This window comes from Poeciliopsis prolifica, unplaced genomic scaffold (genome assembly GCF_027474105.1).
Source record: "Poeciliopsis prolifica strain line A6 unplaced genomic scaffold, Auburn_PproV2 SCAFFOLD018, whole genome shotgun sequence".
Taxonomy (NCBI): Eukaryota; Metazoa; Chordata; class Actinopteri; order Cyprinodontiformes; family Poeciliidae; genus Poeciliopsis; species Poeciliopsis prolifica.
The window spans coordinates 5,095,035-5,379,375 of NW_026562393.1; the positions used below are offsets into that span (position 1 = coordinate 5,095,035).

General features: G+C 37.6%; 19 protein-coding genes and 1 pseudogene across 29 annotated transcripts in view; 14 read left to right on the forward strand and 6 right to left on the reverse strand.

Annotated features, from left to right (window-relative positions):
- Nucleotides 1-3,595: 3,595 nt before the first annotated feature.
- On the forward strand, nucleotides 3,596-14,431 carry LOC129368149 (protein FAM171A2). The gene is made up of 8 exons (XM_055043008.1): nucleotides 3,596-3,842; nucleotides 7,137-7,364; nucleotides 8,031-8,123; nucleotides 8,411-8,569; nucleotides 8,919-9,098; nucleotides 9,290-9,403; nucleotides 10,035-10,161; nucleotides 10,305-14,431. Exons 1-8 carry the CDS (start codon nucleotides 3,755-3,757, stop codon nucleotides 11,791-11,793), a joined length of 2,478 nt encoding a protein of 825 aa, XP_054898983.1. The 5' UTR covers nucleotides 3,596-3,754; the 3' UTR covers nucleotides 11,794-14,431.
- Nucleotides 14,432-15,050: 619 nt separating this feature from the next.
- Nucleotides 15,051-25,043, forward strand: grnb (granulin b). Its single transcript, XM_055043208.1, has 16 exons — nucleotides 15,051-15,165; nucleotides 15,414-15,498; nucleotides 16,332-16,472; nucleotides 16,656-16,796; nucleotides 17,043-17,156; nucleotides 17,455-17,596; nucleotides 17,726-17,835; nucleotides 19,269-19,398; nucleotides 19,526-19,617; nucleotides 20,192-20,342; nucleotides 21,044-21,141; nucleotides 21,285-21,518; nucleotides 22,175-22,420; nucleotides 22,488-22,721; nucleotides 22,818-23,075; nucleotides 23,733-25,043. Exons 2-16 carry the CDS (start codon nucleotides 15,496-15,498, stop codon nucleotides 23,877-23,879), a joined length of 2,241 nt encoding a protein of 746 aa, XP_054899183.1. The 5' UTR covers nucleotides 15,051-15,165; nucleotides 15,414-15,495; the 3' UTR covers nucleotides 23,880-25,043.
- A 2,348-nt stretch (nucleotides 25,044-27,391) lies between these two features.
- LOC129368276 (uncharacterized) lies at nucleotides 27,392-39,829 on the forward strand. 2 transcript variants are annotated; one of them, XM_055043193.1, is made up of 15 exons: nucleotides 27,392-27,510; nucleotides 28,674-28,915; nucleotides 30,224-30,299; nucleotides 31,320-31,974; nucleotides 32,937-33,071; nucleotides 33,161-33,290; nucleotides 33,365-33,493; nucleotides 34,404-34,508; nucleotides 35,267-35,430; nucleotides 35,525-35,675; nucleotides 36,422-36,973; nucleotides 37,245-37,354; nucleotides 37,433-37,553; nucleotides 37,660-37,760; nucleotides 38,297-39,829. In XM_055043193.1, the coding sequence occupies exons 2-15, from the start codon at nucleotides 28,678-28,680 to the stop codon at nucleotides 38,459-38,461; spliced, it is 2,832 nt and encodes a 943-aa protein (XP_054899168.1). In that variant the 5' UTR covers nucleotides 27,392-27,510; nucleotides 28,674-28,677; the 3' UTR covers nucleotides 38,462-39,829. The 2 variants fall into 2 exon arrangements, with proteins under 2 accessions (XP_054899168.1, XP_054899169.1); XM_055043194.1 differs by having other exon boundaries at nucleotides 37,257-37,354.
- Nucleotides 39,830-41,723: 1,894 nt separating this feature from the next.
- arf2b (ADP-ribosylation factor 2b) lies at nucleotides 41,724-48,027 on the forward strand. Of its 2 annotated transcripts, none has more exons than XM_055043027.1 (5): nucleotides 41,724-41,812; nucleotides 43,931-44,088; nucleotides 44,278-44,388; nucleotides 45,706-45,830; nucleotides 46,188-48,027. In XM_055043027.1, the coding sequence occupies exons 2-5, from the start codon at nucleotides 43,941-43,943 to the stop codon at nucleotides 46,347-46,349; spliced, it is 546 nt and encodes a 181-aa protein (XP_054899002.1). In that variant the 5' UTR covers nucleotides 41,724-41,812; nucleotides 43,931-43,940; the 3' UTR covers nucleotides 46,350-48,027. The 2 variants fall into 2 exon arrangements, with proteins under 2 accessions (XP_054899002.1, XP_054899001.1); XM_055043026.1 differs by lacking the exon at nucleotides 41,724-41,812 and adding an exon at nucleotides 41,955-42,068.
- A 1,995-nt stretch (nucleotides 48,028-50,022) lies between these two features.
- On the forward strand, nucleotides 50,023-62,287 carry grb7 (growth factor receptor bound protein 7). Of its 3 annotated transcripts, XM_055043163.1 has the most exons (16): nucleotides 50,023-50,144; nucleotides 51,781-51,912; nucleotides 51,988-52,141; nucleotides 52,682-52,799; nucleotides 54,928-55,084; nucleotides 55,167-55,288; nucleotides 56,742-56,816; nucleotides 58,360-58,491; nucleotides 58,600-58,710; nucleotides 59,108-59,206; nucleotides 59,306-59,398; nucleotides 59,487-59,603; nucleotides 60,130-60,187; nucleotides 60,264-60,351; nucleotides 61,388-61,481; nucleotides 61,564-62,287. In XM_055043163.1, exons 3-16 carry the CDS (start codon nucleotides 52,020-52,022, stop codon nucleotides 61,708-61,710), a joined length of 1,533 nt encoding a protein of 510 aa, XP_054899138.1. In that variant the 5' UTR covers nucleotides 50,023-50,144; nucleotides 51,781-51,912; nucleotides 51,988-52,019; the 3' UTR covers nucleotides 61,711-62,287. The 3 variants fall into 3 exon arrangements, with proteins under 3 accessions (XP_054899138.1, XP_054899139.1, XP_054899140.1); XM_055043164.1 differs by lacking the exon at nucleotides 51,781-51,912; XM_055043165.1 differs by lacking the exons at nucleotides 54,928-55,084; nucleotides 55,167-55,288.
- A 6,960-nt stretch (nucleotides 62,288-69,247) lies between these two features.
- srcin1b (SRC kinase signaling inhibitor 1b) lies at nucleotides 69,248-156,024 on the forward strand. Of its 2 annotated transcripts, XM_055042786.1 has the most exons (20): nucleotides 69,248-69,388; nucleotides 98,727-99,034; nucleotides 111,809-111,835; nucleotides 128,097-128,298; nucleotides 129,433-129,562; nucleotides 130,921-131,092; nucleotides 133,462-134,369; nucleotides 135,737-135,826; nucleotides 136,086-136,126; nucleotides 136,353-136,376; nucleotides 137,976-138,136; nucleotides 138,857-139,032; nucleotides 139,854-139,984; nucleotides 141,214-141,361; nucleotides 142,773-143,076; nucleotides 143,334-143,664; nucleotides 143,751-143,893; nucleotides 144,674-144,823; nucleotides 147,486-147,623; nucleotides 151,972-156,024. In XM_055042786.1, exons 1-20 carry the CDS (start codon nucleotides 69,307-69,309, stop codon nucleotides 152,002-152,004), a joined length of 3,699 nt encoding a protein of 1,232 aa, XP_054898761.1. In that variant the 5' UTR covers nucleotides 69,248-69,306; the 3' UTR covers nucleotides 152,005-156,024. The 2 variants fall into 2 exon arrangements, with proteins under 2 accessions (XP_054898761.1, XP_054898762.1); XM_055042787.1 differs by lacking the exons at nucleotides 69,248-69,388; nucleotides 98,727-99,034 and adding an exon at nucleotides 101,478-101,844.
- Nucleotides 156,025-157,637: 1,613 nt separating this feature from the next.
- On the reverse strand, nucleotides 157,638-181,479 carry fmnl1b (formin-like 1b). 2 transcript variants are annotated; one of them, XM_055043114.1, is made up of 26 exons: nucleotides 180,731-181,479; nucleotides 176,326-176,409; nucleotides 175,691-175,774; nucleotides 175,094-175,167; nucleotides 174,736-174,819; nucleotides 174,405-174,548; nucleotides 172,705-172,792; nucleotides 171,834-171,910; nucleotides 171,268-171,361; nucleotides 168,542-168,616; nucleotides 167,850-167,960; nucleotides 167,563-167,712; nucleotides 167,088-167,189; nucleotides 165,230-165,386; nucleotides 164,913-165,059; nucleotides 164,200-164,321; nucleotides 163,127-163,329; nucleotides 162,820-163,054; nucleotides 162,592-162,660; nucleotides 162,364-162,444; nucleotides 162,121-162,250; nucleotides 160,795-160,958; nucleotides 160,600-160,701; nucleotides 160,398-160,493; nucleotides 159,448-159,562; nucleotides 157,638-158,218 (listed from the first exon to the last, which is right to left on the reverse strand). In XM_055043114.1, the coding sequence occupies exons 1-26, from the start codon at nucleotides 180,890-180,892 to the stop codon at nucleotides 158,118-158,120; spliced, it is 3,051 nt and encodes a 1,016-aa protein (XP_054899089.1). In that variant the 5' UTR covers nucleotides 180,893-181,479; the 3' UTR covers nucleotides 157,638-158,117. The 2 variants fall into 2 exon arrangements, with proteins under 2 accessions (XP_054899089.1, XP_054899088.1); XM_055043113.1 differs by having other exon boundaries at nucleotides 165,230-165,431.
- Nucleotides 181,480-190,204: 8,725 nt separating this feature from the next.
- On the reverse strand, nucleotides 190,205-195,463 carry ccr10 (chemokine (C-C motif) receptor 10). Its single transcript, XM_055043076.1, has 3 exons — nucleotides 195,404-195,463; nucleotides 194,170-194,296; nucleotides 190,205-191,738 (listed from the first exon to the last, which is right to left on the reverse strand). Exons 1-3 carry the CDS (start codon nucleotides 195,461-195,463, stop codon nucleotides 190,582-190,584), a joined length of 1,344 nt encoding a protein of 447 aa, XP_054899051.1. The 3' UTR covers nucleotides 190,205-190,581.
- A 6,996-nt stretch (nucleotides 195,464-202,459) lies between these two features.
- On the forward strand, nucleotides 202,460-207,469 carry LOC129368103 (receptor activity-modifying protein 1-like). The gene is made up of 5 exons (XM_055042949.1): nucleotides 202,460-202,545; nucleotides 202,734-202,811; nucleotides 203,778-203,885; nucleotides 204,109-204,262; nucleotides 206,816-207,469. Exons 1-5 carry the CDS (start codon nucleotides 202,509-202,511, stop codon nucleotides 207,048-207,050), a joined length of 612 nt encoding a protein of 203 aa, XP_054898924.1. The 5' UTR covers nucleotides 202,460-202,508; the 3' UTR covers nucleotides 207,051-207,469.
- A 1,333-nt stretch (nucleotides 207,470-208,802) lies between these two features.
- LOC129368102 (UDP-glucuronosyltransferase 2C1-like) lies at nucleotides 208,803-213,435 on the reverse strand. Its single transcript, XM_055042948.1, has 2 exons — nucleotides 213,341-213,435; nucleotides 208,803-211,880 (listed from the first exon to the last, which is right to left on the reverse strand). The coding sequence occupies exon 2, from the start codon at nucleotides 211,869-211,871 to the stop codon at nucleotides 210,273-210,275; it is 1,599 nt and encodes a 532-aa protein (XP_054898923.1). The 5' UTR covers nucleotides 211,872-211,880; nucleotides 213,341-213,435; the 3' UTR covers nucleotides 208,803-210,272.
- Nucleotides 213,436-214,048: 613 nt separating this feature from the next.
- LOC129368345 (endonuclease domain-containing 1 protein-like) lies at nucleotides 214,049-217,417 on the forward strand (annotated as a pseudogene).
- A 17-nt stretch (nucleotides 217,418-217,434) lies between these two features.
- On the reverse strand, nucleotides 217,435-218,392 carry LOC129368346 (DELTA-actitoxin-Ucs1a-like). Its single transcript, XM_055043277.1, has 3 exons — nucleotides 218,289-218,392; nucleotides 218,074-218,199; nucleotides 217,435-217,980 (listed from the first exon to the last, which is right to left on the reverse strand). Exons 2-3 carry the CDS (start codon nucleotides 218,175-218,177, stop codon nucleotides 217,533-217,535), a joined length of 552 nt encoding a protein of 183 aa, XP_054899252.1. The 5' UTR covers nucleotides 218,178-218,199; nucleotides 218,289-218,392; the 3' UTR covers nucleotides 217,435-217,532.
- Nucleotides 218,393-218,763: 371 nt separating this feature from the next.
- On the reverse strand, nucleotides 218,764-220,180 carry LOC129368135 (uncharacterized). Its single transcript, XM_055042981.1, has 3 exons — nucleotides 220,108-220,180; nucleotides 219,797-219,922; nucleotides 218,764-219,315 (listed from the first exon to the last, which is right to left on the reverse strand). The coding sequence occupies exons 2-3, from the start codon at nucleotides 219,898-219,900 to the stop codon at nucleotides 218,886-218,888; spliced, it is 534 nt and encodes a 177-aa protein (XP_054898956.1). The 5' UTR covers nucleotides 219,901-219,922; nucleotides 220,108-220,180; the 3' UTR covers nucleotides 218,764-218,885.
- Nucleotides 220,181-221,210: 1,030 nt separating this feature from the next.
- On the reverse strand, nucleotides 221,211-228,057 carry plaub (plasminogen activator, urokinase b). The gene is made up of 11 exons (XM_055042462.1): nucleotides 227,945-228,057; nucleotides 227,805-227,868; nucleotides 227,629-227,733; nucleotides 227,400-227,559; nucleotides 225,805-225,902; nucleotides 225,560-225,601; nucleotides 225,277-225,475; nucleotides 225,057-225,208; nucleotides 224,785-224,925; nucleotides 223,588-223,736; nucleotides 221,211-223,500 (listed from the first exon to the last, which is right to left on the reverse strand). Exons 1-11 carry the CDS (start codon nucleotides 228,050-228,052, stop codon nucleotides 223,306-223,308), a joined length of 1,413 nt encoding a protein of 470 aa, XP_054898437.1. The 5' UTR covers nucleotides 228,053-228,057; the 3' UTR covers nucleotides 221,211-223,305.
- A 2,831-nt stretch (nucleotides 228,058-230,888) lies between these two features.
- hid1b (HID1 domain containing b) lies at nucleotides 230,889-242,415 on the forward strand. The gene is made up of 19 exons (XM_055042922.1): nucleotides 230,889-230,980; nucleotides 231,928-232,077; nucleotides 233,378-233,548; nucleotides 234,970-235,092; nucleotides 237,471-237,577; nucleotides 237,909-238,025; nucleotides 238,480-238,708; nucleotides 239,006-239,062; nucleotides 239,150-239,290; nucleotides 239,421-239,511; nucleotides 239,631-239,782; nucleotides 240,061-240,139; nucleotides 240,210-240,374; nucleotides 240,451-240,672; nucleotides 241,341-241,489; nucleotides 241,559-241,639; nucleotides 241,730-241,821; nucleotides 242,001-242,159; nucleotides 242,245-242,415. The coding sequence occupies exons 1-19, from the start codon at nucleotides 230,915-230,917 to the stop codon at nucleotides 242,306-242,308; spliced, it is 2,415 nt and encodes an 804-aa protein (XP_054898897.1). The 5' UTR covers nucleotides 230,889-230,914; the 3' UTR covers nucleotides 242,309-242,415.
- A 606-nt stretch (nucleotides 242,416-243,021) lies between these two features.
- Nucleotides 243,022-250,644, forward strand: LOC129368109 (pre-mRNA splicing regulator USH1G-like). Its single transcript, XM_055042958.1, has 4 exons — nucleotides 243,022-243,094; nucleotides 243,648-244,034; nucleotides 247,351-247,798; nucleotides 248,897-250,644. Exons 2-4 carry the CDS (start codon nucleotides 243,871-243,873, stop codon nucleotides 249,716-249,718), a joined length of 1,434 nt encoding a protein of 477 aa, XP_054898933.1. The 5' UTR covers nucleotides 243,022-243,094; nucleotides 243,648-243,870; the 3' UTR covers nucleotides 249,719-250,644.
- A 770-nt stretch (nucleotides 250,645-251,414) lies between these two features.
- fads6 (fatty acid desaturase 6) lies at nucleotides 251,415-260,799 on the forward strand. Its single transcript, XM_055042959.1, has 6 exons — nucleotides 251,415-251,866; nucleotides 254,557-254,723; nucleotides 255,651-255,831; nucleotides 255,988-256,175; nucleotides 258,790-258,969; nucleotides 259,144-260,799. Exons 1-6 carry the CDS (start codon nucleotides 251,614-251,616, stop codon nucleotides 259,291-259,293), a joined length of 1,119 nt encoding a protein of 372 aa, XP_054898934.1. The 5' UTR covers nucleotides 251,415-251,613; the 3' UTR covers nucleotides 259,294-260,799.
- Nucleotides 260,800-262,269: 1,470 nt separating this feature from the next.
- On the forward strand, nucleotides 262,270-268,268 carry trim16 (tripartite motif containing 16). The gene is made up of 6 exons (XM_055043248.1): nucleotides 262,270-263,001; nucleotides 264,778-264,873; nucleotides 265,145-265,378; nucleotides 266,057-266,225; nucleotides 266,467-266,562; nucleotides 266,936-268,268. Exons 1-6 carry the CDS (start codon nucleotides 262,294-262,296, stop codon nucleotides 267,538-267,540), a joined length of 1,908 nt encoding a protein of 635 aa, XP_054899223.1. The 5' UTR covers nucleotides 262,270-262,293; the 3' UTR covers nucleotides 267,541-268,268.
- A 497-nt stretch (nucleotides 268,269-268,765) lies between these two features.
- Nucleotides 268,766-273,311, forward strand: tvp23b (trans-golgi network vesicle protein 23 homolog B (S. cerevisiae)). The gene is made up of 7 exons (XM_055042453.1): nucleotides 268,766-268,843; nucleotides 269,686-269,759; nucleotides 270,661-270,805; nucleotides 271,662-271,751; nucleotides 271,925-272,050; nucleotides 272,515-272,643; nucleotides 272,726-273,311. The coding sequence occupies exons 1-7, from the start codon at nucleotides 268,832-268,834 to the stop codon at nucleotides 272,750-272,752; spliced, it is 603 nt and encodes a 200-aa protein (XP_054898428.1). The 5' UTR covers nucleotides 268,766-268,831; the 3' UTR covers nucleotides 272,753-273,311.
- Nucleotides 273,312-274,393: 1,082 nt separating this feature from the next.
- Nucleotides 274,394-284,341, forward strand: part of exoc7 (exocyst complex component 7) — a 32,261-nt gene continuing 22,313 nt past the window's right edge. For 3 of the 5 annotated variants that reach the window (XM_055042802.1, XM_055042798.1, XM_055042800.1), the window contains exons 1-7: nucleotides 274,394-274,600; nucleotides 274,753-274,818; nucleotides 275,583-275,767; nucleotides 275,840-275,945; nucleotides 276,456-276,678; nucleotides 278,277-278,444; nucleotides 283,288-283,380. In XM_055042802.1, coding sequence (XP_054898777.1) covers nucleotides 274,523-274,600; nucleotides 274,753-274,818; nucleotides 275,583-275,767; nucleotides 275,840-275,945; nucleotides 276,456-276,678; nucleotides 278,277-278,444; nucleotides 283,288-283,380 — 919 coding nt within the window. In that variant the 5' untranslated portion in view covers nucleotides 274,394-274,522. The remainder of the gene's footprint in view (nucleotides 274,601-274,752; nucleotides 274,819-275,582; nucleotides 275,768-275,839; nucleotides 275,946-276,455; nucleotides 276,679-278,276; nucleotides 278,445-283,287; nucleotides 283,381-284,341) is intronic. The other 2 variants (XM_055042799.1, XM_055042801.1) reach the window with 1 other exon arrangement.

Here is a 284,341-nt window from a genome sequence, read left to right on the forward strand (position 1 = left end):
CATCATACCAAACACTGCTCAGTTGCTTCAATTTCTCTGTTGTTGCAAAATGTTTGGCTATAGCGCTTCAATAACTGGGCCCACAGGTCTCTATATAACCACAGGGTAGCTGGCTAGGCTTGGCATTGGTATTTTTTTTTTTTATTATGGATGGAAAATTAATTTAACAGAGCCAGCATGATAAGTTGGCCAACATAAGCCATGATCTCCCTTTGCTTTTTGCTTTTATTTGTTTCATTTTTGTGGTTTCACTGATTGTGGTCAGGACAAATTAATGAGTGGAGCTTTCTCCTTCATACTTCACACCCATAGCAGAACCACAGAACCCCTCACTTAAATCTAAAATTTGCTGGTGGATATGTCTTAAAAATCCTTCCTTAATCCAGAGTCACCCTTTGTTCCAGGCCTGGATGGCAATCAGGACGTGGTGAAGTTATCCTGGGAGGGTCGTATAGAAAGGGAGCTGAGATCATAGGTTAAAGACTTCACAGAAGAGAGTTAGGAGACCACACATGGGGAAAATGCAACCATCTGGCCCTGATGCCCTCAAGTTTAAAATAAGTCACATTCAACAAACAAGCAAAACCCCGATTTTTATTAAAGTGATTTTTATCAGTTGTTATTACATTTTCAATCTGTGAACATCAACTTTAATTGAAACACTAACTAAAGTGTGTAAATAAAATGTGGCTCTCAAGTCCCATACAAACACAAGTTACAGGCAGCCATGATTGCTAACCAAGCAAAACATGTTGACTCAAGTTTTTTTTTTTTTTCCCCCAAGATCTTTTTCTGTTTAGAATAAAGCTCTTTCCCAGCAGACCAGAGACAACTCTTCCCTTTTGGGTCACAATGCTGAAGGATTTGCAATGTTTTTGGTCTGCTATGTTGCAGCTCAATGTTAGCTTGCGCATGTATCGGATCGGTGTAAAAGTTAAGCTTTCTTCTATCCAAGCAGTCAGACTTTATTACAACGTTTTATAGTGTATTAGTCAGCCATTCTTCAGACTTTCTAAAGAACTCTTTTTGGGACTTTAGCTTTTTCTTTTTTTTTCTTACTTGGCAGCATGTTGTCAGTATTTTGTTGTGGTCCAGTGTGTGCCTACAATATAAAGGAAATGAGTGGAGGACAAAGAAGGGTTTCTGTTCTAAAAATTTTTTATTTTTAAACCATTTTGTCATGTTACAACCGGATTTTATGTAATAGACCAACCCAAAGAAGTGCAAAACCAAGAGGTGGAAGGAAAAGCGCAACTGATTCTTTGAAGGACCCTGGGGTTTGTTGCGCAACATAAGTGAATAAACAACATGAGAAAGTTAAAACAGGGATAGATTTTAAAAATAATTTTGTAAGCATTGTGAGGCGTACAACGGCAGGCCTACCTGGAGATGACTGACAACCTAAACTGAAGTACTGGGAAAGAATACCATTAATCATGCTTGAGATGGGAAGATATATAAACAAGACAACTATTAGTTTTGCACTCCACAAATCTGTCCTTTATTTAAAAATGGCAAGAGGAAAATTATAGTTAAGAAAAGGCCAAAAGAAGTCTTGCCTGCCATAAGCCATGTATGGGACACGATAAACATTTGGAACAAGGGGATCTCTGGTGAAACAAGAAAAACATTGAAGTTTGTGGCCAACAAGTAAAATACTGTGAAAGAAAATTAACATCATGTATCATCCTGAACTCACCACCTTACAGTGAAATATGGTGGCGAAGCTGTGGGATTTGATTATTATTTTTTTTTCAGCAGGGAAAGTCAACTAATTATTGTTGAAGGGAAGATGGACAGAGCTAAATACAGGATGATCCTGGAGGAAAACGTGGAGCATTTAGAAGATTTCAAACATTCTACCTGTGTTCTTTGTGTTTCCTGTTTTCCCTTTTACTTTCTGATTGTTTCAAAATAAATATTTTGTCCTAAATGATATTTTTCCATCTTGTACATAAAAAAATGTCCCACCAGCCCTACAGTGACAAAAGATATTACACTTTTTACCCTTGTTTTCATGTTGTTAACTTCTTTTTATTACATTTAATTTCTCTTGAAATGCATCTGTGTAGACCATCAGCTACAGACAGAGCAGGAGGAAAGATCACCATATGCCCCAGAGAGCAGTCAACAGGTATTTTTCGAACTATAAATCCCCATAAATAAAATTTCTGCACAAGATGGATGTTTAATTAAACAGTAAAAATGATAAATGTGGCAAGCAGCAGCTTATGTTGAGTGGTTAAACCAGGCATAAAGAAACAGGAATTAGAATGGAAATACAGCACTAAATACCTTTCAGTCTCCTTAATGTGACTAACAGACCACAGACTGAGGTTTCTGTAACTTTAATCTGATACTGAAATCAGTCAAAAGCAAACGGTCTGCTGCTCACAATGGCTGCATATGAGATGGGCTTTAGTTATAAATTTTACCAATAACTCTTCAACTCAGATCAGTCAAAAAGTGACAAATTGCAATGAGACACCATTTTTATTACTTTTTACATTTTGTTCTCACTAATTTACATAATTTTCTTTAAATTTCTCTTGTTAATTCTTGTTAATTTCAATTAAACCAGTTGAGAGGAAGTGTCGGTTCAGTTATTTTTTGAATTAACTGAACTTTTGGAAACGTCACTGGTCGTCTGAACTTTGGCTGCACATTAATTTTACCCAGATTTAATTTTGTCAGTTGTTTTTTCACTATATTCAATCAAAAAGGTCAACGTCATCCCTAATAACCACAGAATGCTACGATAACTACCTTTTCATGTCACATCTTTTCCACTAATGACCCATGAGTTTGAAACTATCACTTTTCTGACCTACTGTAACAATTAGCTTCACTGCAGTGCCGGCACCAGTTTGTTCATAAACGGCATCAGAACATTTGGTTTTAACTTTCAACTTCTATTTCTATCCTCTTCTCCATAGGCAGACTATGATTATTTTACTAATTTCTTTGATACCTAACACTGCACAACACAAATTACATGTTCAAAAAGTCTTTTTTTTTTTTAGTTTTATTTTGTTTACATCCATTGATATAATTGCATCCTTAGTGGTGATCCAGATTGGCCTTATCAAAACTCACTGTTCCTGCTGGTTTCTCACATCTTTTGACCAAACATTTTTATTTTTTCCAACTTTTGGTTTATGTGCTTGAACTCAGCATCCTGTGGAAAGACAGCTTCTTTAAAAATGACCATTTGTGGCTAAACACCGCCCCTAGCGGAGAGTATCGGTGCCAGTCAGTTGGGCAACTGTTCCCCATTATCGTGAAAATCATAAAAAAAAGGACCTAAAAGTCCCTTTTTATTGCCCCCAATATAGTTTGTGTTCTTCTTTTTTTAGTTTTGGAAGAATATATTTAATCTGTAAGATGCAATCCTCACAGTCACGCTATAACGCTCTAAGCAGCTAAAAACGATAGGAACATACCACTTTTGTAAGGAATTTAAATACGTGAATTTTACATCTTAACTTGAATTGCTAAAATGAATTAACTCTTTTTGGGCGTCGTGCCTGTAAATCATTTTTGAATCCGTGCAGCTATTCCCCCGCAGATCAGCAGAGGGAAACATTTCTCTTTCTGCTGCCACCTCAGACAATAAAAACAAGGCGAAGCCCACACAGGCAGCGGCAGCATCTCAAGAACCGAGTCAAAGACAGGCATCCGGGAATCCACTGAAGAGGGGGAGAAATATGGAAGCACGGCCGCCGATCTGGGAAAGAGAGATGTAGCTGCAAAGATGCCGTCCCACCGCATCTCCTGTTTGCTCCTGTTCTTGTCGGTTTGGGAGGCGCTGGCCAAATCTCTGCCGGATCAGGGAGCATTTGGTAAGCTCGGCGGCGGACAGGGGGGGGATGCAGCACAATGAGATGGGAGTGGTTGCTTGTTTTATTGCTTTTGTCGACAAAAAAAAAAAAAAAAAACTCGTCGTTGTCTTCTGCAGCGCTTGCGTGCCCCTGACTTCACGGTGTCTAAATCGGAATTAGATGATCAGAGATTGCAAACATTGTTGTGTTGCGGCCTGAAATGCTCTTTAATGAACGTGGAGTGGAATGACAGCGAGGCCGTGCTGGAGTTGGCTGCAATGATTGGACTAAAACAGTGTGGAAATGTGAGGGTTTTTTTTCTTCCTCCTGAGAGCACAGGCCTGGGAGTGCTGCTCCTTCTCAGGCAGGCCTTCATGCTGCTCATTGTTGCTGTGCACACTGATGACAAGGAGATCAGGAGGGGCTGAGAAGCTGGAAATGTTTAGGTCATCCACGCAAACGTCTTTTTGTTTCAGAAAAGAATCAAATCTGCTTCACTGCAGGAGGACAAAAAAACAAACATAAAAAACAGCCTGTCCTTCTCTGTAAATAAAACAAAGCATAGTTAAAGAGAATCTTCTCTACTATTATTCTGATGTACATTTTGAAGGACATTATGTAATCGCTGTGTATTATGCATGCCTGGAACTGTTTTGAGATGCATGGATGGTCACAGACTCTGTCTGGAGGAATGCAGCTACCCACACATAGGCTCTTTTATATTTAGCCACAGTGTTGTTTACATTTACTTCAGTTTTGTAAATTAAAGCATAGTTCTTTACAACCTCCTTAGTTTATTGAGTGGAGACTTTATCACTATCCAGTCTTACAGTTATAGAACATACTGTTTAATTGTAGATCAAATGATGAGTAGCATAACAATATTTCTTAGAAGGCTGAAACTATTTTCTGAAGGCGCATTTAGCTGATAATAATTTCATCTGAGTGTTTTGCTGAAGTAAATCTCAAACTGAAAGTCTAAATTTCTGGTTACTATAAAGCTGTACAATAAGAAAATATGTCACTGCAATATTACAACCACAGTATTGCTGATGATCAGCCTGACTTTTTTTTTTTAATTCACCATTACACAATGTCATTACTTCTCTCAGAGTTTTAGCACATCAGACACTTAGAATTTGCATGAGATGTCGCCATTAGAATCCATCCAACTGCCCAAATAGATTATTGTTCTGAAAGAATGACAAATAAATCCTCTCAAATATTGCATCCAATAAAAAGTGTGCTGTTTTTCTTGCTTCCTGTTGCAGGCTGCAGTTCTGATCTCATGCACAACAAGAAACTGGACATTTATTTTTGGTGGCGTCATCTTCACTTTGTTCTTCTCTGTGTCAGTACCTAATATCTAAAAAAGTGAAAGTCAGAGCATAGCCTTCATGTGGAATAGTTTGTCATTTAATTTAAATGTGTATGACTGTATCTGTTTAATGTTCAAATTAAAACATTTCTCTTTTAATAGTTTGATGCTGCAATGTCTTCTAAAGTGAATGTAATTTCTTCAGTTGTTTTGGGAGCACGAGTTGAATCCAGATCTTGTCTTCATTTAAGTTTGTTCGTACAATGACGCATATTATATTTGGGCCAAGCAGGTGATGGTAACATGAGTGAAACACAATCCCAGTATAGAAAAGAGCTCAAATAGAATATGAAATGTTTGAGCAGGTGAACGTGCAGGGGTGGAGTTGTTCATTCACTCCCAATTGTCCAGGTGGATTTACTTTTCCTTGACTCATATAGGTTGTTTACTTTGTCTTCTAAAGTATTGTAAGGGCAAAATTAAAAGTTGAATTTAAGGTAATTACAAATAATAAAAAAAGGTTAAATTCACAATTTGTCTTACCATGTTTAGATTTAAAGCAATATTAATGTTAACTGCAGTGCTAACTTTGTACTACGAGGGCATTTCTTATCCCATTTCAGTGTCTGCAGTGCTTTATGTGGCTCTGCTCTGAATAACAGCTGAAGGGCTTTTGAGATCGAAAACCTCCACTGTGTGACACTGTGACTCAGTGTTTATATGAATGGAGCTGCTTCAAGCCAGTTTTTCAAGTGTAGAGCCCAGACTGAGGAAATCCTCTCCAAACACATACACAAGGGGGCCTTTATAGGTCCAATTATGCTAATGAGTGACAGAATTTAGCCATGTTCAATGAACATAGACACACAGTGACCAACACACACATATACATGCTGCTTATGATCTGACTCACCGTCAGTGGGAATGATAGCGTCACATTTTTTTTTCTTGCACTGAAGGGTTTTTGATGACCACAGCTTGTAGCAACACAGAAACTTATTCGAGTGAGGAAGCACAACAGGGCATCTTTGGGAGAGTCGGAGTGTAACCATAGAAACAGTGTGACCCATATTCACGATATCCAAGAGGCAGGATGAGAAAGTAAATGTTTCAGGGTTGAAAACATGATGAGGAGATTTGTAGAGGGTGTGTCTCTGATGACATTCCCTTTGGGAAAGTAATCCATCTGAAGGCAGCTGGATTTGCTCTTCTAAAATCTGATCAAGAAAACATGAATTTATATATCCATGTGTTTGCTTATCTTGGCCGCTATGATGCCTGACATGAGCTTCCAGGTTGTGGAGAGGCAGGTTGGTAGTTGGGTGGGACTGGAAACTTTGATGGGTTGTTCTGGAGCTGTTTTTGAAGTTGGCTAAATTAGCCTTTAGCTAAACTCAATCATTTTATCGAAAAGTCTTCTTAAACATACAGATAGTATACTTTTAAAGGTTTAGTTCTCAGCTGATTTTTATTGTGTTAATCTCCACAAATGTCATCTCTTCTTCAGTTCGTGGGGCCGGCTGTTGTCTTGTGATCGGAAGGTTATAGGTTTTATTATGCCAGCGGCATATGTTGATGTGCCTCTGGGCAAGGCACTGAACCCCAAATTGTGTATTGGTGTACAAATTTGTGAGTGCAAATGGGTGAATGTGAGTAGGTAAAGTGCTTTCTGTGGTCAAAACGATTGTAAAATGCTACAAAAGTTCCGTCTGTTTGGACTTCCCGATTTGTAGGTGCAGTTTTATAGTTATATATCAGCAAATGATATGTGGTCTCTGAATTCAGAACATAATAAGGACATTACACTTCATAATCCTTGTACAACTTTAGCACCTCATTAAGTGGAGTCAGGCAGATTAATGAGACTACAGGAAAGTAATTAAAGCTTATGCCCTCCAGTGGATTTGGTTTATTTATTTCATGTACTACTGTCAAGACATTTAGTCAAAAAAAAAAAAAAATACAAAAAATAATGTTATCTTTTTCTCTTCTTGCAGAGGTGCAAGTAAAAGTCCAGGTTTTTGACAACAGTGACCTCTCACCGTTAGCAGACGCTCAGGTAGAAGTCCATGGGAATCAGACTCTTTTGGCGTCCAGCCATGCCGGCAGCGATGGTGTGGTGAAACTCAGCTTCCTGTACAGAGCAGGCACCTGGGTCATCATCACAGCCTCCAAACGGGATTACATCACCAACTCTGTGCCCTGGCACTCCAGTCGGATCCCATGTAGGTTCACAACTTCATCACCATGCCTCAGCTTTGGCTTAAAACATTTAAGCCTTTAATATTGGTAGAAAATATTGCATTTTTCTTAGTGTAAAATGTGCTTTTACACAAATGCAGCTGGATGAAAAAAACAACAACTAATAATCAGAGACTAATTCCAGGATGGCAGGAAATGTGCAATCCAGGCTTATAAATAGTTCCTCCCAGTCGCAGCTGCTGTGTATAAATTAGTCAGATAATGTATTTCACACTATGTGCATAATACCCAGAAAACACATCAGTTTGTTTGTGACAATGTTGTCATTCCCAGAGCTATTCATGTGTTTCTAAAGAGTGTTGAATTAATTTTACTAAATCAGTCAGCATCACTGTCCAACATCACCTTGCAGTAACAACTATCGCGCTTTAATTTCCATGATATATTTTAAAATGTATAATATGTAGTTTCATATAATCGCCTCTTAAAATAACGAGTAAGAAAACAGCAAATGCTCACTGCTTTAATGCAGGACTCAAACACTCAGAATTTCAAGTTTGATGTTCTTGCTTCACCTTGTTAGTTCATAAAGAAGGAGTTTTTTAAAGTTAAAACCTAATTATTGTTTGTGGTTTTGTCTTCTGTGTATGAATGTGTTAATTTCCCTTTTGACTGTCTATCTGTTTCAGTGTACGCCTCAGTCAGCCTGTACCTCCTCGTTGAGAGGCCAGGAACTCTCATTCTGTACGATGACATCCTGCAGGTTTTGTCTGGATCACCAGGTGAGGAATGATTAAACATGTCTTTATATGAATCCTAGATTTCAATGCTTTTTGTGAAAAATAAAAAACATATTTAAAAACACTATTTTTATGCTTATTAATTGGTCTGATTCATAAAATACATTGAAGTTTGAGTTTGTGACATAAAAACACAAACCATTCTACTGTATGGATTGTGTCTGATATTGTTCAGTATTTACCTCACTGGTGTCCTTCTTAGATTTAACTGCAGTGCCCTCAAAGATGAAAATCCTTTCATTATTTTGAAGCTTTTAAACTTTCTCCAGGAGCTCGAAACCAACCGCTGGTTCAGCTACAGAGGAAATCCATTCAGCTGCCTTCCAGCTCCAACTACACTGCATTGTCTGCGACTCTGACCACTGCCAGAAGTCAGTATGAGATTGGTGGGTTCCCATTTCTTTTGGGCCAGGAGACCAACAGCTCAGGTCAGTACCTGCATATTTTGTGTTTAAGGGTGTTCATCGTGTCTTTAAACCAGACGAGCAGGTAGTTTTAGGTTTATTGTTAAATTAGGTTTCACAAGCTGAGGAACCCATATATTTTATATTATTGACATATTGACATTATTTAGTTGGCACAGCCTTTAAATTTTGAGAAAACTTCTCAAAATTTGAGAAAAGTAACTGCCGTTTGAAAGCTTGTTTCATTGCCTTTCAAACTGCATCTAATGTGAATGTCATAGAGTTTGAAGGAGATGTCCATTATGGTAGGTTTTCTTCCATAAACTCATCCAACGTAGAGTCAGTTCTGATGTTAGCGATATTTTCTCTTCAGGTGCAGAAACGGGATGGGCAGACCTGACAGCACTGGCAGTGGTCAGCATCCAGCTGTTTGATCAGGATGGCAGTATGATCGAGGTCTCCAATCCCATCCACATCTCTGTACCGCTGCCGTCTGACACTCGTAACAGGATGGCAACAAGTGTCCCTACTTGGCTTTATCAGCCAAAGACGGGTAAGAAATACACATAAATCATCGAAGAATAAAGATGACAGGAAGTTACGTAACTCTCCTGAAAGTTTTATTTAGACTGGTCAAACTACATAGTCCAAATATTTGCTAAGGTTTGGATGAAACATTTGATTTTGACAAAATTTGAAGTAAGGATGGTAATATTGTATTAATTTTTTTCTTCTTTTTTTCAGGATTGTGGGTTCGGAATGGGACTGGCTATGTTAAAAAGGAGGGGACACAGTTTGTTTGGAACGCTGTGGTTCCTCAGATGGGATACTGGTTGGCTGCCTTTCCTTCATCTTCAGGTACACACATCAACAGAAAGTTACATATCTTGAATCTGTCTTTTGGAAGCTGTTAGTGCTTTGTTGCACTGTCAGTGTTTCCAAGATAGATTTAGGCTTTATCTTTAATTGATTTTGCAGCATTTTCCTCAGTTTAGAGAGTCTGTGTTTATATATTACTGATTTCAGTCTTAGTTTTTCTTCTGAGAAAGTTTTTCAGACTGACACCAACATTACCCTTTCACTTTCATTTTAGTGCTGTAGATGCCATACACAATTTAGATTATTTGACCACTCAGAGGCATTGAAATTTAACTCCTAGATGGTCAGATGGGGAAAAAAATAATTAAAAAAAAGACAAAGATGTCACAGAAAAAAAACAACAACTTTGATTCTCCTGAAGCAACAGAACATTATGAATTTTATGACAAGGATCCTAATATATATGGACTTTTCAAAAGAACAAAGCATCAAGCACACTTACCTCAAAGATTTGAAAGGATTACATTTTCCACAATGTATATTAGGTTTCTCACAAGTAGACACGTGTGATTTTCAGTACATCAACCGTCATGGTAATACGAGAAATTACTGGACAGCAACAGAATATATCCTCTGTTATAATATTAAATGTTAATAAAATCTTTTGCAGGTTTTGGTTTTTCTCATCCAGGTTTGAGGGACATCACTACCTACCACACCCTCTTCCTATTGTCCATTCTGGGTTCACTGGCTCTGCTGGTGCTCATCCTGCTCTGTGTGCTGCTCTACTACTGCAGGTGTGGCGAGCGTAGGCACAGGTCTTACCTTTAGGTTCATATTTGCAGGAAAATTTACAAATGCAAAATAGATAGTTTAACATGCATATATTGCTATACATAAGAAGTTTTCTGAGTTCTGATTTCTAACATTTAATTTCCAGACGAAAATGTCTAAAACCTCGCCGACATCAAGGCAAACCCCACTCATCCAATCTAAATGGAGCTAAGAGAGACCAGGGAACATCAACTTCACGTCTGAATCTTATCTGTGGAGGCCATGTGGAATCAGGCCCCTCCAATGACAAATCTGAAATGTCTCCATCTCGAGACTACAAGAGTTCAAGAGAAGACCTGACTAAGCATGTTCCAGCTCATATGCTTCGACATGCCAAAGGGAAAAGCACCTCAGGTTCCCAGCGGGGAGAGAGCTTCCCCATGAAGGTCACACGTGCCACTGAGACCAACAACCTGGACAACCCTTTACTGCATGAAGACTACAATCGAAGCTACAGCCCCAAGGAGAGCAAGGAGTCTGAATACCACAGACATCACAATGCCAATGACAATCGAGGATACTCGTCTGATCCCCCGTCTCCACCTCGCTTCCAGGGATATGTACCAAGTCAGTCTGACAAACCTCCAGAATATTCAGCAGCAGCAGCAGATAGCCTTGCCAGACCAACTTCCCTTAACACCCAGCCAGGTCAGATAATCTTCTGCAGCTCCATTGACCAGATGAAGGAGAACATGTACAGGAGCATGGTGCCAACCCTGGTTATCCCAGCACACTACATGCGCCTACCTTCTGAGTTCTCTGGTAAGGATGGGAAGGATCAAAAGGACCAGGACAAAGATGGAACCCAGATGGGAGGAGGCCAGCAGCATCATCACCACCACCACTCCCAGAAACAAGGCCAGCAGCAACAAAGTGGATCTCAGGGTGATGACTCTGAGGAGCCAAGCTGGGCCTCTGACTCCTCCGGTGGAGCTGTGACCATTCCTGTGCTCTTCAACGACTCCACGATGGCTCAGATGAATGGGGAACTGCAGGCTCTGACAGAGAAGAAGCTCCTGGAGTTGGGTGTCAAACAGCACCCACGAGCATGGTTCATCTCCCTGGATGGACGCGCTAATGCTCACGTCCGTCACTCCTACATCGACGTCAGCAATGACCTCAGCGGTGGCGGTTTTGGAGGTGGCTCCAGTAGCGCTCAGCGAGATGTGAACCTTGAGCCGCCTCTTGAATCTCAAGAGAGAAAATCATCGGGTAATCGTAAGGGAAAGGATGAGCGCTGGGGGACAGGAGGACGGAAGGGCCACGGCATCAGCAGTGGCAGTGGAGGTGGGAAGAATTACTCCAAACTTGCCTACCCTGACCACAGCGAGCCCAGCAGCACCGAGGGACGCCCGGTGTCACCAGAAGAGAATTCCCTCACTCCTCTTCTTGATGAAGGGTCGTCCTCACGTGGATCCACCATCCCCAGAAGAGGTCGCAGCCGAGGGAACAGCAGTCGCAGCAGCAACAGTGAGAATCGCCGCGACTCTATGACAAGCCCTGAGGATGATCCCGACGACAAAGATGAGAACAAGAAGAGCCCCTGGCAGAAGATTGAAGACAGACCTCTCATGGTGTTCCACCCTAGGAAGTGAGATTTTCAAACTTAGTGAACACTGGATCTTTGATGAACTTTGAGGTGGACCGAATTTTCCCTTCAGGAAGATCCCAATAAGCACAACCACTGCTTCACTGGTCCACTTTCTGGTTGTTGTTTGACCTTTCTGATGATTGTTTCAGTTGACCCCTCTGATTTCTGCTGATTCTGTCCAGTTGATTGTGTATCCTTTGACTTCACTGAACCATCATCTGAGCCATCCCTATTGCCGACTGTGGATATAGCCATTTTGTAGAGTGAAATACAAAAATAGAGCACTTAAAATTTGATGACTGATTGATACTTACCAAATATAACTACACAGATTACTTGTTTTATGGGATTTATTTATATGTAGCCAAATTAAATCCCTTACATTGATGCTAAATTCACTCAAAATCTCACTCTTTATTTCTAAATAGTGATTAGAAAGGGATTGTATGAAGGAAAGAACATCTCAAAGACTGGAGAAGTCTAAAATGTGTCACATTTTTCTGAAGCACTTGTGAACAAATGTTTTATTTACATAAGAAGAAATAATTTCTTCTTCCTCCTTTACTGTGTTAATGTATTGTGATCTCTTGTTTAAATCGTACTGGTTTGAAATTTTAAGCATAATCTTAAAGTCAACCTTTGTGTCACTGACTTATCACAGTGATGTACTGTACAATTTGCCAAAATGTCTGCCTTTTTCCTGTTGAGATTTTTTTGGCCAGAAGAACCTTTCTGTGTAAATATACCCTCAAATATTTGAGTGACAATTTGTTATAGAAAGATTGCATGCATATGAATGTATGAAGTCAAGAGAAGGCACCAAAAGACCCAGCTCTACTGTTCTTTAGGCTCCTGTGCAGCCAGTCCGTAATCGCCACAATATGTCTGCAACTCAGCATAATTACTAATTTACTTGAAAATTCACTACTGAGATACACACAGTGGATTGCATACAAGGCCTGTACCACTTCTCTCCTGTAAGTGCCTTCTTTCACATAGAATCGAGTGATAGGCATGGTTTATAAAATGCAGTTAGTTGTCACCTAAACCACTCCGTCGAAATCGACAGGCACTAATAAGCACACTGCATTGAGGTAACAACATGTGACATTGAGGAGCATGCCTGCCAAATCTGACAGCTTTTCTTGTGGCTATTCTATCCTTGGATATCTGACATCTTGTAATTATCCTGTTTTTCACCAAACTTGTAAATGTTCTGATGAATTCTATGAGATTTTATGTGTATAAAACGTGCATGTAACATGTAGTATAGGGTGTTTTTATTGAAACCTTTTCAAAGATGTTAATGAGGATATTTGGCACAAAACATCACAGTTCCAGTGAATTCTGTTGCCAAATAAATTAAGATACACTGACTTTTCTCCCTAAAGAGTTAATTATTTGCTTTTTTGGTGGGATTGTGTGGGAAAACTTTCAAGCTGGTGTGGACAGCAGTCAGAGCAAATTTGGCTTAAAAAAATCAGAAATACAATCAGATAGATACAATCAGAGTAGAGCTAGTAAATTATCACAATTGAGCCAACAGCTAATTAGAGCCAAGTCAATGATATTAAGAGATCAGTGTGAAGTTAATCATAATCAATTCATCTATTTGAGATTAAGCAAATAACTACCCAGGGTTAAGAAAAAATAAAATTTTAGCCAAAGAAATAGCTATTGGGTCAATTTTACATCCAATTCAAGGGAATGGTTACCAAGTCAAGCTACAATAAATGCAGCTAACACTTGCTCAAAATAAAAATAGCAGCTATCCAAAATCAAGCTAACAGGTACTCAAAGGCCATGGCTTCCTTATCAAGTGGTACAGGGTAACTGTTGACTATTTTTTCAATTTGTAATTAATTTTTTTCCCCTGATTTTCCCAACTAAGACCAATTTGAGTGCTTTCTACTACTGATAAGCTACTGACTGCATGCGCTTTCTCCACACAACTCCGCTTTAAAAGCACTTAATCTCTTTAATCTTGCTGTTAACAAAATTTACTTCCGGTCATAAATGTTTACAAGAACAACATACTGACCAACATGCTCCCGCTGTTACTAGCATCACTGCCTGATTCATCAGCAACTGTGAACTGAAAGAAGTTTTTTGTTGTGTGTTGCAGAGTTATCAACTGAATGCATAAATATTGTTGGAAAAGTCATGCTGGAGGGTTTTCACCATCCGCCTGCTGTTCGTATGCTTGTGTCACACGCCTACAGTACAAACTGAAAATGCGATGTAATTCTAGGGAATAACCACAAAATCAATCTAGCTGACTTGTGTTGTTCACTTGGTAAATGTAAAGATTTTTTAGTAGTTGGACAAATTATGAATTTTTTTATAAAGTGTGAAGTTGTCGCTTTCTTTGCCTAAGTTTCTTTTACACACAAGTTGGGTTTTTTAAGTTAGCGTAGATAACTTGCATCCCACAAACATTGCAAATGATTCACACAACTGAATCCCCTGTGCAGTTCACTTTGTTGGATTTTGTGCATATGAAGGTCAGGAGGTCAGAACTGTAAGCCATCATCCTGTTCACTAAATCATATGCATCATGCACCTGGTCAGTTGTTTGTAAACTGTAAAATTGATTCTTTCTGTAAATTAGACAAGATACAAATAAATTTCATCCCACATTACTTGTCTTTGGAATGTTACTTTCAAAAACTTGTGACGACAGCGTTATGGGTTAGTTTTCAGATTATGTCTAAAAATTGGAGTAGAAACACACACAAAATCAGCACAGATGTCAGGAAGAGTATTATTAACCTCCACAAATCTTGACTTATTATTTGATAGAGTTCCAGAAATGTCAATGTGGCATGTGCATCTGTTGAGACAATGACATGTCTCAACAGACGTGTACCATTAAATAAGGGTACAAGATTTATGTCTCAGCAATGTACATATTTGGGTCCAAATGTGAATTTGAAACCTAAAATAAAAAAACAATAGATCTTGTGGAGTTGTTGGTTGAAACAGGTAAATCAGATGCTGTACCAACAAGTTTGCTATGAAGAACTCACTACTCCAAAACAACAAAAACGCAGGTTGCAATGTGTTCTACAATTTACTTTGTGTGTAAAATACATAAACTTTTGAGACATCCTGTGTTTTCATGGAGCAAAAATATGTAAGTGTTTTAACCTTTAGCTCTAAAACTTTACAATTAAAACATGTCGCTATCCCTACTAAAAAGAGCTTAATGAAATGCCATCGTCGGAGGGACTGTTCCTTTAAAACTGAGCAACATGGAAGGTCACGTGTGAGCCTATCATGTGACAAATGCCTTCAAAATTTGCAGCAAGTTGTTTTTGTCTTCTTAGAACACTTCTCATTCCACCTATTACATCTGCCTTCATAAAACTGCGAGGTAAAGTTGCCATGTTTGTTTGTTTTGTATCGTGAATAAACGAGGAAAGTAGTTCATGGCAGCTGGCGTTGATGCTAGCCACTTAGCCCGTTAAGCTAAATAGATTAATTTGTATTACAGTAGCTAAGTCACTCTTTACAGGCTCAGTATTACGAGAGAGTATTTGCACAGCTTTCTTAAAAAACAGGTCTAGCTCATCTATCCGTCAGTTAATTGTTTTTGTTTATTTTGCTGAATTTGTTTCTCAGGTTTTGAGAGGAGTATGCAGCAGTACCCAGAGCTCTAATAACAGCTGAACTGTTTTTGCCTCCCTAAAGCCATCTATTCACAATGGTAAAGTATTAACAGAACCTGCAGCATGTCCTTATTTCCAAGTTCACTGTAAATTGTGGTATCACAATTAAAACACGTTCCTATGTCTACTGAAAAGTAGTTTTGTTTGAAGCCATCTTTTTAAGCAGCTACCAGCAAATGTGGATAGATCTGGAAAGCCGCATATTTGTCTCTCAATGGGGGACATCCCCGTAGCTGCAAAGTGAAAACTTACAACAAAAAATAACTACCAGTTTCCACAAAAAATAGGAACAAAAATCAAAAAGCATGTAGTGAATATAAAGTGTTCATACTTTTTAGATTTTGCAATAAGTTATACAGATGCATACAGAATTACGTCTCTGCAATAAAAATGTAAAACCTTTTACACCTGGAGTAAACAATACAGATGGATATTTGTTCTAAGACAAGTCTGTTAATTCACTAAACAATTACCATTTTCACTTGGAAATGTATGAGAAACAAAACTCATTGTTTCTCATCTTATAGTCTTTCATAGAGTTTTAACAGCTGCATCCCTTTTGCGGAGAGCAGCAAAAGATTCACTTTACCGGTTAACTTAAATAAAAACAAAAAACAAAATACTTTGATGTGATCTCTTAACATCTTATAAAACTCTACATATTTTTGTGCATAAAAGGGGCATAGCTTTCCGGAAAGTCTGAATTACTTCAGTGTTGCAATCCATGTTATCAAGTGGAATGTTTGCAAAGCTGCTGCACATAGTTTGTTCTTTACACTGAAACTGAGACAATGAGGGTGCTGGTCTTGTATAAGAGCACGCTTTATCACACTGTATTGCTGAGCGCATGTTTTCTTCTCATTTTGTTCAGACTCTTCAAATGGGGGTCTTGTTTCTAGCATTGCTGGGCCTGAGCGCAGCATTGATCTGCCCTGATGGAGGCATGTGTGAAGATAAAAACACCTGCTGCAAGAACACTCAGGGAGGTTATGGCTGTTGTCCGCTACCACATGTGAGCTACTCATTTGTCAGTTTCTTCAAGCCAAAGCATAAAGCTACATCTTTTGTCTATATCAAGAAAGTTTTGCTTGCCTTTTGTGGTTTTGTTTCCGTAACAAACTCTTTCTTTTGATGCACAAAGTATGTCCGCTGCTGTAATGTCAACCTTTCTCTTCTGTCTTGAATCCACACACAGGCAGAGTGTTGTTCAGACCACCTTCACTGCTGCTACCAGGGGACCGTGTGTGATCTGGTCCATCAAAAATGTATTAATAAAACCGTTTCACTTCCATTGATAAAGCGACTTCCGAGTAAGCAGATATCATCTCCCTCTCAGGTAACAGAAAGTTGTAATTCTCACACTCTGTTTCCTATCTGACCTTCTGTATTTTATTTCTTATTTTTTTTTAGAATTGTTAAAAGATGTCACTGGAAGGCACCAGTTGTTTTATTTTTATTGGCCCAATATTAGTGTTTAGGCAACAGAACACTGAGTTTCATTATTCTGCTCAATGTTGCTCTACTGTGTGAAAAGTGGTTGGTTATTATGGTTCTGAAGTTTATGGGATATTGATGGTTCCAGCTCATCAGCGGAATAAAGGCGGTCATGTGTCCGGACCATGAGTCGGAGTGTCCTAATGACACCACCTGCTGCCAGCTTTATGATTCTTCTTGGGGTTGCTGTCCGTTACCCAAGGTAGAGACTGTATATCTGCATGTTTCTATTTCATTCCACTCTTAACCCTGAAATATTACAAGGAAGCTGATTTGATTTTGATGCTTGAATGTTCCACTAGGATCAGTAATGTATTGCAAACACAGTGTAACGTACTTATTTTAGGGCATTAATCTACAAAGTGTTGAAGCAGAAATATATATGCAAATATATATATTTTTTGTATGTTTGTATTTTTTTGGTGATTCAGGACTAGAGGACAATGTCCTCACTGACTCAGTCTTCATCATAATCAGGACGCATTTTCTTATCTTTGCAGGCAGTTTGCTGTGAGGATAAACGCCACTGTTGCCCTGGAGGATCAAAATGCGATCTCGTCCATTTAAAGTGTGTTTCTTCGTCACTTGGGTCATTCCCGATGCTGGAAAAACTACCAGCAAAAAGATCAAAGGATAGGCCAGGTTAGAAATTTCTCTTGTAACAGTTTAAACCAGAGCAGCAAATTCATATTAGTAATAATATCCAGGTAGTTTTAATTGGGGATGAGGGAATAAAACATATTTGATTCTCTGATCTTTATCCATTTGTAGTTTCTGTGGCTGGTTCAATAATTTGTCCTGATGGGAAAAGCAGCTGCCCAGATGGTTATACATGCTGCGTCCAGGCCAGCGGACAATACGGCTGCTGCCCTTACCAAGAGGTACGCTTTAAAACTACTTGTCAGTCATGAAATTCATTATTTAAATCATGGTGTCAGAAACTTCTATTTATTAATCATCGGCAAAAATTAAAATTTTGGGCTTTAACCCTTTTTTCCAGTCCACCCAGAGTAAGAAATATACAGGTTCAAATATACATTAATTGGAACCTGCTGAAGTTTTTCAAAAGGCTTCTTATTATTACTTAGACAATCTAACAAAGACAGCCATCAGAATGTGGACATGTAAAAGAGTGCGGTTTATTACTGTTATTGCAAGTAAATCTAGTATAGCCGCATGCAGGCTAGTTAATAAACGCACATAGCTCGCCTTTTGATGATTTCAAACAGCTTCTCCTCCCAACTCTTTGGTACCTTGCGCTCTATACAGCACTATATGCTGGCACCAAAATGACCAGAAGCAACAATATTCTGCAAATTAAGTAGAAGTTCTGCTTTCAGCAGGTGCTCATTTTGTATTGCACTCTCTCAACTCCCGGTGTGTTTGTTTTAACATTTAAAAAATCTCAAAAACAAGGTTTGCTACTCATTGTGGAATTTTTTTTTTCCTTCTTTCTTTCATTTTTTTAATTGTATTTTTATTTATTTGCTTAAAAGGAACATTGTGCATTAATAAACACTGCAGTAAATGTGAATTTACACAATTAGATCTCCAGTGTTTGTCCCCATGACAGACTGAATTAGTTATTAAAGTGAAAAACAAACAAGACAGAAAAATGGGGGAGGAAACCATTTTGAACAATTGTATAATTTTTAAAAAAAAATCACAATTTTATGTTGTGACCCAGCCTTCCATAAAAACATATATGCGCACATGCACATCATATACATGACACTACTCTGAGTCAGTTTCACTGACTATTTACACATTTGAGTGAATACAACCAATCCCTCTGCGACAGACTGGCGACCTGTCCAGGTTGACCCCGCCTCTCGCCCGGAATGTAGCTGGAGATAGGCAACAGCACCTCCCAACCCCGTTAGGGAGAAGGGTGCTCGGAAAATGGATGGATGAATGGACAACCAATCCTTTTGACTGCTTTAAAAACTATTAAAAGTTGGACATTTTCTGATATTAACTAGAAGGTCGTTGCAGAACTTAACACAATAACAGGCAACAGTCTGACCTTGGTTCGTCTAAGTGGAAACCACGAAACGCACATAGCTCGCCTTTTGATGTTTTCAAACAGCAGCTCCTCCAAACTTTTCGGTATCTTGTCCACTATGCAGTGTTAAAACAAAATGTATATTTTGTTGAACAAGTGCAAGTTGTTGTGCAATTGTGTGTAAATGATTAGAAACTTTCTGAACAATTCCCCGCTGCAGGCTGAGTCATTTGATCTCTGCACACTGTGTTCTTTTGTTGTAATTCAGTCTTGTTTTTAACTCTTTATTTATGTTTTCATCATATGAAGGCCACATGTTGCAATGATCATCTCCATTGTTGTCCAAGCAACACAACATGTGACCTAAAGCATGGAGTCTGTAAGTCTGGAGGGAACGAAGTGCCACTGACAAAGAGGATTCCTGCTGTGTCCCGTGATGGTAAGCTGCCTTCACTGTAAAAACCACTGATTCAGATTTACTTTTGCTGTGCCAATAAACTTAGAGCTTTAAAAGGGAGGGAAGAAAGTTCTTAAAGTGAAGATTTTGATCTGTGACCTTTTCTAAGTGGAGTGTCCAGATAAGAAAACGGTCTGTCCTGATCAGACAACCTGTTGCCAGTTGACCAACGGATCGTTCGGCTGCTGTCCAATGCCTGACGTAAGCATCACACTCTAACATGAAGGAACCTGATTTTGTTTTATGTTTCAGTAAAACACCATTAAATAGATGGTACCAAGAAAACAAGAAATGACAATAACAACACTGAACACAGTTTACTACTCGCAAATGGGGTTTATATTATGTAAAATTTATTTATACATAAAATTTTAAAATAGAAAAAGTGCTTCATCATTACACCAATGGTGAAGCAAAACTATAACAGAAAGTAGAATAAAACTAATTGCCAGGAAGTTTAAGATATTAAAGATTGGCATTGATGTTAAATATAGTTTGATATAATTTGTGTAATCCTGGGTAAAACTACCAGATTTCACACTTTTAAGTTATCTGTGCTATTACTCATTTAAAGATAAATGGCACAGCAGAGGGGTACCCCTGCTGCATGCATGATTTATTCATCTATCACAAGCATAGATGTTTTATCGAACCCTTATTAAACAGAAGAAATGCCAGAATCAAAGAACATTTTTTGTGTTCCTTTTTGTATTAAATTAAATTAATTTTGTAGTTGAATAGATGAGTATTAAGACTTCTTCCTGTTGTCTCGCAGGCTGTCTGTTGTTCAGACCACATTCACTGCTGCCCTTCAGGGACAAAATGTGACCTGACACACAGCACCTGTGTGTCCGTCCAGGAAAACCCTCCCTTGCCCATTAAGAAGCTCCCGCCCATGACGGACCAGAGGCCAGCGCAGAGCAAAGGTCAGTAAAGAGGTCAAAGTTACAGGAGACTGAAACTGAATGTCAGATTTGCTATATTAACACATATTAATCAATGGGCACATAAGCTCACAGGATGGCCAGCAAAGTAGATTTGTAGTGTTTCCAAACTTGGTTGTTTATTACAATAATATTTGTCGACTTAAATATGATTAATTTTCACTTAACTTCAATAGAAGCTGATTATCAGGCTTTAGTTGAATAGAAATCATTTGAATCAAGTGTGCTGAAGCAGCAAAACATAAAACATGCAGGACAATGTGTGAGGTGTGCACTCTGAATGAACACAACATAAAGGCAGGACTAATGATGCCCAAGATGCCTCTCTTTTCAGGGCTTTTGTGAAAAATTAGGTCTGCCATAGATGTCTAATTATTTAGCTATTTTGGCTCATTAGAGTCTCAAAGTCACCACCACAGTGTTGCCTGTTGGCATTTAATTAGAACCAACCTGGGATAAACATGGAAAAAAAAAAGCTGCCAAATCTCATGTTTTTCCAAAATAAAAACAAAATGTGTGGAGCTATAAAGCTGTAACTGCACTGAATCTAAGTGTTTGAGAAAAGGTGCAAAAGAAACCGACTAGTCTAAAACATTTTAAGTCCATCTGTGTTTTATGAGTTTAACAGCTGGAATAAAGTTTATGTACTTGCTTTAATGTAAAGTTTCTGTTTTGTCTTTCAGTCCATGCTGTTTCTTGTAATGCCTCTGTGGCCTGCGCTGACGGAAACACCTGCTGTAAATCCCCAACAGGAAAGTGGGCCTGTTGTCCTTTACCTCAGGTACGGTCAGGTTGACGGCTCATCAGGTGGTTTCGCTATTCCAGCTGCTCAGTTAAACTCCAAACCAGCTTTCTTGATGAAATTACCACACGCTTGACTCCCTTTTTCTTTTGTTATGGCCTCATTGTCTCTCCTCTTTGCAGGCTGTGTGTTGCGAGGACCACCTGCACTGCTGTCCCAGTGGCACTATCTGTAACCTGGCAACCTCCATGTGTGATCATCCCTCAGGTGTAGCGCTGATGCCGCTGCTCCCCAATACGCCCGTCTTTCCTCTGCTGACAGAAAACAGCAAGTGTGATAAATCCACGTCGTGTCCCGGTAAAGCTACCTGCTGCAAGACGGCGAGTGGGGGATGGGCCTGCTGTCCTCTACCCGAGGTAACCTGGACTTCAGACTGGTTGTCTATCCCTTGATTTACAGCACTGTTCAAATCCTTTACCACAAGCCAGGCTCCACAGGATTTCTCAAGTTCCTAGGAATTTCTCTGCTCGCTGTTTTGTCAATCAAGCTGTTTAACCTTTTGTAACTCTTAGATTCAGCTAAAGAATCCATTCATCCATCTGCAATCTAGGATTGTCAATATATTGATCAATCTATTTGCCTCCCTGTGCGTCCGTCTGGCAGATCATCTGTTTAGCTCTTTAGTTACATGATTTATTCAGCTATTTATCCATTCTTCTTCCATTTACATATCTGTTTAGTTTTTTTGCATTTGAAATGAGAAATGTGGAAAAGTAACAAATTAGATGTTTTTAACTTTTATCGTTACTCAGTTTTCAGGTCACTTGTTGCATTTTCAAACTTCGGGAAGGGAAATTAAAGTACCTTCAGAAAACTCAAAGTACTGTTTTAACATAAGGAGGTACCCCTTGCTGCTAGAAACTAAAATGTATAGAAATCAGGATTAGATTTCTCAATTATTCTTTAAACATCAGGATAATTGAGAAAGCCAAACTGAGGTCATGCTATTAATCAGCTCAGAGTTTAAGCAAAGTGATCAAAATGTAAAAACTGCAATTTATATATCCTTCAGGCTGTCTGTTGTGACGATCACATCCACTGCTGTCCTCACGGCTCTGTTTGCAACTTGGAGACTGAAACTTGTGACGACTCCTCTGGTGTCTTTCCGCCGCTTCCCCTGCTGACCAAAGTTCCCGCTTTGACCAGTCGAGTTCAACAGGAGAAACTCATGTGTGACGGTCAGACCAGCTGCCCAAAAGACACGACCTGCTGCTTCATGGAGAGAACCCACAAATGGGGCTGCTGCCCTCTGCCGGAGGTAGGAGTCTGCTTGTTTTATACGGAGCATGTCATCAGGATGCTGAGTAAAAGCTACTACTTTCCAGGCAGTGTGTTGTAAAGATGGAATCCACTGCTGCCCCAGTGGACACACTTGTGACCCCCACCGGTCCTTGTGCTCCAGCGGCCCTCATCGAATTCCCTGGTCCACCAAACTTGGCGCTCTGACCGAGCTGCGTGCGTCGTCCGACGTTAAATGCGACAACAGAAGCAGCTGTGCCACAGGAACGACCTGCTGCAAACTGCCTAGCGGCGAGTGGGGCTGTTGCCCGTTGCTGAAGGTTTGAGCAGCTGACTTTATGTCAACCCTGATAAAGATGAAAACCTGTTTAGCTGTGTTGAGGTCTAACCCGTGGCATATTCCTCCTCCTTTTCAGGCGGTTTGCTGCCCTGACCACGAGCACTGCTGTCCTCAGGGCTACACATGCAACATGGAGACTAAAACATGTGAGAAGAAAGGCTACAATTTGCAGCTCACTCCTGCTCTTCTGAGTAAAGTGGAAGAGTCTGCGTTGAAAGAGGCAGTGGAGGAAACAAACGTACAATGTGACGGCACCGGAGTGTTTCTCTGCCCCCCAAAATCCACCTGCTGTAAGATTTCCGCTACAGAGTGGAGCTGCTGTCCCTTTGTCAAGGTATGTCCACGGTGTCTCGGTGTCTTACCACAGTTTGTATGAAAAGTGAAAGATCCAGCCATTTGTCAGGCTGTTCATATGTCTGTAGGTTTGTCCACTTAATTGTGTTTTTAAGATTTCTGGGGTTTCCAGGTTTAGCCTTTGAAGCGTAAGATCACTAGAAATATCCCTAACAAAGTGCCTAATATTTATTAATAAATCCCAATCAATCCAGAATTTCATTTTATTTATCCTGTTCCAGTTGATGATTTTACTAAGTTTATGCACATACACGGTAAACTGAAGTGGACTGTGCACAAAGCCCTGTTGTACATTGTAACAAACTGTTGTAGATTTGTTGTTTAACAAAACTAATTGTTGGATATATTTTGAGCCTGGTTTAAAAAAATCTACATGTTTTGTCAAAACAAATATCAACTAACTCCACAAGCATCCTGGTAATTCCTAAGGATACTGGAAACGTCCTCTGAATGTCCTCACAATCTCTCCTTTGAGCGGTCAGCTGTGTATGTTCACTTCTAATGTTAGTCCTAGATCTTACTGGCATTTAAGACCACTATTGTTTTCTGCCACTCCACCATGAATGAAAAATCAGTCTTCTAATCTAGTTAACTGATAAATACAGCTTTTAATAAACTTTTTTTGTTTGTTTTCTAGGCTGAATGCTGTGCAGACATGAAGCACTGCTGTCCTGTTGGGTATTCATGTGACCTGAAGGCTGGAGGTTGCATTCCACAGACCCAGCTGACCTGGGATACTTTGCTGGGGGTCAGACATAAAGACTCGGTCCATAGTGGACTCTAATCTGGCAGATGACCTGCACCACGGAATCCTTTCCATCAATCCATTGCTTGTTACTGTGGACAAAGTGGTTACTTTTTGGTTACTCTTAATTGCGTTTTATTTTTTTTTTTTGAAGTGTAGTGATTGGGAAGAGGTTTTGCTTTTATGGGCATTCTGTTTATTGAGCAAGTCTCTCTCCATTTAAACTTATTTCAAGACTGAATGGGGAATTGAGTTCATCTTCTGCACCATGTTTGTAAATCAACCCAGATGTAGAGGAAGCTTTTATCTGCAACAGTAGGTGGGAATGCAGTAAATTCACATTCAATTAGTACGAAACGCAAATATTTAATACATTGCACAAAAGTGAAACAATAAAGCAAACATTTAAATTTATACATAAATTCAAGAGGCTAAAGTGAGAATATTATGTATATTCCAAATAAAGAGAGCCCAGAAACATCAGGTAAAATGTCAATAATTTTTCTGAAAATAAATTTCTGTTGTCTTTGGATCGGAGTTACAGAAAATCTAAAGCATCAGCTTAGTTTAAGAAAATGCATCTTGTGCATCTTGTCTGACAAGGGAGTTCTGTTTGTACACTAAGAGGAACAGATGTTCACAAAATCAAGCCTGGTTAGATCACCAACTGCAGGCCTGAAAGTTTCACTGTGCAGCTGCCATCAGCTCTGTCCATCCCGTTGGCTCTGCTGACTGTCTAGTTTCAACACTGTTATTAGTATTAGAGGTTTTTTTTTTTTTTTTTTTTGGTAATTTTAAAAGTTTGACAACATACATTGGATTGGTTAATAGCTCCAAAAGGTTGTTTTAAAGAGTTGAACACTGGCAAATATATCATGGTTCAATAGATGGTTCAATTTACAATTTTTGATTTTGCATGAATGAATGAATAAGCACAGATGTGAATAAATTTCCTTTAAATTTCTAATAGTTCAACTTTGAAGAAATTTTTGGGTGATATGAGAAATTTAAATAGTTAGTTCTGTGTTTTAAAATTTGTGTTTCAGGCACCCTGTAGATGTTTGAATTTTTCAGTTTTGTTTTTTTAAAACTTGGAAAAAAGGAAAGTAAAACAATAAGGTGTGCCTTATTTAATATTGACTGGGTTTTTGTATGTTATGGAATCTGTTAATAAAAATTTCTCCTCTCTGGTTTTAAATGCAATCAGTAATTAAAAACTTTTTTTAAATTTTTTTTAAAATATTTAAAAAAATGAGACAAAAATAGCGTTGAATGAAAGAAGCAAACATGGTGTTAAAAATCTCGCTTTTGTTTTGGATTTCATGAAAAAAAAAATTTTTTTAATGAATTTTACCTTTCATTTGAAGTTCATGATTTAATCCTTTCGGGAATATTCTGAAGCAAAAAGCCCCTTTATCTAATTCTGGTGGACGTGATAATTCAATTCCGTGACGTGATCCTGCAGGTCGTCACAGCACAGCCAGCCCACTCTTCCGCTGTCCTCCCTTCCGCTGGATACTCAGCTGCTTGCGTCTGGAAGTTGCTACGGTAACCTCAGTAAACAGGAGGCAACTGAGCGGCCACGCAGCTGTGGGGTCTGTGTCCTACTTTCCTATCAGAGCAGCAAGGGAAGCATTGCCGAGGGTTGTTAGTCGTCCCCCGCCCCCTGGTGGCCACAGGCTGACTCGGCAGCTCGTTTGCTTGTTAATGCACAGCCTGTTCTGAATAAAGTCAAATCCTGCTCTTGTCTGGACAGCAAGTTGACTTTTATCTTCACCGATTGCGTTATCTATTCTAAAAACACATTTGATGTTATTGTTTTTGTCCTGCTCGAACAAATGTTCATGTTTAAATGATCTAGCTGTTGATTTGATGTCAAGTTAAAAAAAAAAGAATGCAAGGATAAAGCCTCACAACATGATGCTGCCACCGCTGTGCTTGCCAGTTGGCTCAGGGGTTTTTGGTTTGAAAATCTCCCTTTGACTATTATAAATACACTTCTGGTTATTGCGCATTTCTATTGTGGCCAAATAGATCCACCTTTGTCTGGTCTGATAATGTAATTTTTTTTCAATGAGAGATTTGGCAAAAATTTGTTTCATTATGTATATTTACACAGCTGTTCTAGTAGTTTTGAACTTATAGCGAGCCTGAGACTTGAATTTTCTTTTCTCTGAGGTTTGGATCAGAGGTTTGGATCAGGTTGAAACTTAGATTTTTTTTTTAACTACATCAAAACTGGTTCTAATTTGTGTTCCTCAGAAGATTGAGCACTTCTGAGGAAATAGTTTTGATCAGAGCAAGGGGCCTTCAGATCCATTTTTGCCTTTCAGGAACATTATAAAGATGCAGTTCACAGTTTATATTTTTGTTGTTACCTCGACAGACCCCTCATTCTGAACAGATTTTATTGTTCCCACCACGGAAATAGAAGGAGTCTTTCTTTATCTAAGTTTAGCTAAACTGACACCCCAACAGCAAAGGAACTAAAGTGAGAAAAAACCCGCTGACGTGTGAGCAGATTGTCTCCACAGCTGCTCCTCTACTGGCCCTGCTGCAGACCCCATTCAGATGTTGCCAGGGAGAGGGAACGTCCACCTAAAAGCCCACCCTCCACTGGAATTCTGCTAATTCCAACTGGAACTCTGTCCACTCTGTTCCCGGCAGCAGGTGTGTGTTGCTGAGCAGGATGCATGAAGTGCTTTCACTTTGGGAAAGTTATGGGATGTAACATAGGAAATCATTAATCCATTCCAAAATAAAAGCAAAATAAAATTTTGTTTTAAAAGTCTAGTTTGATTGTTATTAAAATGTAATGGTTCCGACTTATTTTTATGTCTTGAAAATGTGTTTGTAGGACAATAACCTTTGCTGGTTTTCATGTTTTTTTTTTAAATTGCAGTTACAACTGCAATTTATCCTAAACTTTATATTTCTATTGTGCTCATGGGCTATAGAAAAAAAATGTGGTTACATATATTTTACGTTAAAATAAAAGCCAGCAGTCAAATAATTTTTTTCTGCAATTAAAATTTGAAATGTTGAAAGACTTTTCTGAAATTTATTTTTCTTTTTGTATTCTATAGTGACTTTTTCAAACAGATTTTTAGGCATGTGATTTTGAATCATAGAAACATGGAAATTTTATGTTTTCTCAATCAGAGATAAAACTCAGTATGGAACAAAACTGAATTAATGTTTTCCTAAAAACATTTTCTGAAATATGAATCAACATAAGGTTGAATATTTAAAATTTTGTAGTAAATTAAGGGTACAACACAGTGTTTATCTTGGGTTTTTTTTAGACAATAGTGTGAAATCAGGTGAGAATAGGTTCAGATTTGTTTCAAGTTAATGATCTGAGCTATTTTTTCTTCTCTGACAGAAGCAACATATCAAGCGTGCTCCAAGTGCCACTGAGGGCATATGCAGATTTAATCCAGAGCATTTGGAAACTGTTGTGTTGATATGAGTGTGGGGGGGGGATCAGTGGGTCCTCATAAGTCAAACACATGGAGGGCCAATCAGAAGGACCTGCGTGGGCAGAAAGCCGGTAGGTTACTCTCAGGAAGCTCTTATACACTTGACACAGGACGAACTTAGACTGAGAAGTCTTTTCGGCTCATTGGATTTGACCTGATATCTGCAACAACTTGTCTTTTATTCTGAGGTAATGTACATCTCTGTGTTTGGATCAGTTAAAATGATTTCGAATGGAGTTTGAAAAGTTTTTGAAGCTGCTGTGGCTCTTTGTAGTTCCTAGAAAATTTATTTAATCAGTATTATCTCAGCTACAGAGTTTATTGTCAGGTCAAGCCACACACCTGTCAATTTTCACCTGTTTCACACTCTGGTTTGGTCAAACTGCAGCCATTCATGTCCTCTCCACATCAGCACTCTTTCATGTGTGTGCGTGAGTGTGTGTGTTTTGATCTGTGTGTGTTTGCTGTTGACATGGTGAGCGCTCAGGAAGAGAGACTCTGACAGCTGGACGGCCCGGTAGAAGGCATGTAGCTGCTTCTTGGAGCTATTTATACCCAATCTGACCGGTGTCCGTTCATTCACGCCCCGCATACCACAACATTAAAGTGGTGGCCAATTGCAAATCTATCTCTATTATCACCAAATGATGAGGGAGTGAGATATTGTGGGAATTCATTAACCTTAATGTAAAACCAGAAAAATGTTTGGTTATTAAACAGGACCTTAACTCTACTGGACCCAGTAACCAGGAGCTTTTTTGGACTTAGCATTTTACAAAAACTTTCAATTTTCTCAAACATATTACAACCTAAAACCACTGTCGTAAAATACAATTGGGGGAATTGTATTTAAAAAGCTTAAGAAATGTACTGTGTCAAAACAACTGATATCATGCCCAGATCTGGGGATCCAAGAAAGTTCACCCTAAAATAAAAAAAGAAATCTCCAAAATCTCTAAGATGTCTTCACAGGACACAGCAGGCTGTCAGTACTGTCAATATGAAAGTGTATGTCTGTCCAATCTGAGACGGTGCAAGTTTGACTTTTCTTGAATGTGTGCAAATAGCAGAAAACAAACAAAAAAAAAATGTCATAGTTAAAACTTCTGGAATTATGTTCTTTGGGCAGAGTTATCTAATATTGGGTTATCTGTACATCTGAAGCGAGGCCATTCTTGCACATTAAACCTCATGTCCAGAGAAAAAAAGAGATAAGACATTTAGTGATTAAAATCTGAAATCTGAGTACAGAGATATTTATATTAGTCTAGTCTGATCTAATAAAAAAAAAAAAACAATTTCTCCAATTTCCTCTCGTTTTCACTTCGTAAATGCACTCTGACTGTTACAGAGAGATGGCCATTCCCCGGATGTTGAACTCCAACACACCATTCACCATTGTTACCGGTGGCTCGGAGATCTCTTTTCTGGGTAAAGAAGAGAGCAGCCAAGGATGCGAGGAAGAAGCGGAGTCATTGGTTCAGGCCATCGGACCACATCTGACCCGTGTGATGCAGCTCGGCACTGCCAAACACGTGATAACAAATGACCTGGAGGGGATTCCTTGTGTGTCCATAGTGGCACAAGCTGAGAGTAAGAACATAGAAACACAAATGCTTCAGATCATCAAAACGATTTTTAATTTCAGACAAGGCTAACAGAATCGTCGTTTTTTTACTTAGCAGTTTTTACTATTTAGGTGATAAAAACTTTCCAAACCAACCTGACCTTATGTGAAATCTTGCTCAAATTATTCAATCATGAATGAATTCTGATTATTTTTTTTGTACAAGCCACACCTGGTACTGCTTACTGCCAAACCTGCAGTAATCAAGAAATCAACACAATATCCCCCAGTAGAAAGAAATTAAAGAATAGATGAGAAACAAAAGTCGCTCATACACATCAATCTGGACAGAGACGCTTTGTATGTCAATTTGAGGCATTTTGATTGAGAAAACATGGAGTAGTGAGGGATGGCAGGCCAAATGAAATTACTCTAAGATGAATCATCCATTTGGTCACAAAGGGACATTTTGGGAAGATATTTTGTGGACTGGCGAGACAAAAGTGGAACATTTTGAAACATGCACATCTTGTTACATCTGCTCCAGGACCTAGATGTCTTGCAGTAATTGTTGGTACCATTAACTCCTCCATCAATCAGTTTCAATAAGCAGGACACTGATCGTAAAGAAGTCAAACTCAATGTGACTACAGAAAATAAGATAAAGCAGATTTTGGAGCAACCTAGTCAAAGTCTTCAGTCAGATTGAAATCTGACTGAAATGCTGACAAACAGGCTCTTCGCTTTCATAAATCCTCCACTTTGGCTGAATTTTGATAAATTCCACTGCAGCAATTTAGCTGCAGTGGAGCTAAATTGGAGCTAAATAACCTACAGCCTGTTATGTCAAACACTTTGTTGCAGTTATTGCTGTCAATGACGCCACAACCAGTTAGATTGGTTTGGATATATATGTATTTTTTGATTATCTGAAATAGTGAAAGAAAAATATTTACAGTTGAACACATTTGCAATGGGACAAATATTTTTCCTTATTAATGTATACTATTTTATTAGTGAGATGATGTATCTCAACAGATTAAGTGTTTTTTTGTGTTAAATTTATGCCAGAAGATTATTACAATTCATTTAAATGTATAAGGAGTCAACCTGCTGTTTGACTCTATGGATTAATGTCCTCAACAGTTTTCTCTCTATATTGAATGTTTCAGTTGTCCCTCAACAAAAAGCTAAAAGTAGAACTGCTCACAATTTGACTGACAGCCATAGCTGCCAATGTTTTGTTTCAAATAAACTTTAATTTGGGACAAGGTGAAATGACCTGTACGCTTATATAAACATGCAAAACGTCAAACATCGTGTTCTGTTTTCAGGAGAGGACTTTCAAGAGTTCAGCCCGTCCAACACTCAGAATCCCTGCCTGCGACCTCACCTCCTCCAGAAGCACAGGTATGCACGCCCTCTGACCTGCTCTGGGAAAAACCTCCCACCAGGTTTCTGAGATTTGCCACTGATGACATCACAGTTAGGTCAACTGAATGATCTCGAGCAAAAATGAAAGAGGTATTTCTACAGGTTTGTTTGTGGAGGATGAGTCATGTTGCAACAGGAGCTCAGGCCTCAGATCCTTTCTGTTGTTCAGAACCGTAATACACAGGTGATTCTACACCCAAATTAGCTGATATTGACAAATAAGTCAGAGTTTGAAGCTGAAGTCAAAGTCACTGTCAGATATTTTCCATCTCACCATACTTTTAAAAATATTAGAAATGTCTCATTTATTTCAAGTTGGAAAAACTTCTGCCTGTCATTGTCTACTCTCACTTAGCCTTTCCAGTTGGCTCAAAATAACAATCTTATAGCACTGAAAAGCACTAATCATTTTTGTGCTTATCTCTGAAATTTTACATTCAATTGCCAAAGGTATTCAGACGCTCCTGCAAATAATGAATTATTGTTGTAGTCTCCGACTTCTGGGCATGCAGACTGTTTCTAAAAAATGTTTTTGCTCTTAGGAGCTTAGTGAACTGTAGCATGGTATTGTGATTCTGTGCCACCCGGACAATAAGTCCATTTGTGACATAACGTGGAATCGATTGGAGACGAAAGCAACTCAGCCATGAAGAGCGAAGTCACAACAAATTACAGTGGCATCAGAGGCAGGTGGAGGACCTGCAAATGATACACACAGGTCACACAGCCATCGTTTTTAGCTGTCTGATATAAGTGACTTATGAATAAACCAAGGAGAAAAAAGATGTAAAAAAATTTTTAAAGAAAAGATGATTGATCGAACGTGTGTGAAATCAAGTTAGAAGTTAGAAGATGTTCCAAGGCTTTTGTTTGATATTTAAATACCACCAATCTCTTTAATGTGTCCAATTTATAGATGAGAATATGCTGTAGGTTTGGAATAGAAATAAATTTTTTTATCTTGAACAAATGTTGAATGTTCCCTCTTGACTTCAGATCTTTCAGTGAGGATGCTGCCTTACTATCCAACACAGAAGATGAAGTGTTTCATCAACACCTCCACAGAAAACAGCGCAGAAAGACTCGAAGCCGACCAAAGAGGCTGGAGGAAGGAGGGGAGCCTCCAGTTATCCAGGGTTTGTGGGTGCAAGAGATCGACTGGCTGAAGACGACTGGGATCATACCACCACCTCCTCAGTTCACCGACTCCTATCGCCTGCCGGACTCCTGCATGTCTGGACAGACAGACGACTTGTCCAGCTCTGATGACAGAGACTGCTCAGACTGTGACCATGAATCTGTATTCAGTCACGAAAGCGAGTCAGACTCATCTTGCTGCAGTGAATCTGATCAGCTTGGAATAGAATCAAACATTTCTGATCCGACCTCTGACTTGATGAATGTCTCTGGTTTTCACTCGAATTGGGATTCCGACTCCTTGGAGTTTCTGGAAAGCTTGCAGGAGATTTCAGACTCGTCTCAGGCGACTTTCACATTTAATGACAGTGACTCAGAGTTTGATGAGTTGAAAGGCAGAGTGATGCAGATACCAAAACTCTTCATTTCAACTTTCATTAACCACTCAATAAAACAGATTCTGGATAACTGGACAACCACCAAACCTGCCAATGAAGGACTTATATTCCATCATGTAAGTCTATTTTGTATTCGTTTCTTTTTCATTGTGTCAGTATTGACATGACTGTAAGCTTGTAGTAGGACAAAATAGTTGCACAGTGAAAAAAAACAAAAACTTTATTACTGAAGAATCACCACATAGTTGCTCAATATTTTTGACCATTTAAACATCATATTTTGAGTTTTTGTTGGGGCTTGTATTTCATGACTATTATTTTTACTTCCATGTCCAACAGGGCATAGACAAGAAATATGTACAAAAAAAATACAAACATGAGAGAAAGAAGTGAGCTCAAAAAAGCCTTGAGCACACTGACGATGAATAAGGACATTTTTGTTTGGAATCCCAAACCCATTCTTCAATCCATAACACAAAGGCCACCAAAAAAAGAAGTAATGATTATATGTGTTTTCAAAAAGACAGGACACTTTTTCTCTAAGAAATGTTTTTTTAATTAACAATCTCTTTTCTGTTTAAAACAATATCCAGGCATACTGTAATTTCTCACATTACATAATCATCCACATATTATATTGATGTTCCTGTCAGAAAAGGGATTTTTATAAATTACATATTTTCTATGAATAACAGTAAATTGACTGGTAATTAATTATGTCTGAGGCTTGTAAAATGCATCTGACAAGCTTAAGACCAAAGCTGTCCTCTAGTTTAGCTTCTTTGACTGAAGGGAGACACAGAATGAATTAGGAGCTCACACTATTTAGGAACCTCCAGACATACAATATACTTTTATTACATACTTTCTGTACACATTTTCTGAGAAAGTTTCAAATATACTAACTATATGTTTTGAAAAATAACCTTCTAGTTATTGTTGGTCCCTGTGCTATTACGTTTTCTTTCAAAAATGACCATCATGTTTCTCTTTTTCCTTGTAGATGAAATGCTCTAGCAACACAACTCTTGTGTTGGAGTTTTAGTGATTAACATTTATATTTTGCTTCTTCTTTTAGCTTCTACACCCCAACAGTTTTCAGTACAGAGAGGGAGAGGAGTACTTTGTTCTTCACCACATCCAGAACGGCTCGTATGGTGACGTGTTTTGTGTTCGGGATAAAAGCAGTGGCTTCAAATGTGCTGCCAAAAGGGTCAGAACAGAAACCAACCAAGAGTCAAACTCCAAGAAGTCTTTTGGATTGGCTAAAAGCTGAAACTTGTCATGTTGTGGTCCAATCAGATTCCCCTGAGTCACTTTAGCAGTGAGGAGGTGAAGACATGGAGCGCCCTGAACTCCCCTCGAGTTGTGGAGCTGTTTGGAGCAGTGAGAGATGGACTGAACGTCATACTCTTTATGGAACTAAAACCAGGTAAACTGAACTACATCTGCTGAAAAGTGCTTTATTCTGGTCAGAAAGAATAAACATGTGCCAAACTTTTCCAGCTTGCTTGGCCCAGCTTCTAAAAGAGATTACCTGCCTCCCTGAAGATTTAGCCCTGCATTACCTTCATCAGACACTGGGGGCTCTTGAGCACCTGCACCACAAAAAGGTGGTTCACCTGGATGTCAAAGGTGCGTTTCTGTATAAGTCTCAAAAACCTAATCTATGAATTTACTGAATCAAGGATGGCATTTTTGGGCAGGAAATGTACATGTTTTTGTTTTAATTACTGTACCATTGCCATCATTAGACCTTACATCCAGAGATGAAAGCTCTGTATTTAATTTAATTTGATTTAGTCTCCATCTCACAGAAAAAAATCCAGACTAACTTGTCTTTATAGATCAATATTTTGAAAATATAAACAGAAATCTCAACAACTAAATAGGGTTAATTTTTGGAGTTTTCCTTTTGCTTGAGCAAAACTCCCATCACAGCCAATAATCTATTATTTGTAGTGTGTTTTTGCTTCGTTTTGGATGCAACTAAATGTTTTGATGTATTTTTATTTGTTTTAAAATCATGAGAAGAATAGTAAATCAAAAATCCTGATGGGGAGAATACATCTCGGCGGTTCATCATTTTTCAGTGACAGCTTTAGTAATGATCAACGCAAGGAATCAGTGAACATCAGCATAGTCCAAACTGTCATTTCTGAAAACGAAATAAAATGATAATAACTATCTTGGTCGTGTGACCAGTGTTCCTTCACTTTCTGCAGTGATAAAAGACTGAAGGTTATCAACAACAAACACCTCTCCCTTAACCCTTAGTAATCTCTCCTGAGAGGATTTCACCGTTCCACTTTTATGGTGTAGTTGAAGATGACAAATGATAAAGTGAAGCCACAAGTCTGTGATTTATTTCAGGAGATTATGGCTTGAAATGTTGCTTCTGCAGAAGCAGGGAACCTTCATACACCCATTACTCGGACTGTCACTGATAGCCTCCTAACATTACATTAACAAGTCAATGTTCCACAAAGAGTGCCTAATGCAAACAGGCTGCCACACTGAATCCTGTGTGTTGATTTTATTCCAGCTGACAATGTGCTGCTGTCTGCAGACTGCAGAGACACGTTTCTCTGTGACTTTGGTCTCTCAGAGATGTTAGATGACAACAGACGGAGCACTGAAGCATTTAGAGGTGAGCTGTTGCTGAAACTTCTGCAGAAAGCTGATACGCAGATTTGCATTACTGAAGTGGTCTAGACTCTAGAGCGCTGCTTTCATAAACAACAAATTATTGAAAGAACAATGGTAACTTTCAATTTACTTCATACTTTTCAAATATGATCATGCTTTGCAGAATCATGCAGAAAATCATGCTATGTGGGATAAAGTGGCTGTTATCAAATGCCATGAACAAATGATCAAGAATAATAATCATCACATATACATCAAATATATAAAGGTCCAACTTCAGTTTCGGGACTTTCCAAAGCATCCTACCTTTCGCTCTATTTTTTCCTTAATTTGTGGCTATTTCTTGTGGTGGTTTTAATGTTTTTTGCCTGGCTTAGCCGCACTGAGCAACTTTCTCTCAGTACGTTTTACTTTCACTACTGTGGTGTCAATCAGGAATAAAGAAATAGAAAATTTGAACTTGTCTGAACACATTTTACAATTGTGTCACATAAAAAATGACTGGTCTCTTTGGGTCATGGAGTAATATCTTTCCTAGGTTTACTACAAACACATTTGGTTAAATATATTTAATATTTCATCATAAGTCAGTGTGTAGGTCATCCTATTTTTATGTACAATAGAAAAAAAAAGTCAACAAAATTTCGTTTTGGAGCCAATGAAGTGTCAAATGTATTGGATCCAAGAAGTGCATGGCAGTAAAAATTCACGTTAATTCTGAAATATAACTCCAGTTCTTGTTTTTTTATGTATTTGTAGGAACAGCCTTTCCTGGCACAGAGACTCATATGGCCCCAGAGGTGGCTCGAGGAGATCAAGTGTGCTCCAAGGCAGATGTGTGGAGCAGCTGTTGTATGCTACTGCATATGCTCAATGGGTGCCAGCCGTGGATACGCTACTATTCCCATCCACTGTGTCTCAAGGTCAGAATGTCTATTTTACTGTTATTTTCAAACTGGACTGGGAAAACGTAGATGAAAATCAATAATCGTGGTTGCTCTTGCATTTTTGTCATAGATTGTCAATGAGCCCCCACCTTTATGGGAGGTGCCGTCCAACTGTAACAACTTCACAGCCAGCGTGTTTAGGGCTGGACTTCGGAAGGACCCGGACAGACGAGCGTCGGCCAAGGACCTCAGGAGAAAAACCACCAAAGCCCTCAGAGCAGGTTCACACATTACATTGTAACATGACGAATGGGATTCTATCAAATCAAATAACATGCACTGTGGGATAAAGTGGTTGTTATCAATGCTAAAAAGAATCTTATTAGAAAATTAGACTGGACAGGACATGGGTAAGAGCTTTTGTTAGAACAGACAAATTTCCACCAATAGTTTAACCCCCCCTTACCTTGCCTGTCTTTGTTGTCACAATTTAAATATATATATCGATATACATATTGATACATATCGACATATATCTGTATATATCTATATATATTTATATATCGCTATATATCTATATATCTATATCTATATATCGATATATCTATATCTATATCTATATATATATAGATATAGATATAGATATATCGATATATAGATATAGATATATTGATATATATATGAGAAAAATATCTTAACTCTGAGTAGTTGTTCTGGGTGCCTGTTAGCTTAACTCAAAGTTGCTATTATCTTAATTGATAGTTAATTTTGGTTTTATTCTGGGTAGCGGTTAGCTTGATTGTTAGCTTTAATCATTGGCTATAGTTTGGGATTATTTAGGTTGTAGCATTCTGATTCTTATTAGCTGTTTGCTTACCCATTTTAGTATTATCTTTTACCTTTGAAAACTGGCTACTTGGCATTCGGTAATGTTAAACCCATACTATGAACAATCAGTGTTCAAGTAATCAGAGTAGTAACTGGTTGAAAACAACCTTAACTTCATAGTGATATTTTTTACATACAGTTGGAGGTTTGAGCTCTTCCTCCATTAAAGCCGCCTGTGAGAAGTTGCATCATGGCCAACGGGAAGACAAACTCTTTTCCCCAAAAGAACCATCATCATTCTCCTCCTCCTTCTCCTCCTCCTCCTCATCATCATCCCAAGCCACTTCCTCAGACCCAGGTGTGTTTTGGGTGAGCCCTTGGAGGACTGTAGCAATGGGCGAGGACACCACTGAGTGGAAAGGTGACATCGCAGAGACAGATTTTAGAACAGGGGCGTGGAACTCCCAACCGAAGTCCCTGCGAGTTGACTGTGACGAGGAGTCGGAGACCGGCTCTGAGTCAGAGGTGGACATATACATGGCTGTGGAAGAGGAGTGCATTCAGGAGAAGTGGCTGAAAATTGATAAGGACTATGAGGGAGACTTTGAGGAGGAGGATGAAGAGTGGGATTCCTCTGGCTCCACTGAGTATCTACGTACGCTCAAAGGCTTTTTCCCTTTGCTGGAGAGAGGCCTACAAACAGATGAAGTTCCATGGGGTTCAGAAGAAGAGCTGGAATATCTCAGAGATGGTGAGCATAGAATCATCTGTTAATAATTTGTCAAAAAATTGCAAAATATTTGACTTCTTGAGCAGATATTTAGCCAAAAAAAGCATCCCACACAGTGACAGCAATGTTGAAAGTTTGATGTCTGTATGGATGTTTTTACTACTTCAAAGTCTAAAGTAGTTACAAAAATAAAAGGCATATTTATTGTAGTGAGTCATAATATCTAACTCTATCTTCCATAAGAAAGATAAAGAATAACTCCTGGTTTTAACTCTAACCCCTCACTGTAAAGTGTTCTTCTCAGAGGTTCCTGTAGGGACAACAGTCCAGACTCCATCCCCAGAACCTCGAGATGAACCTCCATCTTGTTTCAGCTGCTCAGACACATCACAGATAGATGAGGTGCATAAAGTCATACTTGCAGCGGATGACGAATGAGTCCACTAAGGCAATTTTTAAGAATATCTTTGTATATTTAAGGACTCAGAACATTCATCTGATGACCTCAGTTCTGGAGTGTTTTCTTCCTGCAACAGTCACTCCGGTGGACAATTGGTATGGATACCTTCAGCCGATCAGACATCTCCACGCTGCTTTGAGGGTAACGTCATTGTATAAGTCCTTCACTGTATTTACGCACTATTCAACTGACTGGTTGAATTACAAAAAACAAACAAACAAAAAAAAAAATCTCTGACAAATTTCAGGTGTTGACATCTGGATAGAGAACCTTCAAGGGAAGTGTTTTAGGATCAAAGAACGGCGGAAAGTCAAAGTGGGTCATGTTGCCATAGGAATCAGTGATCAGGTATGAACCTGCTGTTCATTCTGAATAAGCCTATATGAATAACTCTCTGGCATATTCATATAGATATGATCAGATTAGAGCTGATTATTCTTGTCAGTAGGGGTGCACAACTTGGAGGTTTGTCATGGTGGCCTTCAGAATTTAATATCTGTCTTGCACTGTAAGTCTGACTGTATGTCTTTTGCAGTCTATCCAGTGGTTATGATCTCTTTTATTGGCTTAAATGTATCTCTAGCATGGAGTGAAACATCGACATAATGATGTGTGTTCAGTTTTGTTCAGGGGGTTCTATAATTTTAAGAAAGCAGTTGTCAATTAAAGAAGGATTTATTGTCTAATTTGAATGAAATCAGCTGCACATGTATTTATTGCTAATACCTGACCAGTTTTAAATTCTTCCAACAAACCTGTTTTGCAATGGGAGTAAATTAGTTTTGCGTCCAACTGGGAGATGCTCTTAGAGTACAATTTATTTTTCCAGGTTCTTGACACCCAACTGTCCTCAATCCTCACAAATCCTCCCATGTGTATCTCAGATCTCAGAGAAAACCTTCACTTTGGAGACTCTGGACAGAAAGATGGTGTCCTTCGAGGAAGAGATCAGTGAATCGGGATCATGGTTCCGCTGTGCTCCTGCTCCTGACAGATGTCAGCGCTGGAGCTGGAGAGTCCAAGACGGCAAGCTGGAGCTCAGAGAATGAGACCGACATTTAGTAGTCAGTTAAACTAATTCTGTTGCAAAAAATGACGGAAAGAAACCACAAGAGCTCAAAACGCTCAGAACTTGAAGGAATGTCACATTGTTGTGACCTGGGAGCTCTGAACTTCTTCATTCTGATCTTCACAGTGTGTGGAGGTTGCTGACCTACGTTGAGCTCTCATTAGCTTTATGATGCCATCCTGCTGTGGGAATAACACGATGGGATCTCCAGGAGGTGTGTGGCTAGTAAACAGAAAAATATATTTGTATTGTTGGAACAAAAGACTTTCTCTACAACATCCTGCTGCAGCAGGACTGGCTTGTTGCCACAAGGCAGTGAGGCCCACGGAGGATTCTCGCTGTTCAAACACCTTTCAGCACACTCAGCAGATATTCACTAGACCAGGCTTTGAGTTCCCAGCCCTCAAAACCCAGTTGTGATATCTGCAGCTGATGCCTTCGGCTCTTTAAATGAAACAAATAATTTTGTGCTTTACATTTGATGTCTTTCAGAGATAGTTTGGATGTGCATTTCACATTGTTTTCTCTAATCAGTCTGCAAACTCTGATTTGTCTCACCTCATCAGCAATGCTGCTCCTCACTTTGTTTTGCGTCTGTCTGTTGTGCTAAAAATCCAGGACATGTGCAGTTTCAGAAAAGTTAAACCAACATCAAACTAAAATCCTTGACCGTCGAGAGTTTATGAAACATATGATTTTAGACATTTTATATCTGTACAATTATGTTTGTCTGTGAATTACTCTAACCTTAATACTGTTGGTGTTCCTAATATGCAGTATTATTTTTTTGATACATGTTTCTATTATTCAACAGTAAATATTCAAACTTATAGTCTTGCAAGATTATTGCCTTACCCTCGTTTGTGCAGCCACACAGCTGACTATTTAGATAACAACACAAATGTAATTTTTCCAGTGACGTCAAAGTGTCTGTAAACTGTAAACAAATAGGGGAGCGGTGACACCTTGGTTGTTTGCTAAGATTATTTACTTGCTTTACTTGCTTGCCTTCTTTTTGTTTTTCATTCCCGTCAGTTTTACAACTGGAAACGAAACTAGTTCTCAGCTGCTCTGCGAGTTCTCTTTGCTGGTCAAACCCAAGTTTTAGGATTAAGATTATGAATTTTATCAGCATTTTTCTCAAGGCTTTGCGACTTTAATGACAGCTACTTTTTTCTGTTGCGTCTATCTCTAAAACTGAAATATTGCTTTTTGCTGTGTTTCCTAGTCATTGCTTTGTTCAGATGCATTCTTACACTTGACCAATGCTTTAAATGTTTGCCCAGACATCTGCACATATAGCACATTGTAAATGTTTACAGCTCTAATAAACAAGTAAAGCTTTCAATCTGTTACGTGTCAGGAAGTGTTTCACACATGTGATCATGTGACTCATCACATGGTTTCCATTATATGATCAGGATTTAAAACCTGAAAAGGGACATTGTTACCATTGAACACAGTGAGATTTAGATTTTATATGAACAAAACATGACTTAAGTTTTGATAAGACATTTACCTCATGAGATAACAATTACTCAGATATTATTCCAAAGGTAACTTATTTAGATTTATGACTAATTGATACCAAAGCAGCTTCTTCTATAGTAAGCATAATAGTACTGAAATATCCACATTAGACTAACCATAGTCAAAGATGTTATGAAGATATTCAGTATTTTAGCTGATTTGTCAATGAAAAAACAACAAACAAGTAAAACAGCTCATTATCCAAGATTGACGTTTGGTCATAAACACCATTTTAGAAAATTTAACCTTGTTTCAAATATTACATCTTTAATTAAAGGGACTTTAAAGTAAATTTTCTGATCACAAATTCAATTCTGTTATTGTTGTTATTTTCATTCCTGTTGCTGTTGGTGATCTTGAGATCATTTAGCGACCTTTAGCTGACCTCTGTGACTTTCAAATACACCAGATGTTTTTTAAGTTTTTTCATCTTGTGATCCTTTTTAATGTTTTTTTATTTGTTGTATTATTAGTCAAATTGGCAGTTATTGTGTGAGTTCAACTTAAACTCTAATGACTTGAGGATAAATATTAACTGTCTAAAGGTAGTCTCCCCCAGAGGTTGCTTAGCCTCAAAAGCAAACATGAAGAAGTTTATGTACTGGTGCTGTAATGTCAAAACCATTTTCAGATGTTCACAGAATTTTTTTTTCAGAAAGACTATGAACACAGTAATAAGCATCAGGAAGTTACAATGTCAAACTGGCAATGTGGCCTATTAGATCATCAACTTTAGGAGTGCCTAACCTAAAACTGGAGTGACTCGTTAGGCCATGTATGGTAGGTTGTTGTAACATATAATCAATCCACTGCTGAGTCTGCTTTTGACTGAATAACAATTGTCATAGACATAAAATACATTTTAATTATAAATAAAAAAAGGTATATTTTTTAAAAACAACTAGGATTGCTAGAGTTTGTTTTTTTATTTTGCTGTATTTAGTACTTTAAGACCATGCTAGACTTGAATAGTAACTTTTTCTGATTAAGTTCTTCCAGGTCAGAAAGGACATTTCTTTTCTTACACATGCATTGTAGGCGTCAGATACCCACTAGAACACAATTCTAATTTAGAATAAAAAGACTTGATTATTGACAATTTTACTCCTTGAATATTTTCTTGTTAAAGATGTCTAATATAATTCTTTTGAAGAAATCTAAAACAAAACCTATACCCAGTAAATGTTCTGACATTGTCTTCTAGTGCTTTCAGCAAGAAGTCAGATGTTAGCAAGATGCTTATTCAGAACCAGCTGGATTGAGTGTACTTTAAGGGGTAGTGTATTTTAAATGTAAAGTGAATATGTCAGCGACACATAACATATTTAAAGCAGTTCAAAAATATTCTTTGACCCAAACAGCACATTTGTCTTTTCTTTAAAAATTGTATTTCTTATGAACTGAAATCATAATCATAATTTTATTGTCATAAGACTCATTCCTAAAACTAACCACAATTTTATAAAATGCTGATTTTATATGAATTACATCTTGGATTTAGGAAGCATTTGGACAAAGAAAATATGAAGTTCGCGTGTGTGCTTTCAAGTATTATTTGGTACATTAGCTTGCCATATACGCATCACTTCCTCGACATTTTGTACACTGTGCGCACAAGGATGTCCGCCACTCTGATTGGACCGTTGGATAACCAAGGCGGGTTACCAGTTACACTATTTGCGCTGCGATTGGCCGGGGCTTCAAAGTGGGAAGTACGCCGGTGTCTCCCTGGTTGCGCAAGACGCCATTTTGGAGTGACAGTGAAAGATAACGCAAAGATCGGGTTGTCGACTCTGTAAAGGTAATGACTGACTAAGAGACGTTTATTTTTGTACTTTAATGTTTCAATGTGTATGTTAAAAGTATTCATGTCCGAACTGATCGATTTGAGCGGCGTTTGGAGTGACGTCACGATGTTCACTGAGCAGTGACGCGGCAGTTCGCTAACGGCAGCTAGCGCGCTAAAGCAGTTCCTGTCACGGCTGAACTGAAAGCAGCCACTGCGAGTTCCTTTTACCGAACTGGGCTTCGGTTGTAACTACGTTTGTTTAAAATATGTGAGTGTTGTAAGCCTTCGTTATGTGTTGTCGTGGGTCAAAATACGTACGTTTTAGATTGTCAACGAATCCAGTTAGCGGCTAGCCAAAGCATCCGCCCTTAGTGAAGCTAACGTGGCTAAAGCTACACGCCGTTTACTTTAGATTTAACTGGTTTTATTCTTGCCCATCCTGCCACTCGTAAACGTTTGTTTAGTTTGAGGTCGAACTATAAACAAATAACTGAAACTAAAAAAATTAACAATGCTTGTTACTAATACCAGGTTTACCAGTCGGAACAGGCCTTTCTTATCATGTAGCTCGTTAGCTGTTAAGCTTATCCGGGTGAACGAAAGCTGGATCACTGTAGGGGCCTATAAAATCCGTTTTAGTTTTGCTCAGATCCCGTTTTGTTGTTTTAAGCGCGGTACAAGCATTTCTATATTCCTTCAAATATTTAAAAAGTGGCAAAATAATTGATAAAATAAACTGACTTTAACAATTGAGTACGGAAATATTGTAGAATTTTTGATTAGCTGTGGATTTGAACAAAAGCCGACAAACTGGCCAAAGATAATCAGGAACAAAATGTTTTTTCGAAACTTGAGGAATTTCAAATCATAATTTGACTTTCCTTTCAATGAAATTCCACTTTATTTTACAACACAGTTCGTCACTTGAGGAGCAAGTATGTTCATAAAAAATGTAACTTTTAGAGGACTGACAAGTGTGCAGAGATGTCAGATCAATAGTTTTTATTTTGTTGTTGTTTTACGTGTCCCTTCAAGTATATGGAAGAGTTTAAAAGTTTGTAAGGAAATTTAAGTGGTTTGTTTGGGGCGAAATTGAAAGGTTCATCATTACAATATGCCTCAGAGAAGATCAGATCTTTCTTTAAAATTCCGTTGAATCAGGGCCTGAAAAATGAAATGTTAACCACTTTTCTTTTATTGTAGCTTAAGTTATCTGCTCATCAGTGATATTCAAAGTCGTACAGTCTGATGCAACGTTGTTTCCTTACTCCTTAAACCCCATCCTAACATCCTCAATGTGCTAATGAATCAAAAATGTTAAGTAGATGTGAGAATAGGTTCTGTCTGGTTCTATTAAATGTTTATAGATAAACTTGTTTCAGCACACCAAGCTTCTTGGTTCTGCAGAATTTTTTTGAAGACTTATTTTGCTTAATTTCATCAGTTTTTAATGAGTTTTTAGCTGTAAAAGATTGACAGTTGTTTTGGTATTTGATCTTGAGGTGCTTTGCCAAAACTACATAAATTATACTTATTTTTCTTAATTTCTAGAAGCCATTTGATTATCAGTTTTAAATTTTAACGTTTTGCATTGAATTCTGTCTTTTTTTGTTTTTCTTGGTACTGCAGCGTTTTAGCTGACTCTTCTTTGACTGTAGAACTTGTGATTTTTGATCAGTAAATTTGCAGTAACATTTTTTAAAAAGAAGTTAGGCTTCTGTCTGTACCTCCTTCTATTATCTATTCTCAAACAGTTATTCTTATCTATTGTGTATGAATTTAGTATTGATGACGGTGAAATGATTTTGATTGATTAAAAAGATGCATATATAAAATAATTCTTCATGTCTCATTTGTATGTTTTCTAAAAAAATCTTATTATATGTGTCCAGTTCATCAAAGTTTTTTTTTCTGTAATGAACTAAAAATTTTGTGGCTGTGTATATTTTTGAAAACAAATTTTGGTGAAAGCAGAAATGTGGTTCCCCTTGCTGGTTGTTTCTATCCTAGCAGAAGTACTTTAAATCATTCCTCTTATTTTCCCATAATTTCCTTATTGTGGAACAGAAAGCACCCTTTACAGTTCACTTAATTCTTGCTCCCTAACGGTTTTTCTCTCCTCCTTCTCAGCTTTGCCAACATGGGGAATGTATTTGCAAGCTTATTCAAGGGCCTGTTCGGCAAAAAGGAGATGAGAATTTTAATGGTTGGCCTCGATGCTGCTGGAAAAACAACAATCCTATATAAACTGAAGCTCGGAGAGATAGTCACCACCATTCCCACTATTGGTATGGATCTCTTTTTATCTGGCTGCACAGATGACAAAATATTTTTTGTGATGCCTAAATTATGGCTCATGATAGAATTTTAAGTAACAAAATAAAAGTCGTGCATGTTTAAACAGTTTTTGTACCAACTTTTGTTGGCAAAAGACCCTTTAGCCAGTGACTCATCAGTGCTTTTTCTTCCTCCTGCAGGTTTTAACGTTGAAACGGTAGAATACAAGAACATCAGCTTCACGGTGTGGGACGTGGGCGGTCAGGACAAAATCAGGCCGCTGTGGCGCCACTACTTCCAGAACACTCAAGGTGAGGGGTGACTTCATCTCGACCCGCAGCAAGGACAGTGTTCACTTCTGCCTATAGGTGGCCTTGTTGGTGTACATAAGATGCTTTTAAAGCAAGTGAACCAGTGACTCATGCTCCATTGTTCCATTCTGAAAGGATGTATTGTTTGACTCTTCCCTTTCCTGAAATCTCATTCATCAGAAAATGCTATGGACTGCAGAGCGCGATTGCCATCTAATTGTGTTCCTAGAAAAAACCCCAACAAACTGCAGATGTTGGTTTGACATCTTGATGAAGATGTTTTTTTTATGTACCAGAAAGTTAAAGTCATGATTGAAGAGAGTTGGAGGACATTAGTTCTCTCTGATCAGTGGACTGCTTGAAATATTTGTTTAAAAGTGGTTTTGCTCTATCTAAGGTTTACCTCATTTGTTGGGCAGTAGTTCCAAAGCTCTTATTCCATAAAATTCAAAGTGATTAAATTGTTCCAATTTATAGATTTAAAAGTGGCCAATCACAATGTTGACAGTTACCTGGGTTACCTTCTCCTGTTCTGCCTGTAAGTCCTGAGGCTGGAACGCTCCGTCTCTTTAACTGAACTCTCCCTATATCAAATGACTGTCTCAGATTGCAGACATAACATTATCCTCTATCTGTTAAAAGTGAAGCAGTGGGTTGGATAACTGAATTAATAACAAATTGTATGCAATTACCACAGTTGTTAGACATTTTGGTTTTGTTGTGACTCTAGAAAGTATCTGTGTTTATACAAGGTGTTGTATTGGTCAGGTCAGGCTTTCCTACACTTAAATGATTATATTTTGAACCTTTTAATGAAATACATTTTTCTTGTTTTTCTACTTTGAAAAACACAATTGAGTGTTATGCAGCTGCTGTTATGTTATTTACTGATCTGAGAGCTGCCTCAAGATTCATCTAAATATTTTATCATCGGTTTGAGTTTTTATTTGCTTTATTTATCACCCAAGTTCTGCTTTACTATGCAGCACAGTAGGTATGTTTGCATTTCAAGTTCCTCAGTGTTATCTTGAAATACTTTTTGATTATTAAATTCCAGCCAGTTAAAGCCAAACTGAAGTTAATTATTATTGCAACAAACTCTTTGAATTGACTGTGCAGTCAGGTCATAAATGAGAAAATGTGAAAGAGATGTGTTGAGGTTCCCCACAATATATCGGAAACATTGTGTCATCATAATACCAGTGAATATGATATTTATATTGCAAATGACTGTTTTGATATGGTGCAGCCAGAATGTGTTGGCAAAGTTTCATGAAGGTTGATATCTGCTCAGATAGATGTTGCTTGTTTCTGCAGGGCTTATTTTCGTGGTGGACAGCAACGACAGGGAGCGGGTGAATGAGGCGAGGGAGGAGCTGTCCAGAATGCTGGCTGAGGACGAACTGAGAGACGCTGTGCTGCTTGTTTTTGCAAATAAACAGGTAAGAGTCACATTTTTGGTTCCCTGATACGCTTTCATGTTCCTTTGAGAACCAGATGAGTTGATTCCACACTTTCTTGGAAAAAGTGTATTTTCTGCTCAGCTGCAGAATTTGAAACCACAAACATTTAAAAAAAGAAGATTTATGAAGTTCTCAGATTCTCTTTAAATACAGGTTACATAAACTGAATTAGAAAACTTTTAGACCTCAGATCATTAGAGGGGTTATACAATTACGTAAAAGAAGCTAAGTAGGAGTTATTCATTCATCAGACTAAACATTGGTTTAAATGTTCAAAGTATACAAGTTTTTCCAGCAGAGACGCATATAGATCACTATCTGCATTCCTTCCTCCAGGATCTCCCCAACGCCATGAACGCTGCAGAGATCACAGATAAGCTGGGCCTACATGCTCTCCGTCAGCGCAGCTGGTACATCCAGGCCACCTGCGCCACCAGCGGAGACGGTCTCTACGAGGGCCTGGACTGGCTCTCTAACCAGCTGAAGAACCAGAAATGATCCATTCCACCAGTTTTTTGTTTTGTTTTTCTTTTTCTTTGTTTGTGGTTTATTTTTATTTTTTTTTTGTTTCGACACCGCTGCAGCACCGGACCCCAGCCCCTCTGCTCCATCTCTACCCCCGTTCCCCGGACCGACCCAGCTCTTTCTTTCGAGAACTTCCTTCCTGCTTTCTCCTCTTCCGTCTGTGCTCTCGGGGCTCGAGCCTGTGCTGCTTGTGTCTGTGTGTGTGTGTGTTTGCGGGTGGTGTGTGTGTAAAAGAGTAAATGAGTGTGTGTTCAGCGAGTGTGTGTGTGGGCATGAAGGCGTCTGTGTGTGTGTGTCGGCTGGGATTGGGAGTAACCCTGGCGTGCCTTTTACACACCTGTGGAATCAGCAGTCCGGTTTTCAAGACCCTTCTCCATCCACTGACGTCAGCCTCCTCCCCGCTCGGCCTACCCCCACTCTCAGTCTTGCACGGCCCCTTTCTCCCCACCCTAACTCTGCAGAGGAAGCATGGTTTTCATACGGCAAAGAAAGAGCAAGGGTGTAAGCTCTCCTCCCTTTAGATTGATCTGTGATAAGTAGAAACGCTCAGCCAGTGTAGATCGAATGCTAAATGTTAATTTTAATCTCCTTGATTTTGAAACCCACCAGTAAGCGATTCAGTAAATTGCATCTTAACCTGTATCAGGTCAAAGCAAAATCAAAATAAAAAAAGCAGAGAGTTTGAAAACGCAGGGGAAATAAAATAGAGAGAAAAAAAAAAAAGTTCATCCTCGGTCATTCTAGTGTCATTTGAAAATCATGCTGTTTGTTTTATTATTATATTGGAAATATAGCAGATTATTCTTATTGATGGCTCTCCAGTGGACACTAACTTTCTCCCCGAAGCACAAGGCAAGCCAACAATCTTCAAATAAAAGTCAAATTCTATCAGTTTACGTATGCAGCCCTCGACTTTTCTGCTCCCACTGTAGTCCTCCTTTTAATTCCCCGGAGTAATTTGGATCTTTTGAGTGATGAATCATTCTGATGGCGTTCTCACACTCGTACTTAAGCCTGAGAACAGGAGCTTCACGTTATTCCTTTCAGAGATGTTACATGTTTGTTTTTTCTGTCATTAGTTTTAGCATTTATATTGTATAATGACTGCTGAACCAAATGCATTTGAGCAGTATGACAAATCCTGAACATGGACGTAGTAAGAACATCTCTGAGGGCCTGATCTGATTTTTCTTTTTCTTTTCTTCAACGGTTGACAGTTTTTCTTTGAAACCTGAAAGCATCCAGCTGTTTTAGCTTTCGAAGTCGGGATGAAGGATTGGCACCAAAAATGAAGGCTCTTTAACTGTGAACGGTCTAGACAAGAAGAAAGGAAAAATGGCTGGAATGTCTGGGTGTTTACAGGCTAATCCTCCTCATTTGTGTTGCTGCATACTTAAAGATTGAGGAGTACAACACCAGTCCTGCTCCTCTTCCTCTGTTGGCAGCGAGCTGGAAGGACTCGGTGGCAGACCTGTTGAGGGGAATCGTGTGCAGTTACCTGGTGCTGAGACTCAGCAGGCGTCCTCAGTGTTGAACCATGGGGGTTAAAGCTGGCACTTCTGTCAAGAATGATTGTAAATCTGTAAGTTCCCCTGTAAACTGTTTCTGTGGGGATTTCCTGAACACATTAATAAACATGATTTGATCCAAACTCAAAGAAAACTGTTTTTTATTATTGAAAAACCAAAATGTATTTGCTTTCCACCCCACCACAGCCCCCCCAACAAAGTTAAGAATTGCAATAAATAACTTTTACTTAATGCTTTGTCAGTTACATTGTTAAAGGAAACAATCATTAAGTCAAATTTTCAAAATTTGCTGAAGCTGTTTAATTCTAATCAATTTAGATCTTTCAATTCAAATTCAGGCTTTCATATATCTTTACACCTTAAAAGGAAAAATCTCAGTATTTTAAAGAAAAAAAGTGCCTAGTCATATTTTGGAATAAATAAAAATGTATATATGCTTGAAGGTTTACTTCATTCTCAATTTTACAACGCATTTTCTGACAATTACATGGTTTTAGTTGGCTGAGCCTCAAACTTGTCTATAAATCACTTCAAATTGTTTCAACTCTATGAGCTAATCCAGTTTCTGCATATTTCTGACAGTTTGATTTTGAAACTTTTAACTTTTTCTACAGATTTCTGAGCAATGAATAAATCTTTCAACAAGAATTTAAGAAACAATTGTAAATGTAAAAGCCACATCAGCCTTTGCATTTATGAACTACTGACTTGTTTCTTGCTCTTGGATTTAAAACAACTCACCTTTTCCAAAGTAAAACACTAACTTTCGTTCTTGCTGGAATAATCCACATCTGTGTTGTTGACCATTTAAATTTTGATTTCAATAGTAGTTGCTAATTAACTTCATTTTTTTTCAGGCTAAAATCTCAGCAATATTCTTTATAGCTAATTTTCAGCAAACCAGATAAAACCAAATAGAACAATATGAGGTTTTATAAACATAAATGTTATTCAATCATACTTCAGTGTAATCCTGAAAAATCCTTTGTTCTCTTAATGAGTGACAACAACATTTAATTTCTCTTTGGGATTAATGAAGTATTTTTGAATTCCATATTGATTCTGGCGTAACAGTGAACACAGTACTTATTTTTAGAAATAATAAAACCCACAACATGTGACAGTAATAAAATACGAGAGGACGAGTCATCTAAACCTCTACAATAAATAAAAAAAAACTCAAGCAGGCCTCACACAGAAGCTGGTTTCATTCTCATTAATCAGATATTGTTTATTGTCGTGTCTGTACTGATGACAGCTCTTTACTGGCCTCGCAATTTCACGATGATTAAATATTTAATGAGTCATTATCTTTCAAAAAATTTTTATACAATAACAGCAACATTCCTTTATCTATCTGCACAGTGAGGCAGTTGCAACTACAGGCCCAGCGTTTGTATTGGGGCAAGATTATGGGTTCAGTACCAATCTGTCTTTCTATGAGAAGTCTGCATGTTCTCTGGGTACTCCAAATTTCCCATGATGCAAATATAATACTCTAAAATTGTCTTTTGGTATATAGTATGATGTCCATGGTGTATGCATCCAACCTCTCTCCATGACAGCTGGAGATGTCAACTGATTCCTTTTCACCAAAACTTTTCAATTGATTTCTTTCTTTCTTTTTTTCTTTCTTCTTTCTTTCTTTCTTTCTTTCTTTCTTTCTTTCTTTCTTTCTTTCTTTCTTTCTTTCTCTCTCTCTCTCTATCTATCTATCTATCTATCTATCTATCTATCTATCTATCTATCTATCTATCTATCTATCTATCTATCTATCTATCTATCTATCTATCTATCTATCTATCTATCTATCTATCTATCTATCTATTTAGTACTTTGAAAACTAATTAGGCCTATATTTAAAGTACTATTTTATCAGGTTATACTGTATGAAATGTATGAAAAAATAATAAGTAGATTTATTAACACTGCGGTGAGTAGAAAACAAAAACAGCAACAAAATTAGGAAATAAAGATGCTTCATCAAGCCAAGTGACCTCATTGACAGAAGAAGGCGTGGCCAACGGGCTGCTCTCGTCATCTACCTGTCGGACAGGCCCCGCCCACTCTGACGTCTCAGCGCACGCCGCTGTCACGGCATCAACTTTTTGCCAACGTCTGAAAACGAAACGTTGGCTTTTCAACTCTGAGAAACAGACCCACCTGGAAGAAACCAGCCAAGAGACGCCGCCTTCTCCATGAGCAGACAGGGGCTCGTGTGGAACACCGCGGGTTTCAGGTAAGGTCCAGCTGGAGCCTCTTTGTTCTGAGTTTGGCGCTGTAATGTCACTTTGATGGGACAGAAGAGGCATTTTAGCACAGCAGGAGATTAAAGTACATCAGGAAGACAGATGGTAACGTGATGTGGCGTTTCTCATCAGTCATAGGGTTTAGGCTGAAGTGGTAATTGTATTTCTTAATACGGCATAGTAGTTGTTTTTGGGGTGATTTCCTAAGCAACATGACTGGATCATGAAACCTGATCTCAAGTGTTTATATACATAAAAAGGCTGCAAACTGAATGTTTTAGTTTGATTTAAGGAATTACATGTGTCGATCTTGAATCTTTTTTTAAGAAAAGACCTTCAACGGTATGACCCTGTATACATTTTTGACAGTTTTTGTATTTATAATAAAATAAGTGTTTTTTCAGCTTGCTTTCTTAGTTATTTTGATGTTGGTATGATTTGAGTCACAGGATAACAACAAAAAAATGTTGCACTGCATGCAAATAAATGCTGTGTTCATATGAAAAAAAAGCAGGTAATATTTCATGGCAATTAATCACACAATGTCTTACTTTGTGGAAATCTGGGGAGCATATATAAAAGCAACCTAATGCCATTCAATGTATTCCAAAAGAGAGCCATTAGGATTATTCAGAATACAGGGATTGGCAAGCACACAAACACATTATTTTTAAAGTCAAATATATTGAAACTTTATGATTTGGTTGAATTCAAAACTATACAATTTATGTTTGAAGCAAGTCAAAAGGAATTCCAAGAATCCATCGAACTTTGCTCGATAGATTATTCAGTGTAAAAATCATTCCTGCATGTAAACATGATTTCTTATTTTCTTTGGATTATGGTAGTTGAGCAGTTTTTTTTCCTACAATGAATTCATCAATTCTGATTTTATTGATTGAGTATGTTCTCTACTGATAATGTTGAGAACATTATCAGTAGGAAAACTTGTGTGTTTTCCTACTTTATATTCTGATGCAAACAAATCTTTCAAACTTGGGACATTTTAAACAGCTATGCTCTAAACTGAGACGGAAGAGTTAAATGAAGAACTTGGATTAAATTTTTAGGCCTTATAAGTAAAAAAGACAAAAAATTCTGGGTCTTTGTATAAGTCTTCCAGTTGATCAAAAATGCTCTGAAGTGAGCTGAAGAGTGTCAGTAACAAAAGGAAAAAAATATATTTCTTTGACTCATTTAAGCTAAAACTTTAGAACAAGACAAGATTACAAGACATGATTAAACCCTCTAAAGGCGGTTTAATTATATTTTCTTAGCAGTAAAGGCCATACAATTTTACACCAAAAAACAGTGTGTGTATGTTTACATGTTTACTCTCTGCACGTCTTCCGGGGTTGTCTGGTGTGTTAGTGGAAAATCAGACTCAGATTTTTCTATGGCTCGCTGCCATGTGAGTCTATTTTGAGACACAAAAATACTAACCTGAGCCATGCTGTCGTTCCTGTTGAGCCAGAGATTTACTGTCGTATATTGTCCTGGTTTCGCTATTGGCTTAGCAGCATGATCGATGCCAACCAGTCTTGCAAATGTCACGGATGGATTAGCACAAAACAATTTGTTTTTTTTTGTTGTTGTTTTATGTTTTTGTTCTGTTTTGTTTTTCAGAGTTACATCATGGGAGAAATTCCATAGCAAAAATACATTGACAGACTTTTGATTATGTGTAGATCTAAGTGTTGTCATAGTATTCTTGTTTATTTGTTCACATTTAAAAGCAAGAATAACAAGCTCTTAAAGGTAAAAGGAGCAATTTCACGGTTCCTCCATTACATATGGATTTCCATTGGCTCCAACACTCTGATTTCCCTTCAGAATCCTCAAGAAAGTCTTTTGAGTGCTCCAGAATGAAGGATTCATCAGATGAGGAGGAGGTGTCGCTGGGCTGCTCCACTTTAACCCTGAGTCCTCTTGTACCTGAGTCACCACCTGTCCGCCGCTCCCAGCCCATCGTAATTAGCCCAAACAGGTACGACCGGCAGTCACAGACACTCAGTCTTGCTGATTCAAAAGCAGCACATACAACAGAGTAGCTGTGAGTCACTGGGCTTCTGGAGAAAATCCTGGTGCTCACTTAACTGTAGGTCAGCTGGTTGAACAAGAGATTATGACATGTGGGGGTGTTTGTTAGTTTTAAAAGTGACAAGTTGAGGCTGAATTGTTGAATAATATATATATATATATATATATATATATATATATATATATATATATATATATATATAATATATATATATATATATATATATATATATATACACATTGCTTTTGAATTCAACAGAATTAACAAAACATAAACTAACAATAGGTCTGGACAAAAACAATAATACCTGCAATCACTATTGCTGTAGCTGTCAATGTGAGTTCAGCATCTTAATATTACATTTGTCAGTTTCAAATTCTTTCAGTGACCATCGTGGGTTTTTCAGTTATTAACAATTTTTTTCCACATGTGTAATTTACAAACAGATGTTTCATTTTATTAATTTTGTCATTCTAATTCTTTTAGGAAGAAAGGAGGTGAATTTTTGTCTTCCTCTGAGCCCCCCATTCCAAACCCCTTTCCAGAGCTGTGCAATCTTTCATTGCTTCATGGTTCACTTCCATCAGAATCAAGTGACAAATTTGTGAGTATGTTTAGGTCATAAATCATATGAAATTGCACTCTCATGACCCTTAATTTTGCCTCTCCCCAACAACCCAAAAAAATACATGAGGTTCTGGAGGGGGATGATAAAACGTCGTCCCAACCCAGAAAATGCTTGGGTCCTCTTTCTATCTCAGCCAGTAGAGAATTCTAAACAGAAAGTTGGTTGCTGTGATTGACAAGGAAGTCTTATCTTTTCATGCAATCTTTGTCACATCTTGAAACACTACCAGAATCAACTTGTCTGTAATATTTATGCATGTCGGTGTGCAACAGTTGCCAAGGCTGAGTTGTTTTTATCTGTTTGTTCTTTTAAATAAACAGAGTGATGCACAGATTGTGTCATTTCAGGATCTTGTTCTTCAATTCAATTAAAAAAACACCTTATTGATCCCAAAGGGAAAATAAATGTTGTTGTTACTCATATTAATTCAAATTATTTCATTTAATTCAGTAAAAAAGGATTACAAAGAATGGAAATGGTGCCGTCACTGAGGCCATTGTAGCTAAGACATGCTTAAACTACATATGAGTCAATATTGGATTAATTTCAGTAAATTTTTTTATGTTAACTTGGTTTGTAAGGTATCTCAATATGTTTCCTGCTTTTTTTTTGACTGTCCTATGTAATATAAAAATTTGCAAACATATCACTGTGTGTATAAAGAATCTTTGCACTTATTTGATGATTTTCCTGATATGTTTTACTCCCCAAATGTGGCTTTTATTCTGGCAAACTAAGTCGAAACATATAATTTAGCAGTTTCTAATCATCTCCAGCCTACTTTTTGTTGAACTGCTCAGAAAGAAAGGCCATACCAAAAAAGATAGAGGAAACCATCTTGAATCACCCCCCTGAACCTCTTTTGTCAATATGCGATTTTGTTCAGAAGTCTGACAATAGAGCTTTCAGGACCTTTAATACCACGGCACACACAGATATTTCTCCCACTGCACTTCTTGTCATTGCCCTGCAGCAGTTTCCATAACTGTAACTGAAGCTGGGATTGAAATTTGATCCTTATAATAGGATCATACTGTCCAAAGGATTGGACAGACATCGTCTGTTTTTTTTAATGTTTTTTTAAAAATATTTCTCAGGGTTTATGTGTATTGCTATTGTATTAACAACCACATTGTGTGCAGTAATTCTTGAATCTGTAACCTAATGTCCCTTTGTTAGAACCACAATTTGTTTTGAGGAAGTGAAATGAGTCAGAGTGCAGTAAAATATTTCCATAGAAAGCCTTGCTGTTCTCCTATCCTCTCGAGTTGATATGCAGTCATTATTTCTGCCTGAATGACTCCAGTGCTCACTCCACCAGCCTGTTCTCATTTAAAGACATGTTCCTGGTCAGCCAGGTTGTCTTCTTTTTGCTTGGAAACCTGTCGATGTCGGACGCAGTCAGTGTCTCGCCTGCTCAAAGAATAATCCAGCCGGTTTAATAACCTGCGCACAGTTGATCTCTTGTGTATGTGAACAGCTGCTTTTCAGTCCATAGGGATGCAGAGAAGGTTTCAGCATTTTAACCTCGAGAAGAGGGAGATGTTTTCTGCCATAAAGTTTGCGGCCAGGTCACTCTGAAATTAGAAACCAATTAAAACTTCTCTTTGAGCTTTGAAGCTTATTGTACACAAAGTTTTTGACTGTTGTGTGTCACATTTTGGGTTTTTATCTGAGGTTTTTGGAATTTATAGACCCGGTATCAATTAGTGTGTAATCCAGGAGAAAAGCAAAGGAATTACAGACAAGATAATCACTTGGAAAGTGGACCGCTGGAGTTTTAGGCTTTCAGGTGTTCATATATTTGAACATTTTAACAGCTGTTATTCACCATGTAGTGTCTGTCTTTTCTTTTTTTTTAATCTCAGCTACAGTTATTTATTTCTTTAGTACTTAAAGACTATAACTACTCTCAGGGAAAATTGAGTTATATTTTTGAGCTAATTTTCTCTCCATTTGAGGGGAAAAACTTATTTCCATCCTAACTAGAAAGAAGAAATCCTTAAATGAATTTACATTACTATACCAAACAACCTCTATTTTGTTTCAAGCGGACTGCAGTGTCTCCTTTTAATTGGAGGGATTATTGTGGATTTTCCCTCAGGTGATTAAAGTCTACGGAGATGAGAGCGCCTATAAGACTATATTGATTGGTCGCCAAGCAACAGCCAGAGACGTGTGCCAGCTATTGGTCCAGTCAGCTCACTGCAGCGATGAGGGCAACTGGGCGCTACTCGAGATCTATCCTACTCTGGGCCTAGGTAAACCTGAGAAGGTTCACTACACAATTGCCATTGAATGACAAGACTGGTTTGGTTTACATCTTCATCCTGATGTCTTCAGAGAGATGTCTGGAGGACCACGAGGTCGTAGTGGAGGTTCAGGCCACCTGGTCTGAGAAGGTTGAGGCGAGATTCATGTTCTCCAAAAACTATGACAAGTATGAATTCTTCCATATACAGTGGGTATGTAAAGCCTTCATTCATGAGTGGCAGGTTAAGTTCTGTGTTAACAGACTGAGTGAAGACCTCAGACAGTTCCTCATGTTGGTCGTAGTCTGGCATCTGCGCACTTGCACCATTTAAGACTGTTGACTTTGATTGAATGGGCTTCCCATAGATCTTTATGGTGAGCCCACACTGCCTTTGTCAAATCAAAATCAAATCAAACTTGATTTGTATAGCACATTTCAGCAGCAAGGCATTTATTTCTAAGTGCTTTACATCATGACAAACACAATGACACAAAGTCATGCAGCATAGAAACAACAATTAAAACATTACATTCTGTCAAGTGCCATGATTAAATTTGTAATTTATTATGTTTTAAATACAACTCTAAATAGGTGAATTTTTAGTTGAGATTTAAAGGAAGTCAGTGTTTCAGCTGTTTTGCAGTTTTCTGGTTTGTTTCAGATTTGTGGTGTATAGAAGCTGAATGCTGCTTCTTCTCGTTTGATTCTGGTTCTGGGGATGCAGAGCAGACCACAGCCAGAATACCTGAGGGTCTTTGTGCCTCCAGATGATACAAAGCCTGTTGTGTGTTGTGATTTGAAACATGTGCAAAACTCTAAAAGTACTTTTATTATTATAGCAAAATATCATACAGAACATTTTAGAAATACAGCAATTTTACACATTTTCACAGTGGGTGTTACAAGGCATGGAGCCTTTAAGGTGTCATGGGTAAAAGAAAGATTTATTGTGCACAGCAGATACTTTATTGAAATTTGTCATATTTGAGTTATTTTGACTTATTTTGACATTCTAGGATTCATTTTGTTCCTCCGGAAAAATAATTCAGGAATTTCTGCACACATTGTCCCTCCAGTTTTTCGGAATTCAACAGAGCTGCAGATTGACTCATATATAATTGTGAATTTATTGCAAATTGTCCACAACACATGGTCAAAAACATTGGATTTAAGTGACCAATTCTCACCTGTAGGTGGCAGTGTTTCTTACTTCTAATACACTGCTGCCTCAACCTTAGTTGATGTCAAGTTATAAAGATTGATAAGGAGAGTAACCAAAATCGAGGTATTTAAGTTCTCCAAAGAAAGAAAGAATTTGATTGTCCATTTTGTCTGCTTTTTGATTTTTTTCTCATTGTTTGTCTTTTACGCATAGATTACACAACAACAACAACAAAAAAATGTAAATAATTTTGAAGTAGCATCAGAAAATTAGTGATTTTGGTTTCAAAAACAATTGTGAAATCCTGGAGGAACTGTTGACAGAGGCCTGAGGTTGAGGTCTGAACCACTTGCAATAATTCTTAAATAATAAATATTGATGTTTTTCAGCAAGGAGGTTGAAAATTCCTAGTCCTAATAATCATGTTTTTGTTTTTTTTTTAACACAGTTTTGTAAATCTGTAAGATAAATTTACTGAAAGTTCCTGTGATTCATCTTGCAGCGCTTCTTTGCAGATGAAATGATCTCAGACAGCGAGAATCCCATGAGGAACATGACATCGACAGTGTTCATTCGGGTAAACCAAGAACAATTTTATGTTTTTTTTTAAATTGTGTAATATAAAATATGTAAGATATGAATCACCAAAATGTTTTCTAGCAGGATGCCTTAACAAGAAAATCTATCATTCATTCTGTAAAAGTGGTTGAATGTTTCTAGAAAATCTCCTGAAACAGTTTTAGAATAAATGCTAAGCTAACAAAAAGTTTTGAAGAAATATCATAAAAACGTACTGAATAGCAAAAACTGCAGTCTAACCAGCTAAAAGTATGTGAAAGGATTTAGTTTTTACAGACTACTGTCACAAACGTCAACGACGGAGATATAAAATATTTTAAAAATAGAAAAGTTAAGAATTTTGAAAGCATGAAATCTATATGAATTACAGTTGACTTCTAAATAGATTTACTAAGCAAAAATTAAGTTTACATATACTCTTCTGAACACAATATTGTTTTGATTCAATTTCCACTGAAATGGGAAAACATTTATATGGGTGATGACGTAGCAGTTAGGGTAATCAGGTTGTTTTCTGACAAAAATATACAGATGGAGAGTTAGTAATTTTATATGAGCTTCATATATGCGTCACAAAGAAACTTATTCATTGAAAACACATTTTGCATTAGAACTATAATACACTTTGATGCTGAAAATGCTTTATTTTACTTATAAATATCTGCAACAACATTGGTTTTCTCAGTGCCCAACGCAAATGAAGAAGGGCATGTTTGCTTGGAGTCCCTATGTAACTTATCTTGTCTTCCGTCCAGTTTGTTTGAAGTGACTAACAACAAGTTTGGGACTTAGTGACATGAAAAACAATGGCTTTGGAATAACATTTTAAAAGTTGCATTACTCTTGTGCAGTGAAACTAATTAGAAGGATTGTGGTGACATTTCCTATGCAAATCGCAGAAATGATGTTGGTCAAAATCAGAACAACTGCGGTTGTTGAATCTGCTTCATCTGAATGCCAACATCATTTTAATTTGTGGGGCAATTACAGCCAGATTGGCTAATTTTTTGTGACAACCTATTTCTCCTAATTCCTTTAACCCTGATGGACATTTTAAATCTATGTGAAATCAAATTTTAACTGCAGACTTTGCTATCACTTTGCTCTCCTATCTTTTAAGGCTTTGATGCTGAATCTTAGTGCCACCAGCACAACATGGCTGCACTCTTTACTGCCTTTTGCTTACTCTTTCACCTGCATTGTTTTCTTCTAAAATGTAAAGAAATTTGGTAAATGCTGATAAATTTAAATGTGTGCTGAAATCCTAATGTATATTTAGTGTGTTAAAGCTCCAGTTGGAAACTCGAACTAACAAGAGCAGGGGAAGTCACTGTGAGGAGCATAATCAGTAAATTGATGTTAAATTGCTGATAGTAATGTGGTGAAATAACACAAAGATCTGAGAAAGATGTATCTTATGTTTGTTAACATGTCCAAATAAATGTGCAGAATCACAAGCAAAACATTTTTGGCGTAAAGTCTAGTGGCACCACAGGGATCACTTTATTTGAGACAGAACTTGAATTCTGTTTCCTCAACAGGAGCTGATTACGAATGAGAAATCTCCTCAGATCAAGGGATTTTTCTACTTAAAGGGATACTTTAAGACGTCTTGGAAGAAGATGTTCTTCACCCTCCGACGGTCTGGTCTTTACATATCCACCAAACAAACAGTTAGGAAAACTTCTCATGTTTTCTCCTGCACTTGATTTGTTGCCAAGATTGTAAATTGTTTGAGTGTTTGTTTAACTTTTGTTCTGCAATCTGTGTTTGGGATATAGGATAATCAGCATCTAAAAGAATTCGCCAAGCTAAATGTTTCAAACGTGTACAAAGTGGTTGATGGCTGCAAACGATATGGAGCTCCTACTGAATTCAACTTCTGCATCAAGGTAGAAAATGTTAACAGACTTAAATTTTACTTTGCTTATTTTTGTAATTTAAACAAAGAATTCAATTGTGATCTTTTAGAGTGATGTCTTGACCATTATAAATAAGTGCTGTTTGTTATACAATCCCTCCTCTGGTTAAAACCTTTGTATTTAATCTTTGAACTTTGTAACTGTTGAGAAACGCCTGCATCATCACCATATATCCAACAAATTACATAATGTATGAATAGTGAATTAAGGTGGAAACTGAAAAGCAGTCGGCCTAATGAGACTATTCCTTCCTTGCAAGGGTGCAGCTTAGTCAATAAAAAATAAAGGAAACATACTATTCATACCCATGATGACTATATGTAAACCTCAGATGCCTGATGTATGCTTTGTTTCTGTGTTTGCTCAGCCCACCAAGAGTCAAGGCCAAGTTAAGGATTTAAAGATCATGTGTGCTGAAACTGAAGCGATACGAAATAGGTGGATTTGTGCTTTCAGATTGTTCAAGGTACATTTTAAAATGAAACTTGCTTTTTAAAATATTATTTTGGCAAATTACAGACGGGAATGCAAAATAATTACATTGTCTGTGGTTTTGTGTTTTCAGTGTGGGAGGCAGATTAAGCTAAACTATAATGCAATATCAGAGTCCAAGTTGGCTCCACGAACCTCAATACACCCAAAGCTCACGGAGAGCAAAGTCAGTTTCTCTTGCAAGATGCAGCATTGTGATTGGCCCCGTCATTTCTGTATGCGGTGTACTTGAACTGTACCTGTGCTGTTTGCAGTCAAAGTCAGAGAATGGCTTGGTGGCGATGGACTTCACAGGTAAAGCTGGAGGACGTGTCATTGAAAACCTGACTGAGGCTCTGAATGCAGAGCAAGAGGAAGCACAGGCCTGGAGGGTGAGGGGGAACAAGTCAGTCTGTGCTCTTAAATGTTCTCTTTTGACTCTGCCTTTGTGAAGCTGATGTTGAAAGACAACAGAGTTGATACACTGATAAATAAACCAACAGCATTTTAAATCTTACCTTAGCAGCATTGTCATGTCTGAAGACGTTTCTAAGTGTCTCAATGTTTCCAGTGCAGTCACTCTCTACTTCTTATGTCCTACGTAAAACACATCGTCAGACAACAAAAACTTTTGCTTTTATAGAGGTTCTGATACAAATTATTGTATCTTCCTTTTGTTTTTGTTAATCTGAGGTTTTATTTTATGGATTTTGATGCCGATAAAGAGCAGTTGCTTCTTATTTTGTCCTAATCTATAAAGTTCAAGAATTTTTTCAGTCTCTTTATTTGAAATGTTCTTTACAGATAAAGTTCTGTGTTTTGTAAAGAAGCCACAATGCATCAAATTAAATTACCTATGTAGAGAGGAGAAATGATTTGACATTTCCTGACCTTTGTCTGATGCTTGTTTTCTGACAGAAGAGAGAGGCCTTAAGGTTCTGCCAGCCCAACACAAACTCTGAGTCTCAGGATTTCTGTAAGTCCACACGAGATCCACACGTAACTTCATAAGTAACTGAATAATACACCAGTGTATTTTTCTTTGCTCATAGCCTTTCATGAGACCCACCCATGGTTTTATGGTGGTTTGACCAGAAATGAAGCAGAGAAGCTGATAGAGAAGCAGGGGCTGGTAGATGGGTGAGAACCACCAGAGTGAATGACATTTTTACTGGTTTTCAATTAGAAATGATGCTTAAAATCTTGTTTTTACAACTGAAATAGTTTTTTTTTTATATAGATTTGGCTGCCTATAAGTTTTTCTTTGGAGTTTTAGTTGCTGGTTTATTTCAAGTCTGGCTGCTTAATAAATTTTTTTTAAATGATATATTTTTCAGAACCTTTTAAAAATAAAATTTGAAAGTGTGCTGTGCATCTGTAATCAGTCCACCCTTTAAATAATGACCTTTAAGTACAACCAAAGGCAAATATCTATAAAATTACATTTATTTTCATCTTTGAATAAATACAGCTGTTCTGAAAAGACTGATACATTTTAGTGGATTAAGTTCACAATTCAGTTTAATTTTCTTATACTTTATCAGAATCATTATCGAATATAAATATGTATGAAGGAACTCCTTTTTGTGCTTTTATGTAATGGTTAAATAATGAAGTTGTGAAAATAATAGGTTTATCTGTAATTTTAGATTTGATAAAGCATCCGTCTTTGCACAACCAGCTCTTGAAGATCCACATCAGTCTGCGGGACAGAGCCAGCATTGTTTACCTGCTGCTTCTAACCCAAACGGATGACAGCAAATAGCAGACCTGTAGAAGATCTCAAACAACTTTCTGCAGCTAATAATTTATTAAGAAGCTAATGCAGTCTGCTCTGTCCCTTCTTCTTTAGCCAAAATTTGCACAACAAACAGCACTTATTTATAAAAAAAAAAAATGGGAGAATAAAAATCTGACTTGGGTCACTGTAATACCAAAACTAAAACATACTAAAAAATGTAATCAATGATGTGTTGCAGTTGCAAAGTCCTGTGACATTCATAACTTGCGGATGTCTGGAAAAACCTTCTCATAAATTAAATGTTCTACAATTATATTTTCACCATGTAATTGATGTTTATATAATGTATGCTTTAAGTTGAAAACCTAGCATTTTATATGTTGACAGAACAGTTTTATCTCATTGGAGATATTTTTAACATGTATTGATCTTCAGGATGTTCCTGATACGTAGAAGCCAACAGCATGAGAACTGCTTTGTGCTGTCGTTGTGTCATGAGCTGAAGGTCAAACACTTTATCGTGATCCCGGTGAGTTCCCCGTGCTCTTTCTGATGAGGTTTTTTATAATTTCCAAAAAATGGCACTGACTAATTCAGCCAAGTCTCTGCAGGTTTTGGAGGATGGAAAAAAGTACCTCACTTTAGACGATGGCAAGACTCGGTTCATCGACCTCCTGCAGCTGGTTGAGTTTTATCAAATCAACAAGGGCGCCCTGCCTGCATGCCTCACACGCCCCTGCATCTGTGTGCCGCTGTGAACCTCCTCTGTTCTCTGGACTGCTTTATTTCACAGCGATATCCATCAAGGAAACAGATCATCCCAGTGAGATGAAGCTGTCAGAGCTGTGGGCATGAGTATGAACCAGAGATGAAGCATTTCATCCGCTCCTCCCCACTTTTTTTTTCCCCCCACAACATAGGTCTGCACAGACTCTGGCTGTTTTTTATTTTAATTAATGAGCAGCCGTCCCTTTAGAGACATCTTAATTAGCCATGTTGGACAGGCTTTCAGCGCTATGAGGGGTGTGTTTGGAAAAGATGGAATGTGAACTTTATTTTCATGCAGTGCCACACTGTTGCTGTGATAAAGAGCTGAACAGCTTTACATTAGGAGCTTCAGACACCCCTGAATACATCTCTATCAGAGAACTGTGGACGACAGAGGGCGCTCTGAGTATGAGTGGGTTTCCCTGGTTGTGCAAATCAAAAAGGAAGAAACCAATGTTGCAGCATGTAAGCTCCAGAGATGGGATTTTTAATTGCACATTAGGGCTTACCAAGATGAAATTAATTCAATAAGAAAAAAAAAGAGAACTGCACTTATCTATGCCTTTATGGGATCTGCAGTGTTTTCAATTTTCGCACATGATAAATCCAGAAAAGCATAAGGTTAAGGTTGAGGATTTCTCAACACCAACTACAGAAAGACCATTAAATTGCCTCTGGTAAAGACATTAATGAAATACTTTTTAAATATAAATACATGTCTGTAGCTCTTAAAATATATATTGATTTTCTGCAAAGGTACTCTGAAAAAACGTCTTCACACAATATTGGCATTTCTGCTGAAATGTGCTAAAGTGGGTGTTATAAATAAGTGTCTTTATAATTAAGATAATATTTGTGATAAACTGTAATTTTCCAGAAGAACCATGTATGTATCAGTGAAGTAATAATAATAAAAAAGAAAATCATGTGATTGATTACATTTTTTAGTATGTTTTGGTATTACAGTGACCCAAGTCAGATTTTTATTCTCCCTTTTTTTCTTTTTGCTAATGTTTTTTGTTTTTCTTTATGTTGCAAACCACTACCTTCTTAAAATAATGGGCCAGGGCATTTTTTCCCAAAAGCGATATTAGCAACAAAAAAAAAAAAATCACTTTTGAGTCAGAATTCAGAAACTGCCTATTTAAGTGGCTTTCATTGGTATTTTCGATGCAGTTTGGTTCTTTGTCTCTATTGAACAAAACACATTGGTGGTGTGGGACTCCTGTCAGAAAAATATGCCTTATGTAATAAAAATTTTAGGCGTCCCTTTACACTTGATTAAGACCACGCTGCAATATCCACTGGCAATTTGAGCTATAAATCAATCGTTGTGGTATAAATGAGAATGTAATGGAAGCTTTTATTGCTCCAAACTGGCCTGCCTTTAAAAGGAAAACCAGTATGTGAAGCTATAGCTGGAGCGTCATGAAAGACTGCCCTCTGGGTTCTTGTGCTCAGATCAAACATCCTCTGTTGGATGCTGATTTTTTTCTTCTTCTGTGACCTGCTATATCTGTCCATGCGTGCGTGGTTAAATATCAGCGTGCTCTGAGCGACCCTTCCCTCTATCCCTCTGTGAATTCGTTGCTATGGCAGCAAATTTGCCTCCATTGGCCTCGATGGACAGGTAAATTAGAGGGTAAACGAGACAGAGGGGAGACGGGTCAGAAAGGCATCAAAGGGAGCTCTGTCAGTGTGCTGCTACACAATTAGTGATGCATAATTTCTGATTTAATTTGTGCAAAAAAGCTCTTTGAATATGACCTTCATCTGCTGAAATGGATATAAATTTAACAAAAAGGAGATAAAAGCATAATTTTATAATCCTTGAGTGTCTTCTCAGAAGGTGAAGTCCACTTTTGATTATATTTCAAGAGTCAAATACTGACAGAATTAATGTAATAAATCCTCATAGTAGACTTCAAAGAATGGGGTTTGGAGTGTGTTTCGAAATGACATAACTTCAAGGTTAAAATGTTTAGTCGAACACGTTATTAAAAATATACAGATGTGAAAATATGGGGAGGTTGATGCAAAAATAAATTCTGACTTCAGCATTTCTATTATATACATTCAACGTCTGTCATTCAGTTTTGTTCAGATGTCTTCACATACCCAATTTTCAGAGGTAACAAAATGTCCTTTATTTGTGTTTAAAACCGGAGATGGGCTCCAACCAGAGATGAATTCTAAAGTTGACAAGTTGTTTTCTGAGTTCTTATACAAAATGTGGTGTTATATATCCTGTTGTTTAGTGAAGGACAAGCAGAGCAAGGAAAAAGGTGAAGCATTAAGAATCGATCCAAAGGTCAATGGAAAGATTGCCCGCTTTCTACGTTGAATCTGTTTTAACATTAAGTTTTAATTAAAATGACAAATATTAAATGTTTTTATTTTTATTCTTTTTATTTTACTTTGGAAAAATAAACTGCAGAAACTTTTAACAGAAGGCAGTTTGATGTAAATAGATGTGTAAATGATAGATTTTCTATTTTGTTTTTATTCTAGTCATGGTTTGATACAAGTACTGAAATTGACACAAAAATATTGTACTTTTTTTTCAGCCTCAACTGTATTTTTTGATGATTGACAAGAAAATTTTTACAAGCTTCAATCTGGAAAGACTAAATAATCATTTGAAATGAAACATTAAACTATTGAATGTACTGAAAAAAGTTTGGATCCCTTCGATTATTATCAAACATTCTCTGAGTTTGACTATTTCTATTGGGTATGCAGGTGAGAGATGTTGTGGTTCCTGACTCATAACTTTACATTCTTAAGAGACAAGATGCTGTAGGATATTAGAATTATGTGGAGGAACCAAGATTTTACCATTGTGTTTTAACTTATGTTCCCTCAGCCGATGTTTCATTCAGGTGTTTCACAATAATTGGAAACTAGATAAAACTGGGTCCTGTCGCTCCCTAAGGACAACCAGGTGTAATGATTTGGAACAATGTCCCACAAACAGACTAATGCAAGATATTTTTTGGAAAAAAAAAAAACAAGCTTTTCCTGTTAACCTTTTAATCTGATTATGAAGAACGGTGTGAAACCACAATTTTTCATGCTATGCTGAACATACCGGAGAAGTTGTACCTCGACATTCAGTCTCCTGCTTTTGGACACATTTTCTTCCTTTGAGGTCAGTTGTCTCTTTATTCCTCCTTCAGGCTCTTCTTAGAGCGTGAAAAGACATTCAGTTAAGGTGAAGTGGAGCTTCAGAAGTGTCCTTTTTATTAAAAAAAATATAGACACATTAACTTTAAACCAGCTGTGCAAAGGGAAGAGCGCCGGTTATTTGGTGGGAAGCTGTTGAGAGCTCAGACGTCAGCAATGTATTGAAAGTCATAAACTGCACATATGCACAGGATCCAGGCTGCTCGCTGTCAACAAGCTCCAAGTTGAATATGCTTCTTTAGGACTCAGCTGCTTTTCTTTGTGGCTGCTGCTGGGCTCATTTTTACCTGGTCAGCAAAAACTACACCTTTGTAGAAAAATGTTCAAACATTTATTAAACAGTTCAGCAATTTAAGTTAAACGGATGGTTTTTACATTTCGGAATAGCAAAATGATACCATAACACATGCTGGAAGATCTTTATATGTTTTCTTTTGTAGATGTTTTGTATTTGTTGGAATCTCTTTTTTGTGTCTTTGCAGTTTTGGCCATTTCTTACATGATGGAGCTTCCTGCTGCTGGAGACGCTTTCAGACTATTTGTTGGTTTGTGCTCACAGCGGTGACGGAGCCATAATGGGACGATCTGTAAGTTGCTTGTTTTTAGGCAGTTAAAAATACACAGGTTGGTTAGTCACTTAATGACTAACACTCCTGCCTTCAAATCATTATGTATTTATGTTGGACCACCACCTGTTTGCGATTGAGTATTTGTGGATTTTTTTGTGGAACGTAGCTCCAAATTGTTGGTGGGAAATGTGCCGATTCTTTTATTTATTTATTCATTTTTTCTAACTCGTGTCTAAAATATTTGAAAGAAGGTGCTTTTCGTGCTTGAGATGTCGCTCCTCAAACATTCATATTCAAATGACTGAATTTTACATCCCCAACATGTCATTATGATCTGCAGAGGACTGGTAATGAACAATGATTTGAATTTGGTGTGGGGAAGATCCAAAACATACAGGAAATCAGCCCTTATACAATTACTTTGTTGATGAGTTTCAAGGAATTTGTAAAAATTCCTTGAAAATCTAAATTATTTATAAAAAGTTTTGCAAGACTGTGAAGTGATCAGGTAAAACTATTAACCTTTGTGCCATAAACTCAGTTCTCCTTGTCTGGAGGAAGAAATGCTGAATGTGACCCAAAGACCAGTTTAAGGTCATTCATTGCCCAAACTGGCCTCCTGAGTTTGGCCCTACTAAAGGTCTGTGGAAGGATCTGAATTTTTCTGCTGCTTGAAATTTTCTGACAACAAAAGCAAGTTTTTGCTGCATTTACATGCTTGCTGCAACAGATATCTGCATTTTCATATTTGTTACAGTTTGTATTAAGCATCCTGAATATTAAATATTGGTCTGTCTTTTAATTATAGATGAAATCCCTGATTTTGAATGAGGATTTTTGACTTGCTAATCCAGTTATCCATGCAAAATATTCCAATTAAATTGCCTTCATACGAGCTGTTGCTGCTGAAGCATATTATTGTTCCAAGGTTGAATTATCTGTTGTTTCAACAGGAGGATTTGAGCTCTCATCTTAGAAATAATTATTTAAAAGGGGATTATTCCAGTGCTCACTTGTCTTTTGCCCTGGCTGACTCAGTAAGTGCAGATCCCTGTCAGACAAACATTCGACCAGGTGCACAGATTCATTTCCATGATAGTTTTTGGCAGTTCTTTGTTGTGAAACATTTACTGCTGTTAATGTTGTTTGGAAAATGAATTGGAACATAAAAGCTTTCAGACTCAGTTAAAGGCAAAGTCAGCTGTTATTTGAATTTCAAATGGCAATGTTGCTGCTTTATTTTGTGTGTGGAAAAATTGTAGATAAAAAAACAGAGGTATGTTGTAAAATGACCACTGCAGCACTAAAAATATTTACTCGTATGGAGCAGGTTTGTTATTCTACTGCCAAAAGCATCTCAGTTGTTGGGCATGTTCAGCAGATTTGGGTTGAGATGCTGATCTAGTGTATTTCATAGAAACCCAATCATCTACAACACCATGGACAGGCAAAAATAAACCTTGTTAGATCAGGCCCACATTATGAATGACTGCATAAATAAAATGTTTTTATTTTTATTTTTTTTGATGGGCGACTGCTTTTTCTGTCTTTCCTTTGTTACATGTAGTACTCTAGCAAGACAAACCTGTAGCCTCATTGAGACGCTGCAAATGTGTAAACTTTTGTGAGTGCAAATATGTCTTGACAACAAAATACACCCTAGTTCCCGTAATGGGGACAAGGGTGTAAGAAAATGGATGGATGGATCAATATCTGCAACTACATTGCAGCAAATAGGTGATCTCATTTATTTCTTTAGAATATCTTTCATTCAGACCATTTCTTTTTCTTAACAAGCAAGCTAACTGGATTTGGATGTTATTTTGGTTGGCATCTCGTTGTTGCTGCACAGAAGTCTTCAGTTATCTTCATTAGCCCAGCTGCTGTCCACTGCCAACGTCCTCTCAGGTGACATGCAGCAGTTTGCAAGGACATAGTCCTTTTGAAGTTCTCTGCATTTGTCTCTTCATCTGCTGCAGACTGTTGCTGGTGTTGTGCATGTAAGCTATGTGAGGTTAGAGTAAGTGCACATCAGCATCATTCTGATTCATTATTCACCTCCTCTGACCAGATGGAGCAAGAGAGCAGCTGCTCCTCCTGACAGCAGTCAACACTGTGTCCATGAATGTGTTATTATCTCATCTTCTAGCCGTCTTTTCTGTTTCTGCTCTGTATTTATTCCTTCTGTGCATTTCTTCCGTGCTTCGCCTCACTTACTGAGATTTTTTTCCCTTTCTTTCTTCAAACTTAATTGTAAATATTCCGAAGTTTCATTGCAGGATACAAACAAAAATTGTTATAAGAAAGGTAAACAGGAAGACTTTCTAAACACAAGTTATTTTTCCCTATTTGAAATCTCATATTATGTTTTTCTTACTTCTTCCTTTATAGGATGAAATTTATGTCCAGCTGAGTTGGGAGTTGAAGTGCTAATTATCTCACCAGAAGGATGAAGAGAATAGTGCCTTAGACTGAACTTTTAATGTGATTTTAGGGCAGAAAAAATAAGACTAGCAAAATGTTTTACCAATATATTCTTCTATTATCTTTAGTCTGCAATGTGGAGACAGTTGGCAGATTTCAGGCTAACTTTACAGAGGATACTTTTTCACAACAGAAATATCCTCCTTCTCAAGTCCCAGTCAGTGCCATCTTTAATTTATTGCTTTATTTTATTTACCAGTAAGTCAGTTCAGGTCACCAAGCATTGTCCTGTCCACTTCACTTGCTTGTCAAAGTGCAGCATTGTGCGCCTGTCTTGTTTGTTTTCGTTCTGTTTTGTTGCCCAATCATTTTCTTTCTTTGTCCTTGCTTTGTTTGTACTTTGGTATCTGTATATGTAGAGCAAAATAACTGGAAGTTATTGAATATTTATGGATTTTTATTTGAATATGCTTCTATGATCATGATTTCTATGTAGGCTGAACAATTTTGGAATTTGATTCCAAAATTGGAGTCAATTTTGGAATCATCTTTCCAGCAGATATAAATCTGCTGGCTATGAATATAAATCCAGCAGATATAAATAGTTTTTCCATCTGTCCATTTTACCTCTTTAAGTTCTCTGGATTTTATTTTGTAGGAACCTTGTATTTTTTTTTTAAACAAGAATCTTGTAGATGGGTCAGAATTCTTTTCTAAAATAAATTGTGACCGAATGATTCTTTACATCTGCCCCTTAGGATCTCATTACCAGGTGTCATGGTGTGGACGACATACAAATCCTCTGACCCTGAACAGTCACAGTGACAAGCCCTCTGTGTGTCATTAATTCATGGCCTTCAACTCTGGATTAAATTACAGTCGGCGCTAGGGCAGAAATTACTTTCAAAAGTTTCTTTTTGAAGAAGGCAGACGTGCACCCTATTGGAGATTAGCTTAGTCTGCAATGTTTCATCACACGTGCACAGTCAGCACCATTAAAGGTACCGTGGAATTAGTAATTTATTACCATCATTAGCTTCTTATTGGTATGTTAGAAACATCTGCATCTTTTTTTTTCTTTATGTGGACTCCCTTTTATAATTAAATAAGTCGCATAAAAGGCAACAAGTCCAAATAATGATGCCCTGAATACATGCTGCAGTGTGTTTTTCTAACAAAACCTTTGAGAACAAGAGTTAAATCCAATCTGTGCAATGACAAGATCAAAGGCAGCAGGGAGGAGACGCAGGCCCTTTAAGAGAATCGGAACGGGGAGGGCTGTGCATTCATAAAAGATGAGTTTATTCAGTGGCCATGGTGAGACATGGTTAAAAGCGCCGCTGCACTCCAGCGTGCTCTCATCCCCATCACAGACGGAGCATCCCTGTCCTGCCGAGCGCTTCACACATGCTGACAAAGCTGCGCCAGAAGCTGGGATATGGATGCTCTCAGAGGAAAGGGATAAGCCTGGACCAAGAGAAGAAACAGAGTAAGAAGGAACAACAGTAGAGGAGTGCATGGACAGGATATTAGGCGTTATAAGGAAAAAAAGAAGATAAACTGGCGGTGCGGTAAAGGACAGTAAACTGTTTTATCAAGGCGGAGAATGGGCAATTCCTCCTTCCCAGGCATGTCCCCTCTCTCTCCGTCCATTCTGTAGTTGCAGGTATTTCTAACTTGAGTGCCTTTCTTTGACGTGCTGGGAAACTACCTCTGTTAACCACTGTTCCTCCTATTTAGCATGCCATTGTCTACGCTTGCCAGACACCTTTTGCATGTATTCTGAGGGTTAATTCAATGTGACTTTGCTGAGTGAAAGTATATCTTTGTAGTAGAGTCATCTGCAGCAGGGCACTCTGCAGTGCATACATTTAAAAATGAGGGCAGAATCTTATAGCAAGTTCTTTTTCTTTCCCATTGCTTTGGGTGAGGATGAAGCTGAGTTACTCCACTCTAATCAGTTTTAAAATACTGCAGTCTACCTAAAATGCTGGCGAAGTGTCTATAAAATGCGTTTCAGAGTGGATATCATCAGGACTGAGTTTCTGAGGATGGTGGTGTGAGTGGTGGTGTGGGTTGTGTCGGGGGAGCCTGTTTACTGCCTGTGTGGATGGGAGACTGTTGATGTTCTGGCTCTCTGAGTCGACATCTGGGCTAGTGTGAAAGGGAGCTATTGATGGATTTTCTAAAGGCTGCTGTTGGTTAGACAGGAAGAGATGGAAAATGCTGCAGCTGGAGATGGCTGAGTATTACTGCTGTGGTTTAGAAATACAGAGGCACACTTTTGTGGGCAGTCAGAAAAAATGCAAACATGGACAGAAAATATTTTCTTCAAAATGGTTTTATTAGTAGATTTAGTGTGTTCTTGTATTTTACATGCAAAATTCAAATGCAAGCAGGCATGAACTGCTGTGAATAGTTTTCTCAGATTTTACTGAACAGACACAGCAATAAATTAATGCTTCATTTTAAGGTTTTCAGATTTTGCTTGTGAACGGCTCTCTAAAGACCCCACCACAGAATGAAAGAAGTATATCAGTATCATCATTATTTTTGAACTGTTCTGATGTGAATATGCTGGTGTGTTTGTGATGATTTTCCCCTTCGATGACCCAGTTTCAAGCTTCAGCTGTTTGTTTAATAGCCACACATTTCATTTTAGATTACTTTTGATGTAATCTAAAATGTGTTCAGTATTCATCAATATTTAGGACTGAAAGTGACTAAAATTCAAAATTACTTGCAGCCTTTTTCCAGTGATGTATTGCATCACTGTGACTGCATGTCAGTGCTCATGTAAACACTGTGATTTTTACTTTTTGCTGATTAGCCCAAATAATTCTTTAATCATATTCAAAGATAGAGATATTCATTAACAATGGAACCAAGAATAAAAACATTTTCAAAGTGAAATGCAACAAAAGGCTCAGTCGGTTCTTGGAGTTAGCAAACATCAGTTAAAAATGATTGTCCCTATAAATCCTTATTCTAGTGTAGCTTGTGCTGTAAATTTATTGTTTGCAATATTAATATAAACCTTTTCCAGGGGTGCCAATAAATGTGGTGCTCACTTGTACACTGGGTATAATTGAAAACCATCTTCAGATAGAAGGAGAAGAAGCCTTCCCTGTGGGGTGAGGTATTATCAGTCGTGTGGTTTAATCTTCCAGAAAAAGATCCTTATCTTTGTGATTTAAATTTAATTATAATGCATGAGCAGTGGAGCTGGTGCTGCCGCTGATTTTAGGGCTCGCTGAGGCTAAAATGGAGGCCAAACACTATCTTTAATCAGCGCTGATTTACATGATACCCTCCACCCCTTCCCTGCTCGCTGCACAAATCTGTCAGAAGATGAAAAGTCTTATCTCTCAGAAGTATTGGTGGATATGGTGTTTAAAAATGCATTTGTTGTAAAATTCACCATTGTCGATATCAGAGCTGTCACATTTTGCATTCTCTTGCTCAGAAATTGCTGAAAGGATTAAATATGAAGCTTGTGGTTTAAACAGCCACTTCTCTTGAACATTTCAAACTTATCTCTTTTTGCCTCACGAGTGCATGAGTCATGTCAGCTCCTTGACTCGGTGGCACCTTCCCCGGAGGGTGTGTGAGGGGCGGACGAGCAGGAGGTGGTGGTTAACAAAGCTCTCACAAATCTCCAGTGACTGAGAAGCAGAAGCAAAGGAAGAGAGACTTGTTAGAGGATCCGTCAAGAGAGCCGAGGAGCAGTGGTTTTCCCATGTCAGCCTGATCAAACATCTGGAAGGATATAGACAGAAAGATGAATGGCAGACCGAGGAAGCTGCAGAGTAAATTATGCTGAGTTTATGGGACTGATTGATGCAGTCGCCGCTGGCTGGGGAGAACTGATTCTGGAATACCTTCTTTTTTATTATTATTTATTTAATGTCTGAGTTCTGGGTGTTGCATCTCTTCTTTTTAACTTAGGCATGCCTATTCTAAGCCTTTGGTGTCAAGCAGAGATGTTTTGTTTTGGATTCAGAAGATATCATTAGTCTCTTAAATTCGGGAATCAAAAGCTTAGAGAAAAGTGGCTTCCCTACAAAAAATGCAGCATCTTCCAGTCTCTTAAATCTTTCTTTCTTTCTTCATGCTTCTCATCTTGTATGAGAAAATATGTGCAGTGACCAGAAGGAAAACCTCTTTCTGTAACGATCCAGTGGCGAGAAGGAAAGGTTGTAGCTGATCCTGTTTTATTTTTTTAATGGATTTTTAATGAATGTTGCTGACCAGTGTTCTGCTAATGTGTGCCTTTTGGCAGGATTCTAACACTCATTGAAAACTCCTGCATTAACGATGGTTTTTGTCGAATACCATGATAATATTTATGGTAACTGACCAATGTTTTCCTAATACTACTGGTTTGATAAAAATGAGCATTTAACAACTTGCTTCCAAATTGCTTTGTATGAGGACTGCATTTTGTTTTGTGTCTGTGTATGCTGCACACATAGTAGTAGTACTGGGTGACTGTCTGCTTTTTTGTAACAATGTATTTCAAAGTGTCCTAAAGTGTAGCCGTATTCCAATCCAGGTAAATAAAATATCTTTAGATGCTCTGTAAGGGTTAAGTATGAAGTGTTGCTGCTCCACTGCCATGTGTGAGCAGCTGAACAGACTGCAGGACCTCTTAAAAAAAAAAAAAAGCTCCAATCCATTTTGACTTAATCACGTCTAATTGCATAGACAACGTTAATAACCAGACAGAGCCATACACAATGCATATATTTATTTATTGCTGGTCTCTTCTGCTTGGTGCTGGGTGTTCATGCTACTGAGGAATTGTGCAGAATAGCACTACAAATTTGCTGAGTTAAATAAGCATATCTGACTTGAAAAAGAAAATTATCCATACAGCATTTCAGCTCTTTAAATAATTAAAAATGTAATTAGGACTCAGGGGATGAAATTCTGTCATCTGTACAACACAGAAGTACGATATGTTCATGGAAGATCTGATCCAAAGTTGTCCAGTGGTGTTGGAAATTTGAAAGTATCACAGAAAAATAGTTGCCTAGAAATGGATGGAAATTCTGATCTAATTATTTGAAAAAAAAAGTCACAACCCATGACTAGTAGATATGGGATGGATGAGGGAGAGAATGAAAACATTTTGGTCTAAAATAAAAATCATGGAAAAAAAAATGATTACAGTGTCCACTATGTTATTTCACTTAAGCTTTTTCAAATTAAAATCTTGGTCCTAATCCTGCTCTAATGAGGTTCTGCTGCAGCCTGGAAATCCTGTTGACTCTGTGTTGAGAAAAATCTGTTTCTTTTCTTTGTCTGAGTCACACTTAAAAGGTTTCTTTGAAGCAGATCTGAAGTTCCCTGTTGTGAATATTGTTTTGAAGATTCCCAGCACGTTGTCTCCCCGAGCCAATCAACATTTCAACCTGCAGCTTTCAGATTTCCACATTTCAGTTGGATGTGAGTAAATCTGGGAGCGGGAGGTTTCTTTTTAGTACAGGCGCTCGGCAATTCGCCGTCATTTTCATCATTCTTTTGTAGTCCTGTGAAAGAAGTTTCTGGGACATTTAAAAACATGTTTTTCTCCACCACAGAAGGTAAAACCTTTCATAGGCTTTGTTGCAGCCATCACTCTGTGAAGGGAGGTGTTGGGAATTGTCTCGGGAATGTGCATTTTGAAGTATACGAGGTTACTTCAAGGTCTTTCTGCTGTTGCCACATATTGAGGTACTTTTACTCTTCTGAGATGTTTACATTTTATTTAAAGAGTGGATGATGACTGTTTTTCTTTTGGTTTCTATAATTTTTTTAAAATGTATTTTGAGATATTTTTCACTCCAATAGAGAGCAACCTTCAGACGGCATTAATGTCACCAAGCCTCGCGAAGCAGAAAAGAATCTGCCCTGACATACCTCTACAGGTAAAGACTTTGTGTAAATAAGTACCTTCAGTGTGTATTTTAGATTTATGGAGACCACAAACTCTCTTCCTGATGGCCAAATCCTTTTTGCTAAATCTCCAGGATTGTAATTCAAGGATTAGGGCTGCTGTTTTAAACCAGTTACCCTCCAATAGACTGGAAGTGTGACAGAGTCTTTCTACTGCTACAGTGCCTTGCAAAAGTGATTATACTTGTTGACCTTTTCTGTTTACACCAAGATTCAAACACGTATTTATGGGATGAAACGCTATTATAAAGCCGTTTTGGATTTTGCTATTGGTGGCTCGTTCTTGTATGTGAAAGAAGTATCTTGTAGCTTCAGGTCTACCTCAAGAAATCGGATCATGTGATTAAAAAAAACTAGCTTTTGTTCCTCTTGAAACTTTGATGGTAACAGAAACTAGGTAACAGACTAAAGTGATCCGAGGAGGTATGTTGATATTGAAATATCGACTCAACTGAATCCTCCTGTGCTATTCTTTACACCCAGATTGTCTTCTTAATTGCAATTTTTTTCTCTATGTCTGGTCTGGTCTGTTGGCCAGAAACACATTGTGGTTTTAGTTAGTCATGTATAACTTGCTGCCTTTATAAACTACATTTGTTTTGTGCCCAAGATCAGGAGGACTTTTGATATGTAGAAATGGTGATGGATGTTGAGAACTTTAACTTAAGTTCATTGTGGTCTTATTGCTTTTAGGTTTGTTGAAAACATTGGCTCCAATTAGTAGTCTATTCAGCTAAATCATTTTATTTATCTTCATCCCAACAACATAGTTTGAAAAAAGTTGTAAGTGGAAATATCTTCTGTCTTGGCAAAAATTGAATCAAGTTTTAGTTTAGATTTTAGTTTTGTAATCCCATCCTAAAACAGTTTTTGCTAAAATAAACCTCACACAGGCTTTAACCAATGCAGAGGGCCTGAATGCAAACAAGTACAACAAATCATTTGGCACAGACAGAATTGTAAAAGTGGTGGTCTGGCTTTCATTGCATTCGTCTTTATGGAGGAAAACCACTTTTTTAAAGGAAAATATAAACTCATTAGATTAATAAAATGATCATCAGAAAAATAGTCTTTTCAAACTGTGGACACAAAACCAGAGATTGATTTTTAAAACCTGGCAGCAATTTGTGGCTGACATGAAGTTATAAATGATGGACCAATCAAAGTTCAGTTTTAATCAGAAACTTTGCTATGTATCAGTTAAAAATGCCTTGATCTTGACCTCAATCGAAATGTCAGGGATTGGATCAGGAAATCCCTCATCTCTGCATTTATTTGCGTCTTGAGTTCCACAAATCTTTTTTACAAGATTTTCTACTGCTCTTTTGAAATTCAGGCTTCTGTGATTAAAATTTTCAGGACCGACCCAAAAATTCTCAGAGGCTTTAAGGTCAGGACAGATGTGTGATTCCTCCTGAAGCAATTTTTGACAGTCAGAGCCAAACGAATCCTGCGGCCGACATTGAATGTTTGATCATTGCTCAAAAGCCTCACATAAATTAATGAAGAAGCCCCTTGCTACCTTGGTTCAGATTAAATAGGTTGCTGCCATCTAAGACATGTTAATCACAGCTGAACATTTTTGTTTATTTGATGCTCTTACCCAAATGCATTCAAAGACATGTTGAATTTAAACTGAAATACAGATTTTATTTCATATAGTTAAGATGTATAATTACAATAATATGCCATGAAAATCTCTTTAGAAATTAAATTATAGGCAATAATCTTCAACCCATTTTGTCATGTTCAAAGATGACATAAACAAAACCACACTATATGAAGCTACAGTTTGGCTGTAGCAAATTGTACTTTAAGAAACAACAAGAATGTTGAAATAAGGAAAATGTAGAATGTGATTTTGCAGATTACTGGTGGTGTTTTGGAACAGAGTCTCAGTTACCTCAAAACCCTTTTCATTGTCAGTATTTTTTTCAGTTTTCAATATCAAGTGAGTGTTTTTAAACATGGTGTGTTTTTGGTGAACTATGAAAGGTTGTAAACATTAATTCTTGCTGTAAATGTTTTATTTATGAGATGACTTATTTTATGCCAAAGTGAAGTAAGTTGAGTGTTACAGCCACAGCTGCATATCATGAATAATGATCTTTGCTTTGACTTTTTCAGCTCTTGGTTTGACTAGCTTTTTTTTATTTATTTATTTATTTATTTATTTATTTATTTATTTATTTATTTATTTATTTATTTATTTATTTTAATGTAAATCTTTTATTTTGTTTTGCCCCTTATATGCATGGGCCAAAAGTCCTTCAACTCTGCTAAGGAGCATAGCCGTTATAACTTATAAAGGGATTAGATCTAGTCTTAATGGTTAGCATGCTCCTTTTTCAAAGTGAATATAGTCTCCAATTCCTTTAGTTGCTTACACAAACAAAAAATACAAAAGGTGATCCAGCTTTGCTTTATTTTCAGAAAGCAGATTTAATTTCTGTCTATGCAGACTGTTGCATTGCAACAACTACTTAATATTCTACATTACAGAACAAATTTCAGCCCTATAAAAATAATCTGAAACTACATGATTGTGATGTTGCTGAAATTGAGATGAGTACATCTGATGTAACGAACAGATTTTCCTACATTTGTTTGTTTTAATTTACAGTATTATGATTCCCTTTCACTCCCCATCAATAGAAATTATTGGTTTACTGACAGGAACACAATAGACAATTTCTTATTTTTGAAATTAAATGAACTTTGTCTTAACATGATCAAGAACAAATTCACTTTACTAAACATTTGCTACTTCAAAACTAACTACACTTTTTTATTGGGGAAAAAAAGCTAGGCTTGTTCCTAGCTTGACAAATATTCTTACTTAAAAAATAAAAATAACTGCTCTGTTAGTTTCTACTGGTTGAGTGTAAGTGTTAGAAGTCAGCAGCTTTGTCCCCCTGGCCGATTTGTCTTTGGGGTTACAGCAGATTAAGAAATAGAAGAACGTTGTGGTGCATTTTATTTTTCTGTTGTTGTTGATTCTGTTCGGTTCAGAAGTTTAATTCACTGTCTGGGATTTTTTTAAATGAAGTTAGATACAATTTCTTTTGGTAATTCTAGCAAAGTTGCAATAAAAAGGTGAGGCACTGTTGTACTTTGTGGTAAATAACATTATCCTAAACAGTATTGCTTGCGGTTCCTATTTAATTGTTGAAATTATCTTGAAATGGTGAAGTGAAGTGGCCATTTCCTACAGTTGCAGTTGCACATTAGGGAATTAAAGAATTTCATGCTGGTTTTATCTCAGCTACATGGCCTCAAGGTTTGATTTTGCTTTTTACTAATAAGTTAATCTTTATCTTCTTACTCTGAACTTTTTTTTGTCCATCTGTATATCACAAACAGGAAGTTGCTCAGCTGACTTCCTGTAACGTAGTAAGTGACCATTTTTACTGACCAGCATATTCCTTAAGTAAACTGGATGTTGACTTTCTTTGCAGTTGCTTACATATATAGAAAATGCTGAAGAACAATGTGCTGTGTTTTGTGCTCAGAGCAGTTTATGTGATATTTTTAGCTGCGCTATCAGCTTTAGCAAAGAGAGGCAGATTGTCCTACCACAGTCCGAATGCAGTATGAATTCAGTTTGTTTAATTTACAATGTCAACATGTCTTATATCTAATTCACTGTACATAAAAAACAGGCTAATTTCATATCTGATTATCTGAATTGTTACAAAGAATATACTAAACCAAAATAATCCATTGGAATAGTCCAATATTCTGGATTCCCTAAAGTCTGATGCCTTATTAAAAGTAACTGAGTACAGTCTATAAGGAAATCCCTCAGGTCTACATTTATAAGTAGAACTTTAAGTAGACATAACTAATATACATCCCTGTCAAGAAGCCAGGTTTTAACGTTAAAAACATAAGACCCTAGATAAATCACGTAAGAACTTTTTCCTGCTTTAATGTGTCCTGCAACCTGTCAAGTCAACATTTTCAATTGGATTCAGGGTTAGGGTTTTTTTTTTGTTTCTCATTTGGTGGTAAGCAATCTTTCAATTAATACCCCTGTTCTCTGTTGTGTGGATAGGGATATTAAAACTTGTGTTCATCTACCTACAAAAATTCAGTAGGAACTGGTTGTAGATCTATTTATTTATTTATTTTTTTTAAAGATTTCTCTTTTTAATATTTTAAACACTGCTGAACTAAGTGCTATCGGACAGGAGGGAAATACAGGAGGGGCGCAGTGGGATGGATAATCCTAAGAAATGTTATTCAGCCTTAAACACCCTGAAGATTCATGATGTGAACATTTTTCCATTTTGATTATGGAATGCCAAGATACAAGATGAGACCCTGAATGTAATTTATTATAGTAATAAATTATGTTGCCATCTTTTATTGATTTTTATTTTGTATATGTATTTTGTCAGTCTGGTTGCAGCTTGTTTTAGCTTTTACACAAAAGTCCTGTAAAGGAGAAGAGCAGGCTAGCGTGTTAGTGTGTGTAATGGCTAAATGGATCCATGGTCCATTACCTCACTGCTGTACATACTGGATCTTAGTGGCAACAGAACTCAACCGATCCACCCGAGTCCCTCACCAAGGATTTAAAATGACTGTGGAGTGCAGTAAAGTAGCTTATAGCTGCAGAGACACCAGGGGTCCCTTACATCAGAATAAGGTTATAGCATGAAAGAAAAGGATCAAAGGAAAACTTAATCTACTTTCTGATTAATTGGGCTAATCATCTGATCATTTTTGTTTCAGGAGGTCAGTTGATCCTTAAATACAGGAATGAAATAGACTGCAACATCATTGCTAAAGTAATGGATTTGAAACACTGAATTTCACATCCTTGATCCTTACAGACGTGCACATAAAATGACAGATGCAATAAAGAGAACTCAGTTGCATTTGGTGTGCACTGATGCATATGAATTATGATGCACCATATATTAGACAAATCCAACTTAATTCCACATGTGGGAGAATTTTAGAAACTTCCGGTGTGCAACAAAGGATGCATTTCTAATTTCAGTTGATATGCTTCATCTAGACCAGTATCTGTTCTTGTGTGTTCATTTCTATTAATGAATTCCCATCAGAGGGAGACACTTAACTCAAATATATTGATACCTGCAGTGGTAAATTTCTATAGCGGCCTCATGTTATCAGGCAGTTGATAAGTTGGTTGTATAACACCGTTCAATGCTTAAAAACAAATTCTGCTGGATCAGAATGTTGTCATAATGCTGAAAGACAGGGACGAAGAATTGTCTGCAAACACAGAGCGTTAGGAAAACATGCCTATAATCTGCTGCCATGAAATCTGCAAACAGTCTCACAGTTGGATTTGTCAGACTACAAACCACACACATACTGTGCCTTCATATGGTGTTGGATGTCATTTCTTTGTGCAACTCCCACTTTTCTCTGCAGCCTTTAAACAAGGATCTCATAAGGGTGACATGTCTTGCCTATCCTCTATATTTCTGCCACTTGGGCCCCCACCCTACCCGCCCTCAGCCTATCAGAGGCTTTTTTCTTCCTCTTCCTTCCATCTCTGTCTACACAATCTGATTTTAGCTGTGTTGAAAGTAGCATTTTCTTCCTATCACAACATCACTTGTTCGTATTTCCTTCTACCCTTCCCACCCCTGATTTTTTTCTGCTCTGTCCACTAAGCAGAAAATGGGTCCAGGCGCCATTTCAGGCTGTTTATATAGATGTATGTATATATCTCTCAATATATATATAAATATATATTCTGCTATCTGTCTTTATAATTGACCAGTGAGGGGAAATGTGACTGTGATCAGTGTGATGCTAATACATTCTGCCAATTTGACACACTCATAATCCTGCAAGCTTGAGTTTCCAGCCTACAGCCATCACAGGAAGGAGAGTGTGTGTTGTTGGTGCATCGTAGCATCATGGATACACAGAGGAGTGGGAGGGTGGGGGAAACACTCGAGCTAAAATGGGACTCTAGAGTGTTTGAGTGGGAGCAGAGAAAGAGGAAATTGGTCTTAACATGCGCAGACACATGATATAAAGTGAGAGATGTATGGATGGAGAGAGAACGTAATCACCCTGAGTTGTTCTGTGCGCTGTTGTTTGCTCTGATTGTGAGAGTCAAATACACCTGGAGGATGAGTAGCAAAGAGGATCGACTAATTTCTGGCATGAAAGTGCATATGCTGTTGACAAAAATTACTAGAATATAGAAAGTTTGACAGGGGGTTTGTATTTTATTTAATTTATTTTTCCATGTAAATATTCAAACAAGTATTTTCACCCTGACAGATTACTTCTTATCGGCTTTCTTGTTACACCTATAAGTTGTTAAAATGCAGTTAAATGATTATTCCTAATTTTTAATGAAAATGAGTTTTAGGAAAAAAAATGCTAGTAGTAACATCTGGCTGTTCATCAGCCGGTTCATACTCATAAATGGTGTGTGGTTCGTATGATGCATTAAATGTTGCCCTTGCAGTTTGCTAAATGGATCTTTTTTGATGCGGTTAAAGTCAACTTTTTTTTTTTGAGAAATATGAGGGTTTTTTAAAATGTTGTTTTCTGTGAAGTTTATTTATTTTTGCACTTTCAGTTAGTGCAATTTTAAGCTTAATGGAAATGCAGCTGAAGATGAGTTGTATGGCTGAATTGGCATGTTAATGGACGTGCAGGAAAAGTTGACATAAAGGATAAAGAAGTTATCAGGTTGCATTTTTAAGGCTATTTTGGTTCCAATGGGAGACCTCAAATAAAACTTGCTAAAATAGCAAAACTTGCCACATACATACATTTTGTTCTTGGAACTCCTTGAAATCCCTCAGAAGAAGTAATATTCCAGATGTTTCTTCAGGGAGAAATATCTGGGTTTTGCTCCGGGACTTGTTGCCATGCAACCTCATCTTTGATGAGCAGAAATTGATAAGTGGATAGACAGGAATGCATATCAAGCGACTATGTGGCAAGTCATAAATGTTGTGTAGGATTTATTTCTCACCCATTAAACAAAACAAAAAAAACAACAAACTGTTTATTTCCTGATCTGCTTAAAGAATTACTGCTTTTCTTCCACACTATGCTAAGATTACCTTTTGCTTTCTAATTTGCTTCCCAAATAAGATAAAGTGTGTAGTCAATGTGACAATGTATAAAATGTCAGAAATAAGATTATTACATAAGGTTGGCAACTATAAGCAGTTCTTCTGTCTCTTAGCACATGCAGCACACAGCCTCCTCAGATACGCTGCCAGACGTTTCCAGATGGGATGAAGGATTGTCTGAGTCACTCTGAACATTTGCATAGTGCTTTGGAAAGCGTTGCCAGAAACGAGAGCGCAAACTTCAAATGTCGTTGAAGTCGCTGCGCAAACAGGCATGACTAAAATATTGTGTCAGCACTGACAATACAGAAAGGTATTCTCGCATCCTTAATTAAAATAAGACAACTTGCAAAATGGTACAGGTGGTGTGATTACACAGAGGAGTCACTGCGACACAAGCGCACACAATGGTTTCATTAGCACCACAGTGGAAGAGGAGGGAAAACTGAGGTGGCTCTCGTTAAAGGGAGAACCGCTCTTTGCAGCTCTGGTTTCTATCTTCTGCAAGGTGGAGGTTTGGGGAGGCTAATTCTGCTTGGGGCACATGTGCAGAGTGGAGATACAGCACGAGAGGGAAGTGGAGGGAGAGATAGAGCTGGTTCATTTTCAGCTCGTCCCCGTTGACTGTGGAACGGATTATACTCGCTGAGAGAGAGGGAGGGAGATGCATAGGCACTGTCTTAGCACACACTGAATACCCTGCCTCCAATCCTCTACACTGCACGGTGCACTCACTCCGCTCTCTTTCCTTCATCACACACTACTGTGCAGACACAAACACACCACTGCCATGTAGAATCTCGGCCAGAAGGGGACCCCAACCTGCCCAGGACCAGGAGCCAGGTATGCCTCATCCATCTATTCATCGGTTCATACTTGCTTCTGTTCATCTCTGCTTAAAAAAAAGCACAAGGCACTTGGTGATTTCCTTTTTTTTTTCTTTTTTTTTTTGGGTCGTCGCTTTAGTGATCCAGCACTTCGCCCTCTGCAGAATATTCTTGCTGTCTGCATGCACCAAGATTATCCTGCTTCTTTGCACAGCCCCCAGAGAAACCCCCCCAAAAAGATAGGAGGGAAACAGAAGAGCCAGAAAGTAAGAATTAAAGGAGGGGATGGGAGTGAGAGGACAGGGAATGGAGCGCAAAAGCCATGCAGCAGCGGTCGTCATGTTGGGAAAAGAAAGTATGCAGCTGGCGATCAGCTAAGTTAGGCCGACCTTCAAGTGGAAAGGAGTGCTCCCGCTCTGATTTAACAGTATGTAGGGCACTGCTGCCGGAGACCTTTCTGATCAAACCCCGCTTTTAAAAGGTACATTTATCTCCCCCAAACTCTTTACATATTCCCTCCTGAGAGCGTTATTAATAGTCATACATTCTCAATGTTCCCAGGAGACCTGCTGCAGTTACTTGAAATGCAAATGGATGAGCGAACTGATTATTCACTCTTGTGAAATTCATTTGTATTTATTACAGAATTAGCTCGCAGGGGGGAAATCAGTACGGCTCTGCTCTCTGCTGGTGACAGGAGCTTTTAGTGGCATCTCACTGCTGATCTGAGAGTTTTTTTTTTCTTTTGAATTTCTCAAGTTTGTGCACAAAATCCAATGAGAGCAACATTTGAGACTCCCAGTTAGATTTGAGCTTTCAGAAGTGGATATCCCACTATGTATTTTGTTTTTTATTATTCTGGTGACTCAGAATAAGCAGCTTCACATTTCACTTTGATGCTGGTTTGATATTTGCACTCCAAAGACTGCAGAGGCCTTTCTCTTTCTGGAACACGTTGGAATAAAGTTGTCGCTGCCTGGAGAGAAAAAGCAAAGCGAGTAAGGTTTTAATCTGAGTCATTGCTGATGCTTTGCTTCTGATTTCTTTGATCTGTCTCTTACAAAAAGTCGGGGGCCTCTGATAGAGTGGCAAAATCCGGAGCTAATCCCACTGTTCTGTTGAAGCCTTGAACGCCTTTCTGTGCTGTGGTTTATGTAGACTTAAAATGACTGCAAGTCTGCTGCTGCGTACAGTTTTGAAAATATATCTAATTTATAGTTTTTATTTTTTTTATTTCTTCATCCTTTTTCCATTCAGCATTACTTTGTGCTGTCGAGGATTGGTACAAATTCACATATGCATGGACCCGTTTAGAGACATACATTTTAAAATAAAGTTTTTTTTAAACTACTAAAATTTAAGAGCCCATAATGTGTAAAGTTAATGATCTTTTTGATTAACAGTGAAACATCCATTGTATCATATTTATTTTTGCCCGGTGTTTTTCTGGTGTTTTTTGACTCTGAATGAGGTAAATGAGGTTTGAAAAGAACAAATGAGAAGAACATGCAAAAGTAGTGAGAGATATTTAGATGTTGAAATTTTCTTTCTTCACTTCCTTCATGCTTATCTTGCTTATTGTTGCAGTCTGGTAAAGCTGTTGTCTGAGCCGGACGGTTCAGAACAGCAGATACACTGAAATAAAACCTGGGTGGTATTGTTGATTTGTATCACAATAGAGGAAAGAAGAATTCAGACTGTATGCTACAGAGATTACAGAAATGTCCCTGCAACACAGGTACAGATTCAGATCGAATGCTCAGATGAAAAGTTTGGTTCCTGTTCTGACCAATTCCTAGAATTACAACTTACGGTAAATTCGATCTTGGCTGAAAAAGCTAAACTCAATTTCCTGATGTTCAAAGAAAATTCTGCCTGAATACAAAATGGCACCAGCTGTTGGACAAAAAGCTTTCCTTTAAAAATGCAGCCCCACATTTGTAGCAGTCGCTGGGAGCAACGGACGCAGCAGGAAGGGATTGACTGATGCACGGTTGGAAATGGGAAGAAAATATACAGAATCCCTCCAGCTTTCAGCTTATAGATAAAACTTACTGCATTAATACAGTTACTTTAAAAACGGTATATAATCTCCCTACTATGAGTTTAATATTTTACTGATGCTGTATAACTTCTCAACTGGCATGAGTAAACATAGCTTCTAAATGATCCTAGTGCAAACTTGCTAAAAAATACTGCTGTCTGGTTTAATGTCAGCATAAGCTCTCAGTACTTTTACCATGGTATGGCAAAAATATTTTTTGGGGAACGATCACCTAAAAGTGATAAAGCTTTAGAAATGGCTAACTTTGAATTACTTTCCCTCAGTAACAACCTCCACACCAGAATCTGGTCCCGGTACTTATGTATTTTAGTGATTATGTATTTTGTTTTCTTTTAAACCTTTTGTTTTGTAGTTGAGGTTTGAAAGCTTTCCCCTTCTGGGATCTCATGTATAAAGCGTGTGCAAGCACAAAAAATGTGCATGGCCATATTTACACACAACTCAGCATAAAATGTATGCTACCTTGTGCAGCAGCCACGCAAACTTTCTCTGTGGACAGTAACAAACTACAAAGAGTCAAAACTCACCTACATACACTGAAACTTGACTCCATTCAGTGTTTTTAGAAGTGTCGAACCCAATGTTTTTTTGTAATTTTAATATTTTATTGTTTAAACGTAAAAGAAGAAACTGAACATTTATCCTTAGACAATAACATAATACGCCTACAAAATAAAGAAAATAAAAAACTTAAAGGATGTGAAAACCTCACTCAAATGTAAATAGTACATTTCCTAAGTTTTTGTCTCAGAACGATGTAGCTGTTTTGTGAGCTGAAGTGCAAGTTTTCAAACCATCCAAGCAGTTCAACAAACCTGCTACACTGAGGGAACCAGGGGCCCTCAAGAACCAAATGTTGCCAGACAATACATGGCATCACACCTTCAGCATTTATGAATCCATCTTAGAGATTTTATTAATCCAGTTGGTTCAGAACTATGGTGGGACATATGTGAAGAAAAAGGCAAACTCTTGGAGTACAGCCAAGTCACCAGGGCACGGCCTCCTGTTAAACGTGTTGTGATTTTCTGTTTGCCTTCGTCCCCAGAGACATGCTGACCTACACACACTCCAGTATCATTTCTGGCTTGGAGCCCACAGAGCTGTCAGCCCCACACACCCAGGGCCAAGAGGAGACAAGGGACATGAACAGTACGGAGAAGATCAGGGATAACGAGCAGAGACGGAAGTAGACTGCAGTCTCTGTGAGTCTGCTTCTATTAGAGATGTAGAGGCACTGAACTGGATCTTTCTCTGACTCGTACATTGTAAAGTTAAGAGACTTCAGAGTTTTTACTTTGAATGGAAAACCATACTTTATGTCTGGGATAATTCAGAGGGTTCTGGATACATGGCGACAGTATATCAGCTAGTACATGGTGCTCTGGTTTTAAATACACTCCACACTTTAGTTTGTGTTGGCAGATGAGACTTTCTGTCACAGAAAAGTGTCAAAATCAGCCTCTGGCTATCAGAGGACATGAGTTATTCTTGAATTTCTGGTTTTTATATACAGTTCCTCTTCATGTTAGTTTGTACTATCAGGAATTTTAAGCTTGAAAATATAAACGGTCATGCGCAGAGAAGAGAGATGCACCAGAAGCTTAAATTACATCAAGTTGGTGGATTTGCTCTGAACAGATCTGGTGAATGCATGGATGAATGGATTCATCAGGGGATTTTTCTCCTCACCATTTCCTTCAGAGAACTGTGGAACTAATATTGCCCTTTTTAAGTTTGCAACAATGTTTTGTTGAGAAGTTAATATGATCTGTATGACTTCTTTCATACATAGCATTCAAAAACCTTTTTTTTATTTTTTTTATTTTCCAAACTGAGTTATTTCTCTGTGGTCCTTTCTTAATATGATTTTATCATGGATGTTTCATGTATGTTTAGACTCTGAGATGCCGACATTCTAGTCACACGTGTTTTTGCAAGACTTGGAGTTTTCTTTAGTTTCAATCCTCTGTGGTACACATAATGGTGCAAGTTGGAAAATAAATATTTGGGATGTTTTTTTGACATAAAATAAATCAAGTAAACATTATGAAGAAACATTTTTAAGAAATATTATTTTTTCATTTTTTTGTTGACCTTGCCATTTGGCAACACTGTACCATAGTGGAAATGATTGAAAACAAGAGTTTGGCTCGTTATTATAAAAACCTTCATTTAAATCTGAAATAGTCTCCAGTAGCAATAATAGTCAACGATGAAACTCATTTGAAAGCTAAAAACAATTTAATTTCTTGGCATATTCCATTGATGTTATGGTTTTGATTTGATTTGAGTCTTGATCCTGCAGTCTTTGCCTTCCTGCTTGCAGAAGCTGATGAAGCAGTTCGTCTCAGGGTGTCAAACTTTCCTCCAGAAGATTAGGTGACAACTTTAAACACTGCTATTGCTTTGTTAGGGCCTCATCTCTCTTTCAGTGCACTACATTGTAAAATTGGAGGTACTGTATGTGTGTGGGAGGACTTCAAGTGATTTGTTGCCAAATGGCAACATTATACCATAGAGGGTTTTAACTTAAAAACTTTTGCATTACTTGTAAGCACATTGAAATCCGAGTTATGAGTGTTGTGAAAGTAATGTAAGATGATAATGGACAATGTTTCGTCGTACATAATTTAGATTCCAGTATTCTGAATTTGTTTCACACATATCTTTACATTAGTTCTTGTTCTGTTGATGGTGTGTGTTTTTCCTGGAGATTTCAAAGCCGAACCATTGACCTGGCTTCTTCCCAGAGCCCAGTATGTGACACTGATTCGTGACCTCTGACAGATCTCAAGCCCTGACTCATCCTGTCCCTTGGTTCACTCTGTTCACTTGGTGATATCAATTATTCACCTTCACAATATGATCTGGACTCAGATGAGCCAGAAATATCATTTTCTAATTACCAGTTCTTCCTCCAAGAGTAGAAATTGGTATCTGGCATCAAACCAGGTTCTTTCTTATTGGTTGAAAAATGGGGCGGACTCCTGGATGGACTGTGCATTTGGTAGTGTGACCTGGAAGGGATTGTTTGATCCATCTGTTCTCCACCTGCAAATGAACATGGCTGTCTGAGTTGCAGCTCTTCTTTCATTTGATATCCTAATCATATAGCCTCTCATCTTAAAGTCACCATGGATGGACCACATCCTGAGTGTTGGAAAAGTGATGCATATTGTCCCAGAGCACTTGGAGCTAGGATGACCTGATCTGAATGTAAATTTTATTTTGAAATGACAGCATACAGACTTAAATTCAGACAGTGTAGCTCTGAATGAGTGCGAATAGATCAGGAATGGAGGTAAAGATGAGGAAAACTCAGCGGTCCTGTCTCCTAATTGGCTCCTGTTCCTGTCACCAGATTGTCCTGAATTATATTTCCATTTGAAGACAGGTCATCAAATTTAGGATCAGCTATGAATAATATTAGGAATTCAGGAGAGAGGTTTCCTTTGCGTTCAAAAAAGCACTGAACTGGCTTGGAGTTCAGAAAAAAACTACAGTCACTCATGTGAGGCCAATGTTAATACTGTTTGAACTGTCAATGTTTACTGACTGACTGCCACTCCGAGGCATAATGTGAGATTATTAGTTCTATGTTTGCAACTTGTCAAATCCCTACAAAATCACCTGCTTCTCCTTTGTGGCTTTGTTGGGTGAAAAAAAAAAAAACAGAAAAGCACTACTACAATGTTTGACCTCTGATAAAAGCGTGTTGACCCCTCACAATGTATTCAAGAACAGAAGAATGACTTTCATACTTAAACAACTTCTGAAGACGTGCTATGAAGATAAAGCTTGGGCACATATGGTCTTCCAAATAACAGTAGTCTCAAACATAAGCTAGTCATATTATTGACGATATGGTTAAAGTACAACGAAGTCAAGATGCAAGTAAAATGATGTACAAACGTGATTTGGTTCCACGAGGTTTGGTCTAACTATAGAGAGGCTTGTTTAAGGATAACCAAGACATTGGAGTTCAAAGGCAATTCTGTCAAAATGCTGAATACCTGTCAAATGAAGTGTTACTGATGTATGTAAAATTTTGAACTTGAATTAACTTAAAATAACTTAAATTCTCATTATATTGGCTACAAGAAAATAAAAGCTGTCAAAAAATTAAATGACCTAAAACAGGAGAAGTGCAGCTTAATTTAATGGCAATCTGTGAGGCTTAATTTTTAATACCTTCTGTATATATTTGGTTTCAGTTGTGACTATGTCCTAGAAAGATTATTTCATGATTCAACCAGCTCAAATAAAACTGTTTAAGGACTAATAGATATTTAAACTTCAATTTTGTGGCTCTCTAAGAATATCAACACTGTGGGTGAGACTTTTGAGAGAGTGACCTCCTTTTTTTTATCGGCTTCACACTGTTACTCGGTGATCCTGAATTTACCATCTCGCTGCTGGCAACAGTTTCATTTGGCAGCGATTTTGTATTCAGTAAAAATGCACATCCGTCTAAATATAGTCAGCACCCATTTACATTCTGATCCTGTGGAGCATTTATTTTTATTTTCAGCTGCCCCGGAGAGCTGCATGAGTTGTGGCATACTGCCTTCTCCTGTAATTAATTGTATCTAATGATTGAAGAATTCATCCTGGTGAGATGGAAAGGACGAGAGACAGAAGTCAACTTGGTTTCAGCCTGCAGCATGCTTCCACCAGTTCAATTTCAAAATTAGAATGAAAATGAATAAATATACTGGTGATTCATTTTTCAAATGTGAGAAGTATATGAAAAAATAATCTCATTAGGAAAAAATATAGATGAAATCATTTTCATGGAATGTGACTTCACTGAAGGTCTCTGAAAGTACATAGTTAGAATTGCATTTTGAGACACTATAAATATAAAATAGGATTCTTTATTGATTATTCTGTTAATGAAGAGTTAACTAAACTCTGTCAGTAGTATTATCGATCAATGAACAGAGTAGTGAACTGTTTCTACATTACTGAAAGTCAGTGGTTCATTTGGCGCAGATGGTAGCGTATGAAAACAGTTTTAGGTATATCTGTTGATAGAACTATTAAACTAGGTTGTTATGAGTGTTTCTAGTCTCAAGTATTCACAAATTTGACCTGTTTGCAGACTGTTGTGACCTCTGTGAATACCTGCATGGTTAGAAATCTTTTCTTGACCAGCAATTTTTAGGTAATATCCCAAACTATTACAAGTTTCGCTTTTCAAAGCAAAACTGGGTCAAAATGAATAGCAGAAAAATAATTTACAGTTAAATTTAAATTAATGACCTGGATGCATTTTTTCCTCCTTTAATTAAATGGTTTTAAAGTCTAACACTGAAACAATGTTCAACATTATGTTTTAGCGAGGTATGAATTTCTGTAGCAATCTCTTCTTTCCTGCCTCAGTTCTTATTAATGGATTTGTGGAGCATATACATGACATTTCATGCAGAAAAATACGTGGACCTCATCGTTATCAGGATGCAATCTGCTGCTCTGGGATAAACTTGCAACAAATCACAGCTTCCAAATCAAACCATCGAGAGGGGAAAATAATTTGAAATAAATTTTGAGTGAAGTAGGACAGAGTATAAATGATTAGATCTGAGTCCAATGAAACCATAAAACTAACAAATTGCATGTGTCAGACCATAGCTGGCAGTGGCCAAGGTTGCACTACCAACACACTGAAACGCTTTCGGCCTCGTAATGAAAAATTGTTTGGATGTAGCCTTGAGTAGCCTTCTGGAATGTGTCCAGGAGCTCTGAAATATAATATCAGTGGCACAATGATAATCACTCATTTTGTGTTTTGGCTTCTCTGAGCTGCGATAATCACAGAATAATGATACGCACCGGATCACATGCATCCAAATTCTGTTTCTTAAATTATTCAGAAGACTTCCAGCAAATCTAAATAGCGAATGCCTTGCAAAATGTTGGCACCCTCTGAATTTTTTGACATTTGGTTCAATACAAAAGCAAACTTTAGTTTATTTCACTGAGATTTTATATTATAGACCAATGCAAACATTATTGTGACGAGTGAAAACAATTCTGCCTGGTCTTCAAAAGCTTTTGAAGATATTCTCGTTGTGTCAGCTGTATTTAGCCTCCATGAGTAACGACTCTGTAGAATCTTATTTTGCAGCAGTAACAAAAATTGAAACGTACATTTTTACCTATTCTTTGTTGCAAAATGGCCAACATCAGTCAAAGTGGAATAGAAGCATTTATGTGAATTTGATGTTATTTTTTTGCAACAGATTATAAATTTGAACACAACACAGGCATTGAGCCAAACGTTTTCATTGTAACTCTGGTTGTATGTTTACGATTATTGCCCCACTGAAGATGAACGTTCTTATTGACTTTTGCCAACTTTCCTTTCCATCCTCACTACATGGTGTTGCTGCCACCATGTCTCACCAGGGAGATGGTGATGTTCATTTTCAGCTACAGAGTTTTTCATGTTGAATCACCAGAGATAAAGCAAACCAAACCTTTCAGAATATTTTTCTTTTCATTAAATGTTAATCAATTTTCGCTTTGCAGTAATGCACATTTTTGTGATTATGTATTTAGTCCCAACTAATTACATTAAGGTGTTGATTGCAATGTGGCACAATGTGAAAGATTTGTAGGGGTTGTGAGTACATTTTCAAGAGACTGCAGATACAAACTGAATGGGTTTTGGTCATGGTTGGAATTTGTAGCATTATTTGTGTAAAACTGCTTTTATAGATGTGAGTCAAGCTAAAATCTGACATCCTCTCAGTGGAGATCTGCACCAACATTAAAGATTAAACATTTTATTCAGACTACAAAAATTAAAGAGCAATTCATCAACTTGACTAGTTACTGGGTTAAGAACTGTGGAGCCATAATAACAGAGGCATTGCCACGGGGGAGCTGGGAGGAATTGGCATCCCATTAACTAACACCAGGAGCAGACGCACTAATGACACAGTGAGGAGCAGAAACAATGGGGCAGGAGGATGAAGCTGCTCCTACATGTTTATGAACAATGTCATAATTTTACGAGTGGAAGCTGCTCATGATTTTGTGTGTATAGTATTTGTGTCCGGTTCAATTTAGAAAATAGGCTTTGGGATATAAATGATTGGTGGGCTGCACAGTGGCACAGTAAGAAGGTTCTGGGTTCAATTCCCGGCTCGGGGTCTTTCTGCACGGGGTGTGCATTTTCTCCCTGTGCATGCTGGGTACTCCAGCTTCCTCCCACAGTCCAAAAACATGACTGTTAGGTCAATTCTCCCTAGGTGTGTGCATGGTTGTTTGTACTGTTTGTTTCTGTGATGCCCTGCGACAGACTGGCAACCTGTTCAGGGTGAACCCCGCCTCTCACCTGGAACACAACTCCCAACCCCACCAGGGACAAGGGTGAACAGATAATAGATGAATGGTATAAGTAATTGGCTTTTACTGTTTATGTATGTGTTGCTTAACTCCCAACATGTTTTTCTGAACGTGAATTTGTGTGTAAATAATTAGAGGTAAAACTGTCTCAGTTGTTACACAAAGATTGTATGTAAAAGATTATTTAAAAACTGGGACAGGTTGAAGTACTCAAAGTTGTGTGCTTTTAAGCAAATATTAATAACTGGAGTTTATATAAAGGAACGGTATTATGATTTTCATTTTGTTCCCCAGTTTATAAATGGAGTTTTTGTTTTGGTGTCTGCTTCCATTCTTGTCAAAGTTTCAGCAAGGTCACAAAAGTTGCCTTGGCAAATGTTGTAGCTTCAGTGTCTGAAAATAAGAAATCTTTAGATCAGATGTATATAGTGACAAGATGCATGTTATAAATCATGGATTTTGCATAAAATTATTGCCTTTCTTAATTTCATTATACTTAAAAGGGTATACCGTTTTGCTATTACTACCACCACAAATTCATAAGATTGTTTTTTTTTTTTAACGAGATGAAGTGTTTGAATGCATTTCAGTGCTGGAAAACAAGCAATGCACAAAGCATGCAAATGTGAATGTTAGGAGACGTGCCAGTGTTTTATAACTCAGTTGGAAATGAAGTTTTGTTGGAAATATGCAGCTGCAGGAGGCAGGTTGAGCTACATCAACGCCATCATGGGTGATCTCAAGATAAACAGCAGGAAGAAGATTTATGAGCCGTCGTTATTCCATAACTAATTCAACCTTGTTTTAATGCTGAAGCTTAGTATTAAATGATTTTGCTTTTAAAGATAGTGCTCTCAACACCATCTTTATACCTCGTTCTATTTCTATTAGAGGGTTTCTTCCTTCTTGTAAAGAGTTTATTGCCGTCAAATAAACTTGTGGAAGTGAAAACCGAAAGAAACTAAACACTAGTTTAGCGCAGAAAACAGTTTGATAGAAAGTCATAAGACTTCAAACAGGGGCATATATGTTTAAAGTACATGTCTTCTGCTACTAACGGTTACCTACAAATTAGAAACTGCTGCCATTTTCACTCTGTTCTAGGTCATCATCAATAACTTGAAGTGGAGTTAAGTTACAGCACAGAAAACATCAGGATGTCTAAAACTGTCCAGCAAGATGTACAAAAGGCTTTTCTGGAGAAATGCGCCACACAATCATTTGGCCAACCTTTACAAATTGCTTAGTGTGATTGGAGCTACACATAGTTAGGTGAATGCTTTTGGACAGTGACCTTTAGGAGGAAGAGCGGTAAAGAAGCTGTCTGTGTGAGAAAAACATCAAAGATGAACTCAATTCTACAGAAAGTAGAAGCCTTAGTTACTGCACAGTTACTGCAATAGGATCATAGAGAAAACATGGTTACTAACAAATATGCCTGCAGTCGAAATTGACTCTTTGTTTGAGTTAATATCTTGTTTTTTAGTGTAGAACAGGAAAATGTCTACCGAAATTCAACAATGCTGAATACAAAATGTTTTCAGCATTGTACTGAATTAGAAGGCATCCGGTTTTGCAGCATATAAAACCTTGATGAAAATTAGTCTAATTAGTTTTACTAAGAATACATTTCTTACTCAACAGGTTTAATATTTTCAACAAAGGGAAAATGTCAGTTATGTGAGCACCTGAGTTATTTTAAGAAGGTAAATTACAGCAGGTATTGCGGCAGAACGGAGCGTCTGTTTGCCTCACACACTCTCAATTTCACCCACTGAAACACACACACACACACTTTGAAGAAGTTTGCTCAAGGCTTCACATAAATTATTGTGACAGGGCCCGGTCTGGATGTTCCTGCAGTCTCTGCAAGTTCCCTTCGGTTTTATAGCCTTTCCATGGATACACATTGGCATGCAGCTGTGCAGCCATCAGACAACTTACATCTGTGACTGACTGCAACACTATTTGAAATACCAAAAACATTGTTGTCAGGGTGAATACACAGACAGGAAGCTTTCCTTGTTTGAATGAAAATCATTAATTGCCGCAGCAGTTTTTAGCTCAAGGCAGGTGAAAGATGCCATGGGGAACTTTCCCAGTGACGGCTAAATGGTTGATAAATATGGTTTGGTTTGTATATTCTCATGGAAAAAGGTCAAACATGCAGTGATGTGGAGTTTTGTTGTGCAGCACAGAGCAGTAAAATGTGCTAAGTGCAAGCTAATCAACTTTAAGGTCCTGCTTCAGTGGATCTCTGCTGCTCAGCGGGCAAAAGGAGAACACTTAGGGGAGAGATCAATAACGTGTGGAGACTGTGTTGGTCAAAGCCCTGCAGGTCATGTAATTCAGTTTGTTTGTAGTGCACAGTATGCACATTATATGTCTGTTTACCTCTAAATTTCACTTGAACTGAAAGTTGTCTGGAAACTTTCCGAATGTGGGTGAAAATCCATTAGACAATCCGTAATTGGATTCAGTCCATTTAGTTTTAGTCACTGGAGTTTAATGCAACTTAACTTATTTTTTTACCTGCTTATTTGTGTGTGTGTGTGTGTATGTGTGGGTGTGTGTGTGTCTAGGTGTGTATATTATGACCTAAACCCATAGAAAACATTTGTTGAAGAAATTTAATCCCAACTTGATTTTGATGAAGATCTGCTCATTTTCTTTAAAACCAGAATGTGACTTGGTCAGAGATTAATTATCCAAAGCAATTATTACTATTAACTTATAAAGTTAGTTCAGACCTTAATAAGAATTAATACATGTTCATAGTCCACCACTTAAATATGAACCAAATTCACAGCTCTAGCTAGTTCATATTTATTCATCAAATTTAGTTTTTATGTTATTGCTCATGTTTACCATATATGTCTTTTACTCATTTTTCATATTTTTCGTCTTTCTTTTGATGTTTGAATTCCCCAAATTACTCCCCTTATTCAAATGCTTTAATACTTTCACAGAGAGAAAGCAACATGTCTTTCTAGACAGTCAGGCACTTGGATTATGTTTGTGATTGTTTATAGAACAGTAAAAGTTTTGTCTTCATCTTATTTCTTTATGATGTTCTAGTAAATCATAAAGGCCAAGAAAATTCTCAAATCCATAATTGTAAAATTTAGACAAAATTATTCAGCTATTTGAAGAAAATGTTGGAGAAGACTGAATAAATTCAGAAAAAAACCATCAAACTGACTTCAGTGCACTAATAACATCCAGATCAGTCTGCCGGCTTTAAATCGTCTATGCAGTTATGAAATGTCAACTGGGTTTTTTCAGAAGACAGCACCATGGTAAAGTTTTATTGAGACTGGGGAGATAAACTTTATCAATAACTGGTTATTCACCATTTGCTTGCTGAGGTGACCCAGCTATTCAGTAATACATTTGAGATTTACTAAAACAGTAAAAAAAAAAAACACCCAAAAATCATGCTTGCATGAAACAAAATATTGATGGAACAATTTGCTGTTCTTCATGCAGTAAGACGATCAATACCCCAGCAGAAAACTCTAACGATTCAATATGTATAGGATCTGTACAGAAATATTATCCTGCTTCTGCTGGCCCTTCCATATTGCTCCTTGGAGAAGCGTTTTACCATGACATGAATCCAACCAGCCAACATAAATAAAACTATTTTCAGTGAGACTGAGATGTCCCAGAGTTTAAATATCTAACGATTTTTAAATCCTGAAACTAGTCAGCTCACAGTCATTTTTTCAGAAGTATTGTCTATTTATGTTGTTGTGCCAGTTATTATGAGTCTTGCATCATATGGCTGGAAAAAAAGGCATGGGCCAAAATGCCATCATGAATTTAACATAGTCTAGAAGTGCTATGTTTTTATAGGATTTTACACACATTTCAAATTAAAATCAGATTTGACTTAATACAGATGATTGGTTAGTTTTTATTTATTTATGGTATTTCTTGGGATTTGTATACTGAAGTAGAACTATTAACACTAAATTTAACATCGGACTGGCAATATAACAAGATTATACCTTGCTGCTCTAACATGAATAAAAAGCTATTAGCTCATTACCAGACTAGCCAGCCTGCAGTCAGCTGCTTTATTGACCTGCTTCTCATGGATGTAGTTTTTAATTATTTACCTTTCAAAGAGTGATTGTGCTTCCCAGTTTCCATGCCATGACGGTCCATGTTTTTTGCTGTGAATAATTCCCAAGTAGTTGATGTGAAAGAACCTAATGATTTGTTCGAGAAAATCATGTTATCCCTCTTCTTGACAGATGTTGTAGTTGCTCTGGTTGTTTGTCTAGAAAACCTTTTAACCTGAAACTGTGATTGCTGCACAAAACACTAACTTGCATTCTCCATCACACCTTTTAGTGAAATATCAACATCACAAGAAATTTCGTCAACATGGTGTTTGTTAGGCTACTGTTTTTCAAGATTATTATAACATATATGGCCAGTTGGATGTGCTTTCTGTGCCCTGGATTTCCATGCATAAGGCATCTAGATGTTGACTGGTTTGACACATTGTAGTATCTCCTACAGTCTGTTTTTTCATTATTCTTTTTTTTTTTCTTTTACCAGAGCTTATAAAAGCTCACTAATTAAACAGCTAAAATGAACTTGTTAAACTTGCAGTGTTTATGTAGGACAGAATGAAAAAAAGGGACCATTCCTGTACTTTAAAATTCAGACTAAATTCACCACATTTATTACATATTTGTGTTGTAATCATAACCGCTGTTTAAATCTGTGAAAGAGTAAAATCCCCTTGAAACTTTTAGCAGATTTTTTGTCCTTTTTAAACAAATTCCACTTCTGATTCCACAGCCTGATTAATTTTTCTTTTCTTTTTTTCAACCACTTTCCTCACAATCACTCTAATAAGCCAACCTGAGAGTGACGGTCTGTTTTGGTGCAGCGGCACATTTAATGAAACTTTAGCCAATGAACTACTGACTTGTCTAAACATTTATGTTTTTAGCAATTGAAAATGGTTTGGCAACAAAAAAAGCAGCTGAGAGAAATTTAATGAGACATGTTTTTATTTTAGAGATTTGTTAATTAGATTATTTCTCACTTTAGCTACACAAAAGACTTGAAATCTAAATGGACGAAATACTTTTACTTATATATTTGTGAACATGGACTATGATTGAGAAAATAATGGTGTCACCAAATAATAAAATCTATTGCATTAAACCATCTTTCAAACATTATTAATGCACAAACTGGCTTCTATGACCATATAGGTGTGAGTGTATGTGTTGTCAAATGTTTTCTGCACAGTACATCTTCACATATTGATTTTGCATAATGCTCGGCAGTAGAATGTTGTTCTGTGACATTCCTACTATATGTTGACTCCTGTCCTATTTAATAATCTTATTTTTGGTTTAATTTAACTCAGGAAAACTGCAAATGTACTGTGACTGATCACCGTCCTCAAGCGAGAGCTGCTTTGTGTGTAATTGGTCACAAGAGGGCACTAAACTTCATTATCCCCGGAGACAAACATTCCCATTTCTGTCACCTCTCATTGAGTGTCACACATGAGACTGTTCACTTATAATAGGAGATTTTACTGCATGACTGTTTCATCTTGCCTTGGGGTTCCCAGGACAGTTACAGTTGTAAAAACAGACAGATGTTCTCATTTTCACCCACTGCTAAAATGCCAGCGGTGTAGATTCTCACTTCCGCATGTCTGTTTTCTATCTAGATAAACCCACAAAAGATCAATGCTCAAAGTTTTTATTTATCTTTTTTTAAAGATGTTTTGTGCCATTTGTTTCTGTTAAAATATATATTTTTTCATAAATAAAACTCAAGCTTAGCTTTGACTAATTGATGAAAACAAAAGACTTGGTGGATCACATCACAATATGGTTAGCTATTGTGATGACTGTATACCAGACAAAATGCATGTTTGATGAACATATTTTATTCATCTTATACTGACAAGATGAAACATGTATTTATACAGATATGCATTTAGTTGTAAGACGCATAAATTGGTACATAAAAATTGGATTACTCAGAGACTTTTTTTCTTCCATTTAAACTATTTAGAACAATTTTGCACCATTAGGCAGCTTAAGATAAAGAGACTTTTTATTTATTTACTATCATTGAGAATCAGATTATGTTTTCTGCTTGAATGACTGAATGGTAACCTTGCCTTTTAGTCTTGGATATATCTCATAAGTACTAATGTTAGATTAAATCTCTGATATATGGTGAGAGTGTTATTCTTTGTGAATAAACAAAGCAAACATTGTTGTCAATTTGTGTGCAAATAGTATGTAGTAGTAACAATAGTAACAACTTCCTGGATCAATAACTGATCAGGAAAACACAAAACACAATCAGTTCTTTGTTATAAATCTGATTAGGTAAACAAATAATTGCATACAATCTATTATAAAGTATTACTTGTCACTTTGGTTTAGGATGTAGAAATATAATCCATTTTGTTTGTGACCATTTACTAACATTTAACCTGTTTTTTCCTTCTGAGTTCTGTTTATATTGATATATCATTTAAAATTTGCTTTCAATAATTGTGTGGATGTTTGAAATTCACCTTCCCCCGACATGACTTAGTCAGCTTGAGTGGACTCCATCTTGGCACTAATGAAACTAAACCCCATAAAACTTTTTTTTTTTAAGCTAGCTCAAACTTCAACCTGAAGATCATTGTACTGCTAAAGCAATTGACTGTTTATTGGTTTCTGGCGGCTATTTTTTAGGAGATGTTCAAGAATTTGGAAGCAGTCCTCTTATTTCATCAACTTTCTTTAATGCATTAATGCCACTTGCAGCAAAACAACCCTTGAGCATGACGCTGCCACCTGCTTCCTTCTCGGTCTCCACCCTCTTAGACCACGATGATGTTAAATTAGCCCGATGTGGGTGGTGAGCAACTGCCAGCTGATGAACATCCTGAGTTTGTTTGAACAGAGGGAGATGTTTAAGTCACATAATTAGAACTTGAATCAAATGTAGTTTTGAAACAGAACAATAATCCCAAATGTGTGTCAGAAAAGGTTTTGCAAAGCCATTAAGTTTTTGAATGTCTCTGACCTGGACCCTTTTTGGAAATGTGTTGAATATGCCTCACAGCGGACTCCATTCTAAGAAATGGACTAATTTAAATAAACTTGACAAGAAGATTGATCAATTCGTCAGAATTATGCCAGAAGCTTGCTGATGGCTACAAAAAAATGTCAAGTTGAAATGTAACTTGTTAAAATGATTGAGCAGACATTAACAGGGGTTATTTCCTATCATTAATCATTGTCATTAGTGACATTCATGCCTATGATCAGTTTATATAAATTTATGATCAGTACTACATACCTATCAGCTTACAGCTGACTTCTTTACTGAAACATTTTTTTCTTTGTTCAATAAAGTTGAAAGACTGAAACTTGATCTGTGAATTTAAGTTTAATTTTATTTAAAATAATTGCAATTTATCAGCCTTCGGCTCAAATGACAGCAGATATATTTGCTTCATAAACTTTTCTGTGTTTTTGAATTTCTCCCTGTCTACAGGTCGAGAGAAGAGAAAGGATTCCATGATCTCTGCAGGTGATGCCGAGTTCCCACGAGATTACCACACCCTGGCTGCCAGGGGCGGCCGTGGGGCACGGCGGTTCCAGGACAACAGCAATGGAGGGTTCACGTCTTCCTCACTGGACCGCCGGCACAACTCTGTGGCTGCTAAGAGCTTGGAGGCCCTGAACAGCATGCACAAGGCGGACATCGAACGGCAGCGAGACGCCCTGATGGACCTCCAGAAGAACAAGTACACAAACAGTCCGGGCGGCTTGTCACAAAGCTCCGCTGCTGCTGGCCGACAGGTATCTTCACAAACCCACAAAATAATTACGAAATCAATGTTTCTGCAACTGAGCCAGGAATATTTTCTTGGCAAATCCTATTTGTGTAGTGGTGTGTTTTTATGCCCTCTTTATGTTTTTAATTGATGCAGCTTCTTTTGGATTTCAGTATTCCTAATCACCACATCTTGAATCCAGCTTTAAGTGGTATAAGTGGATTTGTAGTTGTGCCATTGGGTCTAACTAGATGTAATGACACAAAACCTCACACTGCTTTAAATAATCTGTGTTTTTGGGGATTTATGTTACCATTTGAGAAGTTGAAATCTTTTAAAACAAGGCATTTTTACGCCCCTTCCATCCTCCTGCCAAAAAAGCCTAAAAAGCAACAACTGAATTCGTTAATTAGTTGTCAAGCTCAGCATGGGGTTGGTTCATTAACTTTGAGTCTTGTAGAAAATAATACCAGACCAAGTGTTTTGTAACCATATTTCTAGAATGTTTTAAAAAGTGGCAACACAATTGATTTTGAAATTCAGAATGCATAGGAACCCTCATAAAATGAACCCAAAATACCGACGTTGTCATTGGAAAAGTGGTGGGAAGTTGTTTTGGAGTGCTTAAAAAAGTTCAAACTGTTTATTTTGTGATTGGATTTTTTCTTAAGGACTTCTAGCTATGTTCTGGTGAGATGCCTGCTGTTTAGGAGGGGAACTTCAGGGAGCTAACTTTGGGCTACCAACTGAACAATAAAAATGAAACCACCAACTTTGCAGGGAGCGTAAAAGGAGACATGCACAATAAACAAGGAGCAGAAACAGAGCTGTCTGGGTTTTGAAGGAGCCTGTTAACAATATTTGCTTTGCCTCAATACCAACATACTTTTAAATAAGTTTCCCGTATTCCTCGCTCAACTTCTATAGTTTATTTGAAGCCTCATCAATTTACTCTTTTTAGTTTGTTTGTCTGGTGATGCAATATGAATGAAAACGAAACAATTGCTTGTTCCATCTTTAAGCCAAGGACGCTTGGGCTTTGGATATATAATTGTCCACTGCCGGTCACACGATCACAGCATGTTTTCAGTATCTGCTTAAACTAAAAAAAAATAATAAAAAAGTTCTTGTGTGTGTACTCTGCTGCAGTTTCATGTTCCACTGTTTTAAGTGGAACATTATAGTGTCACCTTAAGGGGGAATTGAGCTCTTTCTGAGTGCCTTTTGTTTCTACATGTGTGCATTTACTTTTGCTCCCTGTGAGAAAATGGCAGCACATCGGTGGGTTCTGGATACTTACATGAGCGTATTAGTGGTGAGATGCCTGTTGGCCTTGAGATGGAGACCACAGCACCTTTATGACCTGCTGGAAGGGTCACTAATGGCCATTCTTTTTGTTTATTATCAGAAAGAGTGAGCAATAAAAAAGGGGAAACAGATCCCAGAGATGTAGAGAGAAATTAAATTCTCTGCCCCTTCACATCTTTATTTTCTTGGCATCTTTTACTCTTGAGTCATCAATCATCAGCTGCTCTGACTTTATATCTCAAACAGAACTGCCTGACTCAGCTATTTTATGTTTGCCTTAAAGGACTCTTTAGCAGTTATTTCAGGAAAATGGGCCCATTTCTTTCCATAGACACAAACTTAACCCCCTGTATTTTTGTATTGGTACAGTGTACAATCTATAGACAATAAACAGTTTCTGACAGTTGTTGTCTTCTTGTTAAATATGTGGTGGGTACGGCTTTGGGCTGTAACCTGGATGACACAGCAAGCGTTTTCATTTAGTTCAAAAGCAAAGTTGCAGTACTTTTGTTTCTGTAACATTTCACAAGATTATTGGCGATGGATCTTTTTTCTGTTCCTCTAGACCAATTTCAATCTAGGTTGTGCAGTTAAGCATTGGAAAACTTGATGAATTTTGCAATATAAATTCATCAAGTTGAAAAAAAATTACAAGGTCATTCTTGCTTTTTTAATTTATCTCATTAAATAAAATAACATATAACATTTTAGACCTCTTAGATTTCTTTTGTTGGTCCACTACAGATGTTGGAAGTGATTGTGAAAGGTTTGATGAGAAGTTTTAGACATTTAAAGGTAAAACTGATTAATTTTTCCACATCCACTTTGTTTATTTTAAACAGCTGGATATGCTTAAATTTACTAAACTTTTTCCTCTTAAAAAAACATTTTGAGGAGATGCATCTTTTTTTTAATATTTTTATTCTGCTTTTGCATTAAAGACACAGGTATGTAATGCGTTTAGTTCTGCACCCTCTGTCATTTCTCCATCTCATCTTTTTCTCTCTCCACCCACTCTGACCACCCCCACCCCTCCCACCCCTCTGTGCAGCCTCTCTGCATCTGACATTCACCATTTGTCTGATTTAAAATTAAGAGGTGAAAACAGGTGGAGTCTGCTGTTGTCATGGCAACCCCCTGCTTCCCATATAAGGAAACTGTGTGATATCATATGGCTGGGAACGAACATGCTGTACCAGGAGTGAGGAAGCCACCGCGAAGGAGCGAGGAATCAGAGGCAGAGGAGGAGGAGGAGGAAAGGGCTTCTTCATCGTTTCTTTTAGGGATGGAGGGGAGATAGAGAGTGACGGACGGACGGGAGGAGGAGGGGTCGGGAGACATGCTCAGTGCCACTTAGGCGCTACTACCGGAATCAGCGAGGGGGGACTGGCAGATCCTCTGGGCGCGGGAATACTCTGAGCCGCAGTGGAGGAGAAGAAGGGGGGAAAAAAAAGGGAAATGGAGAGAGGGGAGGAAGAAGAGGGAGGCGTGTGGAGCGTGAAGATGCAGAGTCACTAAGTGCAAACGGTAACTCTCTAACCTCCTCCTTCCATCCTTCAGGCGAGGCTTTCAACCAGGCTTTCTGTGACGGATGTGTTGCTGCATGATAGACGTGAATGTTCACCTGCCTCCTCTTTTATTTTGAGCTGAAGCTTGACCAGTGAGCACACACTCCATCTCCTCCTGGTGCTCAACGTGAGCTGCCTGTTTTCAGGGGAGGGTTCCATCCATGCAGGCAGGTGAGGGTCAGGTGTGTCATAGCTGCCGCAGTGATTTGTATGAGGTTAATTACAGAAATGCTTGCGTGCACGTGTGAAAACAAACAAAAAATAAATAAATAAAAAAGAAAGAGAAAAAGGAAAGCATGGCATGTGCGAGAGGCTCTTGTGTGTTAGAGGCAAGGTGAAGTGTTGGTGAGGGAGGTGGGTGGGCACAAAGATGGCTACTTGACATGCAGGTCAGGCATGCATGTCTATCTGCCCAGCCCTTTCTCTCTACCTTTACTCCTGGATATCTATGATCGATCTTAGCTTTCCGCTCAAGAATCAGAAATTTTACAGGCGATCATCCCTGAGCCAGTGTGTGAGGTTTGGGGTGTGAGGAGTGTGCTTAATCTAGGTGAGACCAGTAGTTTTATAGTCCAATATGGTGTGTCATATTGTCTCGCTGCCACTTTTTTTTTTTTGTCTTTTCAATTTCTGGTGAATAAATGAAGCGAGTGAGCGATTACGCAGTGCCCAGCCCTGTGTGACTGCTCAGATTTATATTAAGGATTATAACACAATGGGTGCTTGACTTCACAGTGATCAGCTGTTTGTTTCTGTCGCAGTAATAGTGAGAACCTGGGAGAAGTCTGATAATATTAATGGCCGTTTTCTCAGTTGTCTGCTTGTAATTATGGAGCAACAGTGTGGAACTGCTTCAGAGCTGAAGGGATGAAGCCGCAGGATACTGAGATTTCTAGTTTTTATATTTCAAGAAATTATTCATGACAGGGTTAGACCTCCTTTCAAAGTATGGCAATATAATTAAATTTAACCAGGAATGATTTCCTTGAATAGAATCGCTGCCTCAGAGCACTTTGGGTACATTATTCATCCCCTCATCCCTGCAAAGAAACATTTTATTCTCATTCTAATGGTGAAATCAACCCTTTTAACATCTAAGATGCAGTGATGCAGTATGTAGCAGTCAGTGTTGGAATGAAGCAACTAATTGGAGACTTAACATAAAAACTACTTACCATTAATATGTAAATTTTTTATGTAGACCTTGGGAATTCCTGTTAAAGATTTTAGATGTACCGGCCAGGTTTCTCCTACTGGGTGCCAGTCTTGCTTTGCGCAGTTGAAGGTTCATTGTTATTGTTTTAATTGTGTGAAAGGGGTGGCATTCTGCATGGTGTTAATCACCTTAACATTGGGGTGTAAGATGCGTATAAAGCCTACAGATTCTTCATTTTAGGCCCGAGAATCCTTTTATCAACATCAAAAAGTTGTGTAGTATTAATTTGTTTATTTTGGGGAAAACAAATTAATAAATAAAAGACTCCATTCTTCTACTCAAAAATGCAACAAAGTGATTTAATACTATGTATAATCAGGCTTGAAACTTTGAAAATGTACTTGTTTTTTTTTATGGCACACAAAGGAGCCCATTTTGATTCATCACGACTTAATAAGCGGCTCTTAAATGTCTAATTAAAAACTCATGAAAGCATATTTTGCTGAGTCGTCAGCTCAGTGAACTGAACACAACCAACATCAGACGGTAATGGAAACTTAGTCTTTCAGGGTTCCTTAAAAGTTTGGTAAAGTTTTTTTTTCTTAGATTTTTTTCATTGTGTACATGTGAATTATAAATTTTTACATGAACATGAAATGTCTGAATTTCTGAAAATAGTCTTTTTACATTGTCAATGTGGTTGACCTGCCTTTTTGTGTTTTGTGTTTTTTTTCCCCATTCCATTGATTATTCTACTTTCTGACAGAAAACACAAGTAAATGCTCATCTACTCTAAAATATGTATAGAATAACCAGTTTGCGGATTTTGACAACTAAATACTCTTAAGGCAGTGGCAACCCTGAATTGGGTAAATGTCTGCAAACAATGTAAATACATCACATATAATAAAATCTAATAGAAATTTCAAAAGTTCACAAGTGTTGTAGATTTTGAAACAAAGCTGATGTTTTGTTTTTCCACATGGCCCTTTACTGCACTCCAAAATCAGAAGTCCACTTTATATTGTTTCATCACTTGAGAAGCAAACAGATAATAAACAGCGGCTAATTAAATACTTTGGTCATAAATGTCCAGAATGTTTCAAGAACTGATATAAAAATCTAAAAATAAGTGTGGGCTTGGAAATTAAAAATGTGTAAGACCTCTTACACATCTTAAGGGTTTGCATACCAATTTGCCCTTGAGATGTCAATAAAACTGAACAGTTTAATGTCGTAAGGTAGACTTTAAAACTGTGGACAAAAGCTCACCAAGGTCACTCATTCTTCAAGTTAGAAATGCTTTCATTTTAAGGCAAACTATAAATATCAGATTAAAATCTTTTATTTAAAAGCAGAGTAAGATCACGTGGCATCAGCTTGGGTATGGCCTCTGCGTTCTGGTTTATGGGGCTGGATAAAGGCCCGGAAGCCTCATAAAGCATATAAATCTGGGTCACTGTAGCCTGCAGGCCTGCTGAGGTTACATCCCCTGTTCTAGTTCTTTCACCCACTCAATCAGCAAAATGTGAGAAATTTTAATCTTAGATTTCTGGGCAGAAAACAAAATCTACTGGGGTTTCTGGCTGTTCCCAGAACAGCTGTTCAAACATACAGTAAATTAGGTTGGTGACTTCAGGCTGAATTTTAAAAGGAATATGTTTTTTAAAATTCTAACAGAATTTACTGGAGAAATGTTTTCATATTTTGCTCCAAACTACACTGCAGTATTGAAATTAGGAATATACTTTAATTCGCAAATTCGACTATTGAATGTTTTTTGCAGCTTTATCAAATGTTGGGTGTGGTCAGGTGTTCCTCCTGAAGTCATGAATACTTAATGCTATGTACAGGAAAGTGGAGGAATTCCCCATCTCCATTACCAAGCTCTATGTCTGTGCTTAAACCTGCGGCTGAGATCCTCTGAAATGCTGTGTTGTGACAGATATTTGTAGATTTTCTGACTTGTTTGTTTGAGATTCTGCAAACGAAGATCATACAGGATGAGTAAAGCCTGCACATGTGATACAATCAACAGTAGGTTTGCTTGGAATTGAAGTGAGGGAAACTAGAACTTGTGTATTCCCTGAAAATGATTTAAATATTGTGCTGCAGGATGTTGTGAAATGTGTTTCTATAATTATCTCCTTGGTGTTTTGAAATGTCTTGCTCCTTTCAGTTTTTTTGTTTCATTGGATGTGCATGAGAAAGTAGGGAATCTCTGTTTATATATATATTGTTTTCCACATTCTTTAAACCTTTTATTCAAATTAGACTCTGATAATGACTAACAGAGATGACGTTCCCTGAGATGCTGACGATACCAGAGAGGTTGAAATACCATAAAACATGAATTTTTATCTTTTTTTTTTATTTGAAAGGGAGTGAAATGTAGATTTTTCCTCCATACCCATTCATGACTGTGCACCACCTCATTGCACCAACAGAATTTAAAGAGAATACCACTGTGGAAGGCCTGATGACTGTAGGATAATGGTTCTTGGAAGGACAGCGGTTGACGGTATTGCACAATGGGCAGTCTGTGCCTGAAAAAAGCCCAAAGGACCTATAATTGGTTTCAGGAAGATGCAGAATCTCCATGCCCCACTGCACATCAATGCGAAGAGGATGGACAGTGTGTCTAGCTTCAGATTTGTGGGCACACATATCTCGGGGGATCTGACATGGACAACAAACAAAACAGTGTTGGCTGTGAAGGCACATCAGCAGCTGTACATCCTCAGAATGCCCAGAACAGTAAATCTGCCACAATCCCCCTTGAAGACTTTTTACTGCTGCTTTGTTTAAAGCATCCTCTCCTAGCATCTTGATATTGAAAACAACTCTGCAGGAGATTAAATGTTTTTTTTTTTTAATGCTTGAACATCAACTATCAGCTTCTGCCTGGACATTCTCTAGCTTTGTGCTACTTTCTTTTAAAGTCTTGATCTTGTCTCTGTCTCAAATACATTTTCATTCAGTCTCGTCTCTGTCTTGGACATGATGGACAAAGAATGTGTTTCTCAAAATCTATCAAGATCACAGTTGCAAAATTTTATTCTGTAGTTAAAATACACACACACACACACACACACACACACACACACACACACACACACACGCACCCCCCCCCCCCCACACACACACACACACACACACACACCCCACACACACACACACACACCCCCACACACAAAAAAACAATTTAAATGTTGATACTGCCACCTGTGCCCCTGCATACTAAGGACAGGGTGAGGAGAGGATAAAGAAACTCAGTCACTTCAGTCCAATTGAACAGGACAGACGTTCTGTCTGCACAACCAGAAAGAATGTTGAGTGAGATAAATCCTCCACCTCTGCCTCTCGCCACTACTCACTCTGCCTTTACCTAAAGCTAAGTGTATTATCTTTCACCTGGAGTTACACAGTCTCCGGATCTGTCTGCTTTTCCTGTTTAACTTGTTACTGGTTTGTCAGACTTATTGTACAAATGTTGTATGTAGCAGAGGACTGGCTTACGCACACATCTGGGTTTACCCAGATGCTGTGGCAGTGCATTTAGCTGAAACATTTAGGCGTTGCAACCAGTTAGCTTTACTGTAGGCAGATTTTCTGTAAATGCTTGAAGCAACAACCATAATGGTCTTAGTGGCCATGTGAAATTCAAAAGTGGACCACATGGCAATGGGGTAAGATGGCATTTTCCAATGCGTCATTGTTTACTTTACATCATGAAGATGTACCGATTCATATGATTTTTCTCAAGGCATCAATATGCAGGACGGGGAGAATGCAAACCAAAAGATGCAATGTGATTGAGAGGACATTATTCTGCTGGGAAAACCTGGGTCCTATTATTTTGACATGACTTATCTCTGAATTGTTTGAGATAATTTACACAATTTCTATATAAACTTGTCTTCTTAATGGATGTGGGCTGATTCAATAGGATAATGCATCCTGTTACAAAGCAGAATGGCTTAAGGACCACAACAAGATGGTTTAGGTGTTGAGTTGAGGTTGAAATGCCCCGGCTCTGAATCCATTTGATCAGTTAGATGTTTTTTTACAAATGGGTCAGATCAATTGAAGTTCCACCTCTCATCTTTCTGCACACAAAGGATCTGACAGGGGGGTCATAATTTATCTCTCGATTGCTCTACACTGTCACAGGTGCATAATTTCATATTCAGTACTTCATTTTTCTTGCCATGTAATCTTGAATTAATGAAAGTAAATGGAAGATAATTGACTGTATTGTAGGCTGCCGGGCCCTGCAGATGACTTCTCTCTTTGCACAGTAGATCATCATTGACAGATAGATGTATTCCCTGCAGGCTTACCACATAGCAAGCTTGCAGACACGTCGACCGCAGACATCCACAGGGAGCCTTCCCCTGATTACATCTGAAACTTGGCTCTAACACAGTCTCAGACGTGCAACACCTACGTAATCCTTAGAAGTAGACCGTTAATCAATTCCAGATTTATTGTTGAAAGAGTCTCAGTTGAGTCACAGTTCTGTACGATAACTAGATAAATGCTCAGAAAAGCATTTATATAGAAAGAGAGCAAAGGAGAACAATAAAAATACTTCAAATTAAAGACGGCAAACACATTCCCAGAATGGAGAGTTTGCATGAGGCATTGTTTGACTGACTTTATGTAATCTGCTTTGAATGCAGGATTTACAATGCATCTTGTTTCACTGGAAGAACTAACAATCACCACAGACAACCAACAATGGATGTAACGATAAACTACCAATGAGGTTTTGAAAAGAAACTGTCCCTGCAGTAGATCACTCCATTGTTTGCTTAATTCTGCTAGATTGGGTTGCTTTTACTAAATAAAGATTTAAACACCTTAGAGCACTGATTTGGAACTTGAGTCATCAGAGGCAACTTTTAGATGTGTTCCTGCTCTAAATTTTTAAATCAATTTCTTCAATTGCTTCCACAGCATGTGGTTAAGGTCCTGCTATTTACCTTATTTGATTCAAGTGTATTGAAGCAGAGACCTGCATCAAAGTTGCAAGACAGCAGACCTGAAGGACAGGGCTTTGAGACTTCAGAGGACAGTCTCTGGCATTCTTGTTTGTAAGAGTAGACTACAACTCTTGTCTCAGTCCTTGATGTGACACTGAAGAGGTGTCTCACTTGTGACTCTTTTTGCTTTCAGAAAATTCAGGCCTTGTTCCTCTCAAAATAGAAGCTTAAGGCTCCATCTCCATCTTCTCAAAACGCCCTATGATTGTGTTGCTTAGGCCAATCTGCAGGATTGCTACAGTAATATGGCACACCGGTTCAGACTGTCCACATTCTCACGTAATGAACTGTTTCATTCTAGGATTTCTGGCCACAGTCATGGAGAGGAAGATGTCTAGTTTCTCTCTGCTTTTTGCAGAGGATGTTCTGTTGGCGTCTTTACATACAGGAGTAATATGGAGCAGGGTTATGAATTATTGCCTCCAAATTTGAACCGTGGCTCTCAAATGGAAAAGGTGGAATGATTGCTGTAGGTCAGATTTAAGACTGCTTCTGAGTTCAAGTTCCACGGATGAGTTTAAGTACCTTAATGCATTGTGCACTCGTGAGAAGGGCAGTAAGAATGACTGGACTGTGCTTGGGGGAACTTTCTAAAGAGGAAACCAAAGTTAAAAGCTGGTGCTCCAACTGAAACTGGATCGCATTTTGCTTTCAGTGATATTATACCGCTTATTTTGCAGTGAGCCTGCTGGCATTGTTGGTTATTTTCCTCACTTTTGTGAAAACATAAAATAAGGAACATGAAACAAGACAGTTTCTAATATCTTGTGGGTTTAAAGATTGACATTTTCAAATTTGTCATAAGCCATTCACAGAAACAAAAAAAGTGTAAGGTCATGTGGCTCATTTGGATATGTCCAGTGCAGTCGAATTATGAGATGAAAGTTTTGGCTTCATTCCATTTGAAATGAAAACTCCAGCTTCCTCTTTAGGCTTGTGCACATTGCTTTGATCCTGCTCCTGGGTCCACAGCAGCCTCCTTTGCATCAATGGACCATAAGGCTGACCTGCAGAGCTGTCTGGGCCTACATCATTAAAATGGGCATTAAGTCACTGCAAATGTTGATTAACTGCTAGAATCCATTACACACAATTAAATTTCTATTACAATGGCAGCGATGGATGACATAAGTTAATCCATTGCTGGATTCACAATAATTCTAACATCATTTTCCCACCCAGAAGATTGTTGGAAAACACTTTTATTTGTTGGTCTGCTGACATAAGTAGATTTACTGTGTGGCCATTCAAATAAAGAAAAGTTAGTAAAATGTGAACATGTTTTAGTTTAAATGTTTTATTTCATAACCAGATCAACTAAAATATATTCTGACCATAAGATTCCATTTCAGAAATTCTTGAGTAATTTTGATCAGTGGCTTTGTCTTGAGCATCTTTGGTATTGTGACAATTGAGGCAGTTTGTGAGTTTGATTCCAGCCTCCCCTTCCATATGTTGATGTTCCCTTGGGCAAGGCTCTAACCCTCAAGTAGCTCACTGCTCTGTGTATCAGCTGATACGTTTTTGTCAGTATAACTGAGCGAATGTGACATGAACACTTTGAGTGGTTTCATGACTAGTAAAGAGTGTAAGTGGAGTCCATTTCTCACATCACCTGCTATTCATAGGTGCAATTCTTAAATGATTTCACAGCTAATCAACAGAGTGACTTATGTTTCCTTTATTGTGTTCCAAATGGTGAACACATTCAATAAGGAAAGTTACATGTGCTAACTGAGACACACTCAAGTGTTTTGATGGAGTTGCTAATTTTTTACTCACCAGCATCTCTTTTTTTTTAACCCATGAAGAGGATAGACAGAATCAGCATTATCTGAATTCACACTTCAGACCGTTTAGTTTTGCTGTCTGTGTGTCACCTTTCCACAGTTCAGAACAAAATGAATTCAGCCTTTATATCAACCTATCTCTAATATCAAATATGCATTCACTATTTATCGGATGGGGCCAGAAGTAGAATTATTTCAGTCATTGTTACTTTTCTCGGTCTCGTAAGTTCTGTTCACCATACTGTAGAAACTTATTAGCAGGTTAATTTCCCCATGCATTTATTATAGAGGTTTATTCTGGATTAGGGCATTCAGCACATTAATTATTCTTTGTAATCAAATTTGTCAACAAATTTGTTTCACAAAAGGCAAAATTTATACAATTAATCTCTTTAAGCACCACACAAGTGGATTTATTTCAAAACTACAAGTTTGAGGTACTGATGTGGGAATGTCCAAATGTGCTTTGTGTCGATAGCAACACTCTTTATTAACATGTCTCCATTCAAAACCTAAACTGCAACAAAACTGTCTTTGAAACATGGGCATGACTGACTTTATTGCCCATTACAAAGCTTCCATTAGCCATCGCCTTAGCAGATCCTCTGCTCTTTTGTCACACCAGCCCTCTGCCTCTCCTCCTTTATTGTATTATGATCCTTTCTCCGTTGATCCAGAGCATCTTAGCTTTGTCCAACTTTCTCCTCGCAACATCTTACGATGTTTTGCTGGTATCTTTTGTAATCCAAATCACTTTTGTTACTTCTAGTGAAAATCTTCTGTTTCCTATTTTTTGAGTTCTACCATCTCTAAATGATGCATAAGAGGTTGTTTTCATCTTGTAAACATGTTTTACTCTTGCAGCTTACTTTTTGTAATCTCCTTTGTTGCTTTGAATGATTAACTCCATGTACTTTAACTCATCTTCTACACATTGCAGATTCATTCTTCCATATCTCTGATTACTGCCACAGATCAGTTTTGTGTTCAAATATTATAGAAAACTCCTGTCTAAATTTAGTGATTTTCAATAAATTAGAAAAAACCAGCCTCATTGGAACACATTCTAAATTACTGAATGTGTGAAAGCGTCCATCAAAATTAAAAACCATCTGCAGGTCAGAGCTCATCACTAATCCCACCCATCTCACCACAAAGCTCTCATGACTACAGATTCAGAAAATGCCAGCCATGTTCAGCCTTGCTTTCCCATATTTTAGTAATTAACCACACAAACTACTCAGCTTTTGACGTTTCTATTGCAGAAAGCAGTTTTGTTTTTAGCAGTCTTCAAATGTCCATTTTGTATAGCTAACACGTTTTCTCAAAATAGTTTTTTTTTTTTTTTCACTAAAACTTAATTGGCATGTGCATGGAAAAATCATAGTTTTGCCAAAATATCCATGTTTCTGTGTATGTATCTATCAGGGCCAGACTAGCTTTGTGTTGTTTTTAAACTAATGGGGTCAGTAGTAGCTTTTCTTTGAGAGTTTCCATCAACAGTCTCAAAGATTCACCCCTTTTAGAAGAGGGAGAACAATTGTCCTCAAGGGTCTCATGTAGTCTATACATTACCTGCACAGAAATTAGTAGTAAAGACTAGGTTTACACTTCTTTGACAATCCTCTTGTAAACTTAGAAAAACTTAACATAAATATTATTTAATGAAAAGGGGTGTTGACATGCTGAGGCATCTATCTTTTTGTCTTTTGTCCAGTGTTGTTATCACTTGCGTATTTTCACATGGAAACTGAGTAACAAAGTCAGATTTTGGATCTAACCAGCTCTTGTTTTGTTAATTCTTTTAGTGTGGTATTTACAGCTTGATACATGAAGACAAAGTCTCACACTCTCAATCCTGTTTTTCTCCTTTTGCCCCCCTCCCGGTCCCTTCTATCTTCTTTCTTCTTTGTTTTTCTCCCCCCTTAGCAACAACCAAACTACTGGAGCTTCAAGGTCAGTGCTGGTATTGTGTTTGTGTTGCAGTGTAAATCTGTGCCTCTGTTCGAATTTGTCTCTTAATAGGATAAAGCCATTGTGCTTTGCATGCCCGGTTGCCTTTTCTCCATTGCATTTAGAACTGGTCACATTGTTGGCACACATGGTTCTGCTAACTGTTTTAACTCTTGCATTACAAACTCCTAAAATATTACATCAGATTTTCACATCTTTGGTAGACTTGAGGCATACAATCTTTCTTTTTTATAAATTGTACTTGCATCTATCTCAGTATTTTCTGCTTTTTTTAATAAATTTGTGGTGAAGACAAATATTGAGCACAACATGATTGTTATAAACTATAATGGGGGACTTTGTTGCAACGGCTTACAGAGTCAGTTCACGTGCACCAGCTCTGAGTACGATCAGGTATTAACAATCAGTCCTGTGAAAAATGGTTCCCACATACCCAACCACAATTAGTGCCATACCTGTGTAACTAAAAAATCACTTCCACAGAACTTGTCTGACATGAAAGATGTCACATCACATTACCGCTTTTAGAAAGCAATATTGTGTTGCTTCTCTAAAAGCAACACACTGTTCCCTTGATCTAAATAAATTATAGATGAGAAATAGTCACTAGACTAAATAATTTTCAAGGCTTTAGGTTTCCACCAGAGACAGGATCTAATAATCTAAATAATTGCCAAAATGACATCTTGATAACTGAAACAGAATTTTGTATTTAATAAAGTGTCTTATAATATCTGGTAAAAAAAAAAACTCCAAAAACAAACTAAAAAACAACTAATAACTCTTCACAAAAAGAACTATTTGTGAAGAGTAGTGGGCTCATTAGTTAAAACTGCTATGTGGACATACAAGAGGATTGGATAATTCACCTGGTTGCCAAACTGTCACCCTCAGGTGAAAGAATATTGGGTTGGATGTTCAGGAACGAGCAAAGTTGAAGAAGAAAAAGACATCAGTGTTGTTGTCCACAATGAAGCCAGTTTAATGTTACTCTGGCCTGAGACAGAGCTTACAAAGTTGAGAGAGAGACAGAAAATAAAACGGGGATTGAGCTGTTTGGTCATATTGAAAAGTATGTTGTAATGATCAAGCTGTAATAAATGTCAACATAGTGATGTTATCATAAGCTGTGGTGCTGTTTTGCTATGCTGGTGCATAAAAGTTTATTTTTCCCTTGTAAAAGAGGGCTTGATAATTAAACTGTGACACAGGTGGATTGTCCACCAGGAAAATTGTAACAAAATATGGTTTTAACTTAAAATTATGTATTTTTGTTTTTAACCAATTCTCATGCTTTGATGCTGAAAATTCATTACATAACACAAGAAATTTAAATTTTCATTTTGTCAGAGCTTGTTGCATTCAGCACATCCAGAAAAATAAGGTACCTGTGAATTGAGGCTAAGTTCACAGGTAGATTGTCAAGTTATTTAATGTGTTATAGAGTTGCACTGTCAAAATGAATCATTAATGCACTGATTAGTTATTTAAAGCAATATTTTGTGGGTCTGACCTCTGTTTTGGAACAGATGTTAATAAGCGCTCTTCCTACTATAGCCAGTTAAGCTGGTGCTTGTATTTCCGCTTTGCGCTGAGTTTTGGAGAGATCCCAGAAAAAATATCTAAGGCAGCTCAGCTCTCATCTCTGCTAAAAATAACGTGGCTGGTTCATTATTTACGGACAGACAAGATGAGACGGGCAGAAAGTCTGAAAACGAAACTCCTCTGAGAATTTAATCAATTTAAAAATAAAACGCACCCACATAGGCCTGGCTGCATCTGATTTGAATGCATTAATACTAAGTACTGTGCAAAGGTCTTCAGTCTTAAGTCAATTTATTTATAATTCTTCAGGCTTTTTGGATTTTTGTTTAAAGGTTATCATTGAACTTTGAATGATTTTTCACACAATTCTGGTAATTTAGCTTAATTAAGCCATTTGTGCAAAGGGAAAATACAAAGTTCTGAACCTTAAACATGATGCATTTCAGTATGTATTAATCAAACTCATTAAATATTGAGCTAGACAATATTAAATGGAAATGGTAAAGGAAACTGATTTTCTTTCTGAAAATTAGCTTTGATTAAATTGATTAATTGGGTTGAAAACTGATTTGCAGAGGCAGCCCTGCATCCTAAATTTCATCTGACATTTCACCCAACTGAATTATGAATTAATGCCTTCAGATGCTGCCTGCATCTGCTGTGCATATATCACATTTTATGCATATTTCTTGCATATTAAAGGTATAAAGTTGCATTAAATGTATCTCATTTGCAAGTTTGAAGGTGTTTATCCCTCGGGGTAATTACACTTGGGGTTTGATTAGCTAAGGATGAGCTCTGTGCTTCCCCAAGAGCACAAAGGGAGACAGCTGTGAACGTCAGTCAGCGGGAAGAAGTTATTCATGCCCTCATCCTTTCATTGCTAATTTTAATGCAATCTTGACTCAATTACACAGTTTAGTCATTGACAGAAAATGTGGGAGACGGGATGAGTTGAGTTGAAGCCAACTTCACGCCCACTCTGCTACAAACACATGGTCTGCATCCAGGATCTTTGAATCACTTCCATGCTTCTCAGAGTGTGGCCTTATTGAGTTCTACCACTGAAATGGGCAGCAAATTACAGCAATGACTGGCAAGATTCGCATGGAAATACTGTAAAAATATGTGAGTTTATCTAAAACATTAAGATTTTTGTGCTACACTGGAAGTGGTTTGAGCTTCACACACTAAGGATTTTATTGACAGATCAGAGCAATCAAAATCAGATGAAGATCTCTGTTTTACATATTTTTAAACTAGCTGTCAAAAACAGCAAGTTTGGTGGTTCACAGGTTACACTTAACGCTTAAAAAAGATTTGAATTATATAGCTTTTCTGAAATCCTTGTTTTCTTTCAGAGCAGCAAGTTGGCCAATGTCTGCAAAGACATACACAAATCTGTAATTCATAAATGGCTCCACCTTCATGTGATGTTGTACAGCACCTGCTATTATACGGGCTTACAGCAGCTTTCTTTAACCGTAAAATGACTAGATACCTAAGCGCTTCTCTCAGAGCTTCTGCTGACATGGCGGATATAAACTCTGCTGAAGGATTTTCTGTGATGGAACAAAAAGAAAAAACTGCTGCTTCGGGATTAAATGGGATGTAAAATGTTTGCTGGAACTAGCATTAAAATGTCAAAGGATAAGGCAGAGAGAATAAATCCAAAGCCAACAGTGAATGTATCAAACCACCATCCTCTGTTTGTGTTGTTACCTCTTATTTCTCCACTTCAGCTTGAACCTCGATGCAGCTCTATAATACCAACCTTTTTGAAAGTTTATACGACTTAGAAAGGCAAACGTCTACCCAACAGGATGAATATATTGCCGGCATGCTGAACTTGCATATGGCACAGTAGTGAATACAAGCAGTACTCCTTATTGCAGTGTTGATTTTCCAAAAATGATTTTGGATCGATATGCTGTACACTTACTTTACCAGATATAGTTGACGTAATGGGATTACATTTACAGCAAGTAAATTATGATCGTTGTTTCGTTATCCGCTACTTTTAAATCAAAATGTTGTTGGTTCGGCGAATTAGTCTGAGACTGGTTCTTAAATATTGTAACCAGCAACAGAAGAATGGTGTAGAAAAATGGCCAGAACTCCTCAGGTCATCGTTTGCAACTAGATGGACTGTTCCATTAAGATTAGGGGTCAAATTTAGCCTCAAACTGAAAAATTCAAGTACCTTGGACTGTTGTTCATGATCACTGATAAGAGAGAGCAGGCAATGAATATTTGGAGTGAGACTTCATCTGCACCACTGAGTAGATCTGCTGAGGCAAGAAACAACAAAACCAACAAGTAAAAACTCTTGACTCTTCATATATAAATATATTGTTCTTTACAGAAGTTATCAAAGTGGCACAATCTGATTAAAATCTATCCAGACATTTTCTAAATATACGAGGAGTATTTGGAAAAGGCAAATTTGTGAATACAATTTGAATGTTTTATGCAGATACACAAGTTGTTGGTTAAGATTTGTAAAAATGTGATGTTTTGTGCAATTAAGTCACTTCTAAATTTACCAGACAGTATCCAGAATCATTTTATATATATTCTGCTCTACAGAAGAAGTAGAATAAGAACAGAATTTTATTTTATTTTTTTGTCACTAAGCTCTGAGAATAAGCAGAGAAGCCTGATTCGCCGATCAGGGTTTTAATGTAAATTGAGCAAATCAGCGTTTGGAAATTCTTATCTCCGTCCCCCGCAAAGAAAGGTTTGCTTCTCAAACCAACAAATTACCTCTTTTTACACTGATGCAGTTTTTTCATGTTGATATGTATTATGCATGTATTTAGTGTGATGCCCATAGTTATGTAAATGTATTGAGATTGCAGCCAGGGCCAAAGCTTGATTCTGGAAGAAAGACCAGCACTGTTTGCAACATGCTGCAAGATCAAGTGTGGACAAAGCGACCAATTGTATTGCTGGCCTTACAAAAAGAGAAAAGAATAATTTCTCCTCTTTTCAAGTGAAGTATCTGATATTTTTACTAAAGATTTGTTACTCAGAAACTGTCTTCTGTTCCGGTATTTCCGTGATTAGCTTTAACTAAAGTATGAACATTTCAGTAGGAATGTTTTTCTTTTTTTACTCAAATATCTTGCACATTACAATGAAAACTGTCAGAATTATATCGAAAACTTAGTCTGATAAAGTTTAGAAATTTTCAAAATGTAACAACCTGCCATCAAAGTGGATGGAGCCAATAGATACTGAGGTGGATGGCCAACTTTGTTGATGAGCAGAGGGAGTTGAGCAGGGCTGTGGTGAGGACGAACAGATCACGCTAGCAAATTTTTTTTTTTTCCCAAAAAAGCAACCAGCAGCAACTCTAAGAACAATTTTGTGTTATCGGAGACTTTGGTGATGACACATAAAGCACCCGTTCTGACTGAGCGAGCAGCAAATTCTGCCATGAGTCCTTCCTGCTTCCGAAGCTCTCCAATCAGTCTCACACACTCGTCTTGTTGTAAAACCGCCAGCAGTCGGAGTAGAGAGAAGCCAGATTCCACTTTGTGTTCGCAAAGAAAATGACTCACGCGTGAAAAGCTGAAAAATGCTGTCGATCAATGCTTAGCCACACTCAAAATACCAACTACTGATTTGCCATGAGACGTGTCAGAGTGAAATGGTTTTATACCCAAATGCAGGCCTGTGACAGACATGAACCGACTGTACAGCTTGGTACCAACTGTACCAAGTTGTTGGTACAGTTACATTTGACTGCAGTGACCACGATTCTCTTAAAGAGGGCAGCACTAAGATAATTTTAGACCCAATATTGCAGTGTTGAGCAAATTTGCACAAAACGCAAAATGTGCCACCTGTAACTGGCCCTTCCTTAGAGCACCCTAATTAGGGACAAGAGCATTTGCAGGACACAGGTCCAATTTATAGAGACAATCTGCATAAAAAGTTGGTTTGGGCTTCATTTGATATTTAAATAACCTTTTTTTTAATGCCACTACAAACCTAATTTCTCCTTGATGCAGTGAGATGTTCTTACCTCGGTTCTGAAGTCTTTGAAGTCTTGAGATACTTGTGCAAAACAATGTGACTGTGGTGTAAAATCTGAAGTAAGAAGGGCTTTGATCTAACGAAAAAAAAAAGCAAAAAATTTTTCACTGACCTTATTGGTGCTATTTGCTTTGCGAGTCAGACACTGAGAGAAGCAGATTAGATTGTAGGCACAAGGGACGGGCAAAAATGGAACTAGTGTTGCTTGAATATGCACAAAATTAAAGCATGGCTCTGTTATGTACAGTGGCAGACTTCTGTTTACCTTCAGCTGGTCACAATAGCTTATGCTGTCATTCTTCCATTGCCGTGCCCTCCACCACCCCTGCCCTCATAGCTCATTTAGGTTTGGTTATCAGTCTCCTTCCTCCCTGAGAGCCAGGGAGTCTCTCCTTCTTACTGATGCAATAGAAACCCCTGCAGCTGAGCACTGCTGAGCTCATGTGGGTGAGGGTGTGCGACTGTTTAATAAATAGTTCCCGGTTATTTTCCTTTTGATGTCACTCTGCTTCTCTGGCTCACTAAATTCACACAAACAGTGATGGTGCTTTTTGTGCATAAACAACACATGTTATCAAACGGTTGTGCCGTAGCAACTGTGCGCTCACGTTAATGCATACATGGACCTGCAGTGGCCATGGAAACTGAAGGTGGATGGATTATGCAAATATTGCAAGAGCGTTTTAAGACTCACACTCACGTGTTCTCCTGCATCCTGAGGCGAGCGGTGGGGATTGTCAGTTTGTCCACAGGGGTGAACAGATTCAAACAGGCGCCTGTAACTGCTGCTGACAGCGTCAAAGACACAATAGAGCACAGTGCTGCAATATTCTCTCCCTTTCTTCTCTCCCAGCCGCACTTAGCCAAACATTAGTGCTCCATTTTTAACATCTCTATTCTTTCCTTCTGGAGTGGCTGAAGTAATCACAGCCTATTGTCTTCTGTCTTTGCCTGCATATTCAATTCAGAGGAATTTACAAAACCGTGGGCTCAGCTATGGGAAGGCACCACCAGTATTCTGCTTATTCACCAGTCTTCTTCATGTTAGAGTAAACCCTGAAGGAGGCGGTTGTTTGATTTTAATCCCGCTTGTTGCAGTAAAAAGTGACACAGCAGAGTAATCATTCAGGATTAAAATACTTTGCTTCTCGAAAGTGATGACAAGAAGGACTTTTTCTTTTGAAGACCCTCATTGCAATACCATTTCACGTGATCCAGAGCTTTCAGGCTTTATTATCACTGTGCCACAGCTGAACAAAGATATTTTGTGCCACAGCTGAACAAAGATATTTTATGTTTACCAAGCTGCGTTGGTATGAATCCCAATTTAAATGACAAGTAAAACATTTTTATCTCATTATTGTACCTTAATCTCTGTTTTGGAATCACTTTTCCAGCTAAACATAAAACCACAACGATTACCATCAGGAGTTTGAGGATGCATCCAAAATTTTGGGTTTGCAAGAAATATGGTGGCCGTTGTTAGGATGGCAGAGCAGGTTGGTTGTAGACCTCGAGGTGGCCGTTTCAAAGCCCACTCCCTCCCTCCCTGGGTATAAACGGGAGTTGCATCATGAAGGGCAACCCCACATCTGCCAAGTCTGTGTGCACGCAGATGTGAAATGTGGAAAGCAGCTGGCTGTGGCGACTCATGATGGGAGGTGCCAAAAGGACAATATTAGGTTTACAAGAAGAAGATGACATTTTAGCAACTATTTTTATTTATTTTTGTATTCAGAATAACAATTCAGAGTAGAGTCCACATATTCTTGTGGATGTATTTCAGTTAAGACTTAATATTCTAGGATGTGCACTCAACCTTTGGCCTCCTCTTGAAGTTTACTAAATTGTGCAAGACAGTGCAAAACAGGCCAGAAATAAATAAAGTATTTTATGTCAGCTAGAATTTGTACCATAATTCTAGCTGACAATAATCCCAGTAAAACTCTTCTAAGGTTAAATTAAAACTGCCAACCATTCACCCCAACTTCTACATTTTATCTTTACGTATGATACTTATGTTAGTAGGAGCTCACCCCATGTAGGCTCAAACTTTATTTTCAGGCACCACATGAAAACTACTTGGGAAAATCCTGAACTGAATAAGCTTTTATGTTCTTGCTTTTATTCTTTCTAGAAGTTATTTTACAGTTCCGTTTAGTAGCACAAATTTTAGTGTAAAGTGGCAAAACACCACAAGAGTTGTGGCGATTTTGTGAAAGACTTTTGGATGTGATATAATTCTATTATTGTCAACTCTGTTAGGATTTCACATGTTTTTTGGGGGGATTTTTATGAGACAATTTGATATTTTAAAGATGGTTTTGTTTTATCTGTTCCTTCCTCCCTCTTAATGTTCCAGCTCACCAACTAATGGTTAGTTTTGTTCATTTTTGTACTTTTATAAATTATTATTAAGACCATGGTCGATAAGCATTAGAAAGATTCATCCTTTAATAGCCAAAGCTGATAGTTGACCAAGAGAGACATCGGTGGTCGATAATATGACGGAAAATCTGCACATCCTTTACAAGAAGTCAGTTTTTATTGCTATCTTTTGCTAAATTGGTCTCTGCTTTCATGCCAACATATACATGTGCACAAGGTTGTTTTGTCTCATGCTCTCCACATACACACAATCCCCCCTTGCACTCTCTTAAAGGAGCCATGTATCCTCATGTTGTTGTGTTTGTCACTCTATCAGACCTTTTAGTTAACTGAATCACGTTGACTCAAAACTGTGGACTTGATGGCCAATCTGACATAATTCAATACTCTGACTTTTAATGTGACTCTCTTTGAATAAGAGTGCTGCCATCCTAAAACAGACCACTTCCATCAGAGCAGAAACTGTTAATCACAGGATGAAGCTCTGTATTAATTAGCATAGATCCTTCCTGTAATCCTCTGTTTCATTCCACCGGGTAGGTCATTATGTGCTGTGACTCCAACCACTCAAGACATTACTGCTGATGACTCCAGACACAGCTTTTCAAAAGCACCCCAGCAGTGGATCTGTGTTCTTATTTTCTAAAAATAAGTCCATAGTCTGTTTTAGACTGAAGACGGGTCAAACTGTGAGGAACCGAGTTTAGCAAGAAGTGAGAGACGGGAAAAGCAATAACAATCAAGTCAGTTCTTAAAAATAAATTACCCTTGCAGACTCCTGGGTTTACAATGATTCACTTTATTAGGATGATTAGTGACACCAAGCCAGAAGTCAGACAGTGGGAATTTTAACCATTAAAAAAGACATCTCTATTGATTGAGATGCTTTTTTGATCCCACATTGAGGAAATTCATGTCATGGGAGCAAAAAAGGGACATAACAAAACAATAAAATATAATTAAGGTATGAGACTGAAAGCTATGCACAATGTAAAAAATATAATACTGTGATATTACACCTTGTAAATTGTAAATAGCTGAAAAACTGTGGTATTTCACAACACCAATACAATGATAGTTGCATAGATGAGAGGTTATGGAGGCAATAATGTTAAGATGTAGTACAAATCAACTTGCTATTGATTTGTACTACTTCCACATAACACCTACAAAACATGGTTGTAGGTGTCATGCAGTCAGACATCAGTTGGTATGAATGATTTGCAGTATCTTTCCTTCCTATGATGTGGGGTGTAGCCATCTGCTTCTGAAGAAGTTCCTTAAGACAAAAGAAAACACATTGATTTGATAAAGTCTTCAAGTCACCAGAGGACCTAAAGTTTCATTACTATTACTAAATGCAAAATTTGGGCTTGTGCAGAACAGGTAGATTAGAAATCAGAGCTCCTTTTGATGACAGTCAAGCAGAACCAATCAAAGACGATCTCTTGATGAAAACATGACCAGACACTGATCCAGAAGATCAGTGGTCAGGATAAACTAGTCAAATTCTCCATTTAGTCTCCAGCTTTGTTTAGCTTCTCTCTTCTATATCTTTGTATTTGTTTTTTCTCAATCTCCAAATTTGAAGGACTGCTTCTGAATTCACTTGCATTGCAATAGGAACCTTTTATCATTGCAACTGCTCCACTGATAAATATTCTACTAATAACCTGAAAAAAGAGAATTTGCTAAGAGAATCTACATAAAACATACACTCTTTATTTGCGGTTTGATTTTACAATCACTTCAGATGACTTTGCAGACTGATTTGTAGATTCTTGAATTTAAAATGCTGCTTATCTGTCCCTGAACATGTTGAGGGACAGAACATTTCCCTACAAACTCCAAACTTATTGGTTACTAAAATAACCTGAATCCTTTATTTCCTTGGTTCTGTATGCTGTGAGCAAGTGAAAGTGAGGAAATCCATCAGTTAAAAATTTGAAGCAGCTCTACATTGATGCTAAGTTGAGGGAGAGAAAACGTTAGGCTGCAACAACAGAAAATCTGATCTCATCTGTTCAGGTCCATTGTAACATCATGGACCGTTGATGTTCTTCTCTGACAGAAACACAGAGACGGAATGGTGTGTTTGTATCAGTGATGTCCGGTTGGATGGGCACGTTTTAGATCTCCAGTGTGTTGACACTGGGATGTATGCTCACTGGTGGCTTTGCCACTGCTGTTTGCCTTCTTATGGACACAAATTCAACGAAGTGAGATCAGGAAGAGTGTCTCTGTTCTAGTGTCTTTTCTGTTTTGGTTTGGTGCATTTAAAAAAAAAAAAAAAGAACAATCAATCAACCTGAGATCGGTCAGCCAATGTCATTGGCTCTGATCAGTGACTGGCAGGTTTAGTAATTACAACTTTGTTCATTTTTTAGTTATTTTAACTTTGTGATTACTGAAAACTTGATAGATGTTAGGAAGTTACACATTGACTCAGAAGTAAGAATAATCTCACAAATTTATTGTGGAATGTTGTGTGGAATTCAACTTGTATTTAATTATATTTTTATGCATTTTAAGCGATTAAAATATTCTGAAAGGCAGGTCAGACCTCAGAAAACTGGAAATTAGTGTCGGTCAGGAAGAACCTGATTGGTGCCTCTCATGTTTTTTAATTGAATCTCAATCTATCAAGAAAAACAAAAAAAATAACTGAACTCATTATTTGTTGTCTCTTCTTGAAGCAGTTTACAGTACTTGTAAACTGGTGTTCTTTTAAAGGATGTGACTGGAACAGGTTCCATGTAAATAAGGCTTCTCAGCCCTAATGGCAAAGTTTTTGCCCCAATGACATGTATCATTTCTAACTCATTCATATGACTGCTGCTGCGGCCCATAAGCTGTTCGGGTGTTGATATGATGCTTGGTGGAAAATCTCTATTCCCCAGCCTAACGAGGAGAGCCACACAAGTGTTTTCTTCCTCTAAAAGGCTTAAGAGTGCGAAGACTGCAGGCTTCCCCAACTGGCACTGTGCTGAAGCACGTGGCCAGAATCATTCATTGGCGCTTGACTGCCATCTTCCAACATTGTTGAGTAGCAATCAAATGGTTAAACTTGTAAGAAAGATTCTTTTCAAATAAAACATTCAAAGAATATCCTTTCAGAAAAAGTTGGACAAAGGTTTTGAAAGGATAGACCCATGTCTACTCAAGACTAAGTGTGACTTGCATTTGTATTCAGTATCCTTTACTCAAAGCCAAATTATATACTACATAAATGGCATTAGCTGTTGTTTAGTAGTTTGATTTTTTTATGTAAATAATTTTTTTTGGAGAACAAGTATATTAGAGAATAAGCTAAATGCCCTTTGAAACGCTGGGAGGGCTGCACAGATCCAAAGTTCTGTTGTACAATTCATGCACTTCACAAGTCTAAGAGATGGCTAAAAGAAAGCCATGTGAAACCCTGTTTGCGCTTCGACACACCACATATCTGGGACACAGCAAATATTTGGAAGAAGATACCCTAATTGTATTTTTTCCTGGCCTGCGTGATTATGCATGGAATTAACACTTGGAGCTCCCCATCCTAAAAGTGGCAGTAAAATCAAGCTGCGAGGATGTTTCTTTTTAGTGCAGACAGGGAAGCTGGTCACAGTTGATTTGGAAAAGGGTTGGAACTAAAGATAGGGCAGTCGTGGAAGGAAGCCTGCTCCAAGCTGCTGCTTGAGACTGAACCAGAGATTCACTTTCAAACAGTGGATCTCAACATACAACCAGAACTGGAATGGAGTGGTTTAAATCATAGCATCTGTTCCAGTCAATTACCACACCTAGTTCCAAATTAGGTTCAACTCTTGATAATTGCTGTCCATACAATTTGACAGAGCTTCAGCTAATTTACAGAGAAGAAATGAGCAAAAGATTGTAGCTTTGATGTGCAAAGCTCATAGAGATATACTTCAAATCAAAATTATGCCTTATGTCAGTTTGTCTAATGAAACCCCTATAAGATACTCTAAAATTTGTTGTAGTTAAATGACAAGATGGAAACAAGCTCAAGGACTGCGCCTGTGTATTTTCCCATAGGAAGACATGGAAATGAATTTGAACAAGAACGTTCTCCTCTCACTTAAACAAGTGCCCTTGAGCAAGTCGATTAATCCAAAGCTGCTCTGCAGAAATCGGAGGATCTTTGCTCTAAATCAGGAAGCTTATGTGTGGACATGTTATGTTTTCTGCTTGGCTCTTTCACCTGCCTTTCCTCCCTCAGGATGCTGTAAAGACGCTTAGCCTGTCCACTCGCATCACACAGCAAACGTCTCATTACAAACGCCTCTTGATATGAGGTGACACAGAGGTGCAGAGCAGAACATGCTGGTTGATGTTAGAGCCTCAGATGCTCTGTCAGAGGAAAGGAATGCCACGGTACGTCGAGGTAATCTCCGTGAAATCTCAATCAGGGGGCGTGGCCGGGAGGAGGCGGTTGGCATGTTACAGCTGTGCACAGCTGTCTCCATCAATCAACTCTCTGTTTTAGCTGCTGAGAGTCCTTTATCTGAATCATTGCTTGACGGTCTTCAGAGAGAGGTGAAAATACAGTTATAAAAGGCAGAAGATGATGCTGGAGATAGAGGTAAGGAACAGCAGAACACAATTCAATGCAGCACCATTTTAATACACAATTTATTCGGGATTAATTTAGGGTTTAAATTGAACCACCTCCTAGTGTGATAAAAGATCATGTTTAAATTGGTTTCTTTGCTCAGTTGCCTTTTAGGTGTTGATGCATAACTGGTCCAACAACTGAATGTTGCAGAGCTCAGAGGTAGTGGCCTAACAACAAAGGTTACTTCTAAAACGATCAGCTACTTCACTGGAATGGGAAGAAAAACCCAGTTCAGAGAAAATGGATTTAAAGATATTTAGAAAGCCTTAAACTGTGGATCAGGCTTAGTGTATTTGAGCTGGCTCTATGGATTTAACATTTACAGAAAGTAGGAACATCTTCAAATTCTGCTCAGAATTTACAGGAATTGCTTGCGTGTCTGAAACCTTTCATTGCTTTTAACCACAGAACTTTGAACTAATGCTGTTTATGAAGTTATTTTAGAAAAATTATTTACAGTGTAGATCGTGCATTTGTTTTTAAAGAAGCACAATTAACTGATCTCATCAGGCTACTGGGTTTCTCCCCTCCTGCCTGCTTTCTATTTAATAGCTTTTTGTTACAGTTGTCCTGGACGGCCTCATGGGAATGTTGCTGCATGTTAAAGTTGATGAGATAATGATTTCATCTTTTCCTCTTAAATAGTTTATTTTTCTCACCAAAAATGTTTATCAAATAATTTATGCTCTGACCATGAACACTAAAATCAAGTTTTATACATTTGTTTTTGTTCTGTTTTTCTTCAGAACCATTACTTTAAAAGGACCAGAAAAAATAATCTTTCAATGCAATGAAGGACTTTGTGAATTTCTTATTAGAATACCTTTAACTGATTGCATTGTCTTCTGAAAAGATAATGCATTTGGATAATCCACAAAATATTTAGTATTTTTGGTTCAATTAGAACTAAAAAGCTGTTTTATAAGCTGTTTTATAGTGAATAGAATTTTTTTTTCAAAAATACTTAAAAGTTCTTTTAATTTGAATTCTAAAGGCTCCTTCTTAATCTGTAGTTAATTCAACAACTTAAATTTTCACTTGAAAAATTCAAAGCATGACTTTTTGTGATTGAAGACTTAGCCGATTATAAAAGATCAGTAATAATAATTAGTTTTTACTGACGTTATTATAAGCAGGGATGTAGAACATTTGTCATGCCGCTTCTAAAAACGTGGGCTGCCCTAAAAATTGGGGAGTTTGTATTGAGTCCACACACACACACAAAAAAAAAATGCTCCAAAGGTTACGAGGTTGAAACTCGATGAGGTCAAACTATTGGACCTTTAATGAACAAACTCCAGAACAGGAAGCTCTGAAGTGAGCTCTATATTATCCTGTTTGGCACAGCCGCTCCAGGACTCTTGCTAATCACAACAGCAATGACACTGAGCCAACAATGTCACCTTGCCAGACTGATGGAAGAAAAGTTTATTACTCCACTGATTATTATCAAATAACCTCAGTTCGGTTTTTCAGCACTGAAGTAATGAGCTGGAGAAGGAAAAAATGTGAGTAGAAGAAAACCACATTTTCAGTTTTACCTTTGGATTCATTTATTTCAAATGGGTTGTCAATGCATGTTTTTTTTTTTTTGTTTGTTTGGTATTGGTAAAGCACCTAATTTTCTTAACTAAATGATGCCTGCAGGTTTATCTATTAGCAGGTTTAACTTTGCCTGCACTTGGTTATTTTAAGTGTATTTGACAAGTTTACCAAAACATAAAAAATGTCATTCAAACTGCATTTGCCTTGTTTTACTTTTTACTTATACTTTTCATTACAGTACTTGAGTACATTCATTGTTACAGTAATTTCTATACTTAAGTGCAAGATGTTTCTGATACTTCAAGACTTTAACTCAAGTAACATTTGAGTCAGTGACTTGGACTTTTACCAGAGTCATATTTTGGAGAGGTAGCTAACTTTTACTTGACTCTGAGATTTCAGTACTTTATACAACACTGGTCATAAAGATTTTTTTGTTGTTGTTGTGTTATTAAATTTATAGATGGTGTTTAAATAAGATCACTGGATCTTTCATCAAAGTTGTTAATTTGGCTCAATTACAAAAATATAAAAAAATAAAAAAATCCCAAACAAAACAAGTACCATCTATTGATTATTACTCTTTTAATTGCAGCCAAAATCACATGTTGTGACTGAAGATTCAGTGAGTTTTATGTTGGTGTACACTAACAAATTACTCTCCATAAACCTCAACGTAAAGAGAGTTGGAGCAAATCTAACAGAAAGTATGCATATAGTTGAATATAAACTGAAGAATGTAATGCCTAATTTGCAGTACTTGATTTAGCAGTTTATTTTCCCTCTCTTAAATTCTCTGGTCTCTTTACAGTTGGGTGAGTTCTGTCTCAAACCTTTTTCTGCTCCTCCTCTTCATCACAGTTCACTAAATAGAAATGTTGTGATTTTCAATTGCTGTGTTCCATTTCCTTCAGTAGCTTATGTCTTGTATGACTGAAAGCAGAAGGTGTGCATATGGCTGTCGAACCTGTTCTGAAACCTTAACTCTCCAAACATGCGAGAAGTGGGACAACAAATTCAGTCATGCTATCGGTTACTGTTGACAGATGTGTTTTTCTGATCTCTAAGTGGAACTAGTGAATCCCTAAGAGGTGTTCAGCAGTACTGTACTAGGATCTATGTTTTATGTTTTTATGGCATGATTCTTTGTATCTCTTCCATGTTTGCTTGCTGATGCGTGTCTGAACGTCATGGCTCTCCCTGCTGTAATTTCATAAAGTTCAACAACACCCACAAACCATATGTGAAAATGAATCTCAGACCTCAGCTAGACAGTCTATGAATCCAGGCTCTCTGGGAGCTCATTACTGGACTCTTTGGGCTGGAAAATGTCCGTCAGTAAGGATTCATTAAAAGCCAGCAGAAGCGTCTGGTTGTGCTATAACGAGAGGTTCTCCAATATTAGGTTCCCCCAAGGGTTCAGATTAGACAGGTGAAATATCACTGGAAATCTGGGTTACCAGTTAAGGTCATTAACTTTACATTGCTGATGTTTGCTGACTCGGGTTACTGAGCATTTTGTGGCTAATTTCCTTGGTCTGTTTGACTCCAGGCGCAGAAATTCATTTAGGTCCATTTAGTTTCTTGCTGGTAAAATATTTTATTATAACGTAACTGCTCATGTCTCTTCTGGCCTCCTTTATCTGCTCCTACTTTCTTCTTTTAATTTAAAAAACATTGTTCTAACAGTTTCTGTGGGTTTTTTCCCTCCTCATTAGGGTGGATCATTCTGAATGGACTGTTTGATTGCAGGGCTGAGTCGACCCGCTTCAGTTAACCTGACAGGCAGCACAGCTCTAGTTTTATCTCCAGGATTTGTGTCTGATTTTTGTCTTTGACATTAAATGTTTTGTGTGACTTTTTTTCTTTGAATAAATGTTTCAATATAATTGTTTGCTTGTGTTCTTCAGCATCATCTGTGATGTTTTGGTCCATTTACCGTCTTCCTCAGGTCTCAATATGTTAAATGTTCAGTCTCATGATGGGATAATTGGAAAATTATTGGGGAAAACCTTTCCCTTCTTGTAGGTTTGAAACCATGATGTGGCATCAGTATTTTTTCTTTACTCTCAGATATTTTCCTTCTCTCCTGTTTTTCAGAGCCGTACGCCCCGCGTAACCCGACTCAGCCCAACTCAGCCGGCTCTTGCAGACCAGGCCAGCAGGGTTTCTTTTGCCTCAGCTGAAAATCTGGAGACCATGTCCGAACCTGACATCCCCATCGGCTTTAACCGGATGAACCGGCTTCGCCAGAGTCTTCCACTGGCCCGCTCGTCTAGCCAGGCCAAGCTGCGGGCACCAGGTCAGGCCCCTGTGCTTCTGTTAAATCAGCATCAGAAAGTTCCATATTTTTAGTCCCCATGTTATTAAGCACGTAAGGGCTCAGTCTCAATAAGCTTGTTAAATATTGAAGTTTGTAACAGGAAGTATGGCCTGTCTGGTCATGTTAAAGAAGAAGGCATATTCTCAAGAAGATGAGAGCAGAGCTTGGTGTAGCTGCAGTGAAATGAACCGCAATTCTACTGGAATAAAGCAGAGATGTTTGGTCATAATGCAAAGTGCAATGTTAAGAGACAACTAATTGCAGAACACAACACAAATCACTTAAAGTCTGTTGTGTTGTAGCAAATGGACTTGGGCACCTTCCAGTAATTCATTAATTTTATTTCTATTCATAATTATTCTACAGTCAAGTGTGAGGCCATCTGTTTAACAGCTGATGCTTGGAAAGACCTGGAAAACGGGCTGAGAAGAGAAAACTAAACGGGCTGAGAAGAGAAAACTAAACAGTTTGAATCAGGTGTATTTGCTCATTTTATTCAGGCTGACAAGTTCCTCTTGAGATCAGCTAAAGTTAGTAAGATATGACGTGTTTAATGCCAATGATTCTGCAGCACCAGTTGCCTTGACCGATCAACAGCTTATCACACAAATTCCCCCATGGCTAAATGTGAATTACGGATTTTATTGACAGCTTAGTTCTGTTTTTGAAAACACACCAATCTGTCTTCAAATGATCCCGTCAGAACGTGTGTCATGTCTGATTAATGGGTTCGTCAGAAAGAAAATTCATCTCTTGAACAACTTCCCTCCAGCATCTGAGGAGGAGGACGGTGTAGCATTTTGTTAAACTGAAACAGTGCACTTATTGTGAATTTTGTAAGCACGTATGTCAAGACCATTTCCCAAGCAATTTCTGACTGTGACAGCTAAGATGTCTTAACTGAATAATTTCATTTCCAATGCTACAAACCAAATGTCAGTTTGTGGCAGAGCTTCTGAGGCCTAAGCTCCTCTAAATTGCACCAAAACAAACTCAACATATTTTATGCTGTGATTGCTGAAGTTGAAAAGATAAATTAATTACTCAGGATAATAATTTTCTTTCTTTGCCTTCTGGTTCTCCGTCATTGTTCCTTCTCCTCCATCTTTGCAGGAATCCTCTTTCTCCAGCTCGGGGAGGAAATTCGCAGGGTGCACCTGACCCATGAGCTGACCAGCCTGGACACCCTGAGGGCCCTCATTGTTCACATGTTCCCCCAGAGGCTCACCATGGCTATGCTCAGGTAGGCACTGATGACTCACAGATATGAACACATTATTACCACCTTGAGATGTTTATCGATCTGTTAAAGCTGACGCTTGAACCTCCACAGCGCTACATTTACACTTCGTCTTGTGCCAGTTTTATAAATCAATCTCAGATCAGGAGGCTCACAATTACAAAAACAACTCTGAGTAAAATGAAAGTTTATCAGGCTTTATATGGTTCTTTTACTTTTTTTTTTTTTTGCTCATTTTCAGTTCTCCAGAAAAGCAAACCTTGTGTTGCTTTTGAATGAGAGAATCTGATCTGTTCCGTAGTGATTGAAAGTTTGGTCAAATCTGAGTTTAAGTTGTACCGAATTTATGAAAATTATCTTTAAAAAAAAACGTGATGGAAAAATGGATAAAGGCTTTGGTCCCTTTCATCTTGACTTCATTTAAAAAAACCAAAAACTTGCTAAATAGTAATGAGAAGAAATTCTTACAGATGCTCACCTGACTTCTCTGGCTTTGTGAGTAAAAGGCATTCCCACAGCATTATGCATACACCAATGTTTTTGCCATGATGTAAAACTTTGCTAAATTTCTAGAAACCATTTTTGCATGTTGACCAAAGAGTGCAAATGGGGCTGAAAGAAACATTTGTCCTACTTTTTAGATTTCAACTTCTAAGAATAAATATTATCAAAAATATTTGACAGTTTGCTGCACTTAATAATTATGGGCTAGTGTGTATGTTTTTATCATAAAATTCTTACAAATCAAGGATAATTTAAGATCACAAGTTGTTATATTAAAGGAGTCATTATACTTTGCAAACTGTATTGCGTGAGTGCTGCAGCCTCGGCTCAAGAAGGAGAACTGAATTGTGTGGGGTTGATAACATGTTTAGTGATTGTTTTTGTTAAAGTAGAGGTTGTATTCACAGTGATATCTGCATTCGTCTCTTTCTGAAAGCCATTTTCAGCTGAAGACCAACATCCCATCTATCTCCTTCTTATCTACTGCCATGTTTGAAGTGACTGCTTAAAATCACAGTTGGTGTAAACTGTCAAAATAATGAACCAAGACTTGACACTGTCCTTCTCTGAACAATGTGGTCAAAACAACATTTCAAGATGTTAATTATAGATCATCTGTGTAATCTGCTGACATTTAACCATTACAGACTTAGTATTACATTTCTGATGCTAGGAGGCAGTTCTCGGTTAATTGTTTGATTACAGGTGCCTTAAGCAGGTAAAGATCTTTCATTTATCTGTGAGTGAATCTCCATCACTGTGCATTAGCAGCTAACTGAGGCTCAAATTGTCTTTCCAGGCACTGTTTATCATTGATTTTCATTTTTCATTTTTTTTTTATGATTATTGATCTGCAGGTCCCCCAGCACAGCTCTGCTAATCAAGGATGAGACCCGTAATGTCTTTTATGAGTTGGAGGACCCGCGGGATGTTCAGGACCGCTGTGTAATTAAAATTTACTGCAAAGAGCCCATCTACGGCACTTACCCTGGACACCACAACCCCCACATCGCTAACGGAGACTTGAGAGTAAGTGTTCAGTCGACCAAATTATTAAAATATTGACGATTTTACGCCAAAATTGTAATCAACATGAGTATTTCTCAGCTAACAGAGTACTGTGGTGGCACAGAACCATCCAGATTGAGTAACAATTAGCACCAAAAGTCAGAATTCTCCCTCCTCAAAGCCCCCATGCTCCACGCTGCGTCACTGTTTACAAACACTGCTCGGTGTTACGTAACATCTCAGAGCTGAATTGGTTTGCCCCCACTGTGAATCATGTGACCTTTTTCCTGGACCAGTTCCAGGCTGTCACATCTTCAGCGCTGACTCAGCTGGATGCCAACACACTAAAGCAGAAAACACTGTTTCACAAATGACACACAAGCAGACCAGCTTATCTCGCCTCATGAATCAAAATATTTGTGTTCCTGCTCCTGAAATGTGTTTAAATTAAATGCAATATACCTATTCTGGAACGATGGCCTGGAGAGAAGGGGACGATGGTCAGTAAATAACCAAAGACTGCGAATGCAGTTGTGACTGGAGCCTCAACATACACTGTGCCTGTTCTACCACTGAGCCATGTGGAGCCTTCAGTAATATATACTTTTTATTTCAGAATGACTAAAAATGCTGGTTATATGAAGTGCAACCGAGATGACTCGGCCTCTTCTTTATCCTCCCCATTTACTGTTGAACAGGGGCCACTAGAGTTGAGGAAATCTTAAGTATACACACAGCAAATAATAGCCTGATTAGCATAATAACTGGTCTTTAAAACCCTGGTTTATATTTATTGCTTACAAATGACAGTAGCTATTTGGTACACTGTTGGCCAATTTTTCAATGTTTTGCTCTTTTCCATATGAAGAATTAGAGACATGTGTAATTTTCTTCATAGGAACATCAGAACTGTCATACGATATATTAAAAAAATCTATTTATTTGCTATTTTTCATTCAATTATCCTTCTATTTTTTTCTGTACAGCTGTTGGTTTACTTACATATCTCATTTTAGTTCTCTGCAAACCTATACTTTAATTGCTGTCTTATGAATAACCCACAAAAGATGTTGGCTTTAAACTCATTCATCTGTTATGTGTTTAAATAAAACTGGGACAACTTCAGCCATTACTTGTAATTACAAAGTGTTGAATATTTACTGTTCTTACAGGAAGAAATCAGATCTAAACAAATAAATGACATTACAGAGAGGTAGACATATGTTGTGCTCACTCAGTGTAAAGTGTATCTGCATGTTTAACAGCTGAAATGAATTAAGAGCTGAAGGGAAACGGTGTTTGCTGAGTCCGATGCAGCCGGACAGCGCCAAGGCTTTTTGTTTACATGCCTGTGTGTCTGATTGCGTTTCTCCCTGCCGCTGAGGTGCAGCTGCCCGCTAATGTTCTGGAGGTCAGCTGTTCTCACGGGATCCACCGCCGCCTTGAGCTCTGCTCTGAAATCTTCAGAGCATTTTACAGCCTTATCGAACAGGCAGCTTTACCTCGAGTTTTATGTGTGTAAAGTACATTGGCTGCTGCTCCTGTTGTCAAGGTGAGGTCTGAGATGTGTGTGTGTGTGTGGGGGGGGGAGGGTTTATTGAACTCCTGACAGTACAGCTCAGATTATTCCCTGATTGCAGAGCACAAAAGCATGACGAAGACTGGTGAGGCCAGTCCAAGCCTTGTGCCTGGAGGGCAGGAGATGGTTGGGAAGAAGATTGATTGGTAGATTTTTCTCAGAGAGAGAACGGACAGCTTTAAAACGGCACCACAGGATAAACTTTAGGGACTGCAGACTACATGGGGGTAATAACATGTCGGTGTGTCCTCAGCATAGTTAAAGAAAAAAGCTGTTGCTAAGATACAAGATAGAATATGATGTCAGCTGTGAGACTGTCCTCAGGGTGTTGTTGCAGGAGTCTTCTGGGTTATGTGGAAATATTGGCATTTCAATTTGCATAGTCTCCTGGAGATGGCTTTGTGCGTCATGAGCAATTACAGTGTTGTCTTCTTTTGTGTTTTCTTGCCCTGCCCATTACTTTTGCCTGCTAAGCCTGTGCTGATTTCAGAGCTGCTCATCTTTTATTGCCTTCCTGTCTGAAATGTAAGACTGATGCCAAAAGATGTCCTTTGTATTCTCAGTCAGTAAAATATCAGCTGGCCGTTTGGTCTTTCCAGATGATCAGAAAGTAGCATCCATTAAAGTTATGGAGAACTCAGACTTGCTGCAAACATTTTTCACAATTACTTGGAAAATAATAGAGTACCTATTCTGAAACAGTTTTCCTCTCAGCTACTGTTGTAGATCATAAGACACTGAGCTGTATTTCTGTCCAGTTTATGAGGAGGCTTCCTAATTATCAGTATCTTTGTTTTAATTTTTTCCTCAGAGGGAGATGGTGCATGCGCCCCAGGACTCTCCATCAAACCGTCGCCTCGGTAACCCTGCCATGTCCTCCCAGCATTCGTCATCCTCTGCTTCACCTCCTCAAGGCTCACCGTCCCGTGCCCGTCTGCTCTACAGCTCCGGAAGGCCTTCGTCCTACGCGGGGCCGCCCCACCACACCCACTCCCTACCTCACCCACACTCCCAATCCCACCACTCCTCCCCCCTCCAGCAGCCCCAGCTCCACCAGCCCCACCACACCCAGCCGGCCTTCTGTACCTCCTCCAGTGCCATCCTGGAGCGCAGGGATGTGAAGCCTGATGATGAGGTGGGCGGTTCCAGGAGCATGGTGCTGCTGCGAGGAGATGGAGGTGGGATCTACGCAGACCCGTACGCTTTGGGCCCAGACACGAGTCGGCTGAGCCTTGCGGGAGGTCCTCACTCTCCTCTGCCTGCCCGAGCCGACCCCTACGCTTCCTTATACCGCCGCGGGGGAGGACCAGGTCCAGGATCAGTTCGGTCGCTCACCTCTTACTCTGCTGCGGCGTTACAGGGAGAGCTAATGGAAAGCGGAGTTCTCTACAGGCCCGGGGGGCAACTGTACAACGACGCCTACACTGCTTCCATGCTGGCTATGGGTTTGAGAGTTCCACCACCATCTTCTCCTCAGAAGATACCTGATATGAGGGATTCATATGGGGGGACTATGTCCACTCGCGGTTCTCCAGGGAGGCAGAGTTTAAGAAGGGACTCGGTTACCTCCTCTGTGTTTGGCGACAGCCCCAAAGTCCGGGGCCAGGGTCAAGGGTTGGGTCTGACAGCAGAGCAGCTCTGCCTGATTGGTGGAGGCGATGGAGGAGGCGGCACTGGAGGCTTTGGGTCACCGCTGATGGGGAATGAGACTGAGACCAGGTAGGACGGCTCATATGGAGCCGTTCAGATTCATATCATATGCAGAAGAAAAGGTAGACTGCACTCATTGCTTGCTCTAACAATACATGACATGTGTTACTTCAGTCACTGATCCTTAAATTAGGGACTAATAATTTGGTGCTCGACTCATATGTTCACTGTCAAACTGCATCAACTTTTTTATTTAGTTTCTGTGTTTGGCAGAAACATCCCGTCATGTCTAGTCACTGTGTGTTGGGAAGGATTAATATTCATCTTAGGTCATCTCTCTTCCACCATCTCGTTTCACAGCTCTTCTTAAGGGGCAATTGCCGCATAACAGCAGCTATAATCTTCTTGATGGTACTTTTATTGAAAGGATTCAACACATGTCTCGTTTGATTCCAGTGTTTGATGTTTCTGGGGTCTCTTTTAAAGTCTCTTAAATTTTGAATCCAGCTTGTTATTAGTACTTGGAGTAATCCCACTGAGTAAGTCAGGCTTTGTCTGTACTGTAAGTATGTGGAAACAAAACCTTGATAGAACGCACACTTCGATTAAAACATAGCTAATGTTACTTGGCCGGGTAAAGCTGCAGGACTAATTTGGAAAATGCCAACTGCACCTTCATGACTATTTTCACATGAAATTAATAATTGATTTATCTCTTTTTTTAAATTAATGTACTTCTTATTAGTTTCTTGCTTAATTACTTGGCATGTGGCACATTTTGTATTTGCTGCCTCCTGTTGTCAATCGTACAAATCTGTGTTTTGGTTCTGTAGGTAGGAAATTTAAAGATAACTAAAAGATACATCAGAAGCTGAACTTCTTGGAATACATGAGCATGAACATCACTGTAAAATGTATTGCACTGGTATTTAAAATTTGATTTGACAAGTCTAATGTGAAAATGGCGCTTTTGCTATATTTTACTGATACGGATCTGGTCTGCTTAATTTATTGATATACAACATTTAATAGGTGCACTTTGCTAGTGCCAAGTTGGACTTCCTGTTGCCTTCAGAACTGCCTTAAATCTCCATCACTTAAAAATGAACAAAACATTTTTGTTCATTTTCACACCACTCTTCACACCACTCCTGTTCATGTTCAACGTTCTGATGTTGTGCAATGTTGCGCATCAAATTTTCCAGGCAATTCCTTGGCTGCTTGTGTACAGTCAAGACAGATTATTATTCAGATGAAAAACATAGATTAGTGTCCTCTAATGCATTTTCTTTTGTCTACAGTGACTCTGTGATGAATTTAATGCATCGGTATCATCTTGGTGGATAATTCTGTTTCAGCACTTAAGTGCTCTTTATAAAATATGTATGAAATGTCTGTTAGTTACAGTGTCTTTTGGATTTGTGGTCTGAATCCAGAGAGCGAATGGAGGCAATGGAGAAGCAGATAGCGAGCTTGACGGGGCTGCTGCAGAGAGTACTGACCAGAGCGCCTGAGGCTGAAAGTCCGTAAGTTAAACATGCATTTGCAAAAAAAGAAAGCATTAACCTCCCATAGATATTTGTTTTGTCAGGAGTCGATCTGTACTTAACACGTGATGGAACATATAACGGATCCTTATTGGCTTTGTTTTGCCAGGAGAACTTTTTTTTTATTTTATTATTTTTTTTTTTTATCAAAACATGAAACAAGACAAAATTTTTCCACAATTCAAAAAAGAAGACTGTTTATATGATTTGTTGATATTTGGACATTCCTGTCTTGCAGAGAGAAGCTGGAGTCGGCCAGTGACTGTTCAGGAAATGACCGTAAGTAATTCCTGCTTCCATCTAGTCAAACCGCCACTCCTCACCGCTGCTACCTCCTGCTGGCCACATAAATTAGCTTTTCTTTCTTTCAGAACAGCTGCTGTTTCATTTTTATCTGCTTTTGTCATATGTGATTGTTTTTAATCGCTGTCTTCTTTATTTACGCCTTATCGTATTGCCGGCTTTTGCTCTTGCTGCTTTGTAACTGCTGCTCATTTTGTTTTAGCTGGACAAACTAAAAAAAAGAAAGGTAGCTACAGTTTGTGTTCCTGAAGTGTCTGAAACATGTTCCCCTGTCTGCCCGACCCCCGAGTCCCTCATTATTATCCTTTTCTTGGAGATCCATTCGCTTCCAAATGGTCTACATACTTTCCATGTGTTGTCTTAAAAAGACCTGCCTCTCTGACAACTGTTGTCCTTCAACTTTCCTTGTTTTTTTTTTTTTTTAGCGTGTTTAAGGTAGAGTTCATAGAGTTGCATTAAATTGACTCAAAGTTCTGTGAGCTTCTGCCTTTTTTTGTTTTGAATGTTTGGTAAATATTACAATATTTTTATGGTTAATTTGTTGCATCTCAATAAATTCTTCCATCTGTCCGTCTATCTGTCTCTTTCCTTTCATCCTTCGCCAATCAGTCTATTAACGCACCCATCCATCTTATAATTTTAATCCAACCATCCTCTAATTTTTATTTATTTCATCCATCCTGTAACTTTTATCTATTTCTTCTACCATCAGTCTATCTGTAAATCTTCCTGTCTCTCCCATTGGTTTCATTTGCCAGTTTGTTCATCCATCCATCCATCCATCCATCCATCCATCCATCCATCCATCCATCCATCCATCCATCCATCCATCCATCCATCCATCCATCCATCCATCCATCCATCCATCCATCCATCCATCCATCCATCCATCCATCCATCCATCCATCCATCCATCCATCCATCCATCCATCCATCCATCCATCCATCCATTTTGTAATTGTAACTTTTCTGACCTACACTTCCAATCCATCCATTCTAGACTGATGGACAATAAGAAAAATGATCTTAGCTCAGGCTGTAATCTGTGGACTCTTTGTTTCTACTTAATCGAAATTATTTCAGTTCTGCATCTTTGTCTGGAGCACTGAAGCCTTGGACAGAAATTTGATATTTCTCTCCTTGTGTGTCATGATTTATCAGACGTCACAGTGGCTTCAGCTCTTCTTTGTGAAGCTTTTATCATGGAAAGTTTGGTCCGTTAGACAGTGTCACCTCGCCTGCAGAGACTTTGTGATTGAAGTGTTGAAAATATGAATTTCATTTCAGAGCTTGCTTCATTTTTTAATTTTTTTTGGTTTAAGTTAATTGAAGTCAGCTTAAATGCAACTCTGTTCTGAGTTTCTTTCCGTGTTCCTGTTCTGCATGATTCATGTAACCCAACACACCAATTACTGTGGGAGCTTAGCTGTCATTGTCATTTCGGAGGATTATCAGATTTGGAAGCTCTCATGCATTTCGGTTGTCTCTGGATGTTGTTATAATGAGACACTTGAAAATGTTTTTTCATTATTGACCTATTTGTCCCTGAAGCCTTCCCATGTTTATTGTTCTGCCTCCCCTCCTGACCTTCAGCACTGATGGATGTTGTCCTGTTTAAATATTTCGAGCAGCAATGTTCTGCTTCCAGTAGATTAACCTAGCATGATTTTAACATTTAAACAACTCAAATGTTAATTTAATCTTTAAATATTTATTTTGAAAAAACTTCTTTGGGACTATATCTTATCAGCTCTGAATTTTCCCTCAATGAGCCAAAGCATAAAGGAGGACTCACTAAACTGGCATTTTTGTTTACATTGATCAGCTCTGACACCATCTGCTCCCCTGGCTCTGATGCCACCTCCATGTTTGGGGGGCAACCAGCCCGTAGCCGTGTCCCGTGTGCAGATGCAGCTCCACCTCCAAGGCCTGCAGCAGAACACCAATGCCCTGCGCAAGCAGCTGTCGCAGCTGCGCAACATGCAGGTGTGGTTGTGGACTGAAAACGGCTGCTCAGTGTTGGGACTCCTTTGTGTTGCCTGTTCTTAAAAGTACTGTGATTCCAACACAGTTACAAAACTTATGGAATAACATCATTGAGTCAATATTAAGTAAATAAATAAATGTAGAAGCATTTATTTTTCAATGAGAATTAAATAAAAAAAACATAATGTTTCATTTTGTTTAAATCAGCAAAACAAAACTACAAAAACATTTAAAATTAAATTGAGAATGTATGGTCAAAGTTATAATTACACGAGACTGTTAAATTTATTGTTTGGTGAAAATATTACTTTTGAAAATCCTTGTAAAATTGAGCAGTTTCAAATTAAAAGCTACCTTTCTAAGACTAAATATTTTTGGACCTCATATATCTTGCCCATCTACAGGTCTTGCAAAAACCAGTCAGTTCTTTCCTCAGGCTCTCACTGGTTAACACAATAAACACTTTACAGCCTGAGTGCTTCACAGTGAAACGAAACAGTCATGTGTGCACTACCATACGATGCTTTTAAAAACAATAAAGAAAAAGTACGACACTGGCACTGACGAATCAGAAACAGAGCTCATCTCAGGAGGCCTTAATGACATAAATATTTATACTTTTAAGAACTGATGTGTTTTTTCCTAATCCATGTGTAGATTTTTTATTATTATTTTAAATCCTCAGTGTCTGAAGTAAGAAAATATATATATGTTTTTCAGCTGGAGAACCAGGACTCCGTTCTGTCTCTGCTGCGTCAGACTGAGTCTGAGCTGAGCCTCATGATGCTGGACGCCATGCGACCCCAGGAGGACCCGCTCCAAAGACAGCGGCTCTTAGTTGAAGAGGAGCGGCTGAAGTATTTGAACCAGGAGGAGCTTCTCATCCAGCAGCTGCAGTGAGTTCAGAGGACAGTTAACAGATGACAGTTTGCAGTTTGATCAGAATAAAAAAATGCAATTAAAGAAATGGAAATTAAGCGTTATTTTTTACTAAGCCCATATTTCTGATTTGAAATAGTTTTTTTATTGGTCTGATTTAATATTCAAGTTTTAAATGTCATATTTTGTTAGCTGTAAAAGTGAAATTACAAGGATTAACAAGGTCATTTATATATAATACAAGTTTTCAAGCATACATTGGAGTGTAAATCTATCATGTTTCACTTGGTGATAAAAGTTTCTGAAATAACACCCCAAGACACTTGTGGTTGTAATGGCTGCTAATGGGGATTCTACAAAAATATTTACTCAGGAGAGTTTTCACTTATTATTTTTTTTTAGGTCTGAGGGGTTTAAATGGAGACACATGTCAAAGTTTTATTTTCAGAATTCCTTAGATGAAATATTAAAGACGAAAATATTTTATTTTTATATGCTGAAGAAGCATGTTGTAAACATTCAGATCTGAACATTTATGACTTTTCTTTTGTTGTATTGTGGAGAGTTTGGTTTAATTAGTTGCAGGCATGATTGTTCTTTTTTGTATGTCTCAATGATTTTGAAGGCCCTGGAGAGTCAACGGTGGCTGTTGTTTTTAATTATTTGCTTTTCTGTGTTAACCCAGATGTATACAGTAATTGCTGAACACGTAGCAACTGGTCTGTAAAAGCAGTTTTTTTTTTGTCTGTTTAGAAAATCATGTTGAATGTTGTGGCGGTGTCATCTCAAACACTGAGACACATTTATTCCTGAGGATTTTTGGTTTTGTTTTTCACAGCGACCTGGAGAAATCTGTTGAGGAGCTGCAGAGGAACTCATTTGTCAACCATGGCCTGGTGACGGAGCAAGAGGTGGAGCAGAAGAGCAAAGAGCTGAGGATGTTGGGAGAGACTCTCACTGAACTCAAAAGTAGGGGCTGCTTTGCAAATTGGTTCTTTTCTGTTCCGGATCCAGCTGAGGTTGATGAGCGAGTCACTATACTGTACTCTGTTGCAACCACTAACAGATTTTTTTTTTTAATGAACCTGTATTAACTTCCATTTATCTTCCCATCAACTCTTGTCCCACTGAAGAAAAGTATTCCCATATCATGCCTGTTTTGTGGTGTTCAGTGTTAATTTCTACCATGTCCAGTGTTTCGAATATAGGTAAAATCATTTGGTTTCATCTAATCTGACCAAAGCACCTTCTTCCACAGCTTTGCTCTGTGTCCTGCTTGACTTATGGAAAGTAGGATTTCTCATGGTTTTCAACCTCCTTTTTTTACCTCCCACCCTCTCATGAATGGCACAATATTATAACTCTGCCAACAGATTCTCTCATATGAGCTGTGGATTTCTGGCACTCCTCCAGAACCTAATGCTTATGCACCATTTTATACATTACAATGTCTATTACACAACATCTTAATTTAATCAGTGTGTTTTAATGTAAAAAAGTTTTTTCAAGAGGTTACTTTAAACTGGTGAGACTAATCTTATGCAATAACGTAGTCTAAATATTCAAAATGAAATATGAAATGGTATGTTAGTTTTAGTTGGAGGTTGTGGTTCAGGTGTGAGTGATTCAACATTAATATTTATGGCTCTTCTTACTGCTTAATTGCTGTTCATAAAGTTTCAGTTTTGGCCTCTTGCCTTGCTGCCCTGACCTGTGTACTATTCTCTGTTCACTGAATATTAATGAGTCATTCTGAAGCTCTGTGGGGTTCATTATAGCAGAGTGTCATATCTTAACACTTGTTGTTACCATGTCCAACACATCCTACAAATGTGAGAAAAAATTGTACCCTGAACAAAATCTGTTTTGGGGATTAATTTGTTTTTGAAAATTTGGAGAGATACAAAAGTGAGGTAGTCCTGACTGAATTGTGTATTTTAGTGAATATGATGCATACATTGACAAAGTAATGTGATTGGGTTGTTACAAATGTGGGGAAAAAAATACCTTTCTCATTGATTACATAATGATGGTCACCTCTCCTAATCTCATTACTGATTTATTAAACAAAAAAAAACTATTTATCAGAGTGCTCATGCTATTTAAATTTCTAATTAAAGTGGGCTAAGAATAAAAGCCTTTTTTACACTTTTCTAATAACATGACACTCAGTTTCCTCCTCCTCTTCTCTTCCTCAGACCAGTTCCCCAGCCTGCAGAGTAAGATGCGAGTGGTGCTAAGGGTGGAGGTGGAGGCTGTTAAGTTCCTAAAAGAGGAGCCTCAACGCCTGGAAGCTCTACTGAAACGCTGCAACACCATGACTGATGCTCTCAGCACACTTCGCAGGTATTCACATCAAACGCTACGCTTTTTTTATCAGATAGTTTCTTACTTTGATGTTAAACCAGTTTGGTTTGTGCGACACATTTCCGAATATGAAACTTTTGTGCGTTTAATTCGAAAGCAACAACAACAACAAAAAAACAGTGAAACCATAACAAAATTATGCCCATACATAAAAGTAGAGTATGAAAACCTTACTGTTTCCATAGTAGTTAAAAGGAAAGTGGTCTGCCATTTGCAGATGAAAAAATAAATTAATAGTCCCAAACAGAGCTGAGTACCACTTTAAAGTTTTCATGCACTTTGTGGGTAAATGTAAAATGAGGAAAGCCAAAGCGTAGATGTTTGTTCATATTGTGCATTTCTGGCCTGCTGAATGCCTGTCCAGAAACAAAATTCTGTTTGTCTAACATGGTGATGGAGGCAAAACAATAATGGCAGCTTGCACTCTCAGTGAACCATAAACAATTTCATAAGCCAAAGCTTATTGACCTTACAAATATAAATAAGATTTTTATGCACTTTTAATAAACGACTCAGGATGAACATTTTGAAATACACATCATCCCCTATATTGTTTTGAATAATATTAATCATGGTGTATGAATGTGTTAAATAGTGACTCAGCGCCTGCGCATTTTACAGTAATGCCTGAATATGGTGAGTTCAGCGGAGTCGGGCTGTAGCAGCATGGTCTCCTTCTCACCATCAGTACTGCTGATAAAACTAATGTTGAGATGTTCTGGTCAGTAATTACATCAGATGATTATTTCATCAGAGAAAGCTGTGATCAAGACTCCACAGATTCAACCTCCACATTGTGGGTTAAAGTGTTTCATGTCAGTACATGATAAAATACAAGAGCCATTCTTTGAAATATAAATAACCTTTCTAATGAACTCATCTATTACTTAGCAAACTCAATCTGTGCTGCAGAGAATGTAAATTAAATTAATTCCTCTTTACACATTTATTTTTAAACATTAAAGATGCTTTATTCCACAACTATTCTTTTGCGAGGACAGGAAATCTGGTGGATTCTGATGGGAAGCTAGATGGCTCTAACTACACAAAAACCTTGAACATAACTTTTTAGAGGCTGCAAAATAATTGAAACTGATGAAAAATTCACTTTTCAGATGGAAAATTACCCTGAATATACAGATGGAGTTTCAACTCAAATATTAACAAAACATGGGGATCTGATGTGAAAGGTGGTTCTACAGAGTATTGTGTCAATGAGGCTAAATGCAAATGAATGCCACTGTTTATTTTTTCATTTTTGAAAACAGTTATCTAAATTTTAAGTTGTTCTTGGAAATGTGTCATTTTAAAGTATTTTTGTTAGCATTCCTTTCCTCGTGCATAGTAGTATTTTGTGTTTAATGATATTGTGTTTTCTCTGTTTGCACAGACAAGTCTCAGAAGGTGTGTGGAAGACCCCTGAAGACCTTTCCAGTCAATCCCAGAAGAGATCAGACGACCTGAGTCGCAGCTCTGACCTGGACATCCTGAACAGTCCTCCTCTCAGCCTCAGTGACCTGAGCACCACTGCCGGTCTGGCCAACTGGATGCCCCTGTCCTCCTCTGCCAGTGAAGCTGACACCTCCGGTCCTGAGCAGGACGTCCACTCCTCCATGACCTTCAGAAACCGAGTCCTGGATGATCTGCCCAGTCGGCGCCCTGCAGACAAAGCCATGTCTGCAGAAGTCAGACTGGTAAACCTTATCATGTTCATTTCTCTTCATCACTCTACTGCGAACAGAAATATATTTGCCGCTCACTCTTCTGCCAGATGGCAGATATTCATTTACATTTGACATTATATCTGAAAGCTCTTAAATCTGTTACTCAGACACACGAGCAGATGGTTTATTATTCCATTTGTTGGGGCAGCATTAGAAAATCAACTCCATATATCCTGCCAGTAATTTTATGTTTTTGTTTTATTTATCTGTGTCTGTATGTCTGTTAGGCGGCTGAACGGGACTGGGAGGAGAAACGTGCCAGTTTGACCCAGTTCAGCGCCCAGGACATCAATCGCCTGCTGGAAGAAACCCAGGCTGAGCTGATGAAGGCTATTCCAGACTTGGACTTTGCTGCCAAGCACATAAACAAACCGGCAGTGCCCCCCAAACCTCAGATTACCCTCCCAATAAGCTGCACCACAGCTACTTCTTCAGCTGCCGGGAGCACTGGGACCACAGCCACCACTACGTCCAGTGGGGAGCAGCAGCCTGGCAAAGTGCAGCTTGCTGCTCAGAAGCTCAACAGCATGGAGAGTGGCGGCCCACATCGAGGGTCTGGTGAGTTGTGCAGATTTAAACATCAACTGTGCAGATAAAAAGATCATTTTTGAAATTAATCTTATGGGGTTTTCTGATTTTTACAGTGGACCTCAGTGTCACCAGATACAAAACAGAAAAACCATCCAAGTCTCCTCCACCGCCTCCCCCTCGCAGAAGCTTCCCGTCGGCTCATGGCCTCACCACGAACCGCACTGGAGAGGTGATCATCACCAACAAGAACCAGAAGGTGAGACTCAATGTTTTGATATAACTTAAAGTCATCAGCTGTGAAATTAAATGCATCCAGTCTCTGTTCATAATAAGCAACAAATATCTTCTAAAGGGTAATTGAAGGTGCATTGAGTCAACTGACTGCAGCATTCACTTCTACATACTGTATGTTTTGACAGCATATCTTTTACATGCATGTAGTGAAAGAAATGTTCACAGTTGATTGAGTGTCCTGTTGATTGAGTTCTTAAGTTTGAAGCAATCCCTCATACTAAGGTTGCATGTAGTGACAGTAGAGAGGAAAGTATCATTTGCAGTTTTCATTGAAAGATGTTGATGGTCTACAATGATGCTTAAGGAGGAATAACGTGAAATCAACATGGCTGGCACAGCATGCGGTTTCCCACTTTGTCAGAAGCACAACACTACTTTCTTCTCCTGTCCCAGGTTCCCATATCTGGGACACTTAAGAATGCAGACTAGGAAAACCCCACAAGAGATCCAGTTCTGCAAATATTCTCATGCAATCATCCACTCATCACAATGTGTTCAGCTATCTGATATATGCTCCCTATTATTGAAAAAAATATATTACAATTATCAGTCATATTGTGATGCCAGACTGGTGTGGCTGCATAGAAATCAATTGTTTCTGAATGATGTTCAACATAGCAAATGTAAAGAGACATGACCCGAATCAAACATTAGATGTCTCCTACTGCAGGGATGCATATGAACCCTGCAGGGATAGATACACACCACAAAACGTTTTACTGCCTCTGTTTTGTGTGTGTAGATTGAAGAAGATGGTGACATGCCAAAAACTTTGGTAAAGCTAAGAAGGACCCCTTCAGAGACGCCCCGGCCAGCCTCCACTCCACCTGTGATCGCCGCCTCAGCCATTCAGGATGATGATGATGAAGAGAAGATTCTCGCTGAGCTAGAGGTAGGGCAGTTATTGAAATTGCTGAGTTTTGTTTTTCTTGTCTCGTCATATTCCAAAATGTTCTCACCACATTATTTCATAAATAAAAAGATATTTCAGAGAACACCTGTAAAAGATTCACCCAGTAGTAAACAGAGCAGCAGCCAGCCAAAGGCCACCCCTCCATGTGTCTTTGGGTCGTTGGGCAGAAAGGTAAAATCTCAAGCTGCCGCTTGCTGCTGCCACACTCCGAGATCTGGTTCTTCTAACTTTACCCTCTTTTTTAACTACTGTTTATTTCCTACTTTGCCCAATCTTCCATGCAGACTAACTACAAGTCTTGAGAAAAGAAATGAAAAGAAAATGAAAAACACATTAGCTTGAACTTAATTACAAATGTGCTTTTTGCTGCCCTTTGCCTTAAAATCTGACTAGGTTTCTGGCTTCTATTCACAGAAACATTAATTTATCATCGTCAGACTGTGAAGCAGAAAAACACCGAGGGGGGAAATTGGTTATTAGTTTGTCTTTTAGACGTCAGAGTAAATCTTGTTTAAACACATGCCTTGGTTCATTTCCCCAGAATTTACTGAGCTGAATCAAATTTATTTTTGCTGCTAAATGGAGTAACAATTGTACAGAAGGTTGACTGAAGAAGTGATACAAGCGGGGGTGGAGAGACCTATTAACTTTTGTTGGACAAAAACAAAAGTGAATGATGACATTCTGATTTTCATTTATAAAGGTTGTCAATTTCTGCTTTTTATTGCCATACAAGAGGCATCCAATACAATTGCTGATAGTATCATAGTTAATAGTCTGCACAAAACTCCCAGTGCTGTTGTCAACTTTTGAAAAGTTGAAGACTCATAAAAATTGGGCTACTGATTTGTTTAAAATAAGCTTTACCATAAAATGTATTTAATTCACGTCGCAATTAAAACTTTGCAACAAAAATAAAAGACATCAATAATTTACATTAAGTTTAGTACAATGGAATTACTGCACATCTTTCAGTGTCTTAACTAAATTTACCTGAGGAATTGAAAATATCTGGACAGGTTAGTCCGTTGTCATGCTCAACTCAGCTGTTGGAGATGTTTCCAGTCACTCATTGTTGAGACTTTCATTGTGAAAGTGTGACTCTCTATGTCACATAAATTTATATTAAAGGAGAAGGACAGAGGACATGATTTCGAAAACGCTCCAAAGCTGCTGTTTTTTTATTTTTTATTTTATCCAAGTGATACAGTGGATGATTACATGAAAAAGCTATTGTCCAATAAATTCCAGTTCTTGCCCAACTTAATTTTCAAACTCCTCTTCTCTTATATGTGAGGAAGTTTTTATTTTTATTTTGGAGAAATACTAAATTAAAAGAACAAAAGAATCCTGGGTGAATATTTTTTACACAAAAATCAAAAACAGATTTTTAGCCTTATCCCAATGTGTCTGAGTTAGCGTGCAGCAGTTGTACATGGATGTGCCCAAATAAACCTGTTTGTGCAAACAAAAACAAAAAAAAAAAAAAAAAAAAAACAGGGAGGGAAACCTCCAAAAACAGCCTTCAGTTTCTCCGACATGTTCAGCTGAATAAAGAGGTTTTGTTTTTCTGCAATTATCTCCCGTCTCCACCAGGCAGGTAACTGTCAAAATAAAAGATGTTGAGGATTTTAGGCTCACAGTAGCAGCTTTTTTTTTCTTTTTTTTTTTTTTTTTTTACACACAAGTAGGTCTTTAAGATTCACACCCTGTTTTCAGAGCTGCCTCTAACTGATGATTGATGTCAGCTAAAATAGCAGCCACTAAAATTATCTTAATGTGTTTTTATTCCCATGGCACAAGCAGGTAAAACTCTCATTTCTTCCCCTTGGTTGTTAAATGAAAATGAAAACAAATTTAAAGCAAGGGAGGAAAGTTGTAGAGCAGGGCTTCTACATAGCTCAATCTCAGTGGAGAGTTGGAAATTCAAGTATATTTCTTTAGCTTTAAATAAGTAAGTGAAAAATATTTGTCCATTTCCTTAAGGGATTTATCCTTCTATTAGTTTATCAATCTGTCTGCAATCTGTCCATTACTGAAACAGCGTATTTAGCCATCTGTCCATCTACTCATCAGTTGACTTCCTCTTCCATCAATGTGTCAATCTCTTTGTGTATTTGCTCATCTGTTTGTCCATCCATTCATGTATCTATGCAACTTATTGAGATGGTGTGACAGTGTTTTGCTGCTCAAAAATGCTCCAATGTGGGTGAATTAAAACAATTTTGCAAAGTAAAGTGGGATGGAAGTCCTCCAGAATTATTTATAAGATATATAAAGCTCTTTGCCAAGTATTTAGTTTTATTACACCAAAATTAATTTATGGATGTCAATTCTTTGACTACGTTGCATGTTTGGACTTTATTGTTACAGAAATCTGATGAAAATTTAAATTGTTAATTGAGCCATTTAAAAAACATTCACTTAGAAAATCATTACTTATCTGTTGTGTGAAATTTTTACTGAGGGAAAAAACATTTTTGCAACACTCTTTCCCTATCATTCAGAAAATAGTTTCCACATTAGTGCAATTTTACTAAGAGGCTCAAATTATCACAAGAGGCTGTCACTCCATCTTGTTAAAATCAGGTTTTCCAGAATAGCTAATAAAACAATAAAACAACTTGTTCTTCTTCCACAGAATAGCAGTAACTCGCCAGGACCAACGAAAGGTCCCACCGTCGCAGCCCGACTCAAACACCTTCAACAGGGCAGCCTGGAGAGACCAAAAACCCGCAAGCAGAAAGAGGATTTCCCCAAACTCCAGGGCCAACAGCAGGTATTCCACTTCTAACCCCTCTGACGCTCCGCCTGCCTCTCCTCTCTGCTGTCACTTCAGAGGAAGCTCCGCCTCTTTGTCCCAGAAGACTATCAGGGGAGCACAAACTGATTTTCACCTCTTCTTCTTGTGTGTTTTAATGTTTGGGTGGCTGGATTTGGACGAGCTTGTTGAAGCATCAAGTTTTTGTCCAGTGTGTTAGATTTTTTTTTTCCATTGATTAACCTAAATTGAGTCAGAAAAAATTCTCATCGTTCATCTTGTTAAAACTGCTGCCTTTAAGTAGCCTGAAGGATACAGCTTATTATGCAGAATGATTCGAACGAGGTTGTATGAGTTTAATTCATGCAGGAAATAAATTCAGAAAGCACAAAGCAGATATGGAAAACAAAATGCACATGGAGGTACAAAAAATATAACATTTTAAAAATAACTTTGCATACGTAATATTAAATATTGCTTAAGAAACACAAAACATGAGCATAAATTAATGTCCTTTCATATTGTTTTTTGAGGCTGACTGTTTATTTTACTGGCTGGAAATACCTCATTCAATCATTTTCACCTAAAACCCCTTCCTGAAAAACATTTTCAATCTAGCTTTTGTCCAAGGAAAAAGGATGCAGTTGTGAACTGATTACCAGCAACAGTTAAATTGGTTGACTCTACAGAATTTACAAAGCATTTGTTGCTTGTTCAAATTAAAATTCTTTTTTTTTTCTACAAGATTCAAACCTGCTGCTCACAGACTGCAACACAAACCCAGTATCCAGGAGTCATAAAAATAATTCTGTAATGATAAAGCCTGACATGACTACATACTTACAGTCCCATAATTAGTCAGGTCATTGTATCTCCACATGGATCTCACTAAATTAGAGAAACTGAATTTATTTGAGTAAGAACAAGCAGGAATAGCTCAACATAAACATAAACAGTTTGTGTTTATGTTTATAAACATAAAATTAATAGAGGAACAAATGAAGAGGTCTGCTGCACCGACACTGGACTTGATAAAGCTCAGTGGACCAGCTGAGCAGATGAAATGGGACCCCACGTGGTCAGGGAACCGCCACACTGAACTCCACATTGGATTCAAATAAGATGAAAATGTCATTCAAAAAGAGTAGCAATCTAGTCCTTCTTGGACTTTGCTTCACAATCGCAATGCCGTTGCTTGTGCACTTTTCTACAACACTTTTTCCTTTTAATAAACCTTCTGCTAATTAACACCAAACACCAAAAATGTCAAAGGACAAAACCTGGAGCTAAGACACTGTGTTGAGGAAATTGAATCAGTTCCTTTCCTCATATTTGGATTTGTGAACTGGAGTAAAACCTCCAGAAAAAATTGAGTCCAGCCTGAGCAGAGTTAGTGATAAACATGCAGCTTTGAGGCCGCAATATTTTTTAATCCATGAATGGATGAATCATATCTGCTCCTTCAGACACAGCCAACTGCTGTCAACCTAGCTATGTTTCTGAGAGTACCAAGCACATCCAGCTGGCCGCTCAGAGCTTTTTCAGTTTTGCTCCGCAGGTTTTCAGTCTTTATACATTCAGAGGATCTCTGCATAGAAAATGTATTCCTGAAACATAAAAGCTCAGATGTTTGTAGAGTAAACAAAGCAAAGCCTCTGTACTGTTATATTACAGCCTCATATTAAGAAGGCCATGGCCAGTGGTTGGAAATCTGTCCAACCCAGCAATAAATCAAATATAATACTCCAACCACAGCTCTGGTGCTAATGCAACACTCAAAACTTTCCTCCACTGTAGTCTGTAAAATCGTAATATTATAATAATATTACAGAAGCAGTTTGGTAATGATAACGAAAGATTGAATTTCAGTCTGTATTGTTAGTCATATTCAATCATGTTCAGTTCAAATATAGAGAAACTGCAGAAAAAAGCTTTACTCTTTAATAGGAACCTAGAATAAATCAAATTTGTTTAAAAACAACATTTTGATGATGTACAAAATATTTGTCTGCCATCAGATAAAAAAGGCCCAAAAGCAACACTTAAAAGTTACAATCTTTCAAAATGTGCAGATACACACAACAAACTATGTGTCGTCACTTTGGATAAAACTGGAAACGTATGATTTATGTAAAAGAAACAAAAATATTTTATGTTAGATGAAGTGGAGTTTAACCCTGTCATACATAACATGACATATATTAAATGCATTCATTTACAGATTTTAAAATCTAATGCAAGTAATTCTTGCAAAAAAAATTAATCACAGAAAGTAAAAATAAAGTAGTGCATATTATTTTGTTCCCAAAATAAGTTTTAAATATGTGCATCAAAATCTCCTATTGGTTTTGAAGACAAAAAATCCTTTTGTGGCCTGTTAGGACTGGCTGAAGTAAGTTTTCTTGTCCAGTTTTAGTATTTTGTTGGGAAAAAAAATGCTCTTCTGTGTCAAACAGTTAGTATATTCCACATGGGGATATATTAAATCTACGCTGCTGCTGACTTTAACTCCACTTTAATTTAGTTTAATGTAGGTACAAATCAAAATGTTATGTGAAGATTTCAAAGGTTATTGAAAAACATTACTGAGCAAGCAGCTTCATGAAGATCACAGAAGACAGCAGACAGGTCAGAGTTGGATTGGAAAACAAGATCTCAAACTTTGAACATTCCACAGGGCTCTCTTCACTCCATGGAAAAATGGAACAAAAAGTATTGCACAACTTCAAACCTACCAATATTCAGCCTTCCGCCTAAACTGAGGAGGGCATTAGTCAAGTTTGACTAAAGGAAAAAGACAAAAAGAAAGTCATTTTTGGCAAAAGTAGTCTGAATTACAGTTTGCTTCAAACTCAGAAAATACATAGAAGAAGTTGCTTTGGTCACTTTCATTTAACCTGCAATCCTGAATAATCAACCAGAGCTAGAACCGAATTGCTTAGATCTAATAATATACATGTGTCAGAAAAGTGGAGTTAATTCTAAGCCCTAAATTTCAAAATATTTTATAAAGACAAAAACTAGATGTCCAAAGCTATCAAAGACGGACTCAGAGTGCTCATTTACATCCCTCTACTCACTAATGTGCAGCTTTCTGTTGATCATTTACATAAAATTCCAATAAACTACATTAAAGCTTGTTGTAACGTCACAAAATGTGAATAAATTCCTGGAAATTTGTTTGTAAGCCTCGGTACCTCGGTCAGGTTCACCTAAAGACTTTGTGCCTGGTTGTTTTCCTGCATCATTTCTGTTGCTCCAAGCCTTTCCAACATTAGTCTCCCTGAACGTAACTTGTTTTCCTGCAAAGGCTCTCGGTTCGCTGAACATTTGGACGGACAAACTCTCTGCAGACTCCCGGATGTCTGATGGGAGGGAAACTGTCTGTCCGGCTCATTTTTCAGCAGTGGCAGCAGAGTGGAGCAGGGGACGGACGGCTTTTTGCTGTTTTTATTCCACTTGGTTGATGAATTTGGCTCGGAGAGAAGCTGTGGAGTCTCCTGCTGCTGCTTCTGCTTCCGGGTGGTTTGAGGAGTCAAAAACTCAAACGTTTTTGACTCTTATTCAGAGCTGTGGGCTCCTTGCATTCCTCCTCCTACACTCCCATTGTCTCTAGCCCTTATTTCTCCTTCTATTCATCTCTTCTTTCTTAAATTCCTCAGTCTCTTATTTCATTCTTGCTCTCTCTCTTTTCCCTTCCTCTGCATTTACTCTTCATCTCCTTTATTCTTTTTTATTTTCTCTTCTTTCCTAAAGTCATCCTTTTACTCTCCGGCCCTTTCCTACACAGCCTTAATTTCCTAGCATCCTGCCTTTTGTTCCTGTCCTCCTTCCTCTTCCTCCTCTTATGCTGCGTCACTCGGAGGAGGAAGGGGAACAGAATAAGGACAGATTTTTCTGTCCTGCAGCTCTGACAGCAGCTCTGCTTCAGCTCAGCGACAGCCGCGCACACGAGGACCGTCACGCCGATGCACCAAAACCTGACGTTCCCATCGGCCAATCAGATCGAATCGCAGAGCAGCAGTAGTGCAGGGATGAAGGGTTTAAGAGATTTAACAAAAACTTGATGTGTCTGTTAGTAAATTTTGATTTTTATGTTTTCTCCCCCTTCACTGCTTCATGTCTCCATTATTTTTTTTTTGCCTTTTTTGCTCTGAAACTTTCCCTCCTCCCTCTGCTTGCTTTTTGGGGCAGTCCTGAGCTTCTGCTGCTCACTGATCCGGCCGATCATCATCATCATTTCTGCCGACGTTTTCCTTCACTGCTTTTTTCTGACATCTTTTTTTAGTCCGTCAGCCAGCCTTTTTTTTTTTTCTTCTCCTCTTCGTCACTTGCTTTGCCTTTTGTCATCCTGTTTGCTTCTCAGGTCTCTCAGGTCTCATCTGGACTAATTACGTGAGGACTGAGTACTCGGATCATTCCACTTTTGGACCTCTAAATCCTAATTCCCACCTCGAAGGTGACTGTTGGTAAAAATGTCACAGTTTGGAGGCAAACAGGAGCTCCTGTTGTCTGCTGAGAAATTAATGTGACTATGCCGATTCATGTGTAAAATTTGGAAAGTGACTGCAGCAGTTCTGGACCTGCGACATCAAGCAGTTTAACACATCTAATGTGTAAATCCATCAACCACCATAACTAACAACCTAACACCAGATATATGTCCCAGTTTTACACTTCATTGAGGACTGGCGGATTCTCTGTATGAGTAATAAAATTAGTTTTTTAGTTTTATTCAGTGAATTCTGCAACAAACACACAAGTAAAAGCTGCATGAGATGTAAACAAAGGATGCTACTTTAGTGTTTCTCTAAATATTACAGGTGGATTTCAGTAAAGAAGAATATAATTGAAAAGTACACGCATTTCAATCATTCACGTCAAGAAATCAATAGAAATAAACTTGAATAATAAAACTGATACATTTCGGTTATTTCAGATTACTGTTTTGAATTAAATTACTAAAAAATTACTTTTTCTTGATCTTCTAATTTACTGAAATTTACCTGCGTTTTGCCAAATCTTGATTTATTAAGATATGAAAGTTTTAACTGGACTTGTCAAACAAAAGTATTTAAATTTATCTATTGCTTCATCCGGCAATGTTGAATAATAACCACAATGGGTTGAACTTGCTTGAAATTTATTTTCTGGCAGCTACACATAAGCAGATGTTTATTACTTACTTTGGTCAGGCGAAATGCATTTTATTATGGCCAAATTAAAACTTCTCAGATATTTCTGAAAACATACACTACTTCTACTTTACTGCTTAGGCCTGTTAGGTCACTTCAATTCTACCCATAATTTATTCAATTCAATTTAATGCCATTGAATAGTATTAGCATTTTTGACTTTTTCTTCGCTTTTTTTCACACACAAATGTTTCAGAAAGTGAAGCTAAATTTAATATTACTGACGATCTGATTCTTTTTTTAATTTAATAAACTGTTTACTAACAATTTTTCATCGATAAGAAGAAAATGTTCAAGCCAACTTGGCCCAATGTGCTCGGATATTTGCCACCTAAACCTGATAGATGATCCAGTTACACTTGGTGGCAACAATAATAACCACCAGTGAGAATCGTGGTGCACTTTTCTTTGCACGATTGATTTAATTGCACTACGTTGGAGGGTTTTCAAGTTTTGACAACATATTTCAGTTTTTGAGAAAGCATTTTTATTGGTTATAGATTTTGCCTTAAATGTAAGATTTTTCTTACATTTCTTCCTGTTTGTTTGAGACATTGAGAAGTGGACTTGCTGGAGTCCTTTTGATCATTGACTTGCATAACTGAAGAGCTTAGAGTCAGAAGTTTGTGGATGGACATTTTTTTTCTTTTTTGCAGATCAGAATTAATGTTTTGATTGATTACTGAAGCTTGTCCAGTTCTGATACCATTATCACACACAGACCATTTGGGACTGTCTGCATAATAATCACACTTTCCATTTAGCCCCTTTTATGTGTCGTCAGTCCACAGAATCTTTACTCAGAAGTGTTGAGGATCATAAACATGAATTTTTGGAAATATGAGACAGACCATTTGTGGTATTTATTGGTTAGGATGGATTTTCTCCTTTGAAATCTCCCCTGGATGACATTTTTTTTTCTTGTTGTTCAGTCATGAACACTGACCTTACTTGAGGCAAGTAAGAGCTTCAGATGTTGTTCTGGGTTATTTTGTGATGTCCTCGATGAGTCGATGCATACCGACCACTCTTGGGAAAGTTCTCCCCATTGCTATTCTTTCTCCACTTGTGGATAATGGCTCTCTGCAATCTAAAAGAGTGGAAATATGCAGCTTTCTCCAAACTGATAGATGTCAAATTTTGTTACTCATCTTTTCAGGGCCGTTTTCTTTTTAAGATCTTTAAGCCTCCGTGCTGTCATTTGGGTTCTAAGCATTTCTGTCCTGGTCTGGTAGTAACCAGGCCTGGGTGTGACTGGTGAAACTGAATGAAAAATGTGAGCAATCCCAGTGAATTTACAGTTCAGCAAAATAAGGAATTATAATTTCACACAAGTTGGTGTTGACAGCGTTTTTTTCTTTAAGCTTCTTTGTAATTAGACTATATCTGTCTGATTAAAAAATAAATAAATTCTAGTATTAAAGTGTTAAAAACAAAGTAAAAACATAAATAAGCATCAGGTCAAAAAGCACTTCAAAGTACACGCCCTCCAGAAGATGAACGAGTCCACTTCATTTACGGAAACAAATTTGAACGCCTTTACTATAAAACTCCCGTTGCAAAATTTGAAGGGGTCTTTATGTTTGCTCAGTTATATTTCTGCAGCTCCACGGACACCTTCGTTTGAACACTTGAGACATGTGCCTTCACTTTACAATTTTATTTACAATTAGCATTTCCCTGAAATAAGAACAGGTGAAACATCCCGCCTACCTGATGCACAAAGGAGAAGACCAGATCAGTCAAGCAAACATTTAACATTCCTAAATGAAACTGTTTGTCTAAAAGTCCTCAGTTTATAGCAGCTGTTCACTCCCACATGTCATCAGAGAGCGCAACTCAAAAGTTATTCAATTAAAAAGCCTTAGGTTTAAAATTAATGAACATTCATGCTTATACATGATATTAAGGGTGAAACTGGCAACACAGGCATGTTAACATGTTAGTCTTCAATTTAAGTTTTCTTGTAATTTGGACTGAAACAGAAACATGACACATTGAGCTAAAAGGCTTTTGGATCAAAATGAAACCAAACCAGTGTTTCTGAAAGGATTGGTGCTTATACACAAGGGAAACTACAGTAAGAGTTTATAGTTGACTTGTTTATGAAATGTAGGAGCAGATTAGCTGATCCAGACTTAGAAAAGTTTAAATCTGACAGGAAACACTTCAGATGTCTGTATATTAGTATAGAACCATTTAGTTTTTGTTTTAGAGAGAACATGTAAAAAAGGGAAGAAAAAAAGTCATCTATGTTTTATATAATCAAGCTTTTTTTGTATTTTTATACTTGAAGAGGATTCATAAGCATGTAACACATTTATTCTGTAAATTCTTTATTTTTCTGCGTTAAAGATTTTATTTTTTCTGCGAACCATGAAACAAACCATAATCACACGTTGCCGTGGAGACCAGAAAACACCAATAATACGAACTGTAAGATAGTGCCACCACATTTATTTAAAAAAAGCACATGAAACAATCCTGTCACCGATGCTGAGACATCCCGTTTGTAGCCGTTTTATTCTATTCTACCCAACAGTGTGTCCGATTATACAGATTCAGCTGTTTATCGATGGTTTCTTGATGAACGTGTGATTGTTCAACCATTTGTGGATGTTCAGATCATGTATATAAACCCAAATAATATATTACAAATTGATTTTATGTGATTTTTTTATATATATATAAATATATAGAGGGGGAAAAAATACTCCAAAATGGCATGCATACTGTAAACATTCCTGGAAAATCTGCACGCCGGCTGAACTGACGTCTCATTTTAATTCTGTGTATACCTGTGAGTGTACCATAGAGTAAAGAAAACTGTACAGTGACATATAGATTTTTGTATTCTGTTAAAAGCCCTGCTGTCTGAATAAATAAGAAAAAGAAATAAACTATCACACTTGTGAAGAACGATATCTAAAAGATATTTATCAACTAAATGCTGTTCCTTCAGTTTGAAAGTGATGCTTGCTGTGTGGGGTAAGTGTTGTTTGTGAACTGTGAAGAAGAATGATAAACTACAAAGTCAGTATACTGTTAGTACAAACCAACTAATCTGTGCAGAACAAAGCACAAATCTGTGAATGGAAAAGAAAAAACAAAACAAAAAAAAAAACGTTGCTGCTTCATGTGAGAAAATTCAACAAACAGGTTGCTGCTTTTTGTACGTTCCTGTTGTGTTTTTGTGTCAATAAAGGTGACCCTCTGATACACAAGCAACTGTTCAAGACTCAATTTGTTGCCTCAGTTTAATGAAACATCACATAAGGTCTAAATGGACATCCACATGGACAAGAATGAGATTCTGTATGGAAACCTTGAGTAACATCACGATCATCTCACCTCAGTTTAGGAGAAATAAAGGCCATCTCTGCTGACGACCTTTACAGAGAGTGAATTTTTAATGAATCTACCAAACTCAAAGGAGACAAAAAGGATGTGAATAAAAAAAAAAAAAGTGGATTAACTTTTGGTGAAAGTTGAACCTTTTCCTCCAAAGTACGTCTGATTTACTGCTGTGAACAGAAACATGGAGCAGTTATCGTTGGAGCTACGCCATGATGGAGGTTATATTCTCCATCCATTTGAAGGATCACCTGTCTTCATGTGAAGGTAAGAAGGTTTAAAACAAACTTGAATTAAAAAAATCATTTTTCTACAAAATCTCACTTTCTGCTTCAGATTTTTCTTCCTCTCCTCTTGTGCAAAGCTCGGTTTCAGCATAAATGCAGCTCGAATGTTTGTTAGTCTCCTGGCGATGGGCCTTCTGATGAAGATGTAGGACTTGCTCGGCCTTTAATAAAATATGAGTGTTTGATCATTTACCAGCGGCCGAAGCAGCTTTAATCATGTTGACTCTGGAGTCCCTCACCCCCCTCCAGATAAATAAATGTCACAATCTAACGCCTGGAAACTAATCAAATATGTGCTCAGTTAGATCTGATCTGCAGCTTGACGAGCTCAGACGACGTTTGTGAGGATTAGATGAAAGTTTAATGACTCCAGAAGACCAAAGAAGAGTAGCAAGATGAAGATCAGGATCCTGAGGGGACATTTAAACATTAACGGCCCGCAATCATCAGACATTTGATAAATTTGAAGCATCCTCCTGGTCAACCTGCTTCCCTTGGCAATGTCTTTCACCCCAGATTTTCTGTCTAATGGAGTTGAGCAGTGCAACATTTCATTGTTAGTGATGCAGTTTGCTCTAACAGGGCAGTTTTTCAGTCCTTTACTGGCTGGTGGTGGAAGATTATTGTTCTGACCAAAAATACAACCAATTGCTCCTGTGTTCTTTCATTTAACGATGATTGCAGTTGAAGTTTTATCCACACTTTAAAAAAAACCAATAAAACATTAAAGTGTATTGAAGCCGGAGCTTTTGCAACATTTAAAACGATCATTTAAATTTAATCAAAGTGCATATTTCCACAATCTGTGAAATAATTTAAACTTGAAACAAAAAAGCGGGACCTGGATAGTTTTCTGTTAGGCCGTAAATGTTTGCAGTGCAAAGTGTTGAGCCCTCAGTGTTACTGTGTTGGATAAACTGGAGTAATTGGCCACATGAGAGCAGCTCTCAGGAGGAAATCGTGCGAAGGTCTATTCTCTCTCTGCAGTAAAATGTGTTTTCCTGCAGCAGATTCCCTGGAATAGGGAGCAGATATCAAGGACGGCTGAACCTCCGATGCACAGCTTTTCAGGAATTATTGGCAACATCTTAAATGTGAACGTCAAGTGTTTTAGAGAATTGTGACGATGTCTTCCTCTTTTGGTCTAAGTTGAAAATATTTTTTCAAAGTAAAATGAGAAAAGTTACATAAATGGCAGGAGTATAAAATACTTTATTTGTTCAAATACTACAGGGAAGCATAAATTCCATATTAAAATAATTTAATAAAATCCTTAGTATAATATATGAAAACTACCAAAGAGAGAAATGCAAAGAACAGCAGCGACAATTACAACTAAAACACATTCCTGAGTGGACTCTTTGTCAAGTTCTTCCTTTATGATTCTGGTTCTGATATATCTGAGTCATAGAAGACATTTTTGTGTTTGATCTCAGTTGTGCTGCTTGCCCTGTAAATTGTCCTGATGAGCTCGGACGGCATCCAGTATCAACATCAAGCTTCTGCATTTGATTATATAAGGCAGGCAACATTTCTGCTGCCACTGTCACTGTGAGGATCAGGAGAACGCTCCAGAGCTGCAGCTGCGATTTTTTTTGTTTGTTTCCACTATGACATGAGAACAGGACGAAAAGTTTCCTTCACTGTTAAACACCTTCTTCTCATAGATCCAGAATTCAGAGGGAGATGTCTGAAGATACTTGAAGCTGTTGGGCTGGCCTCCCCCTGGAACTGTGACGGGAACCATCTGTCCGTCTGTATGGCTGATTCCTTAAATCTGAGGTGAAACAGAATCCAAAACTTAAACAAGATGCTTTACAGAGGACTTTTTTTTTATTTAAATAGTTAAATAAAAGCAGTTTTCTTTACTTGTAACTGACTATTTTGATAATCAACCAATTGCTCAATTGATAAAGTATGCAGAGCAATGAATATTGCCTTTTACTAAATCACTTCGGATTCAATTAATTCATAACCATTGTTCATTCGGCTCTCTCTGATTTCACATAATAAATACTGGTGTGATGAACTGAATTAAAGGGTAAATATTCATGCAGTCCTACATGTTGTGGGAAAACTGCTTTGAATAGCCCTATATTGTGTTGCAGCAAGGCTAATACTGTGTGTCCACATAGTTTACACTCACTGTTCCTGCCAAAACTTTGGTTATTTTGTTCACTGGTGACTTATTTGGTGAAAGTGTTGGACACGATAACCAGATTTTTCTATGATTTATCATAGAGAATTATTTCTTGATTTTAAAAGTACAAATTTTAAGAACATCTCTGCCTCTTGTTATATAAAAACTGAGTCTCACTTCATGTGCTGTGTTTTGCAGGCCTTAAACTCTGCTTTGAGTTTAAAACTTTAAGTTTAAAGGAACCAACGGGGACTTGTATCCTGCAGACACTTTCAGATAATTCAAAGGAATCAACATCTCTGGAGGAAACCTTGTAAACAAACTCATTCCCCTTGAGCCAGATGCTTCTTTGGAGTTTCTGAAACTCCTGCTGAGAGGCAAGTCAACATCAGTTTGATTTAAATTGTGACAATTATCCATATCTTTGAGGCTTCCGAATGTTTCCGTTACACGACAGTTTTGTACCCAGGACATATTCTTCTGTCTATAACATAGTAGTGCTCAGAGTTTGAAGATGTCACCTCATCGCTGAAGAATGAAGTCGCACAAGAGACGAGAGGAGCGTTTGGCTGAGCGAGCCGTGAAGGGCACAGATTTAAGAGCTGAAGAGACGGGTGGGTGGAAAAAGAAGGTTGCAGAAAAGAGTCAAAACTTGCTGAAAGGAGGAAGAAAGTGATAGAAAGAGCAAAACAGCAGATTTAACAACTGTTTATTTTTTTTCTTTATGCAGAAATAGTGTTAAAGCTATGAAATCACCATTAAATCTACGGACTGCCTGTCAGGAAACCATTGTTTCCCACTTTCCTGACAAGCAGGAAACACTGATTTCACTCCGCAGTCAGACACAGTCTCAGTTGGCTTCTTACCTGTGATGATGTCCTCAATGGCGCCATCTTTCCCCTCCCTCACCGGAGGAGAGCCCTGCTTCCTCTTCAGCTCTGCGATCAGATCCATCTGAGGTTGTCTGCACCTAATAGGAATCTGGAAGAAGAAATCAAGCTCAGTATTGGTCTCACATGCACAGGTTATTAAATCATGTCTCTGGGACAATTATGATATCAAAACACCCAGGGACCCTTGTCTTTCAGTTTATTAGGTTTCTTGTTGCAATATAAGTTACTAATCAGATTTGCTTGTGCTAGAAAGCTGTCAGGGGACACTACTCCCAACCATCTAATACAAGGTATTAAAGCAACAGATACCACAGTAAATCATGACCAGATTTTTATCCAGCTGCTGATGTCGGAAAGTTGGTGTTTCACCTCAAACCAGCTTTTGTATTTTTCCAACATAATAAAGGTTCTCTAAGCTTAATCCTAAATGAAACAAATGATGAATTACATCAAATTTTGTATGCTTATTATTACATAATTTTCGGTAGCTAAAATTGATGTGCATATAACGTATTTGAATTAGATCCTAAAGCTTTGAATAACTGGACAAAAAAAAAATCTTAAAACTTAAATATTTAAGAAGTCAAGAAACTTGAACTTGGAAAAAAAATCTGCAACAACAACAAAAAAAATATTGCTTTTGAATAAATGCCACTGGTGTCAAATACAAACAATTATTTTTAAAAAGTCAAGCAATTAGGATGCCTTCTCGAGATATCGCTGCATATGAAATGTTGCGGCATGACACGTGAAAAGAGTGCACCGCATAGAAACTTCTTGTATCTCTTTGACTTTATCTCTTGTATCCCGTTTCAGTTTTGTTGTACAGGGAGTGGAAGTAGTCGAGTCTTTGAAAATTTCTTCTAATAATTTTGAAACAACAGGCTGTGAAAATTATTAGAAAACAGAAGCTGAGCTGTTACCATGTTCCTCGGAGGTTCCGGTTTGGGAGGAGCTGAGTGATCGTCACAGGTTGGACGTTGTCGTTTCTCTGTGTCCTTGCTGTCCAGCTCAGCTTGCTGTCAGAGAACAATAAAAACATTATTCTGCCTTAAACCTGTCAGATTCATTACTGATGAACATTAAAACTTGTTTTGAGAGCTTTTTAGCTATAAAATCTCTGACCTTGTATGCTTTTATGAACCGGATAAAAACAGAGAAGAACACAGAGGGCGGAGTCATTGTGGGATCTTCTCCAAAGTACTCCACGACCGACTCATATGTATCCTGAATGCCAATGTCCCCAAAACAAGAGTGAGGAGTAGAAACAACAACAAAAAACAACATAAAAGTAAATGAGTTGAGTTAACTGAGGCTAACCTGGGCAGTCTTTTCTTCGGCTGTCAGAGAGTCAAGAACCGGAGCCTTGGCGTCCAGAAATGTTTTCAGGACAGGGTTCTCTTTTTCTGCTGAAAACTCGCTCCTGGTCAGCTCCATGCCTCTTTCCAGAGCTCTCAGATTCCTGAGGATGCTGTCAAAGGAAACTGCAGCACAGAATGGTAGCTTATAATGAGAGAAGTTGTTGTTAATAAAGAAATTAAGATATCTCTTTTTGCATCCTCTTTGCAGCACCATTATTTCAGCCACATTACTGCATAACATCGTAAATATTAATTTTATTTAATTCAAATTACATCTTGAAGGAACTTTTCTTCATATGATAAATACATTTCTATGATTTTGTGAACTTGAAGTGAACATTTTTACCTATTTTCTCACCTTTCTGTAGTACAAAGCACAGATGAACCAGCAGGATTTATTTGATAATGAAGTCAAATCTTCATTTCTCAGTGTTCAAGAAAAAGTCTTTCAAAAAAGTGTGAGCTGCTAAATTGGACCCCCAATGTCATCTTCCGTGGCGTTTCCATCAACTGCACTCTCAAATCGGCCTAATTTGTAACAAAACTAGAACCACATAGGGGGTTGTTTTTATCAGGTCATTTTATTAAAAAAGCTGCAGGGAAATCAGGAAGTAATGGAAATAGGAATAGTTATGATTGACTCCTTAAAAACAATCCGAGGAAAGCAGAAGGTTTAATAGACTAAATATAACTGCCAGGAAAAACTGAAGAAGGTTGTATGCTAAAGGTATTTTATTGATCCAGACTGGATGGATTTGGGCTCTGCATGCAGCAGATGAGGTTTGAAAATAATACTGTAGAAATATTCCAGCAGAGCTGTGATGAGAAGACTGTTTACATGTATCAGAGTTACATATTGTTGCTGCATATTCGTGGATCCTCTACTGTGGCTTCGCCTGTCAAATTTCATCTGTGCTCTATGGAATAATTTACAAATTGAAGGACGAACCTTAGTTTAGCTGTTTGGAATGTTTATGTTCCAATGAACTATTTTGGTCTTTTTCCTCTCCACATAAAGTTTGTTTCAAGCTAAAAATCCTAGTTACTCTTTAAAATTAGTACTCTGAAACAATTTAAACAAATTTGCTTGAAAAATAAACAGTGATGAGCAATGAAAATTTTTCAGAAGCCTGGCAGTAAACCATTAATCTGCATGAACAGATCTATTGAGCTGTACAAGAAAAATACTCCATCAATGGAAACTTTGGTCACTTATGGAGTTTCCCTTTGATTAAACACACGTGGTGCTGTTTGTAGGTCAGAGTTGTGTGATGTTGGAGGTTACCGAGTACTGCTTTGTCTAGGAACTGCAGTTCAGTGTAGAAATCCTGGAGATCCGGGTATTTTTCCTGAATGATCCTGACAATGAAGTCCAACAGCGTTTGTCTGCGGTCTGTTGATTTAGTCTCCCGTAGCTTAAAGGAATCAGCAGAGCAGTTAAAGAAAAAAATAGATTCAGAGACGTCAACAAATTCATAGCTACTTGAGGGTGCAAACTCAAACTTTAATCCAGTTTAGAGTTTCTCACCAAGTCTAAACTCTGCAGATGGAAGCCGTATGCTGGCCCTCGCCTGCTGCTGTTCATGTAGTTTCCAAACGCCAAAATGATCTTTAAATTAGAAACAAAGTGGAGCGCTGTGTGATACACCGATCATGATTTTTTTCTGTTTTGATAAAGCTGGAAAAAATATTTAACCGTTGCTATGTGTTCTCTCATCTGCACATTTTTACAAAACATTTAAATGAAAATATTTACCTCAAAGATTTTCTTCAGCTTTAAGGATGATCTGACAAACATCGAGGCTGCAATAATGGCGTCCAGCTGCTGCAAGACGACAGTGAAAATGTGATTAAGGTTTCAGGTAATCAAGCACCCTTGCAAAATGGTTTCCCTAAAACCAAACAGTAACTTCAACACATACACCCATTTGAAATGTGTGCTTTCTCAGACAGCAGAGGCCTATCTCAGGCCATATGAACTCACAGGCTGGATGTTCTGGATGCTTTCTGTGAAGTTGCCCATGAAGGTCAGCGTGCTGATCCTCTGGGAAAGCCTTGGGATCTTGCCAAAGCGTGCCATGAAGCGATCCTCTTCACTGAGCTCGTTCAGCGACCGACCTTCGCTCTCATAGGTTTGGATGAGCTTCATTTCGTACTCTGTGGGGATGAAACGCTCCAGCAGCTCCAGGAAGTCCAGACTCAAAGCTTGCTGGTCGTACCTGTATGAATAACAGTTCTCTGACTCTACTGGTTGATGTATTCATGTGACAGTTTTAAAGTTCAGCACGTACGTCTCAATGGCGCTGCAGATGTCTGAAGTAGCCACACATTTCTTGCGCAGAGTGATGGCCAGGTTTTTGGCCCTGTTGGGCTCCATTAGAGACACTCTACTGGGAGTCTTCTGAGCCTTTTTCTTCTTCAGGGTACCCAGATCTACTGGAGGAGCCTGAGCTTTGGTCTTAAACTGTTCCTCGAAAGCTTCCATGTCCAGCTCCTGGCACAGAGTTAAAAGCACAGAAGCAGAAACATTGAAGTTTAAACAAAAGGATGAAGGTTTTTTCTTTTTGAGTGAATTTACAATTAATATTCTGTAATTAGAGTTAGAGTAAAAGTTTTTATGACCTAAATCCAGAAATTTTCATCCATTTTTGCTTTTAAAAGATTCTAACTTAAATATTCAATATTTTTTTTTGAGAAATTTCTACTTAAAATTTCAGTACGTTCATTTAAAGTGCAAACACTTTTAGTCCAAAAGCAGAAACAGAACATGTGTGTTGCTATTATCCACCAATTTAATCAAGTTAGAGATATGATGTGTGAGAATATCAGGTATTAAACCCTGAATAAAAATAATTTTTGGTTTTAGGTGAACTATAAAATAATGCATAACATGAACTAAATGCTTTTTTTTTTTAAACCATGCAGAATGCAGATAAAAGTATCTGCATTCTGCATGAGTAGTAAACGTTCAGCTGGCTGCTTATCAGAAATGCTGCTCTTATTATTCAAAGATTTATATGTGAATCTCATGACTGTTTTTCACAACTAAAATATTTCAAGCCAAATTTGTAGTTTTTTATGAGTTAACCAAGGGTGTATGATGATGAAACACTTTTAAAACTTAGAAACATCATGCTAGATTCAGGCCCATGCCTCGCTAAGTTTCAGAAGTGTTCATCAATTTTAGAAAAAAAGTCAACCTCAAAAGAGTTAAATGAAGAAGAAAACAAAATGCCTTATGTTCAGATTATATTCAAATTCAAATATGTTTTTAGACAAAAAAAAAAAAACTAAAAAAGATCTATCTTGCTTTCACTGAGAAAATATTCAATTAAATGTTAAATGAATCATAAACAGATCAAACCTGCAATACATGTTGATCGTCCAGCTCGCTGAAGATGGTTCCCTCCACCTGGTCTAATTTCATTGCGTCCCAGTTGAATAGCGGCATGCGATATTTGGTTTGAATGGGCTTCTTCTGTTTGTCTGTAGAAGAAATAAAGAAAATGTTTAGATGTTGTTTGTTGTTTTCCTTAGTGAAGTTTTTAACAACAAGGAAAAAACTTATCAAACTTGAGCAACGTGTCCATTGGGACTCCATGGCTTCTCAGTGGTGCAGAGGCTTTGTGCTGCATACTTTCCACTTTCTCGGGACATTTTAAAATGACTAAGACTTCAAAAGTATCCAGAGTAAAATGTAATGTGAACCTGATGTAAAGGATAATTTCAAAGATTTTTTTCAGTTGCTCCACAACCTAAACACACTTCTCCATCGGAAATCAGCCAAAAGGCAAAACATGAAGCAAAACTGATTAGATTTTGTTTACTTTGCAGTATGATGAAGGTGGCTGATGATGCTCTGATGTAGACCTTTGAAATATACTGAGACCATTCAGGTTTTTTACAGACTTTTCAAAATTCTGTATTTTTCCATAATCTCAAGTTCAGAATTATATGTCTTTTTTAAAATAAAAAAAAACCCTCTAACCTTCAATCTTTATTTTTATTACTTTTGCAAAGGCACAGAAGCCCAGACCACAAAACCAAAACAGTTTGAAGTTGTGATGGTGAACTCACCTGAGCCCCCTACTGCCTGCTGTGCCACAGCGCCTCCAGGAGGTGGTGGTGGGGGAGGAGGAGGAGGAGGAGGTTGAAACTTCGGTGGTGCTGTGATTGGAGATTGTGGGGAGGTGGAAGTACCATCTATTTGATCACTGACAGTGTCTGCAAGGATCAGTCACATGATGTATAAACCTCCAAAGTCTGCACATTAATGAGCCTTTAGATAAAATCTTGACATGCTGCATAAACCGTAACAAGTTCAGGAAGGAGACTTCTCAAATTATTAAAGAACAAATGCAGCTGATTAGTTAGAACTATGCTTCTGTGCTGACCTCTTTGTGACTCCTGCTGGACCACCTGAAGGACCAGCTCACCAGAGGCGGCACGGTCCATTTGAAGGAGGCCCTGCTCCACCAGAGCCTGAACCCTCAGCTGCAGCTCCTTCAGCTCTTCAGAGGATTTATATCTGTCTCCTGCTTGATCTGGGTGCTGATCCAAAATGAGTAGCATTAAATGAGTTGAAACTTTCTGAGTCTGCACACATAAACATCCCAAATAAATGCATTGATTCATAATAATTCATCTGCAGGTGTCCCATAGCTGCCTACTTGGATTCCTTTGTTGAATGTCTCCCCTGCAACTTTGGGCTAATACAGAAGACCTTATTAAACTGCAGGTAAATCTTTCTGTTAAATGAGAAAAAATAATTTATTTTCTGGTGAGGGATAACTTGGGACACCCTCACATTTCTAAAATTACTATGATCACACACACACCCACACGTACACAAACTGTAGACAAGAACATGAAGGGGAAGAAAAACAGATCTGTTGGCATCAGTAGATGGAGTAGGTAAAAATTTGGGGGTTTTAGTACACAATATTCTTTGAAATGACTTTATATGTGAATGTCTAAGAAAAGCATCTCTGCAGCAGTTAATTAAAACTTCCCACCACATCAAAATACCTGTTGAGGTGAGAAAACCTCTGGCAGATTTTAAGGTTTTCTTGCCTTTTTAACAAGAAGAAATGGACAAAATATATAATACTTATAATTTCAATTCAGTAAATATCACAAAATACAGTGAAACGTTTCAGTCCATGTCGTCCATTCCTACTGCTAACTTCTGAAAACACTCTAAAAGAGACACAAACAAAGCAATGTCTGTCTCATCTAATAAAGCCAAAGCAATCTTCCTCCACTTTTAATCTCTAATCCAGCTTAGATTCAGAAATACACAAAAAAACAAGCCTTGAACATACTTGAAGGTGTAAATGATCACTTTTGTAAACCTCAGAACATTAGTTACAAAAGGTACTATGTAGTGAACTGACCCACAGTCACAATTGTAGGAACAATCAGTAACACATTGTTCTGTGCTCCAGCCCGCACCTGGCAAACAGCTGTGTCATCCAATTTATTGCTTACAATCACTCTATTCAGCTACATATTGAGGACTGTAAGTATTCACATCCCACTTATGTTAGAGTTATAACCAACAAAATGAAAGTGCCACCTAATGCAATTAAAATAAGCAGGTAAATATGATTAATGAGAGAATAGTCTATCAAGACATAACAGAAAATGTATTCATTTTGTTCAACAGCTTGAAAAAGTTTATGTCATCCTCCAAATTAACCAAAATAAATACAAATGACTCACATTACAACGGTCTTAGTAGCTCGGACTATGTGATTGTTTTTGCGGCACAGCAGGCGTGTTATATTCCCCTTGTTGTAGCTAATGTGTGTGACTGCAACCCCTCATTTTTCCTGTATTAACAGTTTTAACATTTCCTCACCACTCCTGATCTAATGGCTGTTCATATTGCTGCTGCTATAATGTTCTTCTTTTTCATCTTGATTGTGGGAATTTACTATGCTAACTTGTTTATCGCTCTGCCTTTGCGCTTGCTTTGCTGCCACCTCTCAGCAATCCTAGGAGTTTGTTTGCCTATTTGTGTTTCCATTTGTAAGAATCTCAGCTCTTATGGTTTTAAGACTCTGAACTACTATTTTCTGTTCAGGCAGGATTTAAAACAATTCATCAAGTTGTTTCATACTGGTTTCTCCTGCTTCGAACACTATTACTGTATAAAATGTTCTAAATGCCAAAGGATGATGGCATCTTTCAAATGTTTTCTGTTACAGCACACTGGGTGTTTCTGAGCATGCATCAGCTGTACTGTACCTTTAAGGGGTCCACCTCTTTGCAGGTCTGAATGAGCTTCTTCTCCAGCTCGGAGACTTTCTGCATTGCCCCCATCTCAGTTTCCTGAAACTTGGAGCTCAGCTGAAACATAAAAAGGTAAAGATTTAATGGTTAAGATGAAGTCTGATATTTTTGCTTCCAAAGCAAAAATCTGCAACAATTAACTGTAGCTGAATGTAAACTGATTGCAAGGTTTAATTACCAGAGAAATTCTCCTTAAGATTTTTTTTTGTTATAGCTTTACACAAATTTTAATGTTAATTCTGCTATAAAGTCATTTTAGTGTAGCTAAAATACTTAAAAAAAACATTTTCCAAAACTGACATTGTCCCTGAAAAGTCACAGAATCTTAACAGCTGTATCAATCGTATAAAACGTGATGGAATACACCTGAATGTTCCCTATAGTGTGTGTGAAGTGTCCGTAATGGAGTTGATGTGTGCTGTTCATTCACCTGTGTGTTGAGCTCCTGCAGCTGGTCTATGTGATCCAGCAGGGTGGTCTTGGTCTCTGCATCCTCCAACAAAGCTGCCACATCAAACACGTTATCCAGATAGGCCTGGATCTGGACCAGCAGCCTGTCGCTCTCTGTAAACTTCAACTGCTGCAACGGAAGATTTTAAGCAATACTTTCAAGTTTAATTTGATCTAATGAGACATAGATGTAAGGTGTTCGGTGTGTCTACTCCAATATTTAAAAGTCGTATTTATCATGTTCAGAGGGTGGAAGACCAAACTTGCCTCCAAGTAGTGATCCAGGCCATGTTGGGTAAATTCGAACTGAAGGTAGACCCTGAAGTTCAGGTTTTCCACTGAATGAACCACAATGTTGATGAACTGCATGCAGGCCACCTGGTGGACAGATTAAGTAGAGATTGCTCCAACATTTACTTCTCCAGACTCAGATTTGGAATATTTTCACATTTTTAGGTTATTTTGCTAAGCAAGTTTCAGTGTTGTGGATAAATGAATGTGTTGTAGAACTTTGAATCTAACCTTGATGTTTTTACACATTTCAATCTACAACAAAGTGCACCTCTCCTGTCACTAACTAGTGTTTTAATCAAAAGGAAATAAAAGTTTTTAAAAAAAAGTGCAGATCTAACCTAATTAGTAGTGAAAGAAGGCTGGAAAACCATGGATATTTTGGAGTAATTTTGGCTTTATACATGAAGGATTTCTTATGTGTTTAGAAGAGCTTGGTAACTGATATACAGTATGTTACTACACATGGTGGTAGAGTTTGGGCAGCTGCACTTGCTTGTTTAATTAATCAATATAACTATCAATTTAAATGCTTCAGATCTGAAATTTATTTTCCCGCCAAAAAGTTTCAAATTGTTGAAGCTTAAATTTCTTCCAGGTACTTATTTGTTGCACATGCAACAAATAAGTACATACTTTGAAAAAATTCTGTTTTATTTGAGGTTTACCATAAAGTCAATGTTGCTTTCTTCTTTCTGAAAATATTCCATTAGCTTCTCAAAGCGCCTTTTCTCTCCACACACCTGAGAGAGAGAGAGAGAGAGAGAGAGAAAAAGGAAATATTAACAAACACGTTCTTATTTTATATGCTGCTCATGGTAATGTTTTCAGCAGCAGTGAACACATGGGGGCAGTATGCTTTCATTCAAAGTGGACTTTTTCCTCTGAATGCAGATAGTGCTTTGACGCTGTCATGCGTTTCTTAGCAAACACACAATCTACCTGAGAACACTGCTAAGAGAGGAAGATTACAGATTTCCCAGTTGTGTAGAATCAACAACCATTTTCAGCTTCAGAAAAAAATCAAACAAAAGAACAGTTAAGACTGAAAAAAACATGCTTGAGTATGTAGTTACATTTAAATGTTTTCTTTTTTTGTCAACACCTCATCAGTCCCCCACTTCTGCTATGCAACTGACTAAACTTCCACCAGCTCCTTTTTTGCAAACTCATGTCCACTAAATAATGCAGGAGCCCAAACAAAGCTGTATCTCTGCTCCCGAGCGACACATAAACCGCCTCCTGGCCCGCCGCCCACCTGCCTCTATGACAGAAGCACAGGATCTCTCATCATCTCCCTTATGACTCCCTCCCATATTGGTGCTCCTGTGTCATTAAAATTAAGAAAAACTCTATTGTCTTCCTCCTCTCTTCCTGAAAGCAAACAACATTGTCGATCACCGCGAACAAACATGGTTTGCAGAAAGGAAAGCAGCTTTTGCAATGAGTTCAGAACATTTAAGTGTGATTCCTTGCTTCCTTGTTTTGTCTACCTTAAGTGTTACGTTTAGTTCGAGAGTTAGGATCTCAGACTGAAAGCAGTCAACTGCATTCCTTTCTCATGGCTCAGAGAACATGCTGCAAAGCAGGTTTGCAACATCCTGTAGTAAAAATAAATGTTGCTAGTTCAGGTTTACCCTCCTGTCTGTCTGTCAGAATGGTTGCAGTGGCTCTAAGTGACTCCTGTTGCTACTGAGATGAAAAGCAAAGGTCAGAGGTTCTGTGAGAGTTTGGCATATTTACACTCCTTCAGACAGTTTTGTTGGATGGAGCAACACTTGGACTGAGGTGCTGGTGTGAGCACCGATGATAAATAGATCAGAATTTTTTAAATGGTGTATGACTTAGGGCAGGTAAGTAGAAGTGAAAAAAACATGAATTTTGTGTTTGAGCTGTTCCAAAATGTGAAAACATTTGCTTTCTTTTTTTTCTGACTTCAGAAAATAGTCCAGAAAAGTTAGAGATGATATTTCTGGACTTTGTCTAATACAAAGGGGTTATGGTCTTCTTGTTACTTCACTATTTGAAAATGGTGCTTCATAATAAATTGTCTTGTTATGGTCAACACAATCAAGATCACTGTTTTAATATTTTGTCAACCATTGACACTCCATAATCAGGGTAAGATTTGAAAGATCAGCACCAGATTTTCAACGTGTCTAAAGGAAAACTTGGTGGAAGGAAAAAACTCAAAAGAAAAAAGATCATAAGCAACAGGTATAAGTAGAGCTTTGAGAGGATTAAGGAAAGTTTACTCAAGGGTTTGGGGAAGATTTACGTGTAAACTGCAGCTAAAATTAGAGCTTCAAGAGCAAAGATGGAGAACGATGAAAGGCAGCAGAACCAACCAAGCAGAAAAGATTAGAAAAATGGGCTTTCTTGGCACCTCAGCAGAGCAATAGATTCTACGTTGCTGTGATGCAGTGTTTTATGCAGTCTATAGACAAAAATTCAAGCTGGGACACTCTCTTCAGCCTGCCGACATAATCAATTACCACGCCTGCGCCTCAGCCAACCAGCACCATGCAAGAGCTCCTTCAAAAGGCCAAACCACCATGGATTCACTTGCGTCAGCCGCGCTTCGGCCCACCTCCTCCCCACCTCCACCCTCATCCTCCCGGGCATCTTCCAGACTCCCTCCAGGCTCCTTCCTCTCCAGGCTCCCCTCCACCACCAGTATCCGGACCCGGGGGATGACTACCCTCAGCTTCGCCCCGAACCGATCGTCCAAGCTCACAGCGAGTCTCTGGCGCTCTGCCGGTGTCCGAACTTTGGGTGAATAAAATATTCTAACTGCTGTTTTTTCTCTGTGTGAGTCTCTCCAGATGGAATTACAGTACATTACGTGAGCCTGTTTGACAGAAGGTTTATATTAATGTATTAAAAAATATTTTATATTGGATATATTCAGATTGTTTGAGAAAACATAATTTTTATTAGTTCTATGCTATAACCAAAGTTAAAATAAGTGAAATATGTCAAACTTTTCGTTCTAAACTTAGATAATAGAACACTTTCACTTTTGCAACTGAATTCTTACCATTTTGTCTTTTTTGTATTTTTTTATACCAAGTTTAATATGAACACACTGTTGATCTTCTTCAACAATACTAAAACAATAAGCTCTTTTTCTAAAAAATGTTGAACATTCCCAATTTTGCTTTTGTCGTGCTGATGCAGACCTTAAATATATCTTATTGAGTTCATATTTATTTCTAAATGACTTACTTTTTCTTTTGCTGAACAAAGTGGGAAGGACGAAGGAACTTTAGATTGGGAGTAAAAACTGAAATCTAAACTTTGGAAAATTTCCATCAAGTCAAACATTTCCACAGGATAAGAGCCTGCTCTGTACAGACTCTGAATGTTGATTACATGGTGCCTGTTATCTGACCTCTTTGAAGTTGTCAAAGGCGGACAGGATGATGTCATGGCCTCCTCTCACCAAACATACAGCTGCCAGCAGCTCCAGCACCAGGGCTTTGGTCCTGAGAAGAGTAAAAAATTCTTTACCAAAATGAATACAGCATTTTTTAGATAAAAGTTTCAATTTAACATTAAGGCTAATTTCAGTTTAAGATGAGAATTTGCTATTTTATAAGCATTTTCAATTATATTTGCTGAAAAGCCATGATAAAAAAAAAAAAAAGTAAGATGAAGATACTACCTAAAGCAGTCCATGCTGAATCAGTGGAATCACTGATAGTTTTATACAGAAATTTGAATTCATACCTACTGAATTTTATTCAGGTTCAGAAGCAATTATGAGGTAATGATGGAACTGGAAATATGGGTCGTGATTAAGTCTAATATTTAGCTCGTTAGAGAAAATATTGAACTGCTCTTTTAAAGAGAATTTAATTGCTGATATTTACTAAAAACACCATAAATAAAAATGTATTAATTGTTAAAGAGTGACTGTAAATGCTAGGTTTTGTGAAGGCATAATGCTGGTTTCACCTGGGGTTCCTGTTGTTGAGGCTGAGAGTGATCTCGTTGACACAGCTTGGGTGCTCCATCACCTGGTTGAACCCTGACTAAAAACATAAACAATTATTGTAATATTGCAAATTTTAGAAATGGAGGTCACCAAAACTTACTGAAAATCACTTTTTACATTGTATCAATAGTGATCAGGATTTCAAGTAGACTGCCAATAAAATTCAGAATAAAGCATCAGAACAATTACATTTTTTTTTTACTTTAAATATCTTATCCTACACATCTATCCAAGAACAATCCTAAATTTGAACTCAGCATCTCAAGAAGTCTGAAGGAACATGAAATGTCCCATTTCAGGAAAGAGGAACTATAATAAGCCTAGAGCTTTCTTATCTACATAAATCTGGATACTTCTACATATTTTCTGTACTATTTTGGTTTCAAATGATTCATATTTCTACATGCACTTGAAACATTTTTCTGAGATCTGTCAAATTTTCACGTTTGTTTAAAAAAAAGAGTCTTAGCAAAGTTTTCTCTCACTTTACCAAAATGGCCCAATAATTTACCTAAACTAAGCCAATAGTCTGTTAAACTGCAAAAAACAATAAAAGAAGATCCGACAGTAACAACATTTTTTAAAGGTCATGTTTGTATTGAAAGTTTGTTTTCAATACAAATGCAATCTAAACATAGTAGTTACAACTTTTAACAAAACACAAAGGCCTGAAAGTCACCACCTTCATTTCAATTCATAGAATTATTATTTCAAAATACATATTCATTAAGGCATCCTAAAGTATTTTTCTTCCAATGATGCATTAACAGTGATATTTATTCACACAAGGAAAAAAGTTATTTCCTTGTGTGAGTGGAAGTATTTATATACCTGGTAGTTCATGATGGCACGTAGACACATGATGCAGAGATGAATGTCGTCCTTCTGAGTTATGATCCGTGAAGGCCTCTGAGCTCTCCTGTTGGAAAATAATTAAAACATCAGGCAGAAGTAAAGCATGTTGCACCAACATACCTTCACACACACAAACACATACATAGATTTTAAAAATAATATGTTTCAAATACATTTTATGCATGAGGTAACAAAAATAATGCCAGGAATTTATGAAAACCTTTTTTTTTCACTTGCTTCAAACAACACAAGACAAATCTCAGTTATTATTGCATAGCTTCTAGCAGATTTCATGCAACTGTCCTTAGAAAAATCACTGATTTACAACTAAACTCTGAAACAGTCCATTTATTATACTTCCAATATAAGTTTGAACTTTTTTCTAATCTTTTATAGAACAATGGGAAGTTCATTTGAGTCCACACTTTCCTTATGGGACTTTCCCATTGAGACATTTTTTTTTTACATTTCAACACCTTCTGAACAACAGCAGGCCAGACAACACCTTCATACATGCAATGAAAAGAATGCAGTGCCTCAAATCACTTAAAGATAAGACAGTTCAGGAAATGTGTGACTCTAGAGTTGAGTTTATCCATGTACCCGAGGTCAAGTCAGCTTGGAAACAGCAGCAAGTCTCAGCAACTTCACAGAAACTGGTTCTTAATTTATCACAAAATTTTACATTATTGCATCTTGGCAAAAAAATATTAAAATTATCAACAGAAAATTCAACTGAGACTATAAATTTGTAGTCCACACTTAACTTCTGGCAGTTAGAATCCACAACTCAGTTTTTTTCTAGTGTTTCTCTAGTGCTTTAAAAAAATGCTAAATCAGAATTGGTCGAGACGAAAATAACCAAAGAAAACTAGAAATTGGAATCAGCTCGGAAAACCTTTACTTCAATGCAGCCAGGCAGCCATGGAAACCTTCCTCTATATACTTCACTAACCACAGTTCTTGATGTAATCTGGAGGACACAACATTTTGAAGGGCTGCAGCTACTGCCTTACAGAATGCTGGTGACCTTTGGGCACAATGCACTGCTCTATTAATTTACAAAAACTACTACCTCATGGCTCAGTTGCCTCTGCTTTATGGCACAGCTATCATCTGTTTCTTGTGGAAAACGGTTAAAAAAGTTATTGACTGAACGTCTTGAACAGGTGGCATTTTAATACGATAGAACAATGCACAAGAGCTGGATTTCATACAACTGTAGTCATGGAAGCAATTGAAACACCTGAACTCGATGATTTGTAGAAATGAGCTTGTGAGTGTATGAGCAGCCAAGTGAATCTGTGATAAGCTGTTCTTGTTCTGGGTTGAAGCTGATCCTGGTGTTGCTATTGACTTTGTGTTCTCTTTATCTAGAACCCAGTCATTTATTCAATGAGACTGCAATCCAATCTAAATCGCAATATAAGCATCATATTGTCTTGTAATAAATTAGACTCATCTTTATCTTGCAAAATTCCTTGAAGTTACATTTATTGACAATTAGAACCAAAATAAACTTAATTTACATGTTTACATGGCACTTTTAAAATTCTCTTGAATTTGATGATCTTTTTCTGTCTGATTTCTCTCTAATTTAATGTAACACTCATCACATGTAATTTCTTTCACGTCCTGAATAAACGTTATCAACAATACTCAGAAATGCGTCATACTTGATCGTGAACCCTTTAGTGAGCTTCGTGCCGTGGTTGGTTGGGGATTCATTCGGGTTTCTGCCCAGGTCTTCCATTGACTTGTCTGCAGCCTTCCCTTTATCTGAGGGCAGTGCCCCGTTTTCAGACGTCTCTGTGTCTGACCTGTAAATCACAGCCATGAAAGAAAAACCATGTTTGCACTCATTTAGATGAATATTTACAATATTCTTGGTTTAAGCCATTCCAACAAAAGAGACTGTAAAAACAAAACTACCATATTTTTGTATGATGTCTGTTTCTGGGATTTAAAAAAATATATACATTTATGCTATTTCTAATCAATGCTTACATAACAGCACTTTGAGCTGCGGAGAGATACTTCACCAACACGTTCAAACCCTGATTCTCCTCATTTAGAAATTCCTGAGCCCAACTGTAGGAACAAAACACAGAAAAGTTTTATAATGTTAATTAATCCATGCATAAATTTTTCATTTTCTTCCTCGACACCCAGCGTCAGGAAATTGTTTTCAAATTAAAGAAAAACGGCTTCTCAAATTGGTGAGAAAATGTTTAAACTGTAAAACAAACAGATTTAAAGCAGAATATTTGTGGCTTTTCTACCCCATCCCCATTCTGTAAAGCTATCCCAATGTCTTTTCTCTACCCAGCGATGTTAAACTATGTAACACTTCAGTGAGACTTACCCTATGTGATTGGTCCTCAGGGAAATCTCCAGCTCTCTGAGGACCTGAGTCAGTTCTTGAACACGTCTCTTAAACTGACAAAACACATTTATAGTACATAAGAGACCAATGACACATTTAGTCAGAAAATATCACATTCGAATAAAAGGACTGAGTATCCCTCGCAGAAGGTTAACTGTTTGTTATTCCTCAGAGAAAAACAAAATGTTTTAGAAGTTAAATGTGAGCATTTTATTTATCTTTCTTTTTTTTATTATTAAAATCACTTTCAGGTACTACCTGTCTGTTTTATATAAACTTAAAATTAGTAAATGCTGCCCTCCAAAAAAAAAGTAAAAAGAAAAATGTATACATTTCAGAAAACCTATGTAATTAGTGGTTTATAGACAAGTGAGGATATATATATATATATTTTTTTTTACTAATTATGGATTTAGCAGGTACTCTGCATCAAGATTATTCTCAAAGGGAAAAACTTTAAACCAAGAATAAAAATTTGTTGTAAGCCTGGCTTTAATTGTACAGCTTCCTTAAATGAGTCTCAATCATGCATTAGGAACCAGAATGTTGAACTGGGATGTTGAAAGTAGGTTGTACCTTCCAACCGACTCCTCCATGATCCAAACAACTTTTCAGCTTCTCCAAATAAGCAGATGGAGGATTCTTGACTTGAAACCGCTCCTGAAGATGCACAGAAACACATAGAGGGCTGTAATTACGTTTAACTGAGGTCAGAGTCCAGTGATATTGAGTGCAAACAGAGAGGCACACACTAGCAGTTTGATTGCACATCTCTGGTGCAAATACAAGAAATAATTAGACTGTGGTGAAGCGGTTATCTTCATAGTTCAGTGACATCTGCAACACTCATGGTTGCTAATTACACGAAGCACAGTCATGTTCAACAAATTTGAATATGTCCCAATGTGGATCATTTGTCAGATTAAAAGTACCTTTTGAAAATAACATCCTATGATATGATGTAATATTCTAATTTGAAATGTCATTCCATAACTTTAGGCTGAGAATCATCATAACAGAAATAAACTTCCAAATGTCAATCTTTTTGTAGTTAATCTATAAGAAGTCTTTCATTATGTGATGAAGTTCTGGAAATAAATGGACTTTTCAATAATATTCTGAATGTATTGAATGGATCTTCACTCTGAAATGTGTCAAAGCCACAAAGATCCACCTAAACAGAAGCTGCTTCATGATTAATCTAAACATACCTGATCACAAATCAAGTCCCACTTCTTCTCATTGTCGTATTGGGAGAGGATCTGCACTTTGTCTGGAGGAAGATTCATCGTGTCCTGGAAGCAAAAAAACACAAGCACATTGGTTAAACTGTCCAATTTGTCTCCAGGAATACAACTGATGGCAGCACTTAGATTAAAAATAGCTGTAAATTTACAGACGTGCTGAAATTAATATTTTTCCACATCAAATTACAAAATTGTATGCTTTGTATTTTTAGGTGGCTATTTGTTGTGTTTTGCTTCATTTTTTAAGTTAGGATAATTTCTTAACTTTGAATGCAAGAAAAAACGTTGTTGAGGCTTCAAAGGTAATAAAATTAATCAGGTTTAAGAAAATGTCTAAAAAATTAGACTAAACAATTATATGTAAGCTTAAAATAAACTGAATAGCCACACCTCACAAATTTGGGCATTTAAATATGGGATAAACAATTTCTACTATTTTCATAAAAAATCATAATTTTTTATGATTATTTATACCATGCATTACAGTTTCAACACATTTTTCAAGTCAGTTACTTGATACATCAAATGGAAACTTAAATTTTGTGAAGTGAATTCAGTTTAAAAGGTTTGGATTTGTTTTGGAATTCCATAAATTTGCCTAATATTGCTTGTAGCTTCACCGTTTCTTTTTGTTTGTTTTCTTTTTTAAGTATTTTTATACAAAATGAAAATAATGTATTAATCAACCCTTCAACAAAACCTGACAAACTCTAGACTTTCAAAAAAAAAGTTATCAGACAGAACCGCACCTGACATTCTGGAGGAAGAAGAGTGTTTGAATATAATGTTTTTAAACACAGACAAAATTAAGTTTACTAATGCAAAAGTATTATCTGATTAGTTGCATTATAATCTTGCATGAACATATTTACAAGATTATGTCCTTGCAGGTATGTTCAAAAGCACCTCTTTTGTCTAGTTCTGTAGTCAGATGTCTTTGTTGTTATGTGATGACCTCATTTGTTATCAGCTGTGTGTTGCCACAACAGGACGATGACGACGGTGTTGGTCATCGTAGACACAGTATCAAGCATCAGATTACAAACTTTTGGCCCAGTTTTTAGAGGATCTAGAAATAAGTTTAATTGGAAACATACAAATTCATCACTTTGGCCAGAATCAAAGCAAAAAGGAACTGCTGCTTATTTAGCTGAGGGGAAATATTTATGTAAATGACAGAAAGTACAAGACTTTTCTTTTTAAATAGATTCCAGATTAGGCCACCCTATACTAATATCAGCCCAGCACACAAATGTGTCACCTGCTCCAACTGAACCCAAGGCTTGTTAACTGAGGTCAATTGGGGAATTAGTTTTGCTTAACTTAAACGCTCCTTATGACAGTGACAGCACTAGGAGCATTACTGAAGGCCTGCAGGATTAACTTTTAACATCCAGCAGCTCAGAAGTGAACTCACAGTTTAACCAAATCATTTAAATCTGGTTAAACACGAGCAGAGCTATCAGAATCACGTGACGAGCAAATGCAAACACGTGTTTCTGTGAAAAACAAGGACGAGATCAATGATGAAAGGGATCAGACAAATGAAGCCTCATGAATGAAGCTGAAGGATCAATAAATGATGGTTACAAGCAGATGTTCCTGAGAAGCTGCTTAAAATAGGAAATCTGGAGTGGACCACACTGCTGTTTCAGTAGCTCGCATGTTCTCCTTGTGCATGTGAGGATTCTCTGGTCACTCCGACTTCCTCCCGCAGTCTAAAAGATTAATGTTAGATACACTTGTCTCTTTACATTGTCCTTAGGTGTGAGTGTGTCTATGCAAGGTTGTTTGCTATTCTGTACTCTCTGGCAAATTGACTCCACCGTGAATGGAGATCAGATTCACTGAGAAGAAAAGATGCTCATCTCTGAAGCCTCTGAATTCACTCTGTCTCCATCTTTGTTGTGTACAGTTTATTTTCTACTGGCAGCAGAACCAGACAAAACCTCACAACTAGAAAAACAAACAACTACTGCACACAAAGACATTGACTGCTTCATTTGGTTGGCAAAACATGCAAATGAACATATGTGGATATTATCCGTGACATGGAAGCAGGATCAAAAATACAAAATTAAATTTAAGACTAAGGACAGAAATCTAAACCTATCTAGGAGTTTTGAAGACCTAAAATTGAGATGGTAAGAATTTTAAATCTCCTATAAAAACAGTTTTTCATTAAGAACAGTCAGAAATCGAACACATTTTCAATGTGGAAATATTAAAATTTTTGTAAGGTAAGGAGGAAAAGAGGAGAGAAGGGCTAATGTCCAGGGTGTACCCCGCCTATCGCCCGATGACTGACTGGTGGAGTTAAGCACCAGCCCCCTCACACTCTTCAAGCAGGTATGGACAATGGATGGACAGACAAAAAGATTTCAAATAAATCCTAGATGTATAAAAGAGAGGTTTCCTACTCTTCTTATATCTTCTTAGGGTCATTAGAAAACACTGAAATCAAAATCACAATATTTTTTGCCCAGTTTTCCAGACTGTGTCAAAACCTAGTCAGACAAAAGTCTTTACCTTTTAGTCTCAGTAGATACACAATAATGGACACCAAAAATAGAAACCAGGTTTTACCTTCAGTTTTATTTTGAGCAGTTACTGCATGTGGAACTTGAAGGAAGATGTCAAACCCATAAACGTGATTTGATTTTTAGTCCATCTGATCTTTTGCTGCTTTTCTGTTTCTACCCATCATCATTCTTTCTGTAGGAATAAAACCATTTTTGTTTTTTTTTTGTTTGGACTAAGAAAATGGGTCACTTGAAAAGTTTCTCATGCATTTTGAACATAAACACACTTGGAGATCTCCAAACTTTCAGTGACACACACAGAAAAAAAATAGAACGTCTGCAGAGGATATATTGCTTATAGTCCTGTCATACAGAAAGCAAGTTTAGCTAACATTCACTGATTCATCTTTTTTGGAGAAAGAAGTCAATATTAATGTGCTGGTTGGCAGCTGACAGGATGTAAGCTTAAAGAATATATATGTCATGTCAACAGCAGCACCAACTTCTGAGATCAGAATGACAAGGAGAAAAGGAATGTGGATAATAACCGAGTGAGTCATCTGGCTGCATTCTGAACCTATCATCTGCGTGTTCCTTTTGTATTGTTTTTTTTTATTTTTTATTACAATAGTACGTATATGTAGGCATGAGTCCAGCCTGTTTACTGCTCCAAGACTTGGTAATGATGAACAGCAGTTCAGTAATAGAGAACACTGTGAATCATTGTTTGCCATCGAAGAATGAGACATTATAACCTTTGACAAAACTGTGTTAGAATAATGTGAGCCTTGCATTTCCGGATCAACAAGCAAAAGCCAAACAATTCTGGAAAAGTGGGTCAACAAATGGACTTCATTGGCTGTGAAAAGCTTTTCCAGTTATGGCTGTGGGGAATAAAATTCCCTGTAGAGAAGGGGTCTGCAACTCCAGTCCTTGTCATCTGGTGTTCTACAATTGAAATGGACCCAGCGATCTGTCCAGGGCATACCTCGCCTCTTGCCCAATAACTGCTGGAGATACGCACCAGCTCCCCGTGTGACCCCACGAGGATAAACATGTTCAGACAATGGATGGATGGAAAACCTGACTGCATACTGAGGAGGTAATTCAGACATTCAGTGTGTTGGACAAGGGACACATATGAAAGTTGTGGGTCACTGGCCCTTGAGGCCAGAATCTTTATAGTATACCAACACCAATGCTGAGCTCGCAGGTTGATGAAACAAATGCTGCTAGGTGCATGGAGATCCAGGCAAATTAAAAAGTTCTAAATTGTCATTGTAAATTAATAAGTAAATTAATTGGGGTGGTTAGGAAAAGCACAGGAACCACCAATGCTCAAAGTTGACTGGAAAATGCTGGAAGCCCAGAGTTACTGTCTACAGGGAAGGGAGTTCTTGGTCACCATGGATTAATGGGGTAATCAGACACTTTCCAATTGTTGTGCATGTTGGTGGTTGAATCCTGATGAGGGGATTGGTAACTGATTTATAAATATTTCCTTCACATTTCAACAATCTATTTTGGATTTAATCCTTATAAATTAAATATTTAGAATTGTTTGAAAGTTGTGGAAGGAAAGTAACCTGTTTCATTAGGTATCAAACCTAATAAAACTTATTGCCTGTAAGTGTACTCATATTTATGAACCAACAACACAGACCACTAGTGAGATTAAAGTTGCAACCATTCCAGAACACGTGCTCTTCTGTATCTTTCCTTAGCTGTGCATTGTAGCTCGTACAATGATAAGATTGTTCTGATATCCACATTGCAAACATAGTTCACATATTTTGTTTCCTTCCACTGTTGACATGTTACACAAAGCAATGTTCCTCAGGACTCACCAGTGCAGCGTTGAAGCGTTCCTCTAACTCGTTCTCAGGTGGCATCGGAAGCTTCAGCCCTGCCGTTTGCTTCTGGGGCCCAGCGCACTCCGGGCTGGTTATTGTGGTCTCCTTAAGATCCCTTCCTTGAGAAATATCAGCACTTCCAGCTGCATTTCCCATGATTGTGATCAATACATTCAAACATAAAACCCTAACAACAAAAGTTGCACAACTCACAGCGAAGGCTAAGTTTATTTCCAAGTTCTGTATGACTGAGCTCCCATTCTCTCCACAAACATGTACTACTAACTCATCCTGACACTGCTTTCATTGCCCTTTATTCTTTAAACAGAGGGATGAAATTCAGCCTAGCTTCTGAATGAGAGCGAGACCTCGCAGAGATCCCAAGGCATTATGAAACCTTAGAAAGAGGGAATGAGATATCATGACAGTGACAGAGTGACAGCTGAGCAAGTGAAAGAAAAACTGGATTAGAAGGAGGAGTCCATACTTCCCGTAGCTTCTAAGATGAGCCTGAAGTTAGAAAATTTCAGTCCAAGAAATTTGAAGAGTAAACTTGGAGAAATGCATTTAAAGCTGCTGCAGTGGTTTCAGGTAAACATCATTAGCTGTTCCAGCAGGTAATGTACATGTCTCATCCATCTGTCCCTGAATGCTAGAAATCTTAATATTTTTGAGAGCTATATCCACAGTAAAAAAGTGAAAAACAGAGAGCTTGGGAAAGATCCAGCAGCCAGTTGCTCATTCTATCCCATGCAGGGACAGACAGACAGAAACTGAAGGTAGCAGTGACTTTAACTAAGAGGACAAAGCATCCTGGGTCCTAAAGCCTTCAAGTTAAGGCCACACCTGATGTTTAAAACATGCCAAGTGACAACAGGAGGAGCAGGAACAAGGGAACTAATATTTATTATGGTTTACAACATTTAAAATAGAGATTTTAATGATATTTTGCTCAATGTGCCACTCAGTGTTATTAAAAAGAATATGTGAAGAAAAAAAGCAATGATGTGAACTAGGGTTCCTCAAATATAGGCATCGGGAATCGGTGTCCTTCAACTTTTAGGTGTTTCACTGGTCCAACTCACCTGAATCAAATGGCTGATTCACCTCCACAGTATGCATTCAAGTTTTCTAGAGTCATGTTAATGAGTTAATTGTTTAACTCAGGTGTGTTGAAGCAGAGACGCATCTAAAACTTGCTGGACACCAGGCCTCAAAGGCCTGGATTTAAGGACCCCAGATCTAGACCGATAATTATTTAATGTTATGCTTCATAGAGCCAGTTATCAAAACATATAGTAAATAAGTGCCAGCTAAAGTTTTGAATTCAAACTAAGACAAAACAAGACAAAAGACTTCATCAAAGCTTATGAGGAATTTACAGCTTCTTTAACACACAGAGGCTACAGAGCAACAGGAACAGGAAAAGAAATTGGTCATTAAAATGTTTTTGTTTATAATTGAATGATGCAAAACTGCTCATTTCTGTGAAGCCCCTCAGAAAATATATTGAAGTTGAAAGATTGTATGAGCATAATTCGTTAGTTGTAAACTAAACTTGGCAGCCCAACCCTTCTGCTTTGGGTTTTAAAAGCTCCACCCTTCAAATTATCAATGCCTAACTCCAGTCAAAGTGTTTATTTTTGTTTTCCTTCTCTACAATCAAGGTGGAATTTTAAAAATCCAATTAGATCTAAAAAGATGAACTAGAAAAATAATATTTTTATCTGCTTACTTTATTAATTTCAGTGTACAGTGAAATAAGAAATTGCCATTGCTAACAATGTCATTTGTACCAATGTTAGTTGAAAAACAAACAATTGACTTCAAATACAAACTACTGTTCTTCTATACTTGACTGCTATAGCGAACCCATAAAAACAATCCTAATCCAAACAGAGTAAGAGGCTCTTTTCTGTTGTGCTGCTGGGTTGGCTGCTTAACAATCAGTGGTTGAAAACTCACACAACCACATCTCTTTGTGATCAAAGCCTCCATAAAAGTTTTGTCATAAGAGGAGTAGAGAACGGCCTGCATTCCATCTATTCACAGACCTCATGTGGTAAAAAGGACACACTTTCACACATTCAGATCGTCTCCTAGTGTTTTTGATTGCACAAGCCAAGAAAGAGCGATGACGTTTTTCAGTTGCAGAAAGCAAGAGACTTACGGGAAGGTGGAGGATGCTTTAAGTAATTTACGAGTGCCACATAGATACGTGACAGTTTGACCACACTTGGTCAGCGACATGCGGCCAGCAGTGATACTGCAACAAAACATTTTATAATGTCTGTATTTTTAATCCATGCACTAAAGAACAAATACACTGTAAATAAATGAGCAAGGTGAGTTAGCTTAAGTTCTCGAACAAAGTCCCTGTTTGCATTCAGCTATGGCAGATATCACGAATAACAGCTTAGACTCCTTAATATTCTGAGTAAGGCTAAGGGATCAGAAAGAGCAACCTTGCCATTCACAAACCTAAACACTTTATTAGTTCATCAATAAAGTGTGGAATGTCTCTTTGTGCTAGATGAGCTGCACTAAGTGTTTTAGAGGTGGTTGACCTACTTTAATTTCCAAACACAACTATGAATAAAACCTAGTGGCATCGTTTAACAACTTGTTACAAACAATATATGTGGGATATCATGTCAGAACTCACATATTGACCCTTCAGGTGTACGGGCTCCAGCTGTAAAAGACAACATTCCTGTCACCTAAGAACAGCAACTTATCAACACTTAGTCTGTGTTGATAAGTCTGAATTTCACCTGCAATATTCAGAGTTTAGGGGGCCAAAGTGGCCCTAGTCACATGAATGCATGGATCGATCTGCCCTTGTGTCACCAGGTCAGGCTGATCATCTCAAAATGGGCTACGAAATAGTTTCAGTTCTGACGTAGTACTGAAGGCAAAAGTCATTTAGTCATTGAGGAATCATAGTCATGTACATAGAAGGCAGTAAGAAATTACTGACTATCCATAAGCGTATTGTAATCCTCACTAAAGCCTTTTGAAAATCAAGCATTCAGTGAGCTACAGTCGACATAAATTCTTTTAAAACAAGTTTGTATAAAGTAGAGAATGCTTTTCATTTTTACTTTTCTGATGCAAATATTTTGAGCTTCACTCAATCCTGTGAAAGCGTCAAAGCATTAGCAAAGGAACTGAGAAAGAAAGGCCTTCTGAGCTAAGAATACACTGGAGCAGCCCAGAATTAAAATCCACATGTACAACTACTAAGCATAACCCGTAGCACATCATGCTGCAGGTTTTAAAACCTGAACGAAGAGAAGCCTCTTCTCTTCGTTCAATTACTCATAACATAAACAACTACTAAATAATAGCATCTCATGAGTGTTTCTGCAGAAAGACTGTTCATCAGAAATAAACAGCTTTTCTGAAACATGTATATTTAAAGTAATACTTTTATTGTTTTAAATACAGGTATTTAAAACATATAAGTTTGTTTTAAAGACAGATCCCAGCATTAAATCTGAAAGATCAGCATAAAGCTTCAGTATTTTAACAAGCTGCTAACCTGCACTGTACAAAAAAAGCTAAGTTCCAAGTGCAGAAAATGATTGACAAGAAGTTCACAGTCATCTTGCAAAGTCAAAGAAACACTTGACATGAAGTTGTTATACTGACCTGATGTTTCCTGGACAAAATATAAATTATTCCATTACTTATCATTAGTGAAGTGAGGTAATTATTTTGTGAACCAACCGTGTTTCAAGGTTCTGCCAGATTATGTAGTGAAAAAGTAGAAAGTACTCAGGACCACATTGACATCTAGTGGTCATGCTTCAAAATTGCTAAAGAATTGTGGCTTTGACATGCATGAAAAAAACAGGTAATGGAAATGCTGCCTGCTCTCTTACAAACACGAGTTGAAGCTGACATCAAGAGCCACACTCACAGTTTACTGGATCGTTTCTTTCTCTCAACACAGTCACAATGACAAGAGGCAGAAACTGCTCATTTTAATAACAATCCATAGGTTCACAGTACGGCCACATAAAAATGCATTTTTCAGGATCCTAACAACTAAAAGAAGAATGTGTGTGCATGTAAATAAGGTTTTAAAACAAGGAACCTTCCTGACTGCGAACAAGTATCATTTGTTGAAGACTCTTGTCAGGTCAGGTCCTCGCAGTTAAGTCCAAAATGATTCAATGATTAAAGGTAATAAACACCTTTGCTTCTTACAGAAAATTAGGTCAACACATCACAAAGAATAAAACAATGTACAAGGACTATCAACTTTGAAAAGAATCTATATATTTTTGTATCTTGTAATTTCTTTACTTTTCTCAATCTGTGGAACAATTGTATTAACCTTGTAGCACTTAAACAGGACTTTCATCATTAATGTTTTTACTGCTTTTCTGTTTTCTAAAAGAAAAATACCTATACAGCTATCCTTCCCCCTCAAATGACAAGTTACATCGTTTTTCTGATGTATATTGCTTGCAGAAGGTTTTTAAAAGCTGATAAGGTACTGTTTTTAACTACTATGTATTGCATTTGGTGACAATGTAGCTGCACTCTGTAAAAAAGAGAAGTAAAAAATGAGTCATAGTAATGTGCTGAACATATGTCCACAGATGCAATCAGAAAATCTTAGCAGTGATCACAGGAACCAAGATACACGAGACACGAACATGTCTGAAGAAAGATGCCACAGTCGTAAAACCACCCGCTCCTCATATCAAAGCGTGTCTGAAAACTGAAAATAAGCTATTGTCACCTCAAAAACTTTACCAGTCAACAAACAGGTATGCCATCAAGTGTAACTGGTGGCTCTGCAGCAGTAACTTAAAGCTGAATGTGTCAAAAGCTGGCGTGGTTTCATAGATGACCAGGAAGATTTAACAAGTTGTGATGACAGGAGAAGCAGTATGTGGGTTTGTCAGTCTTACTGTTCATGCAGTCACATTTTGACACCTTTTAGAATTATGGGTCTGTTACGGGCAAGCAAATGTTTTACACAAGAATTTGGTTTGAGGTTTTAAAAAGTTAATGTGGACACTATTCAGGAACTTTATCTAGGTCATGCCAGTTTACCTTTCTGTAACAAACACAATGCATGTGAGTGACAGGAAGTAAGAGACGCATTTTATGTACTTTTAAAAATTAAAACATTTATTTAGTTTGATGTTTCACACAGTTTTAACACTAATATGAGTGAAAGAATAAAACTATATTTTTGGCTTAATCTTAATTTAGATTAATCTGCTACAAAGATAAAAGCACTTTAAAGACAAACACTTGAAATTGACCTTGCAAAATCATTGTTTATGATATTCTCTTCAAAACTGACATTCAAGAAAAGCAGACAGGAATGTGAAATATGAAAAGAAGCAACTATATTCTTCTGTCCACATTGGACAAAAGGATAAGTTTAGGAAGATTTATCACTATTTTGTAAATTTCAACAAACTGTAAATTTCAACAAACTGTAAATTTGTCTTTTAAAGTTAATCAAGCTACTCCTGTATTATTTGTCAAGGCAAATCATTAATACATAGAAATTACTTACAATAAGACAAAAATATGCTTTGAAAAGTGAATAAATATGTAACAAATAAAAAAAAGTATAGTGCTAATTGGTACATGACATCCAGATCAAACCAATCAAAAACCATAAGCTGTATGTTAATTAATATTTTCTTTAGAAAAGAAAAAATGTACAGAACACCAGATGGCCTCAAATAGTGAAAAAACAGAAAACTGCATAAAAAAAATGTAAGATTCAGAAACTACTCAAATTTTAGTCTGCTGCACAGATGAAGGGTTAGTCAAAACAGCTTTAAGAAAACAAATCAAAATGTTTTACTGTATTGATATTTGCATTTCTTTAGTTGCAATTTCAACAAAAAGCTTGGAAAATACTGCATGTTGCATTTTAAATAGAAACACGAATAATTCTGCAAACTTCAACCATGTTTAAAGTCTGCCATGTAAGATCTCAAGAAACAATGTGAAAGCAGAAATTCAGTTCCTTGAATTAAACACATAAAAACCTACTGGTACTTTTCATGATTTCAAAATTGCTTGTGGTCATAGTTGCAACATTTTAACTTGATATTTTGTCTTGTCATCTCGTGGCTGCTGGTACGGCTCGTGGCTGGTGAACTACCATGACCAAACTTAACTGTTGTGTCTGTTTTTGTGTCGTGTGACTCATTGTAGTCTAAAACCACACAGCTTTGAGGTAAAAATGTTTCAAAAGTGACAAGTTTTTAAACTCCAGCAAAGTAGCTGCTGCTTCAGTGGCTCTCATAAACAGTTTAAATTTTTTCACAATTTAATACACAGAATTAATGAGGAGAGTATAATTATGATTCATTTTAATTGTAGTTAATATTTTCAGTGATGTGTTTTAATGCAAATCATAAATTGAACTTTGCAGCAAAAATCAAAGTGTTTTAGATGTGGCAAACTTTTTAAGGAGTGCAGAAACTAGTCACATATTATTTCAATGTGGGAAAAGGACAGGGTCAATGTGGTGGAGAACTGCAGATGTTTAAGCTTTTACCAACAACAGCACCGCTACACTATTACGGTGTCTTTGCAGGCTAATTTCAGGTTCAGTTTTCAGTATCACAAATCTGTTTCACTTCTTATATGTGTCTATTATTGTGGTAACTTACATTGGAAAGATGACAAAGATCAATAGTGCCACTTGGACAAACAACACCCCTATGAAGAGGAGGCTCCAATATATTCTGAAATATTTTTTTTAATTTAGGAATTGCCCATGCACCTGCAGAATGTACCTTTGTTATTTAAAAATACACAGCATCAACAAAATGTATTATTGTAACCATGATTATGATATGATTTCAATGCTGAAATGTTATAGCTGTACCTTTAACTCGCACTAAAAATAAAAAAAGGTAGAACTTAAAACAAAAAGAGGTTTTGAAGTTCTCTTTTCAACACAATATTATATATTGGTTATGGTATAATAATCAATATATATTTGGTTATTATACCATATTTTTTGTATTCTACAAAAGAAATGTAACTTAAGATTTTATAATAATTTCTTACTTTTTAAAAGTCAGTCAGTATTGTCTATTTTTAATTACTAAGCCCTGAGGTATAAAGATGCCTGAGGCCTATTTCAGTTTGCCCCCTCTTCAAAATGGAAAATATATAATTTAAATAAGGTATTGTGGTTTGGACTTAGTCTGATATGCAATGTTTATCGCAATATTTAGAATTTGTGCTTTGGTTCTACGACAATGTTAAAACTTTCAAAGCAGCTGTAAACGGTGAACTATGATCTCAACACTTTCTCCAAAACAGGACAAAAACTAATTTTGCAGCCTTTTCTTCCCCCACATAATCGAACAAGTTACTTTTAAGCCCTTTGTGAAACACATTTGAGGTTTGGCAGCTCATTTTGAAAAAAAAAAAAAAGTACTTACACCATATCTTGCAAATGTATCAGCAAAAACTTGCTAAAACAAACTCCCCCGATCAATAACCAGACCATGCAGAGAATCAACAATGAGAAGACAGTCAAATGTACACAAAAACAAACAAAACTGTTGACACAGTAGAAGTGCACCTAAATGAGCAAATGGCAACGTTCAATTACCATAAATTTAAAGAAGCCCTTTAAATCTATGCCCAGTTTTGTTTATAAGTCTACAATAAATGCATTAGAAGCGCTCTTCAATGTGTGTGGGCGTGGGTGCGTGAGCGTGTAAATAAATGCTTTAAATTGCACTGAGACAACATTTGCTATGTTACTGAATTTGTTCACACTGCATTAATAAAACAGAGTCGCAGATGGTTTCCATTTAAGCATTTAGCATGGCCAGTAATACTCAACATCAAAAGAATCTTTGCACGACATACAGATGAAACAAAAGCATCTTCAGTCAGACGTTTTCAGCTCAACCACAGTCAGAAACTGTAGAAGAGGTCAATCTTACCAACTCGTTCCACAATTACTCTCTATGCCACAAAAGGTGACTCATCTAGAAGTATGCAGAACTTGTCTTTTTTATTTGCATTAACATTGAACATTGTTTCACTTATTTCCTGGTTAAAAGATACAAGACAAATTGTATAATTTATTCTGCTATGAAAAGCCATTTGGATCATTTCTGTCTATCAAATTTTTCATCTGAAATTTTTCAGAATGCATTTCAATTTAGGTTTTCAAATAAAACTTTTTGACTTTCCCATTTTGTATTTCGAGATTACTAGATCTCAACCCAATTCATTTGTGCCTTTTATAGTTTTGGTTGATTTGTTCTTCAGCTTTTTCGAAAAGGATAAAAAAGGTACCCTCCTCCGTGGGACATTTCATAACAAAGGATTTTTTATTTGAGCCATAAAAATACTATATAACAAACTGATTTGCAATAGTTGAAGTACATGACGACAAAATTATTTGCTGATGCTAAATAGAAGTAGCAGGGGACAAAATGGCAAAACGCTTTAATGAAATGGAGATACAAATTAACAAGGGAATGAACAAACGGTGGCTGTGGCTTAGTGCGTTGTCAATTTGCTTCCAAATTGCTTACTGAATTGTGCATCATCATTGTGCACATACTGGTGAGGGTGAATGAGTGATTGTGGGTATAGAATAAAACAATTTGGGTGGTTGGAATGACTTGAACAGAGCTTTATATTCATCACTATCCTGGGTCTTGTTGGACAGATTCCATCTTGTTGTTGTTTTTACATCTTGTTGTAGATTTTAGAAAGGTCTCTATGAATGTGGCTTGTCAGAATAAACACTTAGAATGGACAACAAAACTAGTTGCATCCTACATCATAGTAATCCATTTACTATTGAAATCTGTTGAAAAATGCAAGGCAATAGTAATTTAATGGTAATTCAGAAAAATAGCAACCTTTTATGTAAAAGCTGCTTTACGTATAAAATCAGAACGTTAACAAAAAGATGACTGTAACCATTCCACAATTTAAAATGTAATCAAACTATAAGGAAGCTTATGAGCTTGCATATTAAGACAAATGCTGTAAATTAAGATAGAGTCTGACTTTGAACTACAATACAACTTTTACTGCACCAAGTCAAAGTGGCCAAGATTACAATGAATTTGCTGAAAAGTCAGAATTTTTCTTTCCAGGTGAATATTTATTACACTCGAGAGAGAATGATCAAAAAAAATATAAAAAATAAAATTAAAAAAATTAAAAAACAGGCAACAAAGAAAAGGCAATATATCACTGGTTTATTTGAATTTTAATAATAAGGCATTTAATGGTTCTTCATAGAAAACAGAGCAATATTTGTACAGCAATAATAAATGATATATAATGTAAAAAGTTACAAAAGTTGAAAGCAAAACCAAAAAAATAAATAAAAAAATATTTACATGTTTAACAAATCACAAGGTGCAGTGAATTTCTTTACAATAAAGCGAAAAGTTATTTTCTAATAGTTGGGTATTAATATGTAAGCTGTATAAAACTTGTGTATAAAAAATATATGCTTCTCCTCCTTTTTTTTAGCTTTGACCAACAACAATTAACATTTGTTTATGCTGAGTGGAAAAATCTGTACGATGTATTGCTTCAGTAATATTCAGCATTTTAAAGAACAGCAGTTTTCATAAGAAGCTTTAAACTTGAGTTTAAAGATCAAAAAGCGACTGATAAGGTCTGCTTTGTTGTGAAGCATCAGCTTTCTGAATCAGCTACAGATGTTTAAAGTCGTGCTGCTGGAAACCTGAACAGAAATTGAGGAGAGTGTCTTATGACTTTTATACTGATTTCTAATGTCTGTTCATTAAACTAAATTACATATTTAAACTGAAGACACGTATGTTTTACTTTCAAGATTATTCGCTTGTTGGAAACTGAAATTTGACAGAGGTTAATCCATCACTACTGGAGCAATTGCGATCAGGTGATGTTGGGGAGACAACTGAGAGCACAGTGAGAGCAGGAGAAGAGGCAGAGATGGATGTGGAGTGGATACTGTGCAGCTGCAGCTGCAAGCCACATGGACAGCCAGAGTCATGCATGAGCTGCTTTACGTCTTTGCGAAAACGTACACCAACCAGTGCATACAGGATGGGGTTGAGGCAGCAGCGTGTGTATGCCAGAGTGCAGGTGATGTACTCCCCCATCAGATTGCATAACCCCCCCGCTATTTTCTGAGATAAAACCACTGTGTACGGAAGCTGGAAGATCAGGAAAACCAGCACCAGGGCAACCATGAGCTTTAGTGTGCGCTGCCGGTGCCACTGCTTCCCACGACGATGCACGTGGCCTTCCCACAGAGCCACACCTATGGAAGTGTAACATATCACCATGGTGAAAAAAGACACACAGAAGACAGCAATGATGGCTCCATTGGTAGCCATCTTGACATGCCCACTCTGTTGCATGACACAATATGTGTCGTTACCAAACGAAGAAACCCCAGAGTAACGGATTTCAGGGAAGCTCAAGAGTATGGCAATGATCCAGACAACCACAGCAGCAACTTTCCCTGCCATTAGTATCTGCCTGCGCAGTCGTAGCATCTGTTGGGCTCGTGCCACAGCCATGTAACGGTCAACGCTGATGCAGCCGAGCAGCAGCAGTCCGCTGTACGTATTGATGGCATAGCATGCACGCATCACTTTGCAGAGGGCAACAGGGAAAATCCAACCCCAGTGAGTGTAGGAGGCCTGCAAAGGGAGCGTGAGGAGCAGGAGGAGATCAGCCAGCGCCAGGTGGAAGAGAAACACATCAGTCATGGAACGAAGCCGGAGGCGCCGGTAGCGAGCAAAGGTGGCGATCACCAGAGAATTTCCCAAAACTCCAACAAAAAAAATCAGGCAAAAAGCGCATGTCTGGAACATTTTGATGACGTATTTCTCATTTTTATCGGGATCACAATAGTTGTTGTCGTCATAGTCAGATTCGTTATCGCTGGAGTTTAAGTTTTCCAAAAAGTTCAACATATCATCGTAGGTGAAATTGTCATAATTGGAGAAGTCCATCGTCGCTGTGGGGAAACAGAAAGAAAACGTGTAAATTCATCATGCATTGAAGTTTAGTGACTAAAACACAATCACATCCTTAACTGAAAACTCAAAGTAAAAGAAACATATCATCTAAACAGAGTACATTTAATTGTTTATCCTATAATGGTTCTTTCATATATTTAATTAGTGGAACTTCCATTATCCAATTAACTGGAATTATTTCAAAATTTTGTCTGAAACTGGTAAAGGTAAGCCGAACCCCAGAACCTCCTGCACACTAAACTATTAGCTTTTTGATCAGCCAGTGGTGAATATTGTGAGTCATTTCAGATTTATGCAAAATGCCAAGCCACAGCTAGTTTGCGTGAGGACGTATTATTGTTCTGTCGCACGACAAGTTTCAATTTACATAAAGCCTGGATTCATTTTGAGAAGAGTTCTGCCCACTTTGTCAAGAGATCAGGAAATTCAAACTGGTACAAGCAGACTAAAAGTCAAGGTGCTGCAGCTCTGCTCTTCAGTTTGAGTAAGCAGCAGAGCCATTTTAGTCATACTGAAGCACATTGCGTGACACTGGCATCAGGTCGTTGGCACAGGGGAAATCGTGGGTAGCGAGATGGTCGACGGATCAGTCAGTGTCGCGTGCTAAGAGCCTTTATAGGCAGTTTTCACAATCACTTTTTTTTCATTTCATGTTTCACTACGGCACTCTGCTAGCAATGAGGCAGTTAACAGTGTTAAATTGTCCTCTTTACTTTTAAGAATAAATTGCATTGCTAAGAGATCAAGTCTGTGTTGTGGAGGTTTTCTGAAAAGGTAAGCGGAACATTTAATTCTAGATTGATTTGTGTCTGGTAATTGGAATGTATTATCTGCTGGAAATAATTTCTAAGGTTTCTTGTGTTATCAGATATAAGTTAAATGTTACATTGAAATTAATTCTGCACAAGTTCTGCTTTTACAAATCGGAAATGAGTGGAAAACAGTAGTGTGTTGTAAATTAAAAAAGGGAATGAAATAAAATTTATGTACAGGTTAGAAGACTAATAAAAATGGTTGAAAGGAGAAAATGAATCTGAATTGTATGTTTTCCAAAACCATCAAATGCAAAGGTAACGTTTTTTTGTCACATCCGCAATTCAAAATGGTAACTTTATGTAATTAAAAACAATTCTGAAATGAATTTGGCAAATTTCACAAGTCATTCTCAAATATACAGTCTGAATACTCAAGTAAAATAGAAATATAGCAGGTCAGGGGTTTTTCATCCAATCTAAACTCCAACTTTTAATGCACCGACAACATACATAAAAGTATGTATCTTCCACTCTGAGTCATCAGCTTCTTCACTTTGCTTTTGATGTTTTCCAGATTTAAGTGCATTCTCAGTTGGTACTAAATCTACTCCAAAGACAAGTCAAGTGGCATTTCTTTTTTACATGTGCACACGAAATACTAGCAACATTTTAGAACTGAAATATTTAAATCTACATTGAAAATGTTGCTGCTTTAACGGAATAAGATAGCTAGTTGAACCAGGTCTGTATTCAATAGACCACATGATTGACGGAAGAAATATTGTTCATCTCTTCCAGCTTCCCAAAATAATCAGAAAATCTAATTTAACTTCTTAACTTTTATCTTAATTAAATTTAACAAATCTAGAATTGTGTACAATCTTATGTTAATTAAAATCAATAAAATAGTTTTCTTTAATTTTTGAAAATACAAAGTTAAAGAAAAAAAATGACATTAATGCTATTTTAAAAACTGTGGCTTTAGAAATTTATAATCTGGATTTGGAATCGTTTTCAATTTTTAACAAATGATTGTTGGTGTGTTCTTTATTTAGCGGCCTGATGTCACACACTTCACTATAAAATATCCAACGAAGCATAGTAATATCAGGAAAACCTGCACATTTTAAATAAGGCTGAAAGTGAGATTGTCCCCCACTGACAAAGTGATGCTACCGAGTTTGAGTGGGCAGCAGTTATTATTTCAGTCATTTATTTACGGCTGTGTGTAACGAGTGTGTCATGTTTCTGATCGGGAATGCCACCGCAACTTCTTTGATTTGTGGGTTTTTTGCTTTTTAAAAAAAATACCAACATCTCAGATTTCCTTCTGAATTGCATGCACAGAGCATTTTTAATGTGAAAAGAAATGGGAACATAAAAAACCCCAAAACAGATCACATGAAAGAGTCATGTGTGAGTTAAGATTGTGATGAACCATAATCAGACATCTTGAAAGTTTAAGTTTAGTGGATGTACAGTTGTAGTAAACCTAGTAAATGTTTAATTCAACTGCTTTCCAATATCTAGGTTGAACGATATTACTTTACTAAATCCAACATTTTGCTTTGGTCGCTATAAATATTTCCGCATTTAAAAGCAATCATTTCAATCTACATTGAAACTTTAAAACACTTTCCAAAACCGAACATACCTGTGATGTTTGAGGTGTTGAGCATGTCCCAGGTTGTTTTCCTGTTCCTGCACCAAGAGCTCTGAGGAGCTTGCACTCTTAAAAACAAGGCTGTGGGCTTAACCTCAGCTACCACGAGCCAATAAAACTAGCTCTGTGTCTGTTGACCTTCGTATACCCCTGCATCGATGATGCCAACATGCAGAAGTCCTGCCTTCTTTTTTCACGGCAGTTCACATCTCAGACAGATTGTGTGTTGCAATTTCTCAGTTTTATACTGAAAGAATAACTGTTTCACAAGGATCTTGTGCAAAATAATGTTGGAAGTTGTCATATTTGTAATATCATGTCAAACTTTCTTGTAAATGTATCTTTAGCCAGCAATACCAGAATAAAAGTGAAAACTCAGTCGGCTTTGTAAAGCCGACCAGTCTTTGATGACCTCGGCTTTGCTTCTGTTGTGGTTCTTCAGTTATCCCTTTCTTTTAACTTTTCAACTCAGTGATATTCTGTTTTTTAAAACTGCAAAAATTTTGTGTTTTAACAAAATAAAAATTTTTATCTTGGTCATTTGATTGTTGTCTATTTTGCATTTGCCAGAGCTAACCCATTTTATTATATTAAAATAGGACATTTTGCAAGTGTTTTCTGTCCATAATCTTATGTGAACTTGCAGGTTGCTTCCTAATGCATCCACTAATGTCTAATGGCAAATCATCATTGGTTTCTGAGTGGGAAAACAGCATAAAGTAACTGCAGTCCACTCGGTGGGGAGTGCCCACTGACATCGAGCTTGAGAAAACTCAGCATAAAGATGATTTACTAAAGTTCATGCAATAAGTTCAGCTGGAGGACAAAAGGTGCCACCATACTGGGTGTAACTGCCAACTTGGACATGACCTGGTTCATAACCTCTCTCTCACTTCAGTTATGATGGTTAGGGAGTCGACCCTCTTTCACCTTTAAAGGCTTCTCATGCCTTTGTGTGTCCTTTGTACACAAACTGCTTGGACCTCAAGTTCACAGTCCTCTTCATAGCATTATGCTGATAACTGCCTTCCGTAACTAGATGAGAAGTCAACCTCTTATGGTGAATTTATAAACAGTTTTGCACAGTTTAACAAAAAAGGAAAAATGAACAGAAGAACCAGAAAAGGATGAAGTGATTTCTCACAAAAATGTGAGTGAATTTTTGGTCTCCTTGCTGTCCTCAAGAGATGAATTATCTACTCTGGGAAAACAGTGGCACCATCACCTGACTGGACGTATCGTCACAGAGCTCACACAAACACAAATCTGGACTGTATGTGCACATCTTTAGTCAGGCATTCAAAAGTCACAAGGTGGACACAAGACCATCAAGAACTGAAAGTTAAAAACAACTCTCAGTATGTGGCACTTTGTACATTAAGATGTATTTGTAAGAGTTTAGTGTTAGACTAACACAAAGCAACACTTATTCCAAAGTGTGAGTATAAAAAGTTAAGTTTTTTCTGATAAAATCCCTCTTGCATTTTGCTTCAACTCATATTATCGTTGAGAAATGAATCCCAGTTGGAAAGCGTTGTATTGGAAGCATCATGCCTATTTACTTCCATTCAGCCTGCTGGACTCTACAGCATGCTAGTTTCTAAATCATTTGATGTTTCTTTTTGGTAAAATAGCACTTAATTATCTGGTCTAATAAATGCAACGGCAGCCTAAAATATTGGCTGCCATTATTTCGGTCGTCTTGATTCTAAGAGGACCCAAAGTCGTCTTAGCATCAAGACCTAGGCACACATTTTTAAAGCACTGCAAGAACAGAGTAAGAAGTCATATTTTGCTTGTTCTTGTCGGATGAAAAGCTTTTACGACGCAGACATTTTCTGCGCTGTGTCTGTTGACCTTCGTATACCCCTGCATCGATGATGCCAACATGCAGAAGTCCTGCCTTCTTTTTTGACGGCAGTTCACATCTCAGAGATTGTGTGTTGCAATTTCTCAGTTTTATACTGAAAGAATAACTGTTTCACAACAGAATTATTGAAATTTATGTCTATGTTGTAAAATCAAAATCAGAACATTTTAAACATGTCATCAAATGTTAAACAAGCGAGACAGAAAATGACAAAAGTGATTAAAATTTTGCCAAAATCAATAATTCAGAGACCGAAAGTCTTCTTAGCATTGTTGGGTTGTTGTCAGGTTTTTGCATCAGATCAAAAAGCTACAGTACATTTACAGCCAGTGTTTTGGTGCAAGTCAGATGTCTCGGTGCTGCAGAGATGATCGCAAGCAAACACCAGACCACACTGGCTTGTTTCCAGACCATGAGAAAAATGCACAATGCGCCGGTTTGCTGTGCTTTTGCTCATGGGAACCTTGGCACGTTGACAGCTGAGCTCAGATGTTGACGATCCTTGATCCACATTGTGGTTGACATCTGATTTTATACTTGTTTGTGTGTGTGGTTAATGCAAACTGGTGTGAAACTGTTGACCTACACTTCAACCTGTGAGCTCAACTGTCATCAACACCCAATAAAAATGCATATCAAGTATTTTATATGAGATATTGATATAATACTTTAAGATTTCAACAGTGTGAACTGGTCTTCCATATTGCTGACAAATGCCTGTTGTGTTTTGCTGAATTTCAGCCCTGGGTTCATTTAGCTGTTATAAGAACACAAGTGTCCTGATGGCAGCATTGACTAACATATAAGTAGTTTGAGGATGAGAACTAAAACCAAAAAAGCATTTATCCACAATGTATTTTCCTACTAACATCTGTTTTTGAAATTGCAAAGAAAGCACGTTTTACTATTGAAATTGAAAACTAAGCATGGTCTGCAGGCGATACTATTTGTAAGAAAATGTTTTTCTTGTGTCATAATACTCACAATTTTTTATGGCAAAAATCTTTAGTAATTTGTAAGACTTTTAATGGCTTGAATTTGAGTGAACAATGATCACAGCTGAACTAAAATATAGAAAAAAAAATATTACCTCTGTTATTGTTAGCAAAAAGCTATTGTTAGCAACATTCTCATTAAATTTGCATTTTATTGAGGTGATTAATAAGTGATGTTTTAGTCAATATTTTAAACTAGTTGAAAGTCAAAAAATGAAATGTTTATCAGTGGGCTTACTACCTCGATCAAGAAATATGCTGCATGTTTTGGTTTTTCTTTCATATAATCAATGTTTATTTTATTTGCACATTGAACTTGTTGAACTAAAAATAGTGCAAAAAACGAGGTTGGATACTTTACGGTCAAGAGGAAGTGTAAACCGAGTCAGCATGTTACACTTCAAAGAAATCTGGAAATCTGTATCTGCCAGTAAAAAATCTCCTTGGTGCATCTGCAGCAATTGCTGATGAATACCAGATGACATCAGACTCATAGCCCTGGCCTCAAGTTACCTCATATTAAAATATTACCAAGAAATAAAACATTTTAAAAGAAATTGTTGATATTATTATTATCTTGTTTTTGTCATGATGCTCAAATGTTTCATTTACCTGGTTCTGGCTCTTGATTTCTATTTTGTTTTTCGTCATTTCAAATTAGAACTCAAGTCACAAGCAAATAGTGCTTGAATTGTGCAAGATGCAAAATCTCTTCTTACATCTTGCTTAAGTCAGTAATTTCCTCGATTGTCTTGTTTGTGTGCAGACATCACTCTCAGCTGGCTTGAAACATTCGGATCGGAACACAAGTGGAACGCAAAAGCAAAAGTCTTCGTAAAGTAAAACTATTTTCTTTTCAGTATTCAGTATTCAGTAAGAACACTTTTGTTGATGCAGCATTTTAGCAATAAGAAGAAATGGTATTTCACACTGCCATTTAGTAAATAACATCTGTCTTCTTTTATTGTGCTTCTTAATGCATGACTGAAACTGACTAAAACTGAAAGTCTGTTATATTTTCACAAAGAGGCAGTTCTTCAAATGTTCTGATTGAGAATTTTTTGAATTATAGTTTTACTTTGCAGACTTATATATATAATATAATTTCAGGTTGTCCCTGAAATTTTATTGCACGTCTTTTCGACTTCCCAAATATTTTGTAAGCTGATTTAAATATCATTTTATTTCCACAAAATAAAACCGTAATAAAGACTACATCATGATCCAAAAAGGCCACAGATCTTATGAATTATTTAAATTTCTGTTTACAATTGAATTCTGTATTTAAATAATAAAGAAAAATAATTCCTGATTTTATAAACAAAGATACTTTATCTCTACACTAATTGGTCTTTTTAATGAAGTGACATTCTTCTCTTTTTAAGACTGTCAAAACCAAATGTTCTTGGAAGCTTTATTGTCATGCTGCACCCTTTAGTCAAAAGCAACTGTAAGCAAACTCTACCTACGGGCATTAGTCAGTGCAGTTGTGAAACAGGAAAAGCAGGAGTTGTGAAACTGTGAGGGGAGAAGGCCTCTTGTCATTAACAGAGGAAACTAAAAGAGTTTCATACAAATGGGCGAATTTCATCACTAGAGGGTTGTTTTATAAACATTTGGTTTCTCTTCAGTGTGACAGTCTGCAGCAGATACTTGTTTTGAGCAAGGAAAAAAGCATTCAAAAGCATTCTTCCATTGTAAGAATACAAACTATAACTTAACTTATTTTGCCAAGCTAAAAAAAAGACCTGTCTAAAATTTAAAGAAAATGTCAATGTCATTTTCTCTTTCAAATAATAAATAAATGTTATTTGTTGTATTTAATGCATTCAGTTTTTATATTCCAGCTCTTCGCAGACCTTTTGCCCAGTAAGAACAGCTCTGCGTTCACCACGTAACTTTTTTCTTTTTTTTTTACACTTGTTTCAAACGATAACAACTCAGTCACGCCAGGTTTATGTGTCAGTGTGTCTATACATTTGCAGAGAAGTGGTGGTTTATTTGATGTGTGGCAGATTGCAGACAGTTGTTTCTTCACTTCGAATTGGGTGTTATGAGTCAATCTGACTATTTCATACAATGTGGTAGTTTTTTTTGTTTTCAGGGTGGTTTTCAAGCTGCTGTATTGCTGAAAAAAATCACCTTCTGAATTAATCTCAGTGTGTGATAAGATTATGAAACTTGTACGCAAAAAGCAAACTTCACTATTTGGGGTATTGGGAAATTAATCAAAGTTAAAGCTGTGAACAACTCGAAGCTCAGCAACTTCCAATTTCTTCCACATTTCTTTAAAATGTATATTAGAAAAAACGAACGACTGTGTGCAACAGGAGATACTGTCTAGGAAACCCTGTTAACCTGAAAGACAGACAGATGAAATATTCAACTTCAATATGAGAGATAGGTTTAATCTTAATTCAGTTCTGTTCTGCTTAGTTCTTCAATGATTGCTTACATTCATTAAGTAATTTCTGAATGTCATTAAGTGTCATTATTGCACTTAATGACACAAATCTAATTTATACAGATAAAAATAGTCAATGCAATTAGATTCAAATTCAGTTACACACACAAAAATAAATCATCATAATTTTTTACTAAACCTTCCACTGTCTGCCAACAGAACCCAAAAAGTAAAGAGGAAACTACCCACTACCATCACAGGACACTGGAGTTACAAGAGACACCCTGAACATATTTGTCTTGGCTGACACCCATTTCTAGTTTTCCCTGGAGGGCTAGCTCAAAGGTTGGTTGATAAAAATAAAGGAAATATTTGCTGCAGCTACTTTGCTAAAGGTAGTTGTTCTGAAACAGAAAACAAGGAGACAATAAGTTTGCCAACTTACATACCAAAAGCACGTCTAACTATAAACTTCTCTTCCCTAAACAAATAAAAAGTACAAAGTGAGTTGTGTCGGTTGTTGCATTTTTAGCCTGAAAACAGTGGGAATTAAGAGTTTTGCTGCATTTAATTAAGAAAACAAAAGCTTCCTCAGCAAGTTATTTTACCTGCTACTCCCTGATTAGCGCTGACCTAGTTAAAATTGGCCGATTCCAATCTGTGGCAAATATGTTTGTTGACGCATCTGTGGCAAATATGTTTGTTGACGCATCTGGAATTTCCAGTAACACTTCAGCATTTATGATTTTCAGCCATAGCATGCACTCTTACAGCTCAAATGAATCACAAGAAAAAAGAGCATCTTTTGACTTGAGAACTGTACTCTCAGGTCGGCAGGTCTTCAAGCTATGTAATACATATAAGACATATAGACACGAAGAGGGTACCTGCCTACAAGTACCACACATGATCACAAGAATGTCGTTAAGAACTGTATTACCATAATTCATTAAAAGTCTTTTGCTGCCATTTAAGAGAAAGGAAAAATCCCCTGACGTTTCTTAATGTTTAAGTGCCATTGATCAAATGGTCACTCAGGTTTTCAGAGTTACAGGTAAAGCTTATAAATGGGACTAAGTGCCCATAATGCACACTTAACCAAAACTAAAGGACGATCAGCTAAAAGTTGTCAGAGCATGACAACTAGCAATGCTGCTTTTCAAAAACCAAAACAAAGCATTTAATATTCTGAGGGAACAATATATCCAGCTAATTTCAATTCCAGCAGTTTACAATTTTCTTAGTGACTGACAATTAAAAGTACAAAGTCCTGCAAGTTCGCTGATAGAGGTTTAATCATCAATCTGGTAGAAAAAGACCACGAGATGAGGGTTGTTGTGTTTGAGGACCCAAAAAAGGGGAAGTTTCAGAATTAGACTCAGGCGATAAATAATTAAAATGGATATAATGGTTATATCTTTTCCATTATGATGCAGTCTTTACATTTTCTGCAAAGAGAATTTTGATTTCATTTGTCATTTCAGTTTTTAGGACATTTATATTCTCTATCAAAACGTCAAAACAAATTATTATAAATACATTTTAAAAGATATTTTTTTGAGCAAAAAGGCAATGGTTGCAATGAAATCAGCATCATTCTTTGCATTATACAAGCTTACATTTTTATGCATTCAAAAGCAAGCTGTTTGATGCACAAAAACTAAGGAAACATGCTTCATAATTTGTTTCATGCAGGCATTAATTTGGTAGAGGTTCACAAACCACCTTACTGTGAACGAATTCTCATCCTTTGTGCATCATCACCCCGTTTTGTGAGAACAAACACAGCTAATAGTAAACAATGGATTGTAACTAGGATACTGGTGTCAACACTCTTTGTGTCCGTAAACATATGTCAGCAAGCTGTGAACCATTGAGTGGCAGAGAGCAGCTTCCTGTCTCACAGGCAGACATGAAAACAGAGGCCTTTACAATACAAAACGTGCTGTGCATTAAAAACCACAAAACACAAGAAGTTGTCGTACTCCTGGCACAGAGAAGTGGCAGTTTGAGGAAAATGTATGACTTACAAAATTGTAACTTTCAACAAGATTGTCATTTTTTTGCAAATCCACAAAATGAGTGTGCACTGATAAAACTCCCTCATGCATGTTCCGCTGCAGATGTCCACACAAAAAACTGTTTTGTGCTAGATTGTTATGCTAAACTAGCTGCAGGTTTGAGTTTTATCTTCTTCACTCTGCAGTGAAATAAAGAAGGAAACTCCTTAGGAGAACCTTCAGCAAGAATTTTAAAAGCGACAGGAAATTGCAGTCTTAGCTAATTTACGGAAACATCAAGATAGCAGCAACAACACTTGTGTATATCAGAATTCTTTGATGTACTGGTGTATAAACAAAGCAGCACTCTGTCTTGTTTGCTAAACACAACTATAAAGGTTGTGTTATAAATCACCCAGAAAATGCAATTTATTATTAATTGCATTTATTAATTTCAATTTTCTGATATAGCAAAGAGAAAGTGATTTTTCACCTCCTAAATATTAAACGTTTCTGTCATAAGTAGAGGTTTGAATTTTAGGAGGGGGAGACCAGACTTACACTTCTCAGACCACAGGAAGATTTCAACAGCTGATAAAAATTGAATATTTCAGTGTTAGTTTGTGTACATATTTAGGTTGAGGTTAAGCAAGCATTTATTTGGTTTATGAGTTGGGAACACAAAAAGAAACTACAAGTTTAAGAAATTAGTAAGTGTTGTCATAGCTTTGTGGTTACCTAACTATATTAGTTGCCATATTTGCAGCATTAATTCAGAGAAACCATTCAGATTTTTGCGTAACTCATCATGTTGTTTTGGTTCTGTTTGCTACCAGTGTCAACATCTTTTATTTATCCTTTAATTTTGTCTGTTTATTGGTATTTTTCCCAAAACATGGCTATGGCATGCTTGTGTACATCAGCAGCGAGCAGAGTCAAGATAAAGGGGGCTGGGCTGTTTTCTCAAACATACCAAAGGACTGAGGCATTTAGCTTCAGAGTCTCCTTAGGTCACAGATCGACCTCACAGAGTCCTGCTGCTCTGATCATCTCTGGCCACCATGATCTCCTACCTTCTCTTACCTGCCGTCATTCTCTGTAAGCGTCTGATTTAACAATTCCAGTTAGAATTGAATAACCTGACTTTTTGCTCGTTTGTTTAGCTTCTTATAACAGGAGTTAGATGTTTTTTTGTTTCCCCCCCCCGCCCCTTTTGGGGTAGGCACTGATAAAAGGTAAAAATATTAATATGAATGGTATTGAGTACTTAACTTGTGTGTTTGCAGGTGTTGCCGTGTCACAACAAGTTACCATTACGGATGAGCTGCATAACCAAACGTTCAGTGTTTTCACACATGGAAACAGTAAGGCTCCTTCTACACTTTGGTTTGAATTCCTCAAAACTAATTCAGTATGCTATTAATTATATTGATTAACTGTTGTTTTCATCTGAGAACAGCAGATGAAGTTTCTATATTTTTTATTTTGAAAACAATAGATATATTGGGTCATTAGCTGCTTTATACAATGAAAGCAGCTAATGACTCTAATAATTATAAATCAATTCAGTTGATCCTATATAAAATAAAGTATGTGCTGTTTAATGTGCTGTTAGAACATTAAGATGTTCTGTTTTTAATAAACTGTGGAAAATGTATTCAATTTTGACTCAAAGATTTCAACAGCACGGATTGGAATATTACCTAAAAATGAATATTGGAGTTCAGCCTGAGTTATCAGATTTTTCATTATTGTTGATAATTAACTTTTTAAAAGATTTTTTGAAAAATGGCAGCCATTTTTTAATGTAAATAGTTCAACCTGGATAAGAATTATTTCTTAGAATTCATTTAAAATATTATATTTTGTCAGATTTTTATTGGACAGAGCTTAAAAATGATTTAACAACCAAAAAAAAATACATATAATAATTACAAAAAATGCATCAGGAAATTCAGTTTGTTCAGACACTGCTACTGAAACTGTCTGGTTTTTGTATTACTCAGAGCTTATGAGCATTTTGCTTTATCAAGTAAGTTGACAAAATGTGCTGATTATTATAAAAATGAAACTTCTCCATCTCCAGTTTGTGGGTTTAATTCACAAAAGGTCACAGTAAAAAGAGTATTTCTCTGAACGTTTACCTTCAGTAGAGTTAGATTTTAAAAAAAATCTCCTTGCAATAGCAAGGAAAATAACTACGATCAGCCTAAAGGAGATACATTTTACAGACAAGCCAAAGAAAGCCCAGAAAAATAATCTGTACAACAAAGCAAATTATTAACAAGACAAATTATTACTGCTCAGTAAAGCAAAATTATTTTTTTCAGGTACGACAAACCCAAACAATAAGGCAACGGATTTGTACAAAGATCACCTGAAAGACATTGAGGATGAACTGGAAAAGAACACATCTTTAATTATCACAGAGGATGATGGTGAGTGGAGAATTGTTAAGGACAATCTCACTTTAATAAATAAAAATACAAGCAATTGAAGGTCACCAAGCTTGACCTTTTAAAGAAATGGAGGATATCTTCCAATTTATCCAGCAAAATGTTCATCCTTTGGTGAAGTTTGACTCTGATTAGCACTTTAAATTAATCTGTGGCTATTTGATTGGCAAGAGTTCGTCTGTAATACTTTTGTCTTTTCCTGCAGAACATTTCCAGGACCCACAGAATGAAATCCCACACAAGCATTGCCACCGGGGTGAGCTAATACAGTTCAGTCACCAGTACTGTGGACAGATTTTTCATGCAGAAATGCATGATATCCACAAAGATGACTGGTGTGTCCTGAAACACATTATCAGGTATGTCAAAAGAGTTTTGAGTCCTTTTATACATATTTATTTCCATCTAAACAATGACACCTATTTCGGTCCATGCCATGGCGACAAAAACAAAAGCAATGCCTGAACACTTTTTACTTTTTATTTTTTAACAACAAATTTGTAACGTTTTGCTGTTAAAATTGGCTTTAATACTCAGTTTATTTTATGTAATTTTTCTAGGTGAATACACAATTGACAATTACATTAGAAAGAGAAATAAAACAGGGATTATGCACGCACACTCTGTAAACACCCCTGTAACGTTTGTCGTCAACAGACTTCTCACAAATGCACAATTTCCTGTTTTTGTTCAAGACTTTAAACTTTAGAAGAATAACACTTCATTAAAGCAAATATAGACTATAGCGTTTTCAGTGTCAGTTTCAAAATCAAAGAAATTGTACTTAATACATGTAGCCTGCATTAGTTCATTTTTATCAGACTTATATTGAACTGTGAACACATTACAGACAATAAAATAATTTACAAGCAGCATTTTAACAGGAAGTGAAAAAGTAGAACAGATGTAAAATCATGTTCAAGAATAATTTTAGCTACTATTGAAATGATTTATACATTAAAAATTATTTTTTTTAAATAATAAAAAAATAAAGTTCAGACCAGCCCAGATTGGTGAAATTGTGGATGGGAATGTAAGTTGTTTGATTTGCAGATAGAGGGCATGACACAGGACTGGATTTAGAAGGATGTGGGGCCAAAGCCAGTCTTGGTGCCCGAAACCCACACAATTTTTCTTTATACATGCAAATTAAAGATGGCTCAGTGTGCATTAGCTTTAAACTGTTTAAGCCTTGATTGCATAAAAGTGATTTTGTTGTTTGTATGTTTGAATTTACCCCTTCCTGATATACACAACAGAAATTCTTGAAATTTCTGCCCATGCAACAGGAAGAAGACATGCTATAGTGACGATGCCAAATTTGTGTATATCTGTGTATCAGCAGTTTCTGAATCTGGCACAGTCAATTTGACTATGTCAAATCTGTGAATACTACATGGTTTTTGATCATATTTCACAACCACAACAAACACACCTACTACATCCTATGAGTTGTTCCACTGAGATAAATACCTGATCTCAGTGGAACAACTCGCGTGCTTTCAGGTCTGCACCTAATTCTGCTGATCGACTTATTTCTCAGCTCAGACGTACAGCATAGGAGAATAATATTTCTTCACCTGGCATGCACAAGCAGGCTTGCTGCAGCAGCTGCTGTTTGTTGTGCTTTGTAATACGTCACAGTTAGTCTGAAGTCTCTTGTTACCCCTAGCAAGTAACAATTTTATTAGTCCGAGGAGGATCAAGATTGCAAAATTGGTAAATTGGCTTCAATCCACCCTTATTTTGTGTCTGGACCTTTCAATTGATTGCATAAAAATATATATGCAAATCACAGAATTTAAAAATGATCCCAAAGGGACTACTACAAAATAACAAAGCTACATTTCACAAATATATTCAAATTTATTGAAACTGCAAAACGTAGACACTCAAACATTAGACATTATGCATTGTAAAAATCCTTCTCAATTAATTCACAGTTGTTTTGTGGAAAGAGCTAACAACTATGCAATTCAACTGTAACTAAAATTTGTTGGACTTTTTACCCAGACATTGTGGAAGGGCTGGGCACTCATAAAGTGGATTGATAGTATTGCTGTGGGTGTTCATGGAGCTTTGGTATGTTGGTTCAGTTCTACTGGGAAATATCCGTCATTAGAATGAGTCTGAGGAAGTTCCTCCTCTTCCTGCTTAACAAATAGTTTCCTCCTTCACTCACCCAACCCCCAATGTCAATCTTCTGCTCTATTTATGTCCCGTCAGTAAATAGTTTAACCACAGCAGTTTTAGTTATGTTTGCTGTGGCCCATTATTACAGAGCTTCAGGGTTTAGCTGTAAAGTTTCAGTTGTTGAGATACAAAATAAGTGTCTCAACAGAAAGCTAAATTAGTCCAAATAGTCAGAAAAACATCTATGAGGGTTAATATTAAAAGCACTTTTGATTAAGTGCTGTCCCAAAACAGACACAGTATCCATCCATTGTTCATGCCTGCATAGACCATTCATACACTCAGGCCTAAGGAGTAATTTAGATGAGCCAGTTCTCTTAACAGTCCCATTTTTAATCTCTGCAAGGAAGGTGCTGTACCCAAAGAGTAAATAACTTACTACATGCTGCCAGCCTTTCCGGTTTATAGAACTAATTTGGAAAACAAATTCACATGTTTTCTACGGCAAAAACATTTTTGTCTTTTGGGGTGCTTTGCCATTTCTATTTGTGCCATGTCTTTTCTTTAAATTTTGGTTTGCCTTTTTGAATATTTTGGTGTATAACCATCATGTGTTCTTCTGTTCTACTTTTTTGTATCTAAACATGCAACAACTGTGGGAAAGCAACAAACCTATTTTGTTTATTTCCTATCACACCACGGACACAGAGAATTTCTTTTTGCTCTCCTTATTGTTAATGAAATACCTCTCTAACATAATTTATTTTTATCTGTTGCAGAATCTACAACAATTTGACACTATGTGTGGAGCTTGTGACTGTGTTAACTGACTGCTTTTTTCCAAATCCTGACGTCCAAGACTTCTTCCTCTACATCCACTCCACCTACTTCCAGAACTGCACGAAGAAAGAAGAGCTGCTTCAAGATGCCCCTACCAGCCTGGTGGTGGCACTCACCATCATCGAAGTGAGCTTTATCCCTGTCCTGGTTTGTCTGGTACTTTGGAAAAGTTAGGAACTGACTGGCCCATACAAAAAAATAAAAAGAAAAAATTACATAGCTTTGAACATTTTGGCCACCAAAGCTTTTAGTAGAAGATTCTTTGATTCATACATGGATTCATTTCTGCAAACAAGTGAGCTGTGTAAAATGTCAAACAGGTTTTATCTAAAACCGGATTTTTTTCTGTTTTTTTTTTTTTTTTTTAATGAAGCAACATCTCAGAATCCGCTTTGCTTTTCAGGCACAATGATTAACACGACACATAACTATTATTTTTAAAACGTAGTTTTATTGAAGTATCAAGACCAAACACTAAGCAATAAAATCAACATTAAAAAACTAATTCTCATAAACAAATGCTTCCTGAAAATAATGATGAAAGATGTTACATTTTTGATTGATAAATAAAAGTAAACCTTTGTCAAACTTTACTTAGAGAAGACTGATATTTGCTATATGTAACCCGTAGAGGAAGCTCACTTACTCATTTGAGTCCGAGCTCCACCGTTTTAAAGCTACACATACAAGTCAATTTAAGCATTACTGACATGTCAGAATTTATGTTGACAAAAACAATACAAAAGTTGTAAAAATAAATTCCAGAAATGGAGAAAATATCCCTAACTTACCATGTCTAAGTCATTCAACAGTGGATATGTAAAAGTTCTCCAAGTGATTTTCAGTTTCTCATTTTATTTTACTTCTTTTTTTTTTTATGAGTAGCTTTTAAAATTGGAACCTGATGTTCCTGTGCATTTTATTCTAAATAAAATGAAAGATTTCTGCATCAACTTTATCAGTTTATAAAGTTAATAGAGGAGTGCCTCAAAAGCTGCAATTGTTGCAAAGGATGTTTCTACAAAGTTTTGACTTGGAAGTTGAAATGCAAATGCATGCCACACTTTTTTGTAGATATTGTCATAATCAATTGGAAAGTTCAAAGTTGTAATTTAGATTGTAAATAAATAAACAAATTAGCATGGCAAAATAGCATTTTGAAAATAAAACATACAAACTTATTTTATTTTGCTTTTTGTTGATGTGCAATGTGAAAATTTTGTCAAATTCCTGCTGGTAACAAAAGATGAAACTGATCAAACAAGCACACTCTAAATCTGATAAATAAAAACCTTTCATTATATTAAAGCAGATCAGGTTCAACCAACCACAGGTTCCGTTTTCACACCTATGCTTCTCTGAGCTTCACAGCCCATCAAAGGCTAAGGGTGCTAAAAGTTTACTGAGTCATCAGGGATACATAGCTGACCAACCTAAGAATCTTGTGTCAATTGTTTTTTTTTTTTTGTTGTTGTTGTTGTTTTTGTTGTTTATGTAGACGATATGAAACAAAAGCTGTTGTTGCTTAAACAGCACCTAGCCTTCTTTCACCACTCCCAAAAGAACCTAATTTGGTCTACCTACAGCCTATCTTGAAAATACGGTTTGATGGGTTTTCAAAATATATAATAATATGTTGAGGACGTAATTCAGTCAGGTAAATGAGGTGTGATGGAGCAGGAGCACATCTAAAGAACTCAGTTTTGATGACACCGCATGTGAAATGGGACACTGCCACCTTCTGGATATAGTTTAACAAACTTATTTCAAAATTAAAGGCAGAGAAACAGATGCTCTTATTAATACTATATATGTTACAGTTTACTTTAACATTAACATGATTTAACTTTATGATACCTGAAGTTACACTGAGTCTAAAAACATTAGTAATAAAATAGATATATAAATAAAGACACAGACAGCAAATCTGATTTGTTTTTGTTTTATGTCAATGCTTACATGTCAGCTACATATTGTTGACGGTGAGTATGCTGTAAAATAGTTACACAATTACACTATAAAGAATTGCACACTTTTTATTTAAAGAATGTATTAAATATTGCCAGCTTGCTAACAATTTGATGATTAGAGTAAATCACTTAAAGCTTCAAGGCAGCTGTGACTGAACAATAATACTGTCATTGATTGTAAAGCAAATGTTTCAAACACAGAATTAAATAGCATTTGTTAGTGGATTATTATGGATCTTCATCAGCAGGACAGTACATGACATCGTTTAACAGTAAAGTTCACGCAGAGACACTGGTGAACTTGTGTCAATCGCTGCTCCTCGCGCTTGCAGTCTCAGAATAAATGAAAACATTAATAATCCAGCCAACACGGGACTAATAGAGGACTAGTGTCATTGATCCTGCAGTGACACGCTGTCAGTTTCCTGACCTGAATGACCAGGTCAGGAGATAACTCACCTAGTCATTCAAGTTCATTCAAGTTCAGTGTACAAAAAAGAAAAGAACACAACAAATTAAATGCTGCTAGAGTTTGTCAAACACTGATCCAGAAGTTTTGCAGTTCAAATAGGTGCAACTTGTTTGACGATGTTCTCTTCTTAGAGGAAAGACTTTCTCTTTCAACTAATTCAAACAAGCCATAGTTCTTCAACATTTTTCTTATGTCCTCTCATTAAATCTAGCATTTAATATGCTAAACAAAGCCTTCAAGAGGTTTTGAGGGCTTTCCAAACTTCCTGAATATTTCACAGTCTGAATGTTAGACAAATTCGCTGAGATCTGATAGTATTTATTCTGAAACAACAATACAACAACAGAGCAGTGGGGAACACTCACTAAGAGTAGACAAAATTAGAGAGGGATGACAGGAAGTGAAAAAGAGTTAAATGAATAAACAAATGGAGGAGAACCTGTTCACATATTTGCCAGTTTTTTTTTGTGTGTGTGTGGGGCTTAGGAGATGTCTCATTAATTGCTGCCAGATCAAACCCCACTGGAGATTTGTGTGAGTTATGCCAACTTTTGAATAATTATTCTCTCTAGTAATCTGAGTAATCTAGTAAATTTCCCTACAGCTTTTCATTATTGGGCATAAACAATTGCTTCTACAATTGCCAATGTTAGCACTCACCTGGATGCTCTAGGGCAGCAAAATGCCATGTTTATAGGCTGTCAATAAGATGACAACTGACTACAGAAGTGCATTTCATTTCCATGATATTGCCACTGCTTCTCCTCTTACAATAAAAACAATGAATAATGACATTATTGGATCTATTATGAACTTTTGCATATTTGAGAATTGATTCAATCATTTTAAAATTTGCCTAAGACTAGAAAACTGTTTTATGTAAAACCTGCAAATGCAAATGTGTATTCTTACAAGACAAGTTAAATAAACAGCCTTCTGGTTCAGAGCTCTGACTTAGTCTTGCTTAGATTTTTTCTTCCTGCTCAGCTGAAAGCAGAGGAATCGTATGAAACCTACCACAGCAGCTGTCAGCATCAGCAAAATTGCCAACAAGAAGACAAAAACATCCACAGAATAATAAGAATACCAAGGCATCTTATAAGACTCTGTTCGTAAATGTGCGGCCCCTTTATGCCTCATGACAAACTCTATCCAGTACACTGCAGTATCCAAAGGATGCATTGGCTTATCCCGATGGAGAGTGGACAGGCGCTTCATGTTCTTTCTGTAGGAGGGATTGTTAATGACATCTTGCACTGCTTCCAGGAAGTTCTTTCGTGTGATCTGTGTTGCATCCACAGCCCTCGCTGCTCCTCGCGCTTGCAGTCTCAGGATGTTTTCAAACTGGTCAAACAGAAGGGGGATGCCGATGATGGGCACTCCATGGTAGATGGACTCGTACACACCGTTAGTGCCGCCGTGGGCCACAAAGGCTTTAGTCTTTGAATGACCCAACAGGTCGTTCTGTGGCATCCACTTAACCAAAAGGGTATTGTTGCCCAAGTTGCTGGGTCGCTCACCAACATGCCTCCATATGACTTTCTGAGGAAGCTGGGCAAAAGCAGCAGCTATTTCTGAGGTGATGTCTGTTGGTAGACCTTTAACCAGTGTACCCAGAGACATCAGGAGGACACCATGCTCTCCTGAACTTTGAACAAAGTCTTCCAGCTCTTTGGATAAAGGCTTGGAGGGCTTGCACTGAAATCCACCAATGTAGGCAATGTTTGGCATGGTAGGCCTGGGGAATTCAAAGACAAAGTCTACCCTCATGAGCCAGATGTCTGCACCTTGAAGAAGGTGATAGAACTTCATGTCTGGACCAAAGTACTTGTACACCAGTCTATCATAGTGAGGGCACACAACAAACTTGTCAATGCATGTGTTTAGAAAATAGAACAATGTATTTTTGACTCTTTCGATAAATGTCATCTTGTCGGTCACAGGGTGTGCAGAAGTTGGAACATATGAAGTTGGAGAAGGAGCCACAACAAAATGGCCTTCTCCACTGGTGATCCATCTCACATTATAAACTGTTGGCAGCTTTAGTTCATGAGCCACCAGAACTCCGACAGGTAAACCTGGATCAACCAGGACCACATCAAACTGAGTGTCCCGAATACTCTGCATAAGAGTCTTGTTCTCAAACATTTCCACTCCCAATAAGCTGGCCTGTTTGTGAATGTCCGACAGTGCATTCAGCATCTCCCAGTAAAACTTAACAAAACCGGATAATGAACCTTCCTTCTTAATTTCCAGCATTTTCATGAGAAAATTCACAAAGAAGTCCTCCTTTTCAATGACTATGGCTTCTGGCAGTGTGACAGTAATGGTGCGAAAATGTTGCGCAGATTCTTTGACATACCAACTAGTGGCTGTTCGAACAACAGTGACCTCATGGCCCTTAGCATGAAGGTTTTGGATCAGCAGGTTCATGTTGACCCAGTGGCTGCCATCCACTGGGAACACCAAAATCTTCCCTGCTTGGACACTGGTACCAGTGAGGAGGAGCACACTCAGCACCACAAAGAGAGAAACTCCTTGAAGACTCCCCATTGAAATGCCCTGAAGAAGATAGTCACATATGAGAATTTAGGGATAGCATACCACAGTGAATGTACAGTTTTAAACATTAATCATTTAGCAAAGAAGACAAAAGAAGACATTCATTCTGTTTATGTTACTTGAAAGTGTTAAGGTAAAAAGAGAAAGACATTTAAGGGTGTTTGACTGTCCAGCCTCAAACTGTTACAGCAAAGATGTGTTTGTGTTTATCAATTATTCTGTAGTCACAAATGTATTTATATTTGTATAAAATGTGACAAATCAACACAAAGTATTGCATAACTGAAGTTGAACAAAAAGAATTAATCATTTTTCATTTTTTCCCAAAACGAGGAAAATGTGGCAAGTATGTGTCTCTAGTCCTATTGACTCTAATACCTCTAAATACAATTGCATGCAATTACATCTGTGTGTAATTTAATAATAATTCAGCCGTTCAATGTGTGTAGAGAACATTGGTGAACAAACAGCATCGTGTGGCCCTTTTCCACGAGCGCCCTAGTCAGTGCAGCTCAACTCGGCTCTCCATGGGTTAGAAGGGTTTTCCATTAGTATTGTCTACATGTTACCGACCTTTTTTTGGGATTCAATTCATGCAAAGTCAGGCTGAAAAGGTGGTATTAGAAGACTGTTGGTCACTGATTGTCCAGGAACCCAAAGGTAATAGAAACATTCCCCCAAAAACCATCAGACAAAAAAAACTATCAGTTTAGGCGGCTGAATACAAATGGAAACCAACTTTTTAGACCGTAATCCCACTGAAATACATTAAAGCTTTTCGTGTTTAGTATGATAAAAATATGGAAAATTTCAAGTGGTATGAATACTTTTTAAAAGCATTGCACTAACAGTGAATATTATATTAAATGACAACTGAAGGTTATCATTTAACCTTCAGTTATCATCAATTATTCTGTACTCACAGTTCTTTCTCACTGTAGAACTGAGAAAGATCAATGGACATCTGGAAATTATTAGAATGCTTTTCTTCCTGTACACGAGACATTTTAGTAGTGGAGGAATGCATGATTTTCCTTAACCTTGAATCGTACTTGCATAGCTCTGCTGCAGTTTTTCAAAGCCTTCTGACATACTTGTACCAAGAAAGTTGCAGTTCTGATTTTGTTTCAGTGTGACTTTCAAAATCAGATTTTTGCACAAAACAGACATAGCTTTGAGGTTTTATATGGCACAAACACACAGTAATTGCTCAATAAATCAAAGTCCAATGGAACACATGTTCTCACTAATGCTTGGAGTTAGTTTAGTCTCTAATCTCAAAATCTGTCTTTAAGAAACTTGTTATGAAACTATTACATTTAAAACAATTATTCCCCGAGATTATAATTTTTCTGTTTGCAGGTCTGATCTTCAGGAAGTTAAAAAGAGGAAACTCTACCCTAAATCTCATCTGTGTATGAATTATGTTAACATGTTGCAAAGAAAGTGTTGGAACCTACCTCGCAGCTCAAATACAGCAGAGGAAATGTAAGTTTTGTTCTCCCAGGACAAAAAGGTCTCAGTGCCTGTGCTGTGCAGAATTTAAGTCCTGATTATTGTGTTACATAAGAAATGTGGGAGGGGTACGTGAGAACTGGACTTCAAGTTCATCTGTGTGAGTTTGAATTCGAGGAAAAGAAAACATTCTGCCAAGAGCTCCCACCCTCCAGGTATCAAAGGGTCACAAAAAATGCAGATTCCATACAAATGCTATGGTTTTCCTTATTGAAAAATTTCCTTTTTCAAAAAAGGGAATTATTCTTCAGTTGGGAACAAAATGTTCCCAGAATATGTCTGGAAGTTGCTAATGTTATGGAACTCTAATTATTAACAGATGCTAACATAGTTCCATACCATATGAGAAAGAAATGTCATTCATTTTTCCGTTTAGGAAACAACTATTTATTTAGAAAATACAGGAAATAATAGCCACCACATTAATTTCGTTACAGTAAAACCAATAATTATATATATTTTTTCCAACAACTGATTACAGAATATTTCAAAACCTGCTTTATTTATCTTACTTTTTCATACTAGGAAAATCATATTGACAAAAAAAAAATAAAATAAAATATAAATAAATAAATAAATAAAAACAGTGATCAGTTCATTTCAGGACGCCAGAGGGCACTGTGAACCCATTCGGGATGAGTGTTTTCATCTGAATAGATGGAAAAAGGCTTCGTGGTGTGTTAGTTGAACACATTTGACTCTTGGAGTTGCAGAGGAATCGTAATGGTGAGTAAAGGTAGAAAACTCCCGACACTCAGCACCTGTACGGCGTAATAATGTCAGGTGCTCACTGTGCTCTTCTCACAAATCATTTCATTTTATAGCACAATCAGCTAGCTGTGCATGGAAGACCAAAACTTAGGCTATATATTTTACTTCGTAATCTAATGTCTTAAAATTGGGCTTCTGTCTCTTTAAAAATTCCTGCTTCTTCTGAAACTCCGCCTCAGGAAGTCATCATAAAGTTGCTTCTCTATTGACCTTTTAACCACGTTTTTAAGAGCGTTGTGCTGAGAAGTAGCTCATATGAGCTCAGCAGGTGTGCGGTTGCGTCAGGTGCTGTTGAATAAGTGCTGTTGAATAGTTTGAGCTGGCTCAGTGGAGGAGTTGCGTGGAGTCGCGAGGGAGCATGCTCTGTGAGGCGGAAACTGCAGCTCAGAGGACGAGCTGCACCTCAAAGTGGCCCTCGGACCAGATTAGAGGATTGTGATTTAAATCTCCCAAAAAGTTGATGTTGCCCCTTTAAGGCACCTTCTTGCAGTCTCTCTATATATTTTTTTTGTTTGTTTTAGAGTTGTACAGGCATCCTAACATTTTATCATAGTGGAAAGTGATATTTACGCAAATTCCACAGCTGTTCAAATAAAAAAAGCATTTGGAGAAAGTCATTTTGAAACTTGCTACTGCTTTCATTCAGAGGTCATGTGTTTGTAAAACAGGAACACAGAGAAACAGGAACATGCTCTTAGTTGATTCTTAACTATGTGTGAAAGCAGATGAAAATGACAGGTATGTGCACATCGCTGCTTCTTCTGGCCTTCATCTCTGCCTCTGCAGCTGATGTTGGGGACTTCACCCCCTGCTTGCAATTTTTCTACAAATCCTGGCCCCCCAAAGGCCTGGCTGGGACCCCGATCTGCCAACGTTACAACAACATGTACCAGTTTGCCACGTTATACAGTCGACCTCGCCGTTCACCGTGGTTTTCAGCTTATTTGTACTCCGTTCCAACCGCCCAAAGCTTCCTGGAAATATGAGCCACAGGTAAGTTCGAATTCATGTTTTCAGTTCTCTGATTTTGATAGGATGAGAAGTTGTATACTTGGGTGTCCCTAAGTGTCAAAGATTTTACAGGAGAAGCAGATGCCTCCTGGTATACTAGTTTAAAACTTGTGTCTGAAAAATTTTTAAAAAATCTCTTTTTAGTTTCTAAAGGTCCAATTTTAGTTAACATTTTAGCTAATAATTGTCAGTGTTTTTCAGAATTTAAAGAAATATAGAACAGACATCTGAAAAAGAAGAAGTGATATCTGTGTTTTCACAGTTAGCCGGTTTATGCAAATAAGCCTGTACTATTTTTTTTCTGTTAAACTGCATGGGGCTGCAGAAAGTGTGACAAAGTCATATGATACAAAGCAAAGACAAGCAAAAGAAGAAGCACGTTCATCAGACCATAGAAATGGATCATCAGAGAGTAAAGCATATAAAGAAATCCAGCTTCACTTACATTTGAATTACGTATTCAAATATGTCTTATTCATGTAATTTTTCTGAAACATTTTTTCCCCTTTTGGTTCATGAACAGTTAGCCTACCCTTCAGCAGATGGCAACATGGTCCCCTTCTTGCCTGGACCAGTTGACATGAACATCGTAGAGAGCCAAGCAGTGGACCTGGACTACATCAACTCCACCTACTCTCGTGGCCACCTAAACCCTAGTCTTCATCACCAGACCTCCCAGTGCCGGTCTGCCACGTTTACCCTCACCAATGTGGTTCCTCAGAAGAGATGGTCTAATGATGGACCCTGGGAAATCCTTGAGCTTACAGTCAACATGACCTTGGCAACCTACTGCCTTGGAGAAGCCTACATAGTGACAGGCATCATGCCCTACCAGAAAGAAGAGCACTGGGTGAAGAATCGGGTGGCAGTGCCAGAATACCTCTGGTCTGCATACTGCTGCCCAAATTACAACCAGAGTATTCCTGACAGACTGAAAGACGCCTTTCCGACCTTCGCTGCTATTGGACGCAATGACCCAAACAGCACAGAGGAGATTGTTCCGATAGACAAGACGGCTAAGAAAGAGTACAGGGGATATGATGTGAAACAGATGTCTCTAGACTTGCTTGAGATGTACCTGAAGGACAGATTCAATACAGTCATCAGTGTTTTTAATGGACAGTGTGGTTAATCAGATTAGATGCTTGCAAAAATTATTGTTCTGATCTGAATTTTAATCAACTGAAGACCTAAAACTGTGTTAATAGCTAGTGTTAAAATGAACATTTTATGTCTTGTAACTTAAACTCACTGTTAACTGAGTGTCAGAAACTCCATCAACTGCTTGTGACACTGTGATTCCACCTGTAATGACACCACAAAGTCCTTCAGCATCTCTTCCAACCATCCCAGCTCCTTCTCAGATGTTTAATTTGCTGCATTTTGTTTCCTTATGGGAAATTGCTACGACGTCTGCAAACTTACCACTAGATGGAGTTGCGGAGCTGTATGTGTGATGGCATTCTCACTGAGATTTTTTTAATATTATTTTGTAGTTTACCTTACTGATAAAATGAATAGTTCAATGAATAAACTTTCTGTTTCACGAAAAAATGTCCACTTCATTATCTGTGAGCCTTTTTTCTACATTTAATTGGAAGAGAGGCACAAATGCTGCACTCAAAATAAGCATGCAAAACTCAAAAGTTCAGTATGGTAGTACTGAGGTGTTATTTGCAGGAAATTATAAAGCAGAAGTATTCTGTTTGGAGAAATGTACTTTTTTTTATTGTTCTTGAAATAAGAGGTCATTTAGTCACAGATAAGAAGCAAACTTATGAAGATGTAATGGATGATATTTTTTGTTTTTAAGCATTTGGTGTAAAAGTGACTAATTCTGACCTTGTACAGTCATCCGATTTTAAACTGTATACTCCAAACCAAAACCAAAGTTTTTTTTTTTTGTTTTAGCCCCAAAATTTTACACTTTATTTTTTTTTTTTTTTATTATCACGCAACCGTTTGTCAGCATGTCTGGTTGCAGCTACAACAGCTTAATATTCAGATTGATGGCAGATTATTATTTGCCTTCTAGTAGACTGTTCAAACTGTCTTATTAAAAGGGCTTTATTTTTTCAATAAAAGAACACAACTGGAGGAAATGTACTTCCACACTGAAAGTATTTTATTTGATTGTTTATATATTTTTAAATATGCTGGAGAGAACTTTGTTGACAGAAATAAACTTGTTAAACTTGTTTGTTTTTCTTTTTGTTTGCTTTTTCCTCCCTTTTGCATCAAGAAATACAACTGATGCTTTGAGTAATTATGCTTTTATTGTATGAACATGTACAATATTAGCACAGGTTTACACAGAGCTGACTATGTCTAACATGAACGTTTTTTTTAATACAATCATTGAGGACGCTGTGCCATTTGGGTGAAAAGCTTGTCCCAGATCTCCACCTTCAGTATGGCCCTGCCCGTGGGGGACATGGTGGCCTTGATGTCCACGCTGCTTCCCTCAAAGTTGAGCCCACTGCCATTGGACTCCTGCCGGACAAAGCCTGTCTGCTCCTTGTAGTACATCTCTTTGAAGAGGCTCTCATTGCATTCTTTGCCCACATTGTAAATTCCCACAGCCACCCAGTTTTTGTACATGTTGTAGTCGTATGGCACAGAGAACATTATTGCTATAATCTCTTTGGCACTGTTGGCTGATCGGCCAAACAGCTCATAGGTCAGCACGCCTACAGCACCTGTCGCTTTTCCACTGTCTTTGGAGAAGTTGCAGACTTCTGTCTTCTGTGAGCGGACAGTAGGCTGTGGAGGGCTGTGGACGCTGCCATTGTCTAAGAAAACCCTTTGCAGAAACAAAAGTCATTAAAAACATTATTTATTTATTTATTTATTTACATTAGGGGTAGGAAGCTAACTGTACTTATTTTGCACTTACTTGGGGTTAATGAGGCAGTAATGGTTGCTAAGGTTGGTGATCTCAATGGTGACATTTCTTCTGCTTTTGAGGTTGGCAGCCAAAGCCTCTGCTGATTCACTCATTGTTTTGTTTTCAAGTGTTTAACTACAGATGAAACAGACATGCAGCTACTAATAATCAATGCATTGACCAGAAAAACAACTTTTCTGTAAGTACAAGGAAAAAGGGCTTACCTGTCTGTGCCACTGATGTGTTGCTCGGTTGTGTGATGTCGTATTTGAATCCCAGACTCTAGTGTTCAGGTAAATCTTACTGGGGAATGTGAGACAACCCACAGTGTCTCCACCCACAGCAGATTCCCAACTGTGTTCCGCCCTGTCTCAGACTTCATCAATCGGGCATTTCTAACAACACACACACACAAAGTAGGTGCAGCTGAAAGTGGTTTTTCTTGTTTTAACTGTATTTTCTTGGCAAGGTGTGAGACTGTTGAGTTTGCCTCACAGTGACTCCCTCTCAGATTAGAAAACCACACCCTTTTCTTTTGTGTCTTACTTTATTTTGTTTTGTTTTCATGGTGATCATCTTATAATACATTGCAGTCATCCTGTCAAACGACTGTGTTGCACACTGCGTCTGATTTTAACATATTAGTTTGCGTTGGTTTAACAATTTTTTTGTCAAAAAAGAAGCAAAGCAGACAAGAAGTGGATTAGATTATTTTTTTATTTTTTTAAGCACTCATAATGACAGAAGTCAACAATCAGAAATGTCATCTATAATGCTTTCGAATGATGTAAGCTGTTCATTGTGACAGCATTACAAACAGTTCATCTGCCCATCTTGTCATACAGCTCTACTTTGATGATCGCCTTTCCATTATCAGACATGCAGGCCCTCACGTCCAGATCCTTGCCCTGGAAAACCACTCCGGAGCCATTAGCCTCTTGGCGCAAAAAATTGGTGAAATCCTTGCCTTTGTACATCGTGTCAAACAGCTTGTCATCGCAGGCGCGCGTGTGCTCGAAGATGCCCACGCCAAGCCAGTTCTTGTAGATGTTGTAGTCGAATGGCACAGAGAACATGATGGCCATCAGCTCGCTGCAGCGATGGTCACGCATGTTAAACAGCTCGTAGGTCAGGACGCCCACGGCTCCGGTCGCTGTGTTGTCATCCTTGATGAAGGAGCACACCTCTGTCTTGGTGGTGCGCACAGTGGGCTGCGGGGGGTTGAATGGGAAGCCACTCTTCATGTAAACCCTGAAAGGAATAGAAAAGAAGTCATGAGCCATTTTATCAAGAGTAATAAAAAATCTATTGTAGCTCTTTAAATTGGAAATGTGGCCCTTCACACCTCTCAGAGAAATTGGAGTTAAACTTGGTGAGATTATAACAATGAAGGCAAAATCTGGAAATGAAATCCAGCAAAGGATGTAAATGAAAAATGAAAGGTAAATCCTCATAATATATAAAAAAACAAAAAACAATCACAAATTCACTTACTAATCAAAAATAGATAAAAGAATAAATAAACATGCATAAATATACAAAAAATTGAGAAAATGCCCCAGATTTGTAAATCAACTGACAGTTGAACCAAAAAAGATACGCTAAATAACTTACAGAAAGAAAAAAAAAACAGCTGACAAACCCAAGAAATGAGTCCTCCAGATTAATTAATGAGCCATGAACAAATGTTTGACATGGAAGAAACTACTGGCCGTCTTTCAGAGGTTCTTACTTTGGATTGACGAGACAGTAAACAGTACTCATGTTGGTGATCTCCATCGTGCAGTTACGGTTGGTGGTGAGGGTCACGGAGTGGGACTCTGCAGTCTCAGGCATGGTGGTGGCTGCTCAGGAACGACTACAAGGAAAAAATTCAGATGAGAAGCTGGCATGGAGAGCAACCAGGACACCATACATTATAGAAAGTTATTCACAAAGAGCAACATAAACTCCACCAGATATTACCACAAGAGCACATTTAATGTTTGATAAATATGATTTTTTTTAAAAATAGGACAAGTATTTCAAAATAAAAGCACTTACTTGAGGTAATATGGCACTCCTGGGATGGCAGAGAGTCCTCTGAAAAGAAATTCAAGTTTGGTTTAGAGACGAGCTTGAAGTCACACCCACTTAGACACACCTCATCTGCAGCAAGGTGTGATTCTGTAGTCTTGCACTGCAGCATCAAGAATGTCACTCCCAATGTTACTTCTGTGAGAGTTAAGGAAAAGGATGCATTTTAATCATTGGGGTCTTGTAAGACGTCTTGCAACAAAACATTAGAGATAAAGCAATAAAAGTTAGGTTAATAAATCGGACAAAATGCTGTTTTATTATTTTGAATGCAGATGGAGTAAAATTTTAAAAAAGGGGAGAGTATTTGTCATAAAAACAATAACTCTGACAGAAAAACATTATTAGAAACAACAATTCTACCATTTTAAGGAAAAAAAGGTAAAAATATTTGTCCCACAGGATGGAAGCAACTGAACAAAATAGACTGAGCCCCACCCAAAATATCCAGTGACAAAGTTAGACTGTAGTCATTCAGATGAGTTTGTCTAGTTAACCGTCAAACAACCTGTGATGAATATTGGTTTTCAGTGTGTTCTTTCTTCCTCGGATTAACTTTGTTTAGCCAGAAATGAATCATAATGAGTCATGAAAACTGCTACAGTTTTTTAAAATGTTGAATGTATGAACTGATTCTGTTGGGTGGGTGCAGCAGCCTGTCCCTGCTTACAAAATCTAGAATCAGCAAGGAGTCATGAGTTAATCTGTCCAGCAAACCTGTTCTGAAACTTGTTCTGAACTCATGGAAACTTCTAGCCTTCTCTGCAAGCATGACAGCTATAGAGTCTTGAATATGAACAAGAATAGCAAAACAGGAGAAGAAACAAGCATCACAACTGATGCAAAATAAACATGAAAAAATACAAAACCAGAAAATTTCCATAAAAATGTTCAAAAATACATAACAGAAAAAAACACAATAAGAGACAAAAATATGAGATACTTTTAAAAGGGAAAAGACACAAAGGGATGCAAAAAAAAATCACGCAGATAAAAGCAAGACGCAAAATTTGTATATCAGATAAAATACTTTATTTAGAAATGAGGACAAGAGATTTAAAATGGTTAAAAAGACATAAAAATATAGGGATAAATAAACTACAAGTAGATATTCACAGCTACAGACACACAGAACTTTAAAAACAAACGATAAAACCTCAGTCTGATGGAAATGAAACCCAAATATATGACAGTGTGTGAACACATTAAATATCTTTATGTGAAATGTATTCTGCACACACAAGTGTCAACAGCTAAACCTGGTGACAGACATAAAGTGTAGCAACCAAACTTGTGAATAATTTGCATATAACAGACATAAAATACAATTCTGACAAAATTATACTTCTGATGTAGCTTAAATATTTGCCATGAAGTTTTTAATTTGACACAAAACTATATTAGTGCAATATTAGTATATATTTTTTGTCCAACAACTGGATTCAAGTTGTTTCCTATTGTGGGCTTCTGCTCAAACTTTTATTACATCCTGGCATTTTGTATGTATTTTGTCACAACTTTAGCACCATCTTGTGGCGCTATTTATCTTCTTGTCAATTCAAAGAAGGAGCAAAGTTTCATCCCACTGCTTCTCCATATTTTCCATGTTATGATGGATGCTCATGCTGATCCTGGTTCTGGTTCTGTTCAAAGGGAGTTGTGACCTTTGACTGTTACCATCCTCTTGCACTAGAATGCATTAAGCTGACGAATCACACAACACAGTTTACTCCAGATAACTTGCTGTGTCCGGTGGTTGAGGTGCTAGGGCTGTCATCCAACAGCCTATTGTGTTTTTGAGTTCTACATTTTTTAAAATGACAGAAAATTTAAGAATATGACAAAGTAAATATATGCTATTGGAAGACATTATTAGCAATACCTAAAAATCACCTGTAAAGTCAAAGAAAAAATAAATAAATACACATTAACCCTGCACAATGTGTTGGCTTTCTGAGACAGAAAGCTTTCTATCAATCGAATTAATTTGATTTCCTGAGCATTCTGCAGGAGATGTCCTTGAAAAATCTCTGTTTATTTAACTGCTGTCAGCTATATGTAACCTCTTTGCCCAGGGATCTGGACTTTATCGCACAGATGACACAGTTCATTGTGAGTGAGAAAGAAAACCAGAGAAGTTTGTTTATTTAGGTTTGAGGATGTCTAAGGTGATAAATTTATCATAGATGGATATCATCTAGTTGTAGAAAAATCTGAAGAATGATTTGATGTATTTTTCTTTTTTTCTCATATTTTGTTGAATAGTCTACCCCTGCATTAGCAGATTTTATTTATTTAGTTATTAGTGTTTTGAACTAAGCATTGTACAAATTGGAAATAACACATTAATAAAAGGCTCAGAAAAAAGGAATCATTAATCCAATGGGGTCTTCTTTTGTTTAATTTAAAAATGTTTTTTTGTACTAGATTCAGTTTTTAAGTTCCCCTCTCTTGCCTCTCATCATTCAGCTGTCCCTCTACCCTAACGACTGTTTTAATGTGAAGCCACTGTCACTCTTTGATGACTTGCTATGCTTTGTTTTGACCACAGGGTGGCAAAGTTGTGTAACGAATCATCACAATAACAAACACTGTTTTGCTTTCGTTCTGTTTTTAAGAAGACAAAAGCAGTAACTCAATTAATTTCAATTGAACTTCAATTAATTTCAATTCAAATGAATCAGTACACTGGTTCATTTACAGACATAAACAATGGCAAATTATCAGTGTAAAACCTGTATTTGCTTAAAAAAGATCATGCCATGAAGCAAAATTACATGCACAAATAAGAAAAAATACACAACTTGGTTTAGAAGTTAACACCAACACGTTTTATCACAGGTTTGTTTGTAGCTTTTCATATATCTGGAGCTAGTTTGCTCTTGCTTTGTTTCTGTTTTATATGAACTATATAAAAAAAAACAGAGAAAATCAGAACTCAACACTCGGTGAACTGAGTCATACAAGTGTTGATTAGAGGGAATAATAAAAACTGATTAATATGAACAGAAATGTAAAGGTATTTGCTATATCTTTCACTCAAGCTTACAAAGTAGTTCAGCTTTAGTTGTTTTACAGCTCAGAAATACCAAACAGTTGTCATTTTTGCCTATCAATAACAACTTCCTTGTTATTCTCCAAACAACTTGTGGCCTGAACTTTAAATCATTTCTGAGGGAACATGGTTCCAGCAGTGATGGTAGACAGATTTGTCTTTCCTTCTATCCATTTGTTATAATTGGTAACCCTGGTGTAAACACCAGGTTTGTTTTCCTTTGCACATCCGTCTCCCCAGCTAATAATTCCAAAGAGGAAAAGCGTGTTGCTGACTTCGCAGACCAGTGGTCCTCCTGAGTCACCCTGTCAAACAGAGGCAGAGAGCTTTAATGGGAGCAAACATCATGTGTGGGAGAAATTCTCAAGCCAGGTACGGACATGCTCAAATACCTCACATGAGTCCTGGCCCCAGTCGGGACCTGCAGCACAAAACATGTTGTTGTTGACCATATTTCCATAATAATCCTCCTGTCGACACACATTATCAGCTAGGAGGTTCACCTGAGCCTCCCTGAGGTACTGAGAATTATACCATAACCCTGCAAAGAAAAGGAACAGATAAGACATTTCACAATAAAAACTGTGTAGGTTTACAACAGTACATCAATCTTGTCTTTGTTTTAACATGCAGCCATGCAAAACATAGCATTTCCATGACTATCAACACAATCTGAAGAAATATTAATTTCATTCACGGGTGAGAACCCCGTTCCTTAGATAACCCCTAAACAACAATACTACTGATGTATTTTTTCAAATATTAACTTTGTATTTGGGGAAAATTACAATTAATCACCTAAAAAAATAAAATAAGAAAAAAAAAAAAAAAAAAAAAAAAATATATATATATATATATATATATATATATATAATATATATATATATATTTTTTTTTTTTTTTTTTTTTTCCTTACCGTTTTTTATGCCTTAAGAAAATTAAAAAACAAAAAAATCCTGACACGAAGGATGATAATTCATGCATGTAAGGTCTAAAATCTTTTCTCAAATTGATGAACAACAAAAATGTCTCATTTAGATGGTTTTTTTTCTTTGCATCATGCACCAAATAAGTAAAGCTGATGAGAATGACAAAATGCCTGTTGTTATAGAGGTGATTGAGCTCATGATGACCAACCAATCAAGTGCTGATTGACTTTTCAGGTAGAAAATGTTCCTTAGTTGTAAAACTGTCTATCTGTTTAGGTTAATGTGCTCCCCATTCGTAGGCTCATTAGTTGTAAAACTGTCTCTGGGTTCTTCTTGTTTGTTATCAAGCCCCAGCCCACTTCTGTCACTTAGAAGGGGGATTGGGGCTCCCCTTCTACACTCTTCCTTTGTGTAATAAAAGACAAACTTTTCTGCAGTTTCTGAAACATTTTGCACTGTTCGGAGGAGCAGATATCTGTGTTTCACCTTTTGCAAAATAGACTTTGATTGAAAACTAATTAACATTGTCTGTGGTTCTTTTTATGAAGGTAAGCAAAATTAGTCTAACCTATCAGAAGACTTTTTTCATGGCTATTCTGACAGTCTCGCAGTAGTTAGTCTTTACACGTACAAGAACAAAATATATCAAACTTTCTTCACCATATTTTTCCTTCCCATATCCAGCAATCTCGCAGGTGATTCCTGTTGGGAGGTTCTGCAGAGGCGGTGGGAGGCAGACAGTCTTTACTGAGTCAGTCTCTTCAGCACACTTTCCATGTATGGCCACCAACTTCAGCAAAGCTGAGAGAAATCAGTACAAAAAAGGCAGTTTGTTTTATTTAAGATGGTAAGCTTTCTTTAGGTAAGTCAGAATTTGTGTTGTTGGCTGTTTTTCTTTAGGGGGTTTTGGTAGCAAATAGATCCATTCATACCAATGTCATTGTTATAGTTTTGTTCACTGTGGTTGAATTGTTCATGGACGAAGATTTGCTCCACACTGAAGGTTTGCTCCACTGTTGAGTCACTCTCGTTGATAGCATTTTTTCCCAGCGTGACAGAAAAGCGTTGATGCCTCATTTGAGAGCTACAACACAAAAACTCCGTCATTTCTTGGCACCGACTCTGTTTATAGTAACTGATGCAATTTCCTACCCTTCAGGGAAGCAGTGGGCAGCTGTGATGACCCAACAGGCAGATATCAGACTGCCCCCACAGCGGAAAACATTCTGGTCCAATTTGTTACGCCAGAATATAGCAGCGATCCATGGGTGAGATTCCACAGTAGAAACTTTTCCACCCACAATCTTTGTCTGCTTTTGTTTAGTCCGCTGGCCACATGTCAGCTCTGCAGCTGGAAAGGAAGAGATACTTAAAACTGTTGGAAAACACATACATGACCAGAAAAAACAAAAAAACATTTGTGTTAGAATCTTACATGGTTGTGGCATGGTGGGTGAAGTTGAAGGTGCAGGTGTGACTGTAAGATTGAAAAGATTTTTTTTCAAACCTTTAGGCCATGCACCTTGTATACCTGAAATATTCCTAATTTATTAAGATATTTTCCAAATCTTTCTTAGAAAAAAAAAAACAGATCTGAACTTGTCTAAGACAGTCAAGACCTACATCAAATCTGATGCATGTGAATGAAAAGTATTCTCATTTCAGGAAGAACATACTTACAGGATTCAGTGTCACATTGTGGGATATCACAATATTCCCAGAACAGCCGGTGGTTTTTTTTAACGTAACACCATGGGCGTAGTCTGTACCGAATATTTCTGAAAGGAAAAACACTGTCAAGAACCAACAAACAATAAATATATTTGGCTTAAGATTGACAATTTGACTGAAAAGGCTATGTGGAAAAAGTATGGATTCTCAGTGAGTATTTGGATGCTAAGATCTTCTGAGGAAGTTCCTAAGTTCTTATTGAATATGTCAAGTAAAATGGAAAGTAATTAGCACTTCAATATAATCCCAGTAAAATGTGACAGATTTATTAAAGCAGTTATTAGGCGAGTAAACTATTTCATAAAATAAACTAGTAATTGCGATAAAGTTGGCAACAGATAGAAAGTTAGACTTTCAAAAGACTCATAAGTTGATCATTTGAGTTTCTAAAGTAATGACAGTAACATATTTACAAAATAAAATTAAACCAGGCTGAAACTGAGTAATAAATACCACTATATTTTGACTAAAAATTGGTTAAAGACTAATGTACAACTTAATTGACACAAATACAAAAGCTGGAACTTGCATACAAAGTGTGTTGTTATTCTGATGAAAAATCTACAAAACATTTATGGAAAATAGATTTAAAATTATTAAAACTAACTAAGAGCAGGTATTGGTTTACAATCATTCTGATTTTGACCTACTCTACATTCATTAACATTGTTCCACATTGTTCCACTTAAGCTGATTAAGTGCCTTAATCAGCTTCCTGGATTAAGGCACTTAGCTGATTAAGATCAATTTTAATCTTAATCAGCAAATTCCTGTTTATTCATGTTAACACTTATCCTATTGAGGTATGTTGAGCACTGCCAATTATACATGCTTCTACTTGATAAAATTGTGTTCCATTATTGCCGTGATGTTACGCAGATGTATTAATCAGTTAAATGGTGATATATGTAAATATATTCAAAATATATTCAAAATATATTAATCCATAAAGCATCCACTCTCCAAACATCCACTCTCACCTGATACTAGAAAAGGATTTGCTGCAAATTCATATGGTTTGACTGCAATTGACCAAACTTCCAAAGATAGATAACCTTTTTACCACCCGGCATTACAAACACAAATAATTTACATTGTGGTATTATTATATAGGATCAAACTGGAATGTCTATAACTGAATTTAAATCTGTATCATTGGATCATATTAATTTTATTAAATCAAACAGTATATTTCTGAATATGACCTGACTCTCTTTTGTGAGGTCTCTTCTTGTCATGACATTTATTAATTAGTGCTAAATATGTGAGCTGAACTAAAATATTAAATGTTGCAAGTAAAGCCAAGTAACAACATACATTCAGTTAAACTGAACGTATATCCTTGTAGAATATAGGTCAAAAATCCTTTGACCTATATTCTACCAAAAGTGATTCAGTGAATCACGACGATCCCTCCTTTGTCTTAGATGTATGACTAATTGGATCACAAAAAAACTGTAACACAGTTTTCTTGTAAGATATGAATCATTTTGCTATTGGTATGAGAATAGAGACAAATGTTTAACATTCTAAACATAGACCACCTGCAGTAGTTGTGTCTTCCAGAGTGAAGATCTGAGGACAGATAACGATTCCTGGTGTGTGAGTACCAGAACTTGCATGTTTTTCCGCTGACTGATTTTGAAACAGTCCCTTTGTAGTATAACCCGATCCCTTCATAGCAGCTCTCATCTTTTGCTATAACTACAGACACAAGTGATTAAAATGTGAACTGGCATCACTGAAGTTTAGCATGAAAAATCAGCTTCTCACCTGTTTCACAATACCTCCCAGAAAAACCATCAGGGCACTTACAAAACAAGTGCTCACCAGTGACCAATGAAGGGACAGACTGCCCACCATTCAGACAGATCCCATCTACAAGATGAAATGACACATTTAATGCTCAGGAAGCAAAATCAAGAAATCTTAAAAAAGGATGTACTTACTCAAACTGTCGGAGGAAGGAAGGAAAGCAGCAGCATTTGTTCTTTTTTCATGCCTCGACTGGCCCTGAAAATATTTTTAATCAGTCAATACAGAAAAAATATGCAAAATTTGACTTCAGATAAGTTAAAAATATCCTTACCACTTCAGCTAAAAAAAGAGCTATCAGCAAGCTTAAGAAAACACCAGGACTCCTTGTGTTTATCATGGTTCTTGAGTGCAGTGGGTGAAATCCAGATAGGCTCTGCATGTGTGCTCTTGCTGAAGATTTTGTGTGGAGCTTCGATTTTCTCTGCTTTATGCCTGAAAGAGACTGAACTCTGATTGGTTGGCGGCTGTTAAACAGCTGGGTGGCCCACTAGATTTTCTGGTGCAGTTTACTAGGTTTTTGAATGAGTCACCAGAGTTCACCCACATACTATCTTCTCAAAATAAATATTAATAACTATAATATGACTGGAACATTCCAGCACCTGTTTAAATGACTAATGAACAAATTATGGGTTATGTGAAAATAGGTTGGTAATTATAAACCCCATAAGTAGGATTTTATTCATTTAGGTATCATTTGTCTAATGAACGTAGATTTCTAAGCAATGTATAAAAAAATATGTGGGGTAACTGTCACTACTCTGTACATGTCTAATGAGTACATTAGAAATAAATAATTTTGGTTTTTTGCATGGGGGTGCACTATCCATCCACCGACACAGATTACAATCAGAGAGGGATTGATGAAGATATCTTGCTAAACTAGTGCTGCTTCACTAAGCAGTGTTAGTGTAGTTGACGTGAAAGAAGTGCATGTGTGAGGCCATTAACCCTCTGATGTATGACATATTGACTATACAATTTTCAATGAGTGGGTCTTTTGGGACTCGTGTTTAAATCAATGTGTTTTTATTTATTTTATAGATATCATCTTCCATTTTTGCTCCATTTTTTATCCATAAATCCTTTTCATTTTGAGGACTTAATTGTTGCATTTCTTTTAAAGTTTCTTTTTATAAGTTTGATTTTTCATTCACATGTAATACATTTATCTCTCCCTCAGCTGCTTTTTTTGTTATTTTGTCAGCAAAAGCATTCCCTCGGGACAACTTATCTATTCCTGTAGTGTGCGCCGCACATTTACAGATTGCTAGTTGTTTTGGTAGGTGCACAGCTTGTAGTAGTTCTTTTAATAATTCCGCATGTGTTACTGGTTTTCCTGTTGATGTTATCATACCCCTGTTCTGTCAATACTGTGAACGGATGCAAACGCGTATTGACTATCGGTGTAAATCGTCACTTCTTTGTCTTTCATTAATTTACAAGCAGTGGTTCGTGCTATCAACTCTGCAGCCTGTGCTGAGTAATGTGAGGGGAGTCTTTCAGCTTTTAGCACTATTTTGTCGTTTACTACTGCGTACCCGGTTTGAGTTTTTCCATGTTAATTTTTTCTTGAGGAGCCATCTATAAAAAGTATTTCACCTTTATCTAATGGCAGATCTTTTAAATCATTCCTACACTTTGCTGTTTGTTCTGCTAATTTCTGACAACCATGCTTTGTACCATCGTCTGGGACAGGTAACAGTGTTGCAGGATTTAAGACCGTGCATCTTTCAATAGTCAGATGGCGTTGCGATAAAAGGGTGGACATACATGAAAGATGTCTAGCAGGTGATAAGAATGTCATATTTGTCTGCAATAACAGTGCTGATACCGCATGTGGTACTTTTAATGTTAATGGGTGAAACAGAACTATAGGAGCACTAACTTCTACTGCCATAGAAGCAGCAACTACAGCTCTCACACAGTGAGGTAACACGCACGCCACACTATCAAGTCACTATCACACTTCGACACATAAAGTGTATTGCTAAACCAAAGTGTATTATATTTATAGATCAAAAGTCAGAACTTGTAGGTTATAATGCCCACCTGTCAAGTTTATATGTAGCCTATAGTAGATTTCAGCAACATTGCAGTTCAAAGTGCTTTACGTCATGAAAACTTAAAAACGTCATAAATACATCATTGATATACAGGGGCTGGACATCAGTGTTTGTTTTTTTTCATTGCCGATCACCTTTACTAACTGTACTGCTTGATGACCTTATGGCGCCATCTGGCGGCCACTTCATAAATATTCACCTGCAGTTGAACTGACAAAGAGGGAGGGAAATCTCTCTGTATTGTTGATTCGTGCAAACAGTGATTATATAGATCATCATGACGTGAATCTTATCTGTAGCGAGTTTACCAGGAGAGTCACATGGTAACACGGGAAGATAAATATGTGCATGAAGTATCCCGGAAGTTTGCTCATTTGGATCCTGTTCGACATGTGCTGCTTTCAGGGACAATCAGAATTATCCCAACAAAATAATGAGTATGATTTAGGTTTGTCATTGAAACAACAGCGGTTTATAACCAATTCAGTGACTATATCTAGAAGAAATATCATTACTTTTGATATAAGTGTCACACATTTTTGCAATTTAGCTGAGGCATTTCCTATCCGTTTTACATTCGCTGTATGATTTATATTATTTATTATTCATTATTTTCATTTTTAATTATGTTTTTATTTCGACTACTATTTATAGTTAAAATATTTGCAGTTTAGATTTCTTTTGAGGACATGGCTGATCGATTTGTATGATAGTTTTTACTTCAATTAAAATCTTTAATTATGTATGTTTTTTATTTAATACAAAGAAGGATTCTCTCTGATTATGTCCCTTTACTGGCTAAAAATCTTTTTGTTTTTTGTCTTTTTGAAAATATTATTATGTTTTCATTGTTATTATTTATCATGTTATCAGTAAGATTAAAATTCAAAATTTTATCCTAAATATTTTTGTATTTGCAAAGTTATAATATTTAGCTTGACAAAGGTAAGTTAGCCTTTGTTCCAGTATAATTTCTCGTCTTCCTTTTTACAATTTTACACGGACTTATTATTATTACTAACAAAGTCTAAAAACTGGACACGTTTCTGGAGATGAAATTATCCGAGTTTTCATGAACGCACCAGCCGCGTTGCGCTCTGAATTCAGATGAGGAGAAATTATCAGCAGAATCCGCAGGTAGGAGGACGCGGCTGTTGGAAATTGGAAAAAAAAAAATGGGAAACGCTGACGCTAAGCTTCACTTTAGGAAAGCGGTGATCCAGCTTACGACCAAAACTCAGGTCTGTTTCTGTTTTCTTCGCACTCTTGAACGTGGAAGGATAACATGGAATTCCGAACCATATTTGTTTGCGATGATAAAAGTTGGTGTGCCAGATGGTAGCGTCAGGTGCAGCTCGGATGATCATAAACGGAGTGAAATAACCCCCTTAGAAACTGCACTTTGTATGTTTTAAACAAGGACAAGAAGTTGAGACGAGGTGCAATTATGATTTTATTATTTGCGCTGTTTTTCGGAAGAAAACCCATTATTCTGCCAGTTTTGCACCAATTGTTTGTTTAATGCTGTTTTGACATATGAAAATGTTTTTGCCTGGATACTGGACTAGCTAAGGTCTACAGAAATTGTACCTTGACCATTTCATATTTTATGGTAGAATGTCGACCTGAGAAAAATAAAAATCAACGTTTTGGTCATTACTGCATGGGGATATCATTTGAGATTATCCTAATTGCTATTATCTGTTAATTTTTACTTATCTGGTTTTTAGACATTTCCAAAGCATTTCACCTAGAAATTAACCCAGTCATACATATATATATATATATATATATATATATATATATATATATATATATATATATAAAGTATAGCTGTTTATTCTATTTGCAATTGGTGTGTTTCAACCTGATCCTCTTACTCTTCAATAACAAAAATATGGATCTCTCTTAAATTAAATAATTAAAGTACTAGTTAAAACATGCTTGGTCATGAATTCTAAGAATTTTTTTTTTTTATTGCTGCAATACAAGCAGGACTTTTTGAAGGTTTTGTCAGAAACAACTGTCATAGATGAGTGAAAATTACTTCAATCTAACTGGGTTTATAAGAGTGTTTTTATTTAGTGGTACCAGTTTTGTAAATAAGGTGTCTGCAGGATTGCTGCTGCGTAGCTGGTGAAAACTTGGCTACACAGAGAGAGATTTTACAATGTTTTCTCAATTCCAGCCCGTTGAAGCCACAGACAATGTGTTCTGGGATCAATTCTGGGCCGAGTGCTCCATTGCCGTCCAGGATGTTTTTGCTCTGGTGCCTGCAGCAGAAATCCGAGCTGTCAGAGAGGAGTCTCCATCCAACCTAGCAACCCTGTGCTACAAGGTAACCTGTCCTCAGAACGAGTGTCTTATTTAGATCATGTTTAGTAATGTTAGATTTGAGTGAATTTCTGTTTCTTGAACATTTAATGGAATTAGTTTCTTTCTTCAAAATGGGAAAGACAAGTGGTCCTTTCACTGTTAATCTTCAGAAGTCAAAAATTACTTCCTGAAAATACTTAATACCTAATTTAAAACAAACAAGGTTTAATGAGAACAAAAATTCATATTCTCAACATACAAAGTGAAAAACTTACAGGAGGTAGAAAAATCTCTACTTGCTGCTGGAGCACTGCTGCAAAAACTGACAACCTTGTGGTTATCACATCTTGATGATAATTCATTTTAAGGCTTTCTTAACATTTAAATCAGGGGACGCCAGTAACTATGGAAGATGAGAAATTCATTCTATCGGACAAGCACTCGAATTTAGGAGTCTGCCCCGCTAAAATGGAAATACTGTATTTCTAATTACAAAGCATGTTGTGCCTTATGCTATTTAACAGAGCAACAGTATCAAAAGGATTAAAACCAATAGCTTAGTTGGTTCGTTGTGAATATGATGCCCCTTTTGCATGATCACATCTGCAGACACTTCAGCCAACTCTCCCTTGTTAATCATCCAACCTCTAATCAGATCTTCCCACTGAAATATTTGACCCCTGGCTGAGGCTGAAGGAAGAAGTCTACATCTACACACTGTTTACTCCATATAAATCTGCAATAAAATGAAAATCTTCTCTGCCTTCTCAGAGACTCGGACTGAAAATAACGCATTGAGTTTTGTAATAAATTAAATTAGTCACTAAAACACAGACAGTTGTTTTTTATGTTAGTTCCTACAGCAAGGACTCCCGTGTTTTACTTGACCGCTTGTTTTGTTCATCCTGGATACAGTCAGAAACAAAGGAATGCAGGTGTTTGTTATTCCCACACTTGGAGTACAAAAGGTCAGCCTAAAAGAGCAACAAAAAAAAGATGGCAGGAAGAGAAGCCACTCATTAATCAACAAAACAAGTGATGAATGAAATTAGAAAAATACAGATAATGATCTAATTTTTGCATTTTATTTTTTCTTCAAACCTTAGCTTGTTTTGAAGTAGCCATTACTATTTAACATATATTAGGTCAAAACTGCATTCATGTTCTTTATTTAAAAAAAAATAAATAAAGTTGTTTCGATTTTTCTGTTTCTGTCAGTAATCTTAATGTTTGCCCATCTTTTTAATAAAATGTCTTAGTTTAACTCTTCCAGTAGAGGACTTTATAGTTTAATTTACATGTTTGACATGGTTTGTTCCCAGGCTGTGGAGAGGCTGGTTCAGTGTGCGGACTCTGGCTGCCCCTCAGAGAAGGAGCGTCAGATCGTACTGAACTGCACCCGCCTTCTCACCCGGATCCTGCCGTACATTTTTGAGGATGCTGACTGGAGGGGCTTCTTTTGGTCCACCATTCCTGGCACAAAAAAATCCGGGGTACGACACGTAGCCTGAGAGAGCTGACACTCTGACAGTTTTACCTTTCTTTGGACTCTTTAAAGGTTTAGTAGTTATACTCAAGTTGAATGAAGAGCTAATTAACATTTTCTGAATATTTTAGCTTTAATAATCTTAAATACATCTTTTATTGAAATTGCAGAGATATTTTCAAGTTATGTAGGTGTATATAGTTAATTCCTAGTATGTAATATGTGGACGCTTCTGCAGGAGAAATCCTTTCTGTCTGCAGACAGGAGTGTTCAACCTATTAGCTATCTTTCCATCGCACAGTTTGTAGCCCTTTGATTGCTTCGGCCACAATAATCTGCTCTGGCTAGAAAAGTTGCTGCTCTTTGATTTTCAGAGCAGATCCTGCAGTGTAAGATTAAACCATTGCTGATGTGGATGCAAAGGTCTTCATCCAAAGCTCTGGACTCTCTCTTCTTCTCCTCTCAGCCCACCTGCTGCTGAGTCTCTGGTTACGTGGTCGACTGGGGACCATGGTGCAAACACTGCCCATATTGTATCTCTCACCGTCTACCCACCAGTGGTTGAGTTAAGGAGGGATTGAATGTCTGTTAATGAAAGTATGGGACTGAGGAGAAAGAGGACTGCTGCAGGTGGAAAAGGCTCTTTGTAATGAATTCTGTAATAAAAAAAAGTCTGTATCTTCAATAAACAAATCCAATTAAATCTTAAATTAAATGTTTGCCTGGTGAGTGTGAAACTATATTTAGGGATGGAGATTTGTAAATACAAGGAATAAAAGATGAGTCAGAATAAAATATTCTTTCATTGGTCAGTAAACCACATAGAATAATTATTTTGTGTTACAAATATTCCTTATTATTCTTTTTTCTAATTAGTTGTCATTGGATTGACTTCTAGGATTTGCTTGTTGCTGTACTCGATGATAAGGCTTACTGATATTAGCAATAAAAACCAAAATGCATTCATCTATATTTTATGTGTTTAAATGTGATAGCAATGAGCTCACTTATAGTTTGTACATTGCTGTGTGCTTGTCATCAGCAAAAAAACAAGCAGGAGTGCATCACTGCAGCTGTCACTAACATTTATGGCAGACATATTGGATTTCAAAAGGATTCTGAGGATTCTCAGCAACCCTGAGGATTCTCAGTGCGTAGTACATGGCAACTGAGAGTTCAGAGGATGTTGCAAGCTTTTTTTGTCTGATAGAACTGAGTTCTCTTCACTCTGCAAACACAACTGCACCAAAGAGTGATTTTGTCTTGAGTATGGCACTTTCACTGATCAGAAAAATTTATGTTTTTTTAGTTTCCCACCAGTCAGAGGGGAAAAAAAGCTGAAAATCATTCATTCACCAGCACATTTCTTGGTTTATGTCTTTGTAAAACCTGTGAGATTTGCTTTCAAATGATGCATTCATATTGCAGAGTTTGGAAGAAGATGTTGACGAGAACGAAGCTCGGCCGCTGGCTGAATCCTTGCTGCTCACCATTGCTGACCTGCTCTTCTGTCCAGATTTTACAATCCAGAGTCACAAGAAGAACAACCCGGTGAGTGAGTTGAAAGAAGAACATTTATACCTGGTCATTACAGATTAATGCATAAATTAACAGTCTTTTAAATCCTTGGTAATATTAAATATATTACAGTGCTGTGTCCAACTCCAAAATGATCCAAAATGGTGTGATGGACAGATTTCACATTTAACTTGCACACACAGAAATAAAATAATCTCAGACATGTTGTCCTGAACTCTTTGGTAATTAATTAAAGGACATCATTCCTAAAAAAGGTAGGAAACCAAAGGTAGCCAGCATTTCTTCTAATGAAAGGTTTCAGGTCTTGTTTTCTTAACCTGATAGTGGTACAAGTTTGTGCCGTTATCTCCTTCATGCAACCCTCTCAGGCGGTTTGCTGGAGTTAATGAGTGACTCCATGGTGCAGGGGGAGGCAGGAGTGGCTATATTTGAGCTGGGTAGACACATCTTAACTGAGCTCTGCAAACATTTTAGAGACTGGGGAGGTGATCTGTGCTGCCATCAGAGGAAGTGCTCAGTGTTTATTCCCACCAGGCTATGTGGCCAGTCAAGCATGAAGAATAGCTGGAAAGAAGCTGGGGGGGGGAACAAATAAAGTTTTCACTTTTCTGTCAGTGTTTGTTCACCTGGAGGTCAGACTTTTTTTTTTTCTGGACAAAAAAATAGTACTTCAATTGGATTTGTTGTCTTATTTGCCTTCCAGTGTTCAAACACTCCTCTAATTTCTTGAAAAGTGGTTTTGGTCAAAATTTCTCAAGAATTCAAGCCAAATGTTTAATTGTTTGGCTTGAATTCTTGAAAAATCTGACATGCAATTGGAAGTAAGCTGATCTGCAATTGGAGTAGGACATATTTTGTTTATGGATTCAACATAGAAGAAAGGGGGAAATAAATAACACCCATGTAAAAAAAATCTTCTGTTTGAGTTGGTGAAGGGTTGAGTTCATATTTTACCTGAAAATAAATGAGAATTTAACTCTAACAAGTTAAATTGTTAGAGTATATTACTTCCAATATACCCTAAAGGGTATATTGGCTTAAATGTTGCTATTCTGAACATATCAATGAATTGTATCATCTAAATTGATAGATGATGCATCTCCCAGGTTATGTGTCAGGTTGTGGCTTTTTTTTATTTTGGTATTAATTAACTTATTCTTAATGTAGTATTTCCTTTTTATTTTATATTTTTGTTTTTATACTAAGATTTTTTTAGGCCCATTGTCTCTCTTTTGTAGTCCACTTTTGTATCCATTGCTCTGTGCTGATATTTGTCCAATTTTGGCATGTTGGATGTGGGAGTTGGTATTATAGCATTTTTATTAATTGAAAGTCTGAGAATTAGTTTTTTTTTTTAATCATAATAAAATTTTGAGGGTCACTGGTAGTAATTAGAAATTAAATATTAAATTTATTTTCCTCACATTTTTCATATGTGTTGAAATATTCCACTTTACATTTCCTTGTGTACAGCAGTTAAAAATTCACACTATTCTATTAGTTCTATAGTTAACAGAACTTAGAACTATATTCATAGTTAATAGATCCATATCCAATAGAGCCCATCCATATTGTGATGGAGTAGGATTTAATAAATACCTGCTCCATCCCACGTTATATAAAATAGTATAATGTTTTCTTCTAAATGTTGTTGGTTTGAATTTGCTTTCTATGACCTATTAAAAAACATGTTTGAATTAACTAATTCATAATGTTTAGATATATTCATTTAACTTAGAACATTTTCAGATTTTCCTTTCCAAATCTGCTGCTTTGACAAGTATTATCGGAGCTTTATTACTAGCAGCTTTATTTACATTTAAGCCAATTAAAGTATTAAAATTTGCTTTGAATCCAGTATTATTTGTTTTTTAAGTTTCACTTATTGGACGGCGTGTTTTGGTTATGCCACTGGAGATGTTTAATACAGCATGCGGCTGTGTTCCCTTTTGTCAGAAACACCTCATCACTTCTATTCTTAAAGCTGCAGTTATCTGTGCTGAGGTGTCAAAGCCAGATAATGTCAGCAGAGTACTCGGCTAATTCTGCTTGCTGATTAACATGGGCTAAATTTCTGAATGCAAAACCGTTTTAGACCTTCTTTATTTTTTGCCTTTAACAATAAGGAATATTTCATGTTGTGCTCTGTTCTGGTTTGCACCACAGTTTAACATTATGACTGAGTATGACAGAAAGATGATACTACAATTATTTATCATAACAGCACATTTTCCAAACAATATGTTTCAAATCCCAATGACAGATTTTCTTTTCTCAGTCTTTTCTGACATCACAAGTAACACTCTACCTTTGTTAGAGAATCATCTTCCACATATTAATTCAGTATATTTCTCAAACTATAATTTTTTTAATCTCTTGTTTTGCTTTAGGATGCCTCAGAGGAAATGCAATCCATAGATAGCTGTGAGTACATCTGGGAGGCTGGGGTGGGCTTTGCGGAGTCGCCTCCCCTCAATTACATCCATGACCTGAACAGGTGAGACTCCAAATTGGATTTTATCTGTTTAGCTGCCTTACTAAAAAGGTGATGGACATATTTTACTTTAGCCAGGGCGGGGTAATAAGGCACTAAAACTTTGCTTTGTGATAATTGGGGTAAGATGAAGCCACAGTCAATATAAACTAATAAGTAAGGTGAGTGCAATTTGTAAGAAATTAGTTTTGAGAATATTAACGGTCCTTTACCTTTACACTGATTGCTTTCATATAAATCTGCTACATGGATTTATTGAGTTTAGTATTGTGTTATTTGTGATTTTTTTTTTGACTGCTGTTGTTTTGATGGTAGATTCATTGTGTGTTTGCAGGACAGAGCTGCTGAAGCTGCTTCTTACTTGCTTCTCTGAAGCCATGTATCTTTCTCCTTCGTCTGACAGCCAAGTTCTTAACCCCTGGGTCTCCTTCTTCTGTTCTGCAGAAAACAGGTTGGCATGGCTCAAAAAAGCCACATTCAGATAGTCTGTCTAAATCTGTGGTTTTTGAGCATTTACCGTTTATTTTATTTGACTGCAGTCCAGAAGAAGACTGATTGCTTTTGTTATTTTGTCCTAGTGGATTATTTTTTGCAGGCGCAGTGAAAACAGTAAGCATTTCAAAGTGTAAAAATGGAAAGAACTTGTAATTCCACTTGGAAAATGTCCTTCAGTTCCTTTTTTCTTAGCTCTTCTTGCATGAACTGCATATTTGAGATATCCCCAAATTGGCACAATAATGTTAAAGTCCAGAGGCTGAGATTTCTACTCCAGGACTTTCACCGTTTTTCTCCTATATCCAAAAACAACTTATCTTGGTCTTGTATTATTTACAGTTTCCATCTCTAAACCTCTCCAGTTTATTATGTTTATAAAAAACAGGATTATCTCTGTTGCACTGCTTCAGACATGCCTTGCCGCTCTTCACATCCCTGTTGAACGTGGTCTGTTCCTACGACCCAGTGGGATACGGTATCCCGTACAACCATCTGCTGTTCTCAGACTACCGAGAGCAACTAGTGGAGCATGCACTACAGGTCCTGATTGTCACCCTGGAGCATGAGACTGGGTCGGCTGTGTGTGCTGCCCTCCAGGAGCTGCACTCCTCCTCATCCAATCCATCTGAGGAATTAGAGGTATCATGGATAAATGTTATTGTTGCCATTTTGCTGGAAAAAGTTACACTCTATACAGCAAACAATGTGAAACAAAAATGTTAAAGGTCCACTAAAGAAGTAACAACACAGCTTAAAAAAAAAAGGTTATGACTGAACTAATTTAATTTTACTTCCTAATTATCCCTATTTCTGCAAGTTCATGGTCAGTCTCTCCAAACCTTTAACATAAGTCAAACAGAAAATCATTTAAATATATACATAGGTTGAAATGAAGAATTACATTTTTTTTAAATATACTTTTGTGTTAATATACAGCCAGCTGGACCAGACAACCTCTTTGTGAATTACCTCTCGAGGATCCACAGGGAGGAGGTACCAAACTGTAAACCTTCAATTTCATCTACAAATACAAAATTTCTGATTGGAAGTTTTAGCACATTCTCTGTATTGGTTCAACAGGATTTGAGTTTCGTCCTCCGAGGTTTTGCTCAGTTGCTCAACAACCCTCTGATCCAGACGTACCTTCCACGATCCACCAAGAAGATCCATTTCCACCAGGAGCTGCTTATTCTGTTCTGGAAGTTCTGCGATTTTAACAAAGTGCGAGGCTTCTTGCATTTTTAAAATTCTGTTCTTTTCACTTTTCATAGTATAACTCATTATGTCCTAGTGTAACCTAACAGAGCACTTGTCTTTAACCCACTAACATGATTGTTTCTGCATGTGGCAGAAATTCCTGTTCTTCGTCCTAAAGAGCAGTGACGTCTTGGAGATGCTGGTTCCCATCCTGTTCTACCTGAACGATGCCAGAGCAGATCAGTGTGAGACATTTTCTGTGACATCTGAGCAAAAACACCAACAAAAATATACATTTCCGTACATAGGCAAGGGTAAACTGCACAAACTTCTAAAAGCTTTTCATGTTTGTGTGCCTGTGCAGCTCGGGTCGGCCTCATGCACATTGGCGTGTTCATTCTGCTGCTGCTGAGCGGAGAGAGAAACTTTGGTGTTCGACTGAATAAACCGTACACGCTCCGGGTCCCCATGGATATTCCTGTTTTTACAGGAACCCATGCTGACCTGCTCATAGTGGTGAGAGACCTACTTCACTTGACTAAGAGATTATCAATCTGCTAAACCTTAACAAGCTATCTATGCTTTACAAATATTTCACATTAAAACAGAAAATATAAGAAAATCCTTAAAAGGTTGGTTTTCTTTTCAAATCTGAAAAGCTTACTGAAACTCCACACAAACTGGCAGATTCTGCAAATTATAATTTTATAATTTTTTATTTTTATTTTTCAGCTTTAGATTATAATATGCTCTCAGTAGTGCCAAGAGTCATATTTATGTCCCTTTTTGTTTAGATTTTTCACAAAGTAATTACCTGTGGACACCAGCGTCTCCATCCTCTGTTTGATTGCCTGCTCACCATAATCGTAAACAGTAAGTATGCCTGTAGACAATGCTGCCCCATAGTGGAGAGTTGATGTAAGCACACTTTCTACCTCTGTAGTCTCACCCTATCTAAAGAGCCTGTCAATGGTGGCTGCCAACAAATTGCTCCACCTGCTGGAGGCCTTCTCCATGCCCTGGTACCTCCTATCTGCACCTCAGAACCACAACCTGGTCTTCTTCCTGCTGGAGGTCTTCAACAATATCATCCAGTATCAGTTTGATGGTTAGAACAACAATGGGATCTTGTGAATGGAGCTGCATTTGGGGCACCCTTTTGATGTCTGAAATCTTCCCCATAGGTAACTTCAACCTAGTATATGCCATCATTCGCAAGAGGAGCGTTTTCCACCAGCTAGCCAACCTCCCCACGGATGAGGCATCCATTCAGAAAACTTTGCAGAAGAAGAAGAAGTCTGGGATCTCCCGCCTAAACTCCACAGATGGCGAGTCCATGGAGGGCTCCAGACCTGCTGCACCTGCTGAGCCTGGGACACTCAAAGCCACCTTAGAGGCCACTCCAGGTGGGGAAGAAACTGCCAAGAATAAATATATAATAAGTTAAGAAGTTCTAAAATACTCTTTTTTTGCAACTTTGACAAATGAGTAGGTGAAATAAAATGATTAAAAAAAAAACTAAGAAAAGCTCCAGTGACAGAAATTTATTTACAGACAAGAAAACACCAAAGTAATTTATTATGGAAAGCTTAAAACTGCTACGCTGGGACCTGTAATCTGAAAAGAACTAAATTTTAAACCAACCATAAAAGTGTAAATTAAAATGTGACCAAGCCAACTTGAGTCTGAAAAAATTGTGAAAGAATGGACAAATTTTAAAGTAATATGACCAGAAAAAGGTAAGTTAGAGCACTAGAAGCAACAAATTAAAGTGAACATTGGAAGATTAGTAAGACATGGGTTTTTTGTGTCTGTCTGAAAAGTGTGGCTTGCATTTGTATTTAGAATCTTCAGTGTTACTTAGAAACTGCAATCACATCTTCAAGGCTATTGTGGATGTCTTCTACAAACTTCGCATATCTACTGAAATGTTTGTACCCTCTTCTTTGCAAAATTATTCAAAATACTAGTCAGATTTGATGGAGAAATTCCATTTTCAAGTCAGGCCACACATTTCCTGTCAGGCATCCTTTTTTTTTCTCTCAGCAGGAAGTAACGGCTCATGTTGTTTCAGGAATTGATAAGATTACAGAGAAATCTCAGGTAAGCGAAGATGGAACAATGATTGCCTTGCCTCGATCAAGCTCTTCGGCAACACCACCTGACCGTGGTGCCATCAATGGAGCCAGCGACACGGAGTCCAACTCAGAAAGGGACCACGAGGTACAGCAGATACATCGCTTCTCCCACTCTGTTTATTTTTCTGGTTTCTCAGTTTCATCCTGTCATCAGGTCTTCACAAGGTCACAGACGTCAAGAAGTCGAATGTCTAGCGTCTCATCTACTACCACCTGGACCGCTAATTCAGACTGGGTGAGAGAGGGATTTTTTTAAATGTATTTTTTCTGCTGCTTGTTGGTTTTTGTCATGAGATTTTATGCTTTATTTACCTGTTTCTGTTAGATGTTGTCATGGAAATCTAGACTTCCTCTGCAAACCATCATGCGGCTTCTGCAAGTCTTGGTCCCTCAAGTGGAGAAGATCTGCATCGACAAGTAGGAGAAAAGTTTTAATTAGAAGCCAGATGGATTTAATAGTTTAGCTGATTTACAAGAGATTGCTGTAAGTTACAAATAAGCAAAAACGTTAATATTTTGGGAATTGGATTCTTCAATCTGAGATGTTCCGATTGTTTAGAGCTGGATCAAATGAGGAGATTTTGTTTTATCTTCAGGGGGTTAACAGATGAGTCAGAGATCTTGAGGTTCCTGCAGCACGGCACGCTGGTGGGCCTCCTCCCAATCCCTCACCCTATCCTGATCAGGAAATACCAGGCCAACACTGGCACTGCCATGTGGTTCCGGACCTACATGTGGGGAGTCATCTACCTTCGGTAAACATACCGGATGTAGATTCACAGTGGATTTCAGTTTGGCTGCTGAAACAGTTTTATTCACTCTTCCTTCTATTCTTTGAAGGAATATGGATCCTCCAATCTGGTACGATACGGACATAAGGCTTTTTGAGATTCAGAGGATTTAGAGGAGCTGCTGGAGTTGACCTCAATAACAAGCTTCTGCCAGATGATCTTTGACCAACTTCCTCAAAAAAATAAAGATACTCTAAACATGCCCTGAAAGTTCTTCATTGTGCAATAAATCCAACATGAAAATCATTGGTTGAATATAATGTTCTTAACTCATCAAAAGTACTTCAAAATATTTTCCCCGTACACACCTAAAAGTGTTATTCACTCAAATACTTGATTTCAGAGCCAATTGGAATGCACTACAGAAGATTTAGTACACACAGTAAAACACAGCTGTAGCAAAGATTTATGCTGCAGCTAGATAAAGTCTAACTCAAATTGTCAAAAATATGTATGTTTTTGTATTTTATTTCTTAAAAATAAAAAAAACGGTAGATAATTGTAGTAATACAAGCAATCTGCAGCTTTAAAAAGAAATCAAATATAAATAAGTGCATATGAAAGAATGGATAAAATGCATATCAATTTCTGAATCGATTTGCTGCAGTCAGTCAAACTAAAATGGAAAATAATTTCTGTACCTACTGCATGTGTAACTGTGGGGATTCAGTCAAATATACTATAAATTAGTTCAGAGTGAAAAAATTGGGTTTGGAATTTGATTCGAGTAGGACATCTGTGCTACTCGTATGTTTGTAGAAACATGACGGAGTGAGCGCTCTTAGCAAACAATATCTGACCTACTTTTCTCCAGTAACCTTGGCAACAAGAATTTGGGCAGTTGGGGAGGCAGTAACCGTTTATACGCTTTGTGCGTACTTTGGAAAACTTTCGTCTTTGTAAGTATTTATGTGTTTGTATAGCGCTTGTAGTTTTCTTTGACTGACAAAATGTAGAGCAGTGAGCATATTTGAGTGTGGATTTAAGAGGAGTGACGCATTTTTGTCTTTTATGTCTTCGGTTACCAAAAATTTTTTGAATGTAGCAAGGTGAGTGCATTAGCTAATGCATTTTTTTTCTCTCCAGCTTATAAAAAAAGGTTTTTGTGGATACTTTTTACTAGTCGGTAACGTGTAGCTAATGACTTGTTGTGTGGACAGTGACCCCCTGATGACCCCAACAAGGCGATCTCTGACACTCAAGGGACATAAAGTAAAATATTTGAGAACATACTGAATATGACTGCTTGCGACTGTATCAGATTTTCAACCATTTTTTAAAGAATCTCACTGACCTAAAATAAAATTTAGTGTTATTTGACCTTTGTACACCTCAATGACACTTAAAAGTTGTGGGGGTTGTAACTAAAAAACATCTATGTGAAAACAATGACATTAAAGAAGGTGCTTAAACTTAACTTCTCGGGATTCGAAATTGTCTTCAAAACTGAAGGACGCTCCAGGTTTGACTTATACGTGAAGCGGGGCGCGTCTTTACGTGGAGACAACTCCGCCCATTCCTGACTCACAGCAGGACGACGTATCTCAGCAACCAGCTGCCCGGCATTGGGCTCCGCAGGCCGCAGGATCAACAGAGTCCCGGACAGAACCAAGAAGTCGCCTCTTCAAAGGGACTAAAGGTTATGGACTGGAGCTGAAACTCAGCCAAGGCCGCCATGAATGACCGGTACCACCGGGCGGCCCGGGACGGCTACCTGGACATTCTGAAGGAAGCCACACGGAAGGAGCTGAACGCCCCGGACGAAGATGGGATGACGCCGACCTTATGGGCCGCTTACCACGGCAATCTGGAGGCTCTGCGGCTCATCGTTGGCAGAGGGTGAGTCCGTAACAAAAGTGTGTTTTTTATTTATTTAACCAAATCAAAGTCTAGTTTAAAATCGAATTATTATTATTATTGGAAAAAAAACAAAATTGATAAATACAATATTTAGAATAAATGCTTCTTCCTTCCTCAGCAGTTTAATAGTGTAGGGACATATAGAAGGTTTTACAGCCCCAAGGAAGAAAGATAGTAAAGTCAGGTTTAACAACTGAATGCACACTGTGACAGCTTCAAGTTCAGCAGTTATGATCAATTTTAGAACAGGCCAGCCTGAGCTGCAGGCTGGCACTAAATCATATCCAGAAGCCATCAGTAATAATTTCACTCAACTAGATTAAAAATGATCTAAGGATGAAAATCCATTGTGTTTGGCTGCATGTCTATGTTGAGATGCAGGAAAGTTTTTAGGATCAACATTTGCTGAGATTTTCAAGCTACAATCACAGCAGGATGCTGATCAAAGTGGCTCCTTGTAATCTGTTGAAGCAGAATGAAACAATCTGGGTGCCCTTTACCCTATAACTGCAGGTTTATAGGGCATGCAGTGATGCCAAGGACAGCTGACTCTTGGAAAGGTCACAGAGATTGATTGATAGAAACAGACCAGAAGAAAGACACACACAAATTGTTGCAATGAATGTGTCAATAACATAGGAATTTGTATAGTTGCTTTTTTTACTACAGTGGCCAACATTTCAGTCTTGCAAAGAATCTTTATTTTTTATATAACAGTTAGAATGTCTGTTCACCCATGTCTCCAAATTTTCCTTTATTTATTTTTGCCCAATAGAATCTACTTTAAGCCAAGAAACAGCATATTTACAAAGAATGTAGGCACATATGTATTAAAAGAGAAACAATTTGAATTTATTGATGGAAAAACTATAACACTGCTAAATGTGTAGGGCCCTGGAAATATATTTATGTGCCTTTAACATTTCCACTTTTGTTGCTTTGCAATTAAATCTCAGTGTTTACTTTATGCTATTGGGATTTTATATTATAGACCAGAGTACCCAGAGAGAACCCACACATTCACAGGGAGAACATGCAAACTCCATGCAGAAAGATCCCGGGCTGGGAAACTGTCTTGCTACAAAGCAAGGGTGCTACCAACTGCACCACTGTGTAGCCCTTCAGCCGCATCTCTATTTTAATTTACTTTTACATAATAACAGGTGCACACTCAAAGTCATAGAAATCAAAGGGGAAGTGTCATATTGTTTATGTCTTCAAGCTGATAGCTCATGATGATTGTATACATGTTTTAAATCAAAATATTTATCGATCACCGCAGTGATGAATAATTTGATCATTTGGAATACCAGAAAGGTGACTTAAAGCACCATAATTAGCAATATTAATTGTTAATGAGCCCCAGTGTTTTTGATGACTGGACCCCTGAGCTACATTTAGCGTAGCTACCATTATCTTTAAGAAAGGGGACATTTCAGGATGCTTTTAAGGTAGTTTTATCTAGCTTAGTGTCTAGAATTAAAGAGAAAATACCCCTTAAAAAAGCAGATGGTAATAAGGCCTGCTCCGTTTTAATAGTTCTAAATATTAATAATGAAAAAGCAGTACAATAATTCAGATTATTCAACTTATGTAATGTCCTCCCTGATGTTTCCCTCAGGATTGACACATGAAACAAAGCATATTTATGCTGGTCATGGGCACATGATTTCCAAGTGACATGCAGAATGTTTCAGGAATTCCTGAAACAATTCCTCTTCCTGCTGCTCGAACCAAAGTGGGTTAATGTAGTGTATTGATGAATTAATAGTTATTCCAGCTCGTGCAATTAGTCTATGGTGGGTGAAAGTCCAACACTGGTTAAAGTTTTGATGTTCACAATCTGTGAACATCAAAATACATTTTGTATTGGTACATAAAAATTAAGCAACATATTTTCTTACCTGAGAAACTATTTGCCAACAAACAACACAGATTCCACCACAGTCATTGTCATGGCAGAATATTAGCCAAATATCTTTTTCTGCATTGGAGGATCTTTGAGGAAATCTGGAAAGCTCGCCCAGTTCTCTTGTATTGTGAATAAACAGCTACATTTATTCTAGTTAGCAAAGTGTTTTTTTTTCTCAAAAAAACAATCTTCCTCTGTTTACAATTATAGATGGTCACACTCCATGGTAACATACATTATATTCTCACTCTGTATTTGGCAATAGTGTTTAGGTTTTAGAGGTTAAATCATTTTAATTACATTAAATTGAATAATAACAAGCAAACACCTAACTATTCTGTGAATTTCATATCTCATACATTTCTTGGGATTAAAAGAAAAAATGAGTGCCAAAAACAACTTGAGTTGAATTTAATGATTTTAAATGAATTACAAATAAAGTCTCACAGTCAGAGCTTCCTCAGAACAATTGCTCTTGACAGCAGCCACATATTTTCATGTTTCAAGTATATAGATTTGTTTTTTGTTGTTTATCTCTGCTTTCTCACCTCTAAACTGGAGCTACATGTGATCAGATTACTGTCTAAGCTACATACTGTAGGTGTGATTCCTGTTGCATGTTACTAAAGTGATACATTTCCCACCTCTGCAACTGGATCTGCATTACAGCTTTTAAACCAACACCTGAATGAAGAACTTTAGTAAGGTCCATCAGGGTCACAGGCTGAAAATAAAGTCAGAGGTGATGCTGATGAGGCCGATGGCCCTGTAGTGGTGACTGCGTGTTTGTGTGTGAAAAAAAGCCTTTGGGTGTGTGGGATGAATAATGCAACATCACCTCTGTCATGTTTAACCTGCAGAGCTTCAATTATTGATCATGGACTGGACGTGTAAGAGGAGGGAAAAAAAGAAAGAAAGTTTGTCGCTGCTGCAGCTGAATGCTCCTGTTTATGTTCTTGATAATGATACAGTAACACCTGGGGGAATAAACTGCATATAGGGCTTCTACTTATAACTTAATATCAGGAGGAAGGAGGAAAAGAATGGATTTTATGAAAATCAGGTTACCCAACTACCTGTAACTATTTTGAAATTAGAATTAGAAAGACGATTAAGGCTGATTCTATTCTATTCTAATCTAACTTTAAAATGAGTTAATTAGCCAGTTTTGATCCTCTTAATGATAATTTGTAGATATCTAATTAATTTGAAGAAAAAAATCTTCCCCTACCTGACTAAATTAACTCATACTCACAATTAAAGTAGATTCTTCCTTTTCTACAAGAAATCTCCCAGTGTCTACAGACGAAAAGAAAACCTTTAAGATTAGCATTAGGATCAGTTCAATGCATTTATTTAGACATCTCCTCTCCTGTTTCTTAGAGGTGATCCAGACAAATGTGACATCTGGGGGAACACGCCACTCCATCTGGCAGCTGCCAACGGCCACCTCAGTTCGCTCTCCTTCCTGGTGGCTTTCGGTGCCAACCTTTGGTGTCTGGACAATGACTATCACACACCTCTGGACATGGCAGCCGCCAAGAGCCACATGGAGTGTGTTCGATATTTGGACTCCACTGCCTCCAAGCAGATCACCCTCAACCCAAAGCTGGTCAGTAAGCTGAAGGACCGAGCATTTCGGGCTGCAGAGCGTCGCATCAAAGACTGTGAGAAGCTCCAAATGAGGCACCGGGAGCGCATGGAGAAGAAGTTCATGAAGGAGTCAGTGGCTCTGGACAACCTGGATGCTATTAGCTTCTCCAGCTACACCAGCAGCAGCACACTAAGCCGCAAGTTCAACACAGTCACCTCCAACATGCCATATTCACAGGTGGTTATGAGTCAGATGCGAACAAGTATAATACTATATGTGTTCTATATGCTAATAATGGTTTTTCTGAGAAAAATTGAAATTACAACCATTTTTTCAAACTATGTGCTATGTGACACTGATGTTGAAAACTTGATGAAGACTTAGCCCACAAACCCAAGGTTTTGTTTAAACATAGAAACTGGTTGTTTTTGACTGGTTAGTTTCATCTTTAACTTTTCACTTTAAACTCTCCTGGTAAGGTTAGTTGTTGATTAAGTAGTTAAGGAAGTGCTAGGTTTTGAGCCAGAGGGGTAAAAGCTTACCAAAAAGTGACGGAAGGCAGACTCCGGATGATTGTCAAACATTGATCCTTGATCAAAAGCAGCAGTGTAAGTTTTGCTCTGGACATTGAACAGAGGAATAGATACTTATCCTTGTAGAGTTTATGAGAAAATTATTGTAGTATGGTTGTCCAGGTTGTGTTTTGTGGATTTAGGGAAGTACTTGGTGTGGTGTTCAACAGTAATATAGTATGAAGATGGTAAAATGAAATGAGGCCTTGCATGTAGTGATCTATGCCCTACTCTGCTCTGCTCCAGTGTAGACTCAGTCTTATAGACACAGAAGCAAGCTTATAGCAGAATGGTTACTCCTCTGCATCAAAGGTGTTTAGATGTGTGGTCAGAATTTCAACTGGATACCTTGTATCGGAGGTTTTCTGAGCACATCTCAGAGCAGGCTAAAAACTCACTGGGAAGATTTTTTTTTAGAAAGAATGTGAGGAATCCTATCCTTAGATAAGCAGAAGACATAAAATGGACAGATGATATCTTGTGATGGCAGAATGAATCAGAAGATAGATAACTGGAGCATGAACAAAAGCTTCTGCCATCTAATGGCCAGACATACTTTCTGTGTTCTTCCATTGTCAGATTGAGGTGTAAAAGTAAACATCAGAAGTTATGAAGTGGAATCGTTGAGGTCTTTGTCAACAGTGCTTTCTATTGGTAGACTTTTTATTGAAGTCTTTCAAAACGGAATTTATTTTGAAAAATGTGCCTATGTTTGTGTTTAAGACCTTAAATTTTGTTTTAAGAAAGCTGGTTTTATTTCCAGGCCACACTGCATTCAACAGCCAAGGGCAAGGCCAAGATTCAGAAGAAACTGGAAAAGAAGAAGCAGGTAGATGGATCGTTCAAAATCTACGAAGATGGGAGAAAGAGTATTCGCTCGCTCACTGGCTTGCAGCTTGGTAGCGACGTCATGTTCCTCAAACAAGGCACCTACGCCAACCCCAAAGAGCGGGCCCGTCTCAACATCCGGGACATGTTCCCCCGGGAAAATGATGATGATGTTGACACAGTTTCTCGTGCCATGAGTGATCCAGGCCTCTATGAAGCTGCCTATTCAGAAATCAGTGCAGACTCTGGGCGGGACTCCCTTTTCACACGGCCTGGGCTTGGCACCATGGTGTTTAGAAGGAACTATATGACAGGTGGCATGTTCGGGATTGGAGGACGAGATGAAGGAAGTGTTGTAGGAAGTGAACCTGTTGGTCGAGCACCTAATGTCCGTCTCCGTGGACGCCTGCCTCAGCGCTCTCCTAGCTTTGATGAAGACAGTATTGGCAGTGCGTTTAGCCTACAGGAGACGAACCTGCAAGAATTACCTTGGGAAGAGATTGACATCGGGTTGGATGAGGATATGGAGCCAGAGAATAACCCTCTGGAAACTTTTCTAGCCTCTCAGGGCCTGAGTGAATTCATGCCGATCCTCAGTCGGGAGAAGATTGACTTGGAAGCCCTGTTGCTATGTTCAGATCAGGACCTCAGTAGCATTCATATCCCATTAGGCCCTAGAAAAAAGATGCTAGATGCCTGCAAGAGGCGTCTCGATGTTCTTGAAGAACCAGAAGCAATTGAGGACTCTGCGCTTTGAGACTTTATCTGTTTTAAAGCGGGAGTATCACATTACGTCTTCATTCCCAGCAAATATATTCATGACATACTTTGGCTCATATTGCATATTATCATGAGGCAAAACAGAGCATGTATTGGCTTTGATCATTTTCATCACTAATCATCAGGAAATAGTATGTTTTGGTTCCAATTCAAAATCATCAAAGGTAAAGCATGTCAACAAATGCAATTATGGCCCTTTATCGGTTCAGTCACTGGTGTGGGTTTGTTCATCTCCAAAGAATCATTGCCACCATCTTGTGGCTACCATTTGTAACTCCACTCAATTTCATGCTGTAGGTTCTCCTACCAAAGAATTGTCAAGAACATAGTTTATTTGTATTTTGTGACATGATATTATGTATATTTACATAAATGTAAATCTGTCTCCATATTATGAGTCTAGACACACACAAATATTAACAAACTAAACAAAACTAATTACAAACTTTACAATAAGATACAGGTTTTGATTTTAACATTTTTCCACAAACAGGTAGGTTTCTATTGATTCACCGCCAATAAATTCTGCTTTATTGTTACTGTAGATCTCTTGCTCCATTGAAGAAAAATCAAAATTCAAATATTGTACTTTAAAACAAAATATTATTGTTTGGCACGTGTACATTATTGACCATATTGTATGTTTGTGATCGAAACTAATCTAAGACTGCTGCAGACATGGTGGTAACAGTAAGACGATGTGGTGTCAGGACTAAGTTACGTAAGTTTGCATAAGATAAAGCTACAGTTTCAGGTTGCTGCATGTCGCATCACCTTTCAGCCCTTTCAGAGGACATGACCCTGCATGTATGATCATTTTTATTTTTATTTTGTAATAACTGCCTGAAAATGTTCACACAAACATTATATCTTTTATTAAAATAAAATAAAAGAGTTGAGTGTGAGCTTGGTTTACTTATACATTGGCATGAATGCATTAAGAAATTCAATTTATCTTAAATTTAGTTAGATTTATGTCGTTGTGGTTCTCAGTACATACCTCCTCTCTTTGGAGTAGAATTTTCTTTGTTTTTAACTTTTCTTAGAAACCATTTTCCACTCTTCTCTTTTTTTGTATTAGCATTAGCAAGCTCTTGTGATATTTTATGTTTTTTTCTCCCTCTTCTTTGTAGCACCTAGGTATTTTGTCATTTTAGGTATTGTTTTTATGATTTTTTTGGCACTTCTCATTTTCTTGAACCTCACAGTTTTGTAACACTTCTCCAACATTTTTGTATTGTTGAACCCAGCCTGAAAAATACAATTCAGTTTGGAAAAATACAAGGACAATTCTAATTTCCACCTTTTTTTTCCCCTTTCATAGTCAGATCATATTTATCCAGATTCCAGAAGGATGCAGATTAATGTGAATGAACTTCTAAAAGAAAAAGCTATCTTCCTACTTTGAAAAAACAGAAGTGGACGCTGTTGCTCAGCCTTTGTGTTTCCCAGGATGTTTGCTAAGGTTACAGCAGCAGAGGGGAGGGGGAAGAGGAGAGCACACAAAGGCAGAGGAACAACGAAGGGGAGAGCGTCATACAGAATGCATGAGACACCAGAGAGGGGGAACTGAAACATGCATTTTTTTTTCTGCAGGATTTCTGGAGCCATCCTGTTAAATCTTCAACCAGCACCTCATTAGATTCAAAGTCAAGGCGAGGAGGAGGAATGACATAAAAAAAAAGAGAGGTGGGACGGGAGGATCCAAAACGGCTACAGGAAGGGGGTCGGGCTTCTCTGACAATGATCCTCACCAACAGGGAGTTTGTCAGTGTTGACTTTCCTCAGTGGACTTTGCATTCAGTGCTGCAGCGTTTGGCTCTGGCTGCTCTCAGGGGGAGACTGTGACTCTGTCCTGAGCTGGTTTTCAGCATGCAATGCGTACAGAATGAGTGCCCAGAAATTCCAGAAATCCAGGATCACCAAGGATGGGATGATGTGCTAAAACTGAGAAGCGGAGTGCTTTCGGAGGTGACAAATGGAGGAGAAGAGGATGTGGGGAAAGAGTCTCTGATGATGGAGCTAACCAAGCTGGTGCAGAAGGTGATGAAAGAGAGCAGCTGGTGGGAGAAGAGGGGAGTGGACTGCAGCATCCTGACTGCAGCATTCCTGTGCCTGGTACCTGGTAAGGAATAACTTGACACATCTGTAAACATAAGAAGATAGCAATCTGAGATATTGAAACATTTAAAACATTGAAAACTAAAATGGCTCATTGTGTTCAAAATGTTGATAAATGACATCAAACTACATAAGCTTTAACATGTTTCATCACAATTGTATGGTCAACATAAATTTCAATATAAATCCAGCTGATCTGGTAAGCCATTAAAGGGTTGTTGGAGGACATTTATGAATAATCAAAACTAGTATGATCAAGGTACACAGCAGACAGTTGACTCTGGAGGATCAACGGTGATCGATAGTTCAGGTGGAAGAAATCTGTTGACAGGACATGTTTACCAATGGTCATCTATGTGAGCAGGTGATCCAGTCATGTGAAACTAGGAAATGATCACTGTACAACCCCTGAACACAGCATTTCCACAGCGATAGATGATGATGGCAGAATTACGCCGTGAGGAAGCTAGTAGGAGTTAAATGGATGATGGTCAGAGTTAAATCAACCATCATCCATCCAACAAGATGACTTATTGCAATTTGGCACAAACTAAATAAACTGAAGTGAATACACTAAAAGATTTTCTCATTTGTAAAAGAATTTGCAAACTGTGCATCATTCTACTTTGAGCTGAAACAGTGAGGTCTGAAATCTGAAACCAAGCTGATTAGCACAGGTTTATAGATTTAGAATTTGTAGGATCCAGAGACGTTAATGAAGTTTAACAATCCCATGTGACTGTATACATGATCAAGAGCACAGACTGCAGTCTGGATTTTAGATCAAATGAAATAAAAAACAAACCACTGATAATCTTTTTACTTCATGGACATAATGAACTGCTAAATCATCCTACATAATGGAGATGTGTAAATTTGCATTTAGATTTAGATTAAAGAATTGCCTTTAATCTACATGTGAAGTGACGTTAGGAATGTTGTATGTGATGAGAAGGTGTCAGATACGAGCAGCTCTTCTGTCTCTGGTGACAAATAAGGTTTCATTTTACCAGATCTGCCTGCTAATTTACCTCAAGCTGGAGATGCTCCTAACAGTCCACCACTTCTTTAGGAAAAAAAATAAACGGAAACTTGATTATTTGTTCTGCATGGTTTCCATAACTTATTTAAAGCTTTCATTTAGACTTTACCAGATTTTTTCCCCATTTTGTTTCTGGTTTCTTTAGTTATTAGTCAACAAAATCGAGGGTATAGGGCAAATGGGGAACAAAAGGGGAAGATTGAGAAGTTAAAAAAACTAGCTGGAGGAGCTTAACAAAATCTGACAGCAAAGACCCACTGGAGGATCTTTGTGATTCATTATCTTTCAGTTGATCTTAACTTAACTGTGTTAAGTTCTTATCTATTATTTGAGGATCATCTTGTTGGAACTTTTTTCTGCTTATTGAACAATATTATCTCTGCACTGAATGATGTTATATCTGCAGCGATTTCAATAAAGCACTTGGAAATGATTTTGTCTTTTTGGCAGTCTGCTGTGAAGATTTATGCTCACTGTCCTGCTTTGACACAGCAACACTGAAGTTTAGGAGTATCGCCATGGTTGAGGTTATCAAATATCAGAGTTGGCCTAATTAAAGCATATGTAAAAAAATACCAGGTATTTGCCAAAAAAAATAAAATAAAATCTGTCAACCAACCTCTCAAGCTTTCACAGAGCAGCTGTATTTATACAAAGATTAGATTACACACAGACTGACTCTATTTAACACTTATCATGCGACTTCTGAGGGCAATTGGTTACATGGGAGAAACTGAAAGGTATGCACTGCACTTTTCAGTTTTTTATTTGTAAAAAAAAACAAAAACGTTTTGAATCATGTAAATCTTTTTTTCCATGTCTCAATTGTATAGCACTTTGTATTTTGGTCTTTTACATTGCGCCCAATAAAATATATTTATGTTTGTGATTGTAATATGACAAAACATGGAAAAGTTCAAAGGATATGAATGCTTTTGGAAGCCACTATATGTTAATTTATGAAACTAAAGACATATTTTAATTTTAAAGTTCAATCAGTCAGAAGCTATTTCTATATCCAATTTTAGTTGCGTTTGTCAGTTTTTAGACATTTGTTTCTTTCCAGCACTCCCATAGTGTTTGAGTCAGCTCTGTACTTTGACTGGACTCTTCATGCACCTGCCTTCATTTCTTTTTCAGCCTTTCTGTTGAGGATTTCTTGTGGTGTTTGGGATCATTGTCCTGTTGATGGCCCAGTTTGGGTCAGATCTCAGCTTGGTCCATTCAGATGCATATGTGCAAACCAAAACCATGCTGCCATGTTCTCTTGTGAGAGAAGAGGCTTTCTCCTTCTGCCCTTCTGAACAAGCCACGCTTTTTCAAGTTTTTTCTAATCGTCCTATCACAAACTTTAACATTTGACATTCTAACTGGGTTGTCTCCGAGGTTGAGCTCTTAGGCTTGTTAGAAAACTACCAGAACAAAGATTAAGACTGACCATCATTTTGTTTTCTTTCGTCCTTTTTTTTAAAGGCATTTAGTCTATCGCTGTTTCAGCCTTTTAGTACAGAAACTTTAAAACTAATGTGGCACAGCAGGGATAAATTTTTTTTTAATTAAAATTCAGTTTAAAGCAATGTTAAGAAACTTTGTAGAAACAAATATAAAAACAATTCTATGGACACATTTATCTCCTGTCATCTGTCTTCCAGCCTTCCTGCTGCTAGGCTCGTCTCATTTGCTGTGGTTTTCCTTGGGGATGCTGTTGATGGGATTGGCTCATGCTGTCATCACCGTCAAAGGGACACATCTGGCTAGTCACGGGGCGCTCTGTGAGTCGCCCACCTGGGCAAAGTTCTGGGCCATCTTCTTCATCGAGGTATGCCGAAAATAAAACAATCTGCTGCCATATCAAAATTTAAAACAAAAATAACTTTTTGTGCTGGATATTCTTACTCTTACTTATTTGGCAAAGCTACTGCTAAAGAAGCGAGTGTAAAAAAATATCCACTATAAGTTAATATTCTATGTGAAGAGCCTTATTTATGTTTTTCTTTGTCTATGTTTTTCCCACAATCATGTTTGATTGGTCAGCTCCAGAAATCTGAAAAGCTTTCTATCTGAAATTTAGCATTTAGAAATTGTTTTAAAATTGGCATAGAAATCAAAAGCTTTCTGATAAATTTCCATCAAACCACAAACTGGAATATCACTAACTGTCTGCAATAATTATTCTTTATTCAGTTTATCTCACTATATCTCTCATTATCCTAGCATTCAGCAACTGTAATTAATTTTAGTTATTCTAACTGAACTTTTACCAATGCATCTAAGTAACTTCAGTGTTGTAAGAAGTAATTGCACTGAACTTCCATCACACTATCCTAGATGCACTCATTACTCCAGTGCATAACAAAAACTTGGCAAAAATCCTCACAACCACAGAAAGACCAAGATAAGTTCCAGTTGAGATGTAAACATGTTATCTTTCTGTGCTGCAAAGCAGAACATGTTTTTGCTTAAACCATTCAGTAACCTTAAATAACCCAACCATCCAGAAACTCAGATCACTGATCTTGCCTTATTAAACATGAATTTTTATTGAGTATGCTGGTATTTACATAAACAAAATATTTGTGTCATTGCCTTCTCTCTCTTTTAACCTTTGACCAGAGACCTCAAAATGTAAACAAAAAATATAATAGATTCATAGCCTGTATCCAATCTCTGCCTAAACACATGTGCATTTACTGAGGTATATTTGTAGTTTTAATGTCTATTTCTTATTTTATTAATTTTTGTTCAGATCTGCGGCTCATTCTCAGCCCAAGCAGGCATACATGGCCACATTAAGATGCATCATGCCCACACCAACGTCATTGGACTCGGCGACTCCAGCGTCTGGAAGATTCCCTTTCTGCCTCGCATTATCTACTTGTTCATGGCTCCCTTATCTGTGCCGATCATCACTCCACTCATTGCTCTTGGTTAGAAAGTTTTTTGGGTTTTTTTTCACTGTAGGTTTATTTGTAGAGTTTCTCAAATGACTACCAGCATAAAGTTGAGATAGTTTTCTAACTCTTTGGTGTCCTACATGTCTCTCATCAGTGTTGGTTTGATGTGAGTGCTATATTTGTTTTCAGCTCATCTTAAAGGAAATTCTTTAGGCACGGTGGTCCGGACGGTCCTGATGATTGCACTGGGCCTTTATTCACAGTATTGGCTCCTCATAAACGTGTCCGGGTTCAGGTCGATGTCTGGAGCCTTGTTATGCATGCTGGTGTGCAGAGCCATGTTCTCCATTCCGTACATCCATGTCAACATTTTCCAGGTGAAAACACAGTGCCTGCATTTGCATACATGAAAATCTTATGGAAATAAATTGCCTTCTTTTAAGAAAGACTGGTTTCAAAACCAACATAATAGAAAACATTTTTAAAACAAATAAAAATCCATACAATGCATAAAACTAATTGACTGAAACGACCAAATAAACAAAGGTGTCAAATATCAGTAATCAATAAAATCGGAAAAAACATACACATTTTAAGTGTGCTTTTTCTGAATTGAGTTGGAAAACTTCAAATCCAGCTGTAGTTTGTATTCAGTGAAAGAGTCACTAAAATTTTTGTGTTTTTTGGGGGGGATTTGTGTATATATTAGAAGAACAGTTAAAAAAAGGTCCATTTGGAGAGTGCAGATGCTTTGTTAGATCAACAGTTAGGGATTTGCAACAGAGATAACAACCAAGTTATTAATTTATAAATCACAGTGAGGACTGTTGATACAAATTACAGTAAGAAGGCAACCTCTAAGTTGTCCTTTTACTGCTGAATAAAAAAATATGATTAATTTCTAGAACCATAGCTCTTATGTTGCCTTTTTTAAATATATTTCTTAAAGAGGGACTTAAAAGAAGGTTTGTATGAAAATATCATACTGCTAGTAAATGTTTTTAGGATTTAGCAGTTTGAGAAGGAACACGTTTTACTGAATAACATCAAATGCAAACAACAGAAGATCAACTAGGCAACAATTTTTGCATGACATTAAAAATGTGTCATCACGATAAAATCATGACCCATATTACATGCATAGATTGGACCAAAGAATTAGACCCTAATTCAGGACCTTGGGGGATAACAAGAAAAATCATAGATTCAACAACTGACCAGTAAGTTAACCATTTAATTTTTTCTATAATGTAATAAAGGATTTATCAAAAATTGATAAAAATGAACAGTTACATTGGAAAGACATCAAAACTACACAACAGTACTTATATTTTAGGGTAAAATCATATTTGAATAAACTACATTATAATGCAATATTTGTCAACAGAGTTTTTTATGTGTTCGGTCTGCATGTTTATGGGCATTTTTGTTTCAAACTATGTCAACTTGTTCATTTTTTTATTTTTTATTTTTGTTAGTTTTTGACTGAAGTGGGCCATTTGGAAAAAATACTGCACTCACAAACCAGCTTCTTTTCATTTCATGCCAAACGTTCACCAGGGAGCTTTTATTACAGGCTCTGGGGGAAACTAACAGACACCAGCATTGTGTTGCAGTCAGAGAACTAAAGGGATAACAAGAACAATCCAGGCAGGATTTTCCAAGAAAAGATCCAGGTCATTGTACATTGTTCAGAACAAAGGGTGTGAAGGTGGATTAGAGAACGCAGGTTTCAGATGTTTGTTCTAACTCAGAGGACAGACTGGAGACCCTCTCTCCAGCGTCTCCTGGGTCTGTGGATGCTGTTGTTGGCTGGTTTCACCTCACCTCCCACCTCCCTGGGTTCAAAGCTGTTTGGCTATGGTTGACCTCTCATTTTAGTGGGTTTCTCATACTGTGATTGTACTGAATGTATTCTGTAAATGTAATACTTTTTGGTCAATAAGTAAAATCGTAAAACCAGCAACAAAAATATGTTAGAATTCCCGGAATTTATATGCACAATCTCCAGAGCTCCAGGATCAATTTACTCGTCCCTCTTTTGAGTAAATTTAAACAGTGACACACCTGAGAGGATAAACCACAGTTTCAGATGCAAGTTAAAGAACTACAGGAATTTTCTTTTCCATCTGTGGACCCTGTGGATTAGAGAAAATCGACAATAAATTCAAACTTATGCACCCCGTTGTTTGTTTTATAAATCAGAAAATGTTTATAAAATTGTTCCATTCTTTAAAAGTGAAATCCTAAAATTAAGATAAAATTATAGACATCATGACTGTGTTTAATTTTTAAACTGGGTCTTTACATAATTAATTTTTCCAGAAAGCAGAAGACATTGAGACTTTAACTTTGTGTTCCTTGTACTTTTGCACAATCAAAATATGTATTCTTTGATTCGGGTTTATATCCTTAAGTCTGGCACCATTTGTGGGTAATTCATTTTAACACTTAACCAAAATATTACCTCCTATTTCTAATGGAATGAAACAGCCAAACATTCCATGCATAATAAAGTTTAACCCTTTTACAGACTTAAGAGATGAGGTCCATTCTAAATCATGAGCTTTTTACACAGTGCACAGTCCTGTGTGCTTTTATGAGGAATTTTTTCTATGGTTTTAGGAACTCGCTGTCTGATGGGACACCCACCCTTCCAATCCCCCCCATGCTCCCACTTCCACACTTTCTGACCATGACATCTGCAAGGCACATCTTGAGCATTGTGCTAAGACTGCATGAGGGTTAAAGGCTAAAAATACAAAATCATCTAAAATTGTTTAAAGTCAGGAATTTTGTAATTATTTAAAAAATTACCTGGTAACATGTCGTGATTAAGGAGTAAAAATAAGAATATAATTTTAAGCAAACACCTAACTAAACAGCCCTCAGGTCAAAACACCCACTTCATTGATCAGAGGCAGCTCAAAATTCAAAGTGGTTGTATCATATTACCCTGAAATGTAATAAAAAACATGTGCTGTGTTGCAGCATATTGGTCTACCAATGTTCTCTCCAACAAAACGGCCAAAGAGGATTTACCAGATGACCCACGGAGTTCTGAACCTGCCCCGCAACCCTATACTTGACTGGACGTTTGGACACTCTCTGATCAGCTGCCATGTAGAACATCACCTCTTCCCCTTTCTGTCAGACAACATGTGTTTGAAGGTGGAGTTACCATTACTGCCTTTGGGATCATTGTCCTGTTAATGATCCAATTTGGGGCAAGCTTCAGCTGTCTCACAGATGGCCTCACATATGACTGTAGAAACGTTTGGCATACTGAGGAGTTTTATGGTCCTGTGATCATGCATAACCCCTGTATTGCTTCATTCTGTTCAGGTGAAGCCTGTTGTGTCCAAGTACCTGACTGAAAAGAAGCTTCCTTACCAGGAGGACACCTACCTGTCCCGTCTTCACCTGTTCTTTACCAAATATCAGGAGTTGATGGTGTTCGCTCCACCCATCACAGAGCTGGTGGGAGTCCAATGACTAAGGGAGGATGATGTCATCTTTACTTAGGACTTATGACATGTTCCAGCTTATATTGTGCTGATTAAAACTGCCTTTAAAACCCAAGAAAGGTATGAAAAGAATATGTACTGTAGACAGCTTAAATTATGAGAGGTTTTTAAAACACTAACAGACTTTAAGAGTTACAGTTTAGCTGTTGATTTAATCAAAGACACCAAGATTTAACCCAAAACATTTTCTCTAATCAGCAGCATTGCTCTAACACTTATGTTTCCACTTGTTTCTGTCCTATAAATATTCTGTTCATTATCACCCTGACTTACCTTGAACATGTACTGTCTACTACCTCAGCTAAAGTTAGGAAATCATGTTTCCATTTTGACAAAGCTGCTAAAGGTGGTGAAACTTTAGTTACTAGGCAATGATGGAAGAGTGCTGCATAAACACTCAACATGGTGTAAATGGGATAGGTTTGTGTGTCCAAAAGCACAAATCTTTTCACAATACAGGTTATCAAATTGTTCTTTTTGGCCTTGTTTAAAGGCATGTACCAGTGCTATAATGGTCAAAGACATAATACCTCCAATAGAACATTCATTTTGCTAATTTTAAGTAGAAGTTTGGCAAGAAGTGGCCAGTGATGTAATATTATTTTGGAGCCAATAATGTAACATTCTGTATCATAAGTTGTTATGGTATCATGGTGAACCATAAGGAAAAAATGCAATAACTGCGTTGGTTCATCCTGAATCTAACAAACAAATATACTTTTTTTTGCAAATTATTTAACATTCTTCCATAAATGACAGTATTTGCAAATAAGTAATATTCTAATTCAAAATGTCGTACTAAAGGTAATCATCAGGTTGTGCCTTACAGAAATATTTTAGGTGAGGATCACTGCAAAATGTGTATCCTTTGAGTAGTTAGTTGTCTTACAACCTGAAAGTTATGGTTTACATTCTGGCTTCCATCCCTGCTACATGTCAAAGATTCTTTCATTGCCATGTCATTAATATTTTCTTACTATATTGGACAAATCCTATGTAATATAAACCAAATTTTTTATTACATTATTGGCAAGTCATTTGATGTATTTCATTCAAAATTTTGATGTCATCGGATAACAGACTCCACCTCCAGAAATAGTGGCTACATCTATTTTTTAGTCACCGCACATTCTGTTGAAACCAGTTAATCTCATCTATCGTCATCCTTTAAATCTTTAAAGCACAAACCTTCTCTAAAAAATTCTGGAATGTGAGATCATGGAACCTTATTGCAGAGGATTAAGCCTTAAACTCAGGCTTTTAATCAGTCATATGCTAAAACTTAAAAGTTTTAATCCAATTCTGCACATGTCTGACCTGGTGCATAGTACTGCCATTATTTAGTTTCTCTATGTCTGTTATGCTGTGTGGCATTTTTTGCACTATTTCCATGACTTTCATAAGTTTCTTTGTTTGGTCATCTGTAATTTGGTCTTTTATCTTTGGATTTAAATGCAATAAACTAAAAGCTTCATTTTGCCTGTATCCTTTGTTCACTTCTTTTCACTTTTCACTAAGTTTTATGTTCAAACTTAGTTGAACATAAAAAGCAAAAATGAAATAAGCAAGCTAACTCTTGGAGCAGACCACAAGATGTTATAAAATGTCTCAATATACTATATGAATATTTTATCACTATATGACTATTTCTTAAGAACGAACCAGACATTTATTGTTCTTGCTGTTACATGACAACAGAATAAAGCCATGTTATTATGTAACTGCGGCTTCTTGCTGGGGGTGTGTCACAGTGCCAAGCTGTTGTGTTCCTTTACTTTTATCCAACACTGAAATCCTATATGGACTTGTGCCTTTGTGTGAGGTCCTACATGCATACGGCAGTGGCACCCAACAATACAATAAGTCCAGATCTCAGCTTTTAGGCAACAGACAAGAAAAAAAAAGACAAGAGTACCACTTTAGGATATTTTATTACTTATAGCTTAATCTTCTTTTTCTTATCAAATTAAAAGCTGAAATTGTCAGAAGTTGTAACAGGTCAGGTTTTGGTGTATCTATATAGTCTGAACTATATATAATCTTTCAAAAATAGAATATTTTAGCATAGCATAACATGACAATCAAATTATTAAAGTCACACCTTATAGCAACATTTTTCACCGTACTGTTTCAGACAATTTTTGAAAATAGAACGACGTACAAGAGCACTTCAAAAGGGAATCAGTTCGGTGTCATTCACAGTAAAAGTCAAAGGTGTCTTTCAGGAGCTGATTCAGTGATTTGAGTCAGCTGTGTTGGAGCAGGGGCACATTTCGCATCTGCAGGATACTGACCCTTGGAGACTGGAGTTGAACAACAATTATATAAGTGAACACAAAGCAGTTCACAAACACAATAATGTCATCTATCAATCACATTTATTTCCTCTGGATAAAATTCACAAATTAACATGAACTTGTTCATGATGAGACTATGGATTTAGATCAGTAATTGATTTTGGAAAATTCCTGGCTACACCACTACTGCACACTTGGTGGCAGCACAGATCAATTCAAATTCCTAAGAGATTCAGTATTTGCATCTGCTCTTGATTTTTAAGCAGCAGACATTTGAGTCGTTTAAAGGCGGTAAATTCCTCAGCAGGCCCAGTGAAACATGCATCATGACAGATGCATTTTTTAGTTGAACAATGTCATGAGTCTCTAGTCAATTTGTCTTTGATAAAAGTCTAAGGTTTTTATCTTATGTACCATTTCAAAGCTAAAAGAAGCTCTCAGATGTTCCGGAGCTTCTGCTGGTTTGTGGTCTCCACCCACTGAAGAAGGGGAGGGCTATGGGTGTAAGTTTGCATGAGAATGTTTAGTGGGAGGTTTCTTTTAGACTGAAACTATGAGCCCTGAATGAAGGTGTGGTTTTGACGCTCTTCAGTTTGAACCAGGAACTGAGAGCTGATAAAAGCGGCTCAGCCTGTTATTTTCAGAGGGTTGGGAGAGACGCAGGCAGAGACATGGCAGAACCAGCAGTGGTGGAACTAGCTCCTGCTCCCAAACAGCAGAACCTGTGCGGGGTCTGCTCAGGTGAAGTGAGCGACTGTAAGCCCACAGCTTGTGGTCACTCCGTCTGTGTTTCCTGTCAAGAAGACAAAACCAAAGGATGTCCAAAGTGCCTTCAGAGTCCTGCTGTCAAACCAGCTCCTGACAATGGGCCTAAGCAAAATGGAACAGCTGCTGCTTCTCCTGAGAAAACCAAAGAAGAACAAAGTCAAGACCCAAAAACTGTGGAGGAAGTCAAAGGGCAGGGAGAGCTGATGGAGTCTGAGGGTCCCAAAGCCCCGGTAGAGAGTGAGACAAAGTCAGAGCCACAGTCAGACCAGGGGACAGAACCAGAGGAAGCTAAGGAGGAGCCATTGGGTCCCGATGATGTAGTATGTGACTCCTGCATCGAAACCCCCTGCAGGGCTTTGAAGTCCTGTCTCACCTGTATGGTGTCCTACTGCGAGGCCCACCTCCGGCCTCACCTGGAGAACCCAAAGTTTCAGAACCACAGGTTGGTGGAGCCACTAAGGGACATTGAGCGGCGCACCTGTGAGAGTCACAAGTGGCCCTTGGAGCTTTTCTGCTGTGCTGATTCCTGCTGCATCTGTCAAGACTGTTTAAAAGAAGAGCACCGAGGTCACAAGACAGCCCCTGTGGAGGAGGCCAGGAGACAGATAGAGGCAAGTAACTATTTTTAAATCTCCAGGATTTGTAAATTAAGATGAAATTCTACATAACTTTAAAAATCTATTCTCAATAAAGCATGGGAGTTTAAATGGACTCATTCCAATTGTTAAAAAAAAAAAACATGCTTTGTTGTATTTTAGTATGTTAGATTTTTTATTGTAGTTTGAGAAACAAAAATGAAAACTAAATACAGAAACTGAAAAATTATTTCAAACAAATGAGGAACTTTCTAAACTTCCTCATTCATAAGTGAACACTTGTTCTAACCACAATGGTAATCATGTGTCAGTGTCCACTATTAAGGCCATAAGATATCTCTATGTCCAATCCTCAGCTTAAGTTAGATTCCTAGAGAGACACTTTTTATTCTCACATGGAGGTGTTGCAAAACCTCAAGCTGTTTATTAGCTGTAAAGGAAGAGAGAACAATTACATTTCTCGTTTGAGAAACAAGTGATGATACAGTTATCAGTAGATAGCAAAAAAGATACTTTTTATTCTCAATGTTCTGCATGGGTTATTACCAGAGTAAAAATCTGTACAACCTCACTTCCCACACCATACCTTAAAGTCATTCTGAGTAGTGGGTACAGTCACATGAAAGAGACTCCCTGTTGTTTTCTTGTGCACAGCCAGAAGAAATCCAAAGATTTGAAACCCCTTCATCCTGATCAGGCTCCAAGAGGAGCCCTTGGTTTTAGTTATCTTGGCAAGGTGTGAAGTTTTTGCTGGTCCTCTCACTTTAAAGTCAACAATTGCTTCCCCGAGTCAAGTTGGCCTGGGAAATTCCACTAAATAACCAGCCGAAAGGTAAAGCTTCGATATACTAGTCTACCCTCACCGATGGCCAGATGATATTTAAAAATAAGATCTTACATATAGACCTTTGATGACATTCCAATATAAGCTGAATAGGTTAAGGTGAGAAGGTGGGGTAGGTGATTTCTGTGGCATCTCCATTCTGAAGCTTTTTGAGTACCTCATATTGGGAGCAGCCTCTGGGGTTGGCCTTGAACTCCCTTTCACCACATCGGCATCTGAGGATGACGACGGAAGTAGGGTTGGAATTATACAATGACAATAAGTAATAATGTTAGGGGTGGTGGATTTCACAACACTTATCTTTTCCCCAAAATATAAATATTTGAAAGCTGACCTATAGAATACAAATGTGTGAATTGATGTCCCTATAATATTAGAGACATTTTTTACCTTTTAACCTAAATTTAAAGAACTAAAAGTAATATTACCTGTCTGCTAGTTGGAACTTCTGTGTTTCTCAAATCAGGACTAAAAACAAATTTAATAAACAGATCAAAACCCTTTCAGACCTCTGCCTGGAGTGGCACTGCCATGCCATTCCTGAGTTGGACCACTTTTTCTGAACAAATTCCACAGGCAATGAATTTCTGCACTCGTTTAATATATCTTTGACCTATAAGGACATGCCTACTCAAGAAAAGGAAACTGAGATTAATGTTTCCCTCGGGGTCTGACTCTTACTGGAGATGAATCTTGGAGTAACATAATCTCCTCCTAGTCGTCTGGACCTGCCTGAGGAATTTCGACTTGTCTTGCTATATTGGCAATGAATGAAAGTTTTGAAAGAAATGTGTGTTAAAGAGATGTTACATCGCAACAAAATGGAGAAAACCAACATGTAGAATGAAATGTCTACATGTTTATGTCTGCATATTATCAGTATGTTTGCTTGTGACATGATTTCAATGAGACTTGTTCACATCTCTGTTTTCTTCTTGTGATCACAGAAAGAGCTGAGGGAGAAACAAACACAGATGGTAAAGATGGTTACAGCAGGAGATAACGCCATCGACAAACTCCAAGACAACAGAGTTTCTATAGAGGTAAACATAAGAGGTGACTAATTTGTAAAATGATTCACAGGATGTATGACAAAAACATGTCACAATGGTTTGCTAATTATATGGGTGAAGCAGGTAGTTTTAGTGTAAAAGTTTTGAAGGCACACTGGAAAAACAGGTTTCTCTGTCAGGTCATAGCAATGGTGTAGTAACCCTATGGTAGTGAGGAAACAAATATTTGTCTTTGAGGTTGGATAGGTATGTCACATCACTGTGTTGCTTCACTGCACTCTCGGCATGTTATATTTCACAGCAATCAGTGACAAAGGTACGATCTGTGATCGAGACCCAGTTCCAAGGGCTTCAAGTGATGGTGGAGAAGGCCAAGAAGGAGGTGACGGAGATCCTGGAGGCTGAGGAGAGCCAGGCGCTGAAGCAAGCTGATGGCATCCAGGTTCACCTGGAGCAGAGGTGCACAGAGCTGAAAAAAGTTCAAGCCCAAACGGAGAAACTGTCCAAAAGTAAAAATGATGTAGACTTCCTGCAGGTGAGGTCAAGCACCTTTACAAAAATAATAATGATAATAATAAATCCGATTCATGTAGGCCTACAGAAAAACATTGTAAATCCAATGATATAGACAGATTCAAAACCAATTACTTTTGTTCCAATTTGGTGCCATCAGTTCTTCATTCTAATTTGAGTTTTCCATTTAAAAAACCTACTGCGTTAATTTCAGACTTCAGCAATTACTCTCCCTGAATTAGCGTATAGCCACAGTGGATAATTGATTGAATTGTGTACAGTTACCCAAATAACAATTATACAGGAAGTTAGATGGCAGCATTTTAAATGACAAAAAAGAACAATTGTATTGAACTTCAGTGCCATATATTTATACATACAGCACACCAGCAAGACAGACAAGTTTTCTTGTATTATTGGGCAATGTGCTTACGATAATCAAAAATAAATCTTAAACCTTACAAAAATTTGGCCATGTATCTTGAAAGATTTTGATGATTGTTTTAAACTGTCAGAGTGAATTGGCCTTTTAAGTCAACAAGAATCATTTTAAATTTGGGAGAATATTTACTCAAAATTTGTCATTACAGTCTTCAAATTCCTGCTTTAGTTATTTAATGTTAATGGTTGAAACCTTGAAGACAGAAGTCCTCAACATCTGATGGCCCTTTTCATTTCTGAAATGCTCTTTGTTTCTCAGGAATATGCTGAGTGGAAGAAAGAAGCCACTGATAATTCTCTATCTGGTATCTATGTTGGCCTGGAAGATCGTTTGGACTCCTTCAGTCAGGTGATCCAGGAGTCCACAAGCAACCTTTGTGACATGCTGGTCTCATACATTCAGAAAGTCAAGGAAAAATGCAACAGTGGTGAGTAAACCTACTTAACACCAAAGAAATCACAGTCCAATCAAATGTTTCTTTGGTTGCTTGAGCATGTTCACACAAGCCAATAATTTCTAGCTAAGGAATGCTTTGGCACATGCTTGAGTTCAACGATGCATGAAAACTTGGTCATGGTTTTTGCGTGTTATTTAAATAAGATCATCTTCAGGAGCATGGTGGCTTTGAATACTTGATCAATTGAATGTTTTTGGTTGTTCTGTTTCAGATGAAATAGGAATAAAGATAACCGTTCAAACGAATACTGCAGCCAAGCATGACGTATCCAAACCTGACCCACAGACACGTGCTGAGTTCCTCCAGTGTAAGTGACATTTAGTCAGAGCACATAGTTATGCTTACCTACACATTATTATTAAGAAATTCACTTTCTCCAAAATCCAGCTCTCTCCCCACTGTCCAATAACATTCAATTTAGAATTGACTACTCCAAATTATCCTTCAGTGTAAGTGTGTACATCCTCAGTGGTCTTTCTTGTGTGTCCCTGGGATGATCTGGCAATCTTTCCAGAATGTACATAACGTCTTGCATTTTAGGACACATTTTTGCACATATTTTGTACACACAAATAGTCCGTGAATTTACCCAAGAGTGTCGGCTCTATTCTGTCAGCACCTTCTCCTCAATTATTTTTGCAACATAGTTAACTTATTAAATTTCTTTCTACATTTACTAGATGCCGCTCAAGTAAGTTTCGATGCTAACACGGCCCACAAATTCCTCCGCCTGACTGAGGAAAACACAAAGGTGACCAACACCACGCCCTGGCAGCATCCTTATCCCGATGTTCCAGAACGCTTTGAGCACCATCGGCAGGTCCTGGCTGCTGAAAGCTTCTATGTAGGTCGCCACTACTTTGAGGCTGATGTTAGTGGTGAAGGCACGCATGTCGGGGTCACATACAAGAGCATTGACCGGAAGGGGGATGAGAGCAGCAGCTGCATTACAGGAAACGCATTCTCTTGGTGTCTCCAGTGGAACGGGCGAACCTACTCAGCGTGGCACAGCGACGAGGAGACGCCACTGAACGTGGAGAAGTTCACTCGAATTGGTGTTTATGTTGACTTTTCCCAAGGCCTTCTTTCTTTCTATGGAGTGGACAATACCATGACACTCCTTCACCAGTATCAGGCCCAGTTTCTAGAGCCACTTTATCCGGCTTTCTTCTTGCCCAAGAAAGAGAATATTGTAGTTCTGGTGGCTCCTGGGGAACCGTTACCGCTGAAAAGCCCCTCTCCCCTTACTTCACCAGAAGATGGACCCTTTGTTGCACAATCCTAAACAATAAGAGCTTGAAAAACTGAAGTGTTACATCATTACATCTGTAAAAGGGAAATGTGGAAATTTTTTGACATGTTCAACTTGTTTGCTTAGTTGTGGCTTTGGGACTACTGTTACTGGAAAATGTTCTGTTATTGTTCTGCATGGAAATAAAAATGTGTTTAAGTTTGTAGTAAAGTAAGTCTTTGTTTACAGAGATCAGTTTTCCAGCTTAACTTGTTTATATCTATAAACAAACAAGCTTCACATCATGTTCCACTAACATGACAAACACTGGTCTGAACCATCTCAGCTTTGCCTCTTTGACACAATACATCACAGCGGTTATCAATACCAAGTTGTAAACCTTCCTTTTAGTCCTTCTGTCACAAATCATTCTTAACACTTGTCCCTATCAACACTGCTTTGCCCTTCTCATTCATTCAAACATATTCATCTTCAGTACAAGTGCTACTTGTAGCTTCACTGTTCTACTTGTTTCTCTCTTTCTCACATATACCTACTCTGTCGTGCTCCATGCTGTCTCTGATCTTTATTCCCAGTATTCCTCTATCTCTCCAAATTTCTATAGCTGCATCATCCAAAGCATGGTGACCAACTGCAGTGCAGTTACAGATGCACCCCTAACATCACAAATGAATGTCAAATTGATGTCAAAGCTATTACATAGATAAAATAAATATTTTTCTTCTTTTGTAAAAATGGTATGTAATGCATTTTTTTTTACGTATAGAATATTTTCAAAGTTCTAGCATCAATTTCATTGAATTGAACAGAAACAGTAATTGAAATAATTCTTAAGAGGAGGCAGGTAAAAGGGTTTTCAGTACAAAGCACTGTGGGCTGCTCCATTATAAAGTTTTTCATAAAATCCCAAATTAGAGTGTTTTGTATTGATCACCGTGAACATATTGCATATGCCTTTCACGCAGTATGTTGCTTTTTTTTAGCTTGCATCTACTGTCAAATTAAATTGTTAACTTAGTAGCTTATTAAAAGCTATTACTAATCATATTGAGTCTTGTTGAAATCGATTTTGTGTTGTACAGATGGGAGGGGAGGGAAATGATCAGTCACAAAGAGAAACACTATTTATTACTCCGTTAATTAATTATTAGCAAATAATTTACCCGATTTTGACTTCATATGCAGAATACATTCCACAAGGGGGTTTCGCCTGCATTTTAAAACCACCATACTGACGTGATGGCGTCAGTCGACGTGACTAACGCGTCACGAAATGTGACGTGTCACAGAGTATGTAACCAGGAAGAGTGAACGAAACTTCATCATGCTAACAGGAGTAAGAGGAAAATACTCACTTATTTTATTTACATTTAGACATATCACACAGTTTGTGCTGGCTCTATGATGTTGTGGAAAAAACTGTTGATGAAAGTTGTTGTTTTTTTCTTATTTCCAGTGAAGGCGAGCAGCTAACTCGCTAATAGTGTTAGCATGCTAAACATACCAGCTACATGTTAAGTTCCGAAAACATTTGTCTGATATCAACATTTTCTCGTGTTTTGTATGAAGTTCATCAATAGTGCTCTTTTCGTTTGTATGCTTTATAATGTTCTCAGCTTGCTTACTAAAGTGTACTTGTTCTCTATTTTAAATTGCGTTTAACGGCATTATAAACAATGCTTTTAAAATCTCCAAAATTGCTAACATTCGCTTAGAAAAGCTGAAACTTACGTCAGGAAACTGGCACGTCATGTTTTTATCAAAGGGCTTTGTTAATTGTAAACCTAATGTATAATATCGAAGCTGTTTTTTTACAAAAATCTTGGGGTCCCTCAAGTTTCTTTGCATCTAAAGTAGTTTTGATCAGTATTTTTCAGATTGTATGGATCAAGCTGTACTATATGTTAGTATGTATGTTGATATGCAGGTTTATTTACAGAAAACAACTTATTTAATGAGCTTATAAATGTTTTCTAATCCTGTTTTTAACACAAAGCTAAAAATTTTGTTGCTGTTACAAGCAGCAGAACGTTCAGTGTGTGTTAAAGATGCAGCTCCGACGGGGCTTTCGCTCAAACTCTTGTAACCTCTGATCAATCCATATGGACACGTCTGAGTTTTATTTAGAATTAACTCTGTGTCTCTGAGGATAAAGCCTCTTCCTTATTGATCCCTCAGGATACCAACGATGAAGACGTGTCTCTGTTTGATGCCGAGGAGGATGCAGGGAAAAGGTCAAAGAAGAATATCAAGTAAGTTTACAGAGTTCTGATGGGATTAACTTTCTGTGTGCATTTTTAAGTGTACCTAGCAAATATTGTCCCAGGTTTTTATTTCAATTTGTACAGCATTCAGGCAAATGAGTCAGATGTTTACCATTTTATGAAGACAGAAAAAATAACTGACAGTATTATTTCTTCTGAGCTGTTGTTTTTAATGGAGTAGAAGAATGAAAATATATCCCACCCTACTTGTGGTAATTTATCAAACAGGTGATCATTCCGGTTTACTTACGCAGACCCTATGAAGTGTAATAAAATAGTTGTTAGAGATTAGATTTTTTTTTCTTTATCAAGAAGAAGAAAAAAACGAGTCATATACAGGATAATTTTTTTTGTGTCATTCACATCTTGACTCTTTGAGTCATTGAGTGTTTTCGATAAGCTGTTACATCAGTTAATATAAATTTTTTACGTAGCAACTTTTCAGGATGAATCATGGATCTTTTTGTGTATTAACCTTCATTAAAAATGATTCAAATGAGTCTTCTCTGGCCTCTGTTGAGGAAAAAGTGTTGCACAAATTTAATTCACAGTCGATGACTCCTTCTCCTTAATGTCTAGTGATAGTTCTAATGTGGCTTTTCTTTCAGCTGATTTCTAAACAGATCACTCATGAATACCACCTTCTGCTTCTATCATTTTTTTATATCTGCAAAAGTATTATCCTACATTTTTTTAGGCTGTATTGATTTGAGTTTTCTCTCTGGCTTGCTGAATTCCACTTCTGCATCTTTGTTGTTAGGCTATCAATAATTTTACCTACATGGTCACATTATTGAGCTCAGAAATAAAATAATAATACAATTCTGTAACTGGCAGTAGTAATGGGTGGAGTGAGTAGATTTTAAATGATGCTATAAATCTGTGGCAGGCATCCTGTGGCGTCCTTCTTCCACCTCTTCTTCAGAGTCACTGCTACGTTTGTCTACCTGTTCTGTGAGCTCGTCAGCAGCAGTTTCATCGCCTCCATGGTCACGATCATCCTTCTGCTCTCCTGTGACTTCTGGACTGTAAAGGTGGGCATTATTTTACCATCCTAAGGTTATACTTTAAAGTAGTTAAAGTGTTGTGTGTCTGTGATCAATGATGGTAAAAGGACCCCTCAGTATGGTCTAGATGTCAGAAACACTTATGTTTTTGCTTCACTTTGCTTTGAATAAATAGCTTGGTGGTAAATCTAATTTTCTTTGATCAAATTTGAGAAAATGAGCATTTGTTAAATTACCAAAAATTATAAATAATTTGGCTGATATCTATGCTAAGCTGGACCAAAATAGTTGCCGTGCATGGCTGTCCGCTAATGTGATGGCTGCAGTTCAATTCAAAAGTATTTTATTGTTCATAAAGGGAAATTAAGTAGCATGTTAGACTTGTTTAATATTGATATGTATGTTATTCTTGGCAAAATAGAAAACATGACATGCCTAAAATGGATTAAGGTTTCTAATTATCTTTGATATCATGGGTCTTATTTTCAGCAGATATTTTGACAGAGTTGTAGGATTTGCACCGTTGTAATGAGGGCTGTATTCCACTGCTGTAGCCAAGCATGCTTTTTATCTGTAGTATCAAAAGAAAATGACGTTTTTATATCCTACTTCAACCTACATCATCTGCTGTGATTAATGAATTTTTTTGCTCGTAATTGTAAAACTGAAAACAAGAATTAAAAATGATAAACTAGCAATCACAAAGAAAGGCTTTGTGATTGCTAGTTGCCTCCATTTTTAGACAGTTAGATTTCTAAGAAAGGCTAAAGGTACGTCAAGAACTCCAGCTTCAAATTTAATATTGCAGTAGACATACCAAAAGAAGAGTGTGTTTTCTCTTTAATTGTGTTAAAATGTCTGTGTGTGAAATGTTGGTTTCCAGAACATCACAGGCAGGTTGATGGTTGGTCTGCGCTGGTGGAATCAGGTGGATGATGACGGGCAAAGCCGCTGGGTGTTTGAGTCGCGGAAGGTATGAGATTTCTCTTCTTTCTTCTGTTTTACCCAATTCACTTCCAGGCCTTTAACCTCCCATGTTGTTGACATCGAGGGATACATGAGTTTGATAAATGCATCTGTTCACTGTCAGTGACCCTTATGGTATTCACAGATGGTGTAACTGTGAGAATATCCTGTTTCCTTCAGGGTACTGGGAAGCAGCAAGCGTCGGATTCAGAGTCCCGAATTTTCTGGCTTGGACTGATAGTTTGCCCAGTCATCTGGGGAATCTTCGCCTTTAGCACACTATTTGCATTGAAGATTAAATGGATGGTAAGTTGCTTCATGGAGTAGCTACAGATCCGTTCAAAGTTCACATTCGCCCATCATGTATGAATGTCATAGTCATTTTTGGCCTTTAGGATTCATTGAAGCCATTATTTTTGGAATGGAATGATTATATAACACACAACTGCAATTTGTGTTGTTTTTTTTTTTGTACAGACCTAGTAATGTTTGGATAAATATTCGTTAGCAAGTTGCATCTCAACCACATCATGTTTTGATTATCACTCAATAAATTCCTTCTTCATATTGGACCACCACTCTTTTAATCACAATTGGTAGAGCTAATTTAAATCCAGTATAAAAATAGTTGATTTTTTGCCATTTAATAATGGTGTATACCTTTTCAATAAGCTTGCAATATTTAGATACACTTTTTATTATCAAAGGAAGAAATAATGTGGATATTAACACCGTTAAACCATTAGTGACAGTACTGTATTCTTCTTTAGCCTGTAGTGATCATGGGTTTGGTGCTGCAAGGAGCTAATCTGTACGGATATGTGCGGTGTAAAGTGGGAGCAAAGACCAGCTTAAAGAACATGGCCACGAATTATTTTGGCCGACAGTTCCTGAAACAGGTGAGGGGACTTCAGATCAAATGACTGAAGATTTTCTTTCTCTGCTTTTCTAAAGTAACACTGACATTTTTGTCATCCACAGACGCTGTCTAAAGAAGAGGAATCGTAGAGTTTTGCACATTGCAGTTTTCCTAATATCGTAGAATAAGTAGAGACAGGAATCTTTCCAAAATGGACTAAAGACATTGGTTTTGTTTTTAATTTGATATTCAAATCCTCTGAGTTATTTTCATGTTTTATTCAGAGGGTGTTTCTCAGTAACTGAACTTGCGCAATAAGCACTCTTTACTAACACCTCAGACATGAGTGACAAAATCCAGCGATGTTAACCTGACTAGTTTGTGTTGTAGTGTCATAAATATATCTTTAGTTTATCTTTAGTTTGTGTTTTTGTTTCTTTTTTCAATAATTTAATGCAACCTTAAGCAGCTTTTCAGATGCTTTGTAAAGAAGTTTTCTTGCACAACAGGCTGTGTAAAGTATTCCTTGTAAATATGTAAGTAAAACAAACTATGTGGAATATTTTTTGTGTAATTGCATTTGGGATATTTTTTTCTGACTAGTTTCCTGTTTTTAGCTATGCTAATTTATTATCCAGAAACGAAAGTTCAGGTATGTGCATGTCAGGAAAGAATAATAAAAAAATGACTGATATTGAATGTTCGAAACCCTAAATTTAAATTGAATATGTATGATACAAGGTTTGCAGCTTTGCTTCTGTTTTAGGACCCAGCACTTTAAATATACCACCACAGCATCTGATTTATGCTGAAGTCTGACCTTTGACAGGGCCGCTGTGACACCTGGTCTCTTTTTTTTTTTTCAGTTATTTATTTTTGCTGTGTGTTTGATTATCATTTCGATGATCCAGCGTGGTTCTTAAAAGGGCCAACAGCAACACCTGTTTGCCACTTCTTACCTCATGGAAGCATCAAAGATGAATGTTCTTCACAATCTAATGCCATATAAACCACAGGGTGTTTTTCTACACTTAAGGTTAGATTTAAATAATCAACCTAATGGAGATCATATCATTTTTATTAGGTTCTGTGTATTTTCAGTGAGGGTGTACTTTCATTTTTGTGTTTTTAGTTGATCGTTTTCCACAAGGAAATACTCATTGTTTGCATTAAAATTCATATGACTCCTCCTGGTTTGATTTACGTTGTGAAACCTTGACTTAGTTTTCTGCGCTTGGATATAATGGCTTTAATATTTGATAAAACATCGCCCTCTGGCGCAAAATCAAAATTTTAAATAACATTTCCCAAATCGTAATGGACACTATGAAGTCTGGGGTACGAAAAAGACGGAACACACCTCGATATGAGGTCAGTAAATTCACTTTTCAAAATAAAAGCTCGAATCATCATAGTTGCAGGAAATTAACAAATTCTTAAAATTTGTGTGAAGAATGTCACATCAAGGAATGAACATCAAAACAGTATGTTTTTTTCATAAGTTACTGTGCTAACTTAGATAAATAATATTGCTGAAAGTTTTTGAACAATAAGCACACTGCGGTCTTAGAAACCGTCAAAGGCCAAATTTCGCTACTGAGCTCTACATAGATATATGTCTCTTTTGATCAGTCATGGCAATAAGATATAGAAAGCATGTTCAAGTCCAAATTGATGGATAACTTATTATTATTTCTTTTTTAGTTAATGTGCTCCAAAATCGTACGCAATATGCTTCTTTTAAGTTAATTTATTATTTTATTCTGAAACTCCGCCGGAAGCTGCTTTTCTAGAACGACTAACCAACCTAGCTTACAGTAGCTCCCTTTAGCTCCTAGAAACAGCATCTTTTGTTTATTGTTTTTATAATTTAAACAGTACAGAAAATTTGTTTTTCTTCCCCTGGAGACCGTCCTTTGATGGGAATTACATCAAAGATGATTCCTACTGAGGATGCGTCCGCCAGGAAGCGAGAGATCGAGGAGAAACTGAAGCAGGTTAGTTTGGTTGGACAGGAAGAGGAGATCTATTCTAAATTCGCGGTTTAGCTAACAAACGGGATGTTTAAATACATGCAGACTGTAAACTAGAAAACTGTGGCGTCCGATAATGTGTGACGACGGGATTATTTACTGTGGGAATTTTGCAGGAACAGGAGACCCTGTCATTCATCCGGGAGAATCTGGAGAAGAGCGATCAGCTGACCAAAGGCATGGTGAGAAAATCTGTTTACTGTTGTCCAACACATAACAGACTGCTACTTCTATTATGCAGTACTTCTACAAATTGCTTTTGCTATATTGGAAATATTTATTTTATTTTCAGTCTCAGACTTTTGTGTGTTAGAATTTGATGTCCTTATATATAAACATTTAAACTATGAAAGAATTTAAATAAAACATCTTTAGAGAGAGGTCTATCTAAACATGTTAATGAAAAGTTGTGTTGAAGACAAACCGGTGAAAGAAAACGGTTGGCAAGCAGCCTTAAGAGATTAAGCATAGCTCTTGTTTGTTTTCCAAATATGGGAGAGATTTATAAGTTAAGTCAAGTTAAAGTTCATTTAAAGAGCACTTTAAAAACAACTGAAGCTAACCAAACTGTTGAATAGGTCAGCAGTGGCTAATAAATGCACAGAATATAGAAAACGTACAATATTGGTATGATGTGATCATACCAATATGATCACATCCAGAATATGAGCAACAACTATCTCATGCCATGTGTTTAGCCAATCCTGAACTGGAGGTAAACCAGAATTACTTTACCTAAATTAAGAAGAAAGGTGACAAGATTGTTTCTCAGTGGTCCAAAGTTTGAAATCATGCTACTGCAATACAGTATGACATTTCACGGCCGTTTTACACATCTGTATCATGGGTTCCTGTATGCATACTGTATATTGGCTCCCTTTTTTATACACATAAATTTCAGTTGAAGGTCTGTTTTTGACCTATTCTGTTGTTCTCGTTTTGTAAGGTTTCCATCCTGTCTTCATTTGAGAGTCGGCTGATGCAGCTGGAGAACTCCATCATCCCGGTCCACAAGCAGACGGAGAACCTGCAGAGGCTGCAGGATAATGTGGACAAAACTCTGTCCTGCTTGGACCATGTCATCAGCTACTACCATGTGGCCAAAGATACTGACAGGATAATCAGAGAGGGGTAAAGATTAGTTCCACCTTTTAAATTCTGCTGTAAGCAGTTACTGGGATATCATGTACTTGCTTTGCTCAGTCCTTCAGGCAGACTGGATGAATACCTCGCCTGCATTGCAAGAATCCAGAAAGCTGTGGAATACTTTCAGGACAACAACCCCGACAGCCCAGAACTTAACACAGTGGTAACTATCTCCTGAAATCTGTTATTGTCATTTTTATTATTTTTATTTTTTTTGTCAGTTCAACAGTCTGAATCATACCATCACACAAATCCCACACAGTCTTCAAAAGTCTGGGAAGATTTGATTTGGCTGAAGTGTTTTTCAAAAACGGATATGTATGATAAAATAAACTGCTTAGATTAAATTTTTATTTTATTTTATGTTTTATTCTTTTTTCCAAAATGGTAAATATTTGAATAAGTTATTTCTATCATACTATTCATCTGTTCCTCCACCCATCTATTTTTTCAGCTTCCATATTAAATCTTCTCCACTCTAGAAATAGATAGGGTGCATGGGAGAAAATGTTATATTTCTTTGAAAATGTAACAAAATTGGTCGTAAACTGCGTAAAATTTAGTTTAGAAAGGCAATTAAAAAAAAAATGTGGGGGAAAAATGTTACAACTCCTGACCTCTGTGTCCATTTCCTTTTAAATCGCCTAGTTAGTCTTCTTTTTTTTCTCTTCAGAAAGCTCGCTTTGAGAAAGGGAAAGAGCTGCTGGAGGCGGAGTTCCGAAGCCTCTTGACCCGCTACAGTAAACCCGTTCCCCCCATTCTGATCTTGGACGCCATCAGTGTGGACGAAGACATTGAGCTACAGGAGGAGGTGGTCCTGGAACACCTCCCTGAAGCCGTATTGCAGGACATCATCTGTATTTCCGGCTGGCTAGTGGAATACGGACGCAATCAGGGTACAGCGGTTTGTCTTAGTTTGTCTGCTGTTTTTATATCACTTCCACTCTCCCAACTTCTTCTTAAATTAGATTTAATCCTTTAGAAGATTTATTCAGCTGTTCTCTCATTCTAACATAATACAGCTAAGATTACATAATGTTTTCTTTCCTTTAATATAAATGTATTTATAAATTAACATCTCTCATTGAATGTGGAGCTGTAATGCAAATAAATTAGAGCCATTTTGGGCCTTTCTAATGTGCTTCTTGTTCAAGAGATGCAGAGAAGTTTAATTTTCTTGACTGATGATCAGCAGGAAGGCGGGTCGGGATCAAACTATATTTAGCTTCTGTGTTTCATTACAACATTCATCAAAATATGTGTCATAACATATACAAATGTGTTCCTATTTTGTGCTCTAACAGATTTATTACAATCCACATGATTGGAAGGTACAATTATTAAAGGTTAAGGTTTTAATTCAATTTAGATAGAAGACTTTATCCAACAAGCCTTGCTATTGTATGTATTCTCAGCAGGAGTTACCTCATCACTATGAACTTCTAAAAATAAGATTTGGAAGTCAGTTAAACAGCCAGCAGCTGAAGATAAATGGACAAATATGTTACAGAGAAAACAGAAGTAGTTCACCTAAAGTTGCCATCAGGGGGCAGTGTAGCACTGAAAGGAGAGCTCAGCTGTGTCTGAAGCAGCATAATGATTTTCTCCTAAAAGTCAAGCAGTTAGCGGAACTAGTCTGGATACTTCATGAATTTATTTGGGAGACAGACCAGGAGCGATTAAGAGGATGTGAATGCTTTTGCCTGTACGCATGAAAAGTTTTATGAGATTTTATGAGATTGAGCTGGCTGAGCAGCCAAATGACAAGCTGCCTCCTGGCACTTGGTACGGTTTCCAATTTATGGTAATTATGGTTGTTATGTGAGATAAAATAAGTGATTTCTAAGTCTTTAGGAAAGAATTTATTTTAAATGGTACCTTTATGGTTAGAGACTTCATTATTATTTATAATTGATCATTTTATCACTCTGTCTTTTATGACTACAAATTTAACAAGAACTGAATGAGAGCATTTATTGTCCTTCAGTTTTGTCATTTAAAAAAAAAAGAGTGTAAATGAAGTTAATGGATAACATTAAGTTAGCTGGACAGGTTTGAACACAAACTATTAAACCTAATCTCTCTGGCCATTCCTACGTAATGTTTCTGATTGAGGATAACATTCCAGATTTTTTATATATTTCGAGGTATACTTGTAGCGTATTTATTCACAAGGATTTGTAGCTGCTCTGTGTCTGAAATTGACACTGGGAGAGGCAGAGTGTTGCTTCAGGCGCAGGAGACGTGACAGATACTGATCAGTTGGTTTATATTCAAGCTGCTGTTTAATCTTCACACAAAGGTTGGTAGCACAAGGATTTGTCATTTTTCATCAAAAACAAACAGTCAAAGTGAGGTTATAATTTTGAATTGGAGATGAACCAATTATTTGTTTGGTTAATTGTTTTAATCTTGTAAATGTAAGTAAAGACTGTGAGAGATTTTATCTATTTTTTTTAAGTCATGGTGTAATCTTGAAAATGTTCTTCTGCAGATTTCATGAACGTCTACTTCCAGATCCGGTCCAGCCAGCTGGATCGCTCCATCAAAGGCCTGAAGGAACATTTCCGCAAGAACAGTGTTTCCTCTGGTATCCTGTACTCACCGGCAGTCCAAACCAAACGCAAGGACACGCCCACCAAAAAGGCTCCCAAGAGACCAGGTCAGCGGCAGACGGACCTGCTTCCAAACACAATCTGTTAATGTTCCTCTTCATTCTGCAACCACAGCTTCTGTCTTACAGATTAATGTAACAAACACGAGCGAATCTATGAATAATGACACTTGCATTCAGTCTTTTTTGGTCACCATCCAGCCACATTATTCTCCATCCCTTTTAAATCATTCTTCACCACATGGTGTGATTTTTTTTTCTTTAAATGCCCTAAACATTCTTCATCCTTTCCTCTTCCATAATCCCTGTGTTGTGATGACAGTCTACATCCCAGGTAAACACAATGCTTCCATGTGTGTCGTGCTTGCTTGTGTCCGTTTGGTGCCACGTGTCAGAGCAGGAGGAGACTCTGTTAGGATTTATGTTTCGAGGTTCAGTGTTTGATCAGATTAGTTGGTTAGCTTCAGCGTGTCGGCCTTCAGTTTCACGGCAAGGTTCAGCACGAAGTGGCAGTAATGGCGTGAGTCAGCCGCTCTAAAGGTGGAACTGATTAAAAATAATAAAGCGCTGTGCTGCGGATTGTTGCTGTTCCGCACAGACGACCTCATAAACCCCATCTCAGTTCATACACCTTCGTCAGATCCTTGGTGTTCAGACAGAAACACTTTTGCAGAAAAGAAAACAGAACATATATTAAATAATCCATGCTGATGCCCTGAAACTGAAGGCTGTGTAGGCTCAGGATGTGGTGGTTTGTGACTAGAGCAGCTGGTAGCTGACAAAAAGCTTAACTGATTTGTCACACACTGTGTGCAGATAATTGGAAAAAAAACAGTCTTTGTTGGGGATTCATTCACTGTGCAGTGACTGATAACTGGTTTGTCCTTCTAATTAATGCTAGGAGAACAAAAAGACATGGAAACTGAATAAAACATTCATTAACCATTTCAGAACAAGGACAAATTCATACATACATATGAATTGATAACCTTTCTTTTACCTGTTTAAATATTTCTTAGATGAAGTTTTCTCTGCTTTCACTATTCATTATGTTTCTGGTATGAGGTAGAGATGAGTTTTGATTTCTCAGTGTTCGAAATGTCATTGAAGTGTGCTGCTGTTTGCAAAACTGCCTAGAGGTGGAAGTAATGAGTTGTAGACCATGAACAAGATACTTTTGAAGCCACAATTCTCGGTTCATTACAGCTTTGGAGTAATTTTGCTTATCTTTTCAATGTAACCCCATAAATGGATCACAAGTAATGGGAAGAAGGCTTGGTTGAAATCTCATCCGCAGCGGTCATCGTAACTGAATGTCTGTGGCAATTAAATTTATGTTACATTACTTAACCTTGCTGTAGAAATATGTCCACTATTAGCTCTTTTCTTGGTTGACTTAAATGAACATATTAAACATGAGAGCAACACATTTATAGGGGAGGCATCAAAAGTTTGAGTCTACTTAGTTCTCAGTGCAGTTCCGGTAAGAATGTTGCTAAAAGCGATGCTGCGATGAGGTCCTGAAGGCGGAGTTTTGGAAAGAGCAGGAGATTTTGAAGAGATGGAGGCCCAATCTCAAAGCAATTTCCTTTGTTATATCTAATATATATATATACACACACACACGAGAGGACCATAGCAACCTTCCTGAGCAAGCCCCGGTAACCATCACTGTGACAGATGTCCTAGAAAGAGTCTCAGGTATGAAAAACTGGACAGCACCAGGGCCTGACATGATGCATGCCTACTGGCTAAAGAACTCACTGCTCTCCATGAGCGACTGGCAGTCCAAATGAACCAGCTGCTACAAAGATGGACTCACCCTGAATGGTTAACTGAAGGGCGGACAATCCTAATCCAGAAGGATCCATCAAAGGGTCCAGTCCCACCCAACTACCGACCAATAACCTGCCTCTCCACAACCTGGAAGCTCATGTCAGGCACCATAGCGGCCAAGATAAGCAAACACATGGAAAACATGAGCATGGCACAGAAAGGTATCGGTGTAAATAGCAGAGGAGCCAAACACCAACTCCTCGTAGACCGCACAGTTGCCAGAGACTGCAAAACCCGACACACCAACCTGTGCATGGCTTGGATTGATTACAAGAAAGCCTATGACTCAATGCTGCATACTTGGATCATTGAATGCTTAGAGATGTATAACATCAACAGGATTCTGAGAGCCTTCATTGCAAACTCGATGAAGCTGTGGAAAACCACCCTTGAAGCCAACTGCAAACCACTTGCACAAGTGTCCATCAAATGTGGCATATACCAAGGAGATGCTCTGTCCACCTTCTGTTCTGCATAGGCCTGAACCCCCTCAGCCAAATTATCAACAAGACTGGCTACGGATACAGACTCAAAAATGGGGCCAATATCAGTCACCTACTCTACATGGATGACATCAAGCTGTACGCCAAGAGTGAGCGAGACATCGACTCACTGATCCACACCACCAGGATCTACAGCATGGACATTGGGATGTCATTCGGACTAGGCTGATCACAAAGAGGGGGAAGGTGATCCGCACAGAAGGAGTCTCACTCCCACAAGGAACAATAGCAGACACAGAGGACAGTTACAAGTACCTATGTATACCACAAGCAAATGGCAACCTCGATGAGGCCACCAGGAAAGGAGCCACAGCTAAATATCTCCAACGAATAAGGCAAGTCCTGAGAAGCCAGCTCAATGGCAAGAACAAAATCCATGCGATAAACAGCTATGCCCTGCCAGTAATCAGATACCCTGCTGGAATAATTAGCTGGCCAAAGGAGGAGATAAAAGCCACAGATATTAAGACTGAAACTGTACACGAGCCGCAAGGAAGGAGGCAGAGGACAAGTGAGTGTGAGAACCACTGTCCAGGACGAAACAACTAAGATCCATAAATACATCAGGGACAAAGCCTCAACAGACAATGTGCTCAGTGAATGTCTCAGACAACAGGGAACGGAGGTTGAGGTGCCAGAGATACCATCATGGGAGGACAAGCCCCTACATGGGATGTACCACCATCAAATAACCGAAGTGGCTGATATCAACAAATCCTACCAATGGCTGGAAAAAGCTGGACTCAAGGATAGCACAGAGGCCCTCATCCTGGCCGCCCAGGAACAGGCCCTAAACACCAGAGCAATAGAGGCCCAGATCTACCACACCAGACAAGACCCAAGGTGTAGGTTGTGCAAGGAGGCCCCTGAGACAGTCCAGCACATCACAGCAGGGTGCAAGATACTGGCAGGGAAAGCGTACATGGAACGACATAACCAAGTGGCAGGCATAGTGTACAGAAACATCTGTGCAGAATATGGACTGGAAACCCCGAGATCAAAGTGGGAAACAGCCCCAAAGGTGGTGGAGAACGCCAGAGCTAAGATCCTGTGGGACTTCCAGATCCAGACAGACAGAATGGTAATGGCGAACCAACCAGACATTGTCGTAGTGGATAAACAACAGAGGAAAGCCGTTGTGGTAGATGTAGCAATACCAAGTGATTGCAACATCAGGAAAAAAGGAGCACGAGAAACTGGAGAAATACCAGGGCCTCAGGGAAGAACTGGAGAGGGCCTGGAAGGTGAAGACCACAGTGGTGCCTGTGGTCATCAGGGCCCTCGGGGCAGTAACCCCCAAACTGGAGCAGTGGCTACAACAGATCCCAGGAACAACATCAGACATCTCAGTCCAGAAATGTGCAGTCCTTGGCACAGCCAAGATACTGCGCAGAACCCTCAAGATCCCAGGCCTCTGGTAGAGGACCCGAGCTCAGAGGATAAGAACCACCCGCGGTGGGTGAGAAGGGAATTTTTATATATATATATATATATATTATATATATATATATATATATATATATATATATTTTATAGTGACTGGAGGTAACAGCTATTTTATTATGCTTTAAAATGACACTGTGCAACAAAAATAAATACTTCCTCTTTAAATCTTTTCTCGATTACCTTGTTTCTAATTTAATAAGGTAAATTGGTTGTGCATTTCTTTTACGTTTTTTCATGTTGATCTGCATTTTTCCCCCACTTTGCCTTATATTCCAATCTGGCCACAAATCATAAAGTATTTATTTCTGCTTTTTTGGTTCTCAATATGAACATTGATTGGCTGGAACCACCAAACAATAAAGAGAAAAAAACAATATTCTACTAATGTCCACCATCTTCTTATTGTTAAAGTGCTGCTATTTTGTTTCCTCCCTGATGGTTCTGCAGTGGCCGGTCAACATTAAAATCTTAAATATTGGTTCAGCGCTTGTCCGTACAAGCAAGAATGTTAGTCTATGCGGAGACTCGTAGTGTGGGTTCTGTCGCCGGTGATGTAGACTGATGTAGACTGCGACCCTGTCTCTGTGTTCGTTGCATGTGTGATTCTGCTGATGTTCTAACCATCCCAGCTTTGTACGGTTTGTTTTGTAAATGTGCCACACGCACACTAACCCAAGCCAACACATTACGTTTAATTCTAAAACCCGTTGAACATGTTTAATTTGTGTATCTTTAGACTTTTTTTTTTATCAGTAATAATAATTATGCTGACTGTATTAATTATGAAGGCTGTGTACCTAACCTGTGTATTCTCTTCCATGACCCTGGCACTGTGTGTTTCAGCACAGCTGTCCTGTCAGTGCTTTAGTTTGTCTTTCACCTGGTTGTCTTGTTGTGTAGTTGTGTTGGTGGGCTGCTACCACCCCTCCAGAGATACTTCTGCTGGCTGTCTTGTGGTGGAGGGATGTGCTGTCTGCTTTTCAACACTCACTTCCTAGCTCTCCTATCTTTTCTTCTTCTCCCTTCTCGTGTTTCTTGGCTGTCTGGACCTCGCTGCCTCCCCCGCCCCACTCCTCTGGACTCTTTCTGTCTGTCTATGGGACCAGGGACCATTCGCAAGGCCCAGAACCTTCTGAAACAGTACTCACAGCATGGGCTGGATGGGAAAAAGGGGGGTTCTAACCTCACTCCTTTGGAAGGTAAAGCACCTCGGTCTTCTCTTCGCTCTGTGTTCCTCCTGCAGCTGTTTCAGTCGCAGAGAAACAGGCCCGTCACAATAGCTCTGAAAGTCTTAGTTTGCCATGTTGGATTGAAGAATAATCAGGTTCCACCCAGAAACACGTTTCCACTGTTAAGAAGCCCAACAGGTTAGCACAGACTTGAATGTCAAAATATTTTCAGGGAATTTTAATGAATGGAAGTCTTGTGGTCTCCATGACCTTCACAATTTGTTTGAATGTTCCTAGATTGCTGCAGATTTTAATATTCTTTGCTCAACTTTTCATTTGCTCCATCACCTATGTGTTTTTTTTCTTACTGAATCCTTCTTTTTCCTAACCAGGCTGCCAGTAGCAGTGATATGGGAATATGAATAGTTTACTTTTCACCATAAAAGATTTAATGCTATTATTTATTTTATGTTTTTCTGCTTTGTCGTTTTTGACTTGTGGCTAGACTATCTAAAATGCAAGCTTTTTGTTGAAATATGTTAGACTCTATAACTTGATTCTTTAAAGAAAAAAATCTATTAACAGCAACTCTTTTGTCATGCAGTCACCATTTCCTCCTGTTTTGAAAAATGTATGACTTTTTGTGGCAGGAAGTCTAGATTGATCACTGAAGCCCCTCCTGTCAGAGCACCTTAGGTTTGAAAATGGATAGACAAATCCTTTTTGTTGAAGTTCTAGTAGCTGCCAGAGAAATCCTTTCTGTAACTTCACACTGCCTTATTATTCTTGAACCAATGACGCTGATATGAGGTTTGAAGTTTGGTAAGAGACCACAACAACACAAGTTAATTACCCCCAAACTATTTAATCCTTTTTTTCATAGAAATTCACCTTTTCCCGATTTAGACAGATGTTCATCTTTTCTACATGTGGACCCATCTTTATTTATACTTTCAATCTAATTAAAATATTAGAACATTGTTGTAAGAGA

What these genes read in the sequence shown, in the direction of transcription:
- trim16 (XM_055043248.1), top strand. Translation starts at nt 262,294, where the DNA reads ATGGCAGAACCAGCAGTGGTGGAACTAGCTCCTGCTCCCAAACAGCAG. An exon ending in ATGATGTAGACTTCCTGCAG is followed by an intron (nt 265,379 to 266,056) that starts GTGAGGTCAAGC and finishes TTTGTTTCTCAG; the next exon opens with GAATATGCTGAGTGGAAGAA. An exon ending in ACGTGCTGAGTTCCTCCAGT is followed by an intron (nt 266,563 to 266,935) that starts GTAAGTGACATT and finishes TACATTTACTAG; the next exon opens with ATGCCGCTCAAGTAAGTTTC.
- arf2b (XM_055043027.1), top strand. Translation starts at nt 43,941, where the DNA reads ATGGGGAATGTATTTGCAAGCTTATTCAAGGGCCTGTTCGGCAAAAAG. An exon ending in CTACTTCCAGAACACTCAAG is followed by an intron (nt 44,389 to 45,705) that starts GTGAGGGGTGAC and finishes TTGTTTCTGCAG; the next exon opens with GGCTTATTTTCGTGGTGGAC. An exon ending in TTGTTTTTGCAAATAAACAG is followed by an intron (nt 45,831 to 46,187) that starts GTAAGAGTCACA and finishes TCCTTCCTCCAG; the next exon opens with GATCTCCCCAACGCCATGAA.
- srcin1b (XM_055042786.1), top strand. Translation starts at nt 69,307, where the DNA reads ATGCTGACAAAGCTGCGCCAGAAGCTGGGATATGGATGCTCTCAGAGG. An exon ending in CAAACTACTGGAGCTTCAAG is followed by an intron (nt 111,836 to 128,096) that starts GTCAGTGCTGGT and finishes CCTGTTTTTCAG; the next exon opens with AGCCGTACGCCCCGCGTAAC. An exon ending in AGATTCTCGCTGAGCTAGAG is followed by an intron (nt 144,824 to 147,485) that starts GTAGGGCAGTTA and finishes CTTCTTCCACAG; the next exon opens with AATAGCAGTAACTCGCCAGG.
- fmnl1b (XM_055043113.1), bottom strand. Translation starts at nt 180,892, where the DNA reads ATGGGAAATGCAGCTGGAAGTGCTGATATTTCTCAAGGAAGGGATCTT. An exon ending in ATGGAGGAGTCGGTTGGAAG is followed by an intron (nt 175,168 to 175,690) that starts GTACAACCTACT and finishes GTGTTTTGTCAG; the next exon opens with TTTAAGAGACGTGTTCAAGA. An exon ending in CCGAAGAAAAGACTGCCCAG is followed by an intron (nt 160,702 to 160,794) that starts GTTAGCCTCAGT and finishes ATTGGCATTCAG; the next exon opens with GATACATATGAGTCGGTCGT.
- LOC129368149 (XM_055043008.1), top strand. Translation starts at nt 3,755, where the DNA reads ATGCCGTCCCACCGCATCTCCTGTTTGCTCCTGTTCTTGTCGGTTTGG. An exon ending in GCTTTATCAGCCAAAGACGG is followed by an intron (nt 9,099 to 9,289) that starts GTAAGAAATACA and finishes TCTTTTTTTCAG; the next exon opens with GATTGTGGGTTCGGAATGGG. An exon ending in TGCCTTTCCTTCATCTTCAG is followed by an intron (nt 9,404 to 10,034) that starts GTACACACATCA and finishes AATCTTTTGCAG; the next exon opens with GTTTTGGTTTTTCTCATCCA.
- LOC129368103 (XM_055042949.1), top strand. Translation starts at nt 202,509, where the DNA reads ATGATCTCCTACCTTCTCTTACCTGCCGTCATTCTCT. An exon ending in CTTACCTGCCGTCATTCTCT is followed by an intron (nt 202,546 to 202,733) that starts GTAAGCGTCTGA and finishes GTGTGTTTGCAG; the next exon opens with GTGTTGCCGTGTCACAACAA. An exon ending in GTCCTGAAACACATTATCAG is followed by an intron (nt 204,263 to 206,815) that starts GTATGTCAAAAG and finishes TATCTGTTGCAG; the next exon opens with AATCTACAACAATTTGACAC.
- grb7 (XM_055043163.1), top strand. Translation starts at nt 52,020, where the DNA reads ATGAAGGATTCATCAGATGAGGAGGAGGTGTCGCTGGGCTGCTCCACT. An exon ending in GTGCTTTCAGATTGTTCAAG is followed by an intron (nt 59,207 to 59,305) that starts GTACATTTTAAA and finishes TTGTGTTTTCAG; the next exon opens with TGTGGGAGGCAGATTAAGCT. An exon ending in AACACTTTATCGTGATCCCG is followed by an intron (nt 61,482 to 61,563) that starts GTGAGTTCCCCG and finishes AAGTCTCTGCAG; the next exon opens with GTTTTGGAGGATGGAAAAAA.
- grnb (XM_055043208.1), top strand. An exon ending in AAGATCAAAGGATAGGCCAG is followed by an intron (nt 17,597 to 17,725) that starts GTTAGAAATTTC and finishes ATCCATTTGTAG; the next exon opens with TTTCTGTGGCTGGTTCAATA. An exon ending in TCCTGCTGTGTCCCGTGATG is followed by an intron (nt 19,399 to 19,525) that starts GTAAGCTGCCTT and finishes ACCTTTTCTAAG; the next exon opens with TGGAGTGTCCAGATAAGAAA.
- hid1b (XM_055042922.1), top strand. Translation starts at nt 230,915, where the DNA reads ATGGGAAACGCTGACGCTAAGCTTCACTTTAGGAAAGCGGTGATCCAG. An exon ending in ATGCTGACCTGCTCATAGTG is followed by an intron (nt 239,783 to 240,060) that starts GTGAGAGACCTA and finishes CTTTTTGTTTAG; the next exon opens with ATTTTTCACAAAGTAATTAC. An exon ending in ACTCAGAAAGGGACCACGAG is followed by an intron (nt 241,490 to 241,558) that starts GTACAGCAGATA and finishes TCCTGTCATCAG; the next exon opens with GTCTTCACAAGGTCACAGAC.
- fads6 (XM_055042959.1), top strand. Translation starts at nt 251,614, where the DNA reads ATGCAATGCGTACAGAATGAGTGCCCAGAAATTCCAGAAATCCAGGAT. An exon ending in GGGCCATCTTCTTCATCGAG is followed by an intron (nt 254,724 to 255,650) that starts GTATGCCGAAAA and finishes ATTTTTGTTCAG; the next exon opens with ATCTGCGGCTCATTCTCAGC. An exon ending in TCCATGTCAACATTTTCCAG is followed by an intron (nt 256,176 to 258,789) that starts GTGAAAACACAG and finishes GCTGTGTTGCAG; the next exon opens with CATATTGGTCTACCAATGTT.
- plaub (XM_055042462.1), bottom strand. Translation starts at nt 228,052, where the DNA reads ATGCAGAGCCTATCTGGATTTCACCCACTGCACTCAAGAACCATGATA. An exon ending in ACAATGTGACACTGAATCCT is followed by an intron (nt 225,602 to 225,804) that starts GTAAGTATGTTC and finishes TCAATCTTACAG; the next exon opens with TCACACCTGCACCTTCAACT. An exon ending in ATATGGGAAGGAAAAATATG is followed by an intron (nt 223,737 to 224,784) that starts GTGAAGAAAGTT and finishes TTTTCTTTGCAG; the next exon opens with GGTTATGGTATAATTCTCAG.
- LOC129368276 (XM_055043193.1), top strand. Translation starts at nt 28,678, where the DNA reads ATGGCCATTCCCCGGATGTTGAACTCCAACACACCATTCACCATTGTT. An exon ending in AAGGACTTATATTCCATCAT is followed by an intron (nt 31,975 to 32,936) that starts GTAAGTCTATTT and finishes TTCTTCTTTTAG; the next exon opens with CTTCTACACCCCAACAGTTT. An exon ending in ATCTCCACGCTGCTTTGAGG is followed by an intron (nt 37,554 to 37,659) that starts GTAACGTCATTG and finishes GACAAATTTCAG; the next exon opens with GTGTTGACATCTGGATAGAG.
- LOC129368102 (XM_055042948.1), bottom strand. Translation starts at nt 211,871, where the DNA reads ATGGGGAGTCTTCAAGGAGTTTCTCTCTTTGTGGTGCTGAGTGTGCTC.
- ccr10 (XM_055043076.1), bottom strand. Translation starts at nt 195,463, where the DNA reads ATGTGCACATACAGTCCAGATTTGTGTTTGTGTGAGCTCTGTGACGAT. An exon ending in GTGACGATACGTCCAGTCAG is followed by an intron (nt 194,297 to 195,403) that starts GTGATGGTGCCA and finishes ACACAGAGCTAG; the next exon opens with TTTTATTGGCTCGTGGTAGC. An exon ending in CAACACCTCAAACATCACAG is followed by an intron (nt 191,739 to 194,169) that starts GTATGTTCGGTT and finishes GTTTCCCCACAG; the next exon opens with CGACGATGGACTTCTCCAAT.
- LOC129368135 (XM_055042981.1), bottom strand. Translation starts at nt 219,900, where the DNA reads ATGCCTGAGACTGCAGAGTCCCACTCCGTGACCCTCACCACCAACCGT. An exon ending in TACTGTCTCGTCAATCCAAA is followed by an intron (nt 219,316 to 219,796) that starts GTAAGAACCTCT and finishes TATTCCTTTCAG; the next exon opens with GGTTTACATGAAGAGTGGCT.
- tvp23b (XM_055042453.1), top strand. An exon ending in AGGTCAAAGAAGAATATCAA is followed by an intron (nt 269,760 to 270,660) that starts GTAAGTTTACAG and finishes AATCTGTGGCAG; the next exon opens with GCATCCTGTGGCGTCCTTCT. An exon ending in GGGTGTTTGAGTCGCGGAAG is followed by an intron (nt 271,752 to 271,924) that starts GTATGAGATTTC and finishes TGTTTCCTTCAG; the next exon opens with GGTACTGGGAAGCAGCAAGC.
- LOC129368346 (XM_055043277.1), bottom strand. Translation starts at nt 218,177, where the DNA reads ATGAGTGAATCAGCAGAGGCTTTGGCTGCCAACCTCAAAAGCAGAAGA. An exon ending in TACTGCCTCATTAACCCCAA is followed by an intron (nt 217,981 to 218,073) that starts GTAAGTGCAAAA and finishes GTTTCTGCAAAG; the next exon opens with GGTTTTCTTAGACAATGGCA.
- LOC129368109 (XM_055042958.1), top strand. Translation starts at nt 243,871, where the DNA reads ATGAATGACCGGTACCACCGGGCGGCCCGGGACGGCTACCTGGACATT. An exon ending in CGGCTCATCGTTGGCAGAGG is followed by an intron (nt 244,035 to 247,350) that starts GTGAGTCCGTAA and finishes CCTGTTTCTTAG; the next exon opens with AGGTGATCCAGACAAATGTG. An exon ending in CCAACATGCCATATTCACAG is followed by an intron (nt 247,799 to 248,896) that starts GTGGTTATGAGT and finishes TTTTATTTCCAG; the next exon opens with GCCACACTGCATTCAACAGC.